The sequence below is a fragment of the Anguilla rostrata genome, chromosome 5 (genome assembly GCF_018555375.3).
Source record: "Anguilla rostrata isolate EN2019 chromosome 5, ASM1855537v3, whole genome shotgun sequence".
In the NCBI taxonomy this organism is placed as follows: Eukaryota; Metazoa; Chordata; class Actinopteri; order Anguilliformes; family Anguillidae; genus Anguilla; species Anguilla rostrata.
Genome location: NC_057937.1, coordinates 50877760 through 51166117, shown reverse-complemented (window position 1 = coordinate 51166117; position 288358 = coordinate 50877760). Strand labels below are relative to the sequence as shown.

The 288358-nt window shown below is 45.8% G+C and overlaps 8 protein-coding genes, 3 long non-coding RNA genes and 2 other non-coding genes across 67 annotated transcripts in view; 4 read left to right on the top strand and 9 right to left on the bottom strand.

Annotated features, from left to right (window-relative positions):
- LOC135255600 (transcription factor SOX-6-like) overlaps positions 1-61342 on the bottom strand; it is a 200877-nt gene extending 139535 nt beyond the window's left edge. For 2 of the 28 annotated variants that reach the window (XM_064336984.1, XM_064336994.1), the window contains exons 1-4: positions 61201-61332; positions 60255-60354; positions 21175-21245; positions 6285-6337 (exon numbers count right to left, since the gene is read on the bottom strand). In XM_064336984.1, coding sequence (XP_064193054.1) covers positions 6285-6319 — 35 coding nt within the window. In that variant the 5' untranslated portion in view covers positions 6320-6337; positions 21175-21245; positions 60255-60354; positions 61201-61332. Of the gene's footprint in view, positions 1-6284; positions 6338-21174; positions 21246-31586; positions 31728-46336; positions 46372-46794; positions 47409-47483; positions 48356-48634; positions 48986-51715; positions 51735-60254; positions 60355-61190 lie in introns of those variants that run through there. The other 26 variants (XM_064336998.1, XM_064337000.1, XM_064336988.1 and 23 more) reach the window with 21 other exon arrangements.
- A 68-nt stretch (positions 61343-61410) lies between these two features.
- Positions 61411-66038, top strand: c5h11orf58 (chromosome 5 C11orf58 homolog). Its single transcript, XM_064337015.1, has 5 exons — positions 61411-61546; positions 62240-62323; positions 62897-62957; positions 63659-63768; positions 64404-66038. Exons 1-5 carry the CDS (start codon positions 61490-61492, stop codon positions 64632-64634), a joined length of 543 nt encoding a protein of 180 aa, XP_064193085.1. The 5' UTR covers positions 61411-61489; the 3' UTR covers positions 64635-66038.
- A 3536-nt stretch (positions 66039-69574) lies between these two features.
- On the bottom strand, positions 69575-176709 carry LOC135255596 (pleckstrin homology domain-containing family A member 7-like). Of its 21 annotated transcripts, none has more exons than XM_064336967.1 (30): positions 176074-176709; positions 175879-175955; positions 175644-175701; positions 119984-120067; positions 111275-111386; positions 108800-108904; positions 107474-107546; positions 106525-106625; positions 99590-99759; positions 95114-95545; positions 93073-93610; positions 90628-90711; positions 89859-89981; positions 87213-87293; positions 86154-86222; positions 84704-84784; positions 84327-84476; positions 82923-83024; positions 82410-82521; positions 81897-82072; positions 81282-81473; positions 81036-81138; positions 80722-80813; positions 79332-79541; positions 75174-75356; positions 74862-74995; positions 74312-74454; positions 73555-73673; positions 70800-70842; positions 69575-70296 (listed from the first exon to the last, which is right to left on the bottom strand). In XM_064336967.1, exons 1-28 carry the CDS (start codon positions 176154-176156, stop codon positions 73570-73572), a joined length of 3972 nt encoding a protein of 1323 aa, XP_064193037.1. In that variant the 5' UTR covers positions 176157-176709; the 3' UTR covers positions 69575-70296; positions 70800-70842; positions 73555-73569. The 21 variants fall into 21 exon arrangements, with proteins under 21 accessions (XP_064193037.1, XP_064193036.1, XP_064193031.1 ...); XM_064336966.1 differs by having other exon boundaries at positions 111260-111386; positions 176074-176706; XM_064336961.1 differs by having other exon boundaries at positions 99590-99819; positions 176074-176706.
- Positions 77368-79325, bottom strand: LOC135255599 (uncharacterized). Its single transcript, XR_010330209.1, has 2 exons — positions 78599-79325; positions 77368-78494 (listed from the first exon to the last, which is right to left on the bottom strand). It is a non-coding gene; the product is annotated as an uncharacterized LOC135255599 (long non-coding RNA).
- Positions 176710-178818: 2109 nt separating the features above from the next.
- LOC135255598 (uncharacterized) lies at positions 178819-181086 on the bottom strand. The gene is made up of 2 exons (XR_010330208.1): positions 180568-181086; positions 178819-180107 (listed from the first exon to the last, which is right to left on the bottom strand). It is a non-coding gene; the product is annotated as an uncharacterized LOC135255598 (long non-coding RNA).
- Positions 181087-184122: 3036 nt separating this feature from the next.
- On the bottom strand, positions 184123-188202 carry LOC135255594 (small ribosomal subunit protein uS15). Its single transcript, XM_064336957.1, has 6 exons — positions 188093-188202; positions 187157-187205; positions 186961-187039; positions 185903-186072; positions 185066-185166; positions 184123-184198 (listed from the first exon to the last, which is right to left on the bottom strand). Exons 1-6 carry the CDS (start codon positions 188113-188115, stop codon positions 184165-184167), a joined length of 456 nt encoding a protein of 151 aa, XP_064193027.1. The 5' UTR covers positions 188116-188202; the 3' UTR covers positions 184123-184164.
- On the bottom strand, positions 184749-184877 carry LOC135256212 (small nucleolar RNA SNORA19). The gene has a single exon (XR_010330417.1). It is a non-coding gene; the product is annotated as a small nucleolar RNA SNORA19 (small nucleolar RNA).
- LOC135256201 (small nucleolar RNA SNORA73 family) lies at positions 185624-185841 on the bottom strand. Its single transcript, XR_010330407.1, has one exon. It is a non-coding gene; the product is annotated as a small nucleolar RNA SNORA73 family (small nucleolar RNA).
- A 44-nt stretch (positions 188203-188246) lies between the features above and the next one.
- Positions 188247-195754, top strand: LOC135255595 (uncharacterized). Of its 4 annotated transcripts, none has more exons than XR_010330206.1 (6): positions 188247-188379; positions 188657-188779; positions 188892-189013; positions 189332-189403; positions 189512-191114; positions 191404-191418. It is a non-coding gene; the product is annotated as an uncharacterized LOC135255595 (long non-coding RNA). The 4 variants fall into 4 exon arrangements; XR_010330205.1 differs by having other exon boundaries at positions 188270-188416; XR_010330207.1 differs by lacking the exon at positions 188247-188379 and adding an exon at positions 188397-188411.
- Positions 195755-205105: 9351 nt separating this feature from the next.
- Positions 205106-242998, bottom strand: pik3c2a (phosphatidylinositol-4-phosphate 3-kinase, catalytic subunit type 2 alpha). Of its 4 annotated transcripts, XM_064336950.1 has the most exons (34): positions 241788-242047; positions 241036-241076; positions 235751-237008; positions 230770-230870; positions 229854-230014; positions 226830-226950; positions 223191-223302; positions 222698-222777; positions 222525-222588; positions 222221-222367; positions 221833-221866; positions 221504-221720; positions 219503-219625; positions 218887-219054; positions 218559-218652; positions 217859-218001; positions 216700-216888; positions 215764-215857; positions 215439-215533; positions 215104-215284; positions 214381-214485; positions 213429-213521; positions 212457-212586; positions 211373-211509; positions 210916-211085; positions 210206-210362; positions 209845-209954; positions 208921-209128; positions 208351-208475; positions 207925-208042; positions 207659-207740; positions 207378-207487; positions 207063-207188; positions 205106-206605 (listed from the first exon to the last, which is right to left on the bottom strand). In XM_064336950.1, exons 3-34 carry the CDS (start codon positions 236921-236923, stop codon positions 206423-206425), a joined length of 5151 nt encoding a protein of 1716 aa, XP_064193020.1. In that variant the 5' UTR covers positions 236924-237008; positions 241036-241076; positions 241788-242047; the 3' UTR covers positions 205106-206422. The 4 variants fall into 4 exon arrangements, with proteins under 4 accessions (XP_064193020.1, XP_064193023.1, XP_064193019.1 ...); XM_064336953.1 differs by lacking the exons at positions 241036-241076; positions 241788-242047 and adding an exon at positions 242899-242998; XM_064336949.1 differs by lacking the exon at positions 241036-241076.
- Positions 242999-243031: 33 nt separating this feature from the next.
- On the top strand, positions 243032-250594 carry LOC135255593 (nucleobindin-2-like). The gene is made up of 13 exons (XM_064336956.1): positions 243032-243187; positions 243728-243847; positions 244346-244453; positions 244557-244689; positions 245154-245257; positions 246052-246237; positions 246793-246883; positions 247033-247091; positions 247334-247426; positions 247649-247738; positions 248442-248612; positions 248959-249019; positions 249276-250594. Exons 2-13 carry the CDS (start codon positions 243728-243730, stop codon positions 249359-249361), a joined length of 1302 nt encoding a protein of 433 aa, XP_064193026.1. The 5' UTR covers positions 243032-243187; the 3' UTR covers positions 249362-250594.
- A 972-nt stretch (positions 250595-251566) lies between these two features.
- LOC135255592 (caprin-1-like) lies at positions 251567-268621 on the bottom strand. 2 transcript variants are annotated; one of them, XM_064336954.1, is made up of 18 exons: positions 268462-268621; positions 267040-267219; positions 264314-264376; positions 264047-264133; positions 263025-263263; positions 261553-261635; positions 259928-260113; positions 259216-259268; positions 258971-259054; positions 258303-258494; positions 257852-257960; positions 257622-257683; positions 257417-257527; positions 256713-256844; positions 254957-255110; positions 254510-254713; positions 252605-252711; positions 251567-252216 (listed from the first exon to the last, which is right to left on the bottom strand). In XM_064336954.1, exons 2-18 carry the CDS (start codon positions 267217-267219, stop codon positions 252130-252132), a joined length of 2133 nt encoding a protein of 710 aa, XP_064193024.1. In that variant the 5' UTR covers positions 268462-268621; the 3' UTR covers positions 251567-252129. The 2 variants fall into 2 exon arrangements, with proteins under 2 accessions (XP_064193024.1, XP_064193025.1); XM_064336955.1 differs by lacking the exon at positions 257417-257527.
- An 8879-nt stretch (positions 268622-277500) lies between these two features.
- On the top strand, positions 277501-281328 carry LOC135255590 (rhombotin-2). Its single transcript, XM_064336948.1, has 3 exons — positions 277501-277883; positions 278676-278891; positions 280064-281328. Exons 1-3 carry the CDS (start codon positions 277843-277845, stop codon positions 280281-280283), a joined length of 477 nt encoding a protein of 158 aa, XP_064193018.1. The 5' UTR covers positions 277501-277842; the 3' UTR covers positions 280284-281328.
- The last annotated feature ends 7030 nt before the right edge of the window (positions 281329-288358 follow it).

Genomic DNA, 288358 nt, shown 5'->3' with positions numbered 1-288358 from the left:
CCTGAGGCCTGGTCTAAGAATAACAATAATGAGTCCATTATCTGCCTTTAAAAAAAGCAGCCCTGCCCAGCAAACAGAGAGCGTAATTGTTCTGGTGTTGTCCACACAAGCAACAACCTATTGTGGCCAGCTTGACAGATAAAGGAGTAGTAGAATGGCTGGCATAATGATTGGTGTGCACTGCTGCGGCGGCTCCTACAGAACTTCTTTAGAGAGAGAGAGAGGGAGAGAGAGAGAGAGAGAGTCTGAGAGAGAGAGAGGGAGAGAGAGAGAGAGAGAGAGAGAGAGAGAGAGAGAGAGAGAGTCTGAGAGAGAGAGAGTCCAAGAGAGAGTGGGGGGGGCTAGAAAGACTACTGATTTTTCAGTGCTGTTTGAAGGCTGCATGGATGTGGACACCTGACTTTTTTTAAATATAAAAGGATGTTCCTTTCTGTCTTCTGTCGCTTTTGCTGTTCTGTTTTTTTTTTTTAAATAGCTTTATTGGCATGACAGGAAGGAAAATATTGCCAAAGTGAAACAACAAAATGTAAGAAAGAAATGCAAATGTTACTCAGTCAAGCAATTACTGGACTATAACAATAATGGCTGTTTAGTAATAAGTGTACTACACACAGTATAGAAGCATGCCAGGCACTCACAAATAAAGTTTCTGTTTTTATAAACAAAGGTCGACACGTTAATATTGCCGATTGCTGAACTCTCTTGCATTTGTGCATCAAACCAAATGGACCAAATTAACACTGGATCACTCAATAACATTTTTTAAATGTCTTTTTAATGTAATATTAAGCCATGCGAAGGCACCCCCTCCTGACGAGGAAAGTGTCTCTCAAGATGGCTCCCAAACGATGGAGGGGCTGCATCTGCAGTTTGTGGTTTTCGAATGCAGATTTCCTTTCTTTTTTTTTTCTTTTTTTTTAAGTGCTGGGTGAAAAGATGCTTGTGTTAAAGTGAGCGAGGGTGAAAATGAAACAGGCCCTGGCCTAACTGGGAGTCGCACCTTGTAAATGAGCTTCATTGTGAGCAGAAGGTGGCGGGGGGGGGGGGGGGGGGTTGGGAGAGCAAAGCGGGGGGCCCCCTACCCCTCCTCAGCCTCTGGCGTGCTTCATTTATCTTCATCTCGTTAGACTAAATTAATTAACAATCTCAGTGTTACACACTTTCTCTTTTCATTACATCAAATAATGGCAGGGATGTAGGAGGAGAGGCTCTCTGGTGGGATTAGGAAGAGACCGCGGAGTAACCTCTCTCTCCGTTTCTCTCTCACACACTCTCTCGCACACACAGGCGGCAGTGACAAACACCGCGCTTCAGATTCTCCAGCCACAACGCCAAAAAAATGCAGATTTTTCCTAAGGAGCGAGACATGGGTCTGGTGACTGCCTTTTTATTTTTTACTTTGAATAGTTATTTAAAAACTGATATCACACTGACGTACTGTATTTTGGTCTGAAACCTAAACCCCTTTAGCTATATCGCAGATGTCCTGCTCTGTATGGGATTACATGATTTACATCTGATACATTTGATACGGCAGTGGGCCTTTCTAACCTCCAGTTTTAAACTCAACAGTCATTATTTTGGACACGTCGTGGAAAAGGTGGTACGTTCAATTATTTATACAAGCCAGTGTCACAAGTGCTTAATGTTGAAATGAGTTTTTTTTGCTTCTGGGAACCTTAGCATGTCTCTCAGAATGAGTACTACAGTAACAGAGTTGTAGCTTACATCAAAATACATAATTATTTTGACAACTGTAATAGGGCACAGAACATAAAGGCAGTTAGAAATACCATGACTCACTAATAAAAAATAAAGAGACTCAATTTTTATGTGGAAAGAATTCACAGAAAGAGTGCGTTCTTTTTCCACACTTCGGTAAATACTGAGGGACTCCAGGGTTTGAAAGCCTCTTCCTTCAATAGCGCCGTGTAGCAGGCCCACTAGCACTAGCCCTGTGATTCAATTCACGGAGTTTCAAGAGCAGGGAAAAGCCAACACGTTCTTTTGCGAAAGCTATGCAAGAAAGAAAAAAAAACGAAAAGGAAGAAGATGTATTGCTTGCTTGGAGTGCGAACTTGGAGTTGCTACACTATGGTTCGCGTACTTTCGCATATTTGCACTCGACAGAGCCCCTTCTGACCTCGTACAGTTGCTTAATAAAATATGTTGCGGTACGCTTAAGAAACATTCTTTCACTCTTTCTCCATCTCTCTCGCTCCCTCCCTCCCTCCCTGGAACACAATAAGCACTGGCGGGGCAGGAGGGCAGGGCCCGGGGAGAGCTTGGCTGTAATCTGGGCCTGATTGTTGGGGGCAGCCCTCCTCCTCCTCCGATTCCCCAGCGCGCGCGTGTGTGCAATATCTCCCCGCTGCCACTTCTGTCTTCCTTAATTAAAACAGACATTGACAGAAGGGTGTGGATTAAGACCGTAATGTTGCTTTTACTCAAGATTAATCGCGGCTCTTTCTCATCGGGGGAGACAACGACGGAGAAGAACAAAAGCAAATTGTTACGTAACTGAGCCTTTTGCACTGGGTCAAAGGTCAAGAGGTTTTTTTTTTTGTTTTTTTTTGTCCAGCACAGTTCACAGTTCCAGAGGTAGAGCATTTCCTCTGGCTCCTCCCCCCGTACTTCAGAATGCCAGACTGCTGCTGCTTCTGCCTCAACAGGTGGCTAGAATCTAACACAATCCCACAATCCCCTACTCACAATCCCACAATCCCCCACTCAGAGGTATTAGGAAGAGAAAGGAGGAAGGTGACATGCTGGAAATAATCCAACACTTGCCCCTAGCTCGTCCTACCGCTAAGAGCCAAAATAGGAATTACATTACACAACCTCTACTTAAAGCGCAATTGACAATTCAAATGGATTCTTTATCAATGTCATATTTCATGGTTTGAAATATTCTCGAAATGAAAAGTTCCTGGGGGCCAAATTCAATCCAACCACAAGTCCCTGACCTGAAGTAACACTCGTTTTTCTCTTAGCTAGTTTTCTTTTCTAGCAGTATTCAATGCCTCATCATATTCACAGGCTCTTCACATCACTAGCACAGCCTCTGCATATTTGGGAGAAGGCAGGCAAGCATGTGTTCTGTTTCTAATCTGCTTTTTACTGTAATGCTGGACTAAACTGAATGGGCAGCAGCCTGAGGAGGAAATCTTGGCCGAAAAGGAGGAGAAAATCGTGCTGACTGAAAACCTTGGGCAGTGCAACAGTTACGTTCAATACCAGACCATGGGGTGAGGTCTTCAACACAACGACCAACCAGACAGCTCCCCAGAAAAAAATAATAAAATAACAGAACAAAATAACATCACAATGTGATGAGATGGTGTGAAAACTAAATGCTCTTTATTTTTAAGTGCCCCTAATAAGAATTTGTTTTCAGATAAGCATCTATTTTCCACTCTGTGTGTGTGTGTGTGTGTGTGTGTGTGTGTGTATATTATTTTTTTTCTCCACACCGTCAATCCAGATCGTTGGCTATAGATAAACTAAATAATATTTACAGATAGCAAACAGGAAATTTGGAAATTTCTTTATTTTCCCATTGATGAACAACTTGTATATAATTATTATTTTTTTTAATTCTACACAATTAACCCAAGATCACTGTCCATATACAATACGCTAAATAAAATACTTAATAGTAATGGACAGTAAAATAGATTAGGCAATTAGATACGCTAAATATAAATACTATCGACCAAAACAAATACAAGAAATATTTGAAAAGTTTAGCATGAAATAGAATACAAAATTATCAACTGAGATCAAATACAGCTTAATACAGCTGCCTGCTGTTTTCAGTTTACTGACTATGTACCATTTAGAAAATCTAACAATGTGTAATTATGACATTTCAAACAAGTGCTAGTAAAATATGATCATTCTGATTGCAGGGTACCTGCGTTTAGTTTTTTTGGTTGTGTTTAAATGATAAAACTAAAAAAAAAAAAAACAAAGTTTGTCGTGTGTAACAATTATAATCACACAGTGTAATTATTGTTAAGGTTTTTTGGTGTGAAATCTTCAAGGCTATAATCCTACTTTTCTTCTATTACTTTTACAATATTTTCCAAAATTTCCACGACTGCCACACTGATGCAAAACAGTCGAAAAAACAAAACTGCATTTGTTTGCATTCATAACTTAAAATTAAAAAAACAGCAACGGTGGTTAGATTAATTCTCCCCCACCAGCAAATTTAAATATTTGTATCACGGGTCAGTTTTTCAGCACCACAGACCTCAAGCCTACATTATTAATTTAATTAGGTCGGAGACCAGATTCAGATCACAAAGATTGCCATTACCTTTGAGGTGCCACTCCAGACGGGCCCTGGTTGTCTGGTTTAAATGAATAAATGTAAATGTGCCATGAGGACTTATCAAAGGCTCATCAAACGGATCAGGACGGCCTCCCCCCCCCTCCCCCCCTCGGCGCTTCGCTTACGATCGCCAGGGCCGCCGCGCTGCGAGCGCTCCAACGCCGACGCCGGCGCGATCAGAACTCTCACGGCTCGCTTCTCCGGAGCGCGCAGACGATGCGAGGGCCCGGATCATCCGGGCGAGCGGGCAAATCTTCAAAAGGAGCGCGGGTCGCTCACTCCCAGCTCCGCAAATTCGAGGCGTCACTTTCGACCCGCCCGAGCGTTAAGGGGGCGGTTCCGCGCGCTCCTCCTCATTTTTTTTCGCCGGCCCTAACGAGGCCCGCGGAAACCCCCGGCCCTTGGCCCCCGCCGCGGGTCTGGGGCCTCCCTCCGCGTGACGGCCGAGCGGAGCGCTGTCTAAACGTTTCCGCGGGCGGATTACCGGGGCGAGCCTTCGCCCGGCGTCCCGTACGGCCGAACCGCCACGCCGTGCGGACGGGAGAGCCTCTCCTTTACCGCAGCCAAAGAGAAGTGAGGAAGGGAAGCCGCACATGCACCTGCACGCCGTCCCCCGCGTGTGGGCACCACGCGCTGCAGCCGCGCTGTCGAGCGTCTGAAATGTACGTATCACGCGCAGATTCCAGTAAAGGGACCCAGCTCTGCACTGAGGGCACGAGATGCCCGTGCTGCAAGTGGACGGTACAGTAGAAGTGAAACAGACACAGTTCCTTGAGCCACACTTTCGGAATTAGACTTACCAAAAACAAACCAAAACCCCCCAACTGAAGGGGGGAGGGGGGGATATGTGTCATAGCACAATGCCCTTCATTCGATTAGGTTAAAAAGTGTTTGAAAGGAATTGGCGTAAATCTAATCAAATAAATGACCTCCATTACACTTAAGCAATCAATTTCAGGAGAGCGAGAGAGAAAGAGAGGGGGGGAGAGAGAGAGAGAGCGAGCGATAGAGAGAGAGAGAGGGGGAAAAGCGCGGCGCTATCAAAGCAGATCCATTAGGTTCAGTAAGTTTCGGCTGACAGCAGCTGTAAAAGGCAGATGCTACGGCGGGCCTTAATGAGAGGGACGTAATTAGGGGGTAACGCTCGGGCCCAGGAGAAGGTAACTCACCAGAAGAGCAGCGAGCGCTAAAGCTACTTACTGCTATTTATTTCCTCCCAGCAATGACAGCACAAATTCTTAATTAGAATCGCAGGATGGCGGGGGCGGGCGGGCAGGCGGGGGTGGGGGGGTAAGAGGGGGGAAAAAAGCGGAGACTCCGGGTCGTTTCGGCTTGGCGTACCATTTCAAACATGCTGAATAAAACTGCACGTCCCGTACGCTGACCCCTCCCCCCCACCACCCTCACCCCGACATGTGCACGCACAAAAACGCACACACACACACAAGTGCGCATGTGCACACACACACACACACACACGCACACGCACACACACACACACACACGCCCCACTACCACCACCTGTATAAGAGCAGCGAGGACAAACAAGCACATGCGATGCGAGCAACAAAAACAGTCCACCCGTGAAGGGGCCGGGTTGTGAAATGTGTCATGTGAGAACCTCGGCCTGTGAAATGAAAGGCTTTCGGTTTCACTGTACGGGGAGCGGCCAGAAGCCCTGTGAGCATGCCGGTGTTACATGGGGGGGGATGGGGACACGGACAGGGGCGAGTGTGTGAGGTGGGGGGGAGGGGGGGGGTGGGGGGTGGGGGGGGTTGCGGGGGGCGACCCTGGCAATTCACTGACAAAAACACACGAGTGCAGGATTCATTGCTTCCTTCTCGCCAGATCAAACGGAAGGTGTCAGGGCGGGTGGGAGCTGTGATTGGACAGATGAGTTTGACCCCTCCCCCCACAACAGTGAGAAAAACAGAGAGAAACTGACCTCAGGAAAAAGCTGCTACGAGGAGAGGCCTCCATGGCTGCTGTGGGAGGAGTCTGCGACAGGAGAAACGCACAGAGAGCCACTGTAACTCTGCACAGAAACACGCAGCATACTCTCCATATCACACACACACTAACACACACACAGACACACACCAATAAATGCACAGAGAGCCACCCTAACTCTGCACAGAAAGCACATACCTCCATATCACACACCACTACACACAAGACAACACAATAATGACAGAGCCTGTAAATGCACAGAGACACAGCTACACATTCCACACATACATACACACTAACACATATACTCTCCCTATCTATCACACACACACACAAGCTCTCTCTCTCACACATACACACACACACTAACACACACACAGACACTCTCACACAATTTCCCTCTCCATCACACAGACACACACAAGCTCTCTATCACACACACACACACACACATGCATGCACACAGATGCACACACACACACTCACACAGTGCACTCTCACATACACACTAACACATATACTCTCCCTATCTATCACACACACACACACACACACACACGGTGCACTCTCACACACACACACTCTCCCACACATAAACACACACACACACGCGCGCACTGCAGCAACGCAACAAGCCCTGCAAGTCTTTAAATAACGAGTGCGCGGCCGCAGCGGAAGGACCGTTCTGCCTGCGCTCTTACATCATTAATTACAGGCCGTGCTCGGAGGAGACGTGCATGCGGCCTGACGCTACGCTAGCGCCCCAGCTGCCGTCCATGTGTGCGCCGGGGGTCGCCGCGGCTTCCAGGGGCCCCCCGACCGCACACGGGGGCCCTGGGCTGCCACCGCACACCGCTGGGGGGGTGGGGGTGGTGGTGATGTCACCGCTCTCAAAGCTTAACCTTGCAATTTGGGGGAACACGTGTTTGGGAAGTTGTGCCAAACGGTTTTCCCGTTGGCTTCTGGTGTTGTTTTGATTTGTTTTTTTAGAAACACTGTTTTGCGTACCCTTTTGTCATTATCCTCTGTAATTTTTTCTTCTTTCGTTTCCTTTTTTTGTAAACGCTGAAACTCCATACTGCAGCGTCTGCCAGAGCCGAAGCTAGACTGAACCGAAAGTACATATGGTTTGCACCCTGCTATGTAAAACAGGAATATTTAAATGATTTGCAACTGAAAAATACAAAACAAAAAAAATGTGCTAGTACAGTGAAGTGCTACTGTAACGAGTGACTTCCGGATGCAGTGATGTGACAGAACGATACTGAAGCACTCCCACTCATCTTAGTGTCTGTGCCTTTCACATTGGAGATGTGACTCAAACTTGACTCAAAGTCCTACAGCTTTTTTCCTAGAACTCTTAACAGTACCTTCCCAAGAGCATTGTCACAAATAAAGTGAAAAAAGACTGTTTGCACCCTGAATCATTTCGGTTTCGCTGTTTTTCTAGAGCTCTCCCCTCTTCCTCTCCCCCCTTCCTCTCCCTCCGTTATACCATCTGAGTCTCTCTCTCCCTCTCCCGTCTCTCCCTCTTCCTCCCTCTTTCTCCTTCTCTGAGGAAATGGAAAGAGTGAGTTGCCGGAGCCCAAGGACGGCGTGTCTTTCAGGCGGCTGCGCTGTTAGCCGTGGCGTGAGCCCCGCGGGGACCTGCCAGCTTTACGCCGAGGCTTTCCGCGCGCCCGCGCCCGGCCGGGTGCCACACCAGCCGTCGCCGTGGCGACAACGCGAGAAAACAACAGCGAAGCGTCGAGCGGCGCTGACCAACCGTGCTTCCTCACCACTCTGAGGAAGTGTGAGGAGCTGAAAAAAAAGAGTCTCCTCTGTACGTCCTCTGCCCCTCCTCCTCCTCCTCCTCCTCCTCCCCCCCCACGAAAAGCAGCCAGAGGAGACACGCACCCGACCCGCGACACCTTCACATTTCAGAAAACTTCCACCAAGCAGAAGAGCACAGAGGCAGCTTATCGGGGTGAGGAGGACTCTTTTTTGGGGGAGCATTGTTCCTCTCCATCCACCAAGCAAGGGTGAGCCAATGCGACATAACCTCCACATCTGAAATGAGCCCTAAGACACTGCAGTGTAGCGCAGAAGAGGGTAGCCCCGTGCACAAGCACTTTAAAAGCAGTGCTCTAGCTCTAACACTCTTCCCCAGTCAGTAACGGACCAGACCATTCCCAAAAACCCACAGAGGAAATAAGGCAAAAGTGAGGACTGAGAAGCAGCGCTGGGCTCACAGTGTTTTTGTTAAGACGGGGGGTTGGTTAGGGGCTCGTGTGCACGGCGGGACGGCATGTTTCAAGGGCAGCGCTCCCGCCGGCGGGGCGGGGCGGGGCGGGGCGGGGCGGGGGACGCAGGCTGCAGATGCCGGAAGGTGCCGGAAGGCTGCGCGGCGGCCACACGCGCCCGGACGCTGCGGGCCTATCGGAGAATCGCCCCGCTGCCAAATCCCGCTCCCATCCAGCCGCCTCTCCCCCACCATCTGCAACGAGCGTGCTCCGATAGAGCAGGACCATATGGCCCAGGAGCTCGCCATCAACACACGCCTTCACACAGCCTAACCGTCTGCAATTAGCACAGCTGCTTCTGCGCCTTAACACCGAGTCTAACCGTCTGCAATTAACACAGCTGCTTCTGTGCCTTAACGCCGACGCTAGCTACACGATGCCCGCTACAATGCCCCTCATACACAGGCCGCCTTCCCGCACCTCTGCAACCAGCTGCTCGATAGAGCAACTCTACAATTAACACAGCTGCCTTCTACCCTTCACACAGCCTAACCGTCTGCAATTACCACAGCTGCCTCTGCGCCTTAACACCGAGTATAACCGTCTGCAATTAGCACAGCTGCCTCTGCGCCTTAACACCGAGTATAACCGTCTGCAATTAACACAGCTGCCTCTGCGCCTTAACACCGAGTATAACCGTCTGCAATTAACACAGCTGCCTCTGCGCCTTAACACCGAGTATAACCGTCTGCAATTAACACAGCTGCCTCTGCGCCTTAACACCGAGTCTAACCGTCTGCAATTAACACAGCTGCCTCTGAGCCTTAACACCGAGTCTAACCGTCTACAATTAACACAGCTGCTTCTGCGCCTTAACACCGAGTCTAACCATCTGCAATTAACACAGCTGCTTCTGCACCTTAACACTGAGTATAACCATCTACAATTAACAGCTGCTCCTGTGCCTTAACACTGAATCTAACCATCTACAATTAACACAGCTGCTTCTGCGCCTTAACACTGAGTCTAACCATCTACAATTAACACAGCTGCTCCTGTGCCTTAACACTGAATCTAACCATCTACAATTAACACAGCTCCTTCTGCGCCTTAACACTGAGTCTAACCGTCTACAATTAACACAGCTGCCTCTGTGCCTTAACACCGAGTATAACCGTCTGCAATTAACACAGCTGCCTCTGCGCCTTAACACCGAGTATAACCGTCTGCAATTAACACAGCTGCTCCGGAGCCTTAACACTGCGTCACTGTCTACAATTAACACAGCTGCTTCTGCGCCTTAACACCGAGTATAACCGTCTACAATTAACACAGCTGCTTCTGTGCCTTAACACCGAGTCTAACCGTCTGCAATTAACACAGCTGCCTCTGCGCCTTAACACCGAGTATAACCGTCTGCAATTAACAGCTGCCTCTGCGCCTTAACACTGAGTCTAACCGTCTGCAATTAACACAGCTGCTTCTGAGCCTTAACACAGAGTATAACCATCTGCAATTAACACAGCTGCTTCTGAGCCTTAACACTGAGTCTAACCATCTACAATTAGCACAGCTGCTTCTGTGCCTTTACACTGAGTTTAACCATCTACAATTAACACAGCTGCTCCTGTGCCTTAACACTGAATCTAAAATGTGGACTTGTGGTGCAAGCAGGTCTGTAAGGGAGATGATATTATAACCCCTCTACTTTGCACAGCATGGACTGGAGGATGAGACTGCGTCAGTCAAAGTGTGAGGGCGGAGCATGGGCGGGGCATCTGCCCTGTCTGGAGGGCAGAGAGTGGGCGGGGCAGGCCATCTCCAGGGCGACAGAGCCCACCTCCGTCTTTGTTGGCGGAGGTGGCACTGATGAAATCTGGAAAGCTTTAACCCCTCGTCATGCAGTGACCGCGGTGACGCCCTCCTCTCTGAGTCAGGCCAGGACCTCGCCCACAGGCTACAGAGCAGCTCTTTAACAGAGGGAGCATGAGAGCATGCTGGGAGCATGCCAGGCACAGGACAGCCAGACAGATACACAGACACGCAGACTACAGCCCTGGGGACCAGACCCAACTGACCAGGTCACAGGACGCGTGTGTGTTTGTTCTCCTCAGGACCTGAGAGACTGACTGTTTAGAAAGGACATATCAACATTCTACATTCTACTCAGACACTTCGCCGATCCAAGATGGACACTGCTACGTAATAGTAATAGTAAGTAACAGCTCAGTATCATGTTCCTCTGTGGTGCCACACCTTTTTCAAATGTGTCCATGCCCATTTCCCGTCATTCTCCTCTGCTTACAGCACACATACACGCTGCACACACAGGACAGGATGTTGAGTTTTATAGCTCAGATGTCATACAGTTCTAAACGAGTGCAAAACTCCCATTTAAATGTGCCTGCCCCGACACGTAATTTGGATCAACAACCTGTAAAAGTAACCTGCCCAATCACTCAAAAAATGTCTCAAACAAGAACAAGAACAAGAACGGGGCCTTTTTTAGCCAATTAGTTATTAATGACAGGAACAATTAGAGTGTGATGTTCGAAATAAACACACAGCTGCAGTTTGGGATACAGATTTTTTGAGCTTATGAAATTACTCATGTTGCAGAACATAAAATAGCTGTGTGAATTGAAATCTAATTTACAGTGTTAACTGTGTACTGGGCACAGTATATACAGACATGATGTACAGTGCTACTTAAAAAAAATTACCAAAGGACTTGATGTACGAGAATTCATATTATAACTGTATAAGGATATAACAGCACGCGCATAACAAATATCCTGAGAGTGTTGCAACAAAAAACATATTTCAGCCGACAGAATATTCTTGTGTTTATGAAGGGCTTTTGACAGGCACAAAAGCTATGATTTTGATGTTAGTCCATCACACAGGCAATCTTTCTAATGCGGGGGTCGCTCTTAAACTCTCCAGGTCACAGCTTTCAATACACAGCGCATCCGCAGCGAGCGGATAAAGCCCGGAAGGCAAGGACACCGCCAGCGGAACCGCACGCTCGCCGAGTTCCTCCCTCTGAGCGTCTGAGTGTGCGGAGATCAGGACCCAGCGAGCGTACTTTCCTGAGAATGTCTGCATCAGTGTGAGTGTGTAAACCCTGCAGACCAGCATTGTGAGGACCTGTATCAGTGTGAGAGTGTAAACCCTGCAGACCAGCATTGTGAGGACCTGTATCAGTGTGAGTGTGTAAACCCTGCAGACCAGCGTTGTGAGGACCTGTATCAGTGTGAGTGTGTAAACCATGCAGAGCTGTTTGTGAGTACTTGTATCGGTGTAAGTGTGTAAAGCCTCCAGACCAGCGTTGTGAGGACCTGTATCGGTGTGAGTGTGTAAACCCTGAAGAACTGTTTGTGAGGACCTGTATCAGTGTGAGTGTGTAAACCCTGCAGACCAGCGTTGTGAGTACCCTTAGCTTATGTGAGTATAAGTGTGTAATCTGTGCATCCCTGCTCCTGCTACCCATATCAGAGTATGACTCTGAGTGCTTAAAGTGTTTCCTCTGGGCACTGAGAGGTGTGAAAGGCCTCTGACTAAAAGGGGGGTGGGGGTTTTGGAGGGGGTGGGGGGGTGGCAGATGTCTCAATCCCAGCAGCCCTGCTGTTTCAGGTCCAGCAGGTCCCTGGTGTGCACTCCCACCTTCACACTGACAGACAAGAGAATGGGGCATGAAGACAGGCCTGACTGAGTGACAGGCCGACAGGATCACCTCTGACCAATCACCAGCTTGCCTTCCTGCACCTGACCGTACCTGAGGGTCCCTGTCATTCCACTGCCCACCCACCCCTGCCTTCCCCCAATCAAAGCTGGCAGATGAGAAGTGAATTAATTTGTGCAAAGCGCTGCGACGTGGGGAAGGTGTGCTGGAAGGTGTCTGCTCATGCTTCAAATGAAATGCACTGCTGGTCAGTGTTAGCACCTCAGAGCCCACCGCCTGCCTCTCACCTCCAACACTCCTGGGGGTCTGCGTGTGTGTGTGTGTGTGTGTGTGTGTGCGTGTGTGCGTGTGTGTGTGTGTGTGTGTGCGCGCGGGTGTGTGTGTATGTGCGTGTGTGTGTGCGCACACGTGTGAACGCGTACGTGTGTGTGCATCGGGAAGAGGGGAGGGAGGCAGTGGATTTGCTGTTCACACTGGAATAATTAGAACATGTCAGAAAGAATTAATTTCCTCATTTTTCAAAAGGATACACAGAAATTACCATGTTATTATATGGCAGGGTCCCCGGGAGGATTGTATTAAATTTAATTTCTAGCGCAGCCCACACAACAAATTAAAGTCATAAATAAGATGGAAGGAAGCGGGGCGCGGAGCATATGTTTACGGCAACGAGGGAAGCCAGGGGACCCCAAACAACTATCTTCATTTCATTTTATTTAAATCAGGCCGACACCGTGTGTCTGAATGACAGCGGCTGGCTAATGGGGCCCAGATTACAGGCTGCTCCGCGTTAGCGCAGACACACAGCCCCTCTAATAGGTGAGCGGCACGGAGCCTTCCCCTACAGAGACCAGCTGGCCCGGCGGCGTTTCTAATGAAAACATTACCGCAGACAAACTTGCGAAGGTCCCCGCTCGCCGGAACTTAATAAATAAATAACAGAAAGGGATTCTGCAGGTTACACATTTAGCAAAGTGGAAATCAATTACGGTTCTTCTTTTTTTTTTTCAGCACTTGCTAAGTTCACAGAGAAAGTCTCCAGTTTCAGTCGGAAGCCTAAATATCCATAATTTGACGCTTTGGAGTTGCATCTGGCTCTCTGAGTAGACAGGAAGGAGAAGATTAAGTGAGGTTATTGTGTAATGAAGAAGAATTAATTTCTGAATAAAGACATTTTTAGTGAAGTGAGACAGCCACCATTCTTCCTAAATTTCATTTAGATTAAAACCTTAATTTACAACAAAAAAACAATTCTTGAAATAATGTTTTTTCCTTTGACACTGATAGCCAGAAGAGATGCACTGAAAAATGACTAAAAATAACAAAAACCACGGCATAAGGAAAATATATTTTCATTACAGCTGTAATGTTTGATGAGGTTGTCTCGACAAGATCTATTTCTTCTATTCTTAACAGCTGTCTGGCAGCGCTTTTCCCAAAATACACAAAAGAAAAGCTCAAATCAAAACTATGGAAAAACAACTTAAGAAATGACTCACTATGGAATTACATTTTTCAGCTGCCATTATCTTGCCTGGAGGTCAACTCTGCTACTGTGGAAGAACTCAGAAGTAATTCTGCAGCTAACGTTCTATAAAAGGCATCCCGTCAGGCCCTGCAATGCACTGCAGTGTTAATCAAATAAATATGTAACCGTATCATGCACTGTTGTTTTGGATAGGATACAGAAACCTGGCCAATCATTTTTTACTGACGAAGTTAAAAGTGGACCAGTGGTGTCGAGGTCATCCCTGCAAAACCAGCCCAGCGAAATGCCCACTGCAACCTGGTTTCTGATTGCACCGTCGATACAAAACATAAATGTTAAACAGGATGAAAAGATCCCTTTCACAAGCAAAACTGTAACTAAATGGTGTCAGTCTCATTTACAATTCCCAGAACAATTCTTAAACCAGCGAACATAACACAATTACGTTATAGATATACAGTATAATTATTAAAGAATGTCTGTTGCATTTTGGTTTCATAACAAAATGGCTGCAGTCCAATCTGATGAATGTGTGCCTCATTTACAGACTTCACAGAGGAAGGTGCGATATCCCGAGAACAGGAAGTAAACAGCAGTCAATCTATGAGATGAGCATTATCATTTGAACTGAACTGCACAAGTCAGTATTAAGAGAGGTCTGATGTAGTCGAGTGTGCTGTGATTCAGATTGGGTTGTGGCCAGTATAAGTTGTCTTGCTGCAGGTGATTGCTGCAAGCAAACATGGGGTAAAATGGGTATATAAACTATTATTACAAGAATAAATTAATATTACTAAATATTACTAACACATATTTCTACATACATACTGTAGTCCAACATATTTCTCCTACAAAGACAACATGTCCTGGCCATAAACCAACAAGCCAAAAAAATACTCTTAATATTATGAATATAACATTATTTACTAGTATTTAGCAGTAAAAATGTAGCATTAAAATACCTTAAAAGGTTGCACAGCTAGTTAAATCATTTGCTGGCTACATTAGTTAAACAGCAACAAACTGTTACATAGAAAGCAAATGATTTCACTAGCCATGCAACCTTTTAAGGTTTTCAAATTATTTGATGGAAATCCATTTTCAACCAATCATTAACCAAAACAAACCGCAAAGTATATTCTCAACCCAGTCTAGTTTTTCTGTGTAGAAAAAATTGTAGCGACACAATAAGCTGTATTGCACTCCAGGGCACTTTAATGTCACGATAACAGTAAATGTAGTTACAATGTAATTACAAGTGCGGATTGTTCGTACTGACAGTGGGCTGCGAGCCTGTAGCAGAAGTAGGCCTTTTCTCTTCTAAAATTAAGAGGAAGTCCTTGGAGGCTTCCGCCAGCTGTTACAAAGTATAATGTTATTTTTAGACTAACTCCGTTTCAAAGGCCTTTGACCTCCACACTCGCCGGACACAAAATGGTTTTTAAACCAAGCTGAACTGATTGTTGGTAACAACAGAGGAGGGGCATATCATTAAGCTAATATCAGGCATACATTTCCAGTTACGGCAATAACCAACTCATAAATTATACTAAAAAAATCTTTTGGTATAAATGATGTGTAACAGTTGTGCTGCATGTTCATTTCAGCTAATTGCATAGTTACTGAAGCTTACCCGGGCATTTCCCACTCTTATTTCTCAACTTATTAATTAAACTCACATTAGTCACAAAACCACATCTAAAGCTGCACCGGAACCTAATCTTTGAGACTAAGATGTCATTTGACACTGCAGCAATGACAGTGATGACCCGGCAGAGTCAGAAACAATCCTTCTGCCAAGGAAATCTCCAGTGGCCTGAGTTTATGTCCCACATCAATAATGAAGCAACTCTTCTGTATTTTTGAGTTTCATTTTCTGCCATTCCTGCTGTTGTAACACTTGTTCCAAAAACACAGCATGAGAGGATGCAGCCCCAGATCGCTGGCTCCATAATGACCGTTTCTTTGTTTCGGGTTTTTAATTTATTTATTTTTCTCATTACTTTACACACAATTCGGATAATAATAATTAGAAAAATGTCAAATTCTATATCTTGTACGTCTAAAGAATGAGCGGCATGTAGAAACTGTATGCTAGTGACCGGGGCTTGAGCTGTGCAGCAGCAGACTCATCCAAATACATGCATCAAACACAGCAACAAGAAAAAAACAGTGCTGACCTCCCTGCTCCACACAGAGCACAGGCCCGCTGACGGGCACTGATCTGCAGACGCACGCGTGGAAGCGGAGGAGGGCCGTTTCACCGGGCGCACTAAGACCGGGAGAGAGACGCTCGCCCAAACTCCGCGGCCACGGCTGCCGCTAGCGCCGAGAGCTCCCCGGGGCACCGCAAACTTTAAATAATTTGCGAATCAATTAACTGACGAGCCTCGACATGGGGGGGTTCACGCTGGCGGACGCGGTGCATTATGGGTGCCGGGGATTCACGGCCCTTCGGGACAAGAGTTCACGGCCAAAGCCGTTAATTCATTGTGTGAGACTTTAGTTTGTAATTATTGCTCGTCGCAGGCGGGGGGGGGGGGGGGGATGTTAATGAGCAGCTACCCGGCGAGCTCAGCGGATAGGTGAGCAGCGCTTCGGGTCGCTCCTCCAGAGGGGAACAGCCGGCGAGCCCGCGTCAGCGTTTACCCCGGTCAGAATTAAACGCGGAATACGGAATCGTGAAACGGCATCCCTCCGGCTGTGGAGAGGAATAAAAGAACATGTAAAATGAGAGAGGGAGAGCAGGACTCTGGACAGACACCGGGCCGGCGTGTGAACCCAGCAGAGCGGAGAATAAGCCGCCGTTCGGTGGAGCTGGCTGCGGATCTCCAGACGCTAAACGGGGGAATTATAAGCACGGCCCACGAAGCGTCGCACGCCTACCTCAAGCCATCTTCAGACTTTTCAGGAATCCTTTTTTTTTTTTTTTTTTTTTGTCCGCTTGTTTCTTGAGAGTAATTTAATCTGTCGCTATTAAATCTTTAAAGACACGACACTTACATCCACCGCTCCTCTGGGGCCTGATGAGATTTAAGCATTTAGGAGCTGATGAAATTAAAACTCTGGCTTTCTCAAAAGTGGTCTTGTTTCCACGGTGACATCACTAATAATCACGTAACGGTCATAAGATGGGGCGGACAGATACATTTAAAAAACTGGAAAACAGGCATCCTCTGGCTGTTCATTTTCATTAAGTGGTGGAGTGATGTTTATTCATCCACTCCGAGACCCTTTCCTGGCCAAAGAAGACCCTCCACCTACCAAGCCCTCTGACACACCACCCCACATCACCCCACCCCCTAATGCATCCTCCCTAACGTGTCTCCAACACGCCTCAGGTAACAAACCACACACCGCTGAAATTAATCACTCCCTCCTTTCATAATTAATTAAACATGCAGATTAAAGCTGCAAAAGAATTTAGATTAACGAGCGAGTGGAGTCTCCCTGATATAAGTGCTGGGGAGGGGGGGTGGGGGCGCTTCATAAACAGTGGTTCTATAACGAATGAGACAGGGGGTGCGTGCGGAACCCTGGCCACCAGGACCCCGTGCCTCTGAGTGCACTCTGTTCCGTAGCGCGCTCAGACGGGGGCTGGAATAACGCCCCTGCCGCCCAGACTTTGCCCCGTGTTGTTCCACGTCCTGTCCAGTCACATCGGAATGCTCAGGGCAAACAGAGAACTCTGACCCCCAAATCAATGATCCCCCTCAAAAACAAAACCCGAAACTCAACCCTCCCCCCCAGACAGAGTCAGAAGAGCAGGCACTGAGCCGGGCACTCTGGGCACAGAGCACTGCCCTCTCCTGACTAATTAACCAGGCCATTGTCACTGCGACGAGGGCACTGAAGTTATAGCCCACTTCAGCAGTATCAATAGCATCCGCATGTTACCGACAGAGAGAGAGAAACACAGAAAAAGAGATAGAAGAGAGGCAGCGCAGTCAGGCAGGAATAGAGAGGAAGGTAAGAGATCTGAAATCATTTGGAGGGTTACCTGTTCACAAATAAGCCATTCGTCGTCATTCTACACTACCTGCAGTACTAAACTACTCCAGCACTTACCAATTTAAAATTGTATTTATGGTTGTGTGTTTGATCCGCATAATATCCATATTTGAAATCTAATGAGAAATTGTACTAATCTGACTAATACAATACAAATCATGACTGGTGGAATCCTGTAATTGTGGTCATAATTTTAGTTTAAATTTAACTCTACTTTCTCCGTCACACAAGACTAGACAAGGCTAATTCAGCAGGAGATTTATCTTTTGATTGAAATTATTTATCCGCAAGAGCCTTAAAAGAAGAAATCCTTACCAAGCAATTGTAAAATGTAAGATTTTTTAAAATTTTGTTTCTTTTTTTGAATGACAGGCTCACAAAGGGGCCTAAGTTATTAAACAGTGTTATGGACCCATTCACAAACAGTAAATTAAACAAAAATTATTTCGGTTCACTTCAGTTCAGTTCTCACACACACACAAACACATGCACACACACAGCTGTATGTTCTCTTTCTTTCAAAAACATAAACACACACATATTCTGTATGCTCTTGCCCTCTGTCTCCCTCCCTCCCCTACATTCACACACACATGCTTTCTTTCTCTGTCTCTCTTTTTCTCTCGCTCACACACAACCTCTCAAACACACTTACTTACTTACATACACATACACACATTCACAAATGCCCTCTCTCACACACACATACACTTTTAAAAACACTTATAGTGAAAGACAAGGCTCACTCTGTTGCTTACTGACTGGATGAAAGCCAGTTTGCAAAGCCAGAGACAGATGTTTACTTTTCAGAGCCAGAAGTATTTAGCATTTTTATGAAGTCCAATAAAACCAGTCTTATTGCCCAAGTTGAAAACGTTAATTTGCACCATATCAGTGCAAATATCAGAACTAACAATAACACCTACAGTGACTGAACAGTTCCAGCCTCTCTTGCCCCTCCTTCAGAAACCATCCACGGGCTTTTATATTTAACACCATTACAGACAGCTGAAATAATACAAATATGAACTTAGAGGTGGCAGGTAATTGGAAAAAAAACTGAAAAACAACTAGCTTGAAATTGAGATATGCTGTATAAAGCGCTATATATATAACTGAATTAATACATTTTCGTCCTATATATATACACACACACACTACATGGCCAAAAGTAGGAGGACACCTGACATCCAACATCTCAAAATTATGGGCAGTAATATGCAGTTGGTCCACCCTCTGCTGCTATAACAACCTCCACTCTTCTGGGAAGGCTTTATTCTAGATGTTGGAGCATTGCTGTAGGGATTATCTTCCATTCAGCCAGAAGAGCATTAGTAAGGTCGGGCACTGATTGGGTGATTAGGCCTGGCTTGCAGTTGGCTTTCCAATTGATCCCAAAGGGGTTTGAGGTCAGGGCTCTGTGCAGACCAGTCAAGTCCTACCACACCGTTCTCAACAAAACCATTTCTATATGGACATCACTATATGCCCATATATTGCCATGCTGAAACAGGACAGGGCTTTCCCCCAAACTGGTGCCACAAAGTTGGAAGCACAGAATCATCTAGAATGTCATTGCATTAAGATTTTCCTCCCCTGGAACTAAGGGGCCGAGCCCAAACCATAAAAAACAGCCCCAGACCAAGGGGTGTCCACATACTTTTGGTCATATAGCATGTGTGTGTGTGTGTGTGTATAGCCTAGAGAAAGCAACGTATAGATACCTCATATCTATAACATATTCCCATTGCTGTATGTGTAAGTAGCCTATTTCTCGCTAGTTATTTCATGTAGGAAAATGGTAGGCAGACAAATACAACAAAAAAAAGAGAATATCAAATGGCCACATATAGAGTATGCCATAGATGGAGTTATTATTTCTAATATTCATATACCGTGACAGTTTGTAAAACCATACGGGCCCAAAAGAAGCAGAAATGGCAGTCAAGTGAAGGGGCCGCTTTAGTTCAAAAGAACATAAACACACACGCAGTGTATCAACTCCGCGCTTCCTGGCCCTCCAGCCTCCAGCCCATCGGTCTTGGATCAGGATTATAAAAGGCCCACGGAATTTTCACAATGCCCCCCCCCCCCGAAACGATCGACGGCGAGACAAAAGGAGCGGACGCGGCGAAGCCCTTTGTCATCACAGCCGCTCGGCCCGGCGGAGCGCAGCCAAAGCAAACCGCTTCCCCTGCCGCTTCCTCGCGCTCGCCATTCCTCAGCCGGAGGACTCAGCCGCCGCCGCCGGGGACGGCTCGCTGAGAGGCAGGTGCCCGCGGATCAGCTCTGAGAACACAGCCCGCCACGCTGCGCAGCTGACACAGTGATATAAGCGCACAGCTGTGAACACTCACACAGGGAACGCTCCTCGCGTCTTCACCCCGCCTGATTATGCGTTTTTACATTCTTATTTTATCTTTATTAATGTAATTCTCTTCTGTTTGTGTTTCCTGGTTAATCCTTTTGTTCTGAAAGATTCATATAGATTATGATTTCTTTTAAGCTTAATATGCTTGGGCTTTACCTGAAACAACATTTTTGTAGATAATGCAGGTTCAAGTCTTACAGACACACACAGTCTGTGTTTATCCAAAAGACGCCTATCCCTACCCTGTCCTTGGCTCCACCCCACTTCAGTAAAGACGGCCCACATTTCTCATGACCCCTCCCATTTTCCTCTCACCACCGTCTCTGAAACACACTTTCTAGTTCCTGGACCGGAGAGCTGACGGACATCATCACCCCCCCACCCCCATTGGCATCGCACTCACCCAAAAATGGGGAGGCCCCGTGTAGTGCCCTGGCCACCGCAGCGCACCGCAGCGCAGCGCAGCGCAGCGCATGGCCCATGACACGCGTCCGCGCGGACGTAAAGAACAGCCCCAGAGCGCTCGCGGGCGGATATGAGAGCGGAGGCCAGCACGCAGACAGAGGCTGCTGCAGCACGTTAGCAGCGCAACCCGACCGCCTTTACTTACGCCCCACCGCACTGAGCCTCCAAACATTCCACACCCTTATAAGAGAAGTGCGCCAACGCTGACGATATTTTTGTGACGTTTTCAACAGAGAAATATTACGAAATAAAATACCGGCTCCAAGAAACGGGGACCTTAAAACTTAGTTTTGCTAAAATGTACGTACAGTTAGCTTATTAATTTATAGACATCAACTGCATATTTGTTGATAAAAAGGGCTTGTTTACATTATGAAAAATAGAGTGTGGATAGAGTGTAGCTAAAGAGCTTCTATGAGCGTCTGATAGATTTCTTTCCTTCAGTGTCTCTGAGGTGATTAAGAGTGACAGGAGTTGAGTGAGGTTGGGATTGGCAGCCATCATCTCTCTGTGCAGTTATTAGGAGAGCACTGAGAACAAGCTTTGGGATGATGAAAAATAAAGGTCTCTGCTTTGTTGTAATCACGACCAGAACAGCCTCATCAAAGGAAATACACCGTGGTGAAAAAAAAGACTACTTACAGAAACAGAGAGATTGTAGCCCCAGCACCCAGAGATCACTGGTTAGTTGATTTTGAATTCATGAAAGTGACCTGAAATAGAAAGGAGAGACGCCGATCATTACTCAGCACGGCAGCCTCTGACATCAAACATGCACTGATTGCAGCCACGGAAAAAAAAGAGTTTAACATTTGCTAATTATTCATCAACCGCACCGTGTTGTTCGTCGTGTCAAATGTATTGCACACCGAAGCGCTGAATGTTTTCAAAACCATTCTTCTCTGGAGCCATTTTCTACATTTCTGACATTTGACTCAATCACACAGAATTTTCTTTTCTTTCTGTTTGTCTTTGGCTCCCCGGCTAAGGCCAGCTTGTTTCACTAGAGAACAATAATCGACAGAGGGCACGGTGTCATGAGATAGAGGGAGAGAGAACGAGCGATAGAGATAAAGATAGAGAGAAAGAAAGAAAAACAGATCGACATTCACACCGCATTTACAGCTTCGGCGACGCAAGTTTCCCTGTGGCAACCGCGCCGCAGGAGAAACTGAGAGAGGGAGAGAAAGACAAGGAGAGACGAGAGACAGGAAAGAAGGGCAGAGAGAAACAGAGGACAGAGAACAGAGGGAAGAGCAGCGAGCGAGAGGAGAGGAGAGGAGAGGGAAAGAGAGTGGCGTCTGTTTGGATAAAGACGGAGCGCGGCGCACTGGCGCCTGTTCACAGACGGCCCGGATGAAGCGAAGCAGCGGCGGTGCCGCTCCGGGACCCCCCCCCCACCCCACCGTCCCCCCACCCCACCCCGGGACGCCGTCCGAGACACTGTTTAGAATCCACTTCTGCGAAACCTCGTTAATCTGTCCGCCGCCCGCTTGATTCCGCTGATGAATGGCTGATGTATAAAGTAGCCGCTTCGCGTCGCTCCTGCCTCTGAGCCCGCGCACCGCTAATGATTTATCCCGCGACACGCACCGGCGGGTTACACCACGTGGACCGGGTCCCGCGGGCCCCCGGGGGCCCTTTCTACACGGGAACGCAGGAACAGCGGCTCCTTAAACGCCCCGGCCGCCGGCCTCACCGTTCATTAAGCTGTTCGGATGAATATTTCCAGCGCCGCGCGGAAGGCAGAGTTTGAGAAATGAAAAGGAAGGGGGGAATAAAAGAGGTCACTCCTGAGTGCGCGCGGCGAGGGGAGTGCTAGCGCGCGGCTCCGCTCCCTCATATTCATTTGCCACATTATTATATTTTTAACAACAAGCCGGGATCTCATTAACGGCTAATTTATGCCATTAGCCTGCCTGGGCGCCGCCAATTAAACAAGGACAGAGGTTTTTAAGGTCACGGCTAATTGATCTCCGGGCGATCGGCGCTACCTGGGACCCCCGCGCCCCGGCGGAGGGGGAGAGGGGGGGGGAGAGAGGGCCGACGCCGGCGGCGCGGGGAGATAAACACATCAAACAGAGGCGCCGCTGGGATCAAAGGTCAGGTGATGTGGGGGCGCGGGGGGGGGCGGAGGGGGGGCAGGCGCGCAGGGGAGGGTTGGGTGGGGCCAGCCGGAAAGAGGCGACGGTCATGAAAGAACGTGAATGAGAGGGGCGGGGTTAGAGCCACACAAACCAGAGAGAGAGGCGTCGGCCGTGAGAGGGCTTGAATGTAACGACTGTCAGCCCGCGCGCCCGCCTCTGATCCTGGATCAGTGCAACGCCGCAGCTTTGAACTCTTTAAGGACTCTGAAGGCCCTCTGCTCTGGAGCAGAGATACTGCACTCTATACTGCACACACACAGGAGTACACACATTCACACACACACACACACAGGAGTACACACATACACACACAGGAGTGCACACATACACACACACACACACACATACACACAGGAGTACACACATACACACACAGGAGTACACACATACACACACACAGGAGTACACACATACACAAACACAGGAGTACACACATTCAGACACACAGGAGTACACACATACACACACAGGATTGCACACATACACACACAGGAGTACACACATACACACACAGGAGCACACACATAAGTACACATATACACACAATAAAACACACAAACACACCATACAAACGCACGACAGAGCAGGTGAACACACACTATACTGTGCTGTACACACTGGGGGGGGGGTAATCTGCAGATGAGTTTCTATTTGTCAGATATGCCGCCTCAGACGTATTCCTGTTGGGTTTGAATAAGCGAAAGCTGCTTTAATTGCAGGGGGTCGAGATGAACGAGGCTGTGATTGGAGGCTAATTGAGAACAATGAGGGGGAAAAGCAAGCAAACAGAGGATGTGCCGTTTCACATCCACGCCTAATGAGAACAAACGATTTGTCTGAAACGCTTCACAACAATCAATAACGACGAGAGTAACCACAACAATATTCCAAAATCCATAACAGCTGATAATGTTCAGATGCCAAATCCTATCATATTTGTGAGGCGGTTTGAACAGCCACAGAAGCAGAGCTCCCCGCAGACACACTGCACCCCTCTCTAATTAGGCAATCATACTTCCATTAAAGAGAATTCCAATCAATTCCCGGCTAATTTTATTAGTTTCCCAACAGTTTTATTACTGAATCATTGTGTCCGCAATTACAGCTGCAGTTTTCTCTCTCCTGTAGGGAGGCTCAGACTCACAGAACAAGGCCAAGAACACAAGCAGTCACACACACACACACACACACACACACACACGACGACACGCGCACGCTCACACACACACGCTCCCACACACACGCAAGTGCAACAGGCAACGGGCAGACATACATTTCAAAAGGGTTCAATCAACCCCCAATACAGAAATACCCAAACCTGCCTCTGAGAATAACACATTGCAAATATAGAATCTTTCAATGTGCCAGAAAGACAAGAGCAGATTATTCCCAAGGACCCGGGTGCCCAGGCACCTGCAGTAATTTTTCATCAACCTTTCCCTTTTCCGTTCATCAGGAATTACCGGTGACAAAGACACCCTTCACCAAGAGCGTACGCTTGGCGTAAAGACTGCGCGGAACACTTTCCTGTACAGAACTAAAATAGCGTGGTCTTCATAGACACTACGGAAAGGGTGACTGAACAGGAACCATACGCTAATGTTCTATACAAGATTAAAAACACAGCTGCTGTCTGGCAAAATTTAATAAAATTAATTTTACATAGCATCATGGAACACCTTTGCAAGCGGTGCTAATATACACCAATCATAAGAAGCTAGTTAGCCATTAGCTCACTTGCCGTTACTCAGCTTCCAAATCAGCTCTGGATTTTCAATCGATTGCCTTCTCATGAACAGACTGGTATAAAGGCGTGGATTAACACATTTATGCGCTTTGAGTTTTAGTAAAGTGGAGTGGTGGCCATTTACAACTCACTGATGCAGTGAACTGCGCACTCACAAATGGTGGACACCGTGAAAATCTGACTTAGTGGAGCAAAGCTATTGTAAATGACACCCAACTAACCAATAAATAATTGCTATTTCACTGCACAAACAGGTCCATCAAAATTGCGTGTTTATGATTGATTTAAAAACTGCAATGTGAACGTGAGGCGGGCACTCATGAGACAAGACCAGAGTGTTTCTCACTGAAGTGGACATACCTGGCCACATTCACAAAGAGAGAAAATTTGACTCAGGGATTCATTCATTATTGGATGGGACTTTTCTGTGTGAAGCCCCTCCCATCACAAATAGCCACTCCTTCATTGAGTGAAGCCCCTCCTATAATATATAACCACTCCCTCAGTGAGAAGCCCCTCCCACCATAAATAAACACTCCTCACTGTGTAATCACTGGAATCATCCTGATGAAATGGACTTGGGCCACACACTGCCCCAGGCAAGCGGTGAAAGCAGTAAGTGCCTTTAAAGTGGTAAGGAGGTGAAGTAATGAACTGAGATGAAGCTGTTACTAAACTAATAAAATTCATTATTTCGCTTTCTGCTTACTGCGCACTGTCACCTGGCTTGGGGGGGGGGGGGGGGTTGGGGGGAGGGTGGCGAGGGGACACCCTTATCACTGCCCAGTTAGTGCATCTGAGGGGAGGGGCTCATTTTGCTGCTAGGACAACCTAAATAACGAGGGTCATAAATTCTCTCAGGAACCACTGAGTGCCATGCAAACTGTGCAAGCTTAAGTTTGGTGTCAGGAAGAAAAGCTTTTTTCTGGAAAAAAAAAAGAAGCAAATCCACCATATTGAGTTATTTGGCACTGGAAGTGGTCCAATTACTGCAGGACACGGCTGTTCCAGTGTCCAATTGACAGGGTCCCACGACAGCCACCCCCCCCCCCCCCCATGAGAAGAGAGGAGGGTTAAGAATGAGCGTGTGCAGGTTAAAATGGAGCTGTTTGGGGGCTTCTCCTGACAGCTGTGAAATCGTACCTGTCTGTTCCCAGCGCGAGCCCCCCCTCCTCCTCCTCCCCCTCCTCCCCTCTCCCCTCCCTCCTCCCTCCCCCAGCCCAAACCGAGCGCTCTCTCTCTCTCTCTCTCTCTCTCCAGCTCTCCGCTCGTCCCCAGAACAAACCGGGCCGGCTCGGCTCGGCTGAGCAGCGGGAAGCCCGCGAGGGTGCCCCACGTACCCCGCTATCCCACGCGCCACGCTGCCCCGAATGCGCCCCGAACAACCGACGTATCAAACGCAGAAACGAAATCCGAACGGCAGCGGAGGAGCGGCCAGACGGGGGGGGGAGCGCCGAGCCGCTGGGTCCCCAGCGCAGCCCCCAGCCCGGAACCTTCCTCGCCTATTCTCTTTGATGCTGCTCTCATGCACTCCGCCGTGAAGCCAGAAACACACACTTGTCTTTTTGTTGTCTCTGATTTGTCTGCAGTTCCCTACATGGAAATATATTTCCCTGCAAGAGCGGGGGGGAAAAAAAGCCTTTATATTTTCTCTCTGGTTATTTTAAGACCTTATGGAAGAGGAGGGGGTTAAAGAAACGTATCCCACTCTCCCCCTCTCAGGTAATGTCTTTATTTCACAGGGGCCATTTTCCACTGCACGGTTATAGTGTCACAGTATTCCTGCCCCATGCGGGCCGCCCCAGCTCTTGAAATCCTGTTTACCGCACTCTCTGATTTTAGAATCTGTGAAATGACTGCCAGAGAGGCGCGGCCACAATGTCTGCCCGTGTCACGGGCGGACTCAAATGGGTTCGCTGCTTTTTGTCGGGGGAATGCACAAATGGACGTTTTTAACACCTAAAAGAAACCTTCTGCCTTTATGTAGCAACACTAGAGAGGCCAGCCAGTCTCTGGAGGAGAGAGACATGCTGAGTGCAGCAGGACAAAGAGCCTGTATCACACAGCCAGCAGGAGCCTGTCACACACACACACACACACACACCAACACACACACACACGCACACACATGCGCGCACACACACACACACACAAATGCTTAAATGGGGACACAAACACACACTCACACATAAAATGAAGCGCTAACACAATACTTCAACAAATGCATGAAACATCCACATACGCAAAATCAAACGCAGCACTGAGAGACGCTCATGCATCAACTCAAACACCACAAAGAGCGCGCCACCAAAAAATACTCAACTTAAAATACAAAATCAACAGCAGTCACGTCAACAAAACTCCGGCTGAACTCATGTGAACGCAGCGGACCCGCTCCGGCAAAAAGTGAAGATAAAAACCACAAAAACACTCAAAACAATTTACCAGATGTACCTTTGTGAGGTAGCTTTGTCCTCGTCCTTTTCCTTGGGCGCAATTTTCTTATTTTATCAAGTTAGGTGACAAACCAGCACTTAAGCCTTTAAATTAGGGCTCATGTTCTAAATTTACCGTGGATGTGCACAAGAGGCATTTAAATGCAAATAGTCCCTGAGCACAAAGGCTTCGCAAACTCCTGTCAGTTGCATCATAATCTACCTGCAATTGTCTACCAGACACAAGCCCCAAGTAGGCGGCATCTGGATTCAAATGACTTCCCTATTTTAGGCCCAGCTCTGCGCGGTGGATGTTTTCCGACAGATCGGAGCTCCAAGTCCATCACATGGTAAATTAAACTAGAATAGGGACAATTGATCCATAAATGATCGGGTTACGACAAGGGACATCAGCTCCCCCCCCCCACAAATTATTTGTGTTTGTTCTTGTTCAAACATCTGAGCCGTGGCCTTTCATTCCAGCCGTGAGTCGGGTGAATTGCCTTCGCCGCCGGCCCGCCGGTGCGGGTCCGCCGCTTTAAAAGGTCAGGTGGCGTTTTAAAGGGAAGGGGCCGAGCGCCGCGGGTCGGCGGCGTGGGGGGGGGGTGGGCGGAGCGTCTCCCCCAGCGCTCCCGGGGTTTGGCGAACACCTCCCTAAATCTCCCCGCCGCCCGCCCGCCCGCTCCCTCTCTCTCTCTCCTTCCAAAGGGAGCCGGCTCGGCTAAATGAAAGGCGTTGATCAAGGGGGCTGTTTTTCCACCGGTGGCGGTTTTTTTTTATCTCGGAGGCGCGGAGGAAACAACTGGGAGCGTTTCGCCGCGTTTCGGGCACGCCGCGCTCCTTTGTGAGCGGGCCTGGGGAGGCCCGGGGAGGCCCGGGAGGCCGGGGCCGACGCTGGGCTCTCCGGTATTGTCCAGTGACTTTAAACAAAGTCGGCTCCGTTCCACAATGTTCTCACTACTGCTAAAAAAAAAAAAAAACTATAGAGGAAAAATAAATAAGAGGCTTTTTTTCCCCCCTTACATTTGGGCCAAGAGGTATGAGCAAACACAGTGAGGAAAAGAAAGGCTGCACTGTCAAAGAATTAGAGCTCCATCACGCAACAGTTTAGCACAAGCCAGCTGTGACTGTGCATGCAAGGAAGGGGAGAAGAAGAAAAAACAAGAGGAAGGCTAGCATCTCCTTTCTCGAGTACTCTCGCATTCTTAGAGAGGAGGATGTCTTTAAGAGGTGAACGGGAAAATGAAGAGAAACAGCGGCCGCAGGCAGCTGCTGTGGCATAAATCTGTCCGTGATTAGCTCCCGTGCTTTATACCCATACAGCCATTTTGATCGTCCAAACAATTACCACCATTTTAATTTACAGCCAAACCCATTGTATTTTTCTTTTATTTAGCTCTAAATTAACCCACATGACCAAATCTGCCAATTAATTCGGGAGGGGGCGGGGTGAATGATCGGTTTTCTGATATTTCTTAGTTTGTAATCTTGTAGAGAGGGGGATGATTTAGGGGACGGACACAAATCTCCCATGACACGGCTGGGACCGTGGGGCCACTCTCTCCTCTGCTCCCTCATTTTCCCTTCCTTCTCTCCTCCCTTCTGACAGGCCCCACAGCTGCAGGGTCCCAGGCACTCTTTCTTCTCTTCCCCCTGTTCCCCCCACCCTTCCCCTTCCACAAAACAAATGTAGTGTTTGAGTCACTGATTGCTTCCATAATTGAGTTTAACACTCCTTTTCTGTACCAAAAAAAAGGTCTTTTGAACTGAGGGGGTCAAATAATCTCTCCAGTCAGGCAATAAATAAGTTGAATAAGGTAAGGGTCCTCCTGCCAGCTTATTTAAGTGCTGAATTCAATTAGCAGAAAAAGACAGGAGAGGCATGGTTCCTCCTGGTCACTTAACCATCAGATGCATGTGGCTTTCCCATGAAGCTCCTACTGTACACAGGGCAGTGAAACGGTCCCTCTGTGAGCTATATCCCGTCCAACAGAAATGACTTTTAACACAGTCAATCAGAGCCATAAAACATGGCTTTGGATAAATCACAGGAAGGGGGGATTAGGTTGGTTGGGTCACGAGACACATGCCAGAAAAACAAACAGGCAGGGTGGAAGAGTAGAAGATCTGCTGCTGATGTCTTGATGCTGGAGTCTACGGGACCTTTTTTGCCCCCTAAAATGCACTGCCGAATGATCAGGCGGGCCCTCGGCCCAAAGGCCATTACTTCCATATATAATGTACAGCACACTGGTTAACAGAGCCAGAGAGCATGCTAACGTAGCCCGTTCTGCTCGTCAGAGCTCCAGTCTTTGGGTCTCTCTCACACACGGGCTTCCTCTGGCAGTCCATTATGCAGAGGGAGCCGTCGAGCACAGAGGCCATTGTGCATTGATTCCCACACAAGAGAAGGAAATGTGCGCACAGCACGCTGGAGCCGGGGCGTGGCTAACGGCAAGGTGGCCCAAACGCCAGGGGAGGGAGTGGGCGGGGATTAAACGCGTCGCCCTGCAACCATTTGGCGACAGTGTTGCCTTTATGACGCGACCTGCTTTTATTTCCACGGTGCCGTTTTTTTTCCCCCTGAAAATAATGGAGATTTTCCCATTCAGCACCTCCAGTAATAACAGCTTACATCACTGAGTCCCTCTATATTCCCTATATTATAAGAGAACACTATATTATAAGGGAGCATTCTGTGAGCGAGGGGAGGGTAAAGAAAATACCCCGAGCTGGTTATTATTTTCCACTCACAGCGGGAGACTCCTTTAGCACCGAGTGGAAGGTGAAGTCAACAGGAGCTCTTCACCTTGGGTGGATTTAGGGTGCGGCCGTCGCTAGTGTTTATGTGTTTGTGTGTGTGTGCGCCTGCATGGACAATAGCCTAATACACGCGTCAGATTAACAAGAATCAGGAGATTTCTTGAATGGAAATTGGTAAAGCCGGGGGAAAAAAATAAAAAGATGAGGAAAGTGAGGAAGCTTAGCATTAGTGTTTGTTTGTTTGCCTTTGCACTCGGTCATTGGTTATTAGAAACAGATCTGCTTCCTCCCTCAGGGTGGGGGGGCTACACCCAACCACACTGTTCCTGCCAAAAACCCTGCATGATATGGCGCTGACGCCCCTCCAGCCCCCTCGACATGAAGCCCCCTCCCTGGATGATAGTAACATGAGGTTAGCATTATCGGTGCTGAAAGCACGACAGGTGGGTCACGTGAAAGGTCGCTAATTTTCCTCAGACGGCCAGGCACATGGTTCACATTATTCTTCCGAAAAAGAAAAAAAAAACACTGAAAATCTGAACAACCTCCAACAAAAACATCAGAAAACCTCTGCTACCACTACTGTTCGCTGGGATTTCGTTTTTTTTTTTTGCGTATGTATTACATTACATATAAATACATATCTCTGAGCAGGGTGCGCGCTTTGAGCGGCCAGTCCAAACGAAACACAGAAAGCAAATAAGCAAAAATAGAAAGCCGGACACCCAAGCTGGGGCTTCTGGCATGAGGCTCTCCGTGTTCTGCATGACACCGAAAAACATGCCGCAGGACATTCTGACCGCTGGTATCCAGCACCCACGAGCCACCCCGGTTTCCGGACAGCGTGCACCTGCACAACAATAAATTACATCCGCCTAGCAGATGCTCTTGTCCGGAGAGAATTACAAAATGAAGTGCATACGCGCATTCAACTAGGTTAATAAGAGCCGCAGCACAACAGAAACGCATTTTAAAGTTATTTCCTGGACTTTTTGGGCTAATAACAGTGTAACAATAAGCGCTTAGAATCAGCTATGCTGTTAACACAGTCAAATACGAAAAACTAACATATCAGATGTGCCTGGAAACACATCAAATAATAATAAAGGGTTTGAAAGGAGGGTTAGAGTTGAGATAGCCTAGATACAGCCTGAAGAGGAGAGTCTTCATGCACTGTCTGCGTATCCGCTTGATTCAGACACACGCATCAATAAAAGCAACTCTTTACACAGAATAGCCGTTACGTACTAGATAAAAATCCGGTCTCATACAAAAATCTAAAAGCATGTAAATCTTTTTAATGCAAGTTTACTCCACGAGCACCATGTGTTTAGGCTGAAAGAATTCCAAGGCTGATAGCAGCCAAATTTATTAAAGCTGAAAGTATGTTTTTAAATAAACACAAAATGTTCAACTAGTATCAATTATCCGAGTTTCTTCCAACTTCACACCGTCGGGTTTTTATTGATTAAAACAACACTTCAACATTGCAGTAAATTGTTGAAATTGGAAAAATTACACTTTTGTTCGCTGAATGGCAAATGCCCTTTTGCCACGAATACTGATGCAATTGAACTTTCTTTATGAATACCTTTCAGAGCTAAAACTTGTGCTTTTGAAATCAAAGGCAATAATTGGCAGGTTCGCCACCGGCATTTTAAAGAGGAAGTCAGTTGTGAAATTGTAAAATCCAGGAGCCTAGTTGTTTATTTCATATCTAAAGAGAAGGCACCCACCAAAAAATAACTTCATATAATGAGGCTAACCCATTAATCTGTGTGGTAGAAGTCTGTGATGTAGAAAGAAAGATAAATTAATATTTATCTTCCTGTCGAAAAATTCTGTGAACAGTACGAACCTTTACCTTTGTGCTTAAACAGTGCGTTCTTTGAAGTTCAGAACGTGTGATACTTCCCGAGTTTTGAAGAAGCGAGCACGGGGGCAAACGCTTGGCTTACTTACACATTCCTGACGGCTTTGTGTTCAATTTGCCGTAAAAGTCCACTGCGTTACTCCTGCATGCCAGGCTGATAGCATGCAAAAACACGATTCACACTCGCTACATCTTCCCTTTTTTCTTCCTGATCAAGCACCTCGGGACAGATTTTAAACCTCGCTAAATCAGCTGGACAAATTCCTTCAGTGAGCAAGTCTTCCCTCCACGGCGCTCTGCCGAAAAGAGGCAGCCGCCAGGCTCCTGGGAGGCCGCATTAATGGACAGGCCTCTCTCTGTGGCTTTTCTGCCCAATAGCGGCCGCTGAAAAACCCTGCGATGAAGTCTGCAGCAGAGATGATATCAGCGCATGTGGTTGCACGGCCCGTCTGGCCGACTCGCGCGCCACGTCCAAACCCCACATACATTTATGCTTGCCTCAGTTTTTTGGCTCTAGGCTCTAACATGTAACAGGAGTTTTAATATTCATCCGTTTTTCCGCTTGCACAAAACTGCCCCAATCAGAGTCACCTCCCCTCCAATCCCAGGGCTGTAATTAAGCTCTAATAAACGGTTATGCCAGGAACCTTCAAGGAGGCCGCATCACTCGGATTATCGCGCCGCAGAAATGCTGTATTAAGAGCCGTCTTCTACAGCGGACTGATGAACAATTGCTGTGTCGAAGCGCAGTCGTTCAAAACTGCTTACTTGGTTTAAATCACCAGAGGCTTCTACACGTGTGGGTCCACTGTGTCCCCCCCAGTGTTTATTGGGCAAGTCAAAAGCAATGTCTCTTCCAGAGTTAGCTAAGTTTCTCCCTCTCCTTCTGAAGTTCTGTAATTGTTTAAACCTTAGTGGGGATGGCAGTGTGCCTCCGAAACATCTGCCAAAAAAACGCGGGGGGAAAAAAAGCTTCTCCGCAGCACGTTCCTCCTCCGGGTCTGTCTCTCGCTCTAATTCAGCACAGCGCAGCCCCCGAGGATCCACTGGTCGCGCATTCATTGCGAGAGAGCCGGGCTTTGAGGATGAGCACTGACCGCAAGTTGATAATGATGACAGTTTAATTAGTAGCCTCTCTCTGAGCTGGCAGCCGCACGCATCCCTCCACCCTGTTGATGTCGACCAATAAATTTGGATTCATTCAGGGGGGGCTGGGGGGGGGCTGGGGGTGCAGGATGGGAGGCCCATCCCTCCTAACGTTTTCAACGAAGACACCCACTCCAGCAAGGCCAACGTGTGGTAAGTATGTTCTAGCGTAAACTGGCTGTATGTTCTGTGCATGAACCAGGTGCACGCCATACGTTAGCAATTCTCACTGTGAGTTTTCATGGTATCTCATTTCACTGTAAATGTATATATACATGCATTTATTACTATTCATATTAATATTAACATTAATATTAATATGAATAATAATAATAATAACCAAAGCTCAAGTGCTGATGGGTAATAGTGTCCACCAACATTCCATTACAGTTGGGACATAGATCTTATTTATGAAGCGTCCCTACAAAATAGCTAGCGATGAGTTACCACGGAGATCTGGTTGTTCCTCCGGTGAGTAAGAGGAGGGAATGCAGCCGTGGGTTTCCTGCTTCCAAAGTATGGGGATACACGTTTGGTTACAGTGGCCCGCTTTCATACAGAAACCTTGAGTGCAAAAGCAGATGGCTCTGGGACTACGGTTTATTCTGCATTATAATTTCTGCCTCTCTCCAGATAAAGGGCCCTGCACTGCGAGTGCTTTTCAACACCGGTCCAAAAGCACACCACTGCAGCTTCCTGAAAAAAAGAAGAAGAAAAAAAAATCCTCAAAAAAAAAAAAAAAAGACTGGTGTGGCTGAAGCCCTGCCAGAAAAAGACCCCCTTCTGAGTTTCTGGGTTCCAGCACATTTACAGCAGGGCTCAGCAGAAGCACACCGCTGTGTGTGTGTGTGTGTGCGCGCGCGCCACGCGTGGGTGTGTGGCGTGTGCCGGAGTGGCTGTGCGTTCACATCGTCAAAGAGGCTCATGGGAGAATGCAAGGGAGGCAAAACCACAAAGCCTCTCCATCATTTCAGCACATCAAGTTTTTTTTTTTTTCCATTTCATCCCATTCAAAAAAAAAAAAAAGTTATATTGCAAACATACGGCCGCCCTTCTCATCGCATGAACAGTTCCCAAAAATCTAAAGATGATGTTAGGATTTTAAAAAAGGCTTGTTGTGAGTGCAGTGTGAGGTCTCTCGGCTACACGTTTGACTGATACAGGGCAACTTCATTAGCCAAAATCTGAAAAAAAAAGGATTTTATGACCGCACACTAGAAAAGCTATCTTTGGGCAGGGGGAGGTTTTCTAACTATAGTCTGTGGAGAAGCTTTGCTGTTATTACAGCATGATGCTCACACTATTCATGCAAGTCATTCTGAACACTTTTTACAGTTAGTGATCACCATTAAGCAGGTAGGCCGTGCAGTATAATGGTGTGGGAACTGGGCTTGTAACTCAAAGGTTGTAGGTTTGAGTTCCAGGTAGGTCACTGCTGTCGTAAGCCTGAGAAAGGTTCTTAACCTGAACTGCCTCAGCAAATATCTAGCTGTATATATTGATTGTAAGTCACTGTGGATAAGATCAGCTGTTAAATAGCTTAATGTAATGTATTGTAGGCACACTGCTTTACATTACAGTGTAATTACATTACATTATATCTCTTACCATCTGACAGATAAAACAATCAAACACAATTCAAGAGTAAGACGACAGGTGACGCAATGCAACTGAAGAGCTAGTATTCACACACTGCCATGCATGACTCTTTGTATCCTGACATATATATTACATATGTACATTGTATGCTGACTCTCCATTTTCCATAGCGTATAACTGGCGTGACCCAAACCCCGCATAAATCCTATAAACAGGAGATCTGCTCGTATAGAGTGCATTTTCAGAGCCGGGTGACTGCCAGGCAGGCACGGCGTCACCTTGTATTGAGAGAATGCTCCTCCCGGTCTGCATGCATTATGATATTTCTTTTTTTTCCCCCCATTTTGAAAAGAAACGCTAACAGCAAGCCCATGAAGCTAAGGCTCCGGTGTGCTGTGATTTCTCTGCAGTTCCCTGCCCTCCACTGTAACTCAAAGTGTGGACTGTTTCCCCCGGCCTCCTACGGCCGGCATGCGGTGGGATGGCGGCAGAGCGGCTCACGGGGAGGAGGGGAAAAAAGGGAGTTCTGGGGCGGATTGTATTCAGGAAGCGCTGACGGCAGGAGGGCTCGAGGGAGAAGTCACGGCAGCTCCCGAGAGGGAAGGAAGTTGGTGCGGTTATTTCCGCCTGCACCGCCCGCCCGGGTGTCGCCGTCCCGCGTCTGTCTGTCTGTCTGTCTGTGACTGTGTGCTGTCATGGATGCCGTTCCCAGCAGGTCACACTCACTGGAGCCGATTCATCAGCGGACTCCCGGCAACACTGACACCATTATCTTCAGCCCTCGCTACGAGCAGGGCTCAGACTGCCGGCCCTCAGACCCTCAGACATCTCACTACCACGGGCCTGCCCCAGGGCATGCTGGGAAGCGTCTGACTGCTGTTTTCAGAGAGGGGAAAAAAATAAAGCAAACCCTTTTCTCTGGGCGCCCTCTCACAGAGGCACGCGCGGCTGCATGCAGCAGGCGTGCAGTACACACAGAAAGCAGAAGGCACGCGCGCGCGTCACAGACGTTACGAGGGCTGGGGGAGGAGCCAGCAGCCGCACACAACTCGCTCCGCCCCCGGTGAGAACCCCGCCGCCGCCGTTTCCCACTGACGCACGGCCCCCAAAGGCAGGCCCGCAAAAAAAAACCTCCGTGGCGTCACTATAAATAATCAGCAAGACCAGGAAACAAAAGCCGCGCTCCGGAGCGGGAGGAGTGTCTTCAGCTTAGCTGCTGTCATAACTTAACCGCTGTGGCGTCCCCCCCCCCCCCCTCGCTTTCTGTCACTTTAATGTGTTTTTGGCATCGCGCGTTCCCAATTTCCACACAGGGCTGCGGGGGGAATCCAATTCTGCCTTAATATCTCCCAGCTTTTCCATATCGTTTCCCGGCCTGCTTTCAGGAAGCCTTCTCGCTTTCGCCCATATGCGAGTGTGCGGCTAACATTATTACAGGACAGGCTCCCAACCCTCTCACCACCAGCTCCTCGCTGCGGATCACAAAGGCCGAGAGGGAGGGGGAGAGAGAGGGGAGAAAGGAGAGAGGGACAGAGACAGAGAGATGGAGACAGAGAGAGAGAGACCGAGAGATGGAGACAGAGAGAGAGAGACAGAGAGATGGACACAGAGAGAGAGAGACAGAGAGATGGAGAGGGAGATGGGTTCTCTGCCCTGGTTCACTCTCCCCCATGGGGCAGGCAGATGACACTTCCTGGGTGGGTGAAAACATCACCTTGTTTCCCAAACTGTCAGAGCGCATCTTTCTGAGGAAGGGTGTGTGGCACAGCCATCGTGCTAAACGGCTTGTGAACGACCAGGAAGAAAGTGCCCTGTAAAAAAAGCCTCAAGAGATACAAGAAGAAAGGCATTGATGTTCCTCTCATTTTGTATGGCTTTTAGTGTGAAACGGCAAGGACACACGAAAGGGCACAATAGCACTGATGTGGACAAAGGATAAGGCCAAAACAGAGTCAAGGTGGTCTCACCTTGTTAATATGAAGGCCAGTTAAGGTAGCGTTATGTTTCCAGCCACACACAACCTGTTTCTCCCTGTCACTGTTGAACCTTTCATTTTGACAATATCCTCAGTGAAAATACAATTTTTGCAGCTCATAAATACGTGAAACATCAGAGAGGAGGACCAAGAACAAAGAAAAAAAACACAGGCTACAGTGTGCCTTCTCAGCAAATGAAATAGTTGCAGGACACTTTAATATGAGAGGGGGATGCTGTCTGTCGCTCAGACTGAGCACAGAGGAAATGATGTTCAGATCACTGTGTTTTCTGCTCATTGTTAAAGCCGCTTTAACACACGAGACATCGGCAGGACAGCAAAAATCTGAGCACGACGGCAGGAGAGCTTGAGTGTCTGTCATCCAGCTCTTTACTTTCTGTCCTGAATCCAAAAGTCATTATTGAGTAGGCAGCAGACTAAATGGAGGGTCATAATTCAGCAATGACCCCAACGCCCAACGCCTTTGAGCTTATTCCTAATCTGAGCAGTGGCTCTCTGGCGGTGCTCACAGTCAGTGCTGCATGAACTTAGTTCTGAGTCCCCACAGATGCACAAAACATGGACCAAAAATCCATCACGCTTCACAAACTGCTCCTGTTTATGTACCCCATCAGCGTTTCTGCGGGGGGATATGAGTCGACGTCAGCGCCCATCTGCATCTTGGACGGGTTTTCCCATCTGCCCTCGCTCTCCGGGCGGCTCGAAAGTTTCTCTCAGAGGTCTGAAGCCCCTTTTGTTTTCCCCTTGATTGAAATTTCCCAGAGAAGAACAGGCCTCCGCCGCTCTTAAGGGTTTGGCTGGCCTTTCTCTGAGCCTGTCGCTCCCTCTCTCCTTTTCTCCCCCTTCCTTTCTTCCTTTCTAACTCTCCCCTCACCTTCTCTCTTGCTCTCCCCTCCTCTTTTTTCTCACTCCTCCCTTTTTCTTTTTCACTTTCTCTCCCTCTATTTATCTTTTTTGTTTTTGCCTATTCAGGTTCTCTCTCTCTCCCTCCCTCTCTCTCTCTCTCTCTCGGTGACGGTCATCACCGTGTTGTGTAGGAGGTTTTTTTCGGCAGGCAGGCAGCGGCAGGGGTAACCCACGGCGGCCCCGTCAGGGTCTCTGCGAGGGCGCGGCGTAATTATCCCTGAGAGGACGCCGCCGGTCCTCAACGTGATCCGTGATCCGTGCGCCGGGGCCCGGCGGCGGCCCGTCGGCTGTCAGCGCGCGAGCGACCCAGCGAGCCGCTACACTCGCTACGCACGCTCGCCGCGCGAAGAGAAAAACGTCCTGACACAACGGCGGAGTTTCCCCTCGCCTCGCGTCTACCTACGCCGTCCTCGTCCGCCAACAAAAATATCCTAAATGCGAAACGCTCTTCCTCCAAATATTCCCCAGTCAGACGGTCCGAGGACCACACACACAGAATGATACCCCTGTAAGGACCTGCAGCGTTTGGGGGGATCAGCAGATGTTGCTTTTGGGTCAGCGGGACCTAATTGTTGTAATTGTTCATTTATCTGGCTTCCTGTCTGTGGAAAAATGGAAGCAGGACACACTGAAAAGCCATAAGAGAGAGCGAGGGAGAAACTGCTTTCCATCACAAATCGGATCTCGGATCCTCAGTGTTGGGAGTCACCTTGTAAATCTCGGCGCCAAATCATGTTATATCAATTAGTGACCCCCGAGTCACTTCTACATGCAATAAAGTTTGCGATCTATCATATGGTGACAGTTTTGTAGCGGATGAAGACAAGAGAGGATGGAGAGGAGAGAGAGAGAGAAAGGAGGAAAACGCATCTGCGATGCGGCCTCCGGGGCTACGCGCCGGGCGCTACACGCTACATGCTACACGTCAGACGCTCACATCATTCAGAGGCCAAATGTGACTTGCAGGCCGGCCTCCACTCCCAGAAGCTTCGGAGCGTATTTCGCGTCTCATGACAGATCGTACAGGAAGATGGCAGCTCAGCTGTCAAGACTCCAATATCTGGCTCGTTTCGAATCAGTGTGTGGCCACGTCGAAGGGGGACGTTCAGACATTACCACGAAGGCTCGTGAAAGTTCATCAATGCCCAAGAAGGCTCAGGGTTTTCAGTGGAATGAGCGTGACATGGGAGAGAATATTCGAGGGACGGAAATCTAGACAGGTTAACTGATCGACACAGACAGACAAACAGACAATAATTTGTGAAGTGCTCTCATCCCAAAGAAGGCCATCATGGCAAGATACAGTATCATGCAGGCAATAACAACCACAATGACAATTCATTGGTATGGGTATAGAACAGGAAGTGACATGTCTGAAATGAAAGGTTCAAGCTTAAAAAATGCAAATCTAAGATATGTGTACACAAACAAATCCATGCAAGCCCATACAATACAGCTATGGCATAACAAGACCAGCCATAACTGCAGCATAACCTTGCAAAGTAATATAAACATTTAAAAGATACAATACATTTTGACTGGAATTCCTCTTTAAAAGGTATTCACCAACCAAATCACTCACAGATAAAATCCCAGATTCATTTTCGACAAGCCGAAGGGACACTGTGACGCTTAACAATGGCTGCCAATCATCAGCGTGCTTAAGAGAGCGAAGAGATCTGTTCCTCTGGCTGATTTCCATTTAAACAAACACGGTGTCGTGACAGCAATTATTTTTAGCTAATTTTGTTTCTTAAGTGCAGAGAACAATTGAAACTATGTTGGTGTCACAGTATGTCAGCGGGGAGTATGTATCAAGCCAGTTAGTTGTCATATGCTAAATAAATTACTCATCTTTCTACTTTTCGCAGATTCTTATTTATGTATAGCTGAAATGTCACATTGCCTTTGATTATGTCAAAGCCTTCCGAACATTTAACAATTGCGAAATGTTGCCATTTCCCACACGCACACACACATACACACACACACACCACTGAGGGATGTATGAAGCCAGCCGAGCCATTGCCACATGACCGCTACCATCTGAGGCCACACCGACACGGTTGTCCTCATTTAAGATCGGTTACCAGGGCAGGGACCCTGAAACAAGCCAGCCACATCGGCTCAGTCTACTGTAATGTAAGTGTGGCCAGAGTGGCCTGTGCCTGTGGGTCTCCCGGGGGGTATCCCCAGGGCAGCTCGCTGCAGCGGGCCCACCAGCAGGGCTCTTTTCAGGGCCAGTCGAGAGATCAGAGGCCGAGAGCCGCTAAGAACGTCTGGGGCCCTCGCTCCCTCCCTCATTCTCGCCCAAAAAAAACCCAACACCACGTCTTCTGAGCCCGGGCGCAGAGGCCGGACGGGCCTCACGAGAACAGAACAAAACAACGGCCACAGCTCCACCAGGACGCTGCTGACCCCCGCAATCCTCACACAGGGTCAGCTCGAAGTTAATTATTCATGCAAATTGTGGGTGGGGCGAGGTGAGGCAGAGGGCTTGTCTTCTGTCACTTGCAGTGCCAATCAAAAGCGCTGATGATGAGCAGTTATGAATACCTTTATATAGCAGGAAACTAATAATACGAAGACTGATATTTTGAAGTAGTATCACTATTGTCATTTTACAAAGATCAATAAATGACAAAAGAATGAAAAGTGTTGTGCTAAATGACTTTTCTTTTTGGAGGCAAAAATAAAAAATGAATAATAGAAAAACACAGGAGAGGCCAGAATGAGAGGTTAGCTAAAGAAAACTAACTTTGTCTTGAAATGGTTTTGGCCGGCAGGCAAACTCTCCACAGCAGAGCGTGGACTGGCATAAACATTTGTACAAAATTATAAGTGTATTTGGAGAAGCATGCAGGAGTCAACCGCCCGCCGCCTGCACACACACACGCGCACACACACACACACGTGCACACTCACACACTCACTCACACACACACACACGCACACACACACTCACTCACACACACACGTGCACACTCACACACTCACACACACACACACACACGCGCACACACACACACACATGCACACCACACACACACACCACACGCATCACACACACACATGCACACACACCGCATCACACGCACACCATCACACACACAACACACAGAGTAGAAACTAGGTGACACTGCCACAGTGCATGAGCACAAACTTAAGTGCTGGGCTCAAAACCACTGCGTTTTAATTACTGCAGGACTGCAGGCGGCACTTTGATATCTTCATATCCACTGCTCAGATCTTGAATCATCCGATTCATAAAAAAAACAATAAAAAGCACTAATTCCATTACCTGATTACACTGATTAGAGAATCCACACGCAAAAAAAAAAAAGAAAAAAAAAAGGAAAACACGGCACCTTGGATTAAATTTACATTCGCTTACATTTGCAGATTCAACAGAGGCCGTTTAACAAAAGCCACCAGGGCTGTGCTGCTTAAGGCTCGCTTAATTATGCATAATGTGTTCCGGAACAAGAGAAACGGCCAATTAAATCACATATTGAGAACAGCATATTGTGATAGAATCCACTAATAATAATACAAATTTCATCATAACCCGAATGTTTCCTGCTTTTCTTTCAAGTAGCAGTCACACAATGAGAAGGAAATCCTTTTGACTTCTTTTAAAGGCTTACAATAAGCAAATCAGTGTGGGGTGACTTAATTAACAGCAGTGATCACCACTGCATTATTTTATTTTTTCCATTAATTTACTTTAACAAGATTTTAAGAGGCAGAAATTATAACCGACATTTAAAGAGATTCAAACAGTACCACAAAAAATATTTTTATTTGTTTATGTGACAACTTGCACATGGTCAGTTGTGGGATAGAGTGTTTCGATTGTGCCTGAGTTTCTGTAACAGGGGATGGCTTGAGTCGGAGTAAATTCAGTCACTGCAATGATCTCTTCCAGTTATTTCACATTCTGCAACGGGGCCACAGGTGCTGGCATTTTTTTTTTCTTTCCAACATCGAGAAAAAGGTTGCAATCTCCATTTACAAAAGTGAGCGCAAGATGAAAAACGTATGTTCAATTTTCTATACTTAGACAGGGAGAAATCTGGCTCCGAGCTCACGAAGAAAGCGAGGGAGAAGAAGAAGAAAAAAAAAAAAAAAACAATAACTGCCCTTGAAAAGAAACAATCCATTTGAGCTTGCCCTGCGGTGAGAGGACATGGTGAACAGTGGAGCTCGGCTACGAGTCCTCGTGTGCTCAAGACCGGAGCTCTTTTTTACTGCAGCAAGACTGCAATTTGGGCGTGTTGTTAAGCCTCAGATAAGTATAGGCTGGCTAATTTGTACTTGCAATGTGGAAAGAATACTTAAGACTAAAGTTAAATGTCTATTTGTACATGTCCATCAGCCAATTATTATTTTGTACGAACACGATTCATTTATTTGCTTATTTCAAAATATTTCCACGGTGGATGAGAAGTGATTCATGGCTCTGGCCCTGCTGAATAAAGCACTTTGTTCGTTCTTGCATTGTGCTGCAATGGCACCCCCCTTGTCCCTATTGTGTGTAGATTAAGTCTCAGTCAAACCCTCCACTTCATCAATATTTCGGAGGAGCCACACGCAGGACGCAAGGATGGGCCAGTGACAGAAGGGTTTAAATTCTCCAGCACAAACAAACAAATACATAAATAATAAATAAAAACCGTTTATTCAGAAATTCACTATATTAATATATCAAATTCAAAATGTAAAATCACATACTCTTAGAAATACTACTACTACTACTAATAATAATAATAATAATAATAATTCATTGTTAATAAAAATTGTAATTATAAACAGCAATCAGCACAATGTACCAAATACAGAACAGCAAAAGCAGCCTGTAGCAGTGGCTTGATTAGCCTGGTTATAACCACAAATAATAAATATACATATGGTACATTGCCTAGAAAACTTCTCATTTTCTAAAATTACACAGGAGCGGACTTCACAACTCTGCTGCCTCTGGCTCCACAATAATTTATGGTGGTATTAAAACTTTTTTTTTTAATTATTTAATGCATTAAAACTCCTTGAAATGACAGAACTGTAAACCTTCACTTGACTGACTGTTGCACAAAACTGGACAGAATTAGCGTATCTGCGTCTACTGTCTTCTTTCAGAACGCTGGGTTTAAAAAAAATCGCAACAAAATCAAAGGTGCTGGATTGATTGAATAATACATGTGGCAAAAACTTCTGATGTTTCCAGTCGCCACAAAAGAGAGGCTCCTGACTAGCATGTCACCGTGGGTTTTGATCATTGTTGAGATATTCCGCTGCAAATTAGCTAACACTAATAAAGACAGATGTCACAACATGTGTTTCATCACATTCATTACCCGGACTGTCCTCCCCCACTTCTGCTCTACCCCCCTCCACCTTTACCAGACCTGCTGTTGTTTACCTGCTTGCATCTTGTTTATCACTGGGGATCGGCCTGCCCGCGCTCCAGAAAAACCTCAAACACGCAGAGCAGAACAGCACCAGAACAAACAGCCACCTTTTTACCACACACACACACGTCCCTTCCTCTTCCCTTATCCTTTCATACTCAGGAGCACTGTGCTAATTCTACCGATATTAAGCAGGGGGAAAAAATTTACGGTTTCTTGTCAAGAAGGCCAATCCTGATATTATTTATGAATAGACAATAATTTCCATTTCCTCATTTCTGAAGTTGATTGCAACCTTTTTTGTCATCTTTTGCCCATAGGCGCATACTGTAAAATATCATAAACAAAAATGTATTTTTTTTTGAAAAATCTAAAAGAGCAGCTTTCCATTTTGGTTTCGTATGGGTTCAGAAATCTCAAGCAAACACAGAGAGAGAGAGAGAGAGAGAGAGAGAGAGAGGTGTTCTGACAGTCTTTAAAGGTGACTGAAATTCTGCGGCCTAAGAGATGTGCGTAACCCTGCATTGCTGCGGCATCGGCAGTGGCGCGCACGCCTACCCACGTCGGCATGCCCGATGGGATTCACCTCATATTTTACATCCCCGGGTTTCAGACGCATCTTTTTATGTCAAAACAAATCCTGTCAAAACCGCACATTGTTACTCGATAGCAGAAACATGTTACGGCACAATGTTATGAACAGCACTTCCTAAAACACTCTAACAGGAGACGTCCAAATGTCACAAAAGGAGAATGGAAAAAAGCACACTGAGAAAGGCTGTTCTCTGTGTGCTGAATTCACAGTCCTGCTGTCGCAGCTAAGGGAGACGTTGTACTTTTTCATGGACACTGTGAAATGTAATGGCTTGTAATATGATTTTGATGGAAAATATTCCGTTTGGCATGGAAATTAGCAATGGATAAAATTGCTACAGCAGAGCCAGGCTTTAGATTTGTACCTACAAGCATGCACACTTCTCCACAAAATTCTAACATATACAGCATCGTCCAGACAAAAGTAACAACGCAGAACAACATGAATTTGTCAGAAACGCAACCGATGATTCAATTTCATTAAATGCCAAAGGATTAGAGCATACATGTCAGCCTTGTTACAATGAAAATACCTTTCTTTGCATTTCTAAATGCAGTAGATACAGTAAGATACAGTAAAAAACTAAAATTCACAGCAGCACTGTGCAGCATTAACATTCACTTCAAATAATATTATATGTCTTGTTCATCGTTATTGCAAATAAACATTTCTACTAATTGCTAAGAAGAAAAAAAAACTTCAAAAAGAACACTGCTGCCCAGAAACTACTCTGGACCATATGTCCAAAGGTTACCCACTCATTTTAAGTTAACATCACACTGTCTCTCAACTCTCAAGTTTGTTTTAAAAATGGAAAAACTGAGACATGCTTTCACGTATAATATCATAGCTGAAAGTATAAAAGACATTCTCTAAACTCATTATAATTACCCATCATGAAATAATAGTTCAATGCAGTAAAATTGTTCACCACAAGAATAAATGATTCGTAAAAGAACCTGGCACCTGTAACACACCGAGCACATCAAAGACAGACACGCTTTGCGCTGTATGCTGTCAGTTAAAACATATATATGAACAGTACGCCCCCCTCCCCAAATCATACACATATTTCATTTTCAATAGTAAAATGAGGCTGTGTTATTTCAGAGGTAACAGCGTGATCACATAAAACAGAGGACCGTCAGAACACACAGTAAGCAGACCAAGTCTTCCACACAGTCAATTGAAATTATTTGATTATTATTATTGAATTATTTAGAGTTCAGTTAATGCCTGAATTTTGAGCTGATGATCCATTCCACTACAGCCAGCCAGGCACTGGAGGTCCCAGGAGAAGGACTCAACATTCAATTAGCTTTAAACAGACATAAACCCCACCCCACCGCCCAGCCCGACAATGCTCGTCAACATGTATAACATGCAAGGCACAAAATAACTGAGAAAAAATGCTAAAACCTACTATTTAGCTAAAACAGCCAGACATGAAATAATTAATTTCTCATCTTGTTAGGCTACATGTTATCACACTGTGATCTTAAAAGCATTAAAAAGAATTTGTCCAAGGCTGAATGACACTGTATTGAGGAAGGAAGATAGCAGACTTCACATGACATCTATCATGAAATGACATCTATAATGAAATGACAATTTCATAATGAGAAGTACACAGATAACAGTCCAAGTTGTCTATGAATGACTGTTACACTTCCATATACACTTTAATACACTTCTATCACTATGACAGCAAAATATTTTCCAAGAAAACAAGGGACTTAAAACTATTTTTAAATGTCTAAAATAAAACAACAAAATAGCTGCATTAGTATATAATCGTAATAACATAAAATGTGACTACTGGACGCATGCATTATAAAGAATTACAACGGCAAAGGTGTTTTCAGTAGACTATGGCGCGTTCGAAAGGAGTTGAAAGAAAACTGTCAGCGTCAGACACAAATAATATATTCAGCGTTTATGTGAAGTAGTGTTTTGTTCTTTTTTTGAAGCCACTAGTGAAATAATGGTTATTACTTTTTGTTTCGTTTGGTGATTAACGTTAGTCAAATTAATTAAGTTACATATATAAAGTTTTACAAAATGGAGCGCAGAAGACAAGAGTCGCTCGTCTTGGCTTTAGGTGGGGTATGCGTTTAAACAAATCAGCCAGCACGCGCAAGCGCGGCCTGCGGAGCATGCGGTTTCAGTATGGCTAAATGGTGTCCCAATTCTCTAAACTTACTGCCACCATATGTGTCAACCAGCGTGACATATTTTATACGTCCAGACTGAACAAGGAAAATGCGATATACGCGCGCACACACACGCACACGCACACACACACACACACTTGCGTGTTCTTTCATTCGTATGTGAGGAGGTAAGATCAACTACTAATGCATTATATATTTATATTATTAAAAATTGAAACTCTAGATTGTGATTACTTTTTTATTTTATTTTTTACAAAATAATTATATTATAAAATTAAGAAAATAATTCTAAACTCTTAATGAATAGATTGTGTGTTAATATCAGACAATGCACAATAGGATACCAAAGTAAAATAAAAATGACAAGGTTCAACTTTCATGAAAAAGTCAACCATAGATTTCTTCTCTTCTTGTGTGGTGTGTGTGTGTTTCAAAATTACACACCACTATGCGCAGTTTCCTTTTTCTTTTTTTAAGGGGGGTAAGACAGCACATAAGAATAAGTCCAGTGTCATCATTTCTTCTTTTTTTCTTTGCTTAGAAATTGTTTGCCGCGTTGCCATGCAGCTATGTTTATGCGAATGTATTTTTTTATCATGAAAAATGTTTGTCTGCGTCAATGACTTACAGCTGTTTTACTACATTATTTGTCATGTTTTTGTTTTTTTTTACATTAAATGCAGAGAAGAAAAATAAACACAAAAAGAAGTAAAAGTGCACAGAGAAAGACAAAGCTGATTATGGAAGTACAAGCGCATTAATGCCCCGCATTCTTATTTAGAATGCGCTGTGAAACAGTCGTCCAGTGGATATCAATAGACTCCCTTCTCCTACTCTCTCAACCCATCCGCGCGGGCTGTGTCTAACTGGCCGAGAGTGAATAAAGTCTCCTCTATTGAAATCCCAGACAGTGCTGCATATCCCTGTATAGCAATCGGGACAATGTGCTGAATTGGCAGTCTAATTATAAATGTGCCATTTGGACTTCCATTGGACACCAGTGCCACCTTACCTTATGAGGGAACTTCCACTCACAGCTAACAGCAACTGTTCAAAACAAAATACCATTACGGGATCAACTTCAACCCAACAGAGGGACAAGCCAGAGGATTGTTTTTCAAACAGCCCTTCTCACTTAAGACAAGAATGTATTATAAGACACTGAGTTATACTACTGACTGGACATTATTTAGGAAAAAATATATGAGAAAAGTTAAGCTGCGTTTAATTAAGGTTTCAGAGTCCGGCTATTACTTGGAACAATATGCTATTGTACTGGTTTTTGAGGTTAGGTGCGAAAATGCTAAGTTGAATGAACAAAATTGCCTCTACAGTATACCGTTTAATAAAGATATGCCGGAATACATAGACTATCAGCGGTTAATGTACTAACATATACGACAGTAAGCATATAGTATATATTTTCTTAATCTGTTCCACTATTTGGAGTGAATTGTCCTGATCACTCACATTTCTTCTCCTGCGGTTTTAACATATGTCCATTAACTCCCGTCTCCTGCAGCGTTCACAATATTGCTTATTAAAACGTTATCGCTACACTTGCAGCAGTAGTAAACATGCGTTATCTAAAATGTGTGCGTCTAATTTTGAGAAACACCCTTAAAATGATGAGCTATCTCGGTTCACCAGGCAAGTTCACTTAAACTGCGCTCGTTTTGTCCTCTTAATACCCCCCATCACACCAAATCGTGTTTTTAACGTCTCGGGAAGCCTGGAAATTTTCTTCCCGAAACATATCTTTTTTTTAAATCAAATGAACACATTACACTGAACTAATATATTGATGGATCTAGAAAAGCATCTTGTTTAAAAATCATCTTGCTCAATCACCTCCTTGGCTCCAATTTAACACATAAATGTGTGGTGTGTGTGTGTGTGTGTATATATATATATATATATATCAAAAAGCAGAATCCAATTTTTCGCGCAGCAAGCCTATCAACATTTTACAAGTTGCCAAAATGACGCACAAAGCAAGTTTAAATATTTAAATTTCATCACTATTATACAGTCCTTTCTTCCACTGTGGCTGAAATATTTCCAATCTGTCTTTCATCCAATGGAAGTAATAAATATGGCAAAGGCAATCAAATAATTCCCCCGGAACAGAATTCCGCATTACAGAGTAGTTTACTTACTGTCAAGTTCCCTCTTCCCCAGCACCGCGCACCGTTTGGTCGGCTCGCGAAGGAAGCCTGGTTTGTCCAGGTCGTGTATTGTCTCTCACTGGATCAGGTTTTGGATGAGGGGTTTATTTTAATTTATGGCTAATGCATTCTTTTAAGGTCAATTTGCGTGACCTCCGGCGAAAGTTAAGTCCGAGAGAATTCCCAAGCTATAAGCGAGGCAAAGGAGATTCCAAATTTTCCCTTTGATTGTTACGATGCCTTTCCCATGAGCCAAACTCTAAATACCAACCTCTTTAAATTAAAACGTCTTCAAAATAAAGAAAATACAACACACTTAAAACTTCAAAGAAACTTTTTAAAGCCTCAAATCCGTTTACACTTGGAGTTGGATACCTAGTGATACGCACGTCAGTCGATGAATAGTACCGCTTTGTGGACAAAAGTGAAATTGCTTCCCCATAGAAACAAGACATTGAGCAAGCAATAGAACCCCTAATGCACGGCAACATAAAAGCCAACTTTTATGATATTATTAATGTTGGTGGCGACATTATGAAAACAAACCATAGCCTACCCAAGACAACGTTCAAGTGGCGCGTTACGTGTGAACTGCATAAATGTAGTACAGAACAGAAGACATTTACGAAAATATCTGAAGGAAACATGGGGTAGCCGCATTTCACGTTCAATACACGAAGAACGTGAATATTCGAACTTCTGTACACTTTTATGTAAGTCGCACTTATCAGTAGCCTACTCTAAATACAGGGGCTACAACAGAAGTAGTCTAATAGCCTAAATCATCACGTTTTCCATGATCGAAACCATGCCATATGTTCATATAAGAGGCATTACTTTTATTGTTACACGATACAAGCTACTGTTGAACGTCTCTGGCGAAACGCTATAAATTATAAAAAGAATATTGCCTAATTCGAAAAAGTAAAATAACATTTAATGTAGCTAACAGTAGCCTAATGTATTCAAATGTCAGTTGCCCAAGCAAGAGAACACGCACACAGAACAAATCAGCTTATTGACAGCGATGACTGTCAATACTGTTACGAAGCACAAAAAAACTGTATCAACAAAACGTAGTAGGCTACCAGTAAATGCGGCATCAAACCACGAAACAGCGGACTCCGATCGTTTGCGGTTACCTTGTTGTAGCCAGTCAAGCAAAGCCAAATGCAGGTCCTTACGATATCCCGTTTGGGTTATTATAATTTCAAAAAAGATCACTGCAAGAGGGAAAAATAAACTAAAGTCTATTGGTTGTTCCACTGGCCATGGAGAAAGACTCCCGATCTTTCGTAGAAGTTTAACTGTCAAAACTGCGAGGAGCTTTTGTTATTGTCTATCTTATTTATCTCCCTTCTCTCTGAAACACAAGGGAAGCGATGGTTACTGCTGTCAATCTTGGCAATCAATGTGAGCGGCCATGTCGCAAGTATTCAAAGCATTTCCCGTCGTGCAACATCAGAAAGTGAGTGGCCAGGGCATTGATCTGAGGAAGGCGGGGAGGCAGGGCTTCCCCTCCCAGACAAGAGAGGGAAGAAAGAGAGAGAGAGAGAGAGAGAGAGAGAGAGGGGGGGGGGGGGGCGGTGGAGGACGCTTGTGTAGACGAGAAGGAGCAACAGAGATCAGGGTGAATACAGCAAAGAGAGGAAACAACATAAAAAGAATACTAAAAAGGAAACGTATTTGAAAGCTACTTAAATTAGACACGATTGACGACGAACGATCATGCTGACCTAAATTCAAAATAATTTTAAAAATATGCCTTAAACGCCGGATGAGCTAAAGTTCACGCACAGGTTCGTACTGATGTGGTGTGTTATTGCCTTTGATAATACAAAAAGTTACAGTCGGCTGTGACGATGGCAGTCAACAACTAACACGAAATAAACAAAGAGCAATTGTTACAACATCAAACTTGTACCGTGCAAAGAAAATGTCTTATTTGTAACACTACGTGCAGCGAAAGGAATGAACCGCATCAGAGATAAGCTACTGGAAAAAAAATCAATAAATCGTGTGTTCTGTCAGATGACTACGCTATATAGTAGTTAGCACTACCAGACATCAACTCTATTCGAATAAATGTTCTACACAGCGATGAAGACTAACGACGAAGCGTGAGGTGTTCGAAAAGCACACTGGCCGCCTTGTGCTTTTTTCTTTTCTTTTACGAAGGATTAACAGCGAAGATAAAGGAAGCTTAACGCTCCTGGGTCTGTCCTCGTGTGAGCTTGAGGGAACTGCTCGGTCGCATGAATAGGAATCAAAGTGTGATGGAGAGCTTGACACAAGTCATCAAGCACGTCACTATTAGAGAAACAACAATTCTAGAGCATTACGATAAAAACAGGGGACACAAGCTTAATGCAATTGCTAGACTATTTCAGGGCCAACTAAAGTCACTGACATGCACTCAAGGCTTTTGAATAAGATCGTTTTTATCGTCTATTCAATTGTGGATAAAGCATATTTTGTTTTTCAAATTTTTATTTTAATATTTCCAGATGACATTTTTAGAAATCACACAGCATTTACCATCATTTGACTAGTTTCTAAGGTATACTTCGTAGCGTATAACAATAAAATAAAAAATTTTAAAAACAGCGTCAATAATATTCAAATAATTGCTAAATCTCAACAGTTGTAACTTATCAACAACAAAAAAACAGTTCTATTAGGATCAAGTGTTTTAATTTGCAGACAGTTCAGTAATAACAGACATCGTCAATGATGAATGGATTTTCTATAAATTGATTATTATAGGCCTTTTTTATTATCGTGTTTTAAATATAATAATTCAGGAAATGAGTGAAACGTGCGCAGATTACACTTGTTACATTTATAAAGGCTTTTAAAATAATATATTAGTTATAAACTATGTACATAGTTTGGCCATATTTTAGTAACTATTTCCTCCCTTTTTGCCCAGACAACAGTCAAACACTGTCTGGATTCATGCAATTGTTTAACTCAAAGACATTTTACAGAAACACAAGTGTCAAGGATTGTTCATAATTTAACAGTGTTAATACCCAAAACGTGCAATGGTTTGATACGCTTGTTTAATCATAACCTCACCTGCGTAACAATAACAATGCATGAAATATTAATTATGAAAAATATATATTCTGAAACACCAGAAATAAAAGGGAAACACTATACAATATATTTTAGCTAATCAGCATCGCCCCATTTGTCTTATTTAATGAATGCTGGATTAAAATGACGAAAATGTTATTAAATGGGTAGCAGATGTGCGTAACGGAATTACCACGTTTTTGCCACTTCAAGTGCAGTGTTCAATAAAATTCAGGACATCAGAAAAACATTGTCCCCACTTATCGTCCCATTTGTTCAAACGCATGTTAAACTGGTGTAAATACCTAAGAAAACCAACGCACCAATATACCATATCCGATAGCAAAAGCGTTTACATTAATTAACAATGTAGAGTGATTAGCACACGTGAACGCGAACAGATACAGGGATTCCATCAGAACTCCCCAAACAGCATGAGAAATGCAGTTCTTAAAAGATGTATCGTTAGTGTTAAAAATTCCACCGCTCAAAGCTTTCCTTCCATCAAAGAGCCATAGGCTACAGGTGATACCACAATTCAGAAGACACATTAAAACAAGATCTTAAATCCTGTTCAGTACTTGAAAGCCAATCACTTACGAGTGTTTTAAGAGCCTGGACTTTATTTATTTATTTTATTTTATTTTATTTCATTTTTTGCCGATAATGGAATGGCGAATCGGTGGAAAAAGTAATTCAGGCTGAAAACAAGTCAATTTAAAGCGTTGCTAAAACTGTTAATCTCTGCAAATGAGCATAGCTTCAACTTTGAACTTGAACCTTACAGCGCAAAACCTTCAGTATGAATTAAACGCCAACACAGTTCATACTACACTAAAATGGGTAAAATGCGCTGTCAGTGTAAAGTGTACTGTATCATAATTTATATATAACTGTTTACACTTTGCTGTAGGTCTCGAGGCACCTCAAGGGTAAATTAGGAAGTGAAGACAAAAGTTGGAAATTACATCAAAATACATTTTTTCCGGAAATAAAACATGCAATGCCAACTTTTATCCCATCCATAGCAAAGCACGCATAACAACATAACAGGCTCCACCAAAAATCAGATCGTTCAAACAAGATTCCAGACAACAATCGATCAATTGAATCTCTGCTGATAATAGAATGTTCGTACTTACAATGGAAGGGCAAGCTGCGGTAGGAAAAGCTGTTAGTGAACAGAAGAGTCACACAGGGCTGAGGGGAGAGGGAGAGGATGGAGAGAGGGAGAGGGGAGGGAGAGAGAGAGAGAGAGAGAGAGAGAAGGGCGGCAGAGAACGAGAAGAGGATGGAGGGAGGGAGTACCAAAACAGATACCCTTACAGAACATCTCATCACATCTGCCTGGCTCTTGTCTCTCTTTCATTTTTACATTCCCTTTGTTCCTGAGAAACTCATATCCTTACGTCACATCTTCATCCCTATATTCTGTCTACACCAAAGAGAAGATGAATAATTCAAATAGAGCATTGCCTTCAAGGCAATAAACCTTTTGCACTTAAAAAGTTTCCCTAAAACGTTATATAAAATTCCTGGAGTTGTTAGAAGTTGCGGCGGGGTGAGCAGAGAGAGCTCCAATGAACCTCTACAAAAATGAAAAAATGCAAGTTGTTTATTCTTTTACAGTCACTAGTAATTGAAGGGGTTGTCAGTGCTATAAATTCACCTATATTCATTCTGGGATTGACACAACGACATCTCCATAAGGATCACTTATTCCTCCACTTTCCGCCTGAACATAAGCTCTTATAAAGGGACTATTGTGGATTTTTCAACAGTACTCCCTTTAGTGTACAATGACACATCATTTACCATAAACCTACTGCGCTGTAAGCAATCAATTCGACATGATTTAAAAGAAAAATAAAGTCTGAAGTAATTTTGGAAAACACTGCTCTTTCTAAGGTAAGTTTCTACATTAATTAAATTACCTGTTGTACTACAATTTAAACAGATTGTATACACTCGGGTGATGCATAGTGAAACCTCAATTGTAAAATTCAATATTTACATAATAATTGGCGAATAACAGCTTAATTTCGGTTGAATATATAACCACATGGACGAATCGTGCTGTGTATGTGTAACCTATTACAAAGAACCTAACCTGAGAGGATATGCATATCAGCTAAACTCTCATTCAAAAAACATGCAATTAAAGGTTTAAACTTTATGGCAAAACTTATGTAAACAATGACTTTACACAGAACATCGTATATTTTCCTACTTTACAAGAGAAGCCCATATTTGGCCAAACAAATTCCTTGCTTTAGTTTCCAAATGTGCTCAGGTGCAGTATCGATAAAAGGTATACTTTATCTTAATACGTGCCTCATACGCCACCCATCGATGAACTTTAGAATTGCCTTCAAATGTGTATATTTCTTAAATCTTAAGTGTTGGTGCGGTAGCTGTGTACCATGGAATTTACGTCAAATTATTTCAGAGTAGACATTTTAAATGGATTACCACATGCTCGTCACAAAATAAAATGTATTCTACGTTCATGCAGCTCATCGTACAGTATAGAAAGTTGTTCAAAAGTAAATACTAGCAGGACAATAAAGAATACGAATAGACAAAACAGTCATAAACTAAAAATAATACAGCGAATCGGTTAGGAAATCATGTAAAAAATTGTATAAAATTACATTAAATTTCATTTCAGTCCTCGACTTCACACAGGTTCATATCCAATCACAATCGTTATAGACGGAAAATATACAGGCTTCTTTAACACGTGTGAGAATGCGTGGGTATCCCTGACCATTTAACAGTATATATAATTTTTTCCACGTTTCTGAATATATTGGCATTATCATTTCGCAGGCGATACCTAATCGTGCGGAGTTCTTAAATTCGACAGTTTATTGTGGGGTTTACTGATATCTCGGACAGTGTTTGAAGATATTTAATGTTTTTTTTTTTTGTTTGTTTGTTTTTTTTAATTAATCAATATATTAAAGAGGGTGAATATGTACGCTTTAAACAACAACGCTGAAAAACATGCTCACAATAGGCGAAGATGCCAATGTATGCATATAAAACTTCTCGTTCGTCACCAAAATTAGGCAAAACAACTTCTGAAAAACTATTATGTCTGTGCAGTCACTGTTTATACAAATACCTGGTAGCCTATCTAACTATAGACACTAACAGTATAACTTAAGTATATATTAATGCGGGGCCAGACTGATTTTTTTTTATTCGATGAATGCATTTTGAGGCAAATGGTCCTTCCGTGTATTTTCATCATATATAAAATAAGTCAGGCCATAGACACACATTTAAAAATATTTTTTCTTTTAACGAAGCAATTAATTATGCCTACCGTCACATAAAACAACGTGTGCGCGTGAGCGTGTGCATGTATGTGTGCCTGGACGAGCTGCGTGCGGTATGGAGTGAAGTGTTTAAGATTAAAAGGACTTGCGCTAAGCTAGGCAACTCTATTCCTGCACGCGCTGTCATCCAGATACATTAGTTCCACATGGTCATCTTCACGCATCTGTTTTTAATATCAAACATTCTGTTAATGATTCTTCGAGAAGCAATAGCCACTGCTACAGCTATGAGAACATATATTAACAACAGAGATTTCCTGTTCTACCATTGCCTTGTCCAAATGTATCTTGTGCTCTTTATATCATATCCAGTGGTTCCATCTCTTTTCAGGCCCCTTTATTGGGTAACAGTAACAAAAAAAGGACCCAACAGGATGCGACCATTTGACAGAAAAACCACGCGAAACTCCTCAACTTTTTTATCCTATGGTCAATTTTAAAATCGAATGTCTTCAGTCTTAGTGATATGCCACCGTTATTACCCACAAGCTTTTGCTATATCAGTCGCAGGACGACGGGAAAAAGCGTGCTCCTATAAAGGTTATGGGTACGGACCGAGGCAGAACACACTCCTCTATCGATCCCAGCAACACTGCAGAGGGAGGTATTGTCATTCTGTGTCACACCGTGGCAGTTTATTAATCTCTCAATGTTTCCTTATTCAATTATGCAACTATTCACTGTCTGACACGATGGCTTCACTACAAAAAACGAGGAAACCAATTGCCTTAAATATAAAATAAATTATAGGTTCAAGTAAAGGCTACTAGAATATTGCATTCCTGATAAGGCATTTGATTTGACTTTTTCAGTGGATACAACTCAAAATTAATTACTTCAATTCACACTCAAGCAACAATTTTGTAATGATATTCCATAATTCTTGATATAAATGTTACTGTGAACTTGCAATTATCCAGACTCTCAACGTCAGACAAAGACAGAAGTGTCTCTCTTATACCATCTGTTCGGTGCTTTGAGAATAGAAGCACGCAGCCATCATATCATCAAACCCACTCATCCTACCCAGGGTAACCCAAAAACAAAACAGCATGCACCACAAGTGAAATAAACAGACCTTTCATGTACATAATGAATCAACCTAAGGAAATTTCATTTCATGAATTTACGTACCTGAGTTTGGCCAGCTTAATCAGCTATAGTCAAACCTACCTAATGAAAAGAAAAAAGATTTTAAGTGAAAAGTATGCTTTTTTTTCACCCCAGAAGCACAGAGTACAGTAAGGGGTGAGCTAAATTTCTCAAACAATTGTTCATAATAAAATTTTAAAAATCACTGATTTATTATATGTTGGCTTTAACCATTTATTATGCATCATACTGGCAGGTCGCTCTGGATAACAGTGTTTGATAAACAGCTAAATGTATGTACGGTGTTGGTAAACAGTTTGAGTTCACACTTACAGCTTGGCTGTATAATTGGTTAGCTGAGCTTAAGACTCAAAAGGTGTGGGTACAAACCTCAAGTGTAACTCTGTCATTTTACACTTAAGCCAGGTATTTAAATCCACTGCTTTGGTGGAATATCCAGTTGAGCAAATAAGCAATTGTTTTTTATCAGATGTACACATTGTAAAGCTGATTGTTTTAAGACCATAAACAAATATACATAATGTGATCTGAGGACTAAAGTAGTCATTTTGATGTCATGTTCCTGTTATAGTGCTGCATTAATGTCCGGTAATATGCATTCAAACACCCCCTATATAAATTATTGTTGATCTTTTTGAAATTTTAACAATTTCTTAATTGCATATCTTTGAGAATTTGACTTTTGAATCATTCTACCTTTGACTGCAAGTAAGTAAACAAGGAACATGTCACAAATACTGCAATCAAGATTTGTCCAATTTTTTTAACCCTCGACATATAATAAAGTTGTGGCTTAAATAACATCCCATGCACTCTAGTTAAAAATAAAAAAGATTGGTTTTATTGTGCATGATGCACTGCATACTTGCATGCACAGTTATTTGACATGCGTAATAATCTGTCACTTTTTTCATTTTTGGTCCTTCATATTGCACTCCTTCGCGGGGTGCATTCATGAACGCGTAATCCGAATCTCTCGGCGGATTCAATAGCCTTTCGCTCAACACCGCTGAAATGATCTCCCTTCTGCAAACATTTCAGTGCATTTTGTCTTCCTTAACCGCTCCGCTCTCAGCCCGCTCCAGGCTGGCTGCGCGTTCCGCAGAAAGGGCTGCGTCTGCAAGCGCGGAGAGCTGAAAGCCTCCTCAGGCCGGGGGAGCGTCGGCCTAGCCTGGGAGGGTGCAGTCACATTTGCATATCACGGGCATGCTTTGATGCGCCTCAAAATGCAAGTCTGCCCCATTAATATTTTAGGGCCAAGCGCATGGAAATCAACATTTTTGTTACATTAAATTAACATGTGTTCTCTCCTTCTCTGTGTTTAATTGGGGAACAGTACATTGTCAAAGGAAATATAGAAACAGCCGTGTGATTTGGTGTGACTACACGGGAGCCAGTAAACAGGCTATAACAGCACATTATTCAGTGTATACATTAGTCTGCCTTACGGTTACCCTACACTCTCCATTGCATGAGACCATCTTAGTGTGGAATCTTACATCACTTTTACGTGCAAGTCAGAATTATGCAGATTTTTTTTTTTTCAAAGAATATATTAATTTTTGCAGTATACCGTCAAAGCACTGATGACACCAGTGTACATGAAATAAAGGCTTATCCATAGCTGAAACAGTTTTACCTGAGGAGCGTAAAATACGCACAGAATAGACGACCCCAAAATAGACTGCCCACGACATCAATGAGAGAGAGAGAGAATGCATAAAGGATCATAACTGTATACAATAAAGGATATTAAGCTATTATATTTACCAGACTGAAGAAAGAACTCAATTAGGCTGATTTTTGTAATAGCAAAGCTTATACCAGGAATTGGTTGTTAATTGATGATTTCCTCTCCAGTTACTTTTAACACCGCTAGGAAGACTAGTAAAGCACAGAAAATGACAAACTGCCCCCCATTAAGTGGCAGGAAACAGAGGAGGTTACTTTTTAAACTGCCAGTGGGAAAAAACAGTTCATTATGACATTTTGTCACTTTTAAGACTCCGGGGCATTTTAATTAGGCTACATGTAATTGCCCCTGTGTGCTCACAGATGCATGTGTGCAGTGCATTTCATCTTAAAAAAGAAATTTTGATTGGACACAACTCCAGACATATTACGCAAAAAAAAAAAAACTACAAATGTAATAAATAAAGAAATACCGGCAAAAAGGCCTAGTCACTTGAGCGGGTTGCTTATAATTAAAAGTCTCAAAATAACTTTTCCACATCTTGTTTCCTTAACTGTAACATGGTAAACTTTACTGAAAATCCTACAGTCAGAAATAGTGCCTAACTGGATCCTTAAATCAAACAAATACATGATAAAGATGTCTTGCTCTTGAAAAGAAGCAGGTCACAGTGGGAGATATTTATAAAACGCAGTGATAGATTGGTGTCAGAATGTAGGACCACTGATGAGTGGTCATTCTAACTGAGCTCATTCTAATTTAGCCTCGCATCAAAAGGAAAGTGTTCCTCATGAAATGCCCTTTCCTTATATCCCGGCTGAAATACTGAAACAACTGCTCCTTGATCTGTGTTCTTAATGAAGGGCCTTCAACAGCACACGACATACAATTGTAAAGAAAGTCTGCAATACGAAGTGTACACAGATATGGAATGTAGGGAGAGGTGTTGGTTTGTACACCGATACATAAATGAACCTTTCTGCTTTCAGATGTGATCAAATGAAAACGGTGTACTTCATATGGCCACTATTTCTCACACAACAAATAACAAGTGCCAGTGTGAGACTCCACTGCTATGAATTTATACAGAACACGGAAAGAATCCTGAACACACAAAACACAGGAAAATTCAGAAACCATCAAACACACACGCACGCACGTACGCACACACACACACACACACAAAGGTCTTAGTTAATTTTCCTGGCAGGTATAATTGCATTCCATTTTCCTTATATGATTTATTACTGTGAATGCTGTGTGAGCATTCCATTGCCACCTTGAAATCTCAGAGCACAAAAACTCCTTTATGTGGCAAATACAAGTCTAGTGAAATACTACCGTTAAAATGCCCTGCTATTTTGGGGTTCCCGAAAGATAAATATTTAATATTTGAATAGTGAATTAAATGTAGAATGCTTTAAACTTGACTGTTATTACTGTGTGTACAGAAAATGCAACACTTGTGCAACGTGACTGTTACTTTAGGACAGAACTAAAATTTCATTAAATCTAAAATGTGTTTATCTGACAGTGATCAGAGAAATATATAACCACTAAAAGTGGATGCAGTTATATTAATATGAATCTATATAATGTGTTTGGTGCGTACTGTTACATGAACTCACCATTCGCACATACAATTACACGGTCTATGTAACCTTACGTAGATTGTAGAATAGACTATATGAAATATGAAAAGAGCAATGTACATAAAACTGGCCTTTGCGGATAAAAAACATCTCAAAAGTGTTGCTTAAAGGGAAAACAAGGCAGGCAGATAATGTTAAAATTTCTCAATCTGCAAAAATATTCCACTCGGCTATAATTGAAAGGTTCTTGTTCTCTGTCTCTCTCTTTCTCTACTAACACTCTACTCACAAATACAATCACTCTTTCTTTCCCACTATCTCTCTCTCTCACACACACACACACACACACACTAACCTGCTCAAAGGTTTCTGTACCAAATGCAACAACTGTCATTTTTTAAAGAAAAGATGTTAGGTAATTTACTGAATCACCATTTTCATGCATGTTAATTAACCTACTCCCATCTAGACTTGTAAAGTGGGACATTGTGCTCCCATTAGTTGACCTAAATTTCATACTTGTTCCTCTGAATTTCATCAACATTTAGTCTAGATCTAATAACTTGCTTTAAGTTAACAGGGAAAGTCTAATTAACTCTTAATAAGAGAAATTAAATGAATGCTATTCCGAAACCACATAATGATCAAAACCTTCAATATCTCCAGACTTTCATTCTGAGTTAATTATGGAAATGTATTTGTTGATTAATTTAAATGTAATTTACATAAACACTAATGAACCAAAGAGATAGTTGTATTTACAACATTGCACTCTGGGGTGATATGTTGATATTTTTCCCCAATCTCTCCCCCATCCTCACTCCAAGAGATTACATTCTCACAAAGTGTTACACTACCAAAACTAGAAAAGCCAAAGTATATAATGTAACATAACTATGACTGAATTATGAATATATCAATATCCAAATATCATCAGTAAGATGTCATTTATATCTGCCATACATTTTTTAATAAAGTATTTCCTAAAAAGGCAAAGCGGTTTGCCGTCTGCTATACCACAACAGTAGCTTTCATTGGCCAGTTAAAATTAACTTAATCTCAACATTCACACTCAGAGACTAATGATGATAAATTTATGGTGTTTTTATAATACGAATAACCACAAATAATCATTTTTGCCAAGCAATTCATACATGGATTCTCCGACCTCCAGCCAGACACTAGACGGGTCTTTTCCCAGACTCCCATCTTGTATTTCACACTGCATAAAGAGGCTATAAATAGATGTTATTGAAACCCACAGAAAGAGAAGGAACAAAGAGCAGACTTATAATCTGAGGTGTACGTAGGACACCATCCCCCCATAGATCGACGCACACACTCCCGTGCCACCAGCCTTGGAACCTGGAACTTTGGAACCACCAAACAGCAGGTCTATTCAGTGCCAACCCATCTCTGCTCAGGCTGTCCGTCCTGTTGCCACGAAGGCGTGTTGAGGGACACGTGGGGGAGCACACATCATTGCACAATCCAGATGTCCAGCTGAATCAAGACACAGCACTACTCCCGAGCTAGTAACTTGTGACTGGAGATGGAAGACAGAGCCGCTCAAGCGAAAACAGGCAGCATGTCCATTTCCACACCCGGCTCCTCAGTGTCTTTATGGAACCAATGGCATTCGCGCGTGTAGATTTCTCTTTCTGTTTTTCAACAGATGTTTCCTTTTTTCCATTGCAGCATTTTCTGTTGATCAGTACAATAGCCTGGTCACAGCCTAATTGCACGTATGTGCCTAAATGGACTGGTGGTATAATGTGTGATTCAAAAGCACATAGTGGACATGGAAGTTGAAAGAATCACAAACCTGCACAAAAAACCTATCATCAGCCACGGAATGTGGGGTCAGCTTTTACATTATTAAAAGGTGAACATCTTGTGTTGTTTAAATATTGCAGTAAATGAAACAGATAAGCACCTCTGGATGTCAAAGTCATCCTTGGTCCCAAGTAGAAGGAATGTGCTGGAAGGCTCCCATCATGCTGTATTGTGATACTTCTCCCACAGGTAGGTATCGTCTGAAAGTTTGACAAGAACAGGTTATCACTGTTTAGTAGCTCATTAGACAGCAGCCTGTTGAAACTGATACCAGGTGTAGTAGCCTCTAGGCTTAATTATCCTTTCTCCAGTTAACAAGGTACAGTGACATTAATTTCCCCAAGGGTGCGATGTGAACCCCTGCCTGATTGGTTTAGAGATACTACTATTATGAGGTGTGTCTGTATTTTTATACAGTCTAGGTTCCAGGTTTTGTGGTTTGTTGCTTTGCATGCAAAATCTTCATGTAGCTAGCAAGTGGAGCGGGCACCGCAAGGACCATTGTCTAGAAACCGGACTAGAAGATGCCTGTAACTGGGGACACAGTGGACCATCCTGGAACAGCGGATTTAGAAGACGCCGGACAATAAATAGTTCATCTGCACGGTGTCCGTCGTTCTGTTATTATACCATTCAGATAACTCTGCTTTCGACATTTCCCGCAGCGTGTCTGCTACATCACCAGCTGTTTAGTTACTTCAGTTTAGCTCTAGCAAATTAATTTGGGAGAAAGAGCACAGGTTGTGGGTAGGACAGTGATGCAGTGGATAGAGCCGTTTTAGCAAGAAAGCTCGCGGTTCAAATCGCTCAGGGGCCTTTCTGTGAGGAGTTTGCATGTTCTCTCCGCGTGGGTACTCTAGTTTCCACAGTCCAAAGATATGCAGTTCAGCCGAATTTCCTTGGAGAGCCTAAATTGAACAGGTAATCTGTTCAGGCTGGAATTTCCACCAGATATAACTCATGCTGCTGGAAAAATTACTTCTCTAAAAAAGTACTTCTCTAAAGGTATTATTAGTCTGTTTGGGCTGACACGCACTTTTGGTTACCTTGAATTGTGACAGGACGCCGAGGCAAAAAAGAATGTAGAGCTGCTGATACCCGGCAACACGAACATACATTTTAAAGTTGTCCAGCGTCGGGCTAGTTTTCACTTTGGCGCTTAGCTCTTTCAAAAAAGCTACTGGGAAATGATGCCTGGGAAATGGCGTTCTTTTGTACTACATATCCCACAGTGCAATATTCTGGGGTCTTTACAAATCAAGCTCGGTGAACAAACAAACTCCTGGAAAAATTAGCCAGCTTGTTGAGGAAAATAGCACCAACCGTGACATTAAAATGAGTTCCGCTGAGGACCGACAGCATGGAACAAAAAGACCAGCGTCTCCAAATGAAGTACTCTTTTTATTTCATTTAACAAAATGATAGCGGTTTATCGTGCAGCAGCCAAGGCCACAGTTGCCATTTTCTTTGTCAAAGATTAAATTGGCTAAGTTAGCTAACGTTAGCTACCAATAAGAACTGATTTTACATAAATATAGAGAGCTAGCAGGTTTTACTGTATTTATTCCATGTTGTCATTTATGGCTTTATGTCTGATGTGATTGTGGGTCGCATTTCACTGGACGACCACTGACTGGAGTGCTTCTGTAACAAACGATTGAAAGCTATTACGTGAGGCTGACTAGCTAGCTAGCTAACGTTAGCTAGTGAACGTTCCCTTTTCGTTGCAACTTCTCAAGCACGGGCCAGTTGATACTATGACCAGTAACTAGGGCTAGCAGAGAAAACTGGATACTTTGGTTATTGATAGCTATTACATTATGTTTGTTCGTTGCATTATTGCTATCTGCAGAGCATTTCATTGAGGACTGAGTAGCTATTAGCTACAAACTGATTGCAAGAATACTATCTTGTTTGACGTGGCAGTTTAGCCTACATTAATTCTATTCAAGTTATTTAGCAACCACCAGATCGTCTACTGGTTAACTAGCGATGTACTCTTAACTAACTGTAACGTTACTCTATGAAAAGGAACATGTGCTGAAGCTACACCATAAGCGCAACGCTTTACTGTATCCTCTGTAGCAAGGAGCCAACACCTGGGAGGATGCAGATTTGGGCAACGACGAGAGAAAACAAAAGTTTCTACGGCTGATGGGCGCAGCAAAGGTGGGACGTTTGGGATATTTAAATCTCTGTTCCCTGTCGCATACACTGTTTCAGATTCTAGCTTCGATGTGTAATGGACTAAGCCAAACTGAGCACTTTAGGTGTGCGCTAACGCATGCGCAAAGCGAATTGTGAGCCTTTGCCAGTTCCGCTCATCAATGTTTCATTTTATTTTAGTAGACACGGCAAGAGAAACTGCTTTCTCGGTGTTCTCGCAAGCCTTGAGACTATAGTGCTTTAATTTTACATGAAAGGTGTTGCTGAGAGGCTCTTCAAGTTAAATAAATTGTTAGATCTAACAATAAGCCCAAGGAAATGTAGCTTCATTTATGCATACAAAAGCCCAAACCACTGTAGATATTGTAAATACCCACCGTTTATAGAACATAAGGCGTGCTAATTATTGTTCCCTTAAACAGCATTTTCCAGTCATGTATACTTAATCATGCATGTGTGAAACAACTTGTGAGGGCTGATTAACAAAGAGCCGTGCAATAATCGCACGCGTCAGGCTTTTCTAAGCCATCGCAACGCAAGTCACAGTGTTTGCATATTAATTTATTCTTACACTAGAAGGAGCATACGGGACGCCTCGTGATCGGCGATCACAAGTCAACTTCGCACTTCCGATCAGGTAAAAAAAAAAAAAAAAGAAAACTTCTCCCTACTGCATTTGAAATGTTGCCCATGGTACTGCGCACTCATCTGTTCACATGGGGGAATATTTCCTGAGAGTAGATTTTTTTCATGAAGCAAACACTTGTCTTATTAAAGAGTTTGTGTGTCTTAGTGTTTTGTCCATCGACCTTGGTTCCTTGAAAAAAGGGGAACAGAACTAGCTTAAGGGTGTATGAATACGGTGTGATTAGTTCCATTCAATGGGGACTTTGGTGTTTAGCTCATTAAACCAATCATATCCCCTGCCATGGTGTGCAGAAGGAAACTGATTTCACTGTTGCAGTTGATTTTTCCACCAGAAGAATGTGTCACTTTCTGCGCTGTGCAGTGACGCTGGGGTGATGTGGTGGTTTGGGTTGGATCACCAAGAGATCATACAGAGAGTAGTTAATGTGTGGAATAGCCTGCCAGTTCAGGTAGTAGAGGCAGAAACTCTGGGGATTTTCAAGACCAGGATTGATACGGTGTTAGATGCTATCTAGTCTGTAGGATATCCGAGCACTAGGTACAATTTAGTCAGGAAAATGGCAAGCATTGTTGGGATGAATGGCCTGTTCTGATCATTATGTTATGTTGTGTCATGTTATGTTATCTCTCTGTGTGCCCTTTGTTGAAAACTTGTCAGACAGTTGTGCTCATTTTTGATTGGTCCACCAGGAGCAGAGGATAAGAAGATCAACACAGAGCTGGAGCACCAGTATCAGCAGGGCATGGAGGACAAGCTTTCTGGCAGAAACAGGAGGCACTGTGGTCTGGGCTTCACTGAGGTGAGTGTGAGCTGAACTGCGTTCACCTTGTCACCATGTCACCCCAAGGGCTGACACAGTCACATGACTTAGAGCACCTATGGTGGGGGATCACTTGCGGATGGGCACATTGTAGTAAACTATTAATTATTAATTAAGGTGGTTTACATTATACGTTTACATTTTGGCACTAAGCAAATGCTCTTATCCAGAGTAAGTTAGACCAATTATCTTTGCACACAATCCATTTATACAGCTGGATATTTTACTGAAGCAATTCCGGTTGAGTGCCTTGCTTGGGGGTTCATTGGCGGTGCCCCAGTTGGGAATTGCACCCACAAGTGCCGAGTTCCCTAAGCATTGTACTGTGTTGCCACCCCAGAATTGTCAGGCTTCAGCCTAGCAGGAAAGGTGCAGGCTGTAATCAGTTTGTAGCATACACAGTCTGAGGAATGGTTTGGAAAGGCTGCCTCCATAGTATCTAATCCTGACTGTGACTGAGGGTGTGAGGGGCAATGAGGTGCATAATTACCCAGTTCTGGAACCCCCTGTGGTAACAGTCACTGACGTGCCCTGTTTTGGGTTTAGAGTCCTACCCCAGGCACTCGGTGTGGTTAGTCCTCACTCTCTCTCTCTGTCTCCGGCCCCCTGCACAGCCTGACCTGCCGGAAGAGAGCAACAGCACGGCCCAGCCAGGGAAAGAGGACAGCCCCGAGTCGGGCGGTGCCGCAGACGAGCCGGAGCCGGAGCCGGAAGAGGAGACGCCGGCACAGCCCGGCGAGCCCGGCGAGCTCGGCGAGCAGGACACGGCCGCAGCCGACTGCACGGATAACGGGAAGGAAGAGAAGAGGCACAGCTTCAAGGTGGCGTTCGTCAAGTCGTCCTGAAGCGCAGCCGGGACTTTGCGCCGCGATGCTCGGTTGTGCACGTTTGTGTTTTCAGGGCGCGGTCTCCACCCCAGACAATTCGCTGTCACCTCTCCTTCATTTCCAGTGAAAATTTGTACTTCATGTCATTGTCCAATAAGAAGTAAAAACCCGATGAACTGTTAAGCAAAGAAAGTCGATTAGTTCAGTTTGCAATGTTATTCAAAGTCGGTCTCAACTAGGGAAATGGGGGGGGTGAATGTGCTTTTATATATGTATATGTGTGTGTTGTTTTTTTTAAAGCCGTTTTCAGGAGGAAGCGAAGAACGCTTTGTAAAGGATTAATGCGCATGCCGTCTATTACACAACAGGCCAAGGATTAGCATAATAGGCATTTTACATTCTCTTTGAAGTTCAGAGAAGAGCATAACAAATGTGTATGAACCATCATCTGAACATAAATAAATGGAAACGCCAAAATCCTCAGCGGACGTTCTACAGTGGATATATAAAGGAGAAGGGGGGAGAAAACCCTCTTTTTTGTGTCAAATCAGCATAAGAGCGGATGTGATTTTTTTCCCCCCCAGCTTTTTCCCACCAGGCACATTGGCACATAGGGGCCTGCCTTCCCCCCTCTCTCTCTCCCCAGCCTGATACAGAGAGCCGTGGCAGCTTTAGCTGCGGAGCGCGGGGACGTGTGCATGCTTCCAACAGGTGTTTGTTTTTTTTAGTTGTGTTTTTTTTTTTTTATTCAAAGATGCTTGAGACTTGAATGCATAATCACTTCCAATTAAAGTTTAAGATCTCACATGGGGATGAAATGCAGGGGCCTACTTTTCACTGAAGGCAAAGAAAATTGTGGTTAACAGTCTCAAGGATTTTTATTTGTTTGTTTTCCTGTATAAAGTCCGTGGTGGTAGCTGTGTGTCGAAGGGGTGCACTCTGCCAGGGAAATTTACCCTAGAACAGAAGTGTTCTACTTTGGTTGCATTCTCAGAGAATAATTAGGCTATCGGTCTTCGTTTTGTGGTTTGGCCTCATGAGCAATATAACCTACTCAACGATCTGTCAGACAATGACATTGCACTAAGTACCTTTTAAAACGCAGCACGTGTGGGAGACACTGCTGTGGTTTTTTGCTGTTTAAAAGAAAAATTGCTTCATATTTATGATTTCTGTTGCATAAACGGAAAACATTTCTCCAGGCCTTCAGAACATAAACTGAGAAAAGGAATTAAAAATGCCCTTTTAAATCATAAAAAAAAACTCTTTGAACTATAGAAACATCTCAAGTTTTTTTTTTCTCTACTACCTTTTCGTATTGAAAGTTCACCTCTGTCTGAGTCTGCCAAAGTTAGAACCCCTTTTCAAATAATGGAATGAAATGTAGAGGTCAAAGCAATCAATAAAAATGTTCAAAGAGAATCCTTGGGACTGTGATGACAGAACATTTTGTTCTTTTCCTTTGTACTTGGTTACTATGACAAAAAGGTTATGTTGCTACACAGAGGGGGAAAAAGTGAGTTTTTAAAAATGTGAATGTCGTGTTATTGTGACTCCGCCAGACACTGGACAAGCACAGCATGTAAAACAGAACACTTACAGTGTTATAAAAAACCTGGTGTTACCTGAATTCCAGAACCCTTTCAGTTCCAATGCCTGCAAATAAAACACTAGGCCCAACCCAACACCGAACGCAGGTTCCACGAGGAGTCGGGTTCCGATGAATACTTTTTCTGTTTCTTTTTTGATTTGTTTCCCTGCTGTTTTCAGTTCTTACTGAAATGTAAATGGCTGTGCCATTTTGTCCTCATAGGCACAGTTCACACATGCCTATTTCCTTTTCTCTGAGAGACTGGCACTGCAAACAGCTTGAGATCTACTCAGATGTGAAATCCCTTTCTCTGTACTGTACTGACACAAATAACTGAAAGTGGTTTTCATGCATTGAAATAAAATGAATGCAAAAAATGAACAATCGAAAAAACAAGGAAGTAAAAATACTTTCAGAATCTGTAATACTCCCATTCAGACCGACAGACCAATGAGGCACATCCTCAAATAAAGCTCTGACTCCGCCATTCAGGGTAAGACAGCTAAATATAATAAACTATGCAGGCATGTAGCTATTTTGAAATCTAAACAGATTATATTCTTTTATACCAGCACATTTGCTCAGAGAATTAAGTTTTTCCCCAAAAAGATAAGTCACAGAACTCTCAAAAGAACTCTGTAGAGATGATTTAAAAAATCAGTATATAATTGCCAAAAATAAAGAAATATATCACTTCCCACCATTGGGCGAATAATTAAATAATTGTCTAAGACCACCAGAACACTGGTAAACCTTCCTAGTAGAGGACAAAAGTGCACCCTGCCCCCCACACACATCGATGGTTTGGAAGTTAAAGACAAATTCATAGGCCACAGAAGGAGATCTTCACACTGGGAAAAGTTGCCAAATCTATCAGATGCTGCCCCAGGCCAATAGACTTTTTAGAACAGTGTCCAGAAAAGAAAATTCTCTTAAGAACAATCAAGAAATTATGGTCAGATAAGACCAAAATTGAGGTTTTTGGCCATGGAGAACCACTGGTGGGTTTGGCACTGAAAGGAGGACACTTAGGCTGAAAATAACGTCATATCTATGGCAGAATGTGGTTGATCTTTGATGTAATGTGGTTGTTTTGCATATGATGGTCCTGAGGTTCAGGTTAAGGTCAATGGAATCATACACTTTGGCAAGTACCGGGACATTTTGGCCCCAAACCTGGTTCCCTCTGCCAGGAAGGTCAAACTTGGCAGCAACTGGATCTTTCAGACAATCAGACAGCGATTCCCAAGCAAGCCTCAAAATCAACCAAGAAATGGTTTAACTCACCACAAAATTATTGATTTGGAATAGCCATCTCAATCTCCAGATTTGAACCCAATAGAAATTTATTTGTGGTTTGAATTTAAGAGGGTATTCTACAAGTGCAGACCAAATAATCTGAAGGACTCTGTATATATGATTCTGTATGTATAGTAGGAATGGTCACGTCCCCACAATATGTTCACCTCATAAAACACTAGAAGATAACTCACTGTTCGTGTGAAGAGAGCATGAACAGTGTACTAAAACAAGGGGTGTTAATATTTATGACAATGTATAATTTGAAAAGTGTCATTTTGGAATCATTAAAGTTGAATATTTTCCAGATGTGATACAAGTTTTTTTTTTTTTTTTGGTTCTGTACTTCAGGAGATTTGAAATGATACAATGAATATGAGGTTAAACTGAAAACTCAGCTTTAATTCAAGGGCATTTACATGAATGTCCAGTGTTCCATGTTGTTGTTACAGCCCTTAAACATGGCCCCCCATTTTAGGACACACAAAGTAATTGAACATATTTACAACCATATAGGCATCATATAGTACTTGGTCGCCTATCCTTCGCATTTGATGATTGCCGGAAGTCACCGACCCATAGTCATCACCAGACGCTGGGCACTGTATCTTCACTGGTGATGCTTTGTCAGGCCTGTACTGCAGCCATCTTCAGCTCCTGTTTGTTTAGGGGGATTTTTGCTCTCAGTCTTGCCTTCAGCAAGTAGCACGCATATTCAGTTGAATTCAGGTCAGACGGATAGACTTGGCCAGTCAAGAACATTCCGTTTTTTGGCCCTGAAAAACTCCTTGCTTGCTTTATCAGTGTGTTATTAGGGTCATTGTCCTGCTGGAAGTTGAAGCGCCGTTCAATGAGTTTTGCAGCATTTCTTTGGATCGGAGTAGATGTTTCTGTAGATGGCAACTGTGGTCGGTCTGGCTTTCCACTTAACGCGTTGCCTCCCTATATTTAACTTAACTACATTTACATTTAGAATGTAAAGTTCTAAATGTAAATGTAGTTAATGCATTGAGATGTAGGCTATAAAAAAAGAAACGCATGACAAAAAAAAAGTTACAATTTAAATATTTATTGAAGAGTTACATATTGTAAGTTCCAGATTTGGGGGGGTGGGGTGGGGGGATATAGCCTATACTGAAGGATTTACAAGGATTTGTAAGGAGATCATTCCACAGGAGTAGTGGTATTTGGAATTGTAATATCTCTTGAAATGCATTTCATATTTGTGCAGTGGGTAGCACTGCTGCCTCACAGCAAGAAGGTCTATGGTTCAAATCCTGGCCGAGTTTGCATGTTCTCCCCATGTCTGCATGCAGGTTAGGTTAACCGGAGAGTAAAAATGTTGAGGGACAATTTCAACAGACTCCAAATGCAAATTCCACACCTAGAATCAACTCTAGAACATTTGTTAGTTTTCTTGTACATTAAACTGATGGTTCAACAGCATACAGCCGGCCAAGAAACAGCTCAGTAGCCAATTGCCCAATTACCTTTGCTCCCCCAAAATGGGGAGGTGTAAAAAGAGCTGCATTTCCTACTTGATTCACCCGCTATGGATGGAAATACCCACAAAATAAAGCAGACAATCTGCCCCTTAACCTCATATTCATTGTTTCATTCCTAATCCACAAAAAATGTGTCACTGTCCAAATCCTTGTGGACTACACTATGTATATATATATATCCAGAAACAAGCCAGCATGACACAGGTAGTCATACTAATTTTATGTTCTCCATCAATTTGGGAGTGTACCAACACAAATCCTACTGACAGGTGTGAGCTGCCAACTGCCAGTGCTTCTGTTCACCCTCAGACCAACTGCCGAGTACACTACATGTCTGCAGCAACATAAACACGGGGAGAGAGGAGGCCACAGCTGACCACCAGCCACTGTCAGTATTCAGGACTCAACACTCTACAAAAACATACATATTTCAATGTGCACATTTGAACATGCTGATCACTCTGAAAGAACTCACTGATTCCGTTTCAAGGCAGGAATGGTTTTAATACTGTACTTGCAGTTCCTTAATGTGTGGTATAGTGACAAAATATGAGGCAAAAATATCTGGTTAATAACTTTAATATTTACATTTTTTCAAAATTTGCATCATGTACCTTTTTCTATCCACATTATTTCGAGAAAATAGTTTTGAGGTTGTCATTTCATCGCCGCAATGTTGTAAGCAAAAATAAAATCAGTTTGGCAAGCTAACATGAAACTTACACTGGCAGTGCTGGGTTACACAAAAATAATATTTTAAGTGATTTGGTGTAAGAATAACATCTGAGATCTGGCAAAAATACAATCAATTTTTTGTCTCTTTCTGTGACTTTCAGTTGTACAACAGCTTAACTTTCCCTTAAAATATCCCATGAACAGCAGTAGACACTCCAAGGCATAGCGAATGTTTCTCTTTCTGAGTAAAAACCATACGCATTCCAAATCTTCACTATGATACTGTATTATTAAAAGTGCAACAGCATGTACAATACCTCTTTCTACAACAATATTAACATTGTTAGACACTTCCATAGTTAACATACAGTGGCTTCCACAGCAGAGTTCCCATTTCCTGTAGAAAATAAAGTTTGTTTGAGCTCTAATATAAAAAAAAAAGGAGGGTTGCAAAAACAAGTCATATATCGGGCGCTAAAATGTTAAGCATTAAAAGATCCGTGTTAAACAATCTTTAAAACCACGCCAAACGAAGCTCTTCAGTCCTCCGGGGTCCAGTCTGCTGTGACTCGTCCCATGCTAGCACCTCAGTGTTGGGACACAGCTTTGGCTGGAGAAAGACATGACCAAAGAATCAGTGGTGTTGCTATGGTGATGAATCATGAGTCCTGATTCAATACAACAACTACAACAACAAAAAAATGTTATTAAATAAATAGTAATCATAATAATAATACTTCTTTAAATAAGTATTCTTCATGGTAAAGGTTAAATAATCCCTCAAAAGATGAAAAGCGTAATTTAAAAAAATGAGCAGCTTGTTAAAATTTTGCGATTGAAACGAAAATCAGGGGTTGGAACGAAACCAGCATGAACAGGGGTCTCCCAGGGAACTGAGTTTGAGGAACACTGCTTTAAGGTAATGCTCCCATCGAGTACTCATCCAACGTTCAGGTGAAACAAAACAAATTATTTAAATTATGTCTGAAAATAAAATCAAAAGAAAGAACGCAAAAGGTGAAAACACATGGATAACAGAACAACACAAAGATCACCAAGGGGGAAATTAGGAAGGCCTCATAAAAACACGACCATGTCATGAGAGAGCTGTACCTTTATACCTGGGTGACAGGTAAGCTCTCCCCGCTTTCCCTCGCTGCAGCACGTATCAGAGTGAGAGAGTTCGGAGTTAAACACCACGCTCACACCCAGAGGAGAATACAGAGCTTCCTCACACACACACACACACACACTCACACCCAGAGGAGAATATAGAGCTTCCTCACACTCACACACACACACTCACACCCAGAGGAGAATATAGAGCTTCCTCACACACACACACACACTCACACCCAGAGGAGAATATAGAGCTTCCTCACACACACACACACACTCACACCCAGAGGAGAATATAGAGCTTCCTCACACTCACGCTCACACCCAGAGGAGAATATCGAGCTTCCTCACACACACACACACTCACACCCAGAGGAGAATATAGAGCTTCCTCACACACACACACACACACACACACACCACTCACACCCAGAGGAGAATACAGAGCTTCCTCACACTCACACACACACCCAGAGGAGAATATAGAGCTTCCTCACACACACACACACACACACACACACACACACACACCCAGAGGAGAATATCGATCTTCCTCTCACACACACACACACCCAGAGGAGAATACAGAGCTTCCTCACACACACACACACCCAGAGGAGAATATAGAGCTTCCTCACACACACACACACACACACACACACCCAGAGGAGAATACAGAGCTTCCTCACACACACACACACGCCCAGAGGAGAATATAGAGCTTCCTCACACACACACACACACACACACACACACCCAGAGGAGAATATAGAGCTTCCTCACACACACACACACACACCCAGAGGAGAATACAGAGCTTCCTCACACACACACACACACACACCCAGAGGAGAATATAGAGCTTCCTCACACACACACCCAGAGGAGAATATCGAGCTCTCACACTCACACACACACCCAGAGGAAAATAGAGCTTCCTCACACACACACACACACCCAGAGGAGAATATAGAGCTTCCTCACACACACACACACCCAGAGGAAAATAGAGCTTCCTCACACACACACACACACCCAGAGGAGAATATAGAGCTTCCTCACACACACACCACAGAACAAGTTTGAAGAATGGAAAAGCCACACTGCCCCCATTAGCCAACCTGAACTCACCACTAACCACAAGAATCACGCACAGTATAACAAATCCAGCACCAGTAACCACGACGCCAGCTATGTTACTAGATCTCAACCATTCACAAACAATGACATGCCTTAATATAACAGTAAACATTTCAACTACTATCCAAATAAACAGTTAAAATGTCAAAATTCATTTGAGTACATGAGAATACTTGAACGCAATATAGCCGTACATGTCACCGTAGAATATGTGAATTATCGCTGAATGAGGATCTGGTATTCCAGCTGACGGGAGGGCAGAGGCAGGCTGGTGAGGGCAGGGGAGCTAAGGCAGGGGAGCGCCGCACACGCCACGGCGTGGGGGACTGACACACATGACTGTGACGGATGCATGACTGTGCAGCATGAATGTGACTGGCGCACGCAGCGGGTTAACGGATGTGAGTGTAGCTGCCGCTCACAGGGGGTCACAGGCGACAGCAGTGTGGAAGTGACTGAAAGCAGCGACTGTCAGCACAATCACAGCCCGCATGCAGAGATGAAGCCAGCTTCATTAGATGCCGAGGACCACAGAGACCCCCTCAGGGCTGAAGAAATCCCCAAATACTGACCCCCCCCCTCCCCCCCCTCAGCATCGCCCTAGAGCAGAATTCAGTATCCTGGTTTTCTTTCCCACATAATGGTGCTTGGATCAGGGCTGTGTAAGTCTCACCAAGGCGTGCCGAAGCACCAGGGGGTGCTGTTGCGGCAAAGGTTGGCACTGGTAGCTGAACTCAACAGGACACAGGTTCCCAGTGCGTGCGCCTGTGTTCGTGAGCGTTTTTGTGTGTTTGAGTGTGTATTTGTGTGCGCATGCATTTCTGTGTTGTGTTGTATACAATTGAACAGGCAAAAGAGCAGTTTGAGAGCTACGGTGTTTAGCCCACATACAGCTGACAACGATGGCCTTGTATGATCATGATTATCCCACAACAGGGTTCCCATGTGCATTATTGTTGCTGTGTCAGTGAATGAGCATGTGCATGCCAGTGTATGTGTATGTGTTTGTGTGTAAGTAAGTAAACTGTGTTCCACATTATTCTAACAGACAGAAGTTTCAGCGCTAGCCCACACAAAGCCAATGGTGACAGAGATGGTAGGATGGGACGGGTGCATCCCATTGGCAGGTTGCAGATGGCAGTGTAATTGGCACTCCGGAGTGCAGCTGTGTTTTCAGCTCCACACTCAAGGTGTGGAAGCGTGAGGGGGTCCCACTCTTTGTTAATTAGACACCACAGCACAAAAGCAGCATTTGTTCGTATTTTTCCCATTCTCTTGTTACCCCCTCCCCACCCCCGCCCCCCTCAAAAAAAGGAAAAGAAAAACAAAACACTTACGCAACTATCAAAACAAATTTGCACACAATTCACACGCTGCCTGCTTAATTTAATTCACAACCTGCAAATGTTTGATGTTAATGACAGGATGGTGCCGCAAACACTTTGCTGGTTTAAAAAAAAAAGGAAAAGGAAAAGGTTCATCTGCGTAAGCCTTTCGGGCTTCAGGCCGGCGAGGCAAAACGCATGTAAACCAGGCCTGATGTTAGCACGACTAGCACGATTAGCCAAGCACACCCATCAGCCGCGTGAAACGGGCAGTTAGTCCTTACTTTGCTTGCCGTTTATTAGACAAACGTGTAGTGAAATCCATTGCTTATAGGAGAGGGGTGAGGCGCCCGTGTGACAAGAGGAGGAGGGGGGGCGGAGGGATCGTACACCTGCTGCGGAGCTGGGGAGGAGGGGGGGGGGGGGCACACAGGAACACACCGCCATTAGTTAGGGGGAGGGGGACTCGCGCATCCACCACAAGGGGCAAGCATACTGGGGGGAGGGTTCTACGTCTACAGAACTACAGCAGCAGGACTCTGCTATCCTCTAACAAACCTCCACTGTTGCGCACTGGAACATGGGACATGGAGTTCATGACAATAGTTAGCTGCTCCAGTAGTTAGCTGTGTGTTCTTTCTTTAATAAGCACATGTTTTTGCCACCATATGATCCTTAGTTTAAGGTCCTCCTGCTGTATGCAAGCACACAGGCTACTCACCCATAGGCTCGAAGCACAAGAGTGACAGCACGGATCTTTCATCATTGGTCAGACTCCACTCAGCCCAACCCAACCTCAAGTCTTAAAAATTCACAAGTTTTCAGCGTGAACTCACAATAGATCAATACCAAGCACTAGATGGGCTGAACGGACCAGCACAAATACTGTTAGAGTCCATTAATAAATACAAGCCAGAGTTAATATGGCCTCTTACAAGTGTTCATTGGGATTTTGTGGCCACAGGTAAGGTTCTGGTAGAGACAGAGAGCAGGCTCGTACCCAAGGGGCTGGGCGGGGTCAGGGGTCTCAGGGGAGCTTACCTGCCACCTCCTTGCTTTTCTGTGAGGCCTCAGACGCCAGAGCGTAGGACATGGTGATGATCCGCTCCTGCTCCTGCAAGGCCGAGTCCAGCACTGTGACGTCCGGCTTGTCCACGGCTACTGGAGGCGGTATGTTCTGAACACTGACACACACACACACACACACGCACACATACATCGGTCACTGTATTTGTTGAGTGTAAGGGTGGGGCCTGGGTGTGGGTCAGTGCCTGTATTTGTTAAGTGTAGGTACAGAACCTGGGTGAGAGTCAGTACCTGGATTTGTTGGGTGTAAGGGTGACGCCTGGGTGTGGGTCAGTATCTGGATTTGTTGATTGTAGGGACAGTACCCGGGTGCAGGTCAGTGCCTGTATTTGTTGAGTGTAGGGGTGGGGCCTGGGTGCAGGTCAGTGCCTGTATTTGTTGAGTGTAGGGTGGGGCCTGGGTGCAGGTCAGTGCCTGTATTTGTTGAGTGTAGGAGTGGGGCCTGGGTGCAGGTCAGTGCCTGTATTTGTTGAGTATAGGGTGTGGCCTGGGTGTGGGTCAGTACCTGGATTTGGCCAGGATGCTCTTGATGCGCTCCACTTTGCGGTGCCGGGCCTCTTTCTCCTGCTCGCTAAGCGGCTCCTCGGGCTCCAGGTCCAGATAGCGCTCAGGGATGCACACCTTCTCTGGCTTAGATAACTGCAGAGACCCCCACAAGGAAACAGCCATCAGCCGGGTTATATGGGGGTGTATACTGGGTGTTAGGCCTGGTCTATATGTGGTACTATGTGTTGGGCCTAGCTAGTTTTAATAGACACAGCATTCAGTCCTGGCATATACAAAGTTACTTGTGTTGGGTTCTGTGGTCAGTGTCTACCTCTCGGCTTAGGTCCAGGTCATAGTCCAGCGGCTCGAGGTCTAACTCCCTCATGGGCGTGGCTCTGACGGTCAGCCACTCGTCAGACTGCGGCCTCGGCGTCTCGTGGTGCTCTGGAGGCTGCTCCTCCCCCTGCACCGCCCGCTCCAACAGCTGCCAATCAAAGTCCTGCTCCCGCCTCCACTGGGGGGCAGAGAAATACATTACATTACATTACATTATAGGCATTTAGCAGACGCTCTTATCCAGAGCGACTTACACAACTTTTTTTTTATTTTTTTTTTTTTTTACATAGCATCCATTTATACAGCTGGATATATACTGAAGCAACGCAGGTTAGTACTTGCTCAGGGTACAACAGTGTCCTTTCCAGATCGAACTGGACTTCGGTTACAAGCCCAGTCTACCACTGGCTACATCGTCCAATACAGTGTCATTACTGCCTATTTTTGCATATCTCCACCTTTTCTGGGGGGGGTTAAACAAAATGTTTTTGACTTATACAAATCTACACACACTTACACACACACACACACACAAGATATAGTAGCTTTCACACAGTAGCACTGTGACTATATAGTGTACTATACCCATCTTCAATTTACCTTAATACTGCTACATGTCCAGTATACACAGCTCACAGGGCTTAGAGGTGTGATTGAACAGCTTGCCTAAAACAACCTCAGTGTGTGTAACGTGGCATAGCCCCCAAGCCATATTAACAGATACTCGATACCCAGGTGTCTCCAATGCAGAGATTATTCACTGTGGCAAATCACTTTACTGTGTAATTGTATATTTAAGCTCTAAATTTCTCAGAAAAACTCTGAACTCTAACTCTAAGCTACATCATTCTCTATTAGTTTCAGAGACACAGTTTCAATATGATGTGAAAGACAGGTATAATTCATCCATGTTCTGCCTTCATGAATACATGAAGTGATATAAATTTACTTATTGCACATATGCACAAAACTCAATATTGAAGAATAAGTATATGACTGTAAAATAAATGCTGAACAGTAGGAATACTTAAAAAACCATACTTTAAAAATATAGACATTTTATCTAAATAAAAATAAGGCACTTCTACTCATTAATAATAACATTAATCTGTTTTATAAAGACACATAGGCACAGGATAACTACAAAGCAATTTTTCATCTCATTGACTGTCTTGCATCCAATCAAATGTTCTGGAGGGGCAGCAGACTGTCCTGTTTTACTGAATGAATGACAGCTTCCTCCAGCACAGTAAACAACATCTTCCAATGTGCTAAATGACTGATGCAAACAGTCAATCGAATGCCCTTGCATAGTTTACCATAGATTTATTGCAATATTGTCACTGATGAATAGCCTACTAATAAGCAGTTTGGGTTCTTGCATGAGTTGGTCTGCACCCTGGCACAGTTTCCTCCTGCTCTTACCTGACTGAGCCTCAGCGGTGCTGAGCAGGGAGAACAAGTCAGGAAGGAAAGCTGACACAGCTGAGTCACACTGGTGATGTCACACTTTTACTTTCATTCACAAAGTTACGGAAGAGTCACTGAGCATGTGCTGAAACAGCATGCACTTTCTGGCCAGGAATCCAACAGCCCAACCCTCTATGCAGCACTCCAGTCCCTCTATCTCCTTATAAACACAGGCTTTTGTGTGAAAGTATGGCAGGCACAAACTCACATATCCACTACTAAGTATAGGCAAACTTAAAAACATGAACATGCAGGACTGATAAATAACATGCCACCCTCCCCAGAGGCAGAATTACCCAACAAGGCAGAATGATTTGGGTGGGGTGTGTGGAGGTTGTGTCCCCTAGTCAATCTAGTGGAAATGCAATGCTTCAAGTAGTACACTTTCTCATTTGAATGTTTTATATTTTACAGGTTTAAATTGGTCTAGTTTACTGCTCTGCATATAAACATTTGATTTATGTTGAGTTCAGTGGGTTGTGAAATGAATAAATAATGTGTACGGGAAAATAAAGACTGCTAAAAAAAATTCAAGGAGGATTTTGTTTAGATTGAACTGAGGCAACGTGTACAAATACCCAAGCTCTCAAGGCCAAGCATGCACTGTCAATGAAAACTGTGTACCAGGCATTATTGTGCTCACTGGAAAAAACTAAGAATCACAGAAACCCCACAGAGGCATATTCACAAAATAGCAGCAATGAAACACACAGGCCACGTTTCACAACTAGATCATTTTATTTATTTTATTTATTTATTTATTGAGAGCAAACCACTACATTCCATTAAAAAAATTTAAAGTATGAGTAGTGCAACTGGGTATTCCATTGAATGGATACAGGTACTACAGTTAGCCGTCATCCCCATGCTCGGAGCCAATTGTTAAGAACACTATTAACTATCTAATGAGTGGCATTGACTGCTATGGAAGAACACAAGAAACTGGTGGCACTGCAGTCAGTTCACTGCTTCACCTCCCTTATCACATGCCTTCTAAGTGCTTACATGAAGGAGGCCACAGTACCCAGATATGGCTCCTGGTCTGACAAACACTAACAAGCTGAAATTATCTCTTAAAAGGAAAGTGCAACAGAGCTTATACAGCTACTTTTACAATATGAAGAAACAAAAATCTGAATTAAAACAGCCTACATGCTAGTTCTCCACAGCATCTAAAAACATGGGTGTGAGCTGTTTCCCTGTGGTTAACCAACACACTCACAGACAATTCCAAGTACCCAAGCATAATTTTCTGTTAAAAGCAAGGGGTTGCCATGAAAATGTAAGCTCTGGTTATTTGAATTAAATACTGTTACATTTTAAATGTAAAGTGCAAATCGCTCCCTACGCCAGTAGCACAATGCAGCCTGGTCACACAGTGATCTGGTTAGAGGTTATCATCAATCTCATTACTCCACGTACCACACGATCCACGTTAGAAAGCCAATGAAAGGATGCTACAATGAACACATGGGTGGATGATTTATGAACAAGTGAATGAATGTCAAAGTGCTATGAAGCCTGAGAGCTTGCGCAGTGGTGTGCTTTGGTGACTGGGGAGGCGGGATGTTGGGGGGAAGCGTTTTGGGGGGAGGGGGGGCAACAAGTGTCACTCTCACAACGCTGCTGTGATATCACAACAGCAGGGGGAGCACTGCTGTGACATCACAGAGATGCACTTTCCCCAGAAGCTAGGGAGGAGGAAGAGTGGGAGACAAAGGAAGATGGTCCTGGTGGAACCACCCCCCAGGCATGGATGCAGCTCAGAATAATCACTACCAACTGCACCAATCATCTGAGCCTGGTTAGGATGACACAATAATCATTCCCGAGCTACACCAATCACCTGAGCCCGGTTAGGGTGACACAATAATCACCCCCTGAGCTACACCAATCACCTGAGCCCGGTTAGGGTGACACAATAATCACCCCCTGAGCTACACCAATCACCTGAGCCCGGTTAGGGTGACACAGCAGTACAGGGCTGAAGGGGACACCACACAGCCCACATTCACTCACATTAAAGCAGAGCTGCAGCCATCAAGGGAGAAGGAGATTTAGCACTGCAGAAATGAGCAGCAGGAGGGCTACGTTTGAGATTCACCCTGTCTGTGAGACGAGGTGACCAAGCTTTCTGACTACATTTCATTTTTTAAATTTTAACTGTCTGGGTAGGCAGAAATATAAAAATGTGTTCATGATTCAGAGGTCTGCTCAGTGACCTCTGAATCTCTGACATCATAAATCTGCCTGACTCAGGCTATAATGCAACTAGTTCGATCATGGTCTGAATGGCGTCTGAAATCCACAGAAAGCATACTTGTTCTTTTTTTGCAAGTAGGTTGACGAAGGCCAAATTACTTTCTTATTCTTCTCTTAGCAGTACACTCAGAAGCCCCTCAACAAGAGGAGAAAACACCACCGATCTCCCCATCTCTCCAGGACTCACTTCTCATATTCCACCGGTGACACTTCACGCAAACCCACTTACCTGCTGTACCAGCTAGCTAAGCCCTACCATTATTAACCCTGCTGTTGGAACTGCAGTCACAGCTAACACAGCTAACTGATTAATGTGTAACCACTCTAAACAGCGTGAGAGCGGGCAGAGGGGGTCAGCATGGGGTGTGTTATGGGGTGCGTTATGGGTGCGTCCGGAGCCCTCCCGGCGGCTCTAACGTACTGAGCCCAGGTCGGCGGAGAGGGGCCGCGAGGAGGACGAGGTGCGGGAGGAAGAGGACTGCCGCTCCCCCTGGCTCAGGGTCCTCTTGCGCTCCCGCACCAGCGCCTTCTGGTGCCTCTTCATCCTCTCCAGCTGCTCGTCGGCGCTCATGCGGCCCCGCGGCGCCGTGTCGCCCGAGTACAGCCGCTCCAAGGCACTCTTTGGTCTCTCCTGAGGGGAGCGCGGGACACAGAGAGAGAGCGAGGGAGGGAGGGAGGGAGAGGAGAGGAGAGAGGGAGAGAGGGAGAGAGGGAGAGAGAGGGAGGGAGAGAGAGGGGAGAGAGAGGAGATGGGAGGGAGGAGAGGGAGAGAGGGAGAGAGAGGGAGGGAGTGAGTGAGTGAGAGAGAGGGAGGGAGGGAGAGAGGAGGGGAAAGAGAGGGAGGGAGAGAGAGAGGGAGAGGGGAGAGTGGGGGGAGAGAGAGGGAGGAGAGAAGGAGAGAGGGAGGAGGGAGGAGAGGGGGAGAGAGAAGGGGGGAGAGAAGAGAGGGAGGGAGGAGGGAGGGAGAGAGGGGAGAGGGAGAGAGGGAGAGGGGGGAGAGGGAGAGAGGAGGGAGGGAGAGAGGAGGGAGAGAGAGAGAGAAAGAGGGAGAGAAGAGGGAGGATGGAGGGAGGGAGGGAGAGAGGGAGAGAAGGGGGGGAGAGAAGAAGGGAGGGATGGAGGGAGGGAGAGAGAGGGAGAGAGAGGGAAGGACAGAGAGAGGGAGGGAGAAAGAGAGGGAGAGGGAGGGGGAGGGAGGGAGAGAAAGAGAGAAGAGAAGAGAAGAGAAGAGGAGAGGAGAGGAGAGGAGAGGAGAGGAGAGGAGAGGAGAGGAGAGGAGAGTGAGAGTGAGAGTAAAAGAGAAACAGTGACAGAAAAAGATGGGATGGATTTGGACAAAAAGACAGATAGCCAGAAGGAGAGACAGAGGTGAGAGTTAGAGAAAAGAAAGGGAAGAATTAAGGCAACAGGAAAAACGTAAGTAAAAGCAAACAAGAAGGGGAAATTACATTTCTCTAGAATACAGTGTAAAAAGAGAAAAACTTGTGTGCTGTCAGCATGCTAAGATGAAAACATTACAGCAATAATTCAATAACATTAAAGTAACTTTACAGCAAACATTCAATAACATTACACAGCCATTCTAACAGGCTGTAAAAAAAAAAGCTATTACATGATCAGCGTTTTCCCTTGAGCACTACATACAGTCGTACCAGCTCCTGTCAGCTGTGCAAACAGGCCAAATGAAGGACCACTCTATGGAGTATGGAGTGAGTCTTATTAAACAGCACCATAAGCCCCTCACTCTGCCCCTCGAGCAGGCCATCTCAGGCCATCTCACAGGCCCGAAGCTGCTCCATGCCGAGCCTCACCTTCAGAACCGAGGCGGTGACTCCTCTTCTGAGCGTGACGTACGACGAGATGTTAGTGGACTGATTCAGCCTGGAGGCGGAGCCAGCCGGTCCTGACGGAAACACACGGGAGAAGAATGTGTCCTCCTGGCTTTGTGCCGCTCGCCGCGTACAGTGTGTTTGTGTAATGAGCAGCCCGGACACTGAAACAGCGGTGCGGACTGAGCCGGCTACTGAGCTAAAGCACAAAAACATGCCTGCTCTGCGTGTCACTGCTAAGAAGGAAGCAGCAGACCTGTGTGCCCAGGAGCCAGGGGCCAGGGGCCCTTACGTACCTCTGCTTGGCAAAGTCTGGTACCCTCCCACGAGCCCCATGGGCCCTGAGCCGGCCCCCACTCCCAGCAGCTCCGGCTCGCTAAGGTACGACCGCAACTCCACCTGGTAACCCACAAAAAAGCAACAATCAACTCAGCACAGCACCAACTCACCAATGAGAGGAGCCCTCAGGGACTGACACACAGTACACGTGACCCGCTGGTGTTAGCAGTTAGCGCCGCATACACAGACGCACACACACACACCTTGTAGTCGCCGTTGACAAAATGGCCGATCTCCCTGTCGCGTTTCCGCTCGTCGGACTGGCGCTTGAGGCCACGGACGGACATGTGTCTGATGACAGAGGTCTCCTTGGGCAGGGGGGGCACGACGGGGGGGTGCTCCTCAGGGCTGTACACCTGCGGCAGGGGGGGGCGGGGTGGAGCACCTTCCTCTGCCTGAGGCCCGGCATGCAGAGACCAGAATGCATCAGTGCTCAAAAATCTTTTCTTTTTTTCTTCCAATGACAACATGACAGCCTTTCTGGTTCAGGGATTTGCCATGTAACAGCATGAACGGTGGAGCATTTTAGCCTAAGATGTTTCCATCACAACGAAACATAATGATTTAATAAAGGTCGATATATGAAAATAAATACATTGATAAAACAGCCTTTTCATTTATGATGAAACCAGATTAAATCTGCGGTTACATTTTAGGGGCAGTGTTTAACAGGTTTCCATCTGCATATAATGGACATCAAGTCACTGGGCCCATGTGCCTGTTTCTAATGTATGGGCTGAAATAACAGGGCAATCTTTTTTCTATTTATAATAAACAAAAATGAAAGTTTGGTCCCATGTCCCCTTTGAGTCACTCACCCACTTTGGCACAGATTTGTGGAGCAGGAAGCTCTGCGGGTACAGAGCCGACTGCTGAGAAGGCTTGCTGTCATTGGCTGGCTGCGCGTGGCTGAGGGCGGGGCCTGTCTCCCCTGCAGGCGCACTCACACACTGAGAAGGCACTGAGGACGACGCTGAAGGCACGAGTTTCCTCTCTGAAGACACACACATACGCGCACACACGCACGCACACACACACACACACACGCACACGGACGCACACACGCACACGGACGCACACACGCACGCACACACACACACACAGTGTCTTCAGTGTAACTGCAGCACAGCACTTATTTTACCCTCCACTTTATTATTTCAATCCCTTCAGTAAACAAATGCAATCAAACATCAAATACAACAGTCCCATGGGGCAATAAAGTATGGATCTGAATGAATATTAAAGAGGAAGCGCTGGCTGTGCTGGATGAGGGCGTGTGCTAAGGCTAAGTTTCTGCGTAGCAGTGGTAGCAGGCAGAGTGGCCAGCTCACCTGGGTTCTTCATAGAGTCTATGGTGACTCTGTAGTTGGCTTTGCTGGAGCTGAGGCCAGCCAGCACGTCCTCCACCCTCCACAGCTCCCTCCTCATCTGCTCCTTCTCCAGCTGTGTGGGCCACACGCAGCACAGGGGCACAGGTGAGCTGACCTGACAGGGGCTCGGACACGTACGCACGCGGCTGACAAGCAGGGAGCCGGACGCCGAGCTCGCAGGAGGCACGCCCGTGCATTTTTAGGCTTTCATGTGACACGGGAAAAGGTACTGGTGTTTAAACCTCACTGCAGTCAGTCCTACTGGGCTGCCAGCCAGCCAGTGCTGGTGTGGTCAGCATTCACAATGGGGGCACGTAAACACTGTGCCTTGGCAGGATGAGCCACCCAGCAGCCTCTAAGGGACCCTGCTTTATCATTGCAAATCAGAAAAACAACCAGATAAACACAGCATTTGGATTCTGAGCGGTTCCTTGTTTTTGCATTTGGCCACTCTGCCCAGCGGGGTACTGGTACCTGGGAGAGGATGTTGCGATTCATCTGGTCTCGGAGAGCCCCCCTCAGCTGGTCCAAGTCCATCTCCAGCCGGCCGTACTCGTTCCACGCGTTCTCCATCTCCTGCATCGTACACAGCCCGACACAGACCGTCAGCCTTACGCAAAAGCAGCCAGTCAGACACAATATAAAGTAGTCTATCGCCATTTTAAAAAACTGCCAGTCAGACACAGTACAAAGCATTCAGTCAGCCACAATATAAAGTAGTCTCTCTCAGTTTTTAAAAAAAAACTGTCAGTCAGACACAGAGCAGTCAGTCATTCTCCGTAAAAAAAAAAGGGGGAAAGCCAGTCGGTCACCGTTAAAAAAGTATCAGTCAGTCACTTTACAAAGAGGCCGGTGAGTCTCTGCAAAAAAAACTGTCAGTCACAGTAAACACAGTCTGCTACAGTTAAAAAAGGAATCGCTCAACAGCTGGCTGAGCACAGGCAAAGGGAAGAGATAAGCTGGGCTTCAGAAACACGGCCTTAGACATGGCACTAACAAATTACCAATAATAATGGGAAAACGGCAGATGCTCTTTTAAATGTAGTTAGGTAAACAGAATGTTTTAAATCCTGACATCTACCACTAAAAGTTGTTGCAAACCGTGGTACAGTTTTGATTATGATATTAAAACCGGTACCGGTAGCATAAAAATTAATCAAGTGATAATCATTACAGCTAGTTTGATTCTGTTTTTTGTGGGTAGAATCTCAGAGGGATTAGCTAAGCTCAGAGCCCTGGGCGTAAACAGAAAGTAGAAAGCAGCAGCAGTTAGGCTCTCAATTAGGAAAACCCCAGAGATGAACACACACAGAGAGCATCTATGGGAGTGCTCTGAGGTGAGGCTGAGTGGGGGCTGTAGTCTTTTAATATATTTTTTAAATATTTAATATATTAATGTATTCACAAAAAGAAACTTTTTGACATTTTTAAAAACTATTTTGCTTTACTTTGCAACCCCAGCACTGCAGTGCATGAACCTTGGTGCTTACAGGGCACTTATTGCTGTACTGGAAGATATTTATTCATCAGTAACTCATTCATCAGTATTTGTCTAGTGCCTGTATTTTTTATTTTATTTTAATTTTTATTCAGTTCTAAGTTCCCTTCCATCTAGTCATATTTAGAGGTCCATCATTGCAATGGTCTCCATTCTCACTCTGCAGTCCAGCTTCTTACAGATGCCTTTACTGCGCAATGACACAAACCATTATAAACCCAAGATGGATGTACAGAGAATGTCAGACAAAAACAACACAATATTCAATGGCAGAAGAGAAGGTACAATATTCAAAAGTAAAAGACTAGGTAGAATAGTCAAACCATGTATGAAATACATATTTCCAAGCCGTTTTTTCTCTCTTGTGAAGCAGGGCTCACCGTGGAGACCTGGGAGATCTCGGCGCGGATGTGCACCACGTCCTCCTGCAGGAGGCGCTGCTGGTAGGCGATCTTCTCGGCGTGGGACGGCTGGTCCCGGTACTGCTCCATCTGCTGGTGGGACACGTCCAGCACCGACTCCAGCTTGTCCTGGCAGAGTTATGAGCGGCACAGCGCAGTTTGGACACGTGACTTGGACAGAGACGTGATCCACTGAGCCGTCTCAGAGTTCGCAGTGTACTTCATTCATGTATAAACACAGTGACCACGCCAAAATGCACTTTTAACACAGGCAATACAGGCCTGTGTCCGTAGTGTCTGTGTTAAAGCAGGCCTGTGTCTGTAGTGTCTGTGTTAAAGTAAGCCTGTGTCTGTACCTTGTCCTCCTTCAGTGTGCGAATCCTGGTCTCCAGCTCCTGAAGAATCTTGTCTTGTTCACACAACCTGCTCAACATGACCTAGATGACATACACAAATGATAAGAATTATAATGAATGACCTAAATAATGAATTAAGATTATACTACATTATATTACATTCAGATGATCTTGTCCAGAGGGATTTACATTCAGGTGATCTTGTCCAGAGTGATTTACAAAATGAAGTACCTGGGTTTCACATTCAACCATATTATAAAATTTGCAGCACTACAGAAAAGGATATCAAACACTTTTGGAACCAGTAATGGTACAACAACAAGTGCTTAGATTCAGCTTCACAAATGTAGTCAACTACCCTGAAAAGCTTAATGACCTAACCTGGCAACTTGTCTAATATTAAACACTGTTTAAGATGAAAGTCCTGAAAGATCTGAAATAGTCTAAATGCAATTTGAAGAGCATGCTCACCAAGTGCTTTTTCATTTATCTTATTAATTCACTTGAAAGGATTGCCACAAATATTACCATTATATTTGTGACATTCTCTTCATCAGCTGGGAATAATGCATCACAGATAGGAAAACTAACCCAGTTTTCCTCTGCAGATCCCCTTAGCTTTGTCTGGAAGATAACTAATGCGAGGCCTAGAAATTTAAGGTCACGCATCTGATATTATACTGTTTCAAAGTGGGTATTTATGGCCACATGATTTATTGAAAGTGACAAAAATAATTTCAATCCAAGAAAGTGGGTTAGATGTGTTTAATAAAACAGAAATTAGTTGAATAAAAATAAGAAAACACAACTTGAGCGCCTGCCTGCCTCGATTACAGCCTTTCTCTCACAGCAAGTGTTTTTCCGCAACTCTATTTACCATTCCGTTCAATTAATAATTAAGATGTTTTTATTTCGCTGCAGTATATTGTTGTTTTAATTACATGAAATATTCATTGTTCAGACAATTTCACCCACATTCTTATAAATTGTTAAACTGGAACAATGTCGATGATGAGAAAGCCAGGACTTCCAAATGATTTACCTCCGATAAAACATAAAAGAAAAACAAAACAAAACAAAGCAAAAAAAAATTAGGATTACAAATATCAAACTGAAAAATTTAAGAGCTCAAACTATGAAATCCCACAGCATGTATTTTTCTCTTTAAACTGAATGCTGGAAGTAAAGACGCTCATTGATACTCTCTAGATTCGAAAATCCAAGTGGATGTTAGATACTCTCTTCCTCCCACACTGTAACTGTGTTTACTTCTGTGTGTTTGTTTGTTCCAATGTACCATCATTACCACAAAAAAGAGTCCCAGATCCTCAACAGCTTTTTGTAAACTGAGCAAACAAACAAAAAAAACCCGATAAAACGAACTAAATTTAGCAAAGGTGTTCACCAGAGAGCTGCATTTTGAGAGAGCGCTACAGAATTTTATACTTACGTCGACGTCACTCTCAGCTATTTTGACTGGTTTCGTCGATCTGTCTTTCGACGTTTCGCGCGCCGTGACCTGAGAAAGCCAGCATACAGATGAAAAAGGCTCGCATATTTCACTACATTCCGTATAAACTACCAGAATGCTAATCGAATCCCCGTAGATAACATTGACATTAACAACAGTCTGGCAACCCCCTTTCCAAGTCAAGTAGCTACGACCGTGTGTCAGCAGTAAGCTTGCTGCTAGCTATGACAAGAACAATTCTAAAAAAGCTTCAATTATACAACAGCCAATGCACCAGCACTATGCTAAGAAGCTAAGCACATTATCCATGTAAACATGAAACACTTTCATATAAGAGACAACACACAGCGCAAATGTACATGACCCACAGATCCACTCTCCTGACACAGTGACAGCATGAAATTTGCACAAATAATAGCAGACAGAATCTCCTTAAAATATTCCCAGATTGTGACTATGGACGAGCAATTTCATAACCATCAGAAATGACAGTTTAGTTGGGCCATATTAAGTACACTCTGTAGCAATGGCCCATATTAGTAATGTCCCGTACCAGTAATGCCCTGTATTAGTAATGCCCTGTATTAGTAACGCCCTGTATTAGTAATGGCTAGTAGTAATGACCCGTATTAGTACAATATTAAAGCTGTAAAAAAAAAAAATTTCCCCTGGGATATATTAAGGAGAGAAACTCAAAGGTAAATATAACCAGCATTATTATACTCATAACCGCCAGGAAAGATAAAACAAAAAGAAAAGGCCTTCAGTATGACTCCCAGTCGCACGCATGCGCATGTGCACCTCCTCAAACAGAGAAGAGCAAAATCCTGCCAAACCACGACATCCGCACCGCAGTGATGGGTATGGGATCTCAGAGCCCAGGCATGTCACATGGTCTGAAACGGGCCCGCCCCGCACTGAGGGGGCTGGCGGGAAAGGGGTGGGGGATGGGGAGGGTGGGGAGGGGGCGGAGGGTTGAGTCACGTTCTCGCATGGAAGCAATGGAATGGTCAGACTATGTATGCACGCAGTCCTTACGTTCACAACGGTCTGATAACCTTGAGCCGAGTTTTGTAACACACTGCGAACCACGGTGATCAAAGGTTCAACACTTTTGATCTGTTTCAGACGGAAAAGAAAATTCTGGTTATGCCCAGCAAGTGTCGCTGCGGCTCAAAAACACCCAAAAACACACACGGCTCTGATTAAGTTAAGGTCTTTTGCACCAAAGCCGTTTACAGTAGCACTGCTAAGTGCCATTTGAACATCTTAATAGAACACCTGCAAACCCAAAGGAGAGGAAGCCTTTTATTTTTGCTTTGGAACTGCTGTTGGCAGACGGCACCACCAGAGGGCACTCTTGGCAGCACTTCCATAAGGGAGAAAAAGCCTAAGGCAAGTTTCAAGATAAGCAGCATTAAAGCATCCAGCTCCTCACTTCATCTCCTATGTGCTTTGCCAGTACGGTGCTGCATTGAAGTTTTGCCGAACAAATTCACTCCTGCCTCATGCACTGTATTAGACACACTGTGGTGTGTTCAAAGCCATGCAAACCATGCTGGCGCCACCATTAGTTCATGTACAAACTGACAACCCAAAATGACTTGATGTGTTTGATCACATTGTAACACTTCAGTGCACAATAGACATCAACTGTAATTTCATATTGGCTGTTCAGACAGGAATAACGGTTTAGTTACTCACACAATATCGAACTGATTTCAAACACCCTGTGTAGGCTCCTTGATACGAAGCAGTTAGAATAGATTAGCAACACGTGTTTTCCAAAGGTCCCCAAAAAGACAGAGTGCTGAGAAAGCTTGTTTAGAGCCACAAAGCGAGCGCGTGAATAAGGAAGAGAGGAAGAGGGGTGTGTGAAGAAAGGTCAGAGGTCGCAGCTGGAGGTGGTGGTATGAAGGGATGTGACCTACAGAGGGGAGCTGAGAGCAGGAGAGAAAGAGGAGGAGGAGGAGGAGGAGGAGAAGAAGGGAAGAGCAGCTCAGCTACATCAGGTCCCACCTTCAAATCTAGATACTCCAGGTCCTTCTTCAGCTGCATGTAAGTGTCATCGACCTTCGGGTGGGGGGAGGGGGTATGGGCGGGGAGAGATAGATCACATGACTCAAAGCTGCACAGAGCGTTGTTAGTACCGCCTGCAGTGTAATGGGTTATACTCCCACCAGCAGAGCTGAACATGGTCTGACCTCATAACCCGCACAGGATGTAGTTCCCCAACGTTACGCAATGGTGCTAGTCATGGTTGTGAAATCATCAGTTTTCTTGTACTGATTAAGTTATTGTTAGGGCAAGAAAAATATCAGTGATGAATCAAAGAAATCAGTTATTTAGGCCATCAGCAGGCCTAAGCGACTGAGGTCCAATCTATAATCTATAATTATACAGCGCCATAGCATTTCTCCCTACACTTAATCAAGCTGGCACTGTGGGCCATCAGCTGCAAGAAAACAGTACCACAGTACATTATCAGCAATTCAGTGAACCCCCTTACACTCTGTTCTGTAGACACTTAAAAAAATTTATATATTTTGCTGAGATCCTCCTGGGACCCCAGTTTGGGAATCCCTGTTCTAGAATGCCATGATGTTCAGGAAGAGGACTCAAGAAGTGAAGAACCAATGCATCGATGCCCCTATAAACATCTACTGAGGCGAGAATCTAATTTCATCCCTCCTTTGCATGCATGTATAGGGCAGTCTGGAGATGAGGTATCAAATATCAAAGTCATTTTGTGCCATTTCTGGCCAACCATTGCAGAGATGCAGGTAAGGGCATCACGGCCTTTGAAGGCTGAAGCTTGGAGGCCACAAGCTTCTCAGTGCAGTCCACAGCAAAACGTCAGCAAAGAGGCATAACAGGGCGAGAGAAGCAGGGCAGCGCAGCCGCAGAAGCAGTCGCAGCCACATCGCAGTCACAGTCGCAGTCGCAGTCGGACACACACAGGCCGGTGCGCCGAAAGCTGCAGCAGCCCAAGCTGACGTACCTCAGAACTGGCTACAGCGACTACGGCGCAGCGCAAAGGCCCGTTTACAGACAGGGGCGATGCATGATCGGCCGATGGACATCGCTACATTGTCACCAACGTTCCACTGTCACTCCACTTTGATATCGAACGCCGTCGCTCTTAAAATGTATAAACACCTAACCGATAAGATAACGTATCGCCAAAGTGAAGTCATTCATTCATTAATGGCATCTTTGTGGCCCTCCCAGTCGGCAGCACGCTGACACAGAGACATTGTAATTGTGTTTATCAAGCTTTCAACAAATGTGTGGTCTTCCATTTAATTTATTTTAAGGTTAGGCTAATTGACGACTTCACACTTTGCTAAAGATAATTACAGGAGATGAGAATGTTCTATAATAATATTGCCAAGCCGGCGATGGGGTCAATAAAGTTCAATACAATTTGAGTCTGAGCGACGGATAGAACGATGGCAGTGATGACAACAAGTCGTCTGCCACTCCAGTGTAAACTAGAAGTCGTTGCGGCCAAATATCAAACGTGACAATCGCCGGTGGCAACGATCACACATCGCCTAACTGTAACCCGGCCTTGACGCACGCTGACGACATCACTGGAACAGAAGAACACAGCGGCGTCTGACGGCGTGTGGGAGGGCCCACCATGCGCAGGCACAGGCAGGGGCAGCTGGGCCCCCTCACCTGGAGACGGGGCACAGAGGGGCCATTGAGCTGCTGCAGGTGGCCCAGAGCACCGTTGCGCACGCTCGCCATCTTAGCCTGGTGTCTCCTGAGCTGAATCAGGAGCAAGGTCAGCTCCTCCGGCTGTAGGGGCCCCCCCGGGGACCCCGCGCAGGGGGGCAGAGAGAGGAGCGTTTATTCACGTCCCGTAAAATACCCAAAGCTCCAACCAGGGCGGCGACAGAGAGCAAGGGGCAGGAGGAGTCAGCTCTAGTGCTTGGAAAGTGAGGCATCGCGAACCGCACTATGAATTGAGCTACCATGCACTGCGAATCACAACCAATCAGGAGACTTTGCTATACACAGCAAAATACTGTGTTGTAATTGGTTCAAAATCATCAGGTCATTGATCTCATGGGGAAGCTGAGCTCCGTGTTAGGGCTCATGTGGCCTCACTGTCCAATCACTGATCTGCATCACCCAGGGTATGTGGACAGTCCTGGGGTCAATGCAGGCCATATTTCCAATATTCACACCCCTTATCAACAGCAAGCCCCTGCATTTAAAGAATGTCACAGAAGCCCCTTTGTCTGCTGGAAATCAGGTGTCTTCACATACTATACATTCCATAAAATTCATAGCCTTGCTTGAATTTTAAAGAAAGCAGCAAAAGAGCACTAATGGCAAAACAGTGTTTAAAGGCTCAACATATCAACACACCAGGATTACATCTTTTGAGCTGAGCCTGTAGGGGGTCCCTGAAATGAGCATTAGAGGTTGGGGCCCTTACCGTTTTCCCCTGCAGGCTGGGAGCGCTCACTGTGTGGGTGATGTAGCCCATGGCCGGCATCGAGCGTCTGTCCACCGGAGTCGTCTGTGGAACATTACAGGTCATTACATGACCACACAGAACAAAAAAGTAATTGAAACTGTGGCTTAGGGGCTAATCTCACACACCCCTAAATAAAGAGAGGGACGTGCGCGAGTCCCTTTCCTTCCACGCTGCGCGTCACATGACACCGTAATCCACACTCTTCGAGGAGAAAGCAGTAGCTGTGTGCATATGCCCGTAACACCACAACAAAGATCACGTGTGTTAATGCATCCCTGATTCTGCACTGAGAGCTTCAGCGTGGCTTAATAGCTCAATCAGTCCTGGTGTGATGATTTTAGTCCCCCATTTTGGTGCTAATCTGCTCACTATGAACACTGTGAGAAAGGCATCCATGTGTTCCACAGAATTTAGCAGGGATATGGAAGATGTCGCTCAAGTCTCTTTCCATTGTTTCTCGTGACAGAATTTCAAAAATCGATTTGAAAAGTTATTATGAGGAAAAAAAAACCCATTCCATTTCTTCTATTCACGCCTGTAAAATAAAGCCATAAATTCACATAAAAATATGACCCGTCATTCCACCTCTATGGAGCAATCTAGCCTGAGGTGGAGCTCTTGGTTTGTCAGACGTCTTTGTGATGAAGGCCAATTCCCACAGCCTTATGGTCCCTGCTGAAGAGAGCCATTGCTGCTGTCAGCACCATTTATTTACCTTCATTTTTGCCAGTTACTTCAAAAGTAAAGTAATGCCTTCTGACCCAGTTAAAACCAAGACAGCAGGAAAGCGATCGAGATAATCCTGTGTGTGCCCTTCTTACCTTTTCCAAACACTGCACTTGCAGACTGTGCAAAACTCAAAACTCTATAAGCCTGTATGTAGTTTATCACAATATACAGGTCTATATATAACTGCCACTTTAAATGAGTTCTGCGGGGACGATAAACCCAAAAGAAACGGATAACATGGGCTTGCTTTACAGATGAGGCTAGTTGCTAAATACAGTACAGGCTATATCTAGGAACGGGCCATTACTGCACCCTGGTTTTATCTTTCAGGTAACAGTACCCAATAATGCGCATTTCTACGTGACCTCAATGACTGGAGACCGACCGCACAGGAAAGCTCAGCGTAAACTCCGATGCCACGGCAACGCAGAGCCCATCAGGGTGTTTATTTCTGAATGGCGGCGGCTGCCTCTGCTTTCAGTAGCCAGCAGGCTTCGCGGACACGACAGTTTTCTGCTTGATAGACAGAATTTTGAAAAGGCACGGTAATCACAGCTTTAAAAAAAAAGGACACAAACAACAAGAGATTTAATTAGTTACACATAAATTATCCCCCGAAACCGCTCTCTTAAAACAACATTTGTTTGCTACCAGCAAGAGAGAAGGCAGTGCGTGCCTACCCAGCGATATTCCCACGCCTCTGTATTTTTGCTGTATAATAGGTTTTTTATTTAAATTCGAGATCAGAAGAAATAGCTGGTGCTGATATTTGAAAAACACGCTTCTTGTAGAGTGGTGAGTAGCCCAGGGCCGGTACTAGCTGCCCATAATCGCATTAAGCGCGCTAATGATGGTCCACAGAGGCCCACGGACCACCGAAAAACAGCACCCAACAAAACAGGAAGCCAGAAGAAAAATAATTACCTTGAAAAGATAGATATGCACCAAAACAAAAGTTGCTTGACAGACTGCTTGATAACTACCCATAAGCCACCTCCCAGTTATTTTGTCTATTGCGCTATGCATACGTGTAAACATGTCCTTTTCTTGACCTTCTATCGTAATCTACGGCTGTAAAAGTAGCAGCATTTCCTTCACACAAGGCCTATGCTAACACCCTGGACCCTTTAATCAGACGGCCCAATTTTAAAATCAGGGGTCAGGGAGGCTCGGACACACTGTGACTCACACAGTTTTCTTATAAGGGGTCGTACGGTGGGCTTCAGACTAGAGCTGTAAGAGGGTGGCTGAGGCATTTTGCTGCAGAACTGGACCAATCAAGTGTGGGGAGAAGGGCAGGCAGTGTGGCCTAGGGATGGGCTTCTGTGTGCATGGCTGGTATTGTGGGCTGCTGTATGTGAATGCGCAGGCCTGTACAGCCAATGGGATTTCACATTAGAGCTCCTTCAGCAGGTGGGTGCTGCTCTACTCGGTGGTGGTTGGGAAATCATAAAGGGCGCAACACATATAATGGCAATGCATTGTGCAATGTGCAGTTGTTGTTGAAAATGCGCTTTATAAATGCAGTCCATTTACCATATTATTGTTACTTCAGCTTTAATTGACCTTTTAATAAGTAAAAATGAGTGATAAAAAACAAACATGAGAAATTAGTTCTATTGAGTTTAGTGAAGTGCCTGCACAGCGTGGCGTGGTGCGGCTTCGCTGTGTTACCTTGGAGCGGTGGGACCGCACGCGCAGCGGCGAGGCGGAGGCGGGTACGTCGGCGGGCGGCATCTGGTCCAGCGGGCGGACGGTGACCCTGTCGGCCGGCGTGTGGGGCCTGCGGGGGGACGTGGGCTTGCCCGGGGGTCCCGGCGGGGGGATGTCGGAGGGCGAGGGGGGCACGGAGATGCAGCGGGGGACGTCGATGGCGACGCGGAAGGAGGCGGGGTCCTGGTAGTCCGGGGCGGGGGTGTAGACGGGCGCGGTGGGGCTGCCGTGCCGGAAGTTCTGGCGCTGCTGCCACTCGTAGAGCTGCCACACGGTGCCCTCCCGGGACGCCGAGCGCTCGCCCGTGGTCATGCGGAAGTGGCTCAGCCGGTCCTGCGCGTACTTGTAGTCGCTGGGCAGGTTGCGGGGCGCCTGCGGGGAGCTCCCGCCGGACGACAGCCGCGATGTCTTTGGCAACGACTGGTAGGCCTCCACTGCGCTGACTCTGGGCTGCATCGGGGGGGTCCGGCGGGGGAGCGTGTGCTCAGAGGAGGGCAGGCTGAAATTGCATTTGGGGGGAGAGGACGTTAAAGGTGAGCACACATTCTCACACAGTCCTTGAGGGCCGAGAACTGCTGGTTTTCCACCCTCCCTTTGCCTGGGAGTCAGGTGTGAAGACAGTCTGACCAATCAGTAGCACTAATTACCCGGGAGGAAAAAAAACAAGGGCTGGATTTGGATTCGAGGGCCAGAGTTGATGATCCCTGCTCTACAGCATTCTCTTACAGGCCCCAGAAAGCCACAGTGTCTGCTGGCTTTGCCCTCATCTTATAATCAGCTAACCAAGAAGTCAGGCAAGTTAGCTATCTTGTACTGAGCAAATTTTGATAAATTTTGAGTCGCAATGTAATTGAGCAAACCCCGTGGCTCTCGAGGATTGGGGGATTTCTGTTCTATAGCAGCAGAATTGGTAGCTGCTGTAGCTCTTCCTTCCGTTGGCTCTACCTCCTTATGTTACTACTTTGGGCAACAAATATCTGGCATGAAAGCTGCTGCAGAAGTATTACTTTATTGGTATTTTTTATTTTCCTCAAGTTTATTATCATTTATTATTATTACTGTAGAAAGTTTCCTTTGGTAATATGAGTCGATGTAGTGTGATGCCATTGCATTACAGTTAATCGATCATCATAAGGACGCATTCTCAAGGAGAGAGCATCATAAATATTCATGAGATACAACAGCAGAGAATAATTAATTTAAATTTTATTGCTAAGAGCATGGAGCTGACAATCGGGTCAGTCTAATCTAGAGGAGGGATCTTAAACCCAGTCCTGTAGTGTCTGCTGGGTTTTGATACATTTAATTCTAGTGCATAAATTAAGTTAACAACTGGCTCCAGAATTCACACTTTCCCAGGCCTAAATTGGCACACAGTACCTGCAGATACTGCAGCACACTAGAGCTGGAGTTGGGAGTACTACAGCCCACCCTGATCTACAGAACCTGTGGTACTTATTTTCACAACAGTAAGTTTGCAATGTGACATCCTGACTGTAAGAGTGTAAGGTCGCAAGGAAGGTGTTCACAGAAGTGTGACATAATGGTTAAGGAGTTGTGCTTATAACTCAGAAGTTGCAGGATGAAATCCCAGGCAAAGCACTAATGTTGTACCCCTTGAACAAGATATCTCCTATGAACTGCTACCTTTTTATGTATTGAAATGCATTTATTTCCACTGCACTGTATGTTAAGGTAACATTTTACATGTTGTAAGCACTAGAGGGAGCCATTTGCAAATGTATTTCTCCACAGTGTTTTATCTAGTACATTAAGTCACAGTTTGACATATTACACGTGCATCTGTGTGTCCGTGTCTGTGTATGTATGGATGTGTGTGAGCATCTGAGTGTGTGTGTGTGTGTCTGTGTAAGTATGCGTGTGCCTGTGCATGTATGAGTGCATGTGCATGAGTGTGTGTGTGTGTGTGTGCGCGCGCGTGTCGTGTTCATTGGGGGCATTTGGACAAGCGCGTGTGGTCATGGAGATGAAAGTAACTGACCTCTTGGGCTCGGCCTTCTGTGCCCGGACCCAGTGCTGGACCTGTGCGAGGGTGGTCTTCCTCTGCACCTGCCTCTCCGTGTCGGAGCGCGGGACCAGGCCCCTCTTATGCACCGCGTTCCCGTTCTGCTCCACGCCCACGCCGTTCCCGTTCCTGTGCACGGGCCCCGTGGAGGCGGGGCGCTGGGGGCCCGGCGGATTGGGGGAGGGGCCGTCGGCCTCGGGGACGATCGCGGGCGGAGTCTTGGCCCTTCGACGGCTGCGCCGCTCCTCTTCGCCCTGCGACGCGCGGATCTCCTCCAGCGCCTCCACGCCGGACGGCTGCCTGCCCGCCTGCTCCACCCGCCGCAGGGCGGGGCTCTTGCTGTGGCTGTTGACGTGATTGGTCTGCTGGACCGCCTGTCGCTCCAGCTTCTCCAGCTTTGCGGACTCTCTGTGATGGAGTGAGGCAGCAACGTTAAGGCTTGCAGGGATCCAGGCCTAAAACACTACTGCAATCTGTTCATATCTCCGCACGGCACGAAAGAGGTACTGCCATAACTCCCGCATGCGCAAATAAAAGCTAATTACGACTCGCAATGCACTATAAAACAGTGCCTCCCTTATTTAAGTACGATAATTACTCTGCCAAAAAATCTCTCAAGGCACGCGGCAACAAAAAATAATGCAATGAAATATACGTCGGAAAAACGCGAGGCTCTCATCTCCCTGAGCCCAGGATAGTGCTCAATTAACCAGCAGCATCCCCAGCAGCCATTAACCCGCCCAGTGAAGACGGAACACACTGTACGACACGTCTCGGCACATGATTTGCCACCGAAGCAGACTCAAATGGAAGATCCGGCCAAGCTAACGGGAACAGAGTCTCACTCCATTTGCACATGCAGCGCTGCTCTCAGAGAGAGAGAGAGGCTGTGTGTCAGCGCAGCGTTTTCCACAGGGTACACCCGTCTTACTCCAGCCCCTCCAAATGACAGCCATTTTTCCTTAAACAAACAGCCCAGGGTGGGCCCATCCCTCTGAGAGCGTCTGCAACATCCCTGATGATGCGACTGGCAATTTATCCCATGTCCCCAGTTTTATTCATGAGTTTTTTTTTTTTTCAGCTTTAATTTAATAACTACGCAAATAATTTAACTATTTCTGGAAACCGGCATTACAGCATTCGCCATTAATCACACACATCTATTCTGCCAGACTCTCCCTGGATCCAGATGACAGTCAACAGCACCATCTTGTAAATATTTCTTCATTAATAAATGCGACTCTATATGTCAGGGGGAGATTCAGAGATGCATTTTAAAGCCTCCATGCGTCAGGTCACGGGTGCATGTGACAGGAGGGCCGGCGTCGGCTGACACGTCTCTCCCGGAATGAAACCGTCTGGCTCTCAGCCGCCCTCTTCTCCGGCTGGCGCAGGATGACAGGGAATCGCGCGGGTCGCCATGGCGAGCGCCGCGCCTCATCAATCTCCATCCAACAGGGCCCCCCCCTGCTCATTTTCCCCTTCTCCAGACGCCTTAAACAGGCAAGGAGCCCTCCGAAAATACACCCGACACAGATGAAGATGAAAACGTGAAAAACTGATGCCAATCAGAGGCCGGGGCAGACGATGGCAGCGCGTTATGCATTCTCCGCACGCACGGCGATGGGCACGGAAACCGCCGTCATCAACCTTCCACTGATCAGCAAAAAAAACGGAGAATTGAGTTCACTGACCTTTCTCACACTCAGTGACAGAAATAAATAGAAAAGAACATCAGAAGTTAATTAGGCGTAAATACATGGAGGCCCGCACTCACTCTCTTACAATACACTCTTGCGTCTTTATTTTTGAAAAGCTATTTATCTTGAAGGACCCGAAGGCATAGCACAGCGAAATAAAATCCCTGCGGTACGTAAACTCCTCCGATGGAACGCTGGCTTAGTTAATAGCAAATATATTTTTTAATTGAATTGCAGCCGCAGCGCCAACCGCTCCAAGACCAAGACCGATGTGTCAGCAGAACGAGGAGGAGAAAGATAAGAAGAGGGGCGGAGAGGCAGGGAAGGAGAGGTCAGAAACTACACATTCTGCTGAGTGAAAGAAAAGTTCGCACAAGCAGAAAAGTCCTTTAAGTGCAGTGATGAAGCAGAGTCACCTGATCCTGCCCAGCTTTCTACTTCCTGTATGACCCGGGTCTGAAGATCATTGGGGGGGGAAGTGACAGTGCAGTGGACACGCCCCCCGGATCTGCCCCGCCCCTAAAGGCCCTGAGCTGAGGTAACAGGACTGGAGTCAGCCAGCTGCCTGGGGGGTAAGAGGGGTACAGTACCGGCCGCAGAAAAGCCCCCACACCCCGACGGAGCACAGATTCGGCTCTGCGGGCCGAAGAAAGGGCCCCAGCCAAACGCACTCTTTCCCAAGCCCCAAACCCCCCACAGCCGTGCGTTCCCTGGGAAATGGAAGAGGAGGAGGAGGAGAAAGGGGCGCTTTTCTGCTCTGGTTTGGGGGGTCATTGTGTGTGACAGAGAGGGTGAAAGGGGGGAGGGCGGTGTTTCTGGGCCACCGGCGGCGCTGAAAAGGACCGCGGAGCTTTAGCGTGCTACGCGTCTGTGCAGCTAGCAGCACGCACATAAAAACTGTGCTAACGCAGCACCCCTTCCCTTTTTCCTCCCGTCGCTGAGATCACCACAGCGTTCGGCGCCCCTCTCCTCTGAGTGCCCCTGAGGCGGAGGGCACTCGGTGCCCATGTGCGTGCCCTGTCACGGGCTGCCGGCTGGGCACACTGGCAGCCTCGCTGCCTGGGCGGCACAGAACCCCTCTGACGCCAACCCATATATACAGAATGCATATAAACACACACACACACACACACATGCAAATATGTACGTATACCTATGCACATATCTGTGTACACGCACTTGCAAAATACATACGTACAATTATTAACAAACGCATTCCATACATACATATACAAACAAAAGCCTATTCACACATAAAAAAGCACACATTAACACACATACAAACATACAAAGCAAACAGAAATAAGAGACACACACACACGCACACAGTGTAAATGCCTTTAGTTTGAGTTTCTAAAGCACAGAGCAGCTGCTCCCATTGGCCATTGTGAAAACCTTAAAAAGCAGGGAGGGACAGAGGAACGCAGCAGGGCACTGGAAAGGCTCCACGGGCCGGTCTGAAGCTGGAATCAGCGCTGCAGCCTGGCGGCCCGTGCTGAAGCCATCAGCATTCAGAGCGTCAGAAGCCTGCTGCCACACCGTTTAGCGTTCCCCTTAAACCGCCTGAGTGCTCTGTGTTCTTACACAGCTCACATCAGCGCAGTGACAGAGTTCATCATCTCCTCACTCTCTCTCTCTCCCTCTCTCTGTCTCACCCTCTTCTGCATGTCTTCATTATCTTAAGGGGGAACTGGAGCAGAAAATGAGTGTGAAATCAAGTCAGTTTTTTTTTTTTTTTTTTTTTGAAGGGTGAATGGATCCCTGTGCACGCTCAGCTGCCAGGGCAATAGAACTTTGGTAATTACACCCACTGGGGCTCAGGTCCCGCTGCGTGTTTGTGTGTGTGTGTGTGTGTGTGTGTGTACCTGCGGGTGTGAGCAAGAGAGAGTGTGCACTCATGCATGCGTGTGTGTGTGTGTATGAGTAAGAGAGAGAAAGAGTGTGCGTGCTCTTGTGTGTATGTGTGTGTGCGCACTTGGCATCCTTTGGATGGCACTGCAGTATAATTGTTAGGGACCTGGGCTTGTTACCAAAAGGTTACAGGTTTGATTCCCAGGTAGGATACTGTCATTATACCCTGGGGCAAGGAACATTGCCAGCACTGCTTCAGAATATTCCCAGCAGTATAAATGTAAAAATAAATATTGTGTAAGTCGCTCTGAATAAGCCAGACTCCTGTGTGTACATGCTCTGTGTGCATGCACTGTCTGCGTGTATGTCTGTGTGTGCGCGCGCGTGTCTGTGCTGTGCGAGTGTGTGTGTGCGTATGTCTGTGTGCGTCTGTGCTGCGTGCGTGCGTGCGTGCGTGCGTATGTCTGTGTGTGCGTGTGTGCGTATGTCTGTGTGTGCGTGTGTGCGTATGTCTGTGTGTGTGTGTGTCTGTGCTGTGCGTGTGTGTGCTGTGTGAGTGTGTGTGTGCGTGTGTCTGTGCTGTGTGTGTGTGTGTGCGTGCGCGTGTATGTCTGTGTGTGCGTGTGTGCGTATGTCTGTGTGTGTGCGTATGTCTGCGTGCGTGCGTGCGTGCGTGCGTGCGTATGTCTGCGTGTGTGCGTATGTCTGCGTGCGTGCGTGCGTGTGTGCGTATGACTGTGTGCGTGTGTGCGTATGTCTGTGTGTGCGTGTGTGCGTATGTCTGCATGCGTCTGTGCTGTGTGTGTGCGTATGTCTGTGTGTGCGTGTGCGTGTGTGCGTCTGTGCGTATGTCTGTGAGTGCGTGCGCGTGTATGTCTGCGTGTGTGCGTGCGGCGCTGACCTCTTGGAGCTGTGGTTCTGCATGAGGGCAGCCTGGTTCATGTACGGTGCTGACCTCTTGGAGCTGTGGTTCTGCATGAGGGCAGCCTGGTTCATGGCGCGGACCCAGCCGTTCATGTCCTCCTGCGTGTCGGCGCTGAAGAAGTAGGTCCTCATGCCGCTGTGCTCGGCCTGCGAGCCAATCACAGAGCTCTTACTGTAGATGTACGAGCGCATGCCCGTGTGGCTGGCCTGCGGAGAGAGAACATGGCCGTCAGCCGGGGGGGGCTGTGTGGCCGCTCCTGTGGGTCACCAGGCAATGTGTTACATTACATTACATTATAGGCATTTAGCAGACGCTCTTATCCAGAGCGACGTACAACAAGTGCATAGGTTGCTAAGGTGCTAAGAGCAGTGTTAGCATCCCGAGGCTATGCCTAGTAACAGCACAATGCTGAATGAGAGCTGGTGTCAGGACAGCCAAAGCATCACGGCACCCAGGGTGTTTCTGCGGTGCAATAAACCCAGTGAGTGTTTCCACGGAAACCCAGTGAATGTGTTTCTCTTGTGAAATAAACCCAGTGAAAGTGTTTCTGTTGTGAAATAGACCCAGTGAATGTGTTTCTATGAGGTACTGAACTCAGTTAATGTGCTTCTGTTGTGAAATAAACCCAGTGAACGTGTTTCTGTTGTTAAATAGACCCAGTTAATGTGTTTCAACAGAGTATTAAACCCAGTGAAACTGTTTCTGAGAGACACTGAACCCAATAGAAGTGTTTGTCTTGCCAACTGATGCTGAAAGATCCACAGACATTATGCATGCTTGGTATACTCAGCAAAACACTTTCACTGAGGTTCAATGTCATTCAAACAATTACTGGGGTATATGCATAAATCTACCAAATAATCTAGACATATCTGAGTGGTACATGCCTTCACGTCATTACATTCATCCCCAGACTGTAACGGCTGATCTGGGAAACTGATACAAAGACAGTGGAAAGGCAAGAGACACAGTCAAACGGCGTAACAACGCTAAGCGCTACGTGCTAACAGCACCACTGGGAGGAACGCTGAAAGAAAGCCCAAATTCTCCAATAAAGAGCCCCAGATGGGGTTTGCCGGAGTTCCAGCACGTGGATGTACTCCATAAACGGTTAGTGAATAACGACTGTGCCAGTACCCACTGTGGGTGAGAGCCCCACAGGGTGGACCATAACTGGCCCCAGTGTCAATCAGGGAGGGGGAGTGTCAGTCAGGGAGGGAAGAGTTTCAGTCAGGGAGGAGGAGTTTCAGTCAGGGAGGAGGAGTGTCAGGGAGGAGGAGTTTCAGTCAGGGAGGGGGGAGGGTCAGTCAGGGAGGAGGAGAGTTCCAGTCAGCCAGCAGTTGGCTGGTTGCCTTCAGTCTATCTGCCTTGCTGTGCATGAACTGCACACCCCCTGCAGAGCTGCAGTGGTGCTCTGCAGGGAAACAGAAGCAGTGGCTGGACGAGTGCATTTCAGAGGACAGAGTGTGCTCTACTGCACCCACCTGATCTGACAGAGGATGCTGCAGCTAAAAGACGTGATTCACTTTAGAGAAAGTTAAATTCTGTAATATGATCATTGATTACTTCACCGATCCTTTTGATGCACTGGTCATTCAAACGATCGATCACAAATGCCATATTCGGAGGTAACCGATAACTACCTTTCTCTGATTGCACCACGGCTCACAATATAAAACGGCAGGAATTGGCTTTTTAATGCGGTCATCATAATACCATCAGCAGGCCTTCCCTACGCACCACTGAAACGAAGAGCAGCTCTGGGTTCCGGTCCGCGTAGCCAGTATGGTACGTGATTTCCCCGCACACACATTCAAGGATCACTAAAGCACATGCTTCTATTAAGACTAGTGTCATAATAAACGCGTATGCATATACCCCAGTGGCTTTTACCAGAGAGCCACTCAAATACCCAGCTAATATGCTGGATGGTAAACTATTGACATTTCAGAGAACAGCCCTAGGTGCCCATTAAAGTGAGAACAATGAATTCTCCAGGAAGCGTAATGATGAAAACTGATGAATAATAAAGCTGCTGATGCAATTGCCTCAAGCTGTAAAAGATGAAACATCTATGGTATCTTGCAGGATAATTGAGCTGAAAAACAGATGTTTTCTTCTAAGTTAATCAAGCTGAAACATCTATGGTTTCCCTTTGAATAATCTGACAAACAGATCTCTGATTTCTGATTAATCATGTGAGGTTCCATTTACTCCTGCATTGGAGGTAAACAGGCATTTCAGTGTCAGAAACCCAATGTACCATAATTACCAAAGCTTACTTCCAGAAAGAATCAAAGAAAACCAGAAAATCTGAATGATTGTTTACTGAAGCAAACATAGTACACTACAAATCCAACACACCCCCTTCAGCACAGGGCAGTTCTGAATGCTGTATGAGCTCCCATGCCTCAATCACACACCCACACACACAGACACAAACACACACACACACACAGACACACACACACACACACACACACGCACACACACACATACACACGCACATCCATCCAGAATGCAAATAAAACCGTTCGGAATTTGAAGTCTTTGTTTTAAGCTTCTTACCTCATTCCTGTGCTTGGGAAGGTCAGGGCAGTTTGCTCTGCAGTGAAACAAGCCTCAACCCCCTCCACCCAATCCCCCCCTAAACCCCACCCAAAAAACTGTCCCCCAGTTCAGAGGCTGTCCCAGTCCATTTGGGGGTTGGGGGTGGGAGGGTTGATGAGGACAGCCTGCAGCTTAACCAGAGTGCAGCTCAGCACTTTTTCACTGCCCCACCACACCCAAACATTCTACTCTCTCTGTACCTCTCTAATGTTCACCCAAACCACAGCTCCACTTTTCTACCCTCAGTGTGCCACCCAACCCACCATTCTACAGCCTCTCTCGCTCTCTCTCTTCCTCTCTCTCTCTTCCTCCCCCTCTCTCTCTCTCTCTCTCTATTATTCTCTCGCTCGGATGTTCTGATGTCCCACCCACTCCTCCATTCAGCTCTCTCTGTACATCCCTTAATGTTCCACCCAATTTACTGTTCAGCTCTGTACTCCTCTAATGTAACACCCGAGCCATTATTCTACTGTCTGCGAGCACACTACCGCCTCCTCCATCCTCCATCAGCCCAGCCCCAGTACCAGCGCACCACTTCCCACAGTGACCTCACTGCCAGGCAACTGAAAATGGGACAAGTGCCAGTCAACCGGAAAAGACCTACATACTTATTCTGGAATTTGAAAGGAGGCTTGGGTAACCTCCAACTGTACAGACAGGTAGAAAATCCTTATGTTATTCATCAGCGGTGTGGAACGGAGTGAACCCATGTCTGCGGTGCTTCGTGAGCACGGCCAGCCCGCGCGCTCTTGCTGTATCAGTGATGGAGTAGAGCCTGACCCTATGCCTCCGTGCGCATAATGCCTGTTTTGACAGGGCAATGTCTGCCTAATCCCGCGCCCTGGTTCCAGCGTGATCTCGGCTACGTTCCCAGGAAACTGCTGATCAGTGCATCTGAGCCCCCACACACAGACGACCACGAGTGTGCAGCTCCACACACGCGCGCACACACACACGCACGCACGCACGCGAGCATGCACACACACACACACACACACACACACACACGCATGCGCACATGCACGCACACAAATGCAGAACAGAGTGTGCAGATACACACTGTATAAATACCACACACACACGTATGCACACACACGCATGCATCCACACAAATGCAGAACTAAGTGTGCAGATACACACATGTATAAATACACACGTATGCATGCACGCACGCACACACACACGCACACACACAAATGCAGAGCAAGGTGTGCAGCTACATTACATTACATTACATTACATTACAGGCATTTAGCAGACGCTCTTATCCAGAGCGACTTACACAACTTTTTACATAGCACTTTTACATTGTATCCATTTATACAGCTGGATATATACTGAAGCAATGCAGGTTAAGTACCTTGCTCAAGGGTACAACGGCAGTATCCTACCCGGGAATCGAACCTGCGACCTTTCGGTTACAAGCGCAGTTCCTTACCCACTGTGCTACACACACGTACACACACACACACATGCACTTATGAACTTACACACATACACATACTGGCATGTGTCCGACCAAGAGTGTACAGCTACATACAGGCATGCAAACACTTGTCTACTGCCAAATCCCTGTGCCCTTCCCATACTAAACATCCCTGGACACTCTCAGTATAGGAGGAACTAATCTCTCATCAGCAAGATATTAATCTATCCAGTATCTTTACAGTCAGGAAAGAACCCATCTACTTAGCACTCTTACACACTGCCAAAAAGCAGCTAGATCTGCTGAGTGCCCACTACATTGTGCTGATAATGTATTGAATGAGGAAATTAAATGAATGAATAAAAGCAGTTAATACCAAAAGCAGTATACTTTCTGTGGAAGTTCCAAACAGAAGTTTAAACTTTGAGCATACTACATGTACTTTTTCTTTTGTGTGTTTGTTTAGGAATAATTTAAAACATAAATCAGGATTTTAACCCTTCAAGGTGTAAGATCAAATACATGATTAGAGTGTTCTTAACAGAAAATTCTAATGCTGATGAAACAATCACTACTGGTAATTGAAAGAAATGGGGTTCTAGAACACAGGCTCAGAATTAAAAAAAACATTCCAAAACAACCTTCTCTACCAAGGGTTAATATGGAAGAAGCAACGCAGGCCAGTATAATGAATGGAAGGAAATACCTATTCATGCATGAAGGTGCCTGAGTGTTGCTAGGAGCACTCTCCCCCGCAGCGCACCAGAGTGCCACGCCCCCCACGGGTCAGAGGGCGCAAACCAAACCCACCAATAGGAACGAGAGAAAGACAGAGAGTTGAGCAAAGGGAGGGGAATGAAGGAAGGGCCAGCGACTCCTGGAGGGGCTCAGCGCCCCCGCACGGGCACGTGAAACGCCACGGACAGGCTTCGGACATCCCCGCCCACGAACCGGCGGGAGAAGCTCAGACACAAAGCCACAGCAGCGGACGGCACACCAGGACGACACACCGCGGCACGTTACCATGGAGAGGTCTGACAGCCGGACGGGGAGACATTAAGGGTTTGGCAGCTGGGCATACTGAGGGACATCTGTGCGCTGATTTACTCATTTGAGTTTAATCAGTGACTCAGAACAATTCAGGGGTTCTGCACCGCATTACAGCAAAGAAAGCCGCTGTTCAGTGAAACTCCTTTAAAATACTGCAGCTCTGGTACTGAGCCAAGAGATGCAGCTCTGAGACTGAGCCCAGAGATGCAGCACTGAGACTGAGCCCAGAGATGCAGCACTGAGACTGAGCCCAGAGGCGCAGCTCTGAGACTGAGCTCATGGATGCAGCACTGAGACTGAGCCCAGAGATGCAGCTCAGAGACTGAGCCCTGAGATGCAGCTCAGAGACTGAGCTCAGAGATGCAGCTCAGAGACTGAGCCCTGAGATGTAGCTCTGAGACTGAGCCCAGAGATGTAGCTCTGAGACTGAGCCCAGTGATGCAGCTCTGAGACTGAGCCCAGATATTCTGTTCAAATGGAGTTCAGAGATGCAGCTCTGTGATAGAATCCTCAGTCAGAGTCCAGAGATTTAGCTATAAGACTCAGCCCAGTTACGCAGCTGAGGTTGAGCTCACACTGGCCCCTTTTCACCTGAGCTTCAGAAGGTAGTAGTATTTACCGGCTCTAATTCAATATCGGCCTCCAAATGTGTTTAGCTGTTGGGTGCCTGAGGTTACATGGACTTGTCTGATCCAGCTGATAGATCACAGAGCTGGACTGTGGGGCCCCTAACCTCTGAATGACACACACAGTGGGGTCGGGCAGGGCGGAGAGAGCGGGGCAGGGTGGAGAGGGCGGGGCAGGGAGGTGCGAGGCGGGGCAAGGCAGGGCAAGGTGGGCTCTTAGCAAAAGGGCTGGATGTAAAATTAATTTCCGCAGTGGCACTACCGTCATACGGATATAATATGGTGAAATTTCAGAGGGGAAATATGGAAGCCAGCCAGTGGCACACTCACTGCAGAGGACATGAGGATATTGTACTGAAGCTGTCTTAAAGATAAGCTTCAGGAATCCTGAATCTAATAAATTCTCCCAGAGAAGACACATCAGTCTTACATGGCACTTAAGGTAGAGCAGGCAATACAAAACCCTCTTGATCAGGCCAGCTCACATGATCAGCGACTGGGTCACATGGTCAAGCACTTGGAGCTCACAGAGCACCCGCTCAGTGATGTGGAGCAAGGTGCGGCAGGATTACAGAACTGGGACTTGCAGCACGGGGGAGGATAACTCAGTAACACAGACAAACACAGACAAACGCAGGCAAACACAGGCAAACGCAGACAAACACAAACACAGACACACAGACAAAAAGCCACCCTAGGAGCGATTTGCCTTCCTTAAAGACAGTATCATTTTAACCAATTGTTCACATTACTTTGGATATTGCAGTGATCGCAGGGTCAAACCTCAAAACAGGGCAAATGTGTGCTACTGCAGTACTGCTCTGTTTCACTCTGAGCTGTAAGACCAGTCACATTTTTACAGAACCTTCACTCAGTGGCATTATTACATGAGGATTCTCTCTGCTGCCAGTGGCAGGACTTGTGAAGCCTGTGTAATGTACCTCTGAGAGCGCACTACATCCTGTGAGGTCAGAACGCAGACGTCAGTGTCAGTTTAATGATGCAAACGTGCTTTGGTCGATGGTACACTGCGTTCTGATGTATTTCTTGTGCATATCTTCTGCAGTATACTGTGTGTATTGCTATTTAAAACCTGGTGAGTGCAGTAGCTGTTGGTTCAGGTGAAACTGAGTGGCCTAACTGAGTGGCCATTGCTGCCGTATCTGTGTGTGGTGAACTCTGTCGGCGGCAGGCCTTACCTTGAAGGCGTACTTGCGGCTGATGTGGTCGTCGGGCTCCACCGGAGAGATCACGTAGCTGGGCAGGGGAATGCTGCCCAGGACCGCCTCCTCTCGGCTGTCTGTGGACAAGGAAGCGAAGGCGGACCGTTACCCACAATCCCTGACAGGCCACTTCAGCAGCAACCGTCTGGCAGGTCACCGTACTCACACCCCTCTGACAAGCACTTTCCTGCCCATATCTGAATCTATGATTCTTAAGTAACTCTACTACATCTCACACATTTAAAAATAGCACCACTAATCTCTGTATTTGGTGCTGTTTCCTGCAAGGCGATGTGTGAGTGCGCGCGTGCACGTGTATGTGTATGAGTAAGAGAGTGTGAGAGAGAAAGACAGAGAGGGAGAGAGAGGGAGAAGGAACAACGAAAGAGCAGCTGGATTAGAGTACAATTGTTAAAAAAACTCAAGGATGACTGAAGGAGACATTCTCTGCATGGTGTCAGCAGAGCGGTGGACGGTGGGACGGCATCACATGCCAGCTGGTCTGTGACTGGCTCTGACACAAGGGCAGATTACCGCAAGCGCAGGAGGGGAAATTATGGGATGTCTGAGGAGGAGAAGCCAAGGCTGCACACGCCACAACACCACCCCACAGACAGCAGATTACTGACACTGTTCATACATCCGCTCCCTTATCAGAGCCAGAGACACTCCTAACAAAATAGGCACTCACAGAGTTTTAGTGAGTCTGCTCCAGTGTAGCAAGAACATTAGCAGGATAATAACTCACTTTGTGCAAATAGGTATACAGTTCCATAAGATATAAGCGTAAGCATTCTGTCTCCAGTGAAAATAACTGCGAAGCAAACAAAACTGCAAAAAGGCACAATTTCATTCACCCTAAATATAAAAACTATTGATTTTCTACTCACGTCCCTTATGCACTTATTCAGAGCACATGACTCACCTTTGTAATAAAAGAGGCAGTAGTCCGACAACACAAACCACTTGCGTTTCCACAGCCTCATCCCAGAGCTGTCCTGCAACACACACACACACAAAAAAACACAAACGCCACAGTCTGATTCGTCACCAGTCACGAGATCTCTCTTGCAAAACAGATTTTATATCTCAGCGAGACAACCTTGTTAAATACAGGATAAAAAAGAAAAAAGAAATAATCACACAAAGCTGTGACTAGAACCACTGCAACTTAACTAGCCAATGGATACAGTCCATCTTTTTGTGAGAGTCAGCAACTGGTGTTCTGTCAAAGCTGAAACTCTCACTGATTCGAGTCCAGCAATTGAGTCTCAATAACAGCTATTAAGTGTAATTGCACTATATAAACAATCATTAGGTATAACAGAGGGTGACAGGAGATGGCTTTAAGGGTTTACACTCTCAAGTCCCCTGCTTTCTGTGAAAGAGACCATCAATGCATTTTCACAAAGTTTAACAAATTCACCTTATGTACCGCTGCACCCCAATATGGCCACTGGTGTCTTCCACACCTCCCCTGCTGCAGCCATGACTATCTCCTATTTTGATGATAGACCACCTTGGTCTAATTTCTTTGGGGGCACTAGGTGATTTAACAACTTAATTCATTAGTTTTTTGTTCATTTCTGAAGGACAGGTACAATCAAACACCCACACATTGATGGTACCAGGCCAGCAGCCTCAGAGCCTCAACCAGGGACCCCAGCACTCAAACTGCAAGCTGTGGTTCTGGTACAGAACTGCACTTTTCCAACCACCGGTATCATAAATGAATCATGCCTGTAAACATTAAATTATTACACTGTGTAATCCACCCTCGCTCTCTCCTGCGTTTCTCCAGAGCAGAGGCAGCGTTTCTAATGAGACCTCATCATCAGTGACTTCTGGGTGTCCGTCCGTCTGACGCACGTCTGGTTCAGCTAATTATTCACCTGCCTGATGTTCACGGAGCCAGAGCTGACCTGTGGAGCTCATTACCAGCTGGTGCAGGGAGAGGGAGTCGCCACGCCGAGAGGGCACGGCTGTCGGCTAATCACCGCGCTACCTACAGCGACTGACGTGCCACCTGACAGCACCCTGGGAACACCTGAAAGCGATGTGCCACTGCCAAAATCTGACAAAGACCGACAGCGTGTCACAGGGATGGACAGAGAGTAACCGTGACTACCAGTGACCAACACTGTCTAACAGGGACTGACAGCGGCTGAGGGAGCGTGACGGGGATTGAGAGCGACTGCGGCGTGTATGTGACAGCGTGTACGACGGCGACAGCCAGCGAAGGGGGTCTCACCTGCTTGTAGAGCCATCCCCGCACCACCACGGGCACGTTGCGGTTCCTCTTGACGGCCTGCTCCCGCTTGCCGAAGCTGTGCACCTTGCCGCCGGCTCTGGGGCCCTGGGGCAGGTAAACAGAGCGCCGGCAGCGCGGGCCGCTTATTCATCCACCGCCCGTTAGCGTGCGGCTAGCGCCGGGCAGATGGACCGGCCAGTGACTCACCGGCTGGTGGCACTGCCAGGGCACGCACCCGCCGCCGCCCCCACCGCCCCCACCCCCCCACCCCAACAGACAACAACCCACTCATGCAAACAGCTGGGGGGAAAGCATCCATGAGTCAGGCCCTCGCACTCTTATTATATAGGTGTAAAACATAACAGAAATTTCTAGCGCTACACTGCCACAAAATTAGACCCCACAATCTTGAATATTTTCACAGTTTGTACATGCAGCTTTGTTTCCACGGAGGAAATGAACACAGAGGTTGAGAACGCATGTCGTCTGGGCTTGCTTACATTTTCTCTTAATTATATTGTGTTACTTCAATAACCCGTATAACCATTTTAAGCTGAATTTAGTCTGACATACATAAATGGCCCTAAAGACCTCCTATTAAATAGCATGGGTGATTTAAAAGGAATGAAGACAACAGATGCCACGCATAACAGGCATTTCAAAAACCTCATAAGAAACACGCCTTCGCACATATTTCATTATTTTCCTGTATTCTCCGTACCCCACAGAGGAATTATTCAGATAAATACAGTTCAGCTTCATTACATTAAAAGAGTGGGATGGCAGGAGCACATCCAGATTAGTTATGATCTCATAACACCGGGATCATTATAAGCCATTTCCCTGAACAAACACCGATGCCCATCTACAGCTGGCAGATATAACATGCTAATTCCGTGATTTATGATGAACAAAGCATGCATATTACTTGGAAAATCTACAAATTGGATGGTGGGCTGCATCACTGACATCTGCGGATGGCAATAAACTTGCATGCAGTGAGAAAGAGTGGGAGATTGGGACCGTCAGTGTCTCTGGCCTCTTCACCCTGGTAAAAATATCCAATCAGCTCTCTACCACAGGGGGGGGGGAGGGGCCACAGGGAGACCAGCCATTTATAGATGAACACCAATTATTTTAAACTTTCATTTACACGATTGGATTTCTTTATTTGAAATATGTCTCTACGATTAAGCCAAAAACAACTTGGGGTACACCAAGGGACCCCCCCCCTCCACACTCCAAGGTAACCCTTTCTAAATCTGGAGTAAGTAGCTACATTTGGAGCCAAAATGGTGGATTTGTTTTATTGGGTCCTGTGGGAAGATTTCATCATAGATTACATATTTTAATAAAACTGGGAGCTGGCTCCTATCCTTGGGATGTAAAATGGAGCCCTCTTTACTTCCACCCAGGCTGTAGCGAAATGCAGCAGTGTCAAATGGCTACAAATGGCATCGAATGACTGATGTGCGTTCATCTGTGACGTCGTTTCTAATCAAGCAAGGGGACAACTGTTGATAGGGCAGGCATATGGCATTTCTAAGGGACGTGAAGCAATCTTGTTTCTCGAGGGGGGTCATATGATGCTGACGCTGTGGTATCGGGCACAACGACGCCCTCGCGCACCAGTGCTAACCCCACCCCCACCCTGGAGCCACTGCTTTCACTGCCTTGCCCAGCCGCGTTGCCTGGTGATGAGGGTGCTCTAATTGAGATAACTTATGTGTGAAAGGCTGTCCAAAGGCCTGCCAAAACCAGAGGCTGATAAACCAGGCCAATCAGCACACAGTAGGTGCTCCTGGATAGTGGTAACCCAGTCCAATCAGCACGCAGAATGTGCTCCTGTCTACTGGGAATCAATGGGCCTCACTGCAGGGAGGAGTGGTCTATGTATGCTTATATCATATACTGTAAATGCACAGGTGTTGCCCGAAGGCAACCTCTTGCAAATATGGAGCCCCTATCATGACCCACTCCTGCACCAGTCAGTCAGGCGCCTCCACTTACATCCAGGCCAAGGGGAATTATGGGAAAGGGTGTCAGGGGCCCCCGGGGAGAGTGAGAGCTGGTGGGGTGGAGCAGGGGCAGTAAATCTCTCTTAAAGATAGGATGAGTATCGCATGCATTTACATTCTGCAGTGGGGGGGGGCATGGCCCTCACCAAACTGGACAGGGGACAAGAGGGCAGAGATGGGACGGGACCTTGCTGAAATATGCCCCCCTTAAACCAGACCACCCGCCACTACAGCTCACGGCCTGGCTCAAGAGTTAAAGCCGGCCTGAAAATGGGCTACTGCCTTAACTCACTGCTTTAGGAATGAGAGGCAGCTTTCAATTCAATTTGACAGGCCCAAAAAAAATCCATCGAACTCACTCAGCACCTAAAATGGCACCCAGGTTGTTGGGTTGGAAAGAGCATGTTTTCCATCCCCTAGCTTTCCAGCTTAGGAACTTTACCTGAACTTCTCTGACCTTCGGCGCCGGGGCGGTGTCCACCGTCGATGAGGTCACGGCGGTGGAGGACTCGCTGACCATGCTGGGGGGCCTGGGGTCGGGGTGTGGCTTGGACATGCAGGAGTTCGGCCTGCAGGAGGAACCGCACGGGAAGTCACAAGCAGAGTCCGAGCCTGCGTTTCCCTGGCGACGACCCCCGCCCACCATCCCACAAAAGGCACGCAACGTACGCTGCACTTCAGAATGACCAACATTAAGCTGCAGAACTCAAAGGTCCGCTCCTAGCACACGTCCCAAGACACCGCTGTAAACACATGGCGGTACGCTTACGGGGATCACTGGAGGCTTAAATTCAGTCCCCTTTTTTTCCAAAATCAATTTCAAAGCCTGATTTTAGCATTCCTGTCCGTTCAGATTGCACAATACAGTCACGGGCACATTCTCTGCAGATTTAGGACAGAGCGAATAAACACAATCAGCTTCAAAACCGCTCTCCCTGCCAGCCACCGTTTCACGCCATTCAGTCCATTAGCCAAATATAACATTTGCTCACAACATTGACTCACAACCAAATGCAAAATTTTGGGGGGTTTCTGCTTTGCAAACACAGATTAGCTGGTCCACTCTAAAATCAGTAAGGGACAAATGTTGACTGAATCCAGGAGAAAATCTTGGTATCAGTCAGACCAGTGGTAGAACCCAATCTACCCCTCTGGACATTGACAGTATTCATGGAGCAGCTGTAACAGACAGTGACAGATGAGCTCTACTCTCCCCTGGATCAGATGTCGGCTGATACACCCGCTCAGACCCTCCCTGTAGAGCAGAACGCACGCTGGTGTTGGAGAGCTTCCCAAATGAAGACGTGGTGTGAAAAGCACATGTATGGATAATGTGCAGTAGCATTTTATTATGCTTCTTTTCCCCGCATATGTTATTCTTATATAGTGTTCAGTTAGTGCACCAGCTCATACATCTCATTGGCTGACACGTTCATCTAAAAAAAGTCTGAAGTAACCTGTGAAGATCATGTAGGTGGAAGTGTTTTTGTTTTTTTCTTACCAATATTTAGCCTCAGTTTTTGACAATACTGCGAGTGTTTCTTTGTGATAAATTGCTGGGAGTTTAAAATAAATTGCATGTTTCATGAGTGCTAATTATTACACCCCTGCTGTCCCTTCCGCAGTTTGTGGCATCCTTCACTGCCGCAGTCTCTACTTATTTCTCTCCATTTTTCTGTGTCCGTGAACAACTTTACGCTTATGGACAGGGGTGAGCCAGATCTGGAATTCCAAGCCAAAGTCAAATTATGTATTTGGCTGGAAATGGTCTCAGCTAAACCGCAATTGGCATTTGATAAAAATGCCACATCACTGCAAACAAAATGCCTTCTAAGGTTCTAATGGACACAGACACAGAGAGACAAAAGTGTTGTGTGTTTAACCGTCAATTAAAGGGCTAAACACACAACAGGCAGCAAGGATCCGTAAGACACAGACTACAGTCAGACTCAGACTGCTCCACCCTCCCACTGAAGTCTTTCAGAGGTGCAGTCAGAAACAAAAACATTTGTATTTAACTATGATTCCCAATTCATGGGTCGGTTTTTTTTCCCTTTACAAACATAGCACCCCAAGTTCAGCGACTGCAAAAGCTGGCTTAATTGCTTATGTTCACATTGAAAAAAGTGCATTTAATTGAAATTCAAAGTTAAGGATGAATACTGATTTAATCCAGGACAGAAACAAAACTGTGACACTCATCTGAATACATGGACTTAGAAACATTAACATCTGTACAGGCTCCGGACACAAACACACAGACACACACACACACACACACACACACATAGACAAAGACATGCACACACTCACACATGCATGCACACAAACACACATAGACACACAGGTGCATACACATAGAGACAGAGACAGAGACAGAGACACACACACACACACATACAGACACACACACACACACACACACACACAGACACAGACACACACACACACACACACAGATCTCCCCTCCCACCCAGCCAGGCTGCAGGAGCTGCAGTAGAGGGGGGGTGGGGGGGGCTGAAGGTTTACTGCAGTGTTCCTCAAACAGCGCCAATGCAGCGATACCACAGCAGGACTGCAGCACAGAGCCAGACTCTGCAATATTTCTGCCTGACAAACTGCAGCAGCACTCACTTTTCTGCTGTGCTACCCACCTCCCCAGTTCCAAAGCCTCTGCATGACTCAACCTCCACAGACCTTACAGACAAAGCCTCTGAATGACTCAACCTCCACAGACCTTACAGACAGAGCCTCTGTACGACTCAACCTCCACAGACCTTACAGACAAAGCCTCTGTATGACTCAACCTCCACAGACCTTACAGACAAAGCCTCTGTATGACTCAACCTCCACAGACCTTACAGACAAAGCCTCTGTACGACTCAACCTCTACAGACCTTACAGACAAAGCCTCTACATGACTCAACCTCCACAGACCTTACAGACAAAGCCTCTGAATGACTCAACCTCTACAGACCTTACAGACAAAACCTCTGTATGACTCAACATCTACAGACCTTACAGACAAAACCTCCCCCAGTTGCTGCCCTTCACACCCGATGCGACGTCGGGCTCGGTGGTACTATGTGGGCCCTGACAGGTCCCTGCCCATTAATCACATGCCACACAGGGGCCTGGCAGATACGGCCCCTGCCCAGGGAAAGGAATGCAAGCTAGCAGGGGAATGCTGGGATGCCACGGCACGTCACACCTCACAGTGCTGAAAGGCCAAGGCCACTGGGGGCAGCCGGCTGGGGTAGGGGTCAGGGGCAGACCTGGGGTAGTTTGAGGTGTAGGGACTATTTCTGGTGCATGGAATAGTTTGGGGGAGTGTGTATGTGTGTGGTGTGTGTGGGGGGGGGTGTCTGGAGGTATTCTGTATAGCGGCCAGAGTGAAAAATCCTCGGGCGTCCACGCAGGAATCACCGGCTCGCTGGATCACCGGCACTCCTACGGCTGTCTGACAGGCAGGGAAAAGGCCACAGCCTGTGAGTCACTTTCCTCAGTGCAGCGGAGGTGGTGCAGGACTCAGTTCTGCTTTAATGTGAAAGATGCACTCCTGAATACAGCACCTTTCACACCACCGCCAGAGCCCTTTCACTGCCTGGCTGGCCAATGAGAATGTGTCCTTTTCTTTATTTACAGAGTCCAGCGCCATTTCTTCAAGTCTTCGGACACGGTGTGCTGGCACACAGTTAGGGATCTGGACCTTGTGTGTACTGCTGGCAGCTAGGGACTGTGCTAATTCACAGGGCTGACCCTCTGGGTCACACAGACACAAGCATGCTTAAGCAAACCCAGTGAATACAGACAGGGACTAAAACTAACCAAACCCGCCCAGACCCGCTCAGAAACACACAGCAAAACGGCCAGCCAATCAGGGACACATGATAAAGCCCACAGCCAATCAGGGAATAGGAATCATACCATAAATTCAGCAGCCAATCGGAGACGTAAAGGAGAGACGGTGAGATTGTCTGAAGTAGGCTCAACAAATAACCCAGCTGTAGAGATGTGGTTGGGAGCACCAGTCCCAGCCCTAGCAACAGCGAGGCAGCCTCCACCTGAAGCTGTTAAGGTGCCGCCGCCAGAGATGTGACCGCGTGCGCAGCAAACTAAAACCATGTCCTTCACCTGAGCCGCTCTCCCAGGCTGCACCACTCCTGCTTCCTGGAGAGGCGTGTACCGAAAACAGGCCCCCTGCCATTCACCGAAATACCAACACCCCCCCCATTTCAGATCAAACCTGCAATTCAGGCAGCGTTAAGTACCACTTGGTGATCCCCGCAGCTCATTTTCAATGCACTGCATTTACTGGCAATCCCACGATGCCATCCCATAATCGCAAATTCCACCTTAAGCCTGGGTGCTCTCATTATAAATGTCTGCTTCGCTTCAAGGGTGGACCAGATACATTCTTCACACTGGTTAATTTGGGAATGATGTAAATGAAAAATACAGTACACTCTCTCTCTCTCTCTCTCTCTCTCACACACACACACACACACACACGCACACGCACATGTGCAGGCACGTACGCAGGGGAGGGGGGGGTTTATATCTACTTGGGTAAATCTAGTGAGCGGGTTTAAAAAAGGAGGGGGTCATGAAACTACAAGCGGGCATTTAGCAGACCCTCTTATGCAGAGCAATTCTTTCTTTTTTATTTTATTTTATATTGCACAAAGTTGGCACACAACAGCAGGGCACCAGCTCAAAAAAGTGGATTTTTTGTTATATTTTTTATAGAGACACTAGTGTTTTCACTGCATATATTTTTCAGCCCTTCGAGAGGAACCGGCACAATAAAAGCCCTGGCACTCAAGAGCCACTGCAGTAGAGCCCTTAGTTTTAGGGGTTCTGGGACTGTCTGATGCGTCTCATAGCCTACCCTCATATTACATACACACACACACTGTATACACAAACACACACACACACACTGTATACACAAACACACACACTGTATACACAAACACACACACACACACACTGTATACACCACACAACACTACACACACACACGACACACGACACAGACAGACACAACACACACACACACAGAACAGCACAGACACACATCCACACACACACACCCACGCACACGCACACACAGACACAAACACACAGACAAGCGCACACGCAAACACACACACACACACACGCGCACGCACGCACGCACGCACGCACACACACACGCAGACAAGCTGTGCGCTCTAAATCTCGGCGCTGGACGGCGAGACCTTTCGGGGTTTGTAACCGTAGCCGTCCTAACGACAGGCCGCTCTCTGTGACACGGGGCCACCGGCACTCTGTGACCCTCACGGTCAGCCTCGGGTCCCCGGGGCCAAATTGCGCCGCCCCGACCTCTGAACTTTCCGCTAACAAGCATTTACAAACCATCGCTATGGAGATAACGCGAGACGGATTCCCCAAAGCACGAACCGGAGAGCGTTTAAAAGGCAATTACGAGGTTCAATAAAAATAACTGGCTCTCTGAACGGAAAGGGCTAATGTAGTTTTCACACGTGCCCTTAATCGACTCCCTGGGAGAAGGTGAAGGCGCTCCGCTGGCTGGCCTAGGCCTCCAGCAGCCGCAGGAGGGGAGATTCACCCCCGCAGAATCTGCGGCTCTGCCTTCTAAAGATGCACGGCATTCTCACACAAACAGCCCATCAACTTGACAAATGCTGCTGTCTGTTGCTCCTAAAACATATTCAAAGTATAATGATTGCTGTGCAATCTGTGGGCACCAAAGAGACTTGTTGCCAGCAGTAGAGTAGACACTCAGACATCAGTGACTCAGAAATTGGACAGAAGTACCAATCACCAGGGCCCTAGACTTCAAGAACAGAGACTCTGCTGTAGGAAATCTGTGTAGACTGATTCAGTAATGTATGCAGCTAACTCCTGCAAGAACTTTCACAAACCCTCTGCAAACAGCCCTTACTGCTGTTTTCATGATCATACATACTTCGCTGTAAATGAGCCACCCACACACACTGAAGCAAAACAGACACACAGACACACACACACACACACACACACACACACACACACATACACACGTATGCGCACACACACAAACATCTTTTACAATCTCCCCACCATAGGCTGGTCCCTGAGAAGCAGACACCGCTTCTTTTTCTCCCAGCCCTGCAGCAGTGCATGCTGGGACAGCGGAGGGAAGAGGCCTGAGCTGCAGCACTAAAACAGCCAGCGGCAGCGTCTGCATTGTTCTCCCGCCAAACTAGACGGCCTGTGATTACTGTTTTTTCCTGCGAGCTCTGGAGCGGGGGGCCACCACACACGGGACGTCCGCGGCCCTTGGCCTGGGGCAGGACAGCAAAACAGGGGGAACAATGGAAACGGGGTCCAGCGGGAACCTCCGCTCTGGAAAAAAAAAGAAATCCCGCCATTCCACAGGACTCCTTCCTCACGCTGGAGCGAATCCAGAGCTTTTTCGCGCTTCTGTGCAGCGCTGAGGGACTTTCCAGGGTCAGCTCACGCTGGGGGCCTTCGCAGAGCCTCCGCCTACAGGTGGAGAGAGAAGCTGAGCTCCTGAGCTACGCGCCAGAGCTGGGGGAAAACAACGCACCGCAGCCAGCACCGGGAGGATGGCAGCGCCGCGGCTCGGTGCACTACATCGCGACAACTCAAACAAACTGTCCATCAGTGTCACGGAAACTTAGGAGGCCGATTGGCTGTGAAGCACTGATTCTGCCTCCAGCAGAGAAAGGGATGCTTCAGCAGAGTCATTTCCTCCTCTGTCTGAAATTACCTCCCACACTGAGCGTCACTAACTCCAGGCTGGCTCCGGTCTGCTTCTGGGCTGATCCTGGCCTGGTTCCGGCCTGTTTCCGACCTGGCACTAGTTATACTCCAATCACACAAAGGGGTACAGGGCATTCAGCATAATAAATGCTTATCTGATGTTCTCTTGGAGACGTGGGCAAATCACTTTGATGGCTGCCGTCTTGCCCCCTTGTTTCTACAATATTCACTGGCTTCAGGGCACAGTGTGTCTGTGGCACTTTGTGGCACTGTGATGCATTCTGGCATCACCATCGCCTCAGCTGGCCACTCTGATCTAAGGACCTGAACATGTGACCCTGGAGAACCCGACTGAGAAGAAAGCCCTACTTTCCACATCCCAGCTGAAATCCACACCGCTATTTCTATGGTAACACCAGGCAGCAGTGCATCTGAACGAGCTGTCTGTCTCTCTGTGGGGTGGGGCAGGGCGGGGCGACAAATTCGAGAGGAGGGGGTGAATTACCGTGCGGCTCACATGTATTACCCAGGGATCACCAGACAGCACAGCTGTCGAACGGGGCGGATAGGTGGGATGGCTGAGGGGGTCGACTCCCCGAAGAAGACGGAGGGATGCGGAGGAAAGCAAGCAGCTGGGCCCAATGCGGAAAAGCAGGAGAGCTATAAACTGGCCCCGAGAAACCGGAGAGCAGCTATGCCCCGACACCCGCCATTCCAGCCCCCGCAGAACCGCCATCTCTCGGATCGTTAACCAGCGCCCAACCTGCGCGGGGGACGGGGGGCACAGGGAGGGGCTGTCAGCTCCAAAGTGACAGACTGAAGTGATGCCTCTATCGGTCCTCCATAAAGGGACCCTGCCCTGCCGCTGTGTGTGAAGTGGAGGGGGGGGAGGGGGGGGGGCTGCAGCCTAACGCTGGCGCTCAGTCACTGGCTGAATAACCCCACAGCACGCAGGCTCTGGACCCACAATGCAGACTCTGGACCCACAATGCAGTGTGTACCGTACAATGAGCTTTGTGTGTCTTATCAGCACTTCTCTCCTCCACATAAAGCAGCTCATGATCGCTGCCCACCAGGACCGCGGCAACATCAGCCGGTGGAAATATCCCGTCTCCTTCCAGAAAGAAACACACTGATGAAATTCACCTGAGTGACTGCTCGTTGAAATCTGCTGCTTTACTAGTTCTGAAATATTTCACCATGTGGGGGGATGGCATTTAAAAAAAAACCTTTTTAAAGAACAAAAGAACCAAGTGGTTCACTTTAAAATGTCAACAACAATGGTTTCAAAAGACAGAAGCTGTTTAGTAAGATTATGTGTACAAATAAAAACAAACGCCTGGTTCCACGGCAGAGGCAGAGCAAGATGTGCGTATCCTAGTGAAGGCTCTTTGATGGGACATTTTAACATGTTACAGAACAGGGAATAAGGCTGTACCAGAAGGGCTATAGAGAGAACTCAGCTTTGAAAGAGGAAGGTCACCAGACCTTCTGTGTGTATGCGTGTGTGTGTGTGTGTGTGTGCACATGTGTGCATGCATGTGTGCGTGTGTGCGTGCGTGTGCTGACTGCAGGTCAGCGGCCACATCTTTAATCCAGATCACAGCTTTACGCAACTGCCCGGCCTGAGCAGGCTTTCCTGGAAGGGCTGTGGGGCTGAGGGCTGAGGTCAGCTGCTAATCACTCAAGCCCAGGAGCTGCATGACACCGGAGAGGGCGTAAAATGCATGTCACACTGGCCCCGCTGTTCCAACAGCCCTGGCTCTGCGTCACTCCCAGTGCGCTTTTTATACCCTCACCAGGGACACAACACAGAACACAAAGGGTTAATTAATTTATTATGGTATTATTTGAAGCCTGCAGCTCTGGCAATATGGCACTATCAATAAAATCCACAATTATTGTTTCTTTTTGTTTTTTTTGATGTATGATCCCAATTCACAGTGGCATGCCCCTCCCGTATAATAGTCAAATAATTTTGCGGGATGGCAGGTTTATTGGTCTCTGTTATTTCCACGGATTCAATTGAGGTAATAAAGCCTGCACAAATATAAAATCTGGGGACCTGAATCAGTGGTTGTGTAAGCAGTTATGAAATCGAGAGTCTTGAATAAATCCATAGTCATTAAAAATGTGATCATTTTGTATTGCTATCCCCTCCTGCTCCAGAGTTAATGGAAAGCGTCTCTTTGGGCTGTTCATGCTCCCCACCCCCTCCCCCCCGCCCCCCGCCTCACCCCATCATTTTTCAAAGCACGGGCTAATCCCCGCTCTCTAATCATCCCATTTCACACTCCTCTTTTTGCAAAGAGCCAGGACCACACAGCCCTGCAGGACGCGGGTGGGAGTCCCCGTCCGTCTGCGGAGATAACGCAGAGGGGGAAACACTCACTGCTCTCGAAGGACGTAGTCGATGTTTTCAGGCGAAATCTGGCCCGTCACAGGGTGCCTAAAAGACGTCGTCCTCTGGTTATGGCTGAGTGAGAGACAGAGAGGGGGGAGGAGAGAAGGGGAGAGGGAGGTGGTGGAGGGGGGGGGAGAGGGGAAGAGAGGGGGAAAAACAAAGCAGAAAATAAACCTTCTGTACATAAATCATCCCTGGGGGGGGGGGGGGGGGATTTTTACACTCAGGTACAGGAGGGAGAATTCCGTGGGAGCCCGCTAAGCTCAGAGGCATCCCGTGACTTTCCCAGGGTGTGTGTGGAATGCACGGCGCTGCGGCGGGACGAAGAGGCCAGGCTTCCACACAAAGCACGGGGGCGCAGGGGACCTGGCACGAACATTTATTCATCGCTCTGGGGCACTGCAGCATCCCACTGCTGCCACCACAATTAACAGGGGGAGAGAAGGGACCCCTTGTGAATCTGCGCAACCATGACGTGCAGAATGGCTTTTTTTTTGCCCTAGCAGATGACACTTACAGCCATCATGCTGCAACTCTCGACTATGTACCTGCCGACGGACTACAGTTGAAAATTAGCCATACTGGCTAAACTGCCATATTTACAGAAGTGTTTATTAATGTGCACTGTCCCTGTAAAAATAAACTGAATAAAGTATACATAAATAATAAAGAACCGTGCCGTAACTCTGAGTGGGGACAGGAAGTTAAGCAGAGTCCGCACAACTGCAGCCTGGGTCCCAGAGTCGCTTTCACACTGTACCAACACATTCAACAGCCCAATCCCAACACAGATATCAAGACACACATCAACAATGAGGGCAGCTCAGGCTGAGATACTGTAGAATTACAGAGAATCTCTGGCTTAGGCAGCTTGCTTAGACAGCACATGTATTATGATAACACACTACTGGGTCCAATGGTTCACCAATCAGAACAGCAGAAGGTCAAACCTCTACAAACAGCAGCAGTTCCTGATTTCTTCACCACACCAAAAGATGAATAAGCCCTTTAATTTCTTGTGCATCCCTGCATCCCCCTCCCCCAATCATTCGCCCAATCACCTCCCTCCCCCCCATATAAACCACCCCCACCCTGGTCCCAGTGATAAATCACGGGCCATTTGGATTAGGCACACTGCTCAAATGGATTAGTATCGATTTCATTTGTACTCATTTTTCCCCTGTGGCAGCATTAAGCGTGTTCGCAGCCCGCCGGACGAAAACAGTGTGGAATCTTGCACACCATTCGGCCCACGCGAGGTACACACATCGATGCAACCTCGAGTGCTGGGCTGTTTCTCACTGAGCCCACTTCGTTTGCAACAGTAACTTGCTCTTTGTCAAGCAGTGACAGAATTTGCCCAACATTTTTCATTTTAGGCAAATCTATTCATTCCATGCTCCAATATTCATCAGTCAAAGTACTCGCTGAATTGTAATAAGCTTTAGTATGCTACTGCAATGCTAGCAGTCTCTTACACCTGAAAAGAGTGGTCCTGCAAGGCAAACGGCTAAACACTCAGGGGAACGGAAGTGTTCATTACAAGGTGAAAGGGATTTGTTGTGTTTCAAAAATACAATGACTCTAGAGGAAGTGTTTGGTCAAACAATCATTAATGAAACCTTACCATTGATTAGGTTTGTCTTAAGACTACTTTCACAGGGGTGAGTTTCTCTCATGTACGCAAAGCTCATCCAGGAGGACAGGTAGGTTCTACTCTCCAGTGCACCAGTGAACTATCCCAGAATCCATTTCCAATCTTCCCAATAATTCTGCAAATTACATGAATTCTGTTCTTGTAGCAGGCGGAGGATAATGCTCATGGGCCATGATAATTTTCTGAAAGGCACAGCTCTCTGAGAAGAAGTCAGGACCACATCTCATATCACACAGCATCTCATGTCAACCAGTAACGACTACCAGGAGGGACTCAACGGAAAAATAATCATAGATGTATTCATACTGCCTTCTATCACAGGATCTCAAACTGATCTGCAGTGAATTCGCCTCAACCACCACCAACGTGTAGCGCCTTGAGGACTGAAGCAGGGAGAAAATTTAGACAATGAAACCGGCGACGATTAAAATGCTAATGGAAGATTTAAACAAAATGACAAAGGTGTGCAATGGACTGTACATCCCAAGGGGAAAAACCCTAAGTGCCCTTTCAAGGCGGGACCTCTGCTTCCTCTTCCCGAAAGGCCACGCGAACATGTTCCTGCGACACCCGCTCTCAGATAAATCACCTCGCGCCTTCACAGCTGACAAACGTCAGTGGTCCCTCGACTCAGGCCTGGCTGTTATAATGACAGGCTCATCCATCTCAGGGGCCCCAGCCCACAGACACAGGGTGTACATGCACACCGCAGGCAGGGCCCCAGTCCACAGACACAGGGTGTACGCCACGCGGTGCAGGCAGGACGTCTTCCTGCTCCCACTGCCTGCAGGAGCTCCTTCAGATTCTGCTGGTCACATCCGGCCCCACAAGAGTCCTCCCTCACAAAACACACACAGCAGTCACGCAACACCGGAGGAAGCAACTACGGCGTTAAAAGAGGCTGTGCCACAACCTTCAACTGTAACAGGTTCAAACATTTACCCATCTTATCATCCCTGACATGCATGTTTACCCTTCGTGACTAAATCGAAAAGCATGCGACAGGTTTATTTGCAGGAATTTCTGTATGGATATAAAACGAGCTTGCTGAGCGCTCGGTTGGGGGACGGATCAAACGGTGAGAGGGGCCTTTGGGGATCTCAGGTGGCAGGACACGGGTGTCCGGGTCCACAGGACTGATCAGTACAGCCCACTCAATCCTGCCACCAACGCCATCCTCCTCCTCCTCTCCATGTACGCCAAGGCTTTGACCTTGGCCAGGGCAAGGGGCCAGTGTTGAGGGGAGACGCAGGCAAATTAATTCCTCCTGAGCACATCGGCCGCAATAAGAAATTCCGTAACGTCTTGGCGATGTGACCCCGCCCCCACGACTTGGACAGATCGAACCTGGGTCGTGTGGCAGGCAGACGTGCATCTTGAACAACTTTCAGGGGGGCACTAAACCCCTTTGGCATGAGAGAAGGTCGGAAATGGGGCGTGTCCTAGAGCTTGGGCAGAGACCATTCGCTGATGCCCAGGCCAGAACTTATGAATGGTCGATGAAACACAATGGAGTAGAGCTGTGTTGCGCCAGTAAAACCGGCCTGATCCGGTCAGGGTGAACAGGAGTACGTTCCTGAGAAGATCTACAGGACAAGTTACCAGCAGCCACACCCACTTCACACCAGAAAACAGAGAGTTACAAAGACCTGACCCGACCGGACATAACCAGCTCCACTCCCCACTTCACACATCCTCTGCACACTCCTTGCACACATCCTTCTGAGCACAAACATTTCATAGATCTACGAGCATTTCCGGTCCTACTGTATTTTCAAAACAAATTCCAACGCCGCGATCATTCAAACCGGAATATCGAGAGCTGCGCGCATTAAATACCTCACGCTGCCTGATCCCGCCTCCCCCACTTCAATCTCAGAGGAAACGCTCACGCCGCGTCACTAGCTGACTTTTAATTAAGTGGCCGAGAAGGAAAAAAAAACACAATGGGGTTTGTGTTTGCGGTGATTTATAGACTGTAATTGGTCCGAAGCTAAGGGAATGGCGGTAAATCAGGCACGGGCACCGCGGTGAGCTGGGCTCCGTTCCCGCGAACAGCACGCCGCTCTCTCAACCGCATCAGGGCCGCACAATGGCCCAGCCCCTCCCCCCCCCCCCGCGCATAATTGCGAATCTGCATTCTTTAGCTCCTTTGTCTCTCCCACATTACTTCTGAACTACTTGTCATGGAATTCACTGCGGTTAGCACACTGCCAGCAGACCAGCGCGCAAGTACAGCGGTCCCCCCGTTTGTTGTGCCGGAGTTACTCCGCAGCTTCGGGGGAAATCATCGGCAGAGCCCCGGGCCAAGCCGCATCCAGCAGGAAATGAACTCCCCTTCCAGCCGAGCTGGCGCTTTGTGTCCCCCTCACGTGCGGAATCGAGGGCACCTCCACGTAGCGCATCGCTGCTGCTTCTCACGGGCACCGCACGTGCGCACACACACACGTAGCCACGCACACACACACACAAACAAACACGTAAACACATACACGTGCTCGTACACGCACGCAGCGATACAAAAAAAGCATGCGTATGCATAAACGCGCACTGCGCACACACACACACACACAGTATGTTCCTCATTCATCCACCAGGGTATCGGTGTCAGGCTCTAATGGAAAGAGCTACTCCAGCTGTTTCAGTGCTGCCTGGACAGATGGGCTCTGAGGACTTGAGATGGCCTGTAGCAGGGGACACCTGTTTCTGCACTGCATTCCAGTCAGCCGCACGCAGTGACCTCACCAAAACACCAAACAGCACATCAGGTCAGTGTCAGAGGTGAAACCGTGTGCGGCCTTCAGGCCAAACACTCCCCCATCATCTTGTGTGCTGCACGCGACATTCCATGGTGACAGTGATGGGTTACACAAACAGGGTATATACAACACAGGTTTCGCCCTCCCACCTCTGATGCACTACACCTGCCCGTAAAACAGGCAGGGAGAGAGGGTCACATGACCTCACACGACCAGCACATTCCGCCACTATCCTGGAATTGCTGTCAAGCACCTGATGGAAGCAGACGGGCTGCTGGAAGGGGAGCACTTCACCCAGTCTGTGCTGCGCCGATATCTCCCTTGTCTGAGCTTACGTTATATCACTCTGACACGTTCTCAATGAAGGTCCCTTCAGCCAAAGGCCCAATCTCTCCCAGGCTGTTTCCTATCAGCATCAAACCACTAAGAAGGAAGAGAAGACTCCAGAAGTGCAGCTTTCCATTACCGCCAACAACCCGTTTGGCTCTTCAGATAGGCCTGGAGTGCTTCATTCTGGAAACTGTCACACGGGTAGACGCTGACAGAACAGATTTATTTTTTTTAAATAACATGAGAAATGACCTGCCAGTTAGGGTAAATTGTTATGACTGGACTCTATTTGTTGTAATCTCACACATTTAAAACAACAGCATAGGATTCCCCAGCCACAAACAGCTGCTGTGTGCTTTTAAACTGGCGTTCGTCCACAGGAGGATGGGTGTGTTACATCCACTGTCAGTTTAATTTAAAGGTTAATAAATACTCAGGCATTAGAAATGACCCAAAGTTAATTATGTAGTCGCTATTTCTTTGGAAATGGTACAAGTGGGCGGCTTCTGCTTAAAGTGCAGCCGCCATGATGTAATTTGATTTCTATCTAAACTTCACATATTGCGTTTAAGATCTGACATAAGATGGAGGCCATTAATCCACCTACAATATAATAACTCCCCCACCCAAGAAAGCCCGTCCTCTCATTTCACCACATTCCACTCCGAGCTAATCACAACAGGTCCTGCTTTGCGAATATCCGGTAAGAATGAGGAAAAAAGTGAGCACGATGGAGCTTTGATCAGCAACCGTAATCACTCCAGGCTTCTCTCGAACGAGAACACTGCCTTTCTTCATCAGTTTAATTACAGCATATTCTCAGCTGTGGAACAGCTCTAGAGGGGCAGCCAAGGCCATTCTCGGAAAAAGTAGCAAAGTTCTTCTAATACGACCATGACAACTTTTCAATAGCATTTGAAAATCAACTGCAAAGAAAAAGTGTTCAGTTGGGCATAGCAAGCATACACACACAGTCGCGCAGTGCTAATAAGTTTTAATTTAAAAACAGATTTTTAAAAATGAAATCACATTTTGGAGATAGCAGATGTTTCAGCTGCTGGGCACCTGTCAAATTAACAATTCATGTTTTTCTGTTTCTGTACGGAGACTGTTAATTTTGTCATCATCCGCCCCAGGGTGACTTTTAAAGAGAAATTTTTTTTAAAACAGGAAAAACACATGCTTTTGTTTGACACCTCTTGTGCACCAACTCCAAAAACACACCCACCACACAGCTCTGAATCCCACAACAAAAACAGCAGCTTTACTGCTAATCCTTCACCCAGCGCACCAAGCAAAACAACGTCGGCACCGGACCCCGAAAGGGCACCACAGCGTGGCACTTTCACTACCGCTGCCACAGCACGCTACAGCCAGAGCTATGTGAAGATATGCAGCCTGGCCTCTCTATCTCTGTCAGCCCGATAGCAATCCAGCTAGCTCCTTCCTTTCCTGACGCGAGTCTGAAACTCCCTCCTGACTGTGGGGTTCGGAGCCCGGCTGTTCTGATCAGTGTTTACCTCTCTCCTCATAGCGCAGCGAGGTGACGGGCCTCCCCCCGCTGGGTCTAACTCCGCCGTTCCTCTCGGTCCTCTCGGCTCGGGCACACAGAGAGCAGAGCTGGCACGGTAGCCGTGTCCCGCCACGGGATAGGGGAAGGGGGGGGGAGCGTGAGGCCGCTTCAGTTCCCGCAGTGACTGCTGACTGAAATTTCATTCAGAGTACAGTGTCTGCACTGGCTCTCACCCCCCCAAACTCTGGCCGTCAGAGAAATGCCATGGAGCTTATCAAAACGTTACAACCCCTCCCGCGCCCCTCCCTCCCTCCCTCACTCTCTCACTCTCTCTCCCCGTCTCTCTCTTTCTCTCTGGCCCCTATCCCTCTGTCCGTATCTCTTGCTTTCTCTCTCCCTATTTACCTCGCTCTCCCCACAACACCTCTGTCTCTCTCTTTTTCCTTTCCCCCCTTCCCCTCTTTGTCCATCATGAGGGCAAAACTTGATCCCTTCCACAGAGAAGAGTGGATTATTTTCACTTTCTCCAGCTGCCCGAGGGCTGAAACACTCTCCACTCACAGGGCTGGGCAGCTCCTCCCAGCCTTCCCAAACTGCAGCCTGGCACCTTTTCAAATGCTGCCCAGGTAGTGCCCGGGCACACACTGCTGCGCACCCTGGCAGCCACTGGGCATACTGCACTCAGATACTGTGAATCAACTTTGATGTTCCGCTCTGGGTTTGGGTAAGAGGCAAAATTCCACTGTTCCTGATTGGTCAATGCTTTGTCACAACTTGGCCCGACTGGCAACTGCAGTTGTACAAACATTGGGCGTTGCAAAGTCTTCTGTTATTGCAAATACTCACATCACATGTCTCAATTATCTCCCCTGCCATTCGCCAGCAACTCCACTCAAACAAAACAATACTGCAGTTCATCGGGTCAGATCGATGGAGAACAGGCTGTTTTCACAAACTGTACACTGTTACAGCCCAAACCCTCCGACATGTTTTTCAAAACTCCAAGCTAAGACTAAAAGACAAAGTGAATGCTATAGCAGTGAAAGCAGGTACGGTCTCACAATATGGGCGAGGCTGCTACGCAATCCAACACAAGGAACAAACTGGACTCACTACATCTGTACGAAACTGTCAAATTTATCCCTTTGGAAGGGAGTGCTTGTGCTGAATAAAGGACAAAGCAGCATGTGCCCCAAAAAGAAGATCAAAAGTCAGGAGCATGTGACACTAATAATAACAATGTCTACTGCTAAGGCTGTATCTGTCATGAACACAGTCAATAAGAAAATAATATTTCCTAGGAAAGGCTATTTAAACTTCAGTTCATGGTTCATGTTTCAGATCTATGCTTGTGACCACTGGGACTTTGTACGTGCTGTAATATCGCTGCTGGTCTTTTGTTTGGTTTGTGGAGCTTTATTTAGACTTCAAAGAAGAGGTTATAAAAAATGAGCCGATTGAAGTATTTGTGCAATGCCGGCAGAGATCGCCTTCAGGAAGGCCAGCTGTGCATTCACTTCCAAGAACAACAGCATCCATTTTATTGGGTTTGGTTAAACAATATTACTCTAGGTAGTGGTCCATCAGGCTTTCCTCAGACAGACAGACAGACAGAAAGAGAGAGAGAGAGAGAGAAAGACAGACAGACAGACAGACAGACAGACAGCTGTGTCTGTGGTGAGGCATGTCTGTGTCCATGGCAACAGAGTAAAGTAAATGCGCAGATTATTTTAGCTTTTTATTTTAGCAGGAGTTAGACTGCAAGCCTATGCCGGCCGATCACAGGCAATCAAACATGATTTTTTATTGTTGGAGGCATACAAAAAAAACAAAAACTGCCTTCTGTCAAAAAAAGACTGTTTGTGAGGAAGGCCAGAGTGCAGCATCGATTTCACTGTTGCCCAAAATAGTGAAAGAGATTAGGCAAAAGCTCCATGCAGAGACTGAACTGACCAAGGGATGCAGGCAGTGCCTGCACTTCTGAGCCAGGTAATGCGTTCATCTCACATTCGTTTTTCCAAGCCTAGTTTTTTGTTACTGGCTAAGAAAACTTCTGTTTTCAAGTGCCCATGAGAAACATTTAATTTCACTAAAACTGCCCACCACAAGGAGACATTTTCAAGGCTTTTTTAGCACTAAAGAAGCATCTCTGAGTCATTTTACAGAAAATACGCACATCACTGTCAACTGTCACACCACCACTCTGAAACACAAGCCAGCTGCTTCGTACAAACCGAGTTCCTGTTCTGTTCATCCGCTGGCACTAAAGAGACACATTTTAGATGAGATCCGATTTTCCTCCATAATTAGTTCATATTGCCCATCATGCCCAGTCAGTTCTGCTGGGTGGGGGGGGGGGGGGTGGGGGGGTGGGGGGGGGGAAGAGACAGTAATTTAAATCTTTAATGCTACCAGTGGAAAATCACAAATTTAGGGGGAAAAAAAGCTCCCTAGGGATGACCCTACCAAAGAATGTAGGTGGAGGACAGGACAAAAAAAAATTAATCTTTTTTAAAATGTATGACTAATTTGTTTTCTTTTTTAAAAACAAAAAGTGGAATAATTGCTTAGATGTTTAGCTATAACAATTTTTAAAATAAACATATTCTTTTCCATTCTTGTGTCCAGTTCATCCCAACAATGAAGAGCTGTAGCCTAGCGCCAAAAGCCAAAGCAGCCTGAGGAAGGCAAGAGGAGAGAGGCAGAGCTCGTGGGACTATGACAGGGATCATCTAACACTGAAGCGCACATGCCACCTGCTCCTCCTCATCAGGCAGGCCACACAAGGGAAGAGGCTGACGACACAGGAAATACCTTCCCTGCAGAAGAGATTTATACCCCCCTCCACACGGGAGACAAAGTGCTATTGACTCTTTACTGATTACATGTTATGGTTATGTAAACTGTGAGTAATGGCCTTTGCTAGGGGGGGGAACTGGACACATCAGTCAATCCTTCATGTGTCTGGAGATCTCCACTTGTGTGATGCAAGTCTCGAGGGAAACTTGATCCATGTCCAGGGGACATAACCTGGCTCAGAGATAACCATCAACAGATTTCTCTTAGGAGCAGAATCCAAAAAGAAACAAAAAAAATGGAACATTATTTAAAGCTTTGTTTACCAGAACCAGTTTTGACAGTTAATGTATTACAGGAATAGCGAACAAATATACACTCGGCTCAAGAAAGATGACAAAAACTACTGGGATTAACAACCAAAGCAGCAACCTTCCTGGCTTGAAGCTGTTTATATCTCCTAGCAACGCAGCACTTTACAGCTAGCTTGAAACTCTTCTGTGCCGATCATGATATGTAGAAAACGATGAGAAAGCCTTTGAGCTTTATGTCTTAGATTATGCTTCCAGGACTGCTGGGGGGCTGGCTGGGCCATTACAACACTTGGGTTCAGTAGAGTGGCACGCCAGAGAAGCTGTACTTGTCTGATCACCCAAGGCTCCTCGGGTCGGCTGGATGCCTGCAGACTGCTCGCGGCAACCGTACATAAAATCAAGTGCGCTCCTTCAAAGCAGCGTCGCTCAGCCGGTGAGGCGTGGAGGAGAAACAAGAGACGCCTGGCAGCGTATGAGAATGTGCGCTCGCAGAGTCTTAGTATGGAGAAAATGAAGAGCCGCTCTGTCTTTCACTCCAATACGCCTCAATTAGACTGGGAAATAAATGACATATTCACACGAGTTAACTGGCAGATCTGTACTTCATTAACACTGAGTGTGAAACCTCGGAAAAAAAGCCTTTATCAGGGAGCGCAAGGTCAAAGCCTCTGGTCCAGTGCGAAGCAACAGAGACGGCTGCTTGTCTGTGAGCCCACGGTGCGTTACCCTGCCAGTCAGCCTTGCAGCGCAAATGACTTTAATGAGAGCTTTTAACCGTACGGAATGACAAAAGGCCATTAAAATGGTGAGATTTCACTGTTCAGACACACGCCCGTTTCCTCTTTAGAGCCAGCTCACCTGAAAACACCGGAAACAATTCCGTCACATTTTGTTCTTTGCCTTTTGGCATACAAGTGAGGGGAAAATAAGTAGGGCTTTTGTTCAAGGTAATGCGAGGTTTTTCTCAGCTTAAAACAGATTTTTTAAAATAACCAGCAGAGGACTAGTTTCATCGCAATTTTGACATTCCACATTTCCTCTCCAAATGGGTAGCGCAGATCTGCTGCCTAAATTAGCCTTCGGCAATGGAGACAACCTTTGCAGGTAAAAACTCACAAGAAATCAAAGCAATTAAACTCATGAAAGAGTCAAGGTCAGGTCCCTCTCATTCTACACACTCATACTGTACACAGGAAAACCGCACCCCCCAACTTCCCCTCCCCAACACACTAATCACTTCTTTCTTCAGCGGTAAAGAGAAGCCGCTCCCCCACCCCCAAATGGCAACCATTGTGCATCGTCCCAATTTTTCCAGCATTAAATTTTATTTCTAAGAGGATGTGACATCACATTCCCAAGAGGGGCGGGGTCCTGGGTAAAGCAGTGCCCAGCACACGGGGGCCATGGAAAGTGACAGTTGCACTGCTCCAGTTTTACCCTGGGTCCTTTCTCTAATAATGGAGCCTCTCCAGAGCATGAGAGGTGAGCATCCCTCAGTGGCACTGGCAGCAGCCAAAGGTGGGAGAATGGACGGGTGGGAGCCAAATCCAGCTCGCCATCCAAAGCAGGGCTATTCACCCTTCCTGGCAAAGGAACACTGACTGGCAGTCATAAAGTGGGGAGATGTCTCCCTGCCCTTAACACTGCGTATTTTAACAAAACACACACACACACACACACACACACACGCATACACACACGCACACACACACCTACACACACACACACATACACACACACACTGAGGAAAAAATCTGTGCCATTCTCACAAGCATGTAGGCTGAAAGCTAATTAGCACAAACTGAATGGATGGGGGGGGGTTCGGGGAATGGGCTGAGTGATTTAGTTGGAACAGAGGTTTCCTATCGCTTTGTTCTCGGGGGGAAAAAAATAGAAACCGTCAATGTCGCCCTTCTGCTGGGGGGGGGGGTGGGTGGAGATGGGGGGGGGGGCGGGCCAAGCTCCAGGCGCAGCAATCTGTCAAGCAGACGCTCTGAAAGCCGTGCCACAGCGAGATAACCCTCCAGCTGTTTGCAACCTGTCTCCGCTGCGATTCTCCGTCCAAATAGGGGAAATGGTAACTGCAGAAAACACTGCACCGCAGAACCCAACTGCTGATTATAGGGGTCCCATGGTCCCATGGACCCGTGAGAAACCACAGCATTAAATCCCTGGTTTCCGTGTGAGTGATTGACCTTCAGAGTCCCAGACCATGTCTCACTAAGAGTGGGGGTCCTTTTAAAAAAAATTCTTCCCTTTTTATCTTTTCCTCCTCATTTAAGATGGCCTAGCCTAGTCATAATCGTACTCTCCTTCAACGTCCTCCATCACCTTGAGAGGTCACACTCTGGCATGCTTCTCCTCCTCTATGGAGCCCACAGAGCCAGCCAGCCAGCTGGTGCAGACAGAACACAGGTGCCTGACGGATCAGTGACGCTGCCCTCCAGCTGCTCATTGGTGCTGAGGCCCCACACTGCAGCACTCAGTGATGTCACACGCACAGTGAATGAGACATTCCATGCCTCGCTGCTCAGCAGCAACCCCCCTATTCAACTGTGCACCTGTGAGGTGCCCGTGCCAGCTGCATCAGCCCTGCAGTGCAGCAACTGCAGCAGCAGCTCAGGACCAGGGTGCACTCCTCCACACTGAGGATGCTGCAGTGGTGTGCTGCACTTACAATAACGAACTGGACATTCCAAACTGTGCAGAGATTTGGGGAATCAAAAACATAGATTTCAATGACTTTGAGGCAAGGGAGTATTTGCGATTAATAACACGGCTGCAGCTATAGAACCGCAGAAAGGCTGCATATAAAAGGTCTGCTCAGGTCGATTTGAGTTTTTAAAAAATCCCATAAATCTTGCGGCATTTTAGATCAAAGATCAAAGAACATCTCTTGGCAGAGAAAAGGAGGGTTTCATAATGTCTTCTCACAAGGCTCAGACCTAAGTCTTTTCACGAGGCTAAACCTGAGCCCTTTTCTGGGAGCGAGCCACAGAGCAGGCTCTTTACACACATCCATAAATTTCATCAGACATATGAAATTTCGGATTTTGACCTAGGTTCACCTTCTAACCAGTGATGCCTAATTCAGTTTTGCTCCCTTAAATATCTCAATGAGGCACAACATTACTGCAAAACTTTTAATTGATTATGGCTGTGAGCCCTTCCCTTGAGTTATGTCAAAGGCTGCCAATGTTATGAACCACAGAGAAAACAGTTTGAACTGTAGTGTGTTCCTCTCTTGAGCTCTGAGACAGTAACAGACCAGTCAAAGAATGTTGGGGAAATCGTCTTTGTCGATATCGCATCACGAAAGGACCTTTTTTTGTATATTCATTTACCTCTACATTTGATTCATGTCATATTTCAATGGCACTCCAAACCAAATCAACAATTGATTGCAGTCATCCGGCAGATAATCAAACTAACACATTAGCATAACCGGCTGCGACAGTGTGATTTACACGACATGAGGGGAGGGGGGGGAAGGACACCACCGAGTTGCTTTTCCTGTACTTCATTATGCAGGGGCTGAAAATGAGGTCCACCTAAAGAGTCAGGCCATCAATTATCTGTAAAGGAGCGCTTCCATTTTCAAGGACTACAAGGGGAGGAAAAATGATGAGGAGAGGTTTTCTAGAAGGGAGATGATAAGCAATGCGGGTTCATTACTAATGCTGATGACCATGGTATGCTTAAAAATGTTTTTTTAAAAACATGTAGAGGTAGGGCCTCATTTCCAAGCAGTGATAGTGATGAACTCTCCAAGTTCACACCGCAATCTCTTCTCTATGGTGAAGTACTACTATGAGAAGGTCAAGAGGGCAAGGTCAGGTGAATCAGCACTTCACTGCATCCAGAAATAACTGCAGTGTCTGCCGCTCTCCTGCAACCCAGCCCCCAGTGCCAACTCAAATGGGAAGAATTCTGATGAATTGGTGTCCTACAAAATGACCTGGACAAGATCCTCAAACAGTTCTCCAGATTGCACCACTTCATCCAAGCTGAAAACTTTTCACTGTTCTAGCCAGTTCTGTTAGCCCATGGTACTTCCTGAAAAATGAATCTTGAATCCATAAAACAGAATTAACAAATGCAGGACAGGCCTGTGAGTGTGATAATTCATGCAAAACTGAGAGAAGAGAAAACTAAACAAAACTCCACAGTAAATACATCAAAGAAAAAAAATACCAAACTCCTTAGAAAACAGCACCAGTCTGACCTCAAATATTAATCAAAACAACTCCTGTTTTCTCAATATTAAGAGGACCACCTGTTTGAAAGCAGAGAATCTGTGTTTTCATTGCTGAAGCACAAACAGTCCAGGAATAGCTCGAAATTTCAGTGGGGTTGCGAACTGCAAACAGCACAGGCTTAAACCTCATCACCTCAATTGTTCTTCCAGCACATTGCTTTGGACTAATGACAGCATGTGTACCGGACAAAAATTCCTGCTTATTACAGATAAGAGGCAACTACCTATAAACAAAATAACCACATTTAGTCTATCCCAGAGCATGCAGCCACAGCAAGAGATCCTTCAGGGAAATGCTAGCAGCTGGCTCCACACTTCCATTAGTGCTTTAGCACAAAGCTGAGCTCATCTATAAATATTTATAATGGATGATTTGATGTAATTCATCACTGAAATTGGAGTTTTAGAGTCCCTTCTGACTAACAAAATGCACTCTTCCTGGGGTCGATGGAGGCAGCAATTTGTGGCCGCAAGAAAGTTATGTGAAATAAAGCCGTATGTCCAGGGGAGGTGGATCATTACTGAGTGGGGGTTCCACAAAAGGACTGTAATGCTTTTGTGCCCATTAAACCATCACAAGTGCCAGAAAAAAGACAATTCACAAATGTAAGTTTTGTCCTTTTGCACGCCCTCTCGCACCTCTTAATACCCATCCACAAACAAAGCAGCAGGAAATCCTGTTAGCAACCGGAACCCGCAAGTGAAGGGAAAGCCAACCCCTGGTGCTGGGGAGCCACAGGGTCCCACTGATTTTTGCTTACACATTACAAAATCAGCAGTGAATTAAGGCCTAATAAACCCAAGATTGACTATCCTGTCCTACAGTAGGGAAGCAGTAGACCAACCAGAGCTGAGCATCAGGTTACTATAGACAATCTGCCCAAACAACAAGATGTTCTATTGGATGACCAAAAAAAAATAAAAAACTATTATTTTCTCCAATGGCAGCCTGGCAATCACGAACGTCACCACACACACCAACAGCGCTGGACCCCACCTCTGTGATCCTGCACGACCCTGGCCGTTTCCCAGCCAACACAGCAGAAAGAGCCAAGATGGCCGATTTCTCCTCGCCAAGGAACCATGAGCAGTAAACAAGGGCGCAGCAAACCTGTCACTGGAGCACTTTACACATTTTACAGAGCAAGATCGTGCCTTTTTAAATTCTCAAACACACAGGAGTATGTGTGCAAGACCAATCTTTCTGGTGTGAATAAATAATCAAGTTAAAAAATGAATAACGGTAATTATACAGAATGCAAAAAAAAAATGCTCAAATGAAATGAATCTCAGAGACATGCTCAGCAGGTTAATTGTTATTCCAGGTTTGGTCTGACCTGATCTCCACAAAATGAGTTTTATATTCTGTTTCACTTTTGACCTCAGTTTAGATTGCATTTAGGTTTATTAGACGGCAGAACCCTGGGGGGTGTCCGATATCTCTGGGAGGTGTGCGTCAGGGCTCGGGGATGGGGGAGGGGGTGAGTGTGGAAGATTTTATTAAATGGATCAGAGAGATGTGTTAAGTGTTGATTTGATCAGATGGATTGCAGAGGGACTAAGAGGGAATTTGATCCGCTAAATCTGGGAGATGTATACATCGGAGAATTCATCAGACAGCGAGCTCAAACTCGGCACTCTTTAAGCTCCCTCAAAGCCGGTTTCCCAAAAAGAGGGGGACCTTCCATCACGGTGCAGGCAGCAGTTACAGACTGTGAGAGGATTTGGACACGGCTCATCTCAGCCATTAGGGAAGCAAACCAAATACCTCACCCTAAAAAAACGGGCAACAGAACAGATCCCACCAGACAGCAATGCGATGCGATGCTGTAAACATTCACGTCCTCTCAGAGGAGACAAAGGGCTTTAGGTAAATACCACAGCCCTCTCTTTTGAAATGACATGTTTCCCTAGTGTTTAACCTCTGAAATTAACATGTGTACCCTACCTTCCATTTTGACATCACAGTGCTGATGGAGATTTTTAGATGGGAAGAGCTTTGGAACAGAAAACTCACAGGAAATATACTTAGAAGGTTAATTTACATTGGGATGTCATTTGGGAAAATATTTTTTTCACCCTTTATAGACTTTGATCACCAGTTAATACACCTGGAACACAGGCTTTGACTCCTCATTGTTGCTTTAAAATGAAACTTTCAGTTAACAGGGTAATGACGGATCTGAGATGAGCATTGAGACATCAAGCATCAAGTGCAGAGAGAAATCTACCAGCCACTTCACTGCAAGCAGTGACCAGGGCTGAGGCTAAGGCTGAGCAGAGTGCCAGGAGCCTCTGTGGTGTAGGCTACATCATGAAAAACCAGCGGCCTAGGTTACGTCTGCAGTCCACGTCATACAAATACAAAAACACATCAAGGAACTGGAAAGTGGTAATTAGGTTCTTTGGCAGAACAAAACAGGAAGTGGAAAAGAGAGGGGGGGGGAATGGCCATGCTTGCAGCAATGCCCCCTGTTGTCATTCCCTTATCTGTATTCACACTGCATATCTAATGTGGCATCAAAGTCCTTTTTCACACAAAGAAGATTAAAATTAGTTACAGACAACAAACAACAAACAGATAAAGCTGCAGACACATTCAAATGAGATGCGAATCTAATCAGAGCGATAAAAAACAAGAGCCCATCTAATCAGGAACCGGACGTAGCAAAAATGAAAAAAAAAAAAAGACAAGTACAATAGTAGGTGTAAAAATACATATTCTGTGGTTTTTTCCAGTCTTCAAAGCTAAAGCATTTACCACTCCACCATGACAAAATCTACGAAAGAAAATGCGAAATATTCAGTGTTAGGTAGCCATCTTCTCATCACTAAAGATGAAAAACACAGTAGGAAGAAAATAGGGAGAAGGGAAGAGAGGGAGAATCCTCCAAGTGAGTTAGTTGGACAGACTACAGTGTAGTCACTGGACAGGTAGGAATGCTGAACCTGTAGTAACTGATCCCTTGAGGGGATTAACGATTAATATTACAACCATGGCCCCAAATATACAGTATGTTCTCTTCCCCCTTTATGAAGCACTGTATTTGTAGGGGTGGGGGGGGGTGTAACTTTAAAACCTATTTTTTGCAGGCAATTTTCCAGAGGAAGCCATATAGATCAAGACGACATGTACAGATATATAGAACACGCTCTGCTCCATTCACAATGCCCTCTCCGTACACCAGCCAATAGAAATCAAAGCTGGGCAGCTAATTGCGAGTCTGATTGAAGCCCTGTGAACTCAATCTTCAAGGCGAGATGAGATGTTCAGTCTTGATTGCGGGCAGCTCACAGAATGTAATTTGGGCATGTCAGATAGCACAATCTCACCACAGCCAACAGGCTGGAGAGGATACAGTAGGCTCAGTATGCAAGACAGCGCCAGTCTTCACTCTGAAGCCACCTTGAACCAGGCAGCACCGCGGAAGTCGTGTGTGCGGTGACAAATATAGACTTGTTCAGGGAAACGGCAAACAACAGTGAGACAAAGCACACCTGGGACGGAGCGAGAGACCGGAAATGATTTTCTCAGAAAAAAAAAGCATGAAGGTGAACTGTGACTGGAAGCCCCACAGAGCAGCGCATAATTGGCCGCACGGTCACCCAGGGAGGCAGAGACGCAGGCGGCGTGACTGATCATGCGCTAGAGTCGATCTGCCACCTGCAGTCCGCCCGCACCAGACGCATACGAAGCGAACCGCTCCAGCCGAGCCACTGAATGCCTCAGCTGGTTGACTGCGGTTTGAAAAGAAACGATGTCTGGCACCATGAACTACCGAGAGAGAGAGAGAGAGGCATGCTTGGCTGTGCTCTCCTGATTTGACAGAGGACAGTGCGTAGATGAGGCAAGGCTCGCAAATACAATGGGACTTTCCAGTTTGGGAGGGGGTAAAAAGTGAAAAGGTTTAAAGCCCTCCAAACGCCTGTTTCCTGGAATCCGACAGTGAAAAAGGATGTGTGACTCAGAGCCGCTCTCGTTTACCCCCTCCTCCGGGACCACCCACGGGCCAAAGGCAGCTGGCCTTGAGGGTAGGTGTCTAGCTGTGACGCTTTTCCTATGGATCAATTTGGAAGACAAATGTAGACATGCAAAACGGAACGCTCGAGGGCGGAAAAAAACATTCACTATTCAGACACCCCGCCTCCAGTCAAGCCCTCATTATGTGGGGTGGGGAAGGGGGGGGAGGGGGGGGGGGGGAGTACTCCTGAAAATGCGCATATCAGGAACTGGAAGAGTGAGTCCAGCTGCGCAGCTGTAGCAGCCAATCGTAATTAAGCAGTCAAGAGGTTCCCAGGCACAGCAGCCAGAACCGAGCCTGCATCCCAGCTGCCCTCAGCCTGCACACCACCCCTGTGTTATCTGAACTGGACTGAGAGAGAATTACACGCCGATTAGACTGGATTCAATGGACCCCGTTTGGACTCCCCACTGGGAATCTGCGACTGACTCGCCGGGGGAAGAAATAACCCGAGGGACATTCCACAGTCAGACTGGCACTCCGGGGGCCCATAACTGATAACTTCATCCGCCATTTGAAGGCTGTCATGGGCCGCGCGCACAGGAGGAACACGCGAGGACGTGCTGTCGACACCGTCGCTGCGCGCAATAATATCCCCGCCCCTCGCTCATTCACGGCACGGGTAAAAGCGGCTCGGAGACGCCGGCAAGCAGCTATTTCACATGACATTGAAACGCATTCTTACGACCGCAGAAGGAGCAGTCGGCGCAGGGAACGTGGGGGGGTCTCCACAGGGGAGGACGTGATGGGAATCATAAGACTACCCCTACGTGTAACACTGGGGGGTTGAGGTGTAGCCAGGTGACTACAGATATGGATCCATCCACCTACAAGCAAAGGCTGGCTTGGATTAATTGAACTATCCCAGTTCCTGGGCAACGCCCACTTCGTACATGTTCTAGGAAAGGGCGGGTCAGGAGTCAGTGTTAAAGAATTAGGAATACAAAATTCATTAATGCAACATGCTTGCATTATGTCTGCTTTGCTTCCAAAAGGCAATCCGCAATTTAAGAACTATTAAAAAGCTATTACTTCTTGGTTGATGACAATCTTCCAGATCTGTCAACCTGTTATTTTCATCACGTTTCATCACAGCCTTAATATTGCTGATTAATTCACTAGAGGGACAATCTAAAATAATGTCCTTGGAATAATGCGAATGTCCTGGCTGCTTGTGGAAAAAGCCAATCCCCGCTTGTTTTTGTCTTTCTCTCTCGTTTTCTTCTTTTTTTTTGGTTTCCATCTCTCTGACCTTTTCCGGAAATTAGCTGCACCAAATAAATTCTGATTTGCAGTCCAATTTGTCCTGTTGTTCAAAGCCCTGACTCATATTAAAGAGGTAAGACAAATAAATAACTCAGAGGAGCCGGGGGGTGCCAGCCGGGGCAAGATGAGATTGTTTTCCTGGCCTCAGAAAGCCCCTCGGAACAATTAAAGTCAAAATCCTGAAAAACAACACATCACTCTCCTCAAACCCACCGGAGCTCTGGCAGCCCCACCGCCCACCAGGGGGAGACTCGGGTTAATCAGTCCATTTGCATTCCTCGATTTCTCCCGCTACACCCCACGCTGGGCTCCGATGTGATAGTCCACAGCCTCATCCTTGCTTTCTGTCTGCAGACAGGTCATTACAATTTCAGACGCACTTTTTTTCCCCTCATAAATTACGGGCATCTCAAAAGAACACAAAGCCGTTCTCTGCTCAGATCTCATCTCCTCTGACTGCAGTTGTGTTTTTTTTCCCCCCTCTCTTGAAGTGTTCCCACAAAGAAGCGTGTGCTGTAACTGGAGAGGGCTGGCGATGCAAGATTGAGTTACCCAAACACAAACTGCACATAGACGCACCACAGCATTCGAATAATTTCCCACCCCAGGACGTGAAAGGTTAATTTTGCCGAAGTCAAGACCTGACCTCGCCAGCATAACTGGCCATGGCATTGCCAGTGGCTGCACGGTTTAGCTGGTGGACTGTCAAGAAGCAAGAAGAAGCTTGCAGCTGGTAGCATGCCCATGAGGAGAGAGTGTGTACTCTCCCGCAACCCATGAACATGAACAGAGAGATTCATATAAAGAAGCATGAACACATGCCCAAGGTTTCTGTTTGCTGGAAGTTTTAATAACCGTGGCCCAGACTATGACCAGACAATGAACTGACCGAGAGAATAACTGGCTGTGGTGTCACCTCTGCGGAGAGGCCGACACAAGGCCACAGCAGCCTCCTCCATCTCCTGTGACCCGCCTGTGACATCACACAGGCTATGAGGAGGGAAAAGAAGCGCCCGGCTAAATTCAGAAGGGGGGCGCGACTGTCCTCACCCTCTAAAACTGACAGGGATGCCGTGGCGATGAAGCAGGCCTGAAATTTTGTATGCTCATCCCAAAACAAATCTCTCAGTCTATTCGTTCTGTAACAATCCATGGCTTACAATTCACAGCAGTTTTGACACTTATTTTGGGCTCCCAAGCAAACATACAATCTTATGCCAGAAGATATTCCAAAAGAAGAAATGTTCTTCTCTGTATCATCAAAAAGGAGTGCATGCGATATATCCCATTCATACGGCATGAGTATCACTTACCTCCATATAAATGCTATCTAAACACAGACCTGGACTGTCAAGACACAAACAGAACGCTCTTCATCCACAGACCAACTACTCCACTGATCATTACACAGACTGGCTGGCAAAAGGTTCTCTGAAAAGCAGAGTCAGGGTAGAACAGAGCCACATCTGTCTCACATACATATGTGTATGCACACACACACACACACACAGACGCACGCACGCACACACACCTGTGCTACCTGCTAGATCTTTGATCTACTCAATTTCCAGACAGCAGGACATAAATTGCAAGTGAAAGCAGAGCCGACTGACCTGACTTCTCCTGTTACTAATTTTAGATCCCAGCCCGAGCGATCGATGTGTTGTATAAAAACACACATTCCTGTTTACATGCAACAGCAGACTGCCCGTAAAAAAATGAAGCGATTGCATAAAAAAACAACAAAGAAAGAAAACTCATTTGACTCAAGTCATTTTAAAGGAACGGCGTGTAGCACACACATGCAGCTGGGACCGATATAAATGAGCCAAAATGGAGGCATTAGTGGGTAAATTAAAAATCAATAGCCCTGACCGTTGTCATCCCATTAGACAAACAAGAGATACAAATGGGTTTGCACACAGACGTTGGACTCTGAAGCCCCAAAAGCAGTCTGCCTCCTTAACCAGCGGAGAGAAGGCTGAATTCCTGGTGCCAAAGCGCCACATTACCAGGGCGACTACATTAATATGGCAGACGGCGCGTTGCTATATCTTGTTAGCCATACAGAACAGGCTAGGGCGCGGCACGCCACATCCTGCCAACAAAACGACACATCAGGGCTGTGAGAGGCACTGCCGCTGGAACGGCAGCAACAAATTCACTACATCCCATCTTCAGATAACGCCCAAAAAAAACAAATACCATATCACAACCTGGAAGAGATCATAACGTTGACATACAATCCACTCAAAGGAGAACCGGAGTGTGACAGTCATCAAGTCGAACCGACAGCATTCTTTATTTGTTTGTTTGTTTTTCTTTCCCCTCCTTTAACAGCAGGTTATCTCGACAGCCATTAAAAGGCATCACCAAGTCGCGCCGACGTCAAGTGATTGGGACGCAAGGTCAGTCGCTGACTGAGGGGCTGAGGGGCGGGAGAGGGACAGTGCGCTGTCTCTGCTTTGGGCAGGCGGCTGATTGCGGTGTTGTTTCCGTTCCGCTCCTGTGGCCAGGACTCCGTCTCCCAGCAGACTCTGATGAAGGGCATCACATCTCTCCTTGCCTAAAGGCGGCGGCGGCCGCGTCCCTCATTTCGGGAGGACAGCGTCACGCTGGGGGCTCCTTCCCCGCGTCAGTCACAGAGCGCCCCGCTTTGTCTCAGCCTTTTTATATCCCAGAGAGAGGAATCAGTCACATGTGTGGCCTGCATCTCAAACAAGCAGGCAGCGGCATCTGGAAGCTGAAAGACTACGACTTCACAGCCGCCCCAAAGTTATTTCCCAGAATGTTTTCTGACACAGCTGTCAATTTTGCCCGTGTTTTTTAATTTAAATTAAATTTAGAGAGGCTAAGAGGACTGGGCATTGGTCCTTGCAGGCCAAGGAACAAGACTTCTCATTGGCCGAGCAGGAACCAGCCATGGATGTGCCACAAATACAGGAGGCCGGAACAAACATCTTCAGCACCTCAGACATTATTTCCTAAAATGCAACTCTGATCTACTGGCAACACTCAGGGCAATGGCAGGACAGCAGCTGGGACAGATTACTAAATAGCACAACCTCTCCAGTCTAGTGCAATTCAGCCGATTCCTACTCAAGACACTAGGCAGCACGAACTGCCTTATCCTCACGCGCTCCTCACACTGCTAACATGGCAGACTGAGAGAGACAGATAAAAGGGGCTCTAGTAGTCCACTTAAACAGTCCCCACGCTGCGAAGCACGCACAATCCATTTAGGACGGCGACCATCGGCTTAAACAGCCGCCACCAATCAGGCAAGCCGGAGCTGCCCGCCAGCATCGCGGCAATCCATTTACGGCTGTGCGTCGTTCTTGTCGGTAGTTTTCGGCACCCCAGAGGCTGAAGCCCCGTGAGGAACAAGGCGACTGACAAAGCTGTGCTGATGGATGGGGTGAGAAGTGGGACCGTTTAGGACAGGCGGAAAGAGCTCCACCTCTGAAGGGTCTCCGAAAAACAGCTCAGTAAACCAACCTCACTAAACCGCCTCAGTAAGCCACACCACTAAACACCAATTATTGGACAAATCCACTGACCTTCACCACCAGCTACTGAATATTCCTACTCATGTCTTCCAGCTTCCAACTGTATTGAGAATGCTTCTGTTCTGTCCAATGCACTGGGCTGTTACTCCACTTCAACATAGTACGAATACATTACTGATATAACAGGCATAAATAAAAGAATCCAAGAGCTCATATTCCAGTCAGACTCAGACTCCACAAGCTCACAAGCACTTTAAACACATTTATTTTCCATAAAAATACATGCTTTGAAATTCCTAACCCAGAGCACCCTAGGCTGACAGTGGCAAAGCACACAGGTTTGTATTACAATGCATCAACACAAAGCTCAACTTACTCACTCAACTCCCCGCTCTTCTCTCTCTTGCTCTCTCTCTCGCTCAGCAGACTGGGCCAGCTGAAAAAAGGCTGTTCGTTCAGCCGGTGCTGTGGGGGCGACCGTTCTGGATTAGTCCCCTCTCTGTGCCCCCCCCCCCCCTCGCAGTTCTCAGATGGAAACTCTGTGGGTTACGGTTACCCCAATTCCCCCCAAGGACCGTTCACACTCATACGTAGCATCCACCTATGCTGGTTTTGTGGGAAAAACGGGCCCAGGCTGAAGAACTTTAAATCAAAAGTGCTCAACTGTCCTGGGCGCAAACAGCCGTGGCTGCGAGGAGATAGCCAGAAATCACCTCATTCGGCGTTCCCGGACCGCTTTATTGAGCCGTAGAAAATGATTAACTTTGCCGTCCTGTAACCTTGCGGGCTCTTATTTGGTCATATTTCTGCGGAGAGCGGCACGCTTACCAGCAGGTGTCTTTCAGCGGCCCCACATCACAGACGCGACCGCTAGACTCATCGTGATAGCATGCAAAACGCGCGACGAGACGAGGAGACAACAATGAGAGCACAGATTCATACACACCGCTCATTCACTCCGCAGGTACGGCGTGATTGAACAGTCACTTAACCCTGTCCAAGGTCTTTTCCTGCTGCCAGTGAAAGTGTTTGTTCTGCCTGACGTGCTCTCAGTCAGATCGATGGCAGGGTTGACTGGCCTCCTGGTAACATGGGGGCCATTAGCTGGAATTGCTTGTGAAGAGCTCTGTTAGCAACATTGCTGTTGTATGACAGAAAGCACACACAGTTTTAGCGCTGTTGTTATTAGCACTATATAAATAACAAATAATAATCAATCATCATCATCATCCTTATTATTATTATTATAAGGTGGCATGATACCTTCAAAATGAAAGAAAATAAAAACTCTTGGATTCTTCATGAAATTATGAATGAATGAAATGATCACAGGACGTTTCTCACAGGAGGTATCAAACATTTATCCAGAAGATTTTAGCAGGGATTCATGAACATGCACTTTGCACGACCGACTGCACACACAGTACAGGTTTTTAAAAATTGGCATACACACATGCACGCCCACCATTACTACAATAAGCACTACAAATGTATGCCATTTCACCAGAAACATATGCAGAGGATGTTGGATTTCAAATAATGTTTTCTTAATGTCAGGCAATCATTTATGACCTAATACACATTGATGACATGGTACACTCAACTGCCTTTGACTGCTGCATAAAGACTACATCACCCCAGGTAATGAGGAGATTTAACTTTGTGAACGACAGACTGAGGAAGAACAGAAAGAGAAAACTCTGAAAGTAACCAAGATGCCCTGATTATCAAGGGACAAATAAGTTTTAAAAATAATGGTTTATGATGGGTTTTCACAGCATGAAAATAAAGTGTCAGTCCTTTTTAAAAAAACAAAAAAACAAACTAAGCGCCAAAATACTTTGACGAAAACAAGTCTGGAGCCAACAATAAGTGCAACCAATGAAAAAATGTTTATCCAAAGTTCAGGCTTCATGAAGGCTTGTGTGTCGGCAGCTGCCAGCCATAATCAAGGCTGTGTAGCAGTCACACCCACCCTGCACTGTGGGACACAGGCAGCACACACATTACTGTTACTGGACATCAGGAGATGTTAACGTTCTGTCTATGCGCAGGGAGGAAGGAAAAAAGCTTAAGTATCTGAAGCAAAAGCGGGTCACACCTTCTTTGCTGTGATAAATGTAATCGTCCTATTACTGCTGTGTTGCAACAAATGAAGAAAAGTTGGTCAGCCGCAACATTATGCAAACAAGCAGTTCTGCGCTATCTCAGTCGAACCTTCTCCCATGTTTTAGAAAGGCATTACTCATGAAGACAAAATGGGAATAGTCTTTGCAGCGGTAAAATTCACATCCATCAAATTAACATGAGGTTCCTGAGGGTGATGAAAAACAGGCCACTCAGTGCAGCAGATTAGGGTCCAAAATTCTTGTCATTATAACAGCCCCCCCCCCCCCCTCCAGGGGCGGTTGCCACATACTTTCATATTTCTGTTACTTTTGCTCTGTTTACCGTACGCACTCCCAACAAACCCCTCTTCCTTGGCGTCCATTTCTGCCTGAGTCAACCCTGACGGTTTCAAGATTGGATTAAACTTTAAAAATCATTTGGATTCTGACGAACCTCCGCTGGCTCCTGCCAAGGGCATTCCCGTAAGCCAATTAGTAAAATAACTCCCAATGCGCAGCGCACCGAGCCGTTCCAGCATTCACTAATGGCAGCTGGGTGTCTCCACCAGCAGGCAGATTCCGGTCACTGCATTCACCTGCGCTAAGGAAAACCCGGTGCGGCTCAAACCGCTCTGGAGTGGGAGTGGCCTCGTCCAAACCCCACTCCTGCAGGAAGCCTGTTTTTTAAATCCGTTTAGGGATTTTATCAGGGTAGATATTCACTCCTATAGGTAAATATCGCAGATCATTGTTCAAACACCGTGACTCCAGTCTTTGAGCCCAAAATCACTGCAGTGCCCGGATGGCCATATGAATGCTCCAGCTCACCACACTGCTCCATTCTTGCAGTCTCTCATACAGGGTATCGCACAGTGCCCAAAACACAGGCGTCCAACGCAGGGCAACTTCACACGGCGAACCCGCCTCCGTCCCTGACTCACAGAACCCTCGTCCAAAAGCCACCGTACATTTCCTCCGACCGCAGACCCGAGTCCAGGCCCCTCGGCCTCATGGGTGAAGGCGGAGCGGGGAGAGTGAACGGCGGAGTTGGCGGTGCAGTTTCCTCACAGCTCGGCACCAGCTGAATAAACACACGGGCCTACTCAGATGGAACTTATCAAAGGAGAATGTGCCATTCCATGACAGCGGTACCAACACCACGCCGGTTCGTAAATAACCAGCGCGCCAACATATACGCTTTCCATCCAATCGCTAACAACAAAGGACCAATGCCGGCCAATCAGTGGGACAGAACGCTTAATCCTGCCTGAAATGCGACTTCAAACGCTGGGACAGCTGGAGTCCTAGGGTCGCAGGTTAGCACGAGCCAAGGTCGCACGGAGCATGTGCGAGGGGTCAGAGGTGCGCAGGCTGATTGGCTGGTTTCCCCTACCCCGTGGGCGGGTCCCTGGGGAGGTCAGGGTGGAGCTGAAACAAAAGGGCACATTCCAGGGTGGAGATGTTTCGGCTCAGAGCACCCACCCCGTCCTGCCCTGGGAGTGTGAGCGATTCTCACGCACACGGAGTCAGGAGTACAGGGGGGCGTGTCCTCAAAGAAAGGCTCCTCCCCTCTCCTGCAGATTCTGACTGAAGACAGCACCATGGGGAGCGCCACATCAGACATACAGGCAGCCAGAGGCCACAGAGACAGGCTACGCCTGTAAGAGCTGGAGAAACAAGCTTCCTCTGTGACTGATACAGTAATAACCACATACACACCCACACACTCTCTCATACACCACACACACACACACACACACACACACACGCACACACACACACACACACAGACAGGCACACACACTTCCTCTCCCTCACACACATACACATACAAACACTCTCTCTCTCACACTCTCTCATACACCACACACACACACAAAAATACGCACACTCTCTCACACACACACACACACACACACACGCTGTCACTCTCTCTCACAGTTGCACTCTCACACAAACACTTTCATACAGACTCAAACACAAACACACACACATACACTTAGACACACAGGTAAAGTCTCTTCTCTACGCAGACACAAAGATTCGGCAGCAAACTTAGAGCACGCACACCGACTATGACATCCCAGCATACCCTGGGGCCGCGTCCCGGACCGGTCCGCCGTCTGCACGCCCCCCACGCAGCACCCCAGGTGCGAGCCCGCTGAACAGCAGTAACAGCAGCTGCCCCCCGCCAGCGTCGAAACTCCGCTGCAGCGCACCACGCCGGACAGGACATCCATCACCGCGCAGCGCACGCACGCACACGCACGCACACGCACGCATACGCACCTGTACGGCTCGCGGTAGAAGGGGTGGCCCAGGTGGCCGCGGTGCCTGGGGTGACCGTGGCGACCGGGCGGAGCGGGCTGGGGGACGTGTCCCCACATGTCTGACGGCGCTCTGTAATCCGCTCAGCTGTGGCCCCCCCGCGGACGCGCGGACGAGCGCCCGGCTCTCATTCAAAAGCGCCTCCCGCTGCCGCCGTCTCTAGCGGAGCCGCGAGCCCCTCCGAACCCGCGTCCCGCGCGCATCACAGGGGCGCCGCGCCAGGATCCCGCCGCGCGGAGGAGGTGAAGGCGCCGGGGAGCCGGCCGTCTGTGCTGCTCGTTCTCTCCGCCGCGGCTTTCCCCCGCTCGCCAGCCTCATGACACAGCGGCTCTGTCTGTGACGGACACGCTCGCTCTCTCTCTCTCTCTCTCACTCTGCTCCCTCTGCACTCAGCACATGCAGAGAGACGCCGACCGGCAAGATGTAGAGCGAGAGAGAGAGAGAGAGAGAGAGGCAGAGAGGCAGAGAGAGAGAGAGAGAGGGACAGAGAGGAAGAGAGACACAGAGAGAGGGAGGGAGAGGGAGATGTAGAGAGAGAGAGAGGGAGAGAGACAGAGAAGGAGAGGGAGAGAGAGGCAGAGAGAGAGAGAGAGGGACAGAGAGGAAGGGAGAGACAGAGAGAGGGAGGGAGAGGGAGATGTAGAGGGAGAGAGAGAGCGACAGAGTGAGAACGAGGGGGAGAGATAGAGAGAGAAGGAGGGGAGGGAGGGAGAAGCAGAGAGAGTGGGAGAGAGAGTGATGCAGGGACAGAGAGAGGAGGGGGAGCTAGAACTTCCAGCGGCTGCTGGCCGAGCTCCAGCGGTCAGTGAGACTGATTGCGAGCTGAAATCCCTGCTATCAGCTAATGAAGATCAGACTGCAGGTGATCAGCCCGCGGGCCCAGAAACAGGCTCCCCGGGGGGGAGGGGGGGCTGCTGACGGCCTCTCTTACACTGGAATACTGCATACACTGCAGAAACCAAACAATAATCAGTCTTAAAAAGTGTTTTTGTTTTATATTACCGGTAAACTGAAATCTTATTAATGGTGATCTCTCTTACACTGGAAGACGGCACACACTCATTGCAAGATTTGCTAAGGAGATAAGACAATTTCATCTGACAAGCAAAGATTTACTTAAAACAAAGATAATATTTTCTCATTTCTATTTTTATGTTTCCCACTTATTCTACCTCAGATTAAGTCTCATCACAAGATGAAAACACTAGTTAAGACTCGTTTTTCCAGCGCTCCGGTTCTGTTCATCTCAGAGCCCCTCCCCTATTCATTTGTCCACTTCATAATCCGGACCTACCCGAGTCTCAGTACGCAAGCCAGCTAGCGGCACTCATCGGCCTGCTCAAAGGCATAAGCTTACAGACAGACTGTGGCAAACAGAAAGAGAAGGAGTGAAGGTTAAGCTCAACATGCTGTTGATTTATCTCAAAGACGCTGGCTCGTGACATCTCTACCTACAAGGCCAGAGTTTGCACTGATAACAGCTAATGAGGGCAATTCTGTCTCAAATGCCATTCAGTCTGCAGAAGAGGCAGAAGCACAGCTGCGCTGTATGAACCAATCAGCACGCTGTCAGTCAGAAATATCCTTAAGCATGACAACCGACACCCACCTGCGTGATTACATTTTTAAGCAGATGCCCACATCCAGAGTAACTTAAGACTTCTTACATAATTTTTCAGTTATATAGCCAAATATTTACTGAGGCAATTCATGTGAGGTACATTTGATCAAGTGTACCACTGCAGTGTCTCACCAGGGATTTGGAACCACAAATCAGGCTCCTTACCCCACACGATCACGTGGTGAGCTCCAGGGCATTAGACAACCACAGAATACACACAGACTGGTGCACTCACGACCAATTACAGGCCACAATGTAGATCAACACACTGTTGTTTAGGGAAACAAGCCCCGGGCATCTTATACATGAGTCTCACAAACAATTAATGGGCTTAAGAGTTGAGTCAAAACTCAGACAAAGCATGCATTTAGCCTGGCTTTCTCAGAAGTTCAGGTTCTGTGATTCCATGCCTATGCACAGACCACATAGCGTGGGTAACACTGGTAAAGGTCACCATGGAGATCACAGAACAGACCCTGACAGGCCAAAGGGTGTCAGACAGAATACGCACTGATCCCTGGTACAAGATCATGCAACACACACACACACACTCCAGCATACACATGCACGTTACATTACATTACAGCCATTTAGCAACTTACACAACATTTTACACAGCATTTACATTGTATCCAGTTATACAGCTGGACATACAGTATACTGAAGCAATGCAGGTTAAGTACCTTGCTCAAGGGTACAACGGCAGTGTCCTAGCGGGGAATCAAACCTGCGACTTTCAGGTTACAAAAGTTCCTTACCCATTATACTACACTGCTGCCCCACACACACACCAGAACACGCACACACACACACACACACACACACCAGCACACACACACACACACACACAGTGGAATGACCTCCTCTGTGTAAATCACAGTTACCAGGATGCGAGAGGCCTCAGAAAAGCAGGTGATGGGGTCCCACAGTGGCTGTACCTGCGCTGCCCTCCCAGCCTTGCCCAAGGAGAGAGAGCAGCTCTAATCACACATCCGCCAGTTACTTCCATCAGCTACCTGCCCCACCACGCCTCCCTTCCCTTCACTACGCATCAGCAAAGCAGGTGAAAAACCTGGAGCGTGACTGTCTTTAAATTAACCTGAGTCCATACATACTGCAAAATCCAAATTTTATACAGCCTCATCGCTACAAATCTTTATAAGACCTTTTTTCATTTCTACATTGCCTTTCTAAGATGGTATTCTTTAAATAAATAAAAAAGCAAAAATTTAACTCTCCACTTTCATTCTTTTTGGATTGCCTTTTGGGATAAAGTTATATGTATAGCTGTGTAAAGAGGGAATATCCGTAGAGCTGTATTTACTTTTGTTCTTAATGCTAATTGTTTGATTGTTTGGCTAAGTTCACTCTTATTATAAACGTCCCTGCAGTGCGTTCTTGGTTACATCGCACGTCTGTCTTCCTGAGACTGAGGCCGAAGAGTTGTGGATAAGACAGTCTGCTCTCTGATTGCAGTGTAACGCAATGTAACCGAGCAGCTCGGCTATTTCTCCGAACAGGCACCCTGGGGCTCGACTGAACAGCACCACGCGGCTCAGATTCTACACCGGCTCCAGACATCCGTATCAATATTTATATCTACACAGTTATCTGCTCTTAATAGAGATATACTTAATGCACAGATATTAGGCCTACTATCATTTTCACCAAAACCTTATCCACAATGTGAAGGTTCAACGCTCTTGCCGTTTATTCTTATTAACGTTTACCTCGGGCTTGCGTGAGACACCTTTAGCTACGGCCAGTAATGACATTCACAGCCTTTCAGCACTCGCAGTGGACACTATATTTAGCAGGGCGCTGATGGGTTTCGCACAGCACCTCTAGCAAAATGTATGACATTTGATAACACGGGTATTTTTTCAATTAATTTCATAGCAGCTTTATTATTCTCATTTTTCACTGAGAAACGTTATCGTTGCGAGTGACGCAGACAGATGAAGGGCAGAAATTAATAATCTGTCCGCGTTTTTTTCACTGGATCAGACTTCAGCCGCCTTTCCAGCCGCTGAAATGAAATCCCAGTACTGCCCAGAAGCTAACAACGTGCGATATTGTAAAAGAGTCACTTTGAGTTTATCTGTGCATCTGGCTGGGAAGTTAATGGTGTTTAAATTGAATTCCACCGATCCCTGGGTGACAGGCCCTCACCAAAGCTAGCTCACTGCTGGAGAATAGCGTGTTCAAGAAGAACAAAAAAAAAACGAACGTTTAAGACTCTCCATGTCAGTCAGTACAAATAGAATTCACCCTATGGGAAAACTGCTACCACTATAAGCCCTCATCTTCCTTTCAAACATGAAGTACGCTGGAACAATTTCCTTCAATCACACACACAAAAAAAAACCAACTAGCGTTCAACATTAAAGACCATCTTTAAATGTTTAGACACTTCGTCGTGATCGGCTTCTGAGGTTTCACAGAAAAGCACAATAACCTGTGCCAGATTTCATGCTTGCCCTCTGTATGATTGTAGAGAAAAATCTATTTTCCACTGCGAGAAAAGGGTCTAAATGCCATGCCAAAACAGCTAGGAGCCATTCTGACACCCACATTAAAAACAGTACATACACGCATACAAACACACAGCTTGTATGGAAATGATACTTTCTCCATACGCTTCTTTTCATGTGAATGTGCTGTACTGGCTGTCCTCTCAGTCCAACTCTGGGTGGTCTCATCTGTGTAGTCCATACAGACAAAGGACTGAACATTAATGCCATATATGCAAGGAAATCATGGTGGAACTCCCCCAATATACACATTTTTGCACCACAAGCCAGAACAACCCTCTCTCACTCCTCGTGGAATCTGGAAGGTAGTCTCTCACCAGAGACAGTTGGGTTGAGTAAATTGTACACATGTATAACAGCACACTTGTGAAAGGGGTTTGCAAATGACCATATTTCCCACCATTGCCTGAGCGTGCGTTTAGCTGTTTTTTTTAGGCCATTAAGGAGCTATCAGGCTAACCAAGCATGGTGTTATTACCGGTGCTCTAATGACATTTTCATATGTGACATTTTAAAAACCTGTGAAGAATGCAGTGCAGCTCCTGGGTGCTCTATCCATGCAGAGAAACTGCAGGTGGTTCCAGTGAAACCCTGTACGTAGCAGTGCTGACTGTGGCCAGGAGTCCCTCAGGGTGACTCACAACTGGCCACAGTGTCACTCAGGGATGAAAGGGTTCCACCCAGCCGAGTACAGCCCCGCCCTCTCACTCAACAGCGCCTCCTCTGGTCAAACGGGTGGCAGCAGTGTGCCTGCGCGGCCCTCCCACGAGGTAGCTGGAGCAGCCGGCTGGGCAGAGGTGTTTCAGTGCCCGAGCCCGCCTGTCCTGGCCCTCCGGATTTGACAGAGCGCACAGGGGAGCTGGGGACCCACAGCTGAGATCGAGCATTCCAAACGCACAGCACGAACGCAAACAAAGAGGCTGACATCAGAGCTAAACAAATGTCAAATGTTACTTGACATTCATTTTTCATTTTGTATTGAAGGCCATGTTAATCACTTGTAATATGCAAGCATACACACACACACACACACACACAAGCCAGGAGAGCTGAATATGCCAAACCTTGTCAATCCTAAATTACTGCACTATCCCCAAACTAATTCTTTTGGAATGTGTTCACTCAGAAAGCAGTTTTGTTAACAGGAGCCAGTGTGGCCTGACTGGCCAGAAACGACCAGTGCTCGCTCAGCCTTTCAGTGAAACGGGGGAAAAAGTGCAGGAGCTGCGCAGCTCCTTAGCAATGCGCGCTATGCTGCGCTATCTGCCTGCGTCTGCGGGACTGACAGGCGAGGCGTGATGTGGTGGGGGCCGCGTCGGGACCCCACTCCCGGGGGCCACAGTAAGTACACAGTAAGAGCGCGCATTCCTGCTGTCCTGCAGGAACAGCCCACACTCACATCTGGTCAGCATCAAGTTAAAAATAAAAACCAGCCAGCCCTTGATCCAGTGCTCGTGCCGCTGCCCTCCATCTCAGAAAAGGGAGGGGTGGAGGGCGAGCACAGGAGTTTGAGGGTGAAGCGAACGAAAATGAACAAAAATACTGTCATGATTGCCAGTGCACTGCACCAGCAACATTGCTTTAGGAAGCATGTATACACACAGTGCAAACAGGCGCACGTGCACAAACACACACACGTGAGCACAGATACACACACTTACATAAACAGACACAGCAAACACTCACACACGTACGCACTCACACACACTGCCATATAAGGTAGTTCAAAAGCCATCACATTGCTTCAGATATTCATAAGCAAAAGTAGATGAATGACGAACAGATGACGAGTAGAAGAATTCTTTAGAAAGACATTTTCCTTTCTAGTTTGTATAATAGCTGATGGATAGGTCTCATACAGAGGCACGTCAGCAGAAACGTACCTGTGAAACTGCACACTATGAAGAGAACGAAATGGGTGGTCTTTTGTGTCAGCAAGGGGTAGAAAATATCATCGATCACCCCAAGACCACATTCAGATCTAATTCAGAGCCCCATTTATTACTGAAAGACTTGCAATTGCTACTTATTGATTCAGGAAAGACCGACATAATGAACTGGCATTTAATAATCTCTAAATAAAAGAAATAAACAGGGCCTGGATTACATGCCATTAGCCCCGGCCCAGGGGAAGCCCCACTAATGGACACACCGAAGGCACTTTACTACACGGAGAAAGAAAGAAAAGGACAGAGCCCCTTTTGTAAGCCAGGGTTTTCTCTTACAAACTTTCACTGAAAACGACCCCTTACCTGTGTACGGAGTCCGCAGTCGAGCCTAGGAGAAAAAAACGAAAGAAAACAAGACGAAGAAGGAAAAAAAACACAAGTGAAGACTAAAAAGTGGGCCGAGCGTGGCTTCTCTGTGGGCGAGGCCTCTCGGGAGAACAGACTGGAGCAGGAGTCTCACTAATGGAGGCACTCTGTTCTTCTGCTCCGGAGCTGGCCTTGGCTGGGGGTCTTTGTGGGGAGTTTTCGGAGTGCTGGCCTGGCCAGACTGACCCAGTCCCCCCGACGGGTCCCGGCGTGGGCTGAGGCAGCGATATGTCACTGGAGAGGGATTCCAACGCTCTTACCTTAGGAGCCAAAAATATCTCACACGGGCTTCGTCCTTGCTGCCCACCGAGGGAGCGAGCGAGCTCCCCGATAAGATTTATTGAAGGCGGGGTTCAAACCCGAGTCCAGCACACCAAGGCCACAGCAGGCGATGAGGGCAAATGCATCGTAAGTGCTTTATTGGCTAGAAAACCGGGAGAACGGATGCCAAAGAATAGCCAGAGTGGAGGAATTTCTCCTTCCCACTCTTTCTTCCTCCTCCTACTCCTCACTCTGACCCTCACCGTCTCTCACTCTCTCTCTTCTCTTCTGCATCCTTTCCTTCAGCCTCCACTCTGGGAGGCGTCTCTGTGGGTGGCCCATCGCCGTTCTTACCTGCCAGCTCCAGAGACCAACCTCTATGCCCTGTGGAGACCTACAGCCATCAGACCTGTACCAGCCTCACACCTCTGCCCCCACCCAAACACCAGCCAACCACTAGCAACGCTCTCACCTCCACCCCACCCAAACACCTTACAGCACAGACACGAAGCAAAGCACCAGCCTCCACACCTCCACCCCGCCCAAACACCTTACAGCACAGACACGAAGCAAAGCAACAGCCTCTACACCTCCACCTCCACCCCACCCAAACACCTTACAGCACAGACACGAAGCAAAGCAACAGCCTCTACACATCCACCCCACCCAAACACCTTACAGCACAGACACGAAGCAAAGCACCAGCCTCCACACATCCACCCCACCCAAACACCTTACAGCACAGACACGAAGCAAAGGACCAGCCTCCACACCTCCACCCCACCCAAACACCTTACAGCACAGACACAAAGCAAAGCAACAGCCTCTACACCTCCACTCCACCCAAACACCTTACAGCACAGACACGAAGCAAAGCACCAGCCTCCACACCTCCACCCCACCCAAACACCTTACAGCACAGACACAAAGCAAAGCACCAGCCTCCACCCCACCCAAACACCTTACAGCACAGACACGAAGCAAAGCAACAGCCTCTACACCTCCACCCCACCCAAACACCTTATAGCACAGACACGAAGCAAAGCACCAGCCTCCACACCTCCACCCCACCCAAACCCCTTACAGCACAGACACGAAGCAAAGCAACAGCGTCTACACCTCCAACTCCACCCCACCCAAACACCTTACAGCACAGACACGAAGCAAAGCAACAGCCTCTACACCTCCTACTCCACCGCGCCCAAACACCTTACAGCACAGACACGAGGGTCTCTGCGGTTTTCTGTCCAATCCCAGCCCTCATGTGCCTGCCTCCAATCTCTCTGTTATCTTTAAGAGGGAGGTCTGTATCTCAAACTCCACCGCACAGATACCATGGAAACCGCCCCTCATCAGGTCAGGTACATCGCTGAGGGTAACCAGGGGAACACTGTGCTCTCACCCAGCTGTCCCACACACACCACCCAAATCCACACTGACCAGCATGACTACCCCTCACCCCAAATCAAAAATGACCTGGGCCCCCATCACTTTAAATCTGAGTTCTACTCCCACCCCTCAGTCAAACTGAACACTGACCTGAACCTCCCCCTCATATCACCCCAAATCAGCAGTGTTCTGCACCACATCCTCTTAGCACACAAATCCACACCTCCTGACATTATGGTTTATATATAATCATGTCCTGGCACGGAGGGAAGTGTATTTATGGTGGACATTAAGCACTGTATTTCTTCTATCTATCCAAAATTCCCATTAAGAGTTATGACACCGTTGCAGAAACGGCCATCTCTAAGGGCAACATAAATCTAAAGACAGGCATAAAGGTATGAATGAAAGGTTATGGAAGCTATGAAAGTGTACAAAATGACAGAAAGACACAGTGAAGACACAGAGCACTGTAGCTCAACTCTTTCCAGGACGGTGAACAAATACAGCATTTTTATGACATTATTATTTTGCTTGTTTTCAGGTGTTCCTTGTTTGGCAGAAGACAATAAACTCAACACACAATACGACTTTAATCCCGATATAGGGTTTGTGATATGACATTCCCGTGATGCAATGTGTAGGGGAAAAAACAGCCCTTCACTCTACTTTTCCTATTGACTGAACATTAGAAATGCAATTTAAATTCAAATAACTGCCATATATATGTTTTTAAACTAAAACAAAATATGTTTATTTTACATTGACCATGCAAAGATTTTGGTAGTGATAGCCTACGTGAAGCATACTTCACTTTCTATAAACAGCTTTTCCTGAATTAATACCCATCAGTGGTTTAACAACATCAGTGTTCATTTTGTGTTGCCTTATCCAGTAAGTAACATCAGTTAAAGTGTACAGTTTCACAACTGTCTTTTACAAGACAATTTTAATTTTAGTCATAAAGTGTAATTTTATTTCATAGTGCACAACATAAACATGTTTTCTATTGCTTTACATGTTTGCGATTAATCAAAGTCAAAGTCAAAAATAAAAAATGATAACTGGTAACTGATATAAATCTTAATTGAGAACACATCAGAAATCTGACAGCCAGGCTATGAATGGGTGAAATTCCCTGGCTAGACTAATGGTGTGAAAGCAGGCACTCAAATCTCAGCTCTATCTGGTGCAATAAGCTGAACAGTTTAGGCTAGACTCAACAGCAGTCCCTGGCGGCCATTCTGTGTAACAGCAAGCAGGGCCGCAGTACCACCTGCAAGGTATTGCCTTATATCAGGGGTGCACAACAAGGGCCAACCCATTTCAGGATTTTGTGCCAACATTTCCCAACATTTGACATTTAACATTGAATTGGCCCAATCATATCTTGATCTGACATGCGTATAAGCACCAGGCTAGAGTCACAGTCTGCCAGTTTATCCGAGATTTCACCGTGCTCAAGTACGGGAGTGAAGCAGCATAGTTCATAGAGCTGTGAGAAATGTTAAAAAGTTGGAACAAAAACGAGCAGGCAGACGGGTCCTCCAGGACCGGAGTTGTGCACCCCTGCCTTATATCTTCACTGGAAACAACAATTGGCTTGGTACAGGCAGGCAGCAAATCACAGAGAGCGTGAAGGGTTGAGCTCCTTTCTCACATAAAGGAATTTCCGCAAAGCCACCCACCCACGCCCTCCTCGGCCATTAGCCCCAGAGTCGCGGCGCGTCGGGCTGCAGAGGAACAGAGCTAAGGCCGCGCGCGGCACGCGTTATTAGAGGCCTAAATTACAGTGACGGATAGCGGCATTACGGCTTGTTCTGCCATTAGGCTAAGCACCGCGCGTGACCTGACCCATGCGCCGCTCTCAATCAAGAGCTACGCCCAACACCGCCCCCTAGTGGCCCCATCCGTCATTCCACCAACTCCACCTCCTATAGCCGCATCAAAACACCGCCCTGGACCCCAGCCACAAAACACTGCAGCAACCTTACAGCCAATGGCGTTTGACGGCTGTACAGCCCGTGCTTCAATAGAAATCAAATCAAATCAAATCAAATTTTATTTATATAGCGTATTTTACAACAGTTGTCACAATACGCTTTACAGACAGCCCTAGCCTAAACCCCCACAGGAGCAAGCCTAAGGCAACAGTGGCAAGGAAAAACTCCCTGTGGCAGATGGGGAGAAACCTTGGAAGGAACCAGGCTCAAGGGGGAAACCCATCCTCCTCTGGTCGGCTCAGGGTGCCGACTGGTGACCAGCATGTCAGCCAGTTTATGCAGAAGATATGATAAGTGATGTGGCTCAGATGATGGGTGGGGCCAGGTGGCGGTGATGGGGAACAGCAGGTGGCGGCAGATGTGGGCAGGGTGGAGGCAATGACGAAGGAGGGGCTGGACCGCAGAGGTGGGGGGAGACCAGACGACTTTCGAAGCACTCTCGAGGGTTGGGGCAAGAGCCCCGCCGGCAGCGTGGGGAAGAGGGTGGAAACAGCAGTTAAGGGATTTGCAATATACCAAACAGTGAGTAAGTGCCAGTGCTATGTATTGTGGGACGCCGCCAGGAGTAAAATATGGCTGCATATCTACTAGGACAGGGATGGAGAGCCCATGCAGTCATGAGGGGTAGACAACCATACCCGCCTATCAAGAGCCAGCCCATGTAAAGTCGGGTCACAGCTGATTGACAGGTGACAGTAAGGAAAGGATTGCCACCTAGAAAGCTCTATGACTACAGGCTTCTCGCACCCTGTCTCCAGACTATAACTGATTGTAAGCTTGAGCATAGAGGTGCGTTTTTAATCTAGATTTAAATATTGAGACTGTGTCTGACTCCTTTATAAATAATGGAAGCTGGTTCCACAGTAGTGGGGCCCTGTAGGAGAAAGCCCTACCACCTTTTAGGTTCTTGGAAATTCTTGGGACTACCAAGTAGCATGCGTCTTGAGATCGGAGTGACCTTGTGGGCTTATAAGGTAGGAGTAGGTTCGATATGTACACAGGTGCACGTCCATGCAGAGCTTTAAAAGTCAGGAGCAAAACCTTGAAGTCTATCCTATACTTAATGGGTAGCCAGTGAAGCGACGCTAGTACTGGTGTAATGTGCTCATACTTCTTAGTTCTGCTCAGGATACGAGCAGCTGCATTCTGCACAAGCTGGAGACTCTTTAACGAGTTATTAGGGCAGCCAGAAAGCAGGGCGTTACAGTAGTCTAACCTAGACGTAACAAATGCATGGATCAATTTTTCAGCATCCTCGACTGACAGGAAATGTCTAATTTTAGCTATGTTGCGCAGCTGGAAGAAGGCAATTCTGGATGTGTTTTTTATATGGGTGTCAAAAGATAAATCAGGATCAATGGTGACACCAAGGTCTTTAACGACCATATTAGGTTCAGCCAAACAACCATCACAGTTTAAGGTGAGAGTAGACAATTTCTCCCTTAATATTTTGGGACCTAAAACCAACATTTCAGTCTTGTCTGAATTTAGGAGCAGAAAATTTGAAAGCATCCAAACCTTGATATCTACAATACAGGCCTCTAACCGTGAAAGCGGCAGTGCTTCGCCAGGTTTCATTGAAATATAAATCTGGGTATCGTCCGCATAACAGTGGAACTCTACGCCATGTCCCCGGATAATATTGCCAAGTGGTAGCATATATAGCGAGAAGAGTACTGGTCCTAGTACTGATCCTTGTGGAATACCGTATTTCATTATTGAGGAGCTGGACTCGTCTTCTTTTAATTTGACAAACTGTTTCCTGTCACAGAGGTAGATAATGACATCACAGGTAGCCTCAAGAAGAAGCCTTGTCTTAGAGGCAAAGGGCCAGGCTTGATTTACAAAGAGGGGAAAGGCAAAAAAACAGAAGCACATTAAACCCACCACGCAAACAATCAACCTCGCTCCAATCAACCAAAAGTGCTTTTTGATGAAATTCCATCTGGCAGGTGTGAACGAGGCGGTGATAAACGGACGTCGCAGCGCGGACGGCGTCAAGCTTTATCGCTGCGCACGTGAAACAAAAGCGCTAATTCGGAGGGGCGCTCCGTTCCACCATGAATAAGCAATGCGCCCGCGCGCAGACGCCAAGCTAATCAAATTACAGAGGGAGCTGAGGCTTCACATTTCAGCGTGGTCGATACGCTCTCTGGATGACACCGCAGACGAAAAAACCGCTTCCGCCCGGGGGTCTGGCGCTCAGTCGCGTTACAGGACAATTTATCAGAGGTCTCAAACACCGAACTGTCCACTTACGCAAACGGAGGCACTCGAGACATCCAGCTCAACACAAACAGCGATGCAGAAGCAGCCCCTCCCTGGATCCAGTACCATGGACGGACACTGGACTGGATACCGAGCAGATCAAAGCCATGCAGCCTTCAGCAGGTTCAGTGGTCCAGCGCACCCTGAGGCTGGCTCTCCAGAACAAGGCTTGGCCACCCCAGCTCTAATACACACGTTTAAAAAAAAAAAAAAAACTGCCCAGGTCCCCAGGCTGATATGCATTCCTTTCCAGCGATAGGGCCGTATTTCTCTCTGGGTTGGGAGCTCAACGGCGACACTTTACGGCTTCCTGTGCCAGGATATGAGGGATATATTCAGGATGACAGAACCCTCTCGAGAGCTATGACATACGCTCCTGTCAGACGTAATGGTGCCAAAGCTCGCCCCAGAAGCCCCCATTTACAATAATACCCGCTGCCTCGCGCAGTTTCCTTGAGAAGACCAAAAAGGTTCGTCTTCCATCGGCCATTCACAGTCAGACTCACCTCACAAGGGAGTCACAGGCTATTCTCCCAAGGGGACACAGAGTTCTGTAAAAAGTCCTGTTTATGAATCAGTGATCGGGACATATGAAAAAGGAGACCCCATCTTTCAGCAGACACCCTTTCAGGCTGGGGCGCTCTCCTGATGAGTTTGGAACAGAGCGAAAGCTGTTCAATGCCATTTTTATCAGACACAAAAAGCAGTCTGTATTAAAAAAGCATAAAAACAGCCGACCGCTATTCACCGCGTCTACACTCCTCCGATGAGCCTCGGTCACAAACGCTCACAGCAGTTTCTTACGGCTTTGAGGCAATCGCACCATAAGTTTAAATGCAGCGCATGCTGATTTTCCATGTGTGCATGTGTGTGTGCATGTGTCTGAGTGCGAGTGTGTGCATGTGTGTGTGCGTGTGTGAGTGCGAGTGTGTGCATGTGTATGTTATCTGTGTGCGTGTGTGTGTGTGTGTGCATGTGTATCTGTTATCTGTGTGTGAATGTGTGCATGCACATGCATGTCCATGTCAGAAAGAGGCAGGGAGGACATGGACAGCGTTAGTGCCCAGCAGAGAAGGCCAGAGAGACAAACCAACACCGGCAGTTACCACTCCGTCTCACAAGCTGTTTCAGTGCTGACGCAGGCAATAACAAAGCGAGGTCTTCAGTCAGGGCACCACAGAATGCTCATTATTAATTTACCAGACAGGAAATGCAAAATGTAAGGTGTAAAGAGGTTTGCCAAAGCATGAATGATGTTCCTCATTTTACCTTACGCACGCTTTTTTTAGTGTGAGTATGCCCCAGTAATACCCAGTCTTCTGGTCTATACAGCCGAAATAAAACTGGGGCAGTGATGGTGTGTGTGTGTGTGCGCGTGTGCGTGTGTGTGTGTGAGTGTAAGTGTGTGTGTGTGTGTTGCCTGGGAGGCAGACAGCGGTCTAATCAGGCTATGGATGTTGACAAACTGCACCAGTAAATCCTGTCATCTGCGTTCTGTCGCTGGAAATGAACTCCGTGTTCTCTTTGCCTGGACAATTAAATCAGCTCAGAACAGATGTTTCTCCTGTTTCGGGCATGCTGGAAGGAGTTACAATGACTGCCAACATCTCTGCATGGCAATCCAAGATGCACAATGTAACAGCGTGTAACAGCACGCAACGGTCTCCTCGATCCCTACAAAGCCCCAACTCAACAACACAAGACAAGACTCCAAAAACAAAGCCTCGCTTCATCTGCGTCACAAAGATACCTTGTTCCTCCAAGTTATCGGAAACAGTACTTTTCACATTTACCAACACAACATTACGGTTCAGTCACATCGGGCTTTTGAACCAATTTAATTAGTTGTTACGAGGCATTTACAGTACAGAAAGGAAAACTTTCAAGCTTGAATACATATGAGCACATGAACGTGAGTGCACATTGTATTGTCATTACCTGCCTCCACAACTGACAGCCAATCAATCCTCAACAGCTCCAGGGCCCCGGGAATAACCCGGGGGTAACCGTGGCGATGCGTTAGGGGCACACGCACACGGACAGACAGAGCCCGGGGTTGGTCGTCTCCTCACTCACCTGGCGAGCTCCGTTTGGGGCGGGATCAGAACCAGCCGGTGACCGGGGCCCGGTTCTGGGCGGCGGCCCGACAGCGGGCCGCAGCAGCAGCAGCAGGTTGCCATCCTCGCGCTGGACCCGCCGGGCACAGTGTGCCGCCCGCGCCGCCGCCCGCTCCCTTTTAATCCGGCCCGCCGCCGCCGGCGTGCGCGATCGCCACGCGCTCACAGCGGAGGCAAATGTCAGCGCGTTCCCCCCCCCGGGGGCGGGGGCTAAATATTACAGGTCACACACTGACTGATGGGACAGCGATGCCACACAGCCCACTGCACCATCACCCCCTCCACACCCCCACACCCCCCCCCGCCCACTGCTTATCTTCAACAACAGAAATAATGCCCTAACGGTGACCTTCACACAGACGTGACTGTTAACGCTTTATTACAGAGTTTCTCTTTCTGTCACACTACTGATGTGCTTTATGCAGGACTGCGTGTGGAGCGTTAGCAGGAGTTGGGGGGGGGGGGGGTTGATTGACTGTCATGCGCACACATGTAAACCTTTGGAGAGGATCACATGCATGAATGCACTCTGTGATAGCGGCATGTTGCAGAAGCACAAACAGGAAGGAGACGGCCAGCGGCCCACAGACACACAACCGCAGGAGAACCGAGCCTCAAACCTCTCGGATCTGACCCTGTACACGTATCCACTCTGGACACCCAACCGAGCCTCGAACCGAGCCTCGAACCGAGCCTCGAACCGCTCTCGGATCTGACCCTGTACACGTATCCACTCTGGACAGAGGCCTGGGCTTCACAAACACAGTTTCAGAATGGCTGTGAATGCTGGGTAACACATCCCTCCAGCACACGTCTTAACTCTGGGGTCTCACAAGAGGACCACACAGTAAAGAGCAGCACCGCAGCACCCAAACAGATGCAGAGTTAGCGCAGGGCGCTACAGCGATGGCTATCGCATGCAACCAGTGCTACCCAACAACCCCCAACTTTTAAAGCAAGCTCCCTGCTCCGCCCACGGGCTATCCCGAACACCCCACCAGAGGTGCAGCTCCCACCCCGCAGACCCTGGCGGTTGCGCCCCCCCCCCCCCCCCGAGGTGCGGACGGCTTTGCGCAGGGGTGTCGCTGACCTTGATACGCAGAGGAAGACTATTTATCTCCTTCGTCATTACTTCCCCTGGCACCTCTGCCACAGTCACATCTGACAGCCGATCAATCCTCATCGACTCCTCGCCCCTGGGGTAACAGGGATGTAACGGGGGCCATCATTTACAGACAGCTTCTCAAGGGGCCGGGCTCCTGTAACCCTTCATACTCCCCACTGCATGTCAACACCACTCAACTACCTCAACCGCATCACGCGGGCTTGGCTCTAAACCAGTGAGAAGAGCTTTATGCGCTTCCCTAAAGTGGAGTACCGCACTGACGATTTCACTGGGCCAAAGAGCAGCCATGTTCGTCAGAGACAGAGTAGAGTCTTTAATACTTTTAGAAGGTTTTAGTTTTGTATAGAATGTTAATGCTTGCTGCCGGCACGATGGAAACTTCCTCCCTTGCCACTAAATTTGAGCCAGGTGTGCCATTAGACGAAACAGCAGCCGAAGCAAGACTGGCACAGACAGATTCTTACCAAAAATCTAAATAATAAAAAAATAAAAAAAACACATGGAAATGTCCAGTTGGAATCACATAGAAGTCAGGACTGTCAGTCAACTTCAAAAGCCTTCCCCGTTGCAGTTTGGTCATCCACAGAGACAGAGACCACAAAAGGCCACGGAGAGAGTGCAACCATAGTGGGGGTAACGATTATGACAAGTTTATTTAAAATAAAATAAAACACAAACTTCACTATAAACAGACATGTCAACTTCCTATCATTTTATAGCTTATATTTAAAACTTTGATTTCAATAGATTTTTTTAATGGAATGCATTTTAATGTATCAACTTTTAAGGTTTTGAGGGAATCTTTTCCTAATGTCAACTGTAAATGAAATGTAAAATTCAAGAGATCAAACTGAAACAACGGTGAAGAAATAAAACGACTGTTTCCATAACAACGAGCTATGAGATTGGTTAGCGGACCCATCTGGTCCTTAATGCAGGCTCGAGACATGACAAGTCTGGCAAGTCTGGGAGACTAAAGTAGCCATCACTTGACACCAAAACATGGCAGTTCACAAATCACAAAGATTTATTCCAATAATGTTCTGAAACAGTCTCGTCCGCTCATTACTTTTTGTTCTGATCAGGCCATAAGGTTGCGGGATAAAAGAAAATCTGAAGAAACATCATTATGATCATTATGATGACACAGAATGATGGCTGAAACATCTAACCAGGGAATACACAACCAGACTACCTTTACACTGAGCAGGTATTCACCTGTGCATTTCTAACACTACGAGTTCTGCCTCTACTATTAGAGAAACAAAGTGTTCTGATATAATGGCTCGTTACAAATATGCCAGGGGGGGGTGGGGGCAGGGCTGAACCAACCACAAAATCAGACTGAAAATCTGGAAGGACCAGAACCTTCTGTTGCCAGCCAGAATCTCCTAGAATCAGGATTAATAAAACAGGCAGACTGTGCCTTGTCCAAGTATTAGTTCCAAAAAAAAAAAAAGAAGCTCCACTTACTCAAATTGAAATACTTTCTCCTAGTGTTTCACAATAAACTGGAAAAATAACCAATAAGTGAGTAATTCTTAGCCATATGGAACCCCTTTTCAATTAACTGTGTCACAAATGAAGACGTACAGAAGATGGAAGGGATGCAAGGGCTGATTATCTGGTCATTACATAGAGCATCTGTAATATCTCTCCAGGAGACACAGAAGACGCAGGGGTCACCTCTCCTCAACCCCCCCCCCCCCCCCCCGTTCTGTATGAAAGTGAATATGTTTTTTTAATTATTATTATTAATACATAAATGTATGAAAAAGAACTCATTTTAAAAAGAGAGACAGGAAGTAGAACACAGTTCATCTCCCTTCCCTGCATGTTAGAAATTTCAGCATTTAAAAAATGAACGGCAGAGGATTCGTTCTGACTGCAGAAACAAGGCTTCATTAGTGGAGACTGAGGAGCTCTGGGTATCTGATGTCCACTTAAAACCTTTCGCACTTGAAATGGCTCATAGCTGATTAACTCAAACAACACCCAGAGCAGAAAACAGACCAATCAGAGGCAGAGAAAAGGAGAGAGACAAACAAACTGGAGATAAACTATCCACTACATCAGGGGTAGGGATATCAGTATATCAGGGAGTCATGATTTATCATCTCCTTTTCTCCACTCCTAATATTTTCAGACTGCTATGCATGTTTTTTTGATGGCTGGAGAGGAAGAGAAGCATTATGGGAGATGGTAGTCTCAGTGTGGAGGGCAGGTAGCTGCAGAGAAAAAAATGCATCTCCATTACCCTTTAGTTTAAATAATCCATATACCAACAAGTACATAATTAATTCTAATAAGAGCTGGTATACCATCCCATTTGCATTACAATAAGCACAACAGAGAAAATCCTAAGAAAAGTAAAGGTGGCCATTTGAGACCCAAGAAAGCCAGATGAGTGTGTGTGTGATCACCTCCTTTGACTCATCAAATACGCGCTGAGCGACAATGAAAACCAGCCACTCTGATCAGGGCTGGGGCCCCCTGCTCTCCACAGAGCAGCAGTCAGTGTGGGCCTACTGTCCTCTAAAACCCAGCTCTCCCACTGCCAGTCCTATAGGAGCGCTCAGCCCCAGAAGATAAAGCCGTGCTGTCCCGACAGGACACTATTGTTCCTCAGTAGAATCTGCGTGCCTTCAGGGAGGTGTAAGATTACACCTGCCCAATGCAAGCAGGCTTCGGCTCCTCTTGTGTAGAGGGAAACTGGGAAAACAACTTTTTCCTCTCATTATACCCCTTGTAAATGCAGTCCTTACAAAATACAAAATCTTATTCCTGTGTTAGCCTCCTGCGCTTTAAAAGGATAACAGCCGCGCTCTGGGTGAACTGTTTAATCACGCGCAGTCCCATTCAGATTTACAACAGGAAAAATACTGAACAGTGAGGCGTCCATAATTGGACTGAATAGCCTTTTCAGGTGTTTGTGAAACTGTCACTTGATGAGACAGAGGGGGAAAAGTTTTTTTTTTTTCTCGCGTAGCCTTCTGAAAGTTCAGGGCGGCGGGAAAGCCGAGCTCCCCTCTCCCCTCTCCCCTCTCCGCGTTCCCCTCTCCCCTCTCCCCTCTCCGCACTCCGTTCTCCCCTCTCCCCTCTCCGCCTTCCCCTCTCCGCGCTCCGTTCTCCCATCTCCGCGTTCCCCTCTCCCCTCTCCCCACTCCCCTCTCCCCACTCCCCATCTCCCCTCTCCCCTCTCCCTTCTCCGCGCTCCACACCGGGGTGGGTGTAAAGGAGTGTCGCTGTGTTCCGCCATGTCGGCCAGTCTCAACAATCCCCTCATTGTGCCAGCGGTCCCTCGCACTCCCGCCCGCCTGCTGCTCTACGGGGAATGGGCCGTTACCATGGCAGCCACATGCGGGCATGCGGGCCCCGGCCCTGCCCGGCCGGCCTCAATGCGCTGGATTGGCCGCGTGCACACACACACACACACACACGGGCACTCACATACACGCATGCACACACACACACACACGCACATGGGCACGCACATACACGCATGCACACACACACACACACACGCACATGGGCACGCACATACACGCATGCACACACATGCACATACACACACACACATACACACACACATAGACGCACACACATACACATCCACATGAGCACGCATATAAATACACACACACACACACGCACATGTGCACACGCACGCATGCACACACACACATACACATCCACATGGGCACGTACATAAACACACATACATACACACACACACACACATACATACATACGCACGCACGCACACGCACACGCACACACACACACACACACACACACACACACACACAGAGCCTGCAGCCTCATTCTGAAGACAGAAAGGGCCTGCAGCTCTAACAGACAGCAGAAAAGACGGACCTGAGCTCAGATCCAGCGCTCAGTATTCCACAGGAGTGCCTTGGAGCCGCTGGGTGAGTCTGAGTTCACTCGCTGGACGGCATCCCACTCCCCAGGAGGCAGCGCTCTCTCCTCCAGCAGGAGCACACGGGTCAGCCTTCAGCCCGCTGGAAAAGCTCGAGCTGGGCCGCTCTGGCCCCCCACGCAGGCTACGGGCCTGGGGCACACTGCTAACAACTGCCCCACAGACAGGATCACTCACAAAAACACCCCCGCCCCCCTTCAGCCCTCATGCCCCGCGCCCTGCAAGTCTGTGTTTGCGCATTGTGAGGACACACATTTGTGAGCAACATTTAACGCAGGTTTTTCATTTCGCCTTAATCGAAATGTCGACTTGTGTTTATTGACCCCGTCTAATGGACACTGCTCTCTGCATCAATTCCACAACGTGCAGACAAGCACCTGGTCTCCTGCACTAAAACACATGCTGCCCTCCATCGCTTCTCCCAGTCCCCCAGCCAGACCGTGCAGTCACTGCACAGAGGAGGGAAAGGAGACAAGCGCTCGTCCACCCCAGCCCCCGCATGCTCACCTGTGGAGTCAACACCTGAACCTCTGATCCAATCAGGAGACATCTTACAGTGGCAGCGTCGCGGCTCCCGAATCAGGGCGAGGCTCACATTCGGTCTTGTGTAAATACCTCTACCACTGAGCATTCGTAGACTCCTGCAGTGTATTAGGCTTACCAGTACTGTGTTACAAACAAACTGTCTCTGTCTCAGTCTCCGACAAACAGAGGTTATTGAAACCCCCCTGCATTTCAGTCACCCAAACCAGCGGCCAGAGCAGGCCAGGGTGGCATGTTCTCACCCAGCGCGTTAGATGCAGCGTCGCAGCGGGTCAATGCAGCACAGGGCTAATCTGGATTAAAAGCGCAACATTCCACACGCATTCCTGCACGGTGTCCACACGGGAAATGATCGGTCGCTGCCATCGCCGTTCCTAAGGGGCTCCCGCCGCTACGTAAATTGAATGACCAATCCCCCGATTCCAATGTGCTAAACAGGGGAGGGCAAGAGGGACTGCTGCAGGCTCGGCCCTTATCTCAGTGGACCACAGCCCCTGGCCGGCACACAGATCAATACCAGCAGCTCACACCGTCCTCGGTCAGAACCAGTAACAGATCTGAACTACAGCAACCCACCACTAAGAGTCCCATACCTCTCACTGTCCGCTTTCGCCACAAAATGACTTTATCTTCGGGGGAAACAAACGGGGCCCCAGACTGCAGTAAATTAAGAGAGAAGGTTTTTATAAAATCCACCCTCATTTCAAGGATCAGTTAAGCTTTCCAGCCCAGCCCGGCCCGGCCCCCTTGGCGGGTAAACCATAAACGGGTCAAGTTTGAGCGGTTTACGTGTCTGTGTAAATACAGGGCATGCGGATTCATTTCAGTGACAGCACACGCAAAAAACTGCTGAACACAAACTTCACTGACAGAGCACAGGAGTGAAAGATACTGGATGTGCATATATATGTTCTCTAATGTTTGCATAGATCTGTGTGTGTGTGTGTGTGGTGAGGAGGGGCTTCAGCCCTATTCCTCCCCTGCCCATGCCTTGACGCTGTCTGGAGCTCCAGATCCATCACCCGGCTCCTCTAAACTGCCCTAATCTGAACTATACCATTTGGGTCTTCTATTATTCCTGTTAGCTTTCACCTCTGCTGTAACCTGCTGAACCCATTTTATTTTCTATCTGCTACTTTACACCAGGCTAGCCAGTGGAGGATGGGCTCCCCCTCTATATCCGGGTTCCTCTCAAGATTTCTTCCCATTGGGAGTTTTTTCTCGCCGCCGTTTGAGGGTTCTCTTCCCACTGGGAGTTTTTTACCGTATGTAATTTCTGTTTGGGGATTCAGGCCTGGAGTTTGCTCTGTTTGCTCTGTCTCTTGCCTTGCTACTCTGAAAAGTGTCTTTGTGACAGTAAAACGTGCTATACAAACAAAACTGAATTGAACTGAAAGGTAATTAAAAGCCTAGAATCAAGACTAGATGCTGAAAGCTCTCTTACACCTGCCCTAAAGTATTAATTGAATCTGACTAATTAGAAACACCTGTGAAGCCATTTGTCCCAAACATTATGGTGTCCTGATATGGAGGGAGTATGTATTAAAAAAGCTGTAATTTCTACATGGTGAAACCAAAATGCATAAATAAAATGATGATAAAACGTGACCTTTAACTACACGTGAACAGAACATGTCTTTATTTTTTTTTAAATATGTCTGACTTATGGAGCTCAGGATATCACAGTGACTGCAAAGTGGGTTAATGGTTAACAAACATGCCGGAGCAGGACATTCTATTCTGGAGTGTCCCCACACAATGCACGACAATTCACACATGCCAGACGGAGAGCCCATCCTCAGTAAACATTCCTCAGCCACTCCAGGTTCACTGTGTCGAAGTGATCTGTGGATTTCACTTCGGAAATTAACTCGACGAAATATGAGAATCAGGTGAAAAAATTAGAATTATTAATTCTCTGCTGAGGTGAATTAATGAGCCGTCACCCAGACAGCTGGGCCACAGGTCCAAAAAAGAGAGCATCGGCGATCAGCTTCGGAAGCTCATTTTGGGCTATTATAAGGTTATAATGCTAAAGCTAGCAGATGAATTTCATTTAAATGACATCAGCAAGGGCTCCTGATTGGCTCAACAGAGGCATTCGCCAGGCTGGGCCATAAAGTGACCGGTTCAAGCCTCAGCCCCGACTTTACTATCAATCGATATAAAGCCACAATGATGTCATTGCAATGCGAGGGTTAAACCTCCAGCTCTGTGAGTAGCGTTACATGTCCAGCGCTGTGAGTAGCGTTACATGTCCAGCTCTGTGAGGAGCGTTACATGTCCAGCGCTGTGAGTAGCGTTACATGTCCAGCTCTGTGAGTAGTACATTCCAGCGCTGTGAGTAGCATACATGTCCGCCTGGTAGTACATGTCCAGCTCTGTGAGTAGCGTTACATGTCCAGCGCTGTGAGTAGCGTTACATGTCCAGCTCTGTGAGGAGCGTTACATGTCCAGCGCTGTGAGTAGCGTTACATGTCCAGCGCTGTGAGTAGCGTTACATGTCCAGCTCTGTGAGTAGTGTTACATGTCCAGCTCTGTGAGTAGCGTTACATGTCCAGCGCTGTGAGGAGTGTTACATGTCCAGCGCTGTGAGGAGCGTTACATGTCCAGCTCTGTGAGTAGTGTTACATGTCCAGCGCTGTGAGTAGCGTTACATGTCCAGCTCTGTGAGGAGCGTTACATGTCCAGCGCTGTGAGTAGCATTACATGTCCAGCGCTGTCAGTAGCGTTACATGTCCAGCCCTATGAGGAGCGTTACATGTCCAGCTCTGTGAGGAGCGTTACATGTCCAGCCCTGTGAGGAGCGTTATATGTCCAGCGCTGTGAGGAGCGTTATGCTCTGATGTTACTCCAGTGCTGTGAGTAGCGTTACATGTCCAGTTCTGTGAGTAGCGTTACATGTCCAGTCTGTGAGTAGGTTACATGTCCAGCTCTGTGAGTAGCGTTACATGTCCAGTGCTTAGTAGTGTTACATGTCCAGTTCTGTGAGGAGTGTTACATGTCCAGCGCTGTGAGTAGCGTTACATGTCCAGCGCTGTGAGTAGCGTTACATGTCCAGCGCTGTGAGTAGTGTTACATGTCCAGCGCTGTGAGTAGTGTTACACGTCCAGCTCTGTGAGGAGCGTTACATGACCAGCGCTGTCCCGGATCCAGCGCTTGCTGATCCATGCGCTCTTCATTCGGCTCCCAGAACCTCCATCTTCATTTAGAAGACAGAGAGACAACGTCCACCGCCAGAGCGCAGAATCAAAAACAGGAACCTCAAAGTCATTTGGGGCAACAAACAGCTGATTTATTCTGCTCTCCTGACATTTAGAGCCCTTCATACATCTCCGCAAATGCCCTGTTGTGCACCGATCTCTGACACTACGGCACAATGGCCCCCGTTCATGTCGCTGGCCATAAAAGTGTCAGTGGCCACTATTCCCGAAATCATTTTCACTGACCTTTAAGGCCCCACCCTTTCGATGCCAGCCATCTAACCATCAGCGGACCTGGGCGTAACGGCGTGCCATTGGCTCCACAGGCCAAGGAAATTAATCCCAGGCCAAGACACTGCTATTAAAATGCAAAGCAGGGCTGCAGGACTCTCGAGGAAGGTGGGGCCAACGGACGGACGAGCATCAATGTTCATAACTCATTCAGGTGCGGTGCATTATGGGCCGCCATTTCCCCTGAATGGCGTTCAAGGTCCTGGCGATTAGGAATAGGCCGATTTATGTTGCAGCACCATCACTAACGACGTGTGTTCATTTGTCCCTGTCGTCGAGGCGCTTGCGCATGACGACGGCTTTATTACAGTACTGTTTACTAGATGACGCTGTCTTGAGTACTGCTCTGCCTGTGTCACTCTGCTGTAGATTATACTGTGAGTTGCACTGCATAAAGGGTGTTGGCTAAATGAATAGATGCTTTACAGCAACATCTGGGACAGTCCCGCGTCTCAATTAGGGCTGGGAGATATAGCGCAATGCTAATTATAGAATGCAATAAGGATCATTGGCACCATTTGGTATATTGCCTTTTGGTATTTTTTACTTTAATTACACCTGATGCAATACTAAACGTCCAAACTTAAGAGGCTCCATGAAATTCTTCCTGGAAAAAAAAAAAACATCACAACTGATATCTATTGGGTGTTGCAGTGATTACATGGGCCTATGAATATGATTTGGTAATCCAAATTAGGACAAATACATCGGCACTGATAGTATTTTCTGCATCTCCAAGCACACTGACAATTACAGCAATTTACAAAATGGTAATGTGAACACTACCTTCAACATCAAGGTACATGTAGCTATGACTAAGTCAAGCAGAGATCTATGAAACTGTACTGCAAATGGCTTTGTATCGAATCTAGCCTCAGTCTTCAGGACCTCCATTGCCCCTAGTTCATTCATGCATCAGCACTACGAGAAGACGAATGGTTTTCAATACAAAGTCAGAAAATGTTTCTTCAGCCTGCTTTTTCAGTTTATTTTCTTCATTTCGCTTTTCATTATTTATACTTGGCTGGGAAGACTGCTACCAAATCTCATAATCAACATCCCCCCCCCCCAGCCTCAGTTCTGACATTCCTTCCATACTCCTACCACAAAGAGAGTGGTCCGATCGGGTTTCATCCAGTGTTCACGGCGCAGGCCTCTTATGAACACATTTCCACCAGCAGAGCAAATGTAGGACTATACGCATTTTGGCATGTCACGCCTCAAAATTCAAGGCCCCCAAGTTGTATTAATTCATTACTGTAATAAGCCTGTCAAATACCAACTGCCTCTCTAAAATAAAGGAGCCATAGCTTTTATAAAAGGGCTCACTGGCACATGAACTAGCATGTGCATAATTAATGACACTCACATTAAGGTCAACTAAAGGATATTTAAACCATCATAAAGCAACAAAAACTATGAATGAGAAACATGCACCAGCCTTCCCAGTCAATTGGAGGTGGCTGTATTATTACATTTAAAAATGCATCATCTATAACTTAATGAGTGAGGACAGTGATCTCTCACTGCAGTGAACACGTCACCGGAGGCATCCCTGAACGTGTCCTTTCGACCCGACTGGCCTAACTCAATACTCCTGAACAATCCAGTCTGGCCAGTCTCATTGCCAGTACTTCGCTGTTCTGATTCCACTGAAGCTGCCCTTTTTTGGTGAAGAGCCACTGGTTCTTGGGCCAAAATGTCATCCAGTTCCAAATCTGTTCCTCACTTTTCAAAGTAATTCAACTCATATTGTTGTTTCTAATTTACCTGACAAAGACAGTTAGAAGCAGCAGTGCTTTAAATGTTCCGACTGAAATAAATTTTTTATCCCAAGTTGTTTTCAAACAAACTACTTTTACCTCTGAGCTTGAATTTCTGACTGGGTTGCCTGTCTGCTCTCCATGTACCAGGATTATGTTACATGCCAAGTGGATCCTTCAAACTCACCCAACTGCAGAGAGAATGCTTAATTTACACACTCACTCACCCAGACAGAATTACAGTTACATTCAGCCAGAGTCCCACTTATCCACAGACAGAGTTCTACTTACTCACACACTGACAGAGCTCCATTTACTCACCCACGGACAGAGCTCCACTCACCCAGAGACAGAGTTCCACTTACTCATCCACAGACAGAGCTCCACTTACTCACCCACAGACAGAGTGCAGACTCACCCACCCTCAGAGAGCCCACTCAAACTTGTTCACCCACAGACATCCTCACTCAAGGCCCCATATTTAAAACAGGAGCTCTGCTCACCGCACACTGTCTGGGGTATTTGTGTAATGGAGGCCTATAGGTCACACACACAGACAGAAGAGCACATAACAAGCACCAGGGGCCAATTCAGGTGACCAGTAGCAATGGGAAGTGGGTGGTCAAGCACATGGGAGTAGAGCTCAGAGGGCCATCTTCAGTCTGAGGCTGTACAGAGTAACTGTACAGGAGGGGGCAGTGCCTACTTCAGCAGATTTACAGTTCAGACAACAGACAACCAGCTGCTGGGCATCCCAGCACGTCTCTGGGCTGGCCGTCACACTGTATGCATGGATTTATCTTTGCGGTTTAAATTGAGCCAGCAGTGTACGCTAGCATTAGCATCATGAGTTCTGTACATTCTGAGGGGACCTGAGTGGGGCCCACCAGCCACAATCCAAACTTGTGTCTTGTCGCTGCAAGACACAAGCCAAGCAAAAAAACCGGTTCTTGCAAACATTTAGTCAAGGCAAACATGTTGTTCATAAAGAAAACACGGAAGATGACAGGCTGTGAGTCTGGCCCAATGGTCACCATGCAAATTCTGGTCATGCAAGTCAGAAAGGAAAATAAATGGTAAATACATCACATGACCACTCCAGGTAGCCCATTCTCTGCCTGTGGCGCTCGTGATGCACAAGGCCTGCCAAACACGGCTAACAGAACAGGTAAGGATCCTGCAAAGTGGACAGCGGTAAGAGCTAGCATAGCACCAGGAGTGAACAGAACCACAGTGGGACAAGCCACAGCCACAGCCATTCATAGGCAGAATTACATGGGTAAATGGGGAAGGTAATTGCTAAGGTGCATCGTCATGGGGCACCAGCATATAATATTGACTGACGGCTTTTGTAATGAAGTTATGGCTTGCAGGACCCTGCTGTTAGACTTTAAAAAAAAAAAATAATTTTAAAGGCTCTCATGTGATGATGTCTGACTTAGCTAAAAAGCTGGCTCAGTCCTCTGGTCAAATCCTTACCCTCTGACCTGTTATAGTGGAGAAATCCTTCTATGTGCACTGTCGTTCCCTAGGAGAAGCAGGTGGGGTAGCATTCTAGAAGTAGCAGGAGGTTTTTGATTTAAGGTCATTAGTGAGAGGGCAGCAGGTGGAGTTTTAGCGTCCATTTTATTCTTTGGGCAGGAGAAGTCAATGTGACTTAGGCTAGTGGAAGGGATACACAAGCTGAGTTAACCTCTGGGAATTTAAAAACTAGGGCTCGATCTTACCAGTAAAAACATTTTTAACAAAATAGCTATAGTTACACTCAGTTGGTGAACGCCAGCCCAACTTTTAAAAATATAAGGCTCGCTTTCTAAATCAAAGCCCCACTTTCTAAATCAAAGCCCCACGTTCTAAACCCAAGCCCCACCTTATAAATACAAGATCTACTTTATCATTTCAAGCCCCACTATCTAGAGTCTGTAGTGCTACCTTCCTCTGAACACTCGGGGTGTGCTCTCAATCACTTTCAACATTCCTTTGTCCCAGGGCCTTGAAAGACAGCCCCACCATAGAGCTAATTTGGGCCTCATGGGAGGAAAGGCTGACTCTCTCCTGTGTGTTTCACAGGTGATCCATGTCACTTTTTACAGCAGATACTGTACATAGTCTAAAGCTAATCAAACACAGGAAAAATACTGGCTTGTAAAGCACAGCATGGTACTCAGACTTCACCAGAGAGGCCATCAACAATGCTTGGCTGAATAATAAACATAACTGAAAGTTTCTGGCAGGAGTTTGGAAGGCTTACCCCTTAAAGGAATTTACCACAGTATTTACACTTAAGCACACACTCTACAGCCAAAATGGTGGGGGCTGAGTTTGAAAAAAAAAAACCCAACACTAACCACACAATTTAGCCAATAGATATTCTGGAAGAGCTTGGTAATTTTGAATGAAATGGGGTCCAACACATGATAGTATAGAGTTTCAACAGTGCCATGGTAATCCTCCAAATCATTCCAAAGTTATTTTCCAGTGTTGTGGTTGGCAATGTCACAGTTCAAAAGTGAAACTACGTTCAAATAAATTAATTTATTAACTCACAAGCCAATAAAACTGCGCTAAATTTTAAACGAGCACCATGACTGGTACACTCAGCGCTGAGTAATTCACCAAAATATACGAAGGAAAAGTAGTTGTGAATGAATCAATATCCTCTCAAATCAAAATCTCAAGTCAGTAAAAGGACGTTGGTTTCACTTTTAGACGCATACTTTGCAAGCGTAGTTAAATTAACTCGAGTCCTCGAGGCAAATGTAAAATGTAACTATTGAGTGTACGCGTTAAAACCATATCTACCGCCAAGAGGGAACCAACATAAATCGGTGGACTGGAACCAGAGACTGTAAAAAATACGCGCCCGATAAATGTAAACGTCATTACAAAGATACAGTAACCAAGAGCGGTGACGAGAGTTGTTACAACGAGAGCTGTCCAGCAACTTTTCTCTGAAACAAGAGTATCTGAACACGCAAAGCAGACCTTTGTAAAAGAAGAATAAGACAATAACCAAAGAAATAGGCAGCCATTGCGTATTAAAACTAAATTTCCATAAAATCATAGCCTACATGTAGGTTTCACGAGCTAGCCAACATATAGAAATTCCAGACTTTGGACCATAAGTGACACAAGCAGCCAAAACAGCTTGAAGGCCGAAATTATTGCCGCGCAACATCTATGGACTTCATCAACTTCAAACTGAAGACGTGAAACTTTAAATAATTACAAGGCAACCGAACTACTAACTAAAGCGCCGCGGGAGAATTACTGTAGGCTACGTACAAGAACCACATTCAGCCTGATGACCCACTGCAGACTGGAACCTGCGCTTTGTGGCAGGGTTGAATAATTCTTGCAATTCATAGGCTACACAATGCAACTCTCAATACAAAGAATGCCCTGGTTACTTACTTTATGAAGTAGCTTGCCCCCTCATCTGTGAACCCTTCTTCCCACCCCCGTGGTAAATCTACGGTGAAAAATCAAACAAAAAGGACGAAATGTTGTATGTATCGCCATGGTTTCTGATCCGGAAACTCAATCATTATATCAACCAAACTAATTAATGTCTGTTTACAAAAACAAACACACAACTGTTTTAAACACACATACTTTTTTCTTTTACAATTCATTAAGATATGCATACCTGACCGTATCATGTGCCCAGAGTTGACAGGTTCACCCGTACGGGGATGGAGCCAAGTCGTATAGAGAGTTTCATCACTGAAAGAAAAAAAAACAAACACCTGTTAGCTACGGAGAAAAAGAAACGCGTCAATTCCCACTCAGCAGTAATCAATAGCGACAGCGTTCAAAATCTGGAAATACAATGCGTGCTCACTTTATGAAAAAAACTCTTCCATCATTGCAGACTCCGTAAGACCAGTGATCAGGTAGAGTGTCCCGCCCGAGAGGAGCCGCCATGATCCCGGTCTGAAGTACGACTTCATGCTCCCCTCTGTGGAGTCTCCAGGGAAGCAGACATAGCCCAATAATCGCCAATAGAGCTGCACAGTAATTAAAGGGGAAAACCAAACTTCGGAGAAACTACAGCGCTTGCCGTAGTTTTTTTAGCCGACAGAAAATGTGGGGAAACAGAAGACAGAAAGTGAAGGAAGTTCAATGAGCATTGGCGACATAATGGGTAGGGTTCGAGGCACGATAAAATGCTTTGTTTGCCGCCATCCACCGAGACAAAGGACTTGCAACAAGAGTTTGACGTATGGAATGCATAGGGCGGATTTAACCTTCAACGCCCAAAACCTAAAAAGACAACATTCAGGTGAATCACACGCTAGTTCCACGAAAGGACACGGCATTGCCATTTAATCCTGGAATACCACATACTACAGTATACACTGAGGTGAATCAATACGCTCCAAATTGGAAAGCGTGGACACGCATGGCCACTAAAACCAACCATTTGGTAGATAATGAAAAATCCAAAGAAAAAGCAAAGGATAACATGCCAAAACCTGCAACCCGTTAAGTTTAAGGGGAAAAAATCATGGAAGAACTCAAACACATTTGTTCAACAAGCTTATTAGGAAACCTTTGATTGGCCTCAGTCTTTAATTTGATCTGTTAAAAAAAAAATCTGTTACCTCATTTTATGTCATTGTTTAGAGTAAGCGGAATGAGAACATGGGATTTCTATTCTTCAAGTCATGCATCGCTATTTCTGAAAAGGGTAAACATGAAAAGCACCTATTCAAGAAAAAATAACAGCTTGTTAAAATTTGGGGATTCCAACTGTGATTATAACGAAAAAACAGCATACACAGGGTCGAGTTTGGGAAACATTACCTTCTATCAGGTGCACACCAAGGGCTGATCCATTTCAGGATTTTCTGCCAACTTTTGCTCTTAATTAATTATCTCAATCATATCTCAATTTGACATTTGAATAAGCAACCAGCTGCAACTGCAGACTGCAAAGTGTATCCAAATGATTTTACTTAACATGTTCAAGGTAAAAATCCTGTGTAGTATTCCTTTGACTCTCCTATAAATTATCTTAACTGTGTCTGTGTGTGCTGTTATATTCTGGCGTAGGGACTCTCTAATGTGAAGCAAACGTGTTTCTCATGAAAAAGGAAGCAGTTCATAAAAGTGGGCTCTCAGGGCTTTTGGTGGCTCATCCTGTAAAGCCCCTGATTCAGTACATGCATGAGCCCTGCAGTCTGGTATCTAATCCAGTGCTGACTGGATGGCAGTTCCATATAGCTCTGCTAGTGTTACTCTGGGAGGCTTCCAGCCAGCTGGGATGAAGAGGTCTCATCGTGCTAAAGCAACCCTCAATGCGCCCTCTGTTGGGCTGTACATGAACTTAGTGTCCTCTGGCTCATGTCTGTGTGAGCTCGTTTTGTTGATCACAGAGTGAAAAGAAACAAGGGCAATATCACACATGCTTGTCTTTGGCCCTCCCAAATTTACAATAGGTCGGCTTGCAGCATGAGCATGTCTGGGCATGCCAAATTAGGGGGAAGCAGGCGGAGCATCTGACAGCATTGTCCTGGCACACCTCAACATAATTTACGATTTAAGGCGTGCTCTCAGTGATTCAGGTTGGCGCTGGAAAAATCTGCGTCAGGTGTCTGTTTCCTGTTAGCATTCTGCAAGCTTTATGCCCCCCTGGCACCTGCCACCTGACTTCAAAGAGTGTCTAAAAAAAGATGTGAAGAGATTTTTAAAAACTAAAAACGGTTCTGTGATGCAGCCAGATTTTCCCCGAAGCTTGTCCTTAAATGCACCCCTGCTGGCTCTCCATCCTTCGCCCTGCTGCCCTCCTCCTGTGCTTTCATCGCCGTGGGCCCAGCGATTGTGCGCTTTTGTATCGCCAGCACAAGCAGTGATGGATTCCTTGCATGCTCTGTGGAGGAAAACATGGCGCTGGAGGTAACTATAGAAACAGCACGCTGGCTGGACATTCTGCTCAGGAGAATGAGGTCATAGAATAAAGATAAGGTGTGTGGGAGCCAAATCTTTATCCCTGTCTAGTTCTGCACGTAAAAACACAGGGAAACTAAAGGTCTGATAATGCTGGATAAAAATTACTGTAATGCTCCATCACATGCATTTTCCATCCCAAACCAATCAATCAAATAAAACTTTATGTTCTGTAGAGACATCATATTTTCACCCCCATCATCACACTAAGTAAAAAAAAATAATAATAATTACTCCATGAGCAGTGATTCTTCACATATTCTGTGGATGAGAACATAGCTCATAAGGTACCAGTATTTCACTGGAAAGGGTTGGTGTGTAAAACTCTGAGGACCACTTGTTTTTTTTGACATCCTTCTCAGAAAGACTGGGTCAAGAACCACTGGCTTTCAGTGGATCAGTGGACATTCTGAGTGACTGAAAAAAACAACAAAATAGGCCCCTGGTGTGACAGACCTAACCTAAAGGCAAGCAAAGCCATTCACAGTGACAGAGAGAGGGTGCAGTAGGCCTGGGGATCTTGCCTGTCTGTTAAACCCCCCCCCCTTAAAGGGGTTGCCAGGTGGCTCATTCTGTTAAAGTACAAGTTTCCAGTGCAGTGATGCACTAACCCTGAATGTGTCAGTGCTGCCAGTAGCTTACAGTTAGCCGTCGTGTAACTTGGGGAGGAAGGGGTTGATTTTCCTGGGTCTGTCTCAACATCTCAACAGCAGTTACTTTGGTCAGTCATGCACCCGCATTCTGCATACGTCAACTGCGCGAGAAGTATACACCGCTGGTGTCAAGTACAGGGAAATAATCACCACCTATGTCCGGCTCTAGGGGAGTGCTGTCGTATCGCCTTTATTGTACATTGGCACGCTCACTCACAACGATCCACCGGTGCCGTGACTCCGTCGTCTCTAAATTCACAGCCACCGCCTGCCATTTTGCAGCCTGGCCCGCGGGACAGAGAGCGTCCGGGACCAAGACGTGCGGCGCATGGTAACGATGCTCGCGCCGCGGCGCAGCGCAGCACAGCGCAGGGACACACGCGCTCCCCCCTCCTGCTGCGGGGCAGGCCGAGCCGTGGCGCGTTTTCGTACGCGCGGGAGGAAAGACGCTGCGTCATGGACAGCCCCGAAGGAAGAGGCTTCGTCAGCACCCACCTGCTGCCTCATGGCGCATTTAATGCACCATTTGCTGTGCATTTCTCCCTCTTTCCCTCTTCGCATCCTGCTGAATCCTGTGTGTCGACGCAATTTATCCATTCACCACCGTACAATGCTGTATTCTGAGTCCTCCTACTTTAATTGACAATAACAACATTTGAATATTTAAATAACGTCATTATCCATTCAACGTTATTAATTTATAAGTTAATTTGGCTAGACAATGTTTGCTTTTTAAATCTACGATGCACAAAGCATTAAATACATGACAGCAGAAACAAGGACATTAATAATATAGCATACAACAGCCAGTATTACAGTCTAAAATGAAAACAGTGTAAAAATAAAAGTACAACAATATATACATTGTGTCCAGAAAAGACACTTCAGTACAATTTCAGTATATGTAAATTTTGGTCCTATAGTTTTTTTTTTTTTGCCAATTGCCTGGGGTTAAAAATATAACAAAATCATTTATTGTACATGATCATTATATCAGTAGGAGGAGGCTAGAGGAGATGTTACCACTTTCTATTATTCACAGAAAAACAACTCCCACTGGTACCTCTTGTCAGCTGGGAACATCAAACTGCTAGCCACAGTATAAATATTTCATCAACCAATCCTTTGCAGAAAAGAAGCATGAATTTCCCCCTGTGAGGTTTGATGCCAAGTGTCTTTCCTTATAGGTGTGCAGAGATCTACATGTCTCTTCAAACAAACATCCGTCAGCCATCCAGAGTTTTTACTGAAAACCTGTTCTTCTGAAGGCAAACTGATCTGACACAGAGGGTAAGAGGAACCATTAGCAGGATTAAAAGCCAGCCAGGAGACAGCAAACACTCCAACAGACTGACAAGTCCTCTTTGACCGGATCCTCTTGATATGCATTACCCATCATGCAGCAGGGTTTATCTAACGTGCCACAGTTCATGGTTTGTTTATTATATCTCCCTTTTGATGTACATTTTTGTGCTGCTCAGAGAACAGAATATTCCATTATCTTCCAAGTAAGTTATTTGTTTGATTATCATTAATCCCCAAACATGCTAACTGTAAGCAGCAAATGAAACTGAAGGCCTATTTCCTTTCATTAAAGCAGATTAAGCTGACACAGCAAGTTTAGAGAAAAAAACCCCAAGAAAATCAGCTTCACTAACACAGGCCTATGCTAAGGAACAATGAAAGCTTAATATGAATGCATTAATGTAGCCCTTCAGCCCCATCCAGCTCACCTGAATGACCTTTGAATTAATCTGATTTTCAGCTATCGCTAATTAGCGCACAGCAAAAAAAAAAGAAAAAAAAGAGAGAGCAGTGCCTTGTGGGATAGGATGCTTGACTGAACATGTCAGATCTGCCCTGTTCAGAACACTGCACATCGGGGGTGGGGTTAAAGGTTGGGATGGAGGGGCACCTGAGGGGCGTATTGAGCTGAAGCCATTTTTCATGAAAACTGCTGCCCGAAACAGATCAAAAACAACGAATGCTGCAGAATTTAAACCCTCCTAATTTGTGTCACATACAGAGAAAAAAAAAATTAAAAGACATCAACGTTTTTTATGCTTTTGAATTGACAGTTTTAACGGCTTCTACATGTTTGAATAAACAACCACGGGCATCAAAAGTTTTACTGCAGACACCGGCGTCCACATACAGACTTGTCGCTGGCCTCTGACCCAGAAGCACTGGCAAGTCAGTCTACTCTCTGAGAGCTGCGTCAGTTACAGTGCTCTCCTGAAAGGTCCAGACTTTAAAACAGCGCCACCACCTCACACAAACAAGCACTCTCTCCTCTTTCTCTCCTTCACTCTCTCCCTCCCTCTCTCCGTCCTTTCGGTCACAGGCTCCTCCATTGTCTGTTATGTTAATGAAGAGTAAATAATGCATGCCCTTGCTCTCTTGAACCACTTGCATAACAATGAATTCACCAGGCAGTCTGAGAAACTTCACCTTAATTAGACACTCAGCAGCCCAGTAAGAGATTTTCATAAATGAAAAGCCATATCTGGGTTTAAAGCGTTTGGACAACGGTACTGTATACAGCTCTTTTCCAGTATTAGGCATGTATGACATCTATGGATATTCACAAAAGCATTAATTGGCTCTCTCTAATGATCAGACTTCAGGGAACCATACACGATTCAGGCCAAGACCCTGTTGTCAGCTCTGGTATTGCAGCTGAATGGCATCCTCAGATCGTGAAGAGATGTAGCCTAGCCATGCTGCAACACAAACTGAACACGGGGGGGCCTTTGAATAATTACCTATTCATTTGTGCTGGCTTGCCAGGTGACCTCCCTTTAACTCCTGCTCCCTTCTCATCTGAGCAGGAGACCCAGAGCTCGGCTGAGAAATAAAAGTAGCCCTCACGTAATTACAGAGATATAGCCTCTATATCTAATGACACCACTGGGAGAAATAATTAAGATCCAGCTACGAGAGGAGCGCGCAGTCTGTGCCTTGTGTGTGGAATATATATATATATAATATATATATATATATATATATACATATATATATATATATATATATACATTTTTATTTATTTTTATTCATTAACTTACTCTCATTCCTTTGCCACCAGATCTAATTTACATGATGCAATCTAATTTTCTAATCAAATACAGGGGTCCGATGAAAAATGTTTGAAGTAGATGCAATTTGTTTACCATTACCGTTCTTAGTTTCCATCGCACCCAAAGAACAACAAAACCAAAGATGGAAGCTAGTATTAAATTGCATTTAAGAAACTTATCCAGAGGGATGTGCAGTTAGCATGTTTTTCAGTACAATCCATTTAAGAATGGATGGATGAAATGTATGAGCATTATAAATTATGACTCTAATATGACAGTTAATCTCATTCTAACCTTTGTCGCCATCATTTACATTATGACTACTGCCAAGTTATACTGGTCATTTGTTACATGCAAAATTTTTTTAGAGTGGTTTGATCGTTCGGGGAGGCAACTCCAAAGCTTAATATTAGTTAAATACTGACCTCTTGTGATAGAAAGCACATATTGCAGTTGTAACTGTTGATGTTACTATTGGTTTGCGTAGAAACAGGGGTCCCCACCCTTGGTCCTAGGAAACATCAGGGTGAGCTGATTTTTGATATCACTTAGCAGAACACCAATTAAAGTAGTTTATTACATAATAAACCTACTGCACCAGGTTTCTACAGTTAAAACTAGTTTTAAAACTAGCTGATTTAAAGACTAAATGAAACCCTGTGGCTCATCAGGAGTTGGGGACCTCTGGTCTAGAACACAAGTGCACTATTAGAAAGTGAAACAGGACTGTTTGTAGAACAGAATTTGTAGAAAACAACTTGCGCCTATTCAGTGATGAACAGCAGTACTTGAAACAGTATTATCACGCCAAACTACATAGTAATAAAATGTATTACCATGCACGAGAGCCACAGTGACAAATGAATACACATTGATAATCATCAATGACTAAGTGCTCTAGAAGTAGCTATGAGAGAGATGAGCGCACACTGCTTTAACTATGAAAGCCAAAGCCTTCATTGTTCCTATGAGTGAGGATTTGCTCCTGTATACAGGTCAAAAATGTGTTTACTCACTGCAACCACTTATTAATCCTTTACTGCCCCAATGATTTAATTCACTGGCAAAGAAAATGTCAGTGAACCACCTTCCATGTGTCAGGCCAGGAAGAAAGCAGTCTCACAATTCACTGGCACGCACATTATCACTTCGGGCAATTCATTGTGATATTTTGTTTCTGAACCCTCATCAATGGCAGAGGTTGAACTCTGCAGTAGTGTGTGACTCCAGTCTTTGAGGGCTGTAGTCATTGTTTGCTGAATTTATGTAGAGCACTTCTGATGACTCGCATCACTTTTCAGTTGGAGAGTGAGAACAATTTTTTAGTTAGCCAGGGGATGATTAGATGGAAGGTTGAGAGCCAGGATGGGAATTTAACATAGCATTTGCTGGTTTGTTAACATTCAAAGCAATTGCCTAGAATTTTAAAATTTATACATTAACATTTTAACATTATAATTACTGTGACAAGCTGATAGGGTATCCTCCAATCCTCCAACCCACTTATTCCTGGTAAGGGTTGCAGGGGGGCTTGGAGCCTATTCCAGCATGCATTGGGCGAGAGGCAGAAATACTCTCTGGACATGTCACCAATTCATGACAGGGCACATGCCATTCACTCACACATTCATACCTACGGGCAGTTTAGAGAACACAATCAGCATAACCTGCGTGTCTTTGGATGGGGGAGGAAACCCACAATGACATGGGGAGAACACGCAAATTCCCGACTCCACACGTATACAGGGAAATTATCACTAATGCGACCCAAGCAGTAAGCACAGGGCATGACATATACCAAGAGCTCTAGCATGCATAAAACTGGAATTTGCACAGAACATTCTTTGAAGTCTTTAAAGAATTGAGGTGCATCCTGGGGAGAACTTGCTTGTATGTACAAGGTCCATCAGTTGCAGATGCTGGATATGCCTTTGCATTAACCATATGCCTAAAAACAATTATGCATTTGGCAGTGAAACTGGTTTATGATCCCCAACATGCTTAAGTGGCAAGGAACTTACTAAGGAATTGCTCCTTATTCAATGCTAGTTCCTGTTCTGTACCCATAATTCCTTTGTAGCCCTTATAATAAGCACTTTCTGTATCATGCCACTATTGCCCTTGAAGGTTCTGGATGACAGTGATAACCGTGCCGAACCAGTTAGATGGCCTCTACTATACCCAGAATACACCACACAGGACACACGAGTACTCCTTCCAAAAGTCTTTTATTTGTCCAAAAAGCGAAGAAACTTATGCCACCAGAGCAGAGGCAGTGGAGGATTCGCTGTGGATCAAAAACAGATGTAAATCAGTCAAAAGGTGCAGGGCAACTTAACTAGTTAAGGTAACAGCATATAATCCACACTATGAACACTTCCTGACATGGCCCCACTCGGCTGTACAGGTTGTCTCGAATGGCCATCTAGGAAACCCATCAATGCACGTACACACCCCGATTATAAAAACTCATTATGCACCTCTGATAAACTTATAGTACTTTAGGATAACAGAATCCACACAGGTATGCAAATGAGTCAGTTCAGCCAAACTAGACATATATCCACAAGTGCCTTATCTTGTATTATAACTTGACATAGTGCATATAACAGTACTGCTTTGTCATACCCTTAAGTGGTTTACAATACCACAAAATTCCCTGCATGAGGGAAGCAAAATGTTAACATCTATGTACAGTAAGCCTCAGAAATCATGCATGCACGCACATGCACACGCTTGGTGGTGATGGAGAAAAGCTTGTTTTTGACGGTAACTAAAACTGAAGTACCCCTAAATGACACTGGTGCTCATCAGGGCATGATAAGGTGTGTTGTGAACATTGTCTGAAGGGGACTGGCAGGGTTGGCACAGCACAGCCACTCTGCTAATTTACCTCCAAATTTGGTCTGGCACATCAGAAATATCTCACTTCTTACAAGGCAAGAATGGGACAATGAAATGTGCTGCCTGGCGAGCTTATCGTAGCGCACTGTACTGTAAACATTTTGGGAATTCAATGTATTACATACCAAACTGACAACCAAATCATGTTAACAGATACAGGCATAGATCGTACGAGTTCACTGAATAATAGGTGAATGCACCAGAAGAACACGCGTACAGCAAGAACAGAAATAAATGTTGCAATACGTACTACTTCCAGTTGGGTGGGAGTACTCTCTTGGTCTTGTAGTAACGGGCCAGTCTGTGGATTCTGCTTTCGATCAGAATCAGACGGAATTTGGCATCCTTGTCCTGCACAAAAACCAATAAAGGACAGGAAACAGACATGAATTCCAAATTCTGATGTCCCCATTTATAACAGATTCAAACACTGCTCTCTAGGTCAACTTCCTCCGCTAGGGATATAACACGCAAGATAATTAGTCTTATTGTATAGCACCCTTCATGGACACCAGAGGACCTAATTGTTGGTAGAGGAAAAGGAAAAGTAAAAACCATTGATCACAAACAAATTAAAATAAATTAAACATTAACTTAAATTCGAAATCATTACTGATATTAGAGGAATAAAGTACAAATAATCAGAAAATGCACTACCCTGAAAAAGTACAGAAGGGTATGCATGCATGTATAACAACTGTCAATAAGCATTGTTCAGGGGCTACAGACACCCTCACTGTGATTCGATACTTCAAAACTTTGAAGTATGACATGGCATGTCCTGCATTGGTTTATTATCTTGCTATGAATTTGTGCTCTGCATGGTTTTCCTCCCCAGTCACGGCCCCAAGGCTCTGGGAAGGTGTAGGAATATACAGGACGCTGTCCTCACCAGCCCTGAGGGCCGGGGACAAGCTTGCTGTCCAACGTCGTGGAACGGGACTGCGCGTCACGGCGTGTGCTACGCTCCCATACGCCACACGGACAGAGCCGCGCGAGGGCGGCCTCGCGGGCCGTCCGCGTCGGGCCTGCTTCTCGAAGCGGCACACTGACGAAGCGAGCGCTCGGTGCGTTCAGATCATGTGACCTTTCTGTTCCTTTCCAGGTGCTTCCTCACGGCGACGGCCTTCTTGATCAGGTGGTACAGGTCCTCGGGCAGGTCTGGGGCCAGGCCCTTGGACTTGAGGATCCTCAGGATTTTGTTGCCGGTGACAAAACGCACCTGGGCGACACCATGGGAGTCCCTCAGGATCACACCTGGAGCACAGATAACGCACAGTGTAAAAGTGAGTGCTCCCCAAAATTAGATCCATCAGTTGTCAAGAGAGTTGGGAGAGGGGTTTCATGAACCCCATAATGGGTGGGACTGTCACTGGCATTTATTAACCAATCAGAAGAAAACAAATCAGCGAGTCCAAATGTGCAACATCTATATGCATACATATACATATATATAGTCAAAGCACGCAAATACAAACCTGTGCAAATGTTTAACAGTGGCCTTACTTGTGTAATATTTAGTGTTGAAATAAGATTAATAAATTAATAGGATATCAAAAAGTGCTTTGATCACTGATAAACTGCAAATATTATTTCTGGCACCATTAATCACAGCCTCAAGCTCTTATCAGAGCAAAAATCCTACACAAAATAAAAACCATAAGAAAATCAGAAACTGACTTTAGGATATGAAAAAAAAACTACTTAAAAGAAAATGCAAAGAAGCTAACCAACACTAAAACATCTAATGTGGCACCATGACATTTAACTGCACAGGGGTAATTCACATACAGAAACAGACCTCAGGTGCACTGTGGGCTAAACACTGCTGTATCACAATCAAAAACATTGTACATTTAAATAAAAGGCTGATGCATAATTAGTGACAATGAAGGTGTCAGGAGTTGAAACTTGACACTGGAACACTATAATGCGATTCATACATGCCAATTCAGAAAGTCAAAGCAAGAGTTCATTCCCTTTAGGGTGTAAAGAATGGGCCTTCCGATTTTAGGAAAGAACTAACAGGACACTTAATTCGTTAATTCAAAGCAAATGTATAGCAGCAAGTCAAACTGAAAGAATATAAACTACAAGCCTTCAATGGAAATGTACAGAAGTCCTTGACAGCTGACAGAATCTTACCGATCTGAGAGGGGGTCAGACCCTTCTTGGCCAGTTTGAAGATCTGTTCTTTGACGTCATCAGATGTCAGTTTCAACCACTATGACAGAAAAACAATACATTATGAATCTTCATATAATATTCTCAGAGCCAAAGAAAAACTGGGCAACATTAAACATGTGTAATACAGCTAATAGTGCTATTTACCAATACTCACCGTGGGGACACTACGCCTGTACGGCAACGCCGACTGGGACAAGCCCTTTCTGCGTAACAGATGACAAACAAGCGCATTATTCACGAGTTATCAGGCAAAAATTATTGACTTCACTGGAATGAAAGTGCTGACTGACCTGCATGCAAGTGCTAACTGACTTGCAAGTATTATAGCTGGCTATCTACTTTGACCAAATCTGTGAACTCAATGTAAGTTCTAAAACAATTTAATGACCTTAGCTATAACTTAGTCAATCCAGAGGTATAACTCATCTGACGTACAAAAAGCTTAACGTTACACAAGTCAAGCTTGATTAGTTAACTAACGTTAGCTGGTAACCTACGTGACTTACTAGGAAACCAGGTAGCTACTTCCTGAAGCCCAGTCAGTTACTTAGATGTACTGTTTAACACGACAAGCTGTTCAGAATGATTTTGCTGGATGGAAGGAATTGGAAGCTTGCAACAAACTAACCGGTCGAGAAGCGAATATTCACGCAGAGCCCAGTGACGTTGTTTGTAACGTTAATCGACATTAAGATTAAGAAAGCGCTAGCGAGCTGATTGGTATGCGGCCTTCAATTTAGGTTAAGCGTTTAAGGTAATGTCAGGAAAAAACCATGGGTTCATTTTGCTTATCCAGTTGCAGAAAACACATTTCTTTAATTAGTTACAACTGTTTGTAAGCAAGCTGGGTAAATTATACTGTTTCACATCAGAATAACGCATAAAGAACATTTTCGTTTGGCGCACGCGGCCATGCATTGATCAAGAGCTGAGCTATCCGGGTTTTTAACGTGATATGAAGCGGCAAACTGACACTTCTCTCATTTGCGGACACACAGCCTTATACTGTCATCTGTATAACCTACAGAAGAAAATTTTCTTTGTCTACATGCTGAGGATGCCCCGTTTACGGTCTTATACACCAGCTTACCCAGGAGCGTGCATACGACCCATGATGGCGATCTAGCAGAAAAGGAAGTTCACATCGAGGCTGCGCGAGAATTGGGATCTGCATAGGAAGTTACGTCATAGTTCGCAAGGGATGCTTTCTGACCACAGTTTGACTTGATGAGCCTAAACCATCGCCCCTAATTTCACTGTTTACCATAACCTATTAAGTGGCCCTTTGTCCAGGTTATTTTTGTGGCCATCTCTTCCACACCTCGATGCTTTGAAAGAAAAGTATGAGGAGCACAGGATAACAGATGCAGCTGCCTGGTAAAGAAGATAAAGACTTCCATTCCACCTAAGTACTGTAGGTGTTTTACATATAAAATGCAAACAAAGTACTATGCATGACTGCCTTACCAACCAGACATGCAACCAACCATTGCAATATTGACCAATGGCATCTTGACAGAAACATTTAAATGCTATCAGTTCACAGACTGAAAATTCCTGGAAATTTAAATTATCTTTGAGATGATAAGCATTCTGAGCAATTTATCTGGAACACCCTCAAATGTCTCTAATGTAGTTCATCCCTGTCCTTCAGGGGTGTGTCCTCTCCGTAATGCAGCTATATTAAGACAGGCATATAGGTGTATATGACACTCAGGCACAGGACAGACGTGTTCAGTACATTTACAACTTGCATGCCCCTTGAGAGGCAAACATGGTGAGTACTGATACCTTTTTAAATTTTACATGCTGTCACCCCATTGATACAGTACAGGTGTCTTTACTCCCTGAGCCTGCCTGATGTCTAAGCCAGTGTACTGTGTGTGCAGGTTGGTGTCGGGATCTGGAAGATTGCTCTTCTGCTTCTCTCTCTTTCCCTCTTGTCTGACAGAGGGGACAGTGCTTTATCTGAAGATAAACTTCAGAAAATTATGACAGAAATGTTCAAGAGGTGAGGGTCTGTTGAGGCACTCTACTTCTTCTACCAATGCAAATACGGCATATTTATTTTACATTACTGTGATTAATTGGTTAATAATGCATTGGGAAGAAGCTGTGATATGTATACCATACCTGTAGTTTGAATATATCATTTATGTGTAGCCTACTGAATAGTCATTCTGAGCATATTCATGATGAAACCTCTGCAGAGGATTGATGTGAACTCAGAGGTTCTGGCATATCAAATGGCAAAACAACCTTAAAATACATGGCATAGTTTTTAATAGCTATTTATCTACAATTAACCTTCATGTCATAATGTCTCCAGGTTTGACCATCAGGCATTAATACAACAAATGGAAGTGATAAACAATAAAATACCAACTGGGAAGAAAGCTACGTAAGTGCAAATCCCCTTTTCTTTAATGTTACAGTCTGTTTCAACAGGCTGATTCCAAGGTGGAAATCGACATGTAAATAATATTATATGTTGTCTTTTTCTCATTAGAGGCATACAGTACAGTATTACTCTTCCGCTCTCAAAAGACGACTGTGAGAAAGGACAGCTGGGAAACAACATCCCTGCAGACTTCACAGACATCAGGAAAACTCTAGCTGAAGAAAAGGTGTACAACAAAGACAATGTTGTTGCAGCGCTTCCTCACCATATATATGACCAAAATGACCAATTAATAGCAACTGACCATTCTGAATACAGAGTCCTCATGGCACTAGAACAACAAAACATTAGCCCTGGATGTCTAATTATCTACACTTATTTCAGTCCTTGTTTCGCAAAGTGCCTGTCCAATAACCATCATGCCAATATCATTAATCTACTCAATAATTTAAAAAACACAGACATTGCATTAGTTTTTAGTTCACTATTTCATTATGACCGGAACAGCAATACAAAAGATCAAATTTACGAGAAACTGAAAGCAATCACTGCAGTCCCTGTTTATTGCTGTTATGAAGAAGGAGGACGTGTTATCTGTGCAAAGTTTGATAAAAATAAAGATAAGAACCAGCACTGCCTTTCAGAAAAAATTGAATCCAAAATTCAAAATACTGTTCAGTGATTTCTACTGTCACTACTCTTAAAAGCCTGTGCCTAGCCAGAATGTTGTCCTACTGTATATGTCATACTAATATGTTTCCCTTTGTCTATCACAAATGTGATTTCAAATGCTAAACAGCTTTTAAAATTGCACACAATAAAATATATAAAATAATAAATTCATAATTTATATTCTGTGTGTTAAAGCAAGGGTGGCAGTTGTGCTCCTGGAGGTCCTGTGTATGTGCAGTTCATTGTTTCTACCAAATAACTTGGCTCAGTTATTATAAGTATTGAGTTCTGTACATGGGCATCAGTGCACTTGTATATTTATACCACAGTACAATGTTGTATATTGATACATTAAAAAAAACACCTGCTGTCATCTATGGGCATATCAATAAATGAGGCTAAATGTCAGATCATGAATATGACTGCACTAATTAAATAATTAAGAGTAGAAGTTTTAAATGCGACCCTCCTTGTCCTTCCCTGGTGTACACACTCAGCATAGGACGGCTACATCTTTCAGTAGTATGTAATGCCAGATAATGACATGCAAAAGTCCACTAGATGGCAACAACTGATTAACCCAAGTTTTTCCAGAGCACCACCTACTTATTAAAATGTATCCAGTCGTCTGTGGCTTCTTTTCATTCAGCAGTTCACCCCAAGAACTGTGCAGTTATCGTACTTGAGAACAGTTCGACTAACCCAGTTGGCTAGGGCCAACCAAGAGGAGGTTGACCAAAGAAGTCACATCTAGATGACAAGGCAGGGATACCCTGCCCCCTGTAACTCTACATACCTGACTTAAGCCATATGCAATTAATTTGAGCCCCACATCAGTCAAAGCACTGGAATGTTCTGGATTGATTCTATGCCACAGAGCAAGACACTGAACCAAGCTCAATCTGGTTATATTACAAAGGAACCTCCAAGTTCACCCCTCTTTATAGTGCTCGAGGGGTTTGGATATTTCACACCACTGTATGTCCAACATAATAACCACAGCTAAAGACAACATTTACTGCTTATCAAGAACTGGAGAGTGCAAATACAAACTGAGAAGGAAACCAAAATGTGAAAAAAACAATGGCAACATTTTATTACCTCTAGACTCAACTGTTTCAGTGGCAGTCTTTCACATTGCTTATGCACTGAGCACTTCCATCACTGCCATAATCCTCCATCAGATCAGGATAGTGCAGACAACCATGGTAGAGCAGGAATTTAAGGATTTTTTGGTGTTGTTTGGAATTACATTTTCACAAATATGACTTAAGTCAGATGTTAATATTTGGCTCTAACGGTGCTGCAGCGAGCAAGGAACTGTACAGAGCCAAAGTACCCCCTGCAATAGCAAAGGCTACCCAAGTGAGAGTAGATATTCCAGGAGGACACTGCATCTGAGATACTGACTCTTGATAATCGGATGGGTCAGTGGCCACCAGAGGTGGAAAATCCAGGTTCAGAAAGTAAAAGTTCATCCCAGGATTGTGTTCCAGTCACCTGGATTTGCTAATGAGCACCATTCTTCAGCCAGGAGGTAGAGTTAAATCAGCTGGCCGAGTTCAGGGGTGGATGAAATACATGGCAGGACTTTTACTTTCTGACCCCTGGATTGTCCACCTCTGGTGACCACAATCATATACTTAACTTAACCGTCAGTCCCAGTAGTAGCTGTTAGGCTTCCAACTTCATAACTGCTAGAATGGTAACTCCTCAACCTTTTCTTCTCAGCAATGACTTCAATATTGCAGTCAGAGATAGCCATGTTGAAGCGCTTACTAGTGACACTGGCATTTGACTCTGAACACATTCCTCTCCAAACCCTGACCCAGCCATCTGCACCACCAATGGAGGCAGTATGTCAGGACAGGACCACACTGCTGGGCTATTCTAGCATAGCCCTAAAGGTCATGTCTCTCACAATGACCAAAAAGTGGAGGGGTTGAAGGGAACAGGGACTATCGATCAATACGTTCTTCTACAGATAAAGAAAACTGTTAGATTAGATGAAAACAAGAGAATGTAACCTTGTGTGTTTTCATTACTTTTACCTATGTAGCGCTCAACACAAAATTACTGAATATGCAGAAAGCAAAAAGTACAACTTCTGCATTATGTAAATATACTACAATGGAAAAATGCAGAAGGAGAAATAAGTTCACAACAGTGAAGTTCCTGATTTGTAGCTATTTCACAATGTGGTTTAAAAACAAATTATATCTCAATCTTATATCTCAATTCCTCAAAATATATCCTGCATTGCAACATGATATTCTGTTTTTCTAAGAACCAAACAGAAGCCGTTAAACCGTGTTATAGCCATATTTAATGGTTAAACCATGCTACACCAATTTATCTACTGTATGTATAAAAATGACTCAAATGCTTCCCTTATTTCCAGTACAGCTGCAACTGTCTTTAGTGTGTGTATTTTAGCATTAATACACTGTACTCTTTCTGCAGAAATAAATCTTATTGTGTGAATGCTGTCCGTCCGACTCTTTCCAGTTAGAGAAATACCTCTCTGCACAGCACTCCAAAATGGCAAACATGGAATTGATTCTAGGCCACAGAGTGAGACACTGTACTGAGGTCAATCTGGATATATTACAAGGGAACCTCCAAGTTCACCCCTCTTTAAAGTGCTTGAGGGGTTTAGATATTTCACAGCATGGTAATTCCAACATAATAACCACAGCTAAAGACAACATTTACTGCTCATCAAGAACTGGAGAGTGCAAATACAAACTGAGAAGGAAACCAAAATGTGAAAAAAACAATGGCAACATTTTATTACCTCTAGACTCAACTGTTTCAGTGGCAGTCTTTCACATTGCTTATGCATAGAGCACTTCCATCACTGCCATAATCCTCCATCAGATCAGGATAGTGCAGACAGCCATGGTAGAGCAGGAATTTAAGGATTTTTTGGTGTTGTTTGGAATTACGTTTTCACAAATATGACTTAAGTCAGATGTTAATATTTGGCTCTAACAGTGCTGCAGTGAGCAAGGAATTAAATGTGAATGAGTATAGCAAATGTACAATGCAAAATATACTGTTGAGACACTTTAGCTGAAACACAAGCATTGGAACAATGCAGAACAATGGAAAAACATAACAAATGATGTTAAATGGAAACAGCACTATTGATCCAATGCAAGAGAGTCGAGTGGATTCAGTCATTTTGAGATTTTTGTCAATGGTGCCATGATGGAGGAATTGGTAAATGGTAAATGGACTGCATTTATATAGCGCTTTTATCCAAAGCGCTTTACAATTGATGCCTCTCATTCGCCAGAGCAGTTAGGGGTTAGGTGTCTTGCTCAAGGACACTTCGACACGCCCAAGGCGGGGTTTGAACCGGCAACCCTCCGACTGCCAGACAATCGCTCTTACCTCCTGCGCTATGTCGCCCATATTTTGGCAGAAGCAATAGGTTACAGGCTATAGAGTCTAAAGTTGCAGCTGATCTCAATCCTACCTCATTAAATGGACAAATCAGCATGAAGAATCTGTCATGACTCATAACCAGCGCTATGAAAACAACTTCCTTGGTTAGAATGGGATTCAGTTCCAAGGGAAGCTTATTTCACTGTCAGAAATTTCTTTACCAATATTAATATTAAATACACATATGGCATTGGAAATGTACATCCATCCATTATCTATACATCAGCTTATCTATATCTTATCCTGGTCAGGTTCACGCTGGAGCCTATTCCAGTGTGCATTTTCCTATCTACTGCAAGGCACACACATCATTCACTCACACAGTCATAAGTATGGAGATTCAGTCTGCAATTAGCCTACCTGCATATATATATATATATTATATCCTATGATGTCTTTGGACTGTGGGAGGAAACCAGAGTAACCAGAGGCAACCCACGTGGAGAACACACAAATTACACACAAAAAAGGATTTAAACCCAGTACTTCTTGCTGTGAGGTGACAGTGCTATCCACTGCACCACCATGCCGCCCATACTGGGTGCTCTATATGTTAAAAAAAATGAATGTATTCAAGCTGTCATATTAACTTAGTCATATTCATTAATACACCTAATTTAACATGTCAGATTTTCTTCAAATTAAACATAAGTGAGGTGGAAAAGTAAACAGGCAGGAAGGAGTTCAATATACAAATGTTACATTAGAGGTAATATTTATTTAGTTTAATAAAATAATATTTTCCTGGTGAGTTAAATGGATGAATAACATTTTTAAAAATATTGAACTTCATTTCAGAAATAAGATACAATTTTGTAAGGAACCTTTCATAATTTAAAAAATGTTTCATGTAGGAAAAAGGCTTACAATACATACTGACGTATGTAAGTTAAAGATAACCAATTAAAAATAAATAACTGGCCATATTTATATGAACTCAGCATGTTTTTATAGTTATTAAAATAATTAAATCACTCTTTTGTAGCATGATGTTGATTTCATAAGCTTCCACGTTTGACATACTCTAAGAAATACACTTCCAAGTAAACACAGTTCCTTTTCTTCTATAGTTGTACACAGCTGACTGCAGCAGAAGTGCCTCCACTCCAAGTCCCCTGATACTGTCGTTCCCTACTGTCGTCTAAATGCAATGGTGATACGGGAAGCATGTAAATAAATATGACCAGAAATGTATAAAAATCATAAAATAAAAATCACAGGGGAACTGGTGTGCCTACAATCATATGAGGGGAGAGACTGCAAGAGTCCCATAACCCAAACAGAAACAAAGACAATGTCATCTGAGTGGGTGGTTAGCGAGCAGTCTGTATTTGCAATTCAATGGTAACTGAAGATAATGCATACATGTACTATTCCGATAACATGGACTGAGAATTTGCTGACGGAGTCGTAAATAGTGTAAAAGAGGAAAGACAGCTTATTGCTTCTAACTGTCTTTTGCAACTGGCTATCCACTAAGTAAGTTCCGCCCTTCAGTTCAACATGAGGTTTCTCCTGAATCATGCTGGAGGTCAATGGTGTCAGGGTTTGTTGTGTTAGGACCCAAGTGCAGGTAGGTACCCAAAAGGTAGGTTTTAAACAAAGACTTTACTTCCAAAAAACAGGGAACAAACAAAAAGGCCATGACGGGCAATCCAAAAACTCAGAAATGCTTGAAACAGAAAAACACGCAGAGGAACTCAACTCAAAAACACTAGAAAGACTCGAAAACAAGATAACAACCGGAGGAACTCGAAACAGAGAAACTCGAAAATACTCTAAATACAGGGAGCTCGAAAAACACAAAACGCAGGGAGCACACAACTAGAGAACACAACAGTAGGAACCAGAAAAGGGTAACAGGGAAACAGGATTTAAATACACAAAGGTATAACGAGACAACAGGTGAGCACAATGATTGAATAAACACAGGAGGTGAGCACACTGATAGAATGAATGAGACAACAGGTGAGCACAATGATTAATGGGTGACAAGACACAGGTGATGACAAAGACAGAATAAACACAGGAGAAAGCAATAAAAACAAACACATGATACGATGAACTGTCGCCCTCTGGCGACCAGAAAGGGAAGCAGCAGGCAACACAAAATACAAAGATTATGAAATGTCGCCCTCTGGTGACCAATAAAGGCACAACCGTGACAAATGGAGGTCACCAAGACTTGATGCAATCACTAGTGACAGATAGAGGCAAAGTACCCCCTGCAATAGCAAAGGCTACCCAAGAGAGAGTAGATATTCCAGGAGGACACTGCATCTGAGATACTGACTCTTGATAATCGGATGGGTCAGTGGCCACCAGAGGTGGACAATCCAGGTTCATAAAGTAAAAGTTCATCCCAGGATTTTGTTCCAGTCACCTGGATTTGCTAATGAGCACCATTCTTCAGCCAGGAGGTAGAGCTAAATCAGCTGGCCGAGTTCAGGGGTGGATGAAATACATGGCAGGACTTTTACTTTCTGACCCCTGGATTGTCCACCTCTGGTGACCACAATCATATACTTAACTTAACCGTTAATCCCAGTAGTAGCTGTTAGGCTTCCAACTTCATAACTGCTAGAATGGTAACTCCTCAACCTTTTCTTCTCAGCAATGACTCCAATATTGCAGTCAGAGATAGCCATGTTGAAGCGCTTACTAGTGACACTGGCATTTGACTCTGAACACATTCCTCTTCAAACCCTGACCCAGCCATCTGCACTACCAATGGAGGCAGTATGTCAGGACAGGACCACACTGCTGGGCTATTCTAGCATAGCCTTAAAGGTCATGTCTCTCACAATGACCAAAAAGTGGAGGGACTGAAGGGAACAGGGACTATCGATCAATACGTTCTTCTACAGATAAAGAAAACTGTTAGATTAGATGAAAACAAGAGAATGTAACCTTGTGTGTTTTCATTACTTTTACCTATGTAGTGCTCAACACAAAATTACTGAACATGCAGAAAGCAAAAAGTACAACTCTTGCATTAGGTAAACAGACCGGAATGGAAGTTCCTGTTTTGTAGCTATTACACAACGTGTTTTTTAAAATAATATCTCAATCCTTCAAAATATGTTGCATTGCAACATAACATTCTGTTTATCTAAGAACCAACCAGAAGCCGTTGAACCATGTTATGCCCATATATGATACTTTGCGGATTAAACCATGCTACGCCCATTTATCTACTGTATGTATAAAATGTGAAAAAAACAATGGCAACATTTTATTACCTCTAGACTCAACTGTTTCAGTGGCAGTCTTTCACATTGCTTATGCATAGAGCACTTCCATCACTGCCATAATCCTCCATCAGATCAGGATAGTGCAGACAGCCATAGTAGAGCAGGAATTTAAGGATTTTTTGGTGTTGTTTTGAATTACGTTTTCACAAATATGACTTAAGTCAGATGTTAATATTTGGCTCTAACAGTGCTGCAGTGAGCAAGGAATTAAATGTGAATGAGTATAGCAAATGTACAATGCAAAATATACTGTTGAGACACTTTAGCTGAAACACAAGCATTGGAACAATGCAGAACAATGGAAAAACATAACACATGATGTTAAATGGAAACAGCACTATTGATCCAATGCAAGAGAGTCGAGTGGATTCAGTCATTTTGAGATTTTTGTCAATGGTGCCATGATGGAGGAATTGGTAAATGGTAAATGAACTGCATTTATATAGCGCTTTTATCCAAAGCGCTTTACAATTGATGCCTCTCATTTGCCAGAGCAGTTAGGGTTTAGGTGTCTTGCTCAAGGACACTTCGACACGCCCAAGGCGGGGTTTGAACCGGCAACCCTCCGACTGCCAGACAATCGCTCTTACCTCCTGCGCTATGTCGCCCATATTTTGGCAGAAGCAACAGGTTACAGGCTATAGAGTCTAAAGTTGCAGCTGATCTCAATCCTACCTCATTAAATGGACAAATCAGCATGAAGAATCTGTCATGACTCATAACCAGCGCTATGAAAACAACTTCCTTGGTTAGAATGGGATTCAGTTCCAAGGGAAGCTCATTTCACTGTCAGAAATTTCTTTACCAATATTAATATTAAATACACATATGGCATTGGAAATGTACATCCATCCATTATCTATACATCAGCTTATCTATATCTTATCCTGGTCAGGTTCACGCTGGAGCCTATTCCAGTGTGCATTTTCCTATCTACTGCAAGGCACACACATCATTCACTCACACAGCCATAAGTATGGAAATTCAGTCAGCAATTAGCCTACCTGCATATATATATATATATTATATCCTATGATGTCTTTGGACTGTGGGAGGAAACCAGAGTAATCAGAGGCAACCCACGTGGAGAACACACAAACTACACACAAAAAAGGATTTAAACCCAGTACTTCTTGCTGTGAGGTGACAGTGCTATCCACTGCACCACCATGCCGCCCATACTGGGTGCTCTATATGTTAAAAAAAATGAATGTATTCAAGCTGTCATATTAACTTAGTCATATTCATTAATACACCTAATTTAACATGTCAGATTTTCTTCAAATTAAACATAAGTGAGGTGGAAAAGTAAACAGGCAGGAAGGAGTTCAATATACAAATGTTACATTAGAGGTAATATTTATTTAGTTTAATAAAATATTATTTTCCTGCTGAGTTAAATGGATGAATAACATTTTTAAAAATATTGAACTTCATTTCAGAAAAAAGATACAATTTTATAAGGAACCTTTCATAATTTAAAAAATGTTTCATGTAGGAAAAAGGCTTACAATACATACTGACGTATGTAAGTTAAAGATAACCAATTAAAAATAAATAACTGGCCATATTTATATGAACTCAGCATGTTTTTACAGTTATTCAAATAATTAAATCACTCTTTTGTAGCATGATGTTGATTTCATAAGCTTCCACGTTTGACATACTCTAAGAAATACACTTCCAAGTAAACACAGTTCCTTTTCTTCTATAGTTGTACACAGCTGACTGCAGCAGAAGTGCCTCCACTCCAAGTCCCCTGATACTGTCGTTCCCTACTGTCATCTAAATGCAATGGTGATACGGGAAGCATGTAAATAAATATTACCAGAAATGTATAAAAATCATAAAATAAAAATCACAGGGGAACTGGTGTGCCTACAATCATATGAGGGGAGAGACTGCAAGAGTCCCATAACCCAAACAGAAACAAAGACAATGTCATCTGAGTGGGTGGTTAGCGAGCAGTCTGTATTTGCAATTCAATGGTAACTGAAGATAATGCATACATGTACTATTCCGATAACATGGACTGAGAATTTGCTGACGGAGTCGTAAATAGTGTAAAAGAGGAAAGACAGCTTATTGCTTCTGTCTTTTGCAACTGGCTATCCACTAAGTAAGTTCCGCCGTTCAGTTCAACATGAGGTTTCTCCTGAATCATGCTGGAGGTCAATGGTGTCAGGGTTTGTTGTGTTAGGACCCAAGTGCAGGTAGGTACCCAAAAGGTAGGTTTTAAACAAAGACTTTACTTCCAAAAAACAGGGAACAAACAAAAAGGCCATGACGGGCAATCCAAAAACTCAGAAATGCTTGAAACAGAAAAACATGCAGAGGAACTCAACTCAAAAACACTAGAAAGACTCGAAAACAAGATAACAACCGGAGGAACTCGAAACAGAGAAACTCGAAAATACTCTAAATACAGGGAGCTCGAAAAACACAAAACGCAGGGAGCACACAACTAGGGAACACAACAGTAGGAACCAGAAAAGGGTAACAGGGAAACAGGATTTAAATACACAAAGGTATAACGGACAACAGGTGAGCACAATGATTGAATAAACACAGGAGGTGAGCACACTGATAGAATGAATGAGACAACAGGTGAGCACAATGATTAATGGGCGACAAGACACAGGTGATGACAAAGACAGAATAAACACAGGAGAAAGCAATAAAAACAAACACATGATACGATGAACTGTCGCCCTCTGGCGACCAGAAAGGGAAGCATCAGGCAACACAAAATACAAAGGTTATGAAATGTCGCCCTCTGGTGACCAATAAAGGCACAACCGTGACAAATGGAGGTCACCAAGACTTGATGCAATCACTAGTGACAGATAGAGGCAAAGTACCCCCTGCAATAGCAAAGGCTACCCAAGAGAGAGTAGATATTCCAGGAGGACACTGCATCTGAGATACTGACTCTTGATAATCGGATGGGTCAGTGGCCACCAGAGGTGGACAATCCAGGTTCAGAAAGTAAAAGTTCATCCCAGGATTTTGTTCCAGTCACCTGGATTTGCTAATGAGCACCATTCTTCAGCCAGGAGGTAGAGCTAAATCAGCTGGCCGAGTTCAGGGGTGGATGAAATACATGGCAGGACTTTTACTTTCTGACCTCTGGATTGTCCACCTCTGGTGACCACAATCGTATACTTAACTTAACCGTTAATCCCAGTAGTAGCTGTTAGGCTTCCAACTTCATAACTGCTAGAATGGTAACTCCTCAACCTTTTCTTCTCAGCAATGACTCCAATATTGCAGTCAGAGATAGCCATGTTGAAGCGCTTACTAGTGACACTGGCATTTGACTCTGAACACATTCCTCTCCAAACCCTGACCCAGCCATCTGCACCACCAATGGAGGCAGTATGTCAGGACAGGACCACACTGCTGGGCTATTCTAGCATAGCCTTCATGTCTCTCACAATGACCAAAAAGTGGAGGGATTGAGGGGAACAGGGATCAATACATTCTTCTACAGATAAAGAAAACTGTTAGATTAGATGAAAACAAGAGAATGTAACCTTGTGTGTTTTCAGTACTTTTACCTATGTAGCGCTCAACACAAAATTACTGAACATGCAGAAAGCAAAAAGTACAACTCTTGCATTAGGTAAACAGACCGGAATGGAAAAATGCAAAAGGAGAAATAAATTAACAACAGTGAAGTTCCTGTTTTGTAGCTATTTCACAATGTGTTTTTAAAAATAATATCTCAATCCTTCAAAATATATGTTGCAATGCAACATAATATTCTGTTTATCTAAGAACCAACCAGAAGGCGTTGAACCATGTTATGCCCATATATGATACTTTGCTGATTAAACCATGCTACGCCCATTTATCTACTGTATGTATAAAAATGACTCAAATGCTTCCCTTATTTTCAGTACAGCTGCAACTGTTTTTAGTGCTTGTATTCTAGTGTTAATACAGAAATAAATCTTATCGTGTGAATTCTGTCCGCCTGACACTTTCGAGTAAGTGAAATACCTCTCTGCACAGCACCGCAAAATGGCAAACATGGTGAGTATTGATAATGCCTTTTACATTTTAAAACCACTCCATTGATACAGTACAGGTGTCTTTACTCCCTGTGCCAGCCTGATGTCTAAGCCAGTGTACTGTATGTGTGCAGGTTGGTGTCGGGATCTGGAAGATTGCTCTTCTGCTTCTCTCTCTTTCCCTCCTGTCTGACAGAGGGGACAGTGCTTTATCTGAAGATAATCTTCAGAAAATTATGACACAAATGTTCAACAGGTGAGGGTCTGTTGAGGCACTCTACTTCTTCTACCAATGCAAATACGGCATATTTATTTAACATTTCTGTGATTAATTGGTTAATAATGCATTGGGAAGAAGCTGTGATATTTATACCATACCCGTAGTTTGAATATATCATTTATGTGTAGCCTACTGAATAGTCATTCTGAGCATATTCATGATGAAACCTCTGCAGAGGATTGATGTGAACTCAGAGGTTCTGGCATATCAAATTGCAAAACAACCTTAAAATACATGGCATAGTTTTTAATAGCTATTTATCTACAATTAACCTTCATGTCATAATGTCTCTTCAGGTTTGACCGAAAGGCATTCATACAACAAATGGAAGTGATAAACAATGAAATACCAACTAAGAAGAAAGCTACGCAAGTGCAAATCCCCTTTTCTTTAATGTTACAGTCTGTTTCAACAGGCTGATTCCAAGGTGGAAATCGGCATGTAAATAATATTATATGTTGTCTTTTTCTCATTAGAGGCACACAGTACAGTATTACTCTTCCACTCTCAGAAGACGACTGTAAGAAAGGACAGCTGGGAAACAACATCCCTGCAGACTTCGCAGACATCAGGAAAACTCTAGCTGAAGAAAAGGTGTACAACAAAGACAATGTTGTTGCAGCGCTTCCTCTCCATAAATATCAACAAGATGACCAATTAATAGGAACTGACCATTCTGAATACAGAGTCCTCATGGCACTAAAACAACAAAAAATTAGCCCTGGATGTCTAATTATCTACACTTACTTCAGTCCTTGTTTCGAAAAGTGCCTGAACAATAACCGTAATGCCAATATCATTAATCTACTCAGTGATTTAAAAAACAAAAACGAAAACACAGACATTGCATTAGTTTTTAGTTCACTATTTCATCGTGACCGGAAGAGCAATACAAAAGATCAAATTTACGAGAAACTGAAAGCAATCACTGCAGTCCCTGTTTATTGCTGTTATAAAGAAAAAGGAAGTGTTATCTGTGCAAAGTTTGATAGAAATCAGGGTAAGAATCAGCACTGCCTTTTAGAAAAAATTGAATCCGATCAAAATACTGCTCAGTGATTTCTACTGTCACTACTCTTAAAAGCTTGTGCCTAGCCAGAATGTTGTCCTACTGTATATGTCATACTAATATGTTTCCCTTTGTCTATCACAAATGTGATTTCAAATGCTAAACGGCTTTTAAAATTGCACACAATAAAATATATAAAATAATAAATTCACAATTTATATTCTGTGTGTTAAAGCAAGGGTGGCAATTGTGCTCCTGGAGGTCCTGTGTATGTGCAGTTCATTGTTTCTACCAAATAACTTGGCTCAGTTATTATAAGTATGGAGTTCTGTACATGGGCATCAGTGCACTTGTATATTTATACCACAGTACAATGTTGTATATTGATACAATAAAAAAAACACCTGCTGTCATCTATGGGCGTATCAATAATTGAAGCTAAAATGTCAGATCATGAATATCATTACAGATATAGCTGCAGAAATTAAATGCATAGTATAAGGAAATTAGCAAGAAGTGTCCTTCTTTAGGATTCAAACCTACAACCTTCATCATCATCTGTAGGACTGGTGAACAGGACAATTTAATAACATTTTCTAAGCAGAGCAAACCTGGTAACTGTTGGTTCAAAAACCTGTAAGAAAGGAACTATGCAGTTTAGACACTTGGAAAGGCCCTCCAAGAATGATAAAACAGCAAACTGAATCAACAACTGCCAACATTAATGACTCAATATACAGAAAGTATATCATGATAAACAGTATTTCAAGGGTTGTTCCAGAACAGCTGAGAGAATAAATATGCCTCAAACTGTTTTGTTTTTTTACTGGAAATTGAATAAAATGTTCTAGGTCAAAATCTGAGATACGCCTCCAGGATAGTCCTAAAAACGTCAACAATGCCTAACCTCAAGCCAGTACCATGAAAGGCAAACGTACAGTTTTTGGGTTTGGATGTGAAAAAAAAAGAACTCCCTTTCCACATTTTCTACCTATGTAAATGAAATGGCTTCAGTAGACTAAATAAAACATTTATAAACACATACACCTAGGTTAAAGACAACTCAATTCCACACATTTCATGTTACCATACATTTCCTGTGTTAAGTCAATTAGGGTATCTACTTTATTTCCATTAGTGGTAATTTCAATACCTAAGAGACAGATTTATTTCAGCCTTTATGTACTATATAAGATTTTCAGGGGGTCAAAAGTTTACATACACTTTCTTAGTATTTGGTGGCATTGCTTTTAATTGCTTAACTTGAATCAATGCTTGGGGTAGTCTTCCACAAGCTTCTCACAATACTTTGCTGGAATTATTCCCCATTCCTCCTGACAGAACTGGTGTAACTCAGTCAGGTTTGACGGACATGCTTTTTCAGTTCCTCTCCCTTGTGGAGTCCCTCAGGGTTCTATTCTTGGGCCTATCCTTTTTCCCTTTAAATTCTCCCTTTAGTGTCCATTCTTAGAAAATATGGCATCTCGTTCCACTGTTATGCATCTCATTATGCAGATGACACTCAAATTTACCTGCCTTTGAAACGGAAAGATGCAAACTCTATAAAACCATTGTTGGACTGTCTCAAGGACATCAAAGCTTGGATGGCCTTAAATTTTTTAAACTTTAATGTGAATAAAACTGAAGTCCTGATATTTTGACCCAGTCGTGCCTGTGATGCCCCTCATATGGACCTGTGTTCCCTGGAACCATATGTAAAACCCACTGTAAAAAATCTGGGTGTGATAATGGACAGGGATTTTAATTTGGATAAACAGATAAACTCAGTGGTCAAATCTAGCTTTTTCCCAGCTGAGGCTCTTATCTAAGGTCAAATCCTTTTTATCATTTAATGATTTCGAAAGGGTTATACATGCTTTTATCTTGACCCGACTTGACTACTGTACTGCCCTTTATGTTGGTGTTAGCCAGGCCTCCCTCTAATGCTTGCAGTTGGTCCAGAATGCTGCAGCTCGTCTTTTAACAGGAAAATGCAAGCGAGAGCACATCTCCCCCATACTGTCCTCCCTTCACTGGCTCCCTGTATGTTTTAGGATTGATTTTAAGATTTTATTGTTTGCCTACAAATCATTAAATGGGCTAGCTCCAACCAATCTCTCTGACCTTTTACAACCACACGTCCCATCAAGGTCACTCGGGTCCGCTGACCAGTTGCTTCTGGTTGTCCCAGGATCAAGGTTGAAGCACAGGGGAGATCACGCTTTTGCAGTGGTAGCCCCCAAACTCAGAAACAAGTTGCCTCTGCATAGGCTGGCCCCTACACTAAATCCTGTCTTTAAAAAGATCTTTATTTCTTGGCTTTTAACTCAGTATGAGAGTTGCCTTTCTTTTTCTTATGACCTTGTTGTTATTATTTTATTGTCCTTTTGTCTTCTAAACTGATCTTTGTGTTTTTATTGTGTTGTTTTATGGTTTATGCTATTTTTGATTGTACAGCACTTTGGTCAACTGCTGTTGTTTTTAAATGTGCTTTATAAATAAATTTGGATTGGATTGAACAGGTGCCAATTAACTCCCAATGAATTATCAGAAGCTTCTAAAAAGTCATTACATCAATTTCTGGAATCTTCGAGGCTGTTTAAAGAGACTGTCAACTTGGTGTATGCAAACATTTGACCCACTGGAATACTGATATAGTGAATTTAAGCTGAAATAAATCTGTTTCTAATCGATCGTTTTGAAATCACCTCAGATGTGAACAAAATAGATGCCCTAACTCACTTGCCAATATAAATGTATGGCAACATGAAATGTGCAGAGTTTTTTTTTTTTTCTTTAGCTTAGGTGTATGTACACTTCTGGCCTCAACTGTATGCCGCTGTAAATTTGAAAGGTTTAAAACAAATGTATTCAAGCTGTCATGTATTAATAAATATGACTATTTTACCAACTAATTTAACACATGAGATTTTCTTTAAATTAAATATAAAAATCAAGTAAGGAGTTCAATACACATCCATTAATGTTACAAAAAAAATACTCGGGGTAGACAGAAAATTAGAGGTAACATTTATTTGGTTTTAAGAAAATATTCTTTACCAAAGCATATTGAAAATATGCATCTGGTGAGTTAAATGGATGAATAACATTTTTTATATTGAACTTCATTACAGAAATAAGAAATTCAATTTCATTAGAAACCTAGTTTCAAAAATGTTTCATGTAGGAAAAAGGCTTACAGTACATACTGATCTATCCAGGTTAAAGACAACCAATTAAAAATAAATAACTGGCCATATTTATGTAAATTCAGCATGTTTTTACAGTTATTAAAAGAATGAAATCACTCTTTTATAGCATGATGTTGATTTTATAAGCTTCCACTTTTGAAATCGTCTAAAAAAATACACTTCCAAGTGAACACAATTCCTCTTTTAACTGTACTTGTACACATGCAGTAGAAATCTCTCTGCTCCAAGTCTCATGATATTGTCATTCCCTTTAGTCTAAATGCAATGGCAAGAAGGGAGTTATTTAATATATACAAGCCAAATTCATAGCATTAAAACTCATGAACCTAATCAGGGTTGCTTGGTCAGTCCAGGAAATGAATCGAAATTTAAGTAATTTCTTGGAAAAAAGAAAGAGAACATTTATGGCTCATTATTGATTCATGAATTTAATTTCTATTCATTTCCTGAACTGACCTAGTAGAAATAGAGTACGGACCAACCCTGGTTGCACACGTGCTTCCATAGTTAGCCCGACTGACATCTTGAGGAAGTGTGGTAACTGCAGTGGTGCTGAACGTCGGAGAAACATTTCACTGGATAAAGGTTTTAACTGAGAATAACGTGTCGATAATACAGGCCGTGTGCAGAGCGGATGAAAAAAAGAATATCAGAGGTGAAGTCACACGTTTTGTCCCACTGAGGGAAGTGGTTCGCGATCCGCATTTCGTTTTTGGCACGTGCTTTGGGGCGCACCGCATTCACAGCACTGCGGCCTTCCCACACGCTCACGCGTCACAAACTCACAGGGAAAAATCAGCGCTTCCCATCTGAAAATGTGCTTCGTAGAAAAAAAAAAAAAAAAAAGTGAAACGTAAAAATGAGCCGTTTTACAAATACACAGTATGTATATATGCATATATATTAATATATACACACTCTTCAAAAGTGAGCTGGTTTTGGTCCTCCAACGTCAAATGTACAAAATATTAATACAGCTTTCCTATATATTCTGGGAACAAAAATATACTGTGCATAAGGGGACACGACCATGATTAGTGTTGGGGGTGTAATTGGAGGTGCGCTGAGTTTGGAGGGGAGAGATTGAGTGGTCCCCCTAGGCATGCCGCGAGTTGTGCAGACTTTAAAAGTAGGGGACGGCGGTGAGCTTGTACCAGCCGACAGTCTCTTTGCTGAGGTCGAATTCATGCAGGCCCAGCGTGACCCCGCCCAGGTAGAAGTTCTCCCTCAGCGACTCGGCACTGAGCACGCTCAGTTGCAGCTCGCGCTGACGCAGGGTTTCCTTGCTGTAGCCGCTGTAGACCAGCTGGGGAACAATCAGACAGACGGACAACAGAGAGGTTACCAGCTTATGCGGGGCGGTCATCCAGGCGGGGCTGGTTAAGAACTTTCACCGTAAGAGAGCTTCTTAAATGCGCTCTCATTCATAGACGCTACAGAGTGCACACCTCTGAGAAAACACACCCTGGTACTGGACTGCCACAGTCTCCTAGTTTTTACTTTTAACTTAAATCAGCAAACAATTCAGACCAAAGAAATCAGGGTCAGCCACCTCAAATACAGTATATATGATTTGTCCATAATAGAAAAATGGAGGTAATACCACACTGCACAGTAAAACTCCACTGAGAATAGTTCTGCAGTAACTAGGGAACACTTATGGTACATTATAAAGCTACAGTGCTTTGACAGCAGAGGCCCTGTTACTGTTCTCGTAGCAGAGATGGGCAGAAGGGACCAGTGAGGGGACAGGACAGGCGCACCATTTCATTGAAGGTGGGGTTCCTGGTCTTTCTGGAGATCTTCGTTTTACGCTTGGAGGTTTTGTGCGGGTCGGGGAGCAAGTAGGTCTTGACGTACGGATTGGGGTCTGCTCCGTCGTCCGACACCTGCGGGCGGGGGCGGGGTGGGGGGGGGGGGGGGTTAAATGATTCAATGGCAGTCGGAACGGGGTTTCTTTCCCCTCAGCTCCCGCATGGAGAGACAGCGGTGCGGGTGTCATGGTAACGGTGCGGGTGTCACGGTAACGGTGCGGGCGTCACGGTAACGGTGCGTACGTACGGTGGCCCGGGCCTCACCAGATCTTTAATGTGCATGACCATGATGAAGAGGGTGCTGTTCCGGTACGACACGGACAACTTCACCTCCCCCTCGACCCTCCCTGAGGTAGGGCTCACCGGCATTACCTCTGCAGGGGCAAGAGCACCGTTAGTGACCACTTCACCATCATCCATCCACCCTTTCACGAGGAGCGTGTTAAACCTTAAAGACGCAGCGCGGCGTATGAACAGCGCTGTCAGGGGAAAGGAGAGCAATGCAGTGCTTTAGCGTCAGCACAGGGCCGCCCGGGGGAACCCACCTGTGGGCCTGGCCATTCCCTCGAACCCTTCCGTCCTGTCGTCCCTGGCGATCGGATGGAAGAATGTGTAAACAAGATCGCACTGAGGAGAGAGAGAGAAGAGAAAAAAGGCGGAGCGGGAGAGAAGAGAGAGAAAGGAGAGATCAGTTAAAATGTCACGCCCTTTTTTTTTGGCACCCACCGTCAGGGTGGAGCCATCTTGTTCACTGACGGGCATCTGTGCCCAAAGCCAGGTTTCCGCGGGTAGAGCTCACACTGCCACTCACCTGCGCCACCTCACTGGAGCTCCTCATCAGGCTGTGCAGGTAGCTGTTGAGCTCCACCTTCCGCTTGGCTGCTACATCCTTGATGTGGGTCCTGCCCAGCACCATCTTATTGGGGAACCTGAGGGGGAAGGGGGGGGGGGGGTGATGTGCACAGAGTCAAACAGGCTGCAGGTCATTTTTGGGGGTTGCTTATGAGTTCAAGGTTAGGGTTGGTGGCAGGGTGGACGCATGTTGAAGGTTAAGGTTACAGTTACTATAGGGTTATAGGGTTGGGGGTCTTAGGGTTAGGTATATAAGACGGTTAAGGTTAAGATGGAGGGCATTTAGGGTACAGGTTAGGGTGAGGACTCGGGTTAGGGGTAGGGTTGGGTTAGACTCGGGGTGCAGGTTTAGGGTTAGGGTTCAGGGGGTCACATGGAGTCGTACCCGGGCAGTTTCCACAGCGGGAAGAGGATGGTCAGCTTGTTGTGCAGTTCCTGGAACTCATCGAAGGTGCGGAACACGAACTGGGCCTCGCCCTGCCCCTCCCGCAGGACTCGGACCACATACGTCTGCGGGACACGCAAGGGCGGGGAGATCAGGATGGCTAATCAATAACCAGCGCTCTCCTGTCTGATAAAGTATCACAGTACACCAACAGCCCATGTGGGATTCATTACATATTCAATACAAACGCTTGAGAAATTTGACTTCATAATATCTCACTGGTCTTTCTTCCCCTCTTTTCTCCCTTGTGAGTTACTGCTGATTAGTGTTTAATTTAAAAAAAAAATTTCATTATTTGATTGTTTTTACTGTCTGTCGACAGTTTTTATATTGATCATAATAAATGTAATAAATGTCATGATCGTTAAAAATAAAAAATAAAAAAACGACAAGCCAAGTTGGGCTGATGGCCAGTTCCTGTCATCACTTTTCTTATGTTCTTCTCCTATACTGGCCCCTGCCCACCACAGCACTACAGCTGGATCCAGGGGCTACTGTGCAGGGGCTCACGTAGTGCTTGTCCGGGTTGTATCTCTTCTGGTAGGTGAAGATGGACGCGTCGCGGATGCGGCCGTCCTGCTTGAGGGTGTACGTTTTCGGGGAGAAGGACAGGATGGGCTCGTCGCTGGAAGGCAGGCCAGAGAAGCGCATCTGGGCCAGGTTGTGGATGAAGAAGTTGAACTTGGTGGCAACGCTGCCCAGACTGGACTCTATCAACCTGGGGGAGGAAGAGAGGATTACATGAAAGAGAAAGCAGAAATGGGGGGGAGAGAGAGGGGGGCAGGGAGGATTAGAATGAAAGGGGGAGAGAGAGAAAGAGAGCAGAGAGGCAATTCAGCTCATTAGACCGGACTACATGCATGGAGGTATTAATGCACTAACTAATCACTGTCTGTGCAGTTAATTCTGATTGTTCACTTATTCAGTGTTCGCCCTTGAAGATGTGTGACTTAGTGATGTATACTGACAGTGTGCTCATACCTAGTGAAGCTGTATGACTTAGTGATGTACTCTGATAGTGTGCTTGTATCTGGTGAAGCTGTAAGACTTAGTGATGTGTGATGTATACCGATAGTGTGTTTGTACCTGGTGAAGCTGTAAGACTTAGTGATGTGTGATGTATACTGAGAGTGTGTTTGTACCTGGTGAAGCTCTAAAGAATTAGTGATGTACACTCATAGTGTGCTTGTACCTGGTGAAGCTGTATGACTTAGTGATGTACTCTGATAGTGTGCTTGTATCTGGTTTAGTGATGTACACTCATAGTGTGCTTGTACCTGGTGAAGCTGTAGGACTTAGTGATGTACTCTGATAGTGTGCTTGTATCTGGTTTAGTGATGTACACTCATAGTGTGCTTGTACCTGGTTCAGTGATGTACACTCATAGTGTGCTTGTACCTGGTTTAGTGATGTACACTCATAGTGTGCTCGTACCTGGTGAAGGACACTGTGGCCTCTGCATCGGTGGCCTGGGGCTGCAGCGCTTCATAGACATATTTCAGATCCTGAGCACCGGTGAGCTCTGGTAGGCCTGACGATGTCATCTGTCACAGCCACGCACAGTCACACACACACATACACACACACCCGCGCACACACGCACACACACGCACAAACACAGGTGCACAGGCACACACACACACACACAGGTGCACAGGCACACACACAGGCACACAGACACACAGACACACACACACAGGCACACACAGGCACACAGGCAAAAGCAGACACAGAGAGTGAGTATATCTGGGGCCTGTGCGGGCTGAGCATCACGCACAGGGGGCGGGGGCTGTACCAGAGAGAGCAGGTTGAGGAACAGGCCGGAGTGCTTGCGGATCATGTTGTAGGCCTGGGAGCAGAGGTCCACAAACAGCTGGAAGCGGCTGGTCGGCCTCTCTCCGCCGTTGATCACGTACGCCATGTCTGAGGTCAGCACGAACGGGGCGCGGTCCCTGGGACACACGGGCACAGCGGGGCACCACGCCCCCGTCAACACGCACGCAGCGGAACATCCCGGAACATCCCGGAACCCGACGAAATTTAACCCACAGGACACCATCCACAATCTATTCACCAACCAGCCTCGTAAGGTCTCTGTACTTCACATGCACAGTAGAACTGTATCTTTAAATTAAACTTTTCATAAAAAAGTTAGTTTCTTGTTAATAAAATATTATTAACAGTTATATGTTCTTGTTAAATGTTACACATTAAAATATTTTAAGAAACAAAATTAAGAACACACACAAACCATCAGGGCGAGGAAGGGGCAAACAGAACATCTATGACCCACTGCTTAACACCAGGCTAACACTTCAAAGTTGTTGGCCCTGTGCTACCTCAGCCTCAACCTACGTGTTCTTACTGAACTGCAGCAGAACAATAAAAGGCTTTAGGTTCAGATACCGAGCTACGATACGACGAAAAACAACATTAAAAAAAGCCCTTTATTTCCATTGGGAGTTCCTGAGAGTGTCCAAGACCCAGGAGAGGACGCTGCAGTACCTCTTAAAGCTCCCGAACATCTGGGCGTGGCCGAGGAACTTGCCGAAGTCGATGTGGAACATGTGGCCGGTGGAGCGCAGCATGATGTTGTCGTTGTGGCGGTCGCAGATGCCCAGCACGTAGGTGGCCACGCAGCAGCCCGCGCACGAGTAGATGAAGTTCTCCGACGCCTGATAGGGGAAAGGCGGGGGGAAAAAAAGAGTCCGTCGTCACGGTTACAGGCACCGCGCTGGCTCAGGGACCAACAAATCCTGATCAGTGACTGACCGTGTCAGCAGTAGCCAGCATACGCTGAACTTCTATCATCGTCAGGCTGATCCCTGAGGTTGTATGAATCTTAATGCTGGACCCCCTCTTTAGAGTGTCCCCAGGTGCATTGATAATCATGTAATCAGAGCTGAAATAGCATTTTCTCAGGCCGGGCAGGAAGTGGGGGGAGGGGGAGGGGGAGGGGCACCTTCTCGTACTCCTCCTCCGCGGGGTTGTACTTGCGCAGCCACTCGGCCAGGGGCTTGTCCTTAAAGGACCCCGTCACCCCGTACTCCACCTGGATCTTCCTCAGGGTGTCAGAGGACGGGACCAGCTCCACCATACCTGCAATTGGGGGGAGAGGGGGGTTCTGAATGCTAATCCTGATCGAGCAGCGCGCAACACTACTGCCGGCCTACCACATTCAAAAACTGAGTCTTCAGTTTAACCTGGTTTTCAATATGAGCTCCATCGGATTCTCGTTGTCGCAATGTGGTTGATGTATGAGCCATATCTGGGTTTGCTTGTCAAAATTTGATTGGTGCACAAGGAGTGTCTGGCTTTCCTTGGTGAAACGTGAGTGGACCACAAACTGGTGTTATCTGTGGATATGAGTGCACTGGAGTGTGAGCTCTGCATTTGCAGATGTAACTGTGGGCGAGACCGATGTGTGAACCGTGTCTGGTTGAATTTGCAGGTTGAGTTTGCGGTACTTCAGATTGAGTGATGTCTGGTGTTACTGGTGGAGATGTGTGTAGACTGAGCGATGCCTGGTGTTATTGGTGGAGATGTGAGTGTAGACTGAGCGATGTCTGGTGTTATTGGTGGAGATGTGAGTGATGTCTGGTGTTATTGGTGGAGATGTGCGTGTAGACTGTGAGTGATGTCTGATGTTATTGGTGGAAATGTGAGTGATGTCTGGCGTTACTGGTGGAGATGTGAGTGTAGACTGAGCGATGTCTGGTGTTATTGGTGGAGATGTGAGTGATGTCTGGTGTTATTGGTAGAGATGTGAGTGTAGACTGAGTGATGTCTGATGTTATTGGTGGAGATGTGAGTGATGTCTGGTGTTACTGGTGGAGATGTGAGTGTAGACTGAGCGATGTCTGGTGTTATTGGTGGAGATGTGAGTGATGTCTGGTGTTATTGGTGGAGATGTGAGTGTAGACTGTGAGTGATGTCTGATGTTATTGGTGGAAATGTGAGTGATGTCTGGTGTTATTGGTGGAGATGTGAGTGTAGACTGAGTGATGGTCTGGTGTTATTGGTGGAGATGTGAGCGTGAGCTGTACCTCGATCTTTGCCGGTGGAGATGCACTTGAAGTTGACGATGCGCAGATCCAGACCTTCCTGCAGCCAGATACGGTCCATGATCCGAATCATCTGCAGGGCCAGCATGTCCTGCCTCAGGTCCTCCCCCACCTGTCAATCACACACCACGCATACCCGCTCACTTAGGAGCCCACCCAAATGAAAGCAACAACACTCATATGAAAAGCCATTTGAAAGTCTATATGTTAATCTAACAAACAGTTGTAATAGTGGGTAAAAGCTTTGCTTTTTTGTGAAAAGCACTGTCATTTCACATTTATGCCACCAGAGGGCATACGGTCAGTCCAGCCAATTACAGCCTGTAACCAATTGCTCAATAAACAGTGAACCCAAGAGCAGTCACTGAAGGTTCAGAGGGCAGGAGCAATCTTGCTCAACTTGTTTACATCTCAACAATACCTGAGGAGTATAAACTTCACCCACGACTTAGTGGAGTGCTTGATGCGCGTAGATACACAAAACAAAAACAACAACAAAAACATAAAAGAAAAAATACCATCTTGAACAAGTATAATAAACTCAACATGGTATTTAAGGAACCAATATTAACATTAAAGGTTAATCATTCACTACATACAAAATCCTTTGCAAATACAGTCATTTAAATTTACATGTGTTAAGTTTACTTGTTGACATTTGATTTGCCAACAAGAGCAACGTCTTGGAATACTTATGTTTTATGGTAAATGGTAAATGGACTGCATTTATATAGCGCTTTTATCCAAAGCGCTTTACAATTGATGCCTCTCATTCGCCAGAGCAGTTAGGGGTTAGGTGTCTTGCTCAATGACACTTCGACATGCCCAGGGCAGGGTTTGAACCGGCAACCCTCCGACTGCCAGACAGTCGGTCTTACCTCCTGAGCTACGTCGCCCCATATCATTGTGTCATCATAAAAGCCTGGATTAGTTTCCGCATCCACAAGCGCCTACCTTGAACATCACATTGATCTCCTCTCCCAGCGGGTCGGCATTGACCAGAGCGATCTTCAGAGGCACGGCGTTGGAGTTGAAGAAGGAGCAGGCCTAAGGACGATCGATACGGAGTTGTTTCTGGAAGGCGGTTACAACTACTCTACGGCCAGGCAATAATGCGGAGGATTCATTACGGTCAAGGACACATCTGCTTAGTTCGTGTTTGGGGTTCAAATAGTTCCTACGGGGCTCAACATAGTACCACAGCCGTGAGAAATTTGCCTGGAAGGTGCCGACTGCAAACAATACTGAAACTTCCTCTACAACAGAGTGGGTTTCTGTGTAGGGCGCTGGTGTAAGGGGTGAATGCGCCCCTTCAGGAATTCACAGCGTACAGCAGCGAGTGCAGTCACAGTGCTGCGTACTGGAGGCTCCATAGCAAACAGAAGGGCACTGGCTGCTCCCTGCGTCCTTCCTAGACACCTTGGGCCGTCGTAACTAGGCAACAGTCTTAAAAAGAAGCACATCTGGAATGCACTTGAACATCAGGTGAGCGTCATCAGTTGTGCGGGTGTGTATCAGTTTTGCGTGGACGAGCTAACGACAAATACGAAACAGCTAGCCAGTTAAACAGCTACCTCAGTCATTCATCAGACACACTATAGTGAGTTAGCTAAAGATAACCATTATTTAGTCACATAGCAAGAACACCAAACAGCAAGAAATAGTGTAGTCCTCAAAATACAGCTACAAAATTGAATATAACAATATACCAATACTCATTTACTGATACTAATGTAGCTACACAGCCAGTAAACAGCTAATGGTGAAATTAACCATATTGGACACTTTCCAATGCGACTTTCAATCTGGGACAAAACTTAAGATGGCGGGCGGTGTAAAACCTCCTGCCTTTCCATCGTCGCTGTAGCCACGGTGACGGGGTGTCACAAGGCTGGGGACGGCTCACCTTGATGTTGAGCTCCTTGGCCACCAAGCTGGGGCTGAGGGGCAGCCGGCAGGTGTGCGTGTGGAAGAAGGACTGCGCTCTTTCCAGGCCGTCCTGGAGCACGGCCTGCAACACAGCCACAGACCACCGTCACAGACCACCGTCACAGACCACCACCACAGACCACCGTCACAGACCACCGTCACAGAACACCGTCACAGACCCCCGGGGCCGACTCGCCGCTGCCGGACACGGCAAACCAGCCGGGCCGGCCCCAATGAAGGGCCACATTCAGAGCGCAGCGAGGTGAGGACGTTCTCCCCAAACATACATTATTCATTTTTCACTGCAGTCTCATTCCTATTCAGACATACAATATTATGCCTGAATAATGTATTTCTCCACAGCTCTAGGAATAGACGGAAATGGAAAAGGGAAAAACAGACATTATTCAAATGTAAAATGTCAGCCCGTACAGACTGGTTCATTTAAAAAAAAATAAAACACGAATTCATTCATTTGAATTTTCCATATTATTGAGCTGTATCAGGGACGTTCATACTCAGGTTCTTTGTATGAAAACGCGACAGGATTGGCTGAAATATTCTAAATAAATTCATATAAATGCACTATGAGGTGCTATGACATGGGACCACCGTTCCTCCGGGAGCCATTTTGTGCCCCCTGTTCCGCACGCACACATGAACATGGCTGCCCGTGCAGCTGCGGGTCCCGGTCTCGTACCTGTCGAGAGGAGCCGCTGGCCTGCCGCACCTTCTCCGCCAGCGCCCCCAGCAGCTGCACCAGCCGCATCTGCTTATCCAGCTCCGCCCGCAGGCCCGCCCCGCACAGGCACAGCAGAGCCCCCAAAACGGTCTCGTAGCGCGCGCCGAAACAGGGGTCCTGCACCGCGTCCCGCAGGAGCCTGGCGGGGGACGCGTACACGTGTGTGCAAAGGGTTAGACTCAAACGGAGAAACACTCTGTCTACATATAACACCAATTTAAATTGCGATCACCTTCACCAATTAAAGGTCACCTTCAGGTACGCAACAGGTGTGCATGCATGCAAATACTCACCAGTACAGGTGATGAGCGATGTTGATGTTGCCTTGTGCTCGAGACAGAAGGAACATCACCAAGGCATTCTTTAAATGGCACTCAAATTTCAAGGCCTGCAAAAATACGGAGATAATCTTTATTTGTTATTTTCAAGAAACTTGCATTTGCCTGACCACGTAACTTCCCTCTGAGAGAAACAGGGTATCTCCATGCAGACTACAAACCGCACCAACAATCCAAACCATATTACCAATTTCTTCATATGCAACAGTAAAATGGCAGATGTACAGGTGTTTATAATGACTGTGAGGATTCTGAACCCTGCACCAGGAGGCTGGTTTACCTGCACCAGCTGGGGCAGGTAGTCAGCCAGCTCATCATCACTGCTGCCCTCTATCCAGGTGACGGCCATGTTCCGCACCTCTGTGTCTGCAAACCTGCCGCAGAGAATGCACACTGAACACCGATCCCAGTGCAGCGCGAGTCCTCACACACGCATCCGCACACACACCTGCTCCCCTCACACACAAACACTATGCGCTCATACACACAACCAAACAAACGCACACAAACACACAACATTATGTGCACACACACAGACACACACACACACACACACACACACAGACTGTTTCCACACACACATGCATTTTCTGCAGCGTCAGCCTCTATGTGGATCAGGCGACTAGCCGACAGCCACTATTTTTATTATTCACACTTTACGTAAGAATGACATACGCTGGGTTGAATTGTCAGGTAAAATATGGCTGTATTATTGATGGTAAAGGTTGTCGTGAATGCGTCTCACTCTCTCACAAGCTTTCAGGAATTTACTTGTTCTTCAGTCTCTTAAACGTTAGAATGAAAGTCATTACTAGAATGTCCTCCGCCCCTGCTCTAAACTGTAAAAGCGCATCAGTGTGACTTGTACTTATGCCGCACTGTCTTAAGGCTGGTGGTTCATAAGAGGGAACTGAAAAAACCTCACAGCACATATTAACTCAGCAGATGCTCTTAACCAGAGTTCAAAATGAAACACACAACTAACCACAGAAACCTCAGAAAAAGACAACGGACAGCAACAGTTTAAGCAGAACTGCTAGAATCAAATCTACTGAACTGTACTGCAGAGGCAACTATTCTGACAGCCGTATTCACTAAGCTAAAAGAACATTCAGTATCAAATGCTTGTGCTGTGCTAGCAAAAGAATGACTGAACTGCTGAGATTGAGTGGGAGGAGCCATGCCAGTCATGTGACCGAGTGTGGGCATGACGTACTTTGAGTCAAGCAGCTCCAGGGCAGAGACAGGTGACAGGGGGGGCCAGTGGTGCAGCAGGGCGTGGATCTCCGCCATGCTGCCCCAGTCCCAGCTGGGGGCACTGGCCAGGACCTTGGGCAGGCTGCCCTCGAAGGCCCGGCAGTGGTGTCGAGAGTCCCACAGGAGCTGCCGGTCCGCTCGCGTCAGCCTGGTGAAAAGCATTCTGGGTAAGTTTTTGGGAGGGGAGGTGGAGAAGCATTCGTCTGTGCTTACAATGCACACACAGACAGTAACCTGTAGAAACAGGAAGGAGATCCTAAAATGATTCCCTGCAGGATTAGAGAGTCATGTTAACAGCATGGCTAAGTCTGGGTCAGACATGGAGCCACACACCCTGTCTCTCGCTGTTCTGGTACAGTCAGGTGACTCGGCTTGTCGGCTACACTGTGAAAACAGCGAAAGAACCTTTGGCATTTCAGACGTGAAACCCAACACCGCTCAGAACTGTAAACCAGGGTTGCTTCCATCCACCATAAAAATGTGAGGCAGCACATTCAGCACTTTCCTTTTTACCCCCCTTAACTACAGAAAAATTCCAGCTTTCCTTCTGAAAATAATTTCACCCTCTAACTAGCTGGGGCACGTTTCCACGAGCAGTTTGACACTGCTTTGACTTCTAACCAGTTCTTTATCCCTTCATTATAACTTAAGGTTCTGCGATTTGGAAGAAAAGGTTAAGTCAGTTTTTTATGAAGATTTTTGAAAACAGGTTTACAAAGGATCAAGGTGAACAAGTAACAGAATTGTCACAATGATCAGAAAGCACCTGAACCTCCCCCCGGTTCTGAAAGAGGAGCTTTGAGGGTGTGTGGGTCTGGCTCACTCGCAGGACTGGTATAACGCGTTCATAAGGCACAATAACAATCCCATTTGCCCCGTGAGCTGAAGACCCACGTCGCCAGGCAATGGAAGTAATCACACTCTCCAGGGGGTGACGGGATCACGTGCTCACTCTGCCACACAGCCCCATGGACAAACACCAAGCACACACACCCTTCCTCTTACCGCACATTTGTTTGTTTTCCAATCACGGGAAAAAATGTCCAAAAAAGTTACTGCTTCTATTTTTTCGGGCCCTTGTCACATGTGGGGGGAGCGGGGGTAGGGGGGTTACATACCCAAAAGTAGAGGCTCTGCCACACAGCTTTTCAGCACGCCTCTTCAGGTCTGGGTCCAGGCTCTCCAGGGACTGGGGGTCGGGGCAGCTGGCCGGCTGGGGGCCCACGTACAGGACGTCCAGGGCTGGGGTGGGGAAATCCACCTGCAGCCAGGAACATTTTGCATCTTTAAATCATGGAAACAACCTTCACATCTTACAGCTTCTTAGAACTTGTTGCGATGGGCTCAGTCTGCACACTTGCTTCCTACAAGAGTGAGCTGGACCCTACAGCCTAGACATGTGCAGTCTTAGTGTGCGCAGTGCCACTAGCTGACTGTGACTGAGTGTGGTGCTCGGTGAATGGTAATAAGTGAGAGATGTGGTGAGAGAGTGATATAGCATACAGTATGGCTATATGGGGAAAATTATCATTGGTGTAGTGACGGAGCAGCCATTCTTTTGCTGTAGTACTCACTGCACATTAACATGAACTCAACAGGAAACTGCACACAGGGGGAGCTGGAGGGCCATTACGGCTCTAGCCATTCTGAACTGTGAAAGCTGCAGACAGTATGACTGGAGCGAGTACTGAGAGGGTATACAGCATGTGCCTCAGCTACAGCGCTCCCTATGCAAGTACAGGGGGGCAGAGACGTGATGTGAAAGCATACTGGAAGCAGCCATTCCAAATGACAAGGTGAAAAAAATGGAGGAGAAACCTGCAGGATGATCCTCTCAGTTTGGGCCTTCCGTCTACCGGAGCCAGGGAGGGGAGCCCACAGGGGGAGCAGCTTGGTCCCCTGTGCCAGCACCCTGAAATACAGCGCACGTCAGAGACCCCGCCCACATGGGCACCAGACACCCCACTCAAATACATGCCAGACACTCCGTCTACATATGAGCCAGAGACCCCGCCCACACACACGCCAGACATTCTGCCTACAGAAGCTAGAGACCCTGACCACTCACAAACCAGAGACCCCGCCCACACTAACTGAACTCCTATGCCACCATCACCGCTGGGAAAGGCAAAGCAGGGGGTCTGACCGTTGGAAGTTGAAGAGGGGCACGGACGCCTTGCCCAGCAGTTCGGGGCCCTTGTGCTGCTTGTTGGAGTCGGGGGAGCTGGTGGCATTCTGGTTGAGTATCCCGTACAGAGAAAGGATCAGCATGGACTCCAAGGGCAGCAGGGCAACAGCAATGGGAAAATTTATCCTGTACACGAAAGATTAAAAAAATTTTTTACACTTCATCCATGTTGTTATTAACCAGAGTGACTTACAAAAGCAACTACATGTGCACATTCATAAAGCAATAAAAGCAGCATTAACTACAGAAAGGGTTGATTAACACAGTTAAAAATGTGTTAGAATCAGGTCCACAGTCCTGAGGAACATGCAATTTTAAAAGAGCTGCTAGAAAAGACGTGGATGAAGTGGGAAGATTGAATGGAACTCCGCAGCAGGACGCAATGTGGTCATGTGCCAGAATGAGCTAAACTGATAGCACAGCCACAAATCAAATCATCAACTCATAAGCATATGCAGCTCTACTGCCAGCACATCCAGTATTAATCAAAGCCTGAAGAATGCCACATTTGTAGCTATGTTTGCTGCATCTTGTAATCAGTTGCCTCTTTAACTGACAGACATGGACCACTTACAGTTCATCCCATTTGATGTGGTAGAAGAAGCTCTTGTACGTGCCAACTTTCTTGGACTGAACCGGCTTGAACAGGTTTCTTCCATTATGGGTCAGAGCACACATGAGGTAGTACTTCTCATAACTGCAAAACACACATTTTAATTCAGTTTTCAAATGTACATTTGCACATTGCCAGTCCGACCAAACCAAATCAGAAAAAAACAATGAAATATGAAAAAGAACAGGATAACTTCCCAGGGGAGTACTTCAGGTGTGACGATACATATGATAATAATTGATACAATAACAATAAAGATCGCAATAACGATGATCAGCATCATCATCTCAATAATAATATAAAATAATATCAAAATCTACTGGGATTACCTCACTTCACTGCTACACACTGGTGTACTGCATTACTCATGTTACCAGATGGCATTTAATTACATGTGACTGGAGGCCTGGGCCTCTGTTCCAAACCCCTTCATGGAGTATTCCTGGAGCTGCGCTACATGACGTTGGTGAATTCTCAGCGTTTCAGGGTTATAAATAGCGCTTGGCAGCCAGGCGGGGGGAGGAGGCCTATTATTAACCACTTTCTGGTTAATTTTAAAATCGTGGCTGGCCCTGGGACCCGGGGAGCCGAACCCCTGGCTGGTCTGTCTCACGGAGCAGCCAGAGGATGCAGCGGGGTTTCCACAAAGTGCATTTTATTCCCGAAAGGGAGCGCGCAGCACCCCTGCTCGTCCCCGCGGCTTCCGCGTGTGGAAATCGTTTTCAGCGTTCACATGGGACGGAGTGCGACAAAGCTGGACAACTGTGCCAAGAGAGAGAACCCGGGGGGTGCAGCGAGACACGACCCAGGGACATGAAGCAAAGAGACACAAAGCAAAGGCTCACGATGGAAAAAGACATCAGAAACACAAAGCAGAAAGATGTGAATTTGACAGACATGAAGAAAATAAACGCTAAGCAGAGAGGTTCAAGGCAGGGGTACTCAAAAGCAGGGGTACTCAAAGGCAGGGGGACTCAAAGGCAGGGGGACTCAAAGGCAAAGAGACTCAAAGGCAGGGGGACTCAAAAGCAAAGAGACTCAAAATCAGGGGGACTCAAATGCAGGGGGCCTCAAAGCAGGGAGACTCAAAGCTGAGAGACATGAAGAGACACGATGACAAGATGCAGAGACACAAACTATCTTTCCGCAGTGTGGTGTCAGGCTGCCGTCCTGCTGCCAGTGGACTGCCCGCACCGCAGCACATCTGTGCATAACATGCGCAAATACACGCCACTGACCCCACACTAATCCCCACCGAAAGCGCAGGCTGACCAAGTGCATCCTGTTCAGCCTAATGAGCATTCACAGGGCAGCAAAAAAGAAATCAAATCTTTCTTGCTCCGTTTAAAGGGGATTCACAGCAGAAAGTGATATACTTTGCCAGATAAAAAAGGTGCACCGTACTGAAGTGGATTATGTAATGAGAAAGCTTTTATTGCGTGATACTGGCAAAGACGAGAGAGCTTTGGAACCATGAAACTGAGAGTACGCATTGTAAAAAAGCCATATGACTCTAACACTCACTCACCCATAAACTAGAAAGCAAAGACAGGTGAAAATCAGAGGTCGGAAAATCGAGTCAGAGATGAGGCATAGTTAACAATGGCCACCCTCCTTTTAGAAGAGGGACTGCCCATCAGAAACAAAGGGTCCAGGGAACCCCCGGAGGTCTCCAAAGGACTTTACACATTCATATTGTAATAAACAGACAAACAGAAAATGGCGCCCCACTACGAGCAACATTCTGACCACAAAGCGCTCAAGAGCCACAGCACTGCAGCCTTCAGAGGCTGTTGGTTGAAGGGGTCACACCATTGCATTGAACCTGGGCTTCCTTAGCCAGAGGATGATCCTCTTTAAGGGGCTCTGAGATAAAATTTGCCGGTGCATTCTGGACAGGATTGGACAGCGCGAGACCCCTCCCGTGTCCCCGCAGCCTCCAGCAGGGGGCGCTGTAAGTACCTGCTGACCCAGGCGTTGGGGATGCCGTGCACGGCGAACAGGGTGAACTGCAGGTGGTCCGTGGTGCCCGAGGCCTCCTTACTGCTGCGGCCCTCCTTGGGCTGCCGCTCAGGCTGCTGGGATACGATGGGGCAGAAGGAGCGGAGGTAGAGCGTGGCCAGGCCGTGCACCGCAGCGGTGAGCCCGGCCAGGCTCTCCTCCACGGGGCTGACACAGCCTGGGGGGGGGCAAAGGTCAGGGAGAGGGGTGTCAGCTGACTTGGTGGGGATGCAGACACACAAGATTCAGACAGTACACCAAAGGTCAACTCCAGGTAGAAAGAAACTTACCATTAGTAGAACCACCAGAGGATTTCACAGAACCCTGGAAGACAGGAAGACACTTTGAGGCACTGCCCAAATTTAGCCCAATTTAATACCATGCTTTAAAAAACATGTCTGTCTCTCTTTTAGCATTCTAACTAGTGCTGCAATGCAACATCATAACATAAATGACTAATAGTCAAATTTTTGTATGTTCATTAAGTTGATTTTTATGCATAATGTGCACACCATATGTGAGAAATGTAGGCAACAAACAATATTTTTAAAATATGTGACACAGCACATCAAAGTTTTGAGTAATCGTTTAGGACCGCTCAAATGAGCTAATGAATGCCTGTGAGGTGGAAAACGAGGAAAGGATCTGTGAGACAGGGGCAGGGACAGGAAGTCTCACCTCCGAGGTCTTTGTTCTGGGGAGGTTGACGGCACGTTTGACCCTCTTCACCGCCTCCGTGATGGCCAGGGTCTCAACCTCATCCAGAACACAGCAGAAATTCTTCACCGTCTGGATCACCAGATCTACCGTCTTATACTGAGTGTTCTGGGGAGGTGCAAAAAAGAAGAAAAGAAAAAAGTTAGGATTTGACCAGCTGTCTTCAGACAGCACTGCGCCATGTGTTGATTTCATCACTGAGGGTGGTCTGCAGATTCCTCTTCACGCCAGGCTTCCAGTGAAAGACAGGAAGAGGAAGGCCTACCTCGTTCTGCAGGCACGCGCTGACTTGATTGTGATAGCCGTCCAGGTAGTCACTGAGGCTCTGTCTGAATGGAGAGCAGAGAAACAAATGCATCACCCAGAGGCCCAATCCCTGGGCCCGTAGACTGGGCAAGGTCTCCCAGTAACCATAGCAGCCCAAACTTGCACCCCTACCTAGAGATGGTCTCCTTGAAGAGTCTCTCTACGTGGCAGAGGTATTCCTCCAAACTGATGGGGGCGGAGTCATCCTCTGCCTGTGTTTAAAAAACACACACGCAAAACAGACTTTGATATTACTGCAAAAACAGAAAACCAGCATGTCATTGGTCTGCAGTGACCCAGTATGTCACGGGGGGGGAAGAATGGGGAAGTGGGCTTATGTTGGGCTGTGACAGGCATTGTGTGTGTGTGTGTGTGTGTGCGTGTGTATGTGTGTGTTCATGGGTGTGTGTGCCTGTGTACTTGTGTGTATGTATGTGGTGGCGTGTGTGTGTGTATGTATGTGGTGGCGTGTGTGTGTGTATGTATGTGGTGGTGCGTGCGTGTGCGGTGTGTGTGTGTGTGTGTGTGTGTGTATGGGTGTATGTGTACGTGTGTACATTATGTGGTGCGTGCGTGCGTGCGTGTGCGGTGTGTGCGGTGTGTGCGTGCTGGTGGTGGGACTCACCGTGCGGGCGAGGTCTCTGCGGATGGTGCCCTGGGAGAGAAGCTGCAGTTTGATCTCTGCTTCCCACTTCCTGCAGTCTTGAATGTACTCATGGCTGCCAAGGCTGTGCTTACTGAGAGAACAGAGCAGCAGGGTCAAAACTGTGCTTACTGAAAGCAAGAGAGCACAGCCAAAACTGTGCTCACTGAGGTAACAGTGCAGCACAGTCAAAACTGTGCTTACTGAGAGAACAGTGCAGCATAGTCAAAACATACCATACCAATCGCATACCATACCCTGCTGGCGACTTTTACATCTGCCCTCACGTCTGCAAAAGCCTCTTTTTTCCAATCCAAGATCAGCGCATGTGTCTCTAATCCACGTAAACTATTCTCCACCTTCTCTTTCCTCCTCATTCCTCCTCCACCCCCACCTCCCTCTTCCCTCTCCGCAGATGACTTTCTGGCCGCCTTTGAAGGAAAGGTGGCTACAATCCGGAACTCCTTCACCCATCCAGTGAGCCCCCCAACCCCCCAGGACAACCCCACAGCCACACTGACCTCCTTTGAAATGCTGGAGGACTCCGATGTATTACAACTGATCACCTCTCATCGCGCAACCACCTGTCCACTTGACCCCATCCCAACTAAAGTTCTCCAATCTATCTCCAGCGAGCTCCTTCCCTATCGGTCTTCCATTGTTAATTCCTCTCTCTCTTCTGGTCATGTTCCCTCTGTTTTTAAGACGGCTCGTGTTACCCCACTACTCAAAAAACCCACCTTAGACCCCTCCGATGTAGCAAATTATCGACCCGTATCCCTTCTACCCTTTCTGTCCAAAACCCTCGAACGAGCAGTTCTTAAACAATTAACCTCTTTTCTCCATCAGAACAACCTGCTAGACCCTCACCAGTCTGGCTTCCGATCTGGGCACTCAACAGAGACTGCACTCCTAGCTGTGACGGAGGCACTTGCCACTGCAAGAGCCTCACGCCTTTCCTCTGTCCTGATCCTTCTTGACCTGTCTGCAGCTTTTGACACGGTCAACCATAAAATACTCCTCTCCACCTTGGCTGGGATGGGAATTGCCGGGACTGCCCTGTCTTGGTTCGCTTCCTATCTTGCAGATAGGACCTACCAGGTCACCTGGAAGGGGTCTGCCTCTGCTTCTCATCCACTTGTTACGGGAGTGCCGCAGGGATCTGTACTGGGTCCTCTGCTGTTCTCCTTATACACCAGATCTCTTGGTTCAGTCATTAATTCACATGGTTTTTCCTATCATTGTTATGCAGATGACACACAACTCTTCTTTTCTTTCCCCCCCTCGGCCACACTGGTCAATGATAAGATCTCTTCCTGCCTGGCTGACATCTCCACCTGGATGGCCAGCCACCATCTGAAGCTCAACCTCAACAAAACTGAGCTGCTCTTCTTCCCGCACAAGACCTCCTTGCTTCGTGAACTCTCAATCACGGTTGATGGCACCACAGTGACTGCCTCTCACTCTGCCAAGAGCTTGGGGGTGGTCCTGGATGACCAACTGGACCTCAAGGAGCACATCAAGGCAACATCAAGGTCCTGCAGATTCCTCCTATACAACATCAGGAGGATTCGACCATACCTGACGACGCACTCCACCCAGCTGCTCGTCCAGGCTACGGTGACCTCTGCCTTGATTACTGCAACTCTCTCCTTGCAAACCTGCCAGCTTGTGCCATACAGCCACTACAGATGATTCAGAATGCCGCTGCCCGGCTCATCTACAACCTCCCCAAATTCTCCCACGTCACTCCTCTGCTGCGATCACTTCACTGGCTACCGGTCGCTGCCAGGATCCGATTCAAAGCCCTGACCCTTGCCTACACTGCCGCCAACAGGACAGCCCCCATCTACTTGCAGGACATGACTCAATTCTATGTGCCTGCTCGACCACTCCGCTCTGCAGCAGCAGGGCGTCTTGTAACCCCTCCCACCCGCCCAAAGGGATCACAGAGCTTCTCCACCCTAGCTCCCCAGTGGTGGAACGAACTCCCCGTCCCTCTCCGAACCTCCCCCTCACTATCCATCTTCCGCCGTGGCCTGAAGACTCATCTCTTCAGACTATACCTAGAATAACCACCACCATGCTGTGTATATATATATTTAAAAAAAAAAAAAAAAAAAAAAAAACCTTTTTCCTTGTCACTTGTTACATGTTGCCCCATCCCTGCACTTCTTGGTAAATTGTATTTGTCCTAATACTCTAGCTTAATCTTCTGCCTAGTTTGGCTTTGCAGATGTTAGACCAGGATAGTGTTAATTGTTCTCAGCTAGAAATAGCTGTACAAAATAAGTAATTGTACCTTACTGAACCCGTGTTCAGCAGTTGTCTACGATCATGAAAATGCACTTCTTGTACGTCGCTTTGGATAAAAGCGTCTGCCAAATGAATGTAATGTAATGTAATGTAATGTAAAACTGTGCTCACTGGGGGAAGAAGCAGCACAGTCAAAGCTGTACTTACTGAAGTCAAGACAGCACAGTCAAGACAGCTTAGTGAGGGGGAGCACTGCTTGTGCTTACTATGGGGTGGGACACTTCAGTGGCACAACTGGGGCTCAGCTTGAAGATCTCATATCCAAAACGGCTACAGGTCTGAACCCAGGGCATGACACTGCAAGTTGTAACACCGCACTCAAGGCACTATATGTGCTGTGGTGAATCACCAAAAATACGCATTTCACAGGCTGAGCACTCTGCTGGGTAACATCAAAACAACCACACGAATGCTCTGTGTACATGCAAACATGGCTGCTAATGCACCTCTCCCACAGTGGAGTAAGCCTCGTTTCATTTTCAAAAGCGGGCGAGAGGGGAGGGAGGGCGCTGTAGCTAGGCGATTGGGGAGGGGCCCTAACCCAGTGGCCTTGTCCTTTAAGCCCTCCTCCCAACGTTACGCACCTCCCGTCCCTTTCCTTAACTCGGGCTCAGACTGTGAGAGTGCGCGCTGGGAAGGAGGAAGGAACAACATCCTCATCAAGAAGTTCCAGCATTTCTGGTGACGCCTGCCAAATTCAGCCGAGACAATGTAAGCGTGCACCCACAGGAAAAATATTACCAAGTTCTAGTGACACAAAACAAAAACGACTAATGATTTTTACACCCTTTACAAAGGAGTGGAATTACAGCACACAAGCAACATGCAGGGGGGAAAACAAGTGCTCTGCAGAAAAAGAAAAAAAAAGTTTCTGGGGAAAAACAACTTGTCCAAGATGCTGTAGAAGATACCAGCCAAAGTAATTTCATTTCTTCCAAAGTTGATTTTGCTTGACAAAAAGCAAAAAGGAAACATTTTCCTAACACAACTTAAGAAAAATAGTCCCCACTGTGTGGAATGTTGGCATTGACCTTGTTTATACACCACTTTCCTTTTCTTCCCCTCTCTCTGCTCCTGCTCTCTCTCTCTATGTCTCACTCTCTCTGTGCTCTGCTCTGTCTGTCTCTCTTGCTCCAACTCACTGTCTGTATCTCTCTCTCTCACCCTGCTCCTACTCTCTCTCTCTCTCACTACCTCTCTCTGCTGCTGCTCTCTCTGTCTCTGTTCCCCTTCAGAGAACATGATGATGTGTGTGTCTGTGTATGTGTTGGGGGGGGGGGGGGGTTGGAGCTTAAAGGGACTCACTTCTGCAGAGCTTCCTCTTGGCCGAACACTTTGAGGATGTAGCTGCCAATGTTGACCTGGTTCAGATCATCATGAACCCAGCACAGGGCCTGCATGATTAACAGCTCCACCGGGGAACTCACTGTGTGTAAGAAAGAGAGAGAGAGAGAGAAGAGAGAGAGGGTGAGAGAGAGAGAGAGAGAGGGGGAGAAAGAGAGAGAGAGAAAGAAAGAGAGAGAGAGGGAGAGTGAGAGTGAGAGAGAGTGAGAAAGCGAGAGAAAGATAAAGAGAAAGAGGGAGAAAAAGATCTTACTGACAGGGGCAGAAATAACAAACACAGGCCAGTAATTCATGCCACATTAATCTGTCGACAGAACGTAGATCAAAGTGAGGCCCCTCCCATGTGTACAGGACAAAATGGCAAGTGCAGCTTTCACTGGGGTGCGAGCCCAAACGACAGATGACAAGTATTGGACTCCACAGCACACAAATGCACTGAGCTCCACTGTACTGTGCTGCATGCAACTGCACTCAGCTAGACAACTGCACAAGTTCAACTTCGAGGAGTTGCTTGGGTTTGTTGTGGCTTGTTTGATGTGGTTCAGAGGCGATTTGGGGAATCGACCAATAGCAGTAAATGCCAAGCATGATCTTCTGGTGGATGTGTGCTAAAACTCTCCACGCATGTCAGTTACACTGCACACATGGTGCTGGAATGTCAGGCGGCTGATATGGAGTCTAATGAGTGAACCAGATCAGAGGGGCAGTCTGCCCCACCGGCAGGGCAGAGGGAGCTACAGGCAGGAGCCTCCACCCACAGCCACCACCAAACCCCTAACAAACCGCCACCAAACCCCAAGCCAGAACCTCCCAAACACGAGCACAAGCACCACTCCAACAAACTGCCACCAAACCACCAAACCTAAAACCGCCATCCAAACCCCTAACAAACCGCCACAAACTCTAACAACTGCCACCAACCCTAACAAACCCCATCAACTCCTCAAACCGCCTACTAACCCCTACAGCCACACAACCCTAGAACCCTGCCAACCATGAACTGTCACTAAACCCAGACTGAACCGCCATCAAACCCCTAACAAACCACCACCAAACCGCGAACAGACTGCCACCAAACCCAGCTGAACCACCACCAAACCTCCTCAACCGAACCACAAAAAAAAACCAAACAAACTGCCACAAAACCCTGACTGAACTGCCACCAAACCCCTAACCCACTGCCACCACACCTCTACTGAACCGCCACGAAACCGCTAACAAGTTGCCACTAAACCCATAATGAACCGCCACTAAACTCCTACTGAACCACCACCAAACCCCTACTGAACCACCACTGGACCCACACTGCACAGTCACCAAACCCTCACTCAATCGCCGTCGATCTTCATATGAACTCAGACTGAACCTCCTCTGAAACAAAACAATAAAAAAAATCAAAAAACTAATCACAGTGGCACAGTCAAGAGCAGGCAAGCGCGAAAACTCATGCTTGCTCCCATTGGTCAGAGAGGCAGGGCCTCATTAGCTTACACACCGTGATGTAATTGGATGTGCCAACAGTATTGCCTCACTGGTCAGAAGTGCGTGACAAACATTCAGACAATCAAAGCCAGGTCTTTCTCAGAGAACTGAAGGCAATTGGTCTGGGCTCCACTGCTTCCCATCTCCGAATCTAAACCAGAGCTGGTCAGAGCACACACAGATGTAACGAGAGAGGGAAAATGAACAGGTAGGACTTATTAGCCGGCGGGCTCTGTGGGACGGCTCTAATGGTGGCATGCGACACAGTTCAAAAACCCGTTTTTTATGGAGGGGGGTGTTGGCCTTGCGTCAGGCGTACGCGAGGAAACGCGGAGCGGCTCTGTGTAGCGTAGCGCGGGCGCTCTGCCGCCCCGAGCGGCGCGCATTCTTCAGAGCCCGCGGCCCTCGTCTGAGAGACGAGGAGCGGCGCGGCGTAAGAACGCCTCACAGACGGATTACTCTCCACAAAGGCCGGGGCCGACTGCCAGCTGGCCAGCGCCGAGCGACGCAGGAGGACCTGCAGTGGGCCCCGCCCCCTCACGGGTCTCACCACACACCAAGGAAGGCCAAAACGACTTCACACCGCACGGGTCACCAACAGAGGCCCCGGCATTAAATCAGCAAGCTTAAGTAAATGGAGACCAGGAGAAGGAACTTGGTGTGCTTCCCAAAAAAAAAGAAAGAAAAAAGAAATGGACTGGATAAATTTTTTTCCAAATGCAACATCCCAGTCCATGGTACGCTTAGCAACTAGCGAACCATTTCGCCAAAAGCTTCACAACTCTGTTTCAAAGGGAAAGTAGACATGCATTTTTTCGAGAAAAAAAAAAACAATAATATTATAAATATCTGTGTGAAATTCACACACCAGAAAAACTGCAAGACTCCATCCTACTCCAGGGAAGTGGTTCAAACAAGCACAGAGCATTCCCCGCTGCTTCCAGGAAACCCCCTTGGCAGGGCTGCGTGGGGACTCATCTAAAGACACTGCCTCAGGGAGTGGGTGGGCCCTATGGACGGGCCTTCAATCCAGACCAGGCCTGTGTCGACTGGCTGGCAGCCCCACAGAGTGACACGAAATACACTGCGGCCCACGGCTGGGAGGGTTTCGGTCGCCGGGGATGATGGGGTCTCCTCATGCACCAGCGACCCCCGCACAGGTCCACTGGGTGCCTGCAAGCTGCATGGTCAGCTAGGCATGAAGTGTCTTCCTCTGACTCATGCCTGCTCAACCTGACATCAGATACTCTGCAAGACCGCATATACTTGACTGTACTCTCCTGAATCGATAGCAGCAATAAAGCAATGGTGAATACAACTGGGCAGTCCAAATTGGGAAGAAAAATGAGAACAAGCATAAATAAAACTGCTTTGTGAGGGTAGGAGATGACCACAGCCGCACCGCACAGTAAGGGCAGAGAATGGCTGGAGAGACTGGGCGGGAACAGGAACACTGGGCGCGCTGTACTGCACACAAGTGGCCGAGCTGATGGCGCTCCTTACCGTCGCAGGTGAAGGTGACGGGCTCCTGGGAGCCGGGGGTCTCTATGGAAACCTTCACGCTGCTGCCACGGTCACTGTTCATGTCCCTCTGCGGGATCACCGGGCTCAGCACATACCCAGGGTTGGTGACGACGTCATCGTAAGGGAACTTGGACCTCAGGCTAAAAATTAACAAAAGTGAACAAATAACATTGTACATCTGAAGCTTACACCAAGTTTTTAAATTATGTATTTTTGTTGATGGCAGAGGAGATTAAATAAATAAAAAAAATACAATTAAAATACAATTCACAGCAACTAATCCCTAATGACTGGGATTGATGCAAAGTTAATCCCCCTGTCAAACAAACAGCCAATAAATCATAACCACCCTGCCAAATGCACAGCCACACAATTACTCCTGCAGCAAAGCAGAAAGAACACACAGTTGCCACAGCATTTCAGTAAAATTGAGAGGACATTATTTTCAGAGAGAAGCGTTCGTGAGCAGCTGGAGAGCTGTTGCTGATAATTAGTTTGACTCGTAACTGCCTTATGGGCGGATCGACACCCAGCTGCGTGAATCTATTTAAAGGCAAAAGTCACACATACATGGTGTGCTAGCCGGACTCCACTACAAACATAGTGTCTGCTTTTACTTCAGTCAATCGTGTAAATTCCGGTGCATAGACCGTAAGAATTTCAGAAACTACATTCACAGAAAGTGTTCACACTTTTTCCAATTAATATTCACTGAACTTGTTCATAATTTCACTTTGAAAAGGTGGGCTCCAATATAGCAGTTTCTTTCTAAGTAAGCTGCATTGACATGTTAAAACATAGGTCTAGAATTGTTAGTTATGACAATTATGACATCGCTGGAGTATGGGGGCACTGGTAGTCATGGTTTTTGTTTCTATGGCGACGGAAAGCTTACGCTGCAATGTCCTCACAAAAGGCTACCACCTCCTCGTTCTGGGCCTCCATCCCTTGAAGGAAGCTGTACTTTGCTGACAATTTCCCATTTCCCTCTTTGTCCTGGAAGGTGGAGACAAACCACATTTTGAGAAAAGGAATTCTGTTCACCATGGACACAGTGGCTACGAGATAAAATAAAAATAAAAAACTCTGCTGACATCAGCACAGACTACATGACGTCTAGGAGCCAATCTGTTCATGCCTCCTGGAAAGAGGAAATGAAACAATGTTCTGACAGAGCCAAATAATGGCAGAAATGCACAATCATGCCACAGACAAGAGCCAATCAGAAAACATCTTCAAGTGAGTCATGCAGGTCATTTCAAGGGACCATGCTACAATCGCCTACAACTGTACAGATGCTGTAGCTCTTCAATACCTCAATAATTACCATCTGTGGACATGAACAGTACAATACAGGTGAAATCCCCAAAACAAGAATGAATAAATACTCTAACTGACATATGGGTACACATATATCACTCTGTTAAACAGATTAAAACCCTGAGAGCAGAATTATAATCTTGTGACTATTCTATACAAAACCATTGAAAATAAATATGACTAATCTCGGCGATAACATCAGTTAGACAGTCAAACAGCTACTCTCGTCCAACTGCATATTTGCACATTTGGCAACAGGGAAATCTGGGGACTTGGGTCTACTTCTTTATAATGCCTCCCACCCAAGATAAAGCCTAGTACACGAGCCCTCTGCTTCTGCAACTGAGAACCACAGATCTGCCATGACAGAAATGTTCCAGGTTAGATATCACAGACCATTTGCAATGTACCGAAAAACAAGAAACACATTTGCTTCGTAAAAAAACATTCTGATCTCTAAGTGCGCCTGCCTATCATACTGCTGAATCATAACGTGCTGTGGAGAGAATTCAGCTCAATAATGAGCTTGGGCACAATTTTACAAAAACAGATGCTGAAAAATAAAATGAAAATATTAAAGAGGCAAATCAGGGCAAAGTACTGGATACTGTATCTACTATAATGACTGCACTAGAGATACAGAGAGACAGAGCCGCTTTGTTATTCTATTATAGGTTTCATAGCTATTATAGGTTTCTATAGAACAGAACTGGGGAGTTGGGGCTGGGGGAGGAGCCTGTAACCAGCACATTCCCTTTCACTGGCTAAGGAGAGGTAGCTGGGGGGACGATGAAAGATAACACAATCACAGCCGTGAATCAGTCCACTTTATCTGTTCAAGACCGTCTCCGCCAACTTGGCATATCTGTATGCAGGAAATCTCATGTTTCAAGCACCACATAGCTATGACAGCTCAGGCACATAAAGTACTTATTTCCTAAAAGTCATTGGAATACAATCATAATAAAACAAGCTATGAGAACCAACCTCCTGTTTTTCAACAAACCCCACTTTCTGTTGCACCTCATCTTCTGTCACTACTGTACATCCAGCCCATCTTACTCTACTGCTCACCCTGTTTCTTCACCATGCTAACTGCCACAAACAGGAACAAACTCACCCGCATCACACACAACGCCTCAAAAATCATTGGACTTCCCACCAAAAACCTCTCAGAGCTCAACAACAGAGCCCTTACACACAGAGCACTCACCATAGCGCACGACCCCACACACCCCCTCAACCCACTCTTCTCACTCCTTCCATCTGGCCGCAGGTACAGGTCTCTGACCTGGAAACGGGCCCGTTTTAAAAAGAGCTTTGTCCCCTCTGCTATCGAGGTGCTGAACAAACTGCCTCGCTGAATGTCAGGTGTATTTTATGTAGCCTATGTATCTAGGTATTTATTACTGTATGTATCTATGTATTTATTATATGTGTGTTATATGTATATACTGTACTGTATGTATCTATGTATTTATGTGAGGCTGCAAGACAAAAAAATGTGAAAACAAATTTCCCCTGAGGGGACAATAAAGTATTGTATTGTATTTATTGATGATCTCAGTGACGCGCATTGTTCTCTCACAGCGGGGACTCTAGAAGCACCTCGGCTTCCCGTTTCAGACTTCCCCGTTCTGAAGCAGCAGAGCATATACGCGGAAAGCTCAGCTGATAATAAAGGCCATATCGGCTCTCATCAGGCGAGCATCTGCCTTCCCTGTCACACTGCAATCTAACCATGGCGCCTATCACCTTATGATGCATGCCAAGGTCGCTGCGATCCTGCTATTCGCTCCAGACTGAACAAAGTCAAATGGGAAGGTGCTCCTGAGAAGGCTTAACACCAGCGTTCACCTCTGAACACAGCTGCTGTAAACCTTCCCAGCATGCCTGCGGAACCGTGAACAGCCATCTGGATGCATTCAGACATGTCTTAATTACACACTTACACAGCTGCTAATTAGCCAGATTTTCTCTCATGGGGGGCTGATGGCTTTTTAATTTGATTTTTTTAAACTTGTTTTTATAAGGCAGCACCTACATTTGGTTATGATTAGAGTTGTATTTTTCAATTAATTTCACATTTAATTATTCACTGGCTCCAAACATCAAACGTGTAATTTATCACAGTTCTATATTTCATTTCAGGCTTTTCCCCCTTTTCCTCCCCAATTTGGGAAACATCGCAACACACACATCAGCACTCACTGCTGCAACCTCGACTACAGAGTCCTCATAGCGGAGCAAAGTGTGCGCTCTCCTCCACAGCAAGCAACATCACTGCTGCCCATTACAGCATTCTGCAAACTTGTCACACTGTCACGAGCTGCAGGGAGGCGTTTCGTGTGCATCTCAACAGGTGGGAGTCGCGGGGTGCCGATCGACCATCGGAGGTCACTATTGAGCACTGCGATGCTGTAATCCTGGCAGACCAAAACCCACCAAGAGAGGGGGCGATAATATAGCCGACTGTGTGTGGCCCCATGGGGCTGCTGACCACAGTCAGCTCTGGCACAGTCAAGACTTCATACCACACCGAGAGGCCCACCCATGTATAAGAACACAGCTGGCAGCCCCCTACAGGTCCTCCTCCATGTTATGTACATTACCCGTCACCAAACTATTCTGTTTACATCTCACTCTACTCTGATAACGGATGGCCTCCGTTGTCTGGGATGCAGATCCTAATGGACAAAGGAACTCATAATATGTAGGTTATGTTGACACTATTACAGCACATAGTGTTTAGGGGTACAACAACTGGACAATTTGCCCGACTACATGTGATCACTGGTAGCCTATAAGAGGACAGTACATGCAACGCAAAAATTCTTAATCCTCAGAGCAACAAAAATAAAGAATGATGTATGGCTTGGGCCCATTGGGTGAGATGAACAGATTCACTGGAATAATATGGTGTATTCACCAGTGTTACCTGTAGGTACACAGCTGGGTTTTTACACTGTTGCCCTATACGCTCCAATACCTGCACGAACGCACACACAAATTCATGCACACACATACTGTGCTTCCATGGCAACACAGCACATTGTGCACCCATTTACTCGAATTCACAAAACACCGGTTCATCTAGAGGTGGTGGTGTTCTCCAAGCTCCAAAGCATTTCAGCTGACAAACTGTTCGTGCCCTGCAGGGAAGTTCTCATTTGTTTTCCTGCTCACTTTAAACCTTTCAGAACATTCCTGGATAAGTCTGCACTGTACACAGTACTAATGATCAACATAAATATGGCTAACAATATTCACCATCACTTCACAATTGTGTTTTTCACTGGAGAAATGTACGATAAAATACCTCACACACTTTTTTTTTTTTTTTAAAAGGATCCTAGTACCTAGATCCTCCGTTAACATTTCCGAATGCGCAAAAGAGAAGTCTTTACAAGGAGCAGAACAATGTAACAGGAAGTGAGCCTTTGGCGGAAAAAAACCCCTGATTCATGGAGAGTTGGGAAACTAGCGACACTGAAGCAGAAACGGCCCCAAACACAAATCTGAGATAAAAACCCAAGCCCCGGGAAGAAGCGTTATCAGGAATGCCTCATCAGGGTCATAAATACAGTCTGAATCAGCAGACCTGATCCAGGCGAGCCGCACTGACCGCTGGTCTGTCTTTCCACTAAAATCAGTAACCAGTTCAAAACAAAGGAAAACAGGCGTGGTGAGCTAACTGTGTAATCAGATGCTGTGCTGTAAATTAATTATCAAACAACCGGGAAGTAATAAGAAAAACCAACCCTGCCGGGACCAGGGTTGAGAAACCCTACTCTAACCAGTCTCAAACACGGCCATTTCATCATGCACTTCAAATAGATTGCAATTTCCTCTGGCAGTCAGAAGGGGGGAGGGGGGGGATGTATCGTGAAAACAAATGGTACCAGGGACCTGGCACCGGGCCACATGCACACACAAAGGCAGCCCAACTACATCCCACTGCTCTCATGTGAACTTCTGCTGAACAACGAGTGACACTGACAGCAAAACAACAACTACTGCAACCCAGGGTCCCCATTCTTACCTGTGCAACCTGTTCAAACACTTTTCAAGTGATTTCAAGGGCCCACTCGCCCAAATTACAGGAGCCATAAACAAGAGGGGTTATATGAAAAATGGACATGAAGTTTTGCAAGCTTTTGGCAAACCCTCAACAACAAAAAAGTGCTTTAAATTACCTCTTCAAGTCTTCAAATTTCATTCTTGTTCTTGAATTAATTTCCAAATTTCAAAACATTCACAGATTTTTAAGGAAGGTATCTGACAGTTAAAACAGTACACGAGCCATAAGAACATGAATCATGGAATACAAGGGTTTGGTCTATGAGGTGCACCTGTGGGCAGTATTTATTTATAACCAGGAAGTGAACTAGGTTAAGTTTAAAGCTAATAGCAGCATTGTTCACACCGAGGAACCTCAAACAGTCAACTTCAAACAGGTAGCAGAAAATTTTACATGGAAGGGCAACATAAACCAAAACAAACACTAGCAGGATCGAATTACGTGCCCAAAGAAGCAGTACAAAGCGGAGGTGTACCTGGCGGTTTTGGCTGTGCGGTGAGGATGCAGCTGGGATGTTCAGAGAGTGGCTCCTGGTCACAGCGGTCCCCGTCGAAGCTCTACGCAGCTGGGTGCTGGCTGGGCGCTGGCTCCTCTCCTCAGTGAGGGGGGCGCCGGAGGCGGCACCCTCGCTCTCGTCCAGCAGAACGGCGTCCCAGGGGTCCCCTGCCGGGCCGGGTTTCACCGTCACGGAGCCATCTGGGGCGCACGGGGCCTCCTCGCACTCAGCCTTGCGCTTGCTGAGGGGGTCCAGGTCCAGCCACTCGAAGCGGCTGATGCTGGGGGCCTCCGAGGCAGGGGGCTTGGGGGACAGGGCTTTGACGCCGACCGACTCCAGGTCGGTGCTGGCAGACCTCCCGTTCTTCAGGTACTCCGACGTGCTGGCGATCTTGTCAAAGAGCTTGGCCATCTCCGGGTTTACGGCGGGGGGCTGCTGGAAGACCATGGGGGAGGTGGCTCCAATGGGCTGGAAGGCCATGAACGGAGGCGGGGCAGCCAGGCTGAGGAAGAGGCCGTCTGGAGCGCGGAAGGCCGGCAGACTGGAGGTGAGGCCGTTCTGGAAGGAGCCAGGGGGCTTGGGGAAGGGTGCAGGGGGGAAGACAGGGGTCTGCTGGCGGGTTGGGGTGGGGGTTTGCAAAGCAGAGCCTGAAGGGGTCCAGGGCCCCCGGCCACCGTGGAAGAGAGAAGGGGTGAACGCCTGGCTGCCTGGGTAAGAAGCACTCAGGTTGCAGCCGAGCAGGGAGGAAGGTCGGGGCACTTTGCTCTGCACCCCAAAACTATCGTCCAGCAGGAGCTTCTCCAGCTCCTCATTAGTAAGCTTCTCCACATCAATGTCCTGGAAACGGTCCTGCTCCGCCCTCTTCTTGGCCTCTGACTCTGGGAAGACGATGAGGTCCTTCTCGGGCCTGCTGGCAGAGGCCGCACCATGGGGGGCACCAGTCAGGGGCTTGGCAGCGGATGAGGATGACGACGCAGACGATGAAGGCAAGGATGCAGGAAGCGTGTGCCTCTTCTCCCTCTGCAGTTTGGCCAGAGCCTCAGTCTCCATACGCAGGGCCTCCTCCCTCCCCACCGCCCCCTTGGGCCGCCCTGTCCCTGGAGAGGGCGACACATCCTGGCCGAACCCATTTCCACTGGATATCTGGGCCATGGTGTCAACTAGCAGGGGCCATGTATTCAAGGGAGAGGGTCCAGTGTTGGTGTCAGTGGGTCCTGAGCAGAATCAGTCTGAATGTCTGTCAGAAAAAGGAACAAGCAAAACAGATTAACTCAGAGGCCCCACAACCGCGGCTTTTCAACACTTTGGACCATGGAATGGAGTGTTCAATGCTGGACATAAAAAGAGAGATAAACCTCCAAAACAAAATACTGTTCTAGTAGGTTATGAGCTGTATAAAATAACATAGCCTTCAAATAAATATTGTTTGGGAAATAAAACTGACATGTGCAGAATGCAGATCAGAGCCTTGCGTGGAGGAAGTAGGACAGCAAACCTACAGATTTAGAGCTTGTCCTCTCTTTTCGAACAGGTCAGTCACTTTAATTTGGCCTCCCAATTATACACGCCTGCAGGTTAGGACTGACAAACATATAAAGAATGGCTTTAACACATGCAATTTCATTCAGCAGAAATGTGAAATCTTGCTCTTATTGGCTAAAATCCAGTCTAGCACCTTCCTACAAGTTTTCACAGAGGGATGAAAGTCATAAGAAAATGAGCAAAGTAGGATAATTAAAACAAACTTTAAAAAAATAATGACATGTGGCCAAAAAACCAAAAACAGCAGGCTGTGTGGGTAAATACTATCTGCACTGTTAGAACATTAACCATTTTGAGTCACTAAAAAAGGAACAGTTATTTCCTTATGGAAGTTAACACTAAATAGCTAACAGGTGCTAAACTGTATAAGGTGAAGGGGAGGGGACGGAAGTGATTTGGTCTCCTCACAGTTATGGTGATACGGAAATAGTGCTACTGCAGGGCACCATCCAAACTTTGGTTGAATACTTAAACCCCTGAAGTGGGGTGTAGCCTACTCCCCCTGAAAAAAAGAAAATTGACCAAAAAACCAGGACTGAAAAAAAGAAACCTTGCTTGGTGTTTTTCCATTGTTTCGTAAGTTGTATTAGTTTGCATTGCCTATAGCAGTTAGCTTAGGCTATACACTACCACAGGAAAAATATGTGCGCCCACTTGATTCAAGTTGAAAAACAGACTTAGGGCAAGGGAGAGAAATGTTTCCATATGATGTGACAAGCGGTCTCGTTCGATTTCACACTGAATGAATAGTGGGGTGCTCGAGAAGGAGAAGGCTGCCGCGTTAAATTGGCGTTTTGGTTGGGATGAAGTGGGGCGGAACCGCAGGCCGTTAACAGCGCACACCAGTAGTTTCATTCGAGGTACTGCAGCGGCTCACGGGCGGGGAATTCTCGCTGTCTGAACCGGCATCGCAGCCAGGCTCCGGAATTCGCGCTCAGGCGACACGCATAAGGCGCTAGCCAGTCCTCGCGGCTGCGATGACGAGACCGCGTATTTCAGCACGAGGCCCGCGCTGCCGGAGGCACACAGTAGGCCTCTTCCTTCCTCCATAAAAAAACTAGAGCGCAGTGCCTCGGCCTTTCCGTCAGTCCTGGAAGAATTCAACGTTACTGAGGCAACCGGGTCTCAAAAGCGCACCCCATGCATGACTCGGGTACTTTATGTTTCTGGTCTTATCAGCTGACCGAACCTTCAAAAAGCAAACAAACGGAAAAACAAAAACAAAAAAAGGAATCCAGCTGTGGGACAGCAGTTCAATCACAGTCAAACTTTTCCCAGCAGGACAACTGTGACTTCTGTGCATCTGCTACGAATTATGTCAATGTTTGATGTGCAAATATAGCATTCCATTAAACAGTGAGTAAAATTTTACACACAAACCACTGCTAAATATAATAAGTACAGACTTTCTAGCACATATTTTGAGCATGAGCATAGAGAATAAAAAACAGAAATACATTAAGTATTGCATGATACATGACTATTCTCTACCTTTGAGAAAAAAGTTATTGAGGACTGGAGGACTGAACAAAATGCCTCTGCCATTGAAACTAACTGCCGGCTATGGGAACCTACCTCCAACAACAAAAGAAACATCTACATTTTCTTTAAACAAAATTGGAAATAAAGAACCCACTTTCCTATTTATGACAATTGAATATTTTACCACCACCACCAGCATATACTTCATCTATACTTCAATAGATCTTCAATAGATTTTGAGAGCTATGAAGAAGGATGACACCCACTTCAGCTTGTAACCACGGCACAAAGGGTCTTGACCCAAGTGACTGCCATGTTTTGAAAGCCCTAAAAAGGAGTTTAATACCACAGCACTGCGTGACATAACTTCAGTAAAATGGAGGGCACAACAGCACAAGTCAGTTAAAAACATACTGGAAACTTGTTTTAGTAGGACTCTGAAATTAAAGAAGCAATATGTTCATAGTAAGAGAGCTGAAACACACACATACTACCTTCTCATGAATGCAACACCAAAGGAGAATGAACAGAATCTGGTCTTTGCACTAAAAGTTCAATGGCTCAGGAAATTGTGCCCCATTATATTTTTTATACATCTCTCATGATACAAAACTCATGAGAAGACCAGTTATGCACGAGTCAAAAAACATAAACAAGCTACCGTGTAACTGATCAAAGTACAAAAGTGTCTCCAAGGTGGAAATGAATAACTAATTTGTATGCTTAGGGTTTAAGGATTACTTGTATGCCATTTGTGCTTTCTAATGACATGCCTGAGTGAAGAACCTTGTAAGCCAAGCTTCTGCTACTTTGGCAAATAAAAAACTAAACGCTCAAATTAAAAAGAATAACCATACAAATTGTAATACTTCCTGTCATTCACACACAATATTTTAGGAGTACAAAGTGGTAAACGGCCAAACATCAGAGGACCCCTAATCAAGTGTGTCCAGCATGTTTCGGGAAGGACAGCAAAGGCATTGTTAATAACCATAATCAGGCCTCTGGGAATGATCTTTTTCTGCAGTAACAGATTAAATACCGTTACATATTTAAATAGACTGCACAAGAGGCCTGATGTTCAGCAAAGACCCCAGACACAAACAGCAGGAGGCTGCACAAAGGTAAACATAGCATGTGATAAGTAATGGTTTTCTAAAACATTTTTTTCCTTCACTGTACAACAGTAGCACTGAATGACTGTGTAAAATGTTGGTATTCATAATTTATTTTTGTAAAGCCGCCAAGTCTAAAGGGCCAAATGGTGCCAAAAGTTTGTATGACAGCAGAACTCAGCACCCAGAAATAGGATAACCTTAGAAATAATTCAGGCAAAGCTTTGAGAATTGTTACCATCTACCACAGCTCTGCACTGTTGTAGGAGTAGACACATTCATGAGACTGTTCAGTCCAGCATAAACTTAGCACTTGACACAATTTCAAACTGCTCCCAAAGGCCTGCAATTTAACTTAGTCTGCAGAGCAGCAAGGTCCTTAGTTTGCATAAGTTCAAGAGGAACATGAATTGAGGAACATAGTAGGCTTCACGCATCACGCCAAAGCTACCCATTTAAAAACAAAGCAACAGCTACTTAGGGACCATTGCCAGCAATGTGCCGGTACAATATAACAGCTGTCCAGGACAAAAAGATGTGAATTGATTGTCTTATTAAGACATGAAATAAGACATTATAGCATTATTAAGATTTCAGAAACTGCTATTTAGATTTTCCCACACATTGTAGAAATGTGGCTCTGACATAGTTCAGAGTATGTTCTGTTAGGTTTATCAGTTAGCAGGTTGTTGTGTTATTCTAATTTATAATGGCCACCTACACTGGGACTATTTAAAAGGAATGCTAAATTCTCAGCTTTAATAATACAGGCTGTCGGGTGAATTTGGTGGTGGCTAAAACACAGATGTCGCAGATGTTACAGCAGTTATGAATGTTAGCAGTGCACGGAAGGGTAGTTCAGAGAGCATGCTACTGCACTGATTCACATTCAAAGGCAAACTGCCATAATGCGGAAAAAATCTTTGTAAACATGTATTGCTTATAGGCTACTATTTACTAGGATACTAAAGGTTAAATATTAAATACAAAAATCAAATGACACAAACGAAAATATCTAACCATCATATCAACACAGGCATCATGTAGCTAATGTAATAGCGCTTAGAATAATTCCATGACACCTGCTGTTATTTCTGGACAATTTAAATAATGAATGTGTCTTACCCACAGATGATAGCGTTCACAGGATCACTGATTTAACATCACTACAATCAAAACGAACTGGAATTAGGCTAAGGCATGCAGGCTAATCCACACACTAGAGTGCGGTGCATGGCAACTAACCCTCGATATCTGCGCTAAGGGCAAAGGCACGATGAGTCACAAGACGCAGGCTATAGTTCACTATAATATAAAAAAACCGGGATGTAAACTCGAAGTGGCCCCCTCCCCTTCCTCTTTAACATACAAAAAATATCTATTTGAATTGGTTATGCAACTACACATCTGAAACTTTAACCTTACATACCAGAGAAGTGTAAAATAACTGCCCTAACTTTTCAATATATTGTGACGTTCTCATACGTTGTAACGTTAGTAAGGCTGAACTTCGGCAAGCAAATTCTAAAATGCGGCTATTGCTGGCTAGCTATGAGCTTAGAATCCAGCCAGCAAGGTAGCCCACAGAACTCCGAATTCCACAACGTCGACTGTTTTCCGCGGAAACAGCCGGGCTAGTAGGTTACACTTTGGCCTCCGCAAAGCACTTGTACTTACAGTTCCCACTTTATAAGACACTTGATTGAATAATTTAAAACATCAACACGGTAGCAAGCAACAGTAGAAAAAACAAGGAGGAACGCAGGCATCTAGCGAACGAGGCCCGAATACCTGACTTGCCTTGCCTAAACACATTGAACCCACTGTTAAAACTTTTGCACATCTATATTTTTGTGAATATGGGGTTTAAATCTCACCTTTTAAACTCCGCGATCTTTGAAGCCATTTTTCCTGCAGCTGGAAATGTATCTATCCATCTCAGACTAACGTCAGTTCCTGTTTCAAAGTCGAGGCAGTTTTTGCTCGCCTTCATCTCAAAAAACACAGTAGCACAGTGACACGCAGAGGCAGCTTGAAATAACGCATGCTTGGTTTCTGAGTCCGAGTTGTATTTTCTTGTAATTTTTGTTACATACAAATGTATGTTATATTCCGTTGAATAAATTGCCCAACCGCTAGCACACGTCCTCGTGATACAAGCTGAAAAGCAGCAATAGACTTGGTTTCTTGTAAGAGTGCAACAAGAAAGTTACACATAAGCAGAAGCTGAAGGGAAAAGAGAACCAAAATATTTGTCAAGTGAAATAAATAAATAAATAAATACATAAATAATCTATATTCAGACTATTATTCAGAATTCGCCAAGCAAGACTGGTCGGGTAAATATTGAACCCATGGGTTTGTTTAAAAACAGCTTTTTCTGTTATATGTTAGATTATGGCTTATTGGCTACATAAACATAACGCATTTCATTTGGTCAGTGGTGCAGATGTCTGCAGAACTATCCGGTTTGTGGGTAGGCTATGCTCACGTAGGCTACTTCCTATCCTGCTGTTAATATATGATTTTACCCACACATTCTGCAGGCAACAGCCATATGCTTTTTGCTTTGTTGAGGCCTATGTCTATTTAACTCGGAAATCTTTGCAGTTGATAGTCAAAAGCAGAGCAGGCTGCGTCAAAACGAATAATGTATTTTTAGACAGTCACAAAGCAAAAGCAAAAGCAAAACAGTAGGGTATTGTTTACTTTAAATGTGAAAAATAAAAATCGTTATTAAAATGTGAAATAAAATAAAAATGTGGCACCATTTCAATGTCTGTCCAATAATTGGTAAACGACAGCCAGTAGCCTACATTTCGTGCTTGTACAGAATTTAACATACTGTTTTGAGATAACAGCAAAGTAGCTTGGATGTCTCCGTTCATAAGCTTCGGATATCATGAAGTAGGCTACCTTATTTGAAATGCCAACCCACAACAACGCCTGTACATTACCCACTGACACCGCGGTGTAAATGCCACGTACTTTTCGCTGCAACGCAACTTGATAGGGAAGGTAATGTTAACTTGTAAATTCTTTGACTGACACAATTGTAGCTCAATGGATCGCCAACGTGAACTTCTGAAAACAGAGAAGGGAAAACATTCCTATCCAATTATCGCGGTCAAAAGTGGGCGTGTTCAATGTTAGTTTTAAATGTTGTATTCAAGTAGGAGGACGCTGGGTTGATCGGAAATCTCAAAACAAACTGAAGAAGCCAACGTTACAATCTCGTCATATTAGCTACACAAGGAAGCTGAAACTATCTAAGAAGGTAAGTCGTATTATATTTGAAACATTTACCTGACTGGTTCTTAACTGGAGCTTTAACTTTTACATTTCGAACATTCTGGCAAAAAGGTCCACTTTAGCCCGCTGGTGTTCCTGCGAAGCACGGTAGGCTACTTCAGAAGTTAGCTAGCCTGGGATCTATATATTGGTTTCCTGTAATATTACACATTAACAAGCACTGGGTGGATCGCTAACGATATGATTGATGTGCTCGTGATTGCAGGGCTACACAGAGGCCTTCGTTTGGAACTTAAATATGAGTGGAGCTGTCTGTAAAAAATCTCCAGCTGGAGATTTCACAAGACGGAACAAAGCGAGCCAGTTTACTATCCTGAAATGTTTATCACTTGTCAGTCAGAGTGAAGCAATTCGCTTACTAGCAATTCGGAAATGTATCTTTACTAGCAAAGTTAGAGGCACGGCCATAGTGATGTCTGATATGTGCCTTGCACGATCGTCAGTTGTTTTAGTGCCAGTCTTCCTACTTGCAGACCAAATACGACGTAGTCTTGTTTTTTGACAGATGTTTCAGAGTAAGAACATCTACCACTACTTATTGTTGGCGAGCCAGCTGATCTGTTCATCCGCGGTACCCCTGAGCGTGGACAAGACGAAAATGAAGCCCCCAGAAGAGAAACCTTCGGTGAGTGACGTGGGGTTCAGAACAGGGAGAGAGACGCTCATGCCGAGGAGAGGTCCCCTGCAACTACAAATACACGGACCATTACGTTAGTCTATGTGCTCCTCGTTTGCTTAACGTTTCCGAAGTGAAATGAATTGAAGAACATTTCCTGTGCGAACCGTCTGCCACAGTGTGACTTATGAAGGGCAGGAGTAATGTTGGGATACAGGCAGTACGTGTTCAGTTAGCTGTCAAGTTTGTAGGATAAAGTATGTTTTCTCATGTTCATTTAATGGCCTTTAAAGAAACTCAGTCAGTGAGTACACAAAGTACTCACTGTAAGCAATATAAATATAATCAATCAAATTAAGGCATGAAAATAATTAAATATTTGGAAGTGCTCAGGTACGTATGACCTTTTATGCCCCAGAGTTTATTTATTTCTTTTTTTATGCCTTATTTATATAACTTATGTGTGTTGTTTTTTTAGTTTGTTGTGTTGTTTTGTTTGTGTGGCAGGACACAGGGCTACACTACGACCGATACCTCAGGGAAGTGATCGATTTCCTGGAAAAAGACCCGCATTTCAAAGAAAAGCTCCACAACACAGACATTGAGGACATCAAGGTGCTGTGGATGGTGTTCTGCTTGTATGTCTTTGTTGCTCCTTTTCTTGAACAGAACATACATATACCATGATGAGTGATCACCACACCCTTGTCTCAAACAGCAAGGGAAGTTGGCCAAGGAGCTGGACTTTGTGAGCCATCATGTAAGGACCAAACTGGATGAGCTGAAGAGGCAGGAAGTTAGCCGTTTAAGAGTGCTGATCCGAGCCAAACAAGAAATTGAGGGGGCGAATGGTAGATCCTTTATATTTTGAAAAGAAAACATTGTCAAAACATAGTTCACTTTCTGGGTTTTTTAAAAATCATTTCACTTTTAGTCAATGTTTTTGCTCGTCTTAGTTTTTGCGCTCTTAAGAAGATGTTATACTTATTTACAGAAATTTCTGATGACCCCATGGTTTTTCCAGTGATGTTATGACTCTGGCTGCACTTACTTGAATTGCATTCTCTTGCTTTGGACCACAAACGCTCAAATTCCCCAAATTGATTTAATCACAACATTAAAAAATGTGCATTTTTCTGGCAGTTTGAAGTCATAGTCATCTAAGGCCTAAGTCGGGGCGTGTGATTGGTGCAAACGAGGAGTAAGCACGGAGTCTGTTAGTCATTGTTTGCAAAGGCCAATGAAATAGTTCAGTGAAATGTGCACCATCCTGTACAATTTGTACTGCATACCAAACACTCTTAATATAATCCAGGCAAGGTAGTGGATCACCAGGCTATGCTGAGACAGTTCCAGTACCTAAACCACAGGAACCCACACACTTTTGAGGTTGAGGACCTGGACCGGCTCATTCAATCGGTAAGTGCTTTACCCAGAATGTGTGTGTGTGTGTGTGCGCGCTTTACTGCATGTATGTGACAATCCTTCATTGTTTTACTTTAGTCAAGTGGGATGCATCTTCATTGAGTCATGTCTCTTATCTGCTCATGTTCTCACAATGACATTTTGTCTCTAAATGTTATTTTAATAGTCATATTTTTGATAAATAATTTTGTGTCCCCTAATCATGTGATTACATTGAATGTAAATTGCCAAATTACTCTGAAATAAATGGGTAATAGTCAATGTTATACATTTAATAATTATTCTGCTTGAATATATTCCTTTATATTTTATTAATATACATTTTAAATTATAAGGCATGTGGGAATGTTTTCTTATTGTTTTAAGCCTAAGAACATCTCGATGTTATAAGTTTGTTCATTCATTGTTGTACTTATACCCAGACCTACTGGCTTATCTTCAGAAGCTAAAGACAACAGCTTTTATCCTTGGGTCAGTGTGTACTCTGGCCTGACCTTTGTGTGGAGTAATCTAGAAATTGTCAGGTATTGGTTTGGACTGCAAGTACACCGCCCTCAGGTTGTACATGTACCATTGGCAGTTTTAGACTTCGTTTACCTAAACAATGATGAGGTAATGTGGTGATATGTCTTTTAATTGTGTTAACGGGTAGATTTTATGTAAGTTTTCAAGGGATGAGAGAAGATATGCCTTGCTAGGTAACTGGGTGATGCTGTGACTGTTGTCGCACAAGACTCCTGCCTTCTGTGACTCTTCTGCTCAACTCCTTAAAAATGAATGGAAACCAGGCAACAAATGACCTGGAGAACTATGACCAGAGGCGCCACGAAGAGTTCAAGCGCTACGAGATGATGAAGGAGCACGAGCGGAGGGAGATGCTGAAGACACTGGATGAGGAGAGGAGGAGGAGGGAGGAGGAACACTATGAGGAGATGAAGAAGAAGCATGCCGACCACCCTAAAATCAACCACCCGGTTAGTACTGTGGAGGCACAGTGTGTGGTTGGATGCACTAATGGTTTATGAATTGGCCTTGGCGAGTGCTTGTCGGGGGCAGCTGAAAGAGGGCAGTGTAGGACAGTAGGATGGCCAATGTGCTGCGTTCCTAGAGTTGCAGGGGATGTTGTGTGGACGAGCCAAGCCTACAAATACAATTGGACGTTCCCAGTTAAGGAATAATGAAAATTTGGGACAATTAAAGGCATACTTTCCTTGCTTCGTTCGTGTTTACAATCAAAAACGTCTTCTCCTCCATTCTTAACCCTGCCTACACCCTCAAGATGACAAAGCTAATGCACCAACAAAATAACTAGCTATTTTGCTCTGGCTAGCTAGACATGTCGATAGCTTTATAACATCATATTGCAAAAGTGAACAGATACAGATTACCAGTGCATCATAGTAATGACTGAGTGTGGTTGTATTATAATATTTTCAAGGTGAAAATTCTGCATAGTATGTGTTTTCATGAACCAGCTGAATTACATCCACCCTAAGGAGGTGGATCTGATGGGCTTCTGTTGTTCTCAGGGCAGTCAGGACCAATTTAAGGAGGTCTGGGAGGAGGCTGACGGTCTGGACCCCGAGGACTTTGACCCCAAGACATTTTTTAGTCTGCATGGTGAGCCGAGGGATGGGGGATGGGGGATGGGGTGGGGGTGGGGGTGGGGGGGGGGGGGGTTGAGATGGCTATTCAATTTTACTTTCTCCACTTCAAACAGTAGCCTTTGCGTTTCACTGAACTGCTGCCAACTTTGTGTATTGATGCAGACACAAATGGAGATGGCTTCTTGGACGAGCAGGAGCTGGAGGCACTATTCACTAAGGAGGTGAGAACCTTTCCCACACAATGGGAGAGTAAAGCCAAGAGAGCCCCCTGATGGGTGGGGATTCTGTGTCACATCGATCGCTGTCTGCACAGAATCACGACTGCCTTCTAGACTGTGTAAATATTGTTTGATTTAAATCAGCGGGGTACAGATTTTTTATTTTGACATTTACCCAGGTCCAGTGTGATGATGGTGAGATTTTGGAAAAGCACATTAATTTAATTTGCTGTGTTTGGTCATAGCTTGAGAAGATCTACGACCCCTCCAATGTGGAAGATGATATGGTGGAGATGGAGGAGGAGAGACTGCGCATGAGGGAGCACGTTATGAACGAGGTGGCGTCCCCCAGAATGCTTTTCAAACTGTCTCCTTTGCTCAGCACAATATTGTTATTTTGGTATGGAGAGTGTAATTGGAACCGGTCTCTTTGATTCATTAGTGTTGAAGAGGCTGCGGGGCAGTGGCGTGGCATTTGAAAGGCAGTAAATATTGCAGCTGTAATGCAGTGTTTTCCAAAGTAAGTGGTGACTGCTTTCTTGATTGGCGGCGTCAAACAGGTCGACACAAACAAGGACCGGCTGGTCTCCCGGGAGGAGTTCATGGTCGCTACGAGAAAGAAGGAATTTCTTGAGCCAGACAGTTGGGAGGTATGGTGCACTTAACGCCTCCTGTTTTCAGTGTTTCCATTTCTGGAATGCACAGTGTTGCATCAATAAATTCATTGATTGGCCTATAGTCCACTAGCCTTCCCTAGGCCTTAATTGGCTGTTGATTGAAAGGAAAACACAAATGCCTGCAGACACTGCAGCCCTCCAGGACTGGAGTTTGACACCCCTGATGTAAATGGTGAACCAAATTACACATGGTGTACCTGTTCAAAAAGTTGCCTTGAGAATGAAAAAGCCTGAACAGGTGGTTGTCAGGTTTTTTCCCAACTGTTGAAATTGAAACAAAATAAAAATGTGCATATTTCAAAATACATAATTAAACACAAGCTTACATTTGGTAATCTGTGCCCGAGGGTGTATCTGTCTGAGCAAAACCTTGGAATATCAAAACAGCAGCAAACTAGCTGCATACATATGAATGCAAATTTCATAAAGTTAATCCATGGGCCACTAGGGGGGGTCCTCAGAGATCACTAGCAATCCACTAGTCTCTACTCCAGTAGAGCCTTTGTGAATAGTAACTGACCATTGGTTTTTTGGTAAATGTGAATCTGTAAATTGGAATTGTACCACAACAGTCAGTAGCTAGTCAGGTTTATAGTTATGAGTCTGCAAACTGAGTCTAGCAGTTCACAGACCAGAACCACTAGTCCTTAATGTGTTGCCTCTCCCATCTCATCAGACACTGGAACAGAACCAGGCCTTCACTGAGGAAGAGCTGAGGGAATTTGAGGAGCACCTGGCCAAAGAGGAGGAGGACCTGCAGCAGAGAACCCTGGATCTGCGGCAGCAGCAGGAGGAGCTGGAGAGACAGCAGCAGCAGCTGAATGCCCAGAAACAGGAACTCCAGCAGGTAGGGAACGGGTGTTCAAGGTTCACCAGCTAACCTTGCTAACACTGGCTATTACAGAACACTGACTTTGCTACGGGCAAGCTAACATTGTTCAGGGCAATGTTCCGCCTATCGGGGGGCATACCCCCCACCCCCCAGTCTTTCCATGAAGAGATTGGCAAGAGTGGAAGCAAGCTTTATCAACCTGACCAGACCCGACTAAGAAAAGACATTTGTAAAGTCAGTGAATACAGGTTGACCATGCAGGCAGTCTTGGCTCATCATTTTGTCCGGTCGTTTCCATAGTAGTTATTCAATTATTGCTACTGCTATGAATCAGTCTTGTAAAATCATCCTTCTGTTGCAGGCTGTTGAGCACATGGCAAGTTTAAAACTTCAAACTGCAGACCCTCCTGCACAGGATAAAGGTGATTATGGATTTTCACTTTTCTGGGTATATGTTTCACTTTTGTACTTTATTATTATTTTTTCCAAATGAATTTGGTTGGGCTGGTGTTAAACATTTTATATTACCAGATATTGGTTAAAATTTGTCTGGAAATTTAAGGTTATCAACATTTTTAAATCCAGGTGATGCGTTAGCATGCGTATGTCGTGATGTATCGCATGTGATTCCTTTGTGAAATAAATTAACAGCGGTTGTAATTCCTCTTCCTGGCTCAGATGGAGACACAGCCGCTGGAGCCCCACCCGCCAACTCCCAGCTTCTGGTCCAGGGCGTCCATCCGGAAACGCCAGCACACTTATAACCTGCCCTGTGTGTGTGTGTGTGTGAGCGTGTGTGTATGTGTGTGTGAGAGATTTTGCATGTTCTGTGTACAGCTCAGACAGTGTATGCACTTACACAGACTAACAATCTGTGTGGATTTACAGATTGTCCGGTGTTTGTCCACTAAAACACTTACCTTTACAGCAAAGATGCATCTCGGTACAGACTATAAAATATGAAATCATTTTGTTATTCAGTGTTATTGGGGACTTTGAATATTCATGGTGACATTATCTAAATCTACTGTAAATGAGCCAGAATGTTTAAGACTGCTCTACAGAGCATGGCAAAGTTCATTTATGTACTGTGGATTGTACGTGACATTTCTGCTCTGATGCATAGTTTATATTTTATATTAACAAATTCAAAGACCACTATCTCTGAACAAAGAATACTTATCCTTGTGAAGACGGGTGTACTGTGAAAGTTTTTCAAATTTAAAATGAACCTACAAGTGCACTGCAAGACCAATTTAACCCTACAGGTTTGGTTCATTTAAATTCTGATTTCTAGAATTAAATTCACTTCAGTAAGGAACTATCTAGTTACTTCTGCTTTAAATTTTCCTCCGGATTTCCAGAATTCCCCTGTAGGTCTCATACCCTTTATGCACTGATGAGGTCGGCTTAATGAGGATAAGAGAGAAGTGAGTCCAATTGAATTGGTGCAATTCTTGCATGGCGTCAAACGAGAAACCAATCCTGAGTACAAAGCATTGCCAATAAAAATTTCACAGTAGCCTGGCCTCTGTCCTGAGCTCAACTAAAGGGGGGAGAAAGATGCTCAAGGAGGGGTGGATAGCTGCAAGAACACTTGGGGGGAGGAGGGGGACACTGGCCTTACAAGAAAGTATTTAGGTACTACACACCACTTCTGATGTTTGAAACGTAATGGCCCTTTGTGCTTGCCTGTATAGCACCAGCTCCCTTCAGAAGCTCAGAACAAAACTCATGGGTGTGAACAAATTCCTGTGTGTATGAACACAACAGGCATATATTCTCTACCTCTTTCAACCTGTTTTTTTTTCCGCTTTAAGGAAGAATTTTCATCTGTCGGCACTGCTGGGAGTAGATGCTATCAGCTGAAAGTGAATGTCTCCTCACAGTTGAATGTACCGTACTGGAAATCACCAGCACAGCTTTTACCAAAGCCAGGGCTCTGTATTGTTCTCATCTGTATGATTTACAAAAAATAAACACAGCTGTACTTTTGAGTCACATTGTGCTTTTCATCTCTAATTTTCCCGATGGTTCTAATACTGCAGAATTAGGCCTGTATTCAGTCACTATTTGCCCTTAACCTTTAAAAAGGAACCATTTCAGGCACCAGTGGACCTTAACACTTACAGAAAAAAGCTATTGTACAAAGTAGCACTGGCCTAATGCTCATCTTCAGCAGGGGGCAGCAAAAGCATGGTCTCCCATCTTGCCTGGTAAGGGCTGGTAAGCATACAGGCTTTTGTTCTAAATGGTAAATAGTAAATGGACTGCATTTATATAGCGCTTTTATCCAAAGCGCTTTACAATTGATGCCTCTCATTCGCCAGAGCAGTTAGGGGTTAGGTGTCTTGCTCAAGGACACTTCGACATGCCCAGGGCGGGCTTTGAACCGGCAACCCTCCAACTGCCAGAGAATTGGTCTTACCTCCTGAGCTACGTCGCCCCATAAAAAGCACTGAAACTTCAGATTCAACTAACACTGGTTTTCAACCAAGACCAAGATTCTGTTTTAATCTGGTAATTTAGCAGCAGGCTATAACTTATATCCTGCACTCACACCGGCTCTTATTGCATAAGATGGGACGCCCACACCCTACGATATTTCCCTATAATTCAACGCATTTAGCGAAGTAGCAAACACATTTCCAAACGTTTCCCCATACATCTTCTAAACCTAAACCAGGTCGATGAATGACTTAATGAAGAGGGGAGGCCGCCACGCTGTGCCAGAAAAGCCAGAGTGAGCTGGAGGTCTTAACACACCGAGCCAGTCGTAAACAGACACAGATTCACTTCCTGGTTCAGAGCTATGACCTCAGGGCTGTAATGAATGCAGTAGAACCCACTGCGGCTCGGATGGGCATTCCTGCTGCAGAAGCACAAAGCTTTGCTGCGAGTTTTTGGCGAAAGCAGGACCCACGAACACCACAAAAACGACAACTAAGAAATCAGCGGCACACTGCAACTTAATGCAACACAACTTTATTGAAACTCACTCAAGAAGCAACATCCATATACAAACTGAGGAACTGGTGGGAGTTTCTTTCAGAAGGTAAAGCTCAAAAGCTTTTAGAACCGAAATGAATTTAAAAAAAAAAAAAAAAAAAGGGCGGGGGCTGTGAAACAAAAAACTCCCAAGGATTGGACCAGCAGTGGCAGTTCGTTTTTTTTTGCGTTTTATTTTATACAAAAAATAAATTAATGAAAATTCTTTCAAGTTTACAGGAATAGCTATTTGTTTTCCAAACACAAGCTTGCTTCAAATCCTGACGCTGATGATTTCAGCTTGGCGTGTGATTCGACTCACTAAAACTGTTACGTTTTTTTTTTCTTTTTTTTAATGTAATTGCTCAAAGCAGGCTTACTCCAATCAAAATGCTGGGGAAATACCACTGATGAGAGAGAGAAGACAAAAAAAAAAAAGTGGTTAAAAAAGTGTGGGCTGGGGCAATTGCATTCTCAGGTTTTGAATGTTCACCGTGGCCTAGGCTGTCAGTCTGTCCGTCCGTCCGTCCATCCGCACACCGCTCTACGAGCGCATGGCCTGGGCGTTACCTCGGGAGCACCCTCGAGGCCCCTGGCCGGCTCCACGTTTGTAGTTCGGTTGGTACCCGTCCTGAGTGGAGACAGCATACATGGATATCACCGCCCTGACGGCCCATGATGCACTGCACCAGATTTACCCACCAGTCGCGCAATTAGCCACCTTCATGCAAAACTAAATCCTCTAAAGGCATACCCAGAGGGCTGAGTATTTCACAAACACTGGCAAGCCACAATCTAGGATAAAATAATGAGTTTGAACACAGCGGTTGCCAAAACTGTTTGTGAAAACAATGGCAAAAGGTTTCACCATGACTGATGTATCAAGCAGTCTTAAGTGTGTCTAGGAATCAAAAAAGGCTACATGTAGGTAGTCGTACTGCTCTTGAGCCTGAACAGGGGGAGAATGCAATCTAATGGGGTACATGCTGAAAGAGACAGCAGTGGCACTGTGGTCTTACCCGCTGGTAGTTGCTGCTGGAATAGTCACGAGGCGTGTTGAATTGGGCTTGTCCATAGCCACTGTTTGGAGTGTTGGGAAAAGGCGGCCGGTACCCATCATATCCACCTGGAACATAACCATTCTGCTTTAGGACCAGGAAACAACCTTCACGCCCTGTTCCCGTTTAGCATATTGCTCCCTTGACGCACTAGCCTCTACATCAGGGTAATTACAAACATGCTCTTTTACTAGTTATCATGCTAGCTATACCCACTTCTGAATGAAGAGCATGAGCACCAATATTAATACAGAGCATGCTGGGCAGAATCTGGAAAGACCCTGAGGACTCAGCTGAGCACTTTAATAAAGGGAGCAGGAAAACCCACAGGATACCTCACTGGAGCGGGCTGGCCCCAACCCTACCAGGACTAACAGCATCAGAATGGAAAACAAAGCTGGAGAAAAGAGTAGAGCATAAAGACACTCAATGGAGCTGCAGATTATACCAACAGTATGGTAATGAATGCCATGTAGGTATACTAATAAGTACACCTATACTGGAATTGGTATCCAAGAGTTTCCTGAACCTTTCCCAACATTCCTAGCAAAGGATATCCTAACTACTAGGTTGCACTCCTTTTCTGTTGCCACAGCATTGTGTACAACAAAAATATAAAGAAATCCAATTCTTGAAAGCTAGTATACACTAGTACAAATACATGACCAAAGGTCAGTAGTTAAGCCTGGGAGAAGTTATCCTGAATAGCTAAACAGCTGGAAAACTGTGCTTTGTCTCGTGCTTGCTAACTTATAGTGAATTAGCTAGCCTGCTCGCAGACTTTTGCTACTTGCCGTTGTGGCTAGCTAGTCACCATGTTGCTTGTTACTCAAGTAGCTACTCCACAAGTTATCTAGCCAATAAGAAAAGTTGCTGGTAAGATGCTTAGCCAAGAAAGACTGCCGACGCAACAAGCCGTCTGTTCTCATTAGTGTACTTTTCTTTCACTTTCCATCTGGCATCAGCTCCTTTCTCGCCGCTTGGCGGACTGGAAAGGTTCACCGAACTACCGTTCATTACTGCCTGCAACGGAGAACGGGGCTAGGCACAGGCATTCCGCTGCCGCAGAGGTCCAAGCCCTCCATCCATTATGGTAAATGGTAAATGGACTGCATTTATATAGCGCTTTTATCCAAAGCGCTTTACAATTGATGCCTCTCATTCGCCAGAGCAGTTAGAGGTTAGGGGTTAGGTGTCTTGCTCAAGGACACCTCGACATGCCCAGGGCGGGGTTTGAACCGGCAACCCTCCGACTGCCAGACAATCGGTCTTACCTCCTGAGCTATATCGCCCCTCCTCATTATGTCCTTTAAGAATTCTGTAGCTATGACGACGAGCCTCATACTGCACATGATATTCCAGTTCGCAAATCTAGCAAGTCTGTGAGCGCTCAGTGTATGCCACACCCTTTCATAATCTTCTTTGAGGTTCTTTGGTAAGAATATCATTGAGTGTAAAGTGTCATCCACATTTCCCAAAGTACTAACAGTAGGCAAGGTGAGGTCATTTTCTCTGGAAACTTCCAGATAGAACATGCATCATGTATAAAACATAATATCCGTGTGTCGACATACTTCAAACAATCAAAATGAAGTGTAAGCATGTCTGCTCACTGCATTTGTGCTGGCACGACCATAAATGCACAACTATGGAGAGACAAATAATGATTCAGCTGACCAGACGAACTGAAACAGGTTTGGCACAAACGGTGATAATTCAGCTGACCGGACGAACTGAAACAGGTTTGGCACAAACGGTGATAATTCAGCTGACCAGATGAACTGAAACAGGTTTGGCACAGACGGTGATAATTCAGCCGACTGGACGGACAGGCACAGCGGGAAGGGACGCTGGCGGTCGGCTCACCTCTGAAGCCATTGGAGGCGCCGCGGTAACCGTTGATCATGCCGCGGGCGTTCCTGGGCCCGCCCCGGGACACCGCCCGGCTGTTGTAGAAGGACTGCCCCGGCCGGCCGAACGCCGTGCCCTGCTGCTGGGGCTGTGGGGAGACGGCCTGGTGACCCCCGCCGGCCGGAATGGTTTGGTCTTGGGTGTGGAAGGCACCAACAACTAAGGGGGGGGGAGGGGGAAGCAAGAACGTCATGACTGGACACAACCGGTAGGAAAGGGCTGACCAGAATCAGTGGCTAGGACTGCCCCGTCAAAAAATGTCCCCCAAGTATAAAGATGTTTAAGTATGTATACCATGATATATCCATTTACAATGGACTTCCCCCTCTAACTGCAGGTGTCCCTAGAGGGAGCACATGCCAGTCACCATGGCTCCGCCTCTTTCCCCACCCTCCAGCTCACCAGACTGCAGCTGCTCTGCCTGCATGTCCTGCTGCTCCACTGTGTGCTGCGTCTGGCCGCTGAAGCCCTGGCCGTAGCTGCTCTGGTATTGGCCGGGCTGCTTCAGAGAGTCCGCCTCATTGGCCGGGGGTACGGGGGCATTCAGATTGAAAACCTTAATGGGGAAAAGAGTATGAATGGACCAAAGACTTCAGACATCATTTCACATGCTTTAGAGATCACTTGGTGGGTTGAAGGGTACCAAATTAAAGGCACAGTCAAGTCCGCCTAACTACTGCTAGTCTTCATGTCCAGTTTCAGACCGGTGAAATACTGAAGGCCTCATTTCCTAACCACGTACCTGGTCCCGTCCAGACGTAGCCCTATAAGAAGGCACTACCGCCACTGTACAACAGGAACATGATTTAGGAACATGGAATCCATCTTGGATTCACAAACCAATTTCGTTTTTGTTGCTGGACCATTGGACCTCCTTGTCAGCAATATCACATTACATAACAGAGTTAACAATTGTTATTAATAGCCGTTCTTGTTATCTTGCTTGTACAGTGCCTCCTTCTCAAAAGCAAGTCTGAAAACAATTTACACGTGGTTTATTAAAGGCCTTGTCCGTGGTACACACAGCATGGGAACGAGCACACAATTCCATGCGTTCTCGCTGTTGTGAAAATTACCACACACGGCAGTCTATGCATAATTGAAAACCACTTCATCTTGGCCTTTACACAGTTAACTTCTACAGCCTGTGTGGAAGGTCCAATTTACCACCAGGACTGCACAGCTAATTAAGACGCGATTAAAATGAGGTCGCTGGTGCACAAACGTGCGGATAATGCAGATTAGCCTCTGCTTCCTAATCCAAATCCAGGTTTCATAATGCAGAGGAAAAAACTGATATACTGCTTGAGATTTAAGAATGAACCAGGATCCAATGGCTTTATTATTTGTAAACATTTTAATTGCAGTCCCTTAATTAAAATCCAAAAAAGCATGCAACAAAATGACCAAACTGCCAATGATTCACTCTCCACAGCTACATACTAAAAACTTGACCCATAGATGAACCATACAGCATAATTATAAACCCACACAGATAAACAAAATCCTGGTTCCACCGACCTCGTCATACTGAAGCAAAAACACTAGTCAGGTTACTGCTTACAACAGTGTGATAGAGGGGAGAGGAGGTAGGGAGGGGGGCAGAGGGGAGAGGAGAGCGTGAGGGGTGTAGAGAGGAGAGGAGGTAAATGGGTAGAGGAGGGAGGAGGGGGTAAATGAGTAGAGGGGAGAGGACGGAGTTAAGGGGAGAGGAGGAGAGGAGGGGGTGAGGGGTAGAGGGGAGAGGAGGGAGTTGAGGGGAGAGGGGAGAGGAGGGAGTTGAGGGGAGAGGGAGAGGAGGGAGTTGAGGGGAGAGGGAGAGGAGGGAGTTGAGGGGAGGGGGAGGGAGGGGTGAGGGGAGAGGGGAAAGGAGGGGTGAGGGCAGAGGGAGAGAGGAGGGGTGAGGGAGGGTGAGAGGAGGGGGTGAGGGGGTGAGAGGAGGGGAGGAGGGGGTGAGGGAGAGGGGAGAGGAGGGGGTGAGGGCAGAGGGGAGAGGAGGGGGTGAGGGGTGTAGAGGAGGGGTGGGGGAGGGGAGAGGAGGGTAGCAGAGGGAGAGGAGGGGGTGAGGGGTGTAGAGGAGAGGAGGAGGTAAATGGGTAGAGGAGAGGAGGTAGAGGGGTAACCACCCCGTTGGATGAGAAGAGCAGCAGGGGCCTACCGTCTGCATGGACTGGAAGGGGGCAGCGTTGACGTTAATGCCGCTGCTGTGGAGGGGCTTGGAGACGGGCTGGAACGCGGGGGGCTGGGAGGAGGAGGCGGGGGGCTGCTCTGACGACAGGGCCATGGAGGCCTGGGGAGAGGCGCAGCACCCAGTCACTCGTACACACTCACAAGTACGCGCACATGCACACACACGCACACCACAGTTAAAACACACACACCACACCACACACCACACACAACACAACACACACACACAGTCACACACACTCGCGCACACAGTTACACACACACACTTAGGGAAACAGCCACACGCTTGTATGTGCAGGGCCCAATGCACATGCACTTGCGAGGCATGAAGAGAGGAGCGACGCATGCAGAGATGCACCGCGTTACACACGCACGCAGACACAAACATGCACCAACACCAACGCACACATGAACGTGAGGCCTGGTCAGAGGTTAAGCATGCGGTACACGTACACAAACATGCCCGCATACACACACACACACACAAACACACGCGCGCACACACGCACGCACGCACGCAGGCAGGCAGGCACAGGGAGCAGCGTGCAGGCTCACAGCGTGTCAGTCACTCGCATGCACGCACAGGCGGGTGTAAGGAAGGCAGACAGCGGTGCATGGTGCACAGGGCACACACGGGCCAGAGCCTGGAGCTTGCAGCAGCGTTGCCGTTACCTGGATGGGGTCGATGGGGTCTGGAGGTGGCCGGGGGTCTGCCGTGTGCGAGGGCTGGTAGAGGGGGGGGCTCGTGGAGAAGGCTTCGGGGGCGGGGGAGACCAGGGGCACCTGGAGGGGGGAGGGGAAGAGGCCGCTCTGGGTGGCAGGGCAGTGGGCTGAACGCGGCGCGGTGCGCGGGGGAGAGGCTAGCGCGGGCGCTTACCTGCGCGGGCTCCGGCTGCACGGGCACGGGAGGGGGCTGCGCCAGCCGCGACTCTGCGTGAACTGCACAGGAAACGGCACAGTCAGGCCACAGGGACGGCGCAGTCCCAACTGAGCAATACGACCGCTTCTACCGAAAACAACAGCCACTACAAACTAACGCTTAAACAGCAGGTCCTGGGTCACAGATTCGGTCAGCGGACATTGGGGGGGAGGGGGGGTGGCGCCTACCTGGGGGGCACACCATCTGCGGGTGGTCCATGCTGGGAGCGGGTTTCATGGGCTGAGCCGACACGATGGCCGGGTCCAGGGCGTGGCCGTCAAACTCCAGCATGGAGTCCTGAGGAAGAGGCAGGCGAGGGCAGGGCTCAGAGAGGCAGGCATGGGCAGGGTTCAGACAGAGGCAGGGAAGGGCAGGGCTCAGACAGAGGCAGGGAAGGGCAGGGCTCAGACAGAGGCAGGGAAGGGCGGGGCTCAGACAGAGAGCATTCCTGCTCCACCGCATGTCTGCTTTGCTGCACAGAACAGGACAGAACTGTCCGACTGTGTGGCGATAGCGGGACTGCAGGATGAGTGAAAGGAGCGTGCCTGCTTGTGTGTGTGTGTGATGGAGGGACGTCACAGAGACAGGGGTGAATAGGACTGGGCATTCCAAGTAGGGTGGGGATCGTCGGTGCCCCACCTGCATGAAGTTGTAGGGCCCCTGCATCTGCGCCATCAGGTCCTGCACCGCCTGCTTGCGCACCACGGGGTCAGGGGCGGGAACCGGGGCGGGCACGGGGGCCACGGGGTTCAGCTCCAGAGGCTCGGGGGTGACGGGGGGCGGGGCCGACTGCAGGGGGGCGGGCTGCTGCTGCTGGACGCTGCTGGCCACCTGGGGGACAACACACAGCCACTTTCAGCAGCCGATCCAAGCCACACCCGCTTTAACACGATGCACTTCTGACTCAAGGACAACAGGGAGCGTCTGCAGGAAAACCATGTCCTTACGCAGCAGTTCCAAAACTCAAGGTCTGTCACGAAGCAAGTTTCATGGACACAACATTCAAAAGAATGACCAAGCAAAACAGGTAACTTGTCAAAATACCCACACCCAAAAAGTAACCACTGAATGGGGGAGATTGTGCGTTTTGCCGAACAGGATACCATGATTTATTTGTACAGGCTACATACCATCACAGATAAAGGGCAGTAAACTGAAATACAGAAACTCTTGCACCTATGAGCACTCTACAGTTCAATCGAGCTCTTTAAAGTTTCCCACGGACGCCTGCGTGTCTTCCCAGTGAAGCTGCAGCTTGTTCAGTCCATTACAGAGTTTGCACAGCGAGTGATGAAGAGTGTACACACCTCAGACTGTGCGCTCCAATCTTCGTCCGGCTCTTTGTCGCTGTTGCTGTAGGAAGCTTCTGGAATGAACTGTCTGTTGACAAACTACAAGAGCACAGCATATAAAAGAATGGCACATCAGGCACTATCCAAAATCACCACAACCAAAAACAGCTAACACCAAGGGCTGGTGTGTTTTCAGTGTTAAAGGATACGTGCTGGATATGGGTTCTGAACATTACAGGCGAGGACTGAACATGGCTCACCTCTGTGGCTTCCACTTCAATGGGCTCCAAGTAATCTTCAGGTACCTCACCCTCTGAAACAAGGAAAGACATTTACACCCCTTACACTGGCACAGATCCTCTGGAGAAACTCCACTCACGTTCTAAGAAGTTCCCTGTGGGGAGATGCCTGGTTCTGTGCGAGGAGGGGTGGAAGGTTTGCCTGGCTCTAAGAATGGTGTTAACAGGGTTACTTTGCTCTGTGAGTGGGTGTTACAGCATTACCTGGCCCTGTGAGTGGGTGTTACAGCATTACCTGGCCCTGTGAGTGGGTGTTACAGCATTACCTGGCCCTGTGAGTGGGTGTTACAGCTTATGCCTGTGAGTGGTGTTACAGCATTACCTGGCCCTGTGAGTGGGTGTTACAGCATTACCTGGCCCTGTGAGTGGGTGTTACAGCATTACCTGGCCCTGTGAGTGGGTGTTACAGCATTACCTGGCCCTGTGAGTGGGTGTTACAGCATTACCTGGCCCTGTGAGTGGGTGTTACAGCATTACCTGGCCCTGTGAGTGGGTGTTACAGCATTACCTGGCTCTGTGAGTGGGTGTTACAGCATTACTGCCGGGTGCGCCCGCCTGTGAGTGGGTGTTACAGCATTACCTGGCCCTGTGAGTGGGTGTTACAGCATTACCTGGCCCTGTGAGTGGGTGTTACAGCATTACCTGGCTCTGTGAGTGGGCGTTACAACATTACCTGGCTCTGTGGGTCGTTCCTCAGCTTCAGACTCTGCCACCCCAGACTGTCTCCCTTCCTCCTCCTCCTCCTCCACGTCCTCCTCCTCCTCCTGCTCCTCCTGGCACACGCCATTCTGGTGTGTGTGCGCTCGGTCAAAGTACCCACTCCGCAACACCTTATCCAGTGTCTCTTTTAGGGACTTGTCTGCAAAAAGAGTCAGCCAAAATTATTATAACACTGACTTTGCAATATCTGTTTATAGATAACTTATTCAACACTTGGAAAGTTTTAGCAGTGGCTAAAATGCAGCTGCTGGAAGGGAAACCCTCATTAGCTTTCCATTAGGAGGGCACTATGACTGTGACTGAGTGGGCAGAAATCTGACTCACAGTGCCTCTGATTTCTATAAGGTCATTTGACACCAGTCAGGCTGCCACCCTTAGAATCAATTATGCATCGGCAGACATTCAATACGAGGTAAATTTGCTTAAGACATATTTTACGGAGATATTCCTTAAGGTGTCTCCGAGCTCAGTAATTAGGTTAAACAGAGACCTTTATTTAATCCACACTTTGGTTTCACTGGGACTTAAAGCAAGAATTAGTTACTTGAGGACAAACCAAAAAAATAAAAAAAACCACTTAACAGCTCTGACCACCCCACAGCCCCTTCCACTCCCAGACTGACAGACATGGATACAGATACATACGCATACAGTCACACGAGCAGCAAGACGAGAGTGCTGTACCACTCTGGTTCCCGCTACACGACCCACAGGCAGAGGGGCGGTGCCAGGCCCCAGGCCCCTCCCCTCTGGCAGGACCCACAGAGCGTCTCCGTGCGCATTCCGCGCACGCGGGAGACTGGCACGGCGCCCTTCCCAGCGGGCACTGCCGGGCGCTGCCGTCGCCTACAGGATTCCAGAGAGAGCGCGGGCCGGGCGGGGCCCTGCGCCTGGCAACCTGCCCTGCTGCTGAGTCAGGGGCCCGGAGCCGGGCAGCGTTCCCGTCCCGCCCCCCTCCCCCAAAGCGTGGAGTTCGACCTCATCCAGCCACCACAAGCCTGGCCCTTTTCTCTATCCTCTGAGACACTACTTCAAAGAAACCTGCAAGCAATAGATTCTTCCATTTAGGCGAGCTTTGACAGACCCAGATTTGAACCCGATTCTGCTCGTTAAATTAACAGGCTGGCTCTTACTACATTAGAGTGGTTTTCACAAACCACCCAAACACACGCAACCGGAAAAGCATTACATCATGCACTGGCAAGGTCACGATTCGATCTGGACTTCAGAGCACTCCGGTGCACTACAGGCACTTCAACTTTCTTCCAAGTATTTCAAAACCCACTACTTATTCATTCTGAAAATGCCGACTTTCACTTTCAGGGCAACAACCAATTTAAATGACAAGAAACTCAGGTAGACACTGCTCTCATTTAGATTTAGATTCAATTTTGCTATAACGGTTTTTCAGACAATTATCTGAGGGTACAAAGGAGCCGTTGCTGTGGTACAGCTGAATGACCAGACTGAACTCATCATCCGAAGGTTCTCCCACAGTGAACAGTGTGGCTGAGGAGCCCTGTGGCACATGCAGGCAGGCACACGAGACGGCCCCGCCCCGCCCCGCTCCCCACTCACATGTGGTTCCAGCCACAGCTTTGTCCTTGCCTTCCAGAAGGTCCCAATAATGCAGGGAGGCCTGCTCAAACTGCTCCGTCAGCCTGCGAGAGCGAGAGAGGGGGTGGGGGAGGATAAGGAGCCATTAAACATATTTCACAATTCCTGACTTCAGCTTCCAAAAGATGCCACTGGTCATTTCAGAACCAATTAAATAAAAAAAACCTGAACTGACTCAACAGTATTTTCCTAGACCGTCTCTACTGATCTTTCTTATACCTGCAGATTCAGGGTGCACTGAGGATTAAGGCATTCCTGAAGGGCTGCGGTTTTCTTACCGAGAACTCATTTCAAATCAACACAGCTACTACAGGAAAAAAAGCATTGCAGGGAGACCCATGATCAAACTATAGTCGTGGAGAAAAAAAAAAAAAAAAGACAAATCCTTGTATTCTTGCAACACAGAAACTGGGAATAAGTAGAGAGGACTGGAACAAAAATCTGCCAGCACCATTAATACACTCTGGTGTTCTTTGGCCCAAGCCATAGGGAGCAGACTTTTGCTCATTAACTCCATGAATACATATGAACTTTTCCTTGCAAGGGGTCAGGTAACATCCTACCCACATAGTAGACAAGATGTCCACAGCAATTTAACACAGTTAGCTGGCTAGAAATAATCAAGTTCATTTAATTAAATACATAATATTAATCTAATAAAGTTAACGTAGTTAGTCAGTTGACTGCTGTACCGAGGAAAGGAAGCCTTAAATAAATGAAGTGTGACACAGTATAACCTACATGAAATCTGCACTGGGGGCTGTTCTGATGAATTCCTGCTACCTCATAAAAGCATACAACCGCCCAGTCCTGAACACTGCAGTCACTTTACAGATCCCTACATGACCTGAGAGGCACATCATATATGGAGATGACACTGGGGGTGCTAAAGACGGTATTGCACATCACGGGTAAGTGTCACCCTGGCGCACACTTTGACATCCCAAACGGGACACAATCATCCTCCTTCATCTGATTGGTTACACTTTTTCGGACAAATATGACCCGCCTAGTCATCACTGCAAATAAGGAAGTGAAATAATATAACTTATACACTACATCAAACATCTCATTCAAAATGAATATGGTGTTGGTCCACCCTTTGCTATGACAACCTCCACTCTTCTGACAAGGCTTTATACTAGATGCTGGAGCATTGCTGCAAGGGGTTGATGTCAGAGCTCTGTGCAGACCGGTCAAGTTCTTCCACACCTACCACAAAACCATTTCTATATGGACCTAACTGATGCGCCCGGGGACACTGTCATGCTGAAACAGGAAAGGGCCTTCCCCAAACTGCTGGAAGCTGAGAATAGTCTAAAATGTCAGTGCATTAAGATTTTCCTACACTGGAACTATGGGGCCAAGCCCAAACCATAAAAACAGCCCAAAAGGTCCAAAAGAGCAATCTCAGAGCGGCAGCCCATCTGTACCTGACGTTGGGGTCAGGTTCTGAGCCCACCAGCTTGTAGAACTCGTCGAGGGCGGAGAGGTCCGCGTCGGACAGCAGGGCGGAGCCTTCGGCGGCCATCTTGAGCTCCTGCCGCACGCCGTCCTCGCCCAGCCGGTCCAGGAGGAACTGCAGCTCCAGCACGGTCTTCAGCCGCCGCTGCTCCGCCTCCTCGCGCTGAAGCTGCTCCCGCCGAGCCGCTTTCTTCACCGCCTTCTGGATCTGAGAGAGGGGGGCACCGTCCAATCACTGCACGGAGCCACACTGGCACGACACACTGGAGTCTCACCAAATATCTCAGCCAATTTTACCTGTAGTCACCATGCAGAACACATGTCTATAGTATTACTACTCAATTACACTTTTGATAAGGCACACTGCAAAAAATAAACAAATAAAATTAAATACTAATTAATCAATAAATAAATAATCCTTTAAAAAAGCATTTACTATTCCAGGTTTGTCCCTTGGGGGCAAGTGCAACCACCCCCATGACCCACAAGCTTGCAAGTGACAGTGCGACATTGACAACTGAACGCAGTGTGAATGTGTAAAATCCTTCAGCGTTTGAAAAGCTTTTAAAAATGAGATTTCCCGTAAGACGTAACATTTCAGTTGTTTTTGCTTGGTCTGCAACTCGCGTATTTGCACAAGAGCAGGCTTTTCCCAGGTTTCAGCAAAACCGAAGCAGCTAGCTAATAGCTGAGGTGAGGCCTTGACGTCAACATGCATTTCTTCTTATCCTTGAACAAAAGAAGCACTATTTGACTGACTTGATAAGTAATTTATATCCCAAATAAATTTACTTAGAAAAGCATGTGTGACATTCTAGGCTTCTTTTGTGCAGGATTTTAATCAGTCACAGGATTATTATGTTGAAGAGGTGCAGCAGTCACAGAGGATCCTCACGCATATGCAGCACTACAGAGGTAGAGGGAGGAGCTTAGAATCTAGAAGTCACGGTTGCAATTTCAGTAAACGGTAAATTAGGCCAAATCCACTCACGTCTTGGCCCAAAGCCAGGAAGCTCTTCTGCAACTCTCGAGCAAACTCCAAGTTATTTGCAACTTCCTGGAACTTGGACAAGGCATCCTTACGAGAACAGGGAGAAGAAAAAAAAAAAAAGAGGAAACATGAGGCTGTTATTTAGAGCACTTCAGCTTAGTGCATCCATTTACGGAGGAGGGGGTGTTACAAATACAAGATTCAGCTCGCACTTCAAGAACGTAGTGCAAAGACACACGAAATGTTTTTTTTTTTTTCTTTTCTTACCAGCTGGTCCTGGTTGAGACGTTCTCCTTTGTTTTTCTTTGCCTGATAGTCATCCAGCTTGCTCTGTGGGGAACATTGCAAAAGGAAGTATTGTTTATGGCACAATGGGGGAAGGGCACCAAGTACTTTTGCCTCAGACGCAGCACAACAACACAATTTCCCAATAAGAAATGAGAAGATATCTTTTTAAAAGCAACATGCTGGAAGACTGTACCAAGGTAATAGTAATGCATGCAACAAGCCCACATAACTATGCATGTCTATTTATTGGGAATAAGTGCGAACAAATCCCAATATGATGCAACCTGATAAACAGTGAGATATCCAAGGGGTTGCATTCTGCAGTCAGAATAACACAATATCAATTTAAAAACCAGTCTCAGCAAGAACAACTTAACAGTGCAAAACTTGCAATGGGTAAAGTGCAACTACTGAGTTCACAAAGAAACAGTAACAGTAACACCCAATAACAGCGTAAACAAAGTGTTCAAACTGACAACACTGTTAGCATAACAACTTATACTGACAGATATTCAGTAACCCTGTGACATGCTGCCCCCAACACACCCAAAACCAAATGATTATATGCTAGAGAAGCAAGGTGCCAAAAAACACAAACGTATTCTTAAAATGTGTAAATCCACACAAAATGTTTGTATTTGCAGATGAGGGGATTATTTTAATAGTTTAGCCTCCACTCCAAGGGGTGACCTTAAGTCTGTAACACCAAACCCATGAAGTGGGAAAGCAGTATTTGTTTTGTTTGCTTTTTTTTACTTGCCATAATATCAGTGCTTTATGAAATTGCCATACTCTGCTTTAAGTACAGCCACATGCGAATAAGAATAATTTGCAGCAAACAGAAACTATTACCCACATCTGATATTTACTGGAAGTAATAGAAATAATACTTAGATACGTTTCTTGCTGTAACTTATTTTACAGGGCTCAGACAAAACCATTTAGGCACACTGCACTGTCAGTCTAAAGGTTCTGCACTACCTCTACACGCGGGATGGGCACTCGTTTTGTATGACAAAAATAAAGGGGGGAGAAATATGGGAAGAGACTCCCTAGCGTTCACGTTTACTCAAGATTTCTAAACCCCCCCCCCAAATCCCCAAAACGCAGGTTCCTTGTTCTTCATCAGTTTCCCTCTGCTACGACTGTAATGGGCATCAACACTGTTATTTTATTTGCCCATTAAATATATTGTAGCAATAATCAATGTTCTCGGGTTGAAGCATCTATACAGGCACCTGCTCGGCCGACTGTAGCTTGGGCCTCCAAAGATCAATTGGCTAAGCTATTCAGATTGTTGTCGTAAAAGCCACGATTTAGACAAAGTTTATGTTAAATTACATATTTTTGAATAGAGACAGGATACCGCGATAGTAATTTTAAGACTAAAGTACGATTCGTACTCGATGACTGTATTTTTCTACGAAACACCTAGGTCTAACGTTTTTCCGGTGGCATTATCTTATAGCTAGCTAATGTTAGCTTGCTAGCCAACTAATGCGAGACACGAGAGATCACATGTAGCTAACGTTACTTCAAATATTTTCTCACAGCTAGCCACAACGTAACTTTACAACATAAACCCAAAAAACACTAGCTACTAGCACACGACGTAGCTACAAACAAAAGCCCGTTCGCTTTTCGACCCAAAAACCCTAAGGCAACAAAACGGGATATTAGAAATTCTGGCAACAAGCTAACGTTAGCTAGCAAGCGGACATTGGTCAACTTCAACTCGAGCCATGTTGCAACAAAGCATCAAACAGTCGGTTGAGACTAACAGACAAGCAGTTTGTCTTCATCACAGCTAGCTGTAAAGGTTGTCAACTTGGCTGAAATTAAAATATCGAAGACTAATAGACTAAGTAATGTTTAAAAGTTTACATTTCGTTTAAATGCTGAAACTTAATTTCCACCCCATTTCGCTACACATGGGCAACATTTGATGCTATTGACCGAACATCGAAAACGTGTTTAACAACCAACTACCATGAGCTTATTAAAGGTGCTTGCAACGCAACCAGGCCTTTGAAAAGGCATTTGTGAAGTTCAAGTTCTGGTCTGCTGTAGCCACGGCCAGGCAGAAATACCAATGACAGACGTTTGCATTCATCTTATGGGTCTAGTATTCTATAAGTTTCACACTGCAGCAATCCACAACGGCACTCGTACTTTTACCGATTTGAGTCTAACCTGCCCCCAAGCTGTCAGCGTGAGCCTGGTATGTTTTAAGTTGTCTAATGAATTTAACCCATGCAACAAATAAACATGCAACTATATATTTTGGTGTATTTTCTTTAATCAACGACACAATTCAGTCATTTCGTACAGGTTACAGTATCGTAAAGTTTGGGCTTACCTACAATGCAAAAACACTGTGTAGGTTTAAAGCAAAGGCTCGCAGCTTATTTCAAATACAGATACTGATAGACACATATTCCATCAAGTTGGGGTAACCTCATTGCTGTAGCAATTGAAGTATACAAGCCTGTGGACAGAAGTATACCCTGGTTCTGCTCACCATCCGCCATCTAAACCTGAATGGTTCAAAGTGCTATGCGCTTGTCTGTGCACCGTTTTATTTCAGTGCTAGTTTTCATTTCGAGTTGCATTGCATACATGAAAGGTGCTATACAAACTGTTATTATTATTATGCTTTATTGCATCCTTTTTCAAGAACGTTATACTTTATGGGATTGGGTTACCTTTTTCTTCTCCATGTTGCGGACCTTCTTGTCAATGACACCGAACACTTGCTTCATTGCTTCAGTTTGGGCTCCGGACGATTGGCTTGTCATGGTGATCTGGCCGATCGATCCGGGAGCGGACCCCACATCCGGACTTGAGGACTGCACAGTCCTGTTGCCAATCGTCGCTGAGGGCATCTATTGACAGTTATCATAAAGGGAAAAGCAAAACAATTAACGTTTGAGTACTTAAGAGTAAGTAAATCGTCACCAACATGCATCTGTGTATTTGTCCGTGAAATGCCCTAGAATTGTAAACAGTGGTTTCTAGTACACCAATACGAGATAAACGTACTGACATCTCAGTTCATTTAGACTACATATGTTCCCCCGATTCCAAATCAATAGAACAGTCACGGTTTCGTGTATTCATTCGACGACTTTCTGTAATGTAACGTTACTGGGCTTTGGTCCCGGACATAAGAGCGAGCACTCACACTGCAGACAACCGCCAGTGGTCGGTGTGGAGCTGCAAGGCAACAAAGGCTTCCACATAACAATGGTGTAATTAGGGACAGGGTGCGAAAACGTTAGCCATCTAGTTCATGGTAGTGAACTGCAGTAAACTGAAAGTATTTTTTTACTCAACCCACACGCTTTCCAACTCCAGGTGAAACTTCACGCCTCTAGCTGTAGTTAACGTTGTCGTCCATTGTAACGTTAGGTAGCCAAATATTATCGTTAAAGGGGCTGTGTATGTCTTTGCCTGCAATGTGGATAATTAGCTAGCTAGTCACATCTAACAGCTTAACAGACTTGTCAGTTCTTTACCAATGTCTTGCTAGAAAAGATTAGTAGTTAGACGTCGTGCATTCCTACGAAGTATCCGACGTCAATGGCCATCCTGATTATGTCCAATTGTCCTACGGCTTAGCGAGCTAGCTACATATCTAACGCGATGAAGCAAAGTTAACAGCTAATTCAATAAGACAAAACCGTATTAGTCCATACTCGCTTGCAAAATGAGTGTAGCGTGATAGCAGACGCGATTAATAAGAGCTAGATACCCAAGTTACTTAGCTAACTAGGTCATATACATAAAAATTCGGTGCAAGCCCAACCGGCACAGTAGCTAAGCGGAACTACTTCCAATCCTTTGGACCGTTCTTCTCGCCCATTCTTTTTGCGGTCAACAAACTAGATTAACAAAAGCTACACCACAGATGGAAGCAGTCACGTGTTATTAATGGATACAAATACGTACTTCGACAATAACCAAAGAAAAAATACATTTCTAAACAGTTTCACGATAACATTCTTTTCACTACGATCGTGAGCTACCGTTACGCATGATGCCTGCTAACGTTAGCAAGGTAATGCTACAATTTCCTAATCAGCTTGCGAAGCGAGAGTGACAACACACTTTCGGGATTCGCTTACCTTTTCGGTTCTGTATTTATATCCACAGGGGAGATTATTCTTTCGAGGATAAAAGTTGCCTAAGTATATATTGTGTTGCTTTATTTTTTTCGTAATATAACCAATATGGGATCCGCCCCGCCGGCCTCACCGACAACTGAGAGAGACCAACCAGAGAAGTATCACTTTATTTGGAGGAAGGACCTACCTACGGCTGACCGAGATTTGCCTGACCTTATGTCAACGTCTGGGTCTTCAGGCGCACGTTTTTAAAACAAAATTTACATTAAAGTGCTTGCTTCAACCGGTATATTATGCATACTAGTGTATTCCATTGTTCTTTTTGTGACAGTTTGTTGAAGCAGTGGCATTTGATGATGTCGGCAGTCAGGCAAGACATAGATCGTCTTTGGGATTCCATTCGCGATGGTTCTCCATAACTTGCAAGTTATCTCCATAGGGGTGTCCCGATTGACGTCAATTCATAGTGCACCCTATTGCTTGTTTTCTTCGTAAGAGCCACTAGGATCAACGACTCATGCTCATTGCAGGGCGAAAGAAGCACAACAAATAAAAGATCAGCCCATTTTATAAAAAAACGGAAGTACTTAGAATTTCTTTGAGGCTCACGAGTGGTCTCACCTCCACTGGGGCAATGGTTCTCTCCTGCATTACAATGCAACGTGTAGAGTGCAAAATAGTCACTGGCTTTGCATGTAAGCGCGTAAGGATGTGCGTGTGTTTTAGCAGTAGTGCTCCTTACAGAGGGATGCTGGTGCCACAGCAGGTACAGGAGAGACACAATCAGCAATTACAAATTGCCGAGGGAAAAAATCGAGCAAGCAATATCAGACCTTCAGTTCAGTTGCAATATAGATTTAGACGTATTTTTCTTACATGCAAATTTGCCTCCCCACTTGTGCAGTTGCATATGATATCATGGAAACAAATACAGAAATTAACCTGGCTTACTATGGGCAGGTGCTGATGCATTTATACAGAAATAACTTTGACTGAAGTGCGTATTTATTGCAACATATGTTATGCTTCTTTCTCCTGTGTGTGAACCTTGCAGTTATGTAAATGTGAAGAATCTTGAAAATCAGTGCTGTTTTTTCTCATTTCACCGACAGTCTTTTCATCTGCAGGGTACAGGCAGATGATAATTGAGAGATCACTGATACAGTGAGATGCAGACAAGCCCACCCACTTTCAGCACAGTCATAATTTTATACCAGACCACAGAGCACATCCACATACTGGAACAGTATCCTAGCAGGATGAGCCATCCAGCATCCCCCAGCATACCTGTATTTTCTAGAGTTCAATTTGTAAATGAGTGGAGAGGTACAGTTGATTGATTATGCACTACTTATTATTTAACAAGTTAAATTCCCTGTTTTTATTTTCCTTGCAAAATTTCAAATGCTCTATGGTAAGCCTGTTCAATCATTGCTGCAAAGTCGTTTATCAATGTCAGGAGGTGCACACTGGCACGTGTATCCTGGGAATCAAGTGCGCCCAGCTGCTGTGCCTTTTCAGTGTTGCAGGCCACCATCTGCACTGTGCAATTGCACCTGTGTACTGTGCAGCTTATATAATCAGGTGGCAGGTGACAGTGCCACAGAAGAGTCACTGTTGGACAATGAGGCTGGGAAAACTCTAATGAAACTCCATCAAAGTTTCTGGATTCTTAGGGACCTTCTTCTTCAAACATTACAGCACAGTCCTTTGTGGTTGCAGGTATATGACATCATTATTTCTGCCGAGAAGCCCGCAAATCATTACTTCCACTGGCATGCACTAGGCCCCCTGGGACAGAGAGCAGGTGTGACCTGGAAGTGCATGCATGCAGAGTAGGAGGAGCCAGGTGTGCCATGGTTGCAGAATAAAGGGGTCCAGCTGGTCTGCAAAGTTTGATGACCACCTGAAGGTAAGCCAGAGCTGTCCCCTTAGCAAACCAGTTGGTTAGCACCAAGGTTTTGAATGTGATGTGAGATGCAACAGGCAGCTAATGAAGGAAAGTGAGGAGGGGGCTGACGTAAGAATGCTTTGGGAGGTTTTAGATCAGGCAAGCTGCAGCATTCTGGATGAGCTGGAGGGCCTTGGTGGCAGAAGCAGGGTGGCTGGCAAGAAGAGAGTTGGAGTAGCTCAGTGAGAAGAGAACAAGCACTTGGACCAAATGCTTGGTAGAGTAGGTGGTGAGGATAGGGGCAGATCCTCCTGATATAATGGCTGCAATGTTCTCAGTGTGGGTCAGCCGGGGCATCATATTACCATGTGAAGTGCACTTTTGAATGTCACTTTGGTTGAAAACATTTACCAGTTGGCTAAAATGTAAATTGTAAATCATCACATCGCTGTACAGTTTCAACTGTACAGTAATTATGAAATTATATTGATCAAAGATAATTACTTAGTCACTTGCTTGAATGATCATATATTTAAGCCATTTTAGCAATCATACATTTGTGGTTTTTCCCGTTTAATAATTATATGTATTACTAGTTAACAAATGTAATGACATACAACTACGAAAGAAGACCTTGCTTTCTGTTGAGAATATTAACAAAGGTATGCACTCATATGTAACTGATCCTGATGTCCAAATATCAGTTACTGTATTTTGAACATAGGGGTGAATAAATATCCCTGAGCAAACAGAAAAGGAGTTACTCGCAGGTCTTATTCCTTATTACTGTCTATAATTCACCATTTAGGAAATTAAAGGTTTAATGGCAGTGAGTTAAACGTGTAAAAGTGCTCAAATGTGAATGTATATAATTACTTTCAGGAAATAATTAGAAATGTCATTCAGTGTGGTTCCCAATACTCAAGCAGATAGTACTCAGAATAATGTGCAATTTGCACACAACTACTAAGCGGAAGGAATATAAGAGGAATCAGCGACATTTTTTACTCACTAGTCATTTTGATTTTGAGAGCAGAAATCTTTCCACAGACATACTAATGCACATACTGACATTGCCTGGGTTTGTCAGGGCATCAAGGGCACATTCTCATCTCAATCTCTCCATATTTTACATAGCTGCAATGAACAACAAAACCATGGCCCTTTCTCACAATGTGTAATTACTTAAAAATTAATTTTCATGAGGGTCTGTTTCCAGACAGAGGTTTTTAAAAATATTTGTAGTTTTCTGTTGCCAATTTTATTGTATAATTGCCGATTTTGTTTTACTGTGAAATCTATTTAATATGTAAAGCAACAGGTTTCTTTTGTTGAGCTGTCAATCTGTTGCCTGTGTGAAATTAATGTACTGTACTATTGTTTACCGTGGCTAAAAATAATTTATCTCAACATTTCTTCAGAAGGGGGCAGTATAGGTCCCAATTTTGACATTTGGACAGCACTGCTGTTAGTGACAGTATTGCTTTCTCTGCTCTATTCATATTGATCCTGAAGCTTTGAATCTAGACTGGGTGGAAAGGACAAATTGAGTACACGTATATTAATTCAATGCACATTTTAGTGCTAAAATGATTTTTAATATCACTGAAATATAATTGCCCACTTTTATTTACACATTTATCTCCAGATGTGGATAAAGTAAACATGGCCATTATTTCATGTTTGTTGACAAGTGTAACTGTAAAAAAAAAATCCGTACTTGCATCTTTCCTCATTTGTTGTGACGTTTGCAATGTTTTAGTATTGTGTATTCTCCCAGTGAGATGAGAATAAGTCATTCAGTCCATGCAGTCCTGCTGTCTACAGAGCATGCAGCACTGTGACAAGCCTGTTCTCAAACATTCCAGATGCCTTTGCTTCTACAATGACCAACAATGACCCGCTTTATGCATGAACTACAATATCCACCCTTTAGTCAATATTACTGTTAATTTCTCAACATTGTTTGTTTATATTGGATGGACAGTCATTCTAAAAGCACCCCAGTAAGATCAGAAACATTGAAACATCAAGAATAAAGGTTAAAGCTATTACTGGCTAATTGTAGCGCCACAGAAACTTCTCTCCATAACTGACTGAACTCCCCAAAACTACCCGATTGCACTCCTCGAGAATGTGTGCTCTCTTAAATTGTTTTTTTTTTTTGCAAATACAGGAAGCCGTTAACATGGCCACACTGCTCCTTGATTGTGCTGTCCTATTGAAAGGGTGTTTTTGTAGAGGGATAATACTGATTAGACAAATGTCCCACAGGGAACTGAAGATCTCTTTCAACGACTGACTAATTTCCAGAACTTTCCGCATTTCAGCTTGATAGCAGAAACTGTGGTACATCTTTCAACTGGAGACATGGCTTCTTCCTGAGAGAGATCTGGTGACTGCTGAACTCAACAAATTGTATAATCACAGTTTAGAACAAAATTTGACTGAATCCCAGCATATGCGTTCCCTTGCTTTACATGGGCAACACTTGGCCGAATTGTACATTATGCCAGACATTATGCCAGACATAATGAGAAGCTCAGACCTAGTGTTTCACAAGAGGAGCCATTAATCACTTCACCTCAGATTAGACAGGAAACAGTTGCCTCCCTATTATGTGGTCCCAGAACTTTCTCTATCTCAGAGACAACAGCAAAGCATCCAGGCTCTCGCCTGACAGGAAGTGGGCCTGCAGGGGTAATCAGTCACCAACGGATGGCTCCTAGAGCAGTGGGGGACGAAACAATAAAATTCATGGGTCCTCTTGCTCCAAGGAGCCATCAAACTCTGGCCCAGGGACCCCTGGGAGTCCATGGAAAAGTGCTAGGGACTCCTCAGCAAAATCTTAATAAAAATATATAAAAATATAAAAATATTATTTTAAGAATGTTTATACGTTGCTATTCCATACAATACTTGCTATATTTTAGACTCTTTGATAAAATACACATTGTCTGATTTATTAGATACAAATAAGTATTTGTATTATACTAAAACGTCTTATATAGATGCTATTACATAAAGACAGCACTAAATAAACATGCTTCCACATACTAGTGCATCACGTTGCCTGTACTCTGTGTTGTATAATGTCAAAAACATAAACAGTTTTTACTGAGGTGTGGTCCTCATCCACAAGGTCGTTGATCAGGGCCCCCTGAATTTACAAAAATTGGGCACCTTGGCTTGGACAACCAGTGTCGATACTGTAGATACTGATGAAACCGGACATTCCACATACCGGTGAACAATTACATTGCTAACAAAACAAATAAATGTCTAGCCCACCTTTCCCACTGGCTAAAACAATACAATTGTACTATACGCATAGCTATACAACCTTTGAGCAAGCCTTTATCTTAATTGTCATCTCATATAAACTCGTTGTAAAGAGTAATGAAGGGAAGCAGAGGTGTGAGGTGAAGGCTTATTGTTTAGGCCCAGGCCTTCACATTCCTATGGTCTGGCTACCACTCTCCACACAACCGTTCCCTTATCTCATCCTATCACACAAATGTTACATAGCCAAAACAGGAAGCCCAGCAAGGGTTGCACCACAGCCAAAAACGTTGGAAACCCTTCGCTACAGGGGTTTGTTTTAAACTGCACAGTACACCAAGAGTGGAGGAATACCATGGACATTACCATGGACAAGACATATCACATTTAAATTGTATTTTGTCATAGGAATGCATATCAAAGTTCAAAGTTTAGTTTCACTGGTAGAGGAGCAAGCAGAAAACAGTTTGCTTATGCTGGCCCTGGCATTTCACTCATTTTGGTACGGGTCTGGTGAAAAGATGGTTGTTGGTCATTAGGAAGAATGGACTGCAAGCACTGATGAACTTAATGACTCTGGTGTTGCCAAACACTCACTCTAGAAAACAGCAACTACTTCACTAAGCTGAAACCATGGAATATTGATTGTTTTAGCGGCTGTCAGAATCAGATTTCTGAAAAATAAAATCTGTTTGTTTTTTACAGAGAGGTTTATGCTCTTGAGTCATGAGACAGGGACAGTCCCAGAGACCAGAAGTGGGCAATGTCACAGCCAAGCATGCCCAGTGGGTTACCAAACACAGCTGTCACTGGCTAGGGAAGGATTTGATACAAGACTCTGGAGCACATGAGTACTTTAAGATAATTCTTGCACCATTCAAGTGCCCTGCATGTTGACCCTAGCACTCTCCCTCCATCTTCACCACAGCAGATATGTGGTGGTCATTTTGGCACAAAATGGCTGCCATGTGTCGCCCAGGTGGATGCTACACATTGGTGGTTGTAAAGCGCTTTAAGATCATGAAATGCACTAGATAAAAGCAATAAATCATTATAAGCTGGCTGATGGACACAATCACCTTTGTAACAGGAAACATATGTGCCCACATGGACCTGTTTCTAAAAGAAAACTCCATTCTTTAAAATGATTAGCAGAGACAGGTTGTTACAGGAGCTTGTAGCCCAGTAGCTCGTAAAAAGGCTTCCCCAATAATATGAATGATTGATTGATTCAATGACTACTTGAATAGAGTTGCTGGCTTGTTAGGAAGTGAAATATAGTGAATTATAATGATTTCATGCGCACTCCTTTACTCAAAATTCCCTGTTCTTCATTCCACAGCTACTGACATACATTTGAAATAGTAATGACACAATAGTATGTTCACTGAAGTAATTAAGGTGTTCTCTGTTTCTCTGAGAGGGATAGAGGGGTTGCCCCACTGTGTGATTCCAGACCCTCCACCCAATCAGTTAGACCCATCTGGAGCTGCTGGCCTATCAGGGGTCCACAGAATGGATAAATGGGGCAGGCAGGAAGACCCCTCCGCTAGCTTCATCTGACTCTCACTTCCTGTTCATCTTCAGCCCTCATCCTGTGTGATCCTCAGGAAATGGTGGATGGTGAGCACAGCCCCATGCATCCTCTCTGTCATCTGAAACCATATCAACTACATCTTGGTATTTGGCTGCGGTACCAACATTTCACACCCTTGCTGTGACCTCAGTTGTTCCAAATCATCAGCCAGAAGATGACAAGAAACTGCTGACCACAGTGAAAGCTATTAAATATCAATGGCAATGAGATCACTGGCAGAAATGGGTGGTTCTGTGGACATACCACGATAGCTGCTCCTAGAAACACATGCCTCTCTACATTCTAGCCTGCCTCAGGCAAATTGTTTGGATGCAATAAGATCACATCAAAATCAATGGCATAGTTCTCATTTCGAAAGGGTGTGTGTGTGTGTGTGTGTGTGTGTGTCTTGGGGGGTACTGTTGCTTGTTCAATGAAGAGGGGCTGTTGAAAAAGATATGTTCCCTCATATAAAAAGGTGGTGGTGGGGGGGGGGGGGGGAAATTTGTTTGATTTATTTATTTTGTGGATGCTTGAGTGCCTGTGAAATGAGGCAATACACATGTATGTGAACACAGTGGACCAGCAGACAGTCAGCATGGAAAAAGGAAGACATCTGATTGCTCAGCCATTCAGTTCTGCTTCTGACTATGAGTGTATTCCTGCTGCACTTCTATGCAGTGAACTCAGTCACCCTGAGAGGCTCTGTTATATCACCTTTACAATCTCTTGAATTAAGCTATTCTGCTGCTGAGAAAGGAAAAACAAGTAAGAAAAATAGATATCTGAATCACCCAAAGACATAACTTTTCTGCACAAATTGGAGCAACCAACCGGAACAATTGGCAATCAATTCCAGGCCACACCAATGCAGACACTTTCCCAAACGGTGTTGCACGATTGGCTGATTGCACAGCGAGAGAGGGAGGTTTCAGCACCGAGAATGACATGAGATCCCCTGGCTGATTGGCCAGTTGTGATATGCCACCCTTTCTGGCGGGTATGTATGATGGTGTGGGACTCTCCAAAAATGACAGAGGATGTTGCTTAGATAGGACAGGCTTACATATGAGATCAGCCATACCAAATTTGGGTGAAATTTGGGATTAAAAAAAAAAACTTGTGTGATGCTGGTGAGTCTGTGGTGTGACTGAGACCATCGTGGACTCTCGTGGCTGGGGCTAACGCTCCTCTGCTCATGCAGGACCAACCACATCATGAGCCAGGCCCCACGGGACGGATCAACCTGTCCCAGGCCCCGGGCTGGGCAGGGGTTTATCTCAGAGTCCAGCACAGCTGCAGAAACAGCCCCTCCCTGTGTGAGGGAGCCTCGCGGCGCTGGCGACAGATAAGAGGAACGATCTCTAACTGATGCCCATGGGGGATGGGGGGTGGGGGGTGGGGTCTGTAAAGAGGGAAAATAAGTGCCGTAAGAGAACTCTGTGCCTTCTTTTGGATTGAGATGGTTGTCCCCAGTCAGCCTACCCATGCTAACTGGGCACTGACACTGGCACACTGGTTTAAGGAACTGGACTACTGAACTGACGACCTTACTGAACCCGTGTTTAGCAGTTGTCTACGACCATGAAATGCACTTTTGTACGTCAGCTTGGATAAGCGTCGCCAAATGATGTATTATGGACTACCAAAATGCTTAATCCAGTTCTGCCCCTGAACTTCACAGAACTTCACAGAAATATCATTATCAAAAGTGCACACACCTTCAGTAACACAGCCCATACTTTCACCAGAAGGACTGCTTCTATACAGGCTGTGTACTCTCAGCATTTAACCCAGTCATGTTTGACCTCGCATGAGCTGGGATTTTTATGAACTGATATTAATGTAAAAAAAATATTAGTACTACCAGCCTACTACTACTATAATAATAATAATAATAATAATAATAATAATAATAATAATAATAATAATAATAATCTGTTCTGTATTCTTCCTCACGAACTTTTTAGCGCTCGTGTCCCAAGAGTGTAGTTAAGCGCGCAGTCCCTGTCTCTTTAAAAACGATTTCCTTCAATTGTCGAGGAGTCGTGAGCAGGAAAGAGGAAACGAAACCAGAAACGGTGGGGGTCGAGCCATTAAAATACCCACGGCACAGTACCGAGAGCGGCAGCACAGCGGATCAGTCCAGCGTACATCACGCGATTGAGGGGAAAGGAGGAAAAACATAGAACAAATTGGATGAGCCTATAGGCCTACACGTGAATAGTCAAATTTGTTAATAACGTCACAATTATGGATGACCTAAAGTCACCTCGACTGCAAACGTTATAGTGCTAACATCCCGTTATACGTTAAATAGACTTGCGCAACCATTTATAGGATATATACTTATGCTCGTAAAATGATGCAACCAATGGATAAGGAGTAAAAAATAATATTCTTAGTTGTATGGGGTGTTGCAGGTGTGGCGGATCATTAGATTTTTTTTTTGTATTTGGGCTTGGTTCTGTGTGCGCTTATTTCCACGAAAAGAGATGCGAAATCATTCTAGGATTTGCATGTCACATATGTAAAACAGGATCCCGCAGAGGAACAACGCTGCACCCCTTCAGAAGTGAGCGACGACACTTCATTTAGCGGGTTGATACCTTGGGCACAAAAGGGAATATCCATGTCAACTGCAATTGAAAGGAAGAGCTTGGATGCACCGGAGTAAGTTCGATATTTCTCAAGTTGAACCACGAAATTTCTACTTTCGAAAATGATGTATTGTAGGCTAATTATTTATAATTATACGAACGGAACTTATTTGTGTGTTTATTTATGCAGCAAGTTGGCTCATAAAATAGCGCTCATAAGCCATAGTTATTTCACCTGCTTGGCACCCTGGAAAGCAGACTGTTGGGACTTTTGACCACAGGAAGGCTGAAACAATATGTTCACCTTTACTCAGCACTCCATTTGTTTTCAACTTCCAATTTACATAGTTATTGAGATCTTAATCTGAAGGAATACCCTGGAACACGGGGCGCCCAGTGTTTCAAAATTTTCCGCAGACACAAGTGTTTGATGATAACTAGTACTTATCTTAACCAAACTGCCCTTCCATTTTTGCCGTCGTTTTATTTCACTCTTATCATGAACGTAATGTTTTGGAATATTAGCTTAAGTTGTACTTTACTTTCTCACAATTACATTTTTAAAACGACGTTTCCCCAGAGGTATTGCTGCAATTTAGGTTCAGTAATAGTAACAGGATCGTTTGACAATTGCAATTAGTGTACACTTGCGAGCCTGAAACGTGCGTTTTCTCTTGAATGTTATTTGGTTGGAGATAGTGCCCCCTGTCGGTGAATTAGTCACTGGGCATATTTTGAATTGGCGATGTTAGCGTTTACAATTCCTAGACAAAAGTCGCAAAAATAGCCGTCAGCAGTGAGAGCGGTAATCCCACAGTTTAACCTTAACCTCTGCATTAACCTCACACGTATCCCATTTGTGCAGGGAGCCGGTGGATGAGGTTCTCCAGATGCCCCCGTCACTGCTGACGTGCGGTGGGTGCCAGCAGAGCATTGGTGACCGCTTCTTCCTAAAAGCCATCGAGCAGTATTGGCACGAGGACTGCTTGAGCTGCGATCTGTGTGGCTGCAGACTCGGAGAGGTTGGACGGAGGCTCTATTACAAGCTGGGCCGGAAACTTTGCCGCAGGGACTATCTCAGGTGCAGGCAGCTTCTCTTTCATGTATTCGGACACCCGGCCGAACACTACCGGAGCATTATGACAGTTATGCAATGGTACAATGTCATAGAAAATGTTATGAAAGCAATCTTCTTTTTTCCTCCTAAAAAGTTGCTGAACTGAGTTTTCAAGAAGTGTACGTAGAAAATATTCAGAAGAAACTATTACGAACCTCCGTTGTTAAATGCTACGGCGTAACATTTTGTTTTTACACATGGGCCATTCTAATACTGTACATGTAGCATATATTTGCAATCCAGTCGCTCTCTGTTGATAGCATACATGTATTAGGAGCACTGAATATCTGTTATAATAATCAGTAATAAGCATTTACTGTCACATTGTTGAAATTTATTATGCTTGATGGTCAGCCACTTCTAATTGCTGATGCAGCATGTGATCAATAGAATTGTGCTTTTTGGATGGACTTGTTCTGTTTTCTGTCTCTTTGTTACCCGAATCGTAGGTAGATACTTTGTTCTCCTTAGGATGGACATTATCTACATAACAAGTGCAAGGGATCTGACCAACTTACAACTTACTGATCAATGAACAAAACCTAAATATATATAAATATATAGTGTATAACAATTATTCAAATGGAAATGCTTCATATAGTGATAGTGCTTTAACTGTATGATTAATATAGTTTTGATTGTACTTCAGACTTGGCTATATAGCAATATGATCCTCTTTATATCCCTAATCCCTATCTGTAGGTTGGACTTCCAAAAAAACAGAAATGCCCCAGAAAAATTTCTGAATGCATTTCATTCATTTTTATTACACAGAGTAGTAAGAGCTCTCTGGAAGCTCCTTTGAGTGTAAAGGGGTCAGGGGAGAGGCTTAGGGGGCCTTTTCTGATGCCTCAGAAATTGGTTAATAAATACATTATCTTTTTTTGTTATGTTCTCCTGTGCTAGTAACACAAACTTTTTTGTTAATAGAATGGCGCACTAATTGATTTTCAGGTGATCAACCTGGAGGTGTATAAATGTGTTGAAGATGAACATCTTGTTGGTGTAGCATCTCGAGAAAGTTTTTTGGACAGATTTCAGCATCGATTTCAGTAAAAGCCGAGATGCCAACACATAAATGTGTCTTTTATTCTGAACTTTCTCTGACGGCTCCTTGTCTCTCCCCCCGCTTTTAGGCTTTTTGGCCAGGACGGGCTGTGCGCGTCCTGCGAGAAGCGAATCCGGGCATTCGAGATGACCATGCGCGTGCGGGACAAAGTCTACCACCTGGAGTGCTTCAAGTGTGCCGCCTGCCAGAAGCACTTCTGCGTGGGCGACCGCTACCTGCTCATCAACTCGGACATCGTGTGCGAGCAGGACATCTTTGAGTGGACCAAACTCAACAGCATGGTCTAGGCCCTGCCCACGTCCCACCTCTTTCCCAGCCAATGCAGAGAGAAGAACTGGAAGACCACGCCCAGGCAGGTGGATGATGGGCTTAGCGCCAGGACTGTAATTTTATTTTTAAATCCAGATTTTTTATTTTTTCTCTCTCAAACTTGGGATGTTTTATAGTATGTGTAGACCCATCTCACCTCTCTATAAATTTGGGAGAGTGCAGACGGCACACACCTTTGAAGCCTGTGCTTCCAGCTGCTGCTTCTTTCTCTTCTGAACTTCCATAATTGCGTTGCAGTCTTTATGACATTGGAATGTACTTCATGTGCAGCTGACATAGGCAGACTGCAGGCAGCACGCGGATGCGTAAATTAAAATGAGGTTCCTGGTGCATGATGGGAAGCAGGCAGTCCTGCTAACCATGCTTGCTTAGACAGTGCCTCCCTGCGGGGTGTCTAGCCACGGGTGACAGTTGCACAGTCAAGATTTTGTATTAGACTGCAGGGGTGCGCCCACACAACTGGATGATTCCTGCTTCGTCAATCAAAGAACACTCTCATTGATGGACATATACAACGTGACATGTTTCAGTTTTTAGTTCAAATTTTAATGCAATACTGAAACCTTAAAGGTGGGGGGAAGGCAACGATTGAAGCACATTATGAAAAGATATGCTATTTTGTATTCTTGCTAACGTAAACTGGAAGGGCTGTTTTGGTACTGCACAGCCACGGAAGATCTTGGTGGTTTTAATATGCACATACCCAAGTAAGATAAAGCGCAACCCACTCGTTTTTGTGCTGAGGTGCACTCCACTCGTTTGCGATCATTTTTCCCAGACCACAGTGAAGTGGGGATCCTGCGGTAGATTTTAAGGGGAGCTGGACCGTTTAGTTCTTTTGTTTATTTTTTTGGTCCTCAATGTTTGACTGAGACTGTTATACCCAGCTTACTCATTAGCTGCTCATCATAAATTAGCATCATGCTACGGAAACTACCATGTCCTCTGCTGGGATATTAATACTTATACTTCAATTGCAATAAAACAAATGACTTCAAAATATCCAGCAATTTTAAATGCACATGTTTTATGTGTTGTAGTTAATATTACTTTTGTTATCATAATGCATTATTTTGTCACCAGTTCATTTACATGGCCAGAAAATATATCAGAACACTTCACAACACATCGGCAAATATACACAAAATTTATGTTTTTTGGAGTATATTATAAAAACAAAATCTATTGTTGTGAAATATATCATCATATTTTAGAAAATAAATAAGTTCACGTTTACACTATATTCCATTTCCGTAAGAGAAATTATGCAAATTCAATCCAATGTAAAAAATTATCAACTAAATTAACATATACGAAAAGCCTTACATGTTACATATTATCAAACTTGGAATATGAGAACCTCAAGATTAACCTCCTTTGTGAAATAAAAAAATGACGAATTGAGAACATACAACATCCATGGGAAAATCTAAATCTCTGAGCTAAATAGTGCTATCCAGTTCTAAACCATGTTTTAATTTGAGTTAATATGAAGTTATAAATATTAAAGTTTTAAATAGTACAGTTGCTAACATTCCCTCATCCTTTTACAAAGTAATTGCATTGTTCTACTGGGAATAAACTGGTTAGCATGCTGTCTGACATGCCCTGTGCATCTTCCTTGCTGGTCCAGACATGTGCATGTCTAATGAGGGTGAAATAAGTGCCTATAGTTTTAAACAACCAAACAAGTAGGGCCTGAACAGGATTCATGCAGTTTCGCCATCCACCACAAGGAGACACTATAAGATTGTTTTTAAAAGTGTACACATGCGAAAGCTTCAGTTCAATCCTAAGCTTGTACAGTGGTAGTATAAATTCCTCAGCACATCTGCAATCCATTGTTTTGGTCTGTTTTTTCTAATTATCATTCGCGGAAGGAACTTGAATAGCAGGTGTCATTTGAACAGACTGTGCTGCCAACACAGGTGAGAAACCTTGGCTTTGACATCACATTGTGTTCCTTTAATTTCTCTTTGCAGTCACACTGGGCAATGCTGCTATTCATTAGCTATTACTGGCATACACAAGCATATACGCCAGCTTTGGTTGTGGTGTACGCCAGATTTCACACAGAAACTAACAAAAATGTGAAAGTTTCTGACAGATAAATCCAGCTTGGTTGCATGTCACAACTGCTCACAACTGGAGCTCACAGTTCCCAGCCTGTTTAAAACTAAGATCTGGCCACAGAGAAGAGGAAGAGGAGGCGTTGTCTCTCTGCTTGCCGAACATGGAAGTAATTTGCATTGATGGGGAAAGGGGTGTTCGCTCCTCTTTCCCATACCCAATGGGGCTTTCCACAAAGAAGAGTAAAAAGAGGAGAAACAGTGACACAGCCACCCACAGACACTCACATGGGGGAGGGGGGGCACCCACATATATGCCCCAAAAACCATGTCCAGGAAGATGACAGCAGTCTTTCATGTGGGCTGTGTTTATTAACAGATCCTTCTCTGATGGGTTCCTGATTCATCCTAACCAGAGACGAGTTTGTTAGTTAAGAAGAAACAGAATAACCCTGAAGGCAATCTGTGTATACTTTCTGGCTATACTTCCAGGAGGCCTTCAAGGATAAAGGGAGTATAGCCAGAAGGTATCCACCAATTACTGCTGGCTTTGTTCTAGTTGCTGTTATCAACACACCCTATGATTGGTGAACTCCACTCTGCAAAAAATGTGAAAATACCATCGCTAGTTTATTATCCTTGAATGAAATCAGGAAGTATTTTTAAAAACAGGCATTGGGATGCATGTAGTTGCACGAACAGAGATACTGGGGATGTACAAGACGAGGCTTGGCAGAATGTTGCATACTCTAGTCAGAAAGCAAAGGAAGACCTTAAATGTGCTGAATGGTCTGTTCTCATCATCAAATTCACTAATGTTCTTTGTTTTTTTTTTGCATGTGGGGCCATATGGATTTCATAAATCATATGTGAGTCAAATGTGTGTGCCTGGAGAATTTCTAGCTTATATATAGATGTGCATTCCTGGTGAGAATGCATGGTTTCAGATGCTTCCTTGGACACATGCACAATGTAGAATGCATTGCTGTGTATTGTCTCTGTATATCAGCTAGTCCAGTAATGCGGTCCACATGCTGTTAAACAGCTCTGGTTGTGCCTGTGCCAGAAGTCGTGGGTGGTTTGTGTGAGCGTCTTCCAGTTGGCCCCTGTCTCTCTTGTTCTGCAGTCAAACAGGACTCTTCCACGGAGCCCCTATAAATCTGAAGCACAGCGTCTCCTCGGAGATTTCAACTTCAGGCCAGCTCACTATGGCAATCGCTCCGTGTGACAGTCACAGACAGGCTTGTGACATCACTGTGACATCATACCCACAGCAGATACCTGCAAGAGCCTGCACCATCTGGGCAACACCGGCGAACACAATAAACCAATGGTCTCCCAGAGAGGATGATGTGCATGTATCCTGCTGCCTACCAATCACAAGTGTCAGCAATATTCATATATTGACTGTCACCTTTAATTTATGTGTTTGTTATTTTTAAGCAAGTCTGGTTTGGCAAGCTACTTCTGGTTTTCTCAGTGCAGTACATGGCCCAGGATGTGAGAATCCTTCTGATGGATTTATCGTGTTCGCTTATTATTTACGAGCAAGACAGACTTGTTTTACTTGAGGAAGATCAGAAAGTAATAACGTTCGATTAGGAATGATTGACGAACTCTGCAAACTCCAGATTTTACCAACCCCCAAGGAGCTTCTTGAAGGCTCTAGTAACACATGTGTTTGGGAAGCCCTCCTGAGAGGAACTGATGAGACGGGTGTCGAACACTGACAGCGAGGACTTGCATTGTGCTCTGCTGTTTTTCCTTGCTGGTCTTTTTAGAGAGGGGAATGAGAAAGAGAGAGGAAACCTTAACAGAAGGAAACTGACAGACCTGATAATGCAGCCAAAATGCTTCAGAGCAGCATTAATCTGAGATTCCCCTGGCTCCACGGTACCCCTCCTCAGCTTTATGTCCCATCATGGGAAACGCCTCCATCAAAGCGGGTCTTCCTCGGCATCCTGTCTGTCAGCTCCCAAAGACCTGCGCTTTCAGCCGACAGCTCCAGCACTCTCAATCCCATAATCCCCCAGCTGAGCTCCCCAGCAAGCTCGGCCATCTCTGCTGGAACACGGCTGAGGCTGATAATTGCATCCATGGCTACCATGTTTTTTTTTTTTCAACATGCGTGTGGGGTCCCAGAAAATGTTTGAGTATGTCGTAATCATGGGGGGGGGGGGGGGGGGATAGAGAGAAGCGGCGCTAAAAGACACTAACAAGTGGTTAGCGCTTGGATCGTGGAGGCGACCGCGACCACATGAGAGAGAGAGTACGCCTGGTTCTGTGCGCAAGAGCGCAGGAAAAAAAGGCGAAAACTAATGGGAGCCTAACTCAGCATGGCAGCCCTGAGAAGCCGTCTCCGTGAGACCCGACAAAGGCTTGCAAATGTGGGGATGACACCAGACCAAACGGAACGCCGCTCAAGCGGGCCCGTCCTCCTCCGGGGCCCGCGCCAGGACCCAAACAACAGCCAGAGGGGATTATGTCTAATCAACGCTGCGCTCAGAAAGGGCTCTTTGCCCAAATCTTCCACACGTGAGAAGGGAGGCAGGGTGCTCTGAAGCCACGGACGGGCTGATTAAGGTGTACAGGCTGAGGGATGGAGATCAGGAGGGGCTGCAGGGTGCATCGCTCCCCTACGTCACCACGGCGTGTGCTTTCATCTGAATGACGGGGCCTAAATTGGGGCTTGCCTTCTTTGGCCCGAGTGAAGCGGGTTTGATTTTGATTTCTGTGGGGCTTTTTCTGTGTGAAGAGATTTGGTAAGATTTGGAGACAAGAGAAGCTGATATTAAATTTTTTAAATCAATTAATTAATATTTTTGAGACCTGTAAATCCTTTTTGAAAAGGATTTACAGGTTTAAAATTATAAGTATGTTATGGCAGATTTGCCGCGTGGCCACAATATCCCTTAGATATTTTGTTGCAATGTTAGCCACTTAGATTGTCAGTGAGTTTATTGAAAATTGTGGTCAATCATCAACGTCAATGACTAACACAGCCATGACATTGATGGTGATGTCACTCGCCAAAGTAGCCGTGATGTCATTCACAGACACAGCTGCAAGGGCACTGGCAGAGGCCTGCAATCGGATCCCAGAGCAGGTGTGTGGGCCTGACAGCAGACAGAGGCGCACACACAGGCCAGGCACCTCTGGGGCTCGTCAGGTCTGAGATGATGGCCCTGCGTGAGGACTACCTTCACCACCAGCAATCAGCCACCGCACTGCCGCGCCTGCTTCCAATCTGAGCGCCCTTTCCTCAGGAGCTGAGCGCCGCCAAAAAAGCAGGACCAGATCAAAGACAGGGACTCACGAAAGCCCTGGATATAGCCCTGTTACATCACTTGTTGTTCCAGCCAGCGGGGCGCACAGGCGGGGAGCGCAATAGCGTGTTTGTCCGCGAGGCCTGCAACGTCTCCCTGCCCGTCACCAGCCCTCCGCGAATAACCCTGAAAGCTACGCGGGCTAATTGTGCTCATGGAAAATGAGGGAATGTTCTGAAGCAAACCGCACCGCGCTCCAGCCTTGTTTTGTCAAAGGCCGATCCGGAGGGCCTGTCGTGAGACTGCGCGCAGTTCCAGGAGAGAACAGCAGATGGCGATGATCCCTCTTCAATGTTGTTCTCGTTTTCTAAACGGTGCATTGAAGCCTCAGAACTATATTGCACTTTGCATAATAACACATAGGATTTGAAAACTGCTATATAATTCTTAAAATGTATGTTTTATGAGAAAGTATTTATTTTTTTATGTGAGAATGAAATGAAAATACTTATCAAAACATATTCGCAGAACATCTATATCTCTATTTATCAGTGTTTGTACAATGACAGTCAAAACAGTGACTCCAACCATCCATAGAACATCCTAATCCCTACTAGCTCTCTTTTTGTATGGTCCATTGATACTGTAATGATAAATCACTGTAATCATTGAAACTACCATGTAATCATATATGTATTTGATCAAGGCAAATAATTTTGGCTACTTGATGATTAGTCATATGTCAATAACTGTAGTCTGGATATCATTTGAGATACAGTGTATGTGCACAGTTACCTTCTGCTATCTCTGCCACCATATATACAAACCCCTCTTCCTCTTTAGGCCCCTATGTTACAACGTTTTGTACTTCTTAATGATTGTTCGTCATATTTAGACGTTTGACACTGCATGACCTTTTGTAAGAGCAGTATTTTCATGCCTGCATGTTTGTCAGTAGTGACAGGCTGCAGTGGACTTGGTTTCCTACTCAAGCTCCTTTAAATCCTGACAGAAAAAATCACAATTCAATCACTCTGTGAGTTATTCACCCCAGTACCAATTCACCAAGCACCAGAGCTGGCAAAATGAAACAAAATAACTTAGAAGGGATAGTTTAGTATCTCCTCATCTACAGTAGCTTGTCTGGGGACTTATTTTTAGATGTCACATTTTCCTCCAGGTATCTCTCAGCGTCTCCAGGCAGACGGAGGAGGGATTTGGGGGGGGGGGGGAGAGGGGGCGGGAGCAGGGGTGCCGCAGCAGGTCGCTCACATGTGGGCTTTTGAGCGATGACCGTACATCCTCCCAGCTCTCCCTCCGCATGCTCGCTCTGACAGTATTAAATATATGTGCTGTGGATTTATTGGCTGAGAAACCACAGGGCCCCACAAACACTTCAGCACAGCCGGCTCCTTCTGCAGCACAGACCACCTCCGGAATTCAAGAGCTCTCCCCTCACACCTTTCCCTCTCTCTCTCTCTCTCTCGGTCTCGCTCTCCTGCCCCTTCTCACATATCTCTCTTTGCTTTTCTCTCATCTCTTTGACCTCTCTCTCTCCCCCCTGCTCATTCTCTCTCCTCCTCAATCCTCTTTCCCCTGTCTCTCCTTTCCTCTCTCTCTCTCTTCCCTATCTTTCACACTGCTTCCCTCCCTCTTTCCTGCCTCCCTCTCAGCAGTAATGCTTTATCCATCCTTTCCCCACATTTACACATCTCACTCTCTCTGACTCCACATTCTCCTCACCATCTCTGGCTCTATCTTACTCCCTATATCTCCCTATTTCACTTGGCCCCCTATACTTCCTGTCCTCCTCCTCCTCTTTCTCTCTCTCTGTAATCTCTCTGGAGAGCCTCACAAAGTAAAGAGCCGACAAGAACAACAGAGGAGGCAGACCACGGGAAAGCAAACAAACCACACAGGCATGCATACACACGCACACATGTACACACGCACAAATACAAACACACACACACACACATGTACACACGCACAAATACAAACACACACACACGCACACACACAAGAACACGCACACACACACACACAAGCACACACACACACACACATACACACACAAGCACACACACACACATACACACAAGCACACGCACACATGTACACACGCACAAATACAAACACACACACACACACACACATGTACACACGCACAAATACAAACACACACACACGCACACGTACACACGCACAAATACAAACACACACACGCACACGTGTACACACGCACAAATACAAACACACACACACACACATGTACACACGCACAAATACAAACACACACACGCACACATGTACACACGCACAAATACAAACACACACACACACACACATGTACACACGCACAAATACAAACACACACACACACGTACACACGCACAAATACAAACACACACACATGCGTGCACATACACATACACACAATAAACCACACAATAAACATTTATCTGCCACTTTAGAGGAATTTAATGAAATTTTCACATTAATTATATTTTGAATTGATATGCATACATACAAATATATATAGGTCAGTAATTCATAAACAATTCATGTTCCATTCAAGTAGAAATTTAGTTTGCTCTATTTTTCATTTTACAATTTTTTTCACTTGTACACGATATGGCTCAAAATATTCAAACCCATTATTCCCCAGCTGCAGTAGCTGAGAGACCAAACCAGCTC

Coding starts and splice junctions, on each gene's coding strand:
- LOC135255593 (XM_064336956.1), top strand. CDS start 243,728: ATGTTTCAGAGTAAGAACATCTACCACTACTTATTGTTGGCGAGCCAG. Junction 244,690..245,153: donor AGAAATTGAGGGGGCGAATG/GTAGATCCTTTA, acceptor AATATAATCCAG/GCAAGGTAGTGGATCACCAG. Junction 247,739..248,441: donor TTGAGCCAGACAGTTGGGAG/GTATGGTGCACT, acceptor CCATCTCATCAG/ACACTGGAACAGAACCAGGC.
- LOC135255594 (XM_064336957.1), bottom strand. CDS start 188,115: ATGGGTCGTATGCACGCTCCTGG. Junction 187,206..188,092: donor GGTCGTATGCACGCTCCTGG/GTAAGCTGGTGT, acceptor TCTGTTACGCAG/AAAGGGCTTGTCCCAGTCGG. Junction 185,167..185,902: donor ACCTGGAAAGGAACAGAAAG/GTCACATGATCT, acceptor GTTTTTGTGCAG/GACAAGGATGCCAAATTCCG.
- LOC135255592 (XM_064336954.1), bottom strand. CDS start 267,219: ATGCCCTCAGCGACGATTGGCAACAGGACTGTGCAGTCCTCAAGTCCG. Junction 259,269..259,927: donor GGAACGACCCACAGAGCCAG/GTAATGTTGTAA, acceptor TCCTTGTTTCAG/AGGGTGAGGTACCTGAAGAT. Junction 252,712..254,509: donor CGCCTCCAATGGCTTCAGAG/GTGAGCCGACCG, acceptor GTTATGTTCCAG/GTGGATATGATGGGTACCGG.
- LOC135255596 (XM_064336959.1), bottom strand. CDS start 176,156: ATGGCGGCTCCTCTCGGGCGGGACACTCTACCTGATCACTGGTCTTAC. Junction 93,611..95,113: donor CAGAAGGCCGAGCCCAAGAG/GTCAGTTACTTT, acceptor ATGCAATTTCAG/CCTGCCCTCCTCTGAGCACA. Junction 90,712..93,072: donor TGCGGTCCCACCGCTCCAAG/GTAACACAGCGA, acceptor AATGTTCCACAG/ACGACTCCGGTGGACAGACG.
- c5h11orf58 (XM_064337015.1), top strand. CDS start 61,490: ATGAGTTCCGCTGAGGACCGACAGCATGGAACAAAAAGACCAGCGTCT. Junction 61,547..62,239: donor GACCAGCGTCTCCAAATGAA/GTACTCTTTTTA, acceptor TATCCTCTGTAG/CAAGGAGCCAACACCTGGGA. Junction 62,324..62,896: donor GGCTGATGGGCGCAGCAAAG/GTGGGACGTTTG, acceptor TTCTTACACTAG/AAGGAGCATACGGGACGCCT.
- LOC135255590 (XM_064336948.1), top strand. CDS start 277,843: ATGTCAACTGCAATTGAAAGGAAGAGCTTGGATGCACCGGA. Junction 277,884..278,675: donor AAGAGCTTGGATGCACCGGA/GTAAGTTCGATA, acceptor CCATTTGTGCAG/GGAGCCGGTGGATGAGGTTC. Junction 278,892..280,063: donor TGCCGCAGGGACTATCTCAG/GTGCAGGCAGCT, acceptor CCCCGCTTTTAG/GCTTTTTGGCCAGGACGGGC.
- pik3c2a (XM_064336953.1), bottom strand. CDS start 236,923: ATGGCCCAGATATCCAGTGGAAATGGGTTCGGCCAGGATGTGTCGCCC. Junction 207,189..207,377: donor TCATGCACATTAAAGATCTG/GTGAGGCCCGGG, acceptor CCCCGCCCGCAG/GTGTCGGACGACGGAGCAGA. Junction 206,606..207,062: donor ACCCCACCTTCAATGAAATG/GTGCGCCTGTCC, acceptor ATTGTTCCCCAG/CTGGTCTACAGCGGCTACAG.